At 48.0% G+C, this 272,999-nt stretch overlaps 19 protein-coding genes, 3 long non-coding RNA genes, 1 other non-coding gene and 2 pseudogenes across 52 annotated transcripts in view; 13 read left to right on the top strand and 12 right to left on the bottom strand.

Moving 5' to 3' along the window:
• The window catches only part of ELP5 (elongator acetyltransferase complex subunit 5), a 6,181-nt gene extending 4,504 nt beyond the window's left edge, over window positions 1–1,677 (bottom strand). The window contains exons 1-3 of the mRNA XM_020913061.2: window positions 1,570–1,677; window positions 1,353–1,413; window positions 1,188–1,268 (exon numbers count right to left, since the gene is read on the bottom strand). Coding sequence (XP_020768720.2) covers window positions 1,188–1,268; window positions 1,353–1,413; window positions 1,570–1,615 — 188 coding nt within the window. The 5' untranslated portion in view covers window positions 1,616–1,677. The remainder of the gene's footprint in view (window positions 1–1,187; window positions 1,269–1,352; window positions 1,414–1,569) is intronic.
• Window positions 1,678–2,150: 473 nt separating this feature from the next.
• On the top strand, window positions 2,151–8,654 carry CTDNEP1 (CTD nuclear envelope phosphatase 1). Its single transcript, XM_020913067.2, has 8 exons — window positions 2,151–2,970; window positions 5,779–5,845; window positions 5,940–6,058; window positions 6,270–6,341; window positions 6,762–6,878; window positions 7,107–7,218; window positions 7,631–7,715; window positions 8,008–8,654. The coding sequence occupies exons 1-8, from the start codon at window positions 2,869–2,871 to the stop codon at window positions 8,066–8,068; spliced, it is 735 nt and encodes a 244-aa protein (XP_020768726.2). The 5' UTR covers window positions 2,151–2,868; the 3' UTR covers window positions 8,069–8,654.
• Window positions 8,655–9,720: 1,066 nt separating this feature from the next.
• On the top strand, window positions 9,721–11,737 carry GABARAP (GABA type A receptor-associated protein). The gene is made up of 4 exons (XM_020913063.2): window positions 9,721–9,932; window positions 10,476–10,554; window positions 10,692–10,810; window positions 11,253–11,737. Exons 1-4 carry the CDS (start codon window positions 9,843–9,845, stop codon window positions 11,316–11,318), a joined length of 354 nt encoding a protein of 117 aa, XP_020768722.1. The 5' UTR covers window positions 9,721–9,842; the 3' UTR covers window positions 11,319–11,737.
• Window positions 11,738–12,622: 885 nt separating this feature from the next.
• Window positions 12,623–16,992, top strand: PHF23 (PHD finger protein 23). Of its 2 annotated transcripts, none has more exons than XM_020913037.2 (5): window positions 12,623–12,859; window positions 14,444–14,475; window positions 14,637–14,729; window positions 15,277–16,111; window positions 16,212–16,992. In XM_020913037.2, the coding sequence occupies exons 1-5, from the start codon at window positions 12,826–12,828 to the stop codon at window positions 16,424–16,426; spliced, it is 1,209 nt and encodes a 402-aa protein (XP_020768696.2). In that variant the 5' UTR covers window positions 12,623–12,825; the 3' UTR covers window positions 16,427–16,992. The 2 variants fall into 2 exon arrangements, with proteins under 2 accessions (XP_020768696.2, XP_020768697.2); XM_020913038.2 differs by lacking the exon at window positions 12,623–12,859 and adding an exon at window positions 13,827–13,876.
• A 505-nt stretch (window positions 16,993–17,497) lies between these two features.
• On the top strand, window positions 17,498–25,541 carry DVL2 (dishevelled segment polarity protein 2). Of its 4 annotated transcripts, none has more exons than XM_070478983.1 (15): window positions 17,498–17,942; window positions 20,215–20,284; window positions 20,741–20,886; window positions 21,017–21,114; window positions 21,255–21,390; window positions 21,478–21,568; window positions 21,716–21,785; window positions 21,875–22,014; window positions 22,100–22,176; window positions 22,794–22,861; window positions 23,050–23,178; window positions 23,296–23,427; window positions 23,545–23,724; window positions 24,150–24,368; window positions 24,513–25,541. In XM_070478983.1, exons 1-15 carry the CDS (start codon window positions 17,749–17,751, stop codon window positions 24,959–24,961), a joined length of 2,199 nt encoding a protein of 732 aa, XP_070335084.1. In that variant the 5' UTR covers window positions 17,498–17,748; the 3' UTR covers window positions 24,962–25,541. The 4 variants fall into 4 exon arrangements, with proteins under 4 accessions (XP_070335084.1, XP_070335083.1, XP_020768749.1 ...); XM_070478982.1 differs by having other exon boundaries at window positions 21,475–21,568; XM_020913090.2 differs by having other exon boundaries at window positions 21,017–21,126.
• A 74-nt stretch (window positions 25,542–25,615) lies between these two features.
• On the bottom strand, window positions 25,616–30,889 carry ACADVL (acyl-CoA dehydrogenase very long chain). Its single transcript, XM_020913091.2, has 20 exons — window positions 30,737–30,889; window positions 30,587–30,662; window positions 30,281–30,346; window positions 30,119–30,191; window positions 29,951–30,015; window positions 29,711–29,845; window positions 29,208–29,352; window positions 28,799–28,928; window positions 28,578–28,703; window positions 28,049–28,247; window positions 27,690–27,794; window positions 27,176–27,262; window positions 27,031–27,093; window positions 26,837–26,938; window positions 26,665–26,762; window positions 26,514–26,586; window positions 26,344–26,416; window positions 26,185–26,257; window positions 26,007–26,082; window positions 25,616–25,922 (listed from the first exon to the last, which is right to left on the bottom strand). The coding sequence occupies exons 1-20, from the start codon at window positions 30,796–30,798 to the stop codon at window positions 25,782–25,784; spliced, it is 1,968 nt and encodes a 655-aa protein (XP_020768750.1). The 5' UTR covers window positions 30,799–30,889; the 3' UTR covers window positions 25,616–25,781.
• A 2,329-nt stretch (window positions 30,890–33,218) lies between these two features.
• DLG4 (discs large MAGUK scaffold protein 4) lies at window positions 33,219–56,430 on the top strand. 7 transcript variants are annotated; one of them, XM_020913072.2, is made up of 20 exons: window positions 33,219–33,717; window positions 41,325–41,489; window positions 44,851–44,904; window positions 45,042–45,092; window positions 45,296–45,420; window positions 45,517–45,686; window positions 45,776–45,912; window positions 46,065–46,209; window positions 49,765–50,060; window positions 50,173–50,275; window positions 50,585–50,699; window positions 52,006–52,182; window positions 52,439–52,475; window positions 52,588–52,615; window positions 52,747–52,794; window positions 52,914–53,015; window positions 53,333–53,505; window positions 54,420–54,529; window positions 55,186–55,277; window positions 55,479–56,430. In XM_020913072.2, exons 1-20 carry the CDS (start codon window positions 33,688–33,690, stop codon window positions 55,583–55,585), a joined length of 2,265 nt encoding a protein of 754 aa, XP_020768731.1. In that variant the 5' UTR covers window positions 33,219–33,687; the 3' UTR covers window positions 55,586–56,430. The 7 variants fall into 7 exon arrangements, with proteins under 7 accessions (XP_020768731.1, XP_020768735.1, XP_070335080.1 ...); XM_020913076.2 differs by having other exon boundaries at window positions 33,220–33,717; window positions 41,325–41,390; XM_070478979.1 differs by having other exon boundaries at window positions 33,220–33,717; window positions 41,325–41,390; window positions 44,851–44,905; window positions 45,034–45,092.
• Window positions 56,431–59,518: 3,088 nt separating this feature from the next.
• Window positions 59,519–59,652, bottom strand: LOC139039294 (small nucleolar RNA SNORA1). Its single transcript, XR_011492613.1, has one exon. It is a non-coding gene; the product is annotated as a small nucleolar RNA SNORA1 (small nucleolar RNA).
• A 541-nt stretch (window positions 59,653–60,193) lies between these two features.
• Window positions 60,194–62,234, top strand: LOC139038945 (uncharacterized). The gene is made up of 2 exons (XR_011492050.1): window positions 60,194–60,385; window positions 61,711–62,234. It is a non-coding gene; the product is annotated as an uncharacterized lncRNA (long non-coding RNA).
• A 3,847-nt stretch (window positions 62,235–66,081) lies between these two features.
• ASGR1 (asialoglycoprotein receptor 1) lies at window positions 66,082–69,446 on the top strand. 4 transcript variants are annotated; one of them, XM_070478974.1, is made up of 9 exons: window positions 66,083–66,252; window positions 66,535–66,618; window positions 67,657–67,773; window positions 67,906–68,001; window positions 68,079–68,150; window positions 68,383–68,469; window positions 68,557–68,708; window positions 68,784–68,890; window positions 69,030–69,446. In XM_070478974.1, the coding sequence occupies exons 2-9, from the start codon at window positions 66,552–66,554 to the stop codon at window positions 69,190–69,192; spliced, it is 861 nt and encodes a 286-aa protein (XP_070335075.1). In that variant the 5' UTR covers window positions 66,083–66,252; window positions 66,535–66,551; the 3' UTR covers window positions 69,193–69,446. The 4 variants fall into 4 exon arrangements, with proteins under 4 accessions (XP_070335078.1, XP_070335077.1, XP_070335075.1 ...); XM_070478977.1 differs by lacking the exon at window positions 66,535–66,618 and having other exon boundaries at window positions 66,082–66,252; XM_070478976.1 differs by lacking the exon at window positions 67,657–67,773 and having other exon boundaries at window positions 66,082–66,252.
• A 10,210-nt stretch (window positions 69,447–79,656) lies between these two features.
• LOC110150124 (A disintegrin and metalloproteinase with thrombospondin motifs 1-like) lies at window positions 79,657–83,822 on the bottom strand. The gene is given in 4 exon segments (XM_020912953.2): window positions 79,657–80,627; window positions 80,629–81,279; window positions 81,281–82,711; window positions 82,713–83,822. Coding segments are annotated over 4 exon segments (2,400 nt in total). The 5' UTR covers window positions 82,950–83,822; the 3' UTR covers window positions 79,657–80,546.
• Window positions 83,823–99,337: 15,515 nt separating this feature from the next.
• LOC110150164 (asialoglycoprotein receptor 2) lies at window positions 99,338–121,352 on the top strand. 2 transcript variants are annotated; one of them, XR_002317664.2, is made up of 10 exons: window positions 99,338–99,648; window positions 99,851–100,128; window positions 102,455–102,574; window positions 102,775–102,870; window positions 103,689–103,760; window positions 103,888–103,974; window positions 104,078–104,223; window positions 109,680–109,786; window positions 110,042–110,377; window positions 121,006–121,352. XR_002317664.2 is itself a non-coding variant. In XM_020913034.2 (9 exons), the coding sequence occupies exons 2-9, from the start codon at window positions 100,005–100,007 to the stop codon at window positions 110,196–110,198; spliced, it is 909 nt and encodes a 302-aa protein (XP_020768693.2). In that variant the 5' UTR covers window positions 99,338–99,648; window positions 99,851–100,004; the 3' UTR covers window positions 110,199–110,425. The 2 variants fall into 2 exon arrangements, 1 of the variants encoding a protein (XP_020768693.2); XM_020913034.2 differs by lacking the exon at window positions 121,006–121,352 and having other exon boundaries at window positions 110,042–110,425.
• A 1,337-nt stretch (window positions 121,353–122,689) lies between these two features.
• Window positions 122,690–131,559, top strand: CLEC10A (C-type lectin domain containing 10A). 4 transcript variants are annotated; one of them, XM_070478971.1, is made up of 10 exons: window positions 122,690–124,318; window positions 125,170–125,359; window positions 125,971–126,084; window positions 126,390–126,485; window positions 126,567–126,638; window positions 126,745–126,816; window positions 126,976–127,062; window positions 127,153–127,307; window positions 127,549–127,655; window positions 131,422–131,559. In XM_070478971.1, the coding sequence occupies exons 2-10, from the start codon at window positions 125,293–125,295 to the stop codon at window positions 131,555–131,557; spliced, it is 906 nt and encodes a 301-aa protein (XP_070335072.1). In that variant the 5' UTR covers window positions 122,690–124,318; window positions 125,170–125,292; the 3' UTR covers window positions 131,558–131,559. The 4 variants fall into 4 exon arrangements, with proteins under 4 accessions (XP_070335072.1, XP_070335073.1, XP_020768702.2 ...); XM_020913043.2 differs by lacking the exon at window positions 131,422–131,559 and adding an exon at window positions 127,808–128,051 and having other exon boundaries at window positions 122,693–124,318; window positions 127,168–127,307; XM_020913041.2 differs by lacking the exon at window positions 131,422–131,559 and adding an exon at window positions 127,808–128,051 and having other exon boundaries at window positions 122,695–124,318.
• A 169-nt stretch (window positions 131,560–131,728) lies between these two features.
• Window positions 131,729–134,321, top strand: SLC16A11 (solute carrier family 16 member 11). Of its 4 annotated transcripts, none has more exons than XM_070478967.1 (5): window positions 131,729–132,074; window positions 132,353–132,560; window positions 132,885–133,028; window positions 133,193–133,960; window positions 134,126–134,321. In XM_070478967.1, the coding sequence occupies exons 1-5, from the start codon at window positions 131,820–131,822 to the stop codon at window positions 134,296–134,298; spliced, it is 1,548 nt and encodes a 515-aa protein (XP_070335068.1). In that variant the 5' UTR covers window positions 131,729–131,819; the 3' UTR covers window positions 134,299–134,321. The 4 variants fall into 4 exon arrangements, with proteins under 4 accessions (XP_070335068.1, XP_020768698.1, XP_020768699.1 ...); XM_020913039.2 differs by having other exon boundaries at window positions 134,053–134,321; XM_020913040.2 differs by having other exon boundaries at window positions 131,989–132,069; window positions 134,053–134,321.
• Window positions 134,322–134,897: 576 nt separating this feature from the next.
• SLC16A13 (solute carrier family 16 member 13) lies at window positions 134,898–139,993 on the bottom strand. 2 transcript variants are annotated; one of them, XM_020913052.2, is made up of 4 exons: window positions 137,771–139,993; window positions 137,497–137,640; window positions 136,118–136,855; window positions 134,898–135,466 (listed from the first exon to the last, which is right to left on the bottom strand). In XM_020913052.2, the coding sequence occupies exons 1-4, from the start codon at window positions 137,967–137,969 to the stop codon at window positions 135,267–135,269; spliced, it is 1,281 nt and encodes a 426-aa protein (XP_020768711.1). In that variant the 5' UTR covers window positions 137,970–139,993; the 3' UTR covers window positions 134,898–135,266. The 2 variants fall into 2 exon arrangements, with proteins under 2 accessions (XP_020768711.1, XP_070335071.1); XM_070478970.1 differs by having other exon boundaries at window positions 137,497–137,657; window positions 137,771–137,853.
• Window positions 139,994–140,623: 630 nt separating this feature from the next.
• Window positions 140,624–146,934, bottom strand: BCL6B (BCL6B transcription repressor). 3 transcript variants are annotated; one of them, XM_020913049.2, is made up of 9 exons: window positions 146,822–146,930; window positions 146,092–146,282; window positions 145,633–145,854; window positions 145,169–145,522; window positions 144,783–144,907; window positions 143,866–144,048; window positions 143,655–143,785; window positions 143,400–143,537; window positions 140,624–142,680 (listed from the first exon to the last, which is right to left on the bottom strand). In XM_020913049.2, the coding sequence occupies exons 2-9, from the start codon at window positions 146,268–146,270 to the stop codon at window positions 142,564–142,566; spliced, it is 1,449 nt and encodes a 482-aa protein (XP_020768708.1). In that variant the 5' UTR covers window positions 146,271–146,282; window positions 146,822–146,930; the 3' UTR covers window positions 140,624–142,563. The 3 variants fall into 3 exon arrangements, with proteins under 3 accessions (XP_020768708.1, XP_020768709.1, XP_070335070.1); XM_070478969.1 differs by lacking the exon at window positions 140,624–142,680 and adding an exon at window positions 142,693–142,840 and having other exon boundaries at window positions 146,822–146,934; XM_020913050.2 differs by lacking the exon at window positions 143,866–144,048.
• A 3,261-nt stretch (window positions 146,935–150,195) lies between these two features.
• On the top strand, window positions 150,196–154,356 carry LOC139039068 (uncharacterized). The gene is made up of 3 exons (XR_011492219.1): window positions 150,196–150,775; window positions 153,794–153,912; window positions 154,169–154,356. It is a non-coding gene; the product is annotated as an uncharacterized lncRNA (long non-coding RNA).
• Window positions 152,635–155,444, bottom strand: BACC1 (BPTF associated chromatin complex component 1). Of its 3 annotated transcripts, none has more exons than XM_020912874.2 (6): window positions 155,320–155,444; window positions 155,041–155,135; window positions 154,303–154,404; window positions 153,435–153,625; window positions 153,104–153,208; window positions 152,635–152,897 (listed from the first exon to the last, which is right to left on the bottom strand). In XM_020912874.2, the coding sequence occupies exons 1-6, from the start codon at window positions 155,338–155,340 to the stop codon at window positions 152,833–152,835; spliced, it is 579 nt and encodes a 192-aa protein (XP_020768533.1). In that variant the 5' UTR covers window positions 155,341–155,444; the 3' UTR covers window positions 152,635–152,832. The 3 variants fall into 3 exon arrangements, with proteins under 3 accessions (XP_020768533.1, XP_020768534.1, XP_020768536.1); XM_020912875.2 differs by having other exon boundaries at window positions 152,635–152,893; XM_020912877.2 differs by lacking the exon at window positions 154,303–154,404.
• A 220-nt stretch (window positions 155,445–155,664) lies between these two features.
• On the bottom strand, window positions 155,665–157,482 carry RNASEK (ribonuclease K). Its single transcript, XM_020912879.2, has 3 exons — window positions 157,206–157,482; window positions 156,433–156,509; window positions 155,665–156,053 (listed from the first exon to the last, which is right to left on the bottom strand). Exons 1-3 carry the CDS (start codon window positions 157,443–157,445, stop codon window positions 155,912–155,914), a joined length of 459 nt encoding a protein of 152 aa, XP_020768538.2. The 5' UTR covers window positions 157,446–157,482; the 3' UTR covers window positions 155,665–155,911.
• A 99-nt stretch (window positions 157,483–157,581) lies between these two features.
• On the top strand, window positions 157,582–265,208 carry LOC110150102 (uncharacterized). Its single transcript, XR_011492218.1, has 4 exons — window positions 157,582–157,731; window positions 159,966–160,046; window positions 215,394–215,511; window positions 261,008–265,208. It is a non-coding gene; the product is annotated as an uncharacterized lncRNA (long non-coding RNA).
• ALOX12 (arachidonate 12-lipoxygenase, 12S type) lies at window positions 159,427–172,560 on the bottom strand. 3 transcript variants are annotated; one of them, XM_020912871.2, is made up of 14 exons: window positions 172,302–172,560; window positions 171,533–171,734; window positions 170,166–170,247; window positions 169,939–170,061; window positions 169,719–169,822; window positions 169,291–169,451; window positions 168,312–168,455; window positions 167,305–167,514; window positions 163,381–163,467; window positions 163,006–163,175; window positions 162,378–162,499; window positions 160,270–160,370; window positions 159,979–160,149; window positions 159,427–159,857 (listed from the first exon to the last, which is right to left on the bottom strand). In XM_020912871.2, exons 1-14 carry the CDS (start codon window positions 172,434–172,436, stop codon window positions 159,678–159,680), a joined length of 1,992 nt encoding a protein of 663 aa, XP_020768530.1. In that variant the 5' UTR covers window positions 172,437–172,560; the 3' UTR covers window positions 159,427–159,677. The 3 variants fall into 3 exon arrangements, with proteins under 3 accessions (XP_020768530.1, XP_020768531.1, XP_020768532.1); XM_020912872.2 differs by lacking the exon at window positions 172,302–172,560 and adding an exon at window positions 172,082–172,283; XM_020912873.2 differs by lacking the exon at window positions 159,427–159,857 and having other exon boundaries at window positions 160,065–160,149; window positions 160,238–160,370.
• Window positions 203,415–203,836, bottom strand: LOC110150101 (transcription initiation factor TFIID subunit 13 pseudogene; annotated as a pseudogene).
• On the top strand, window positions 218,041–218,486 carry LOC110150171 (non-histone chromosomal protein HMG-17 pseudogene; annotated as a pseudogene).
• On the bottom strand, window positions 222,243–231,397 carry LOC110150170 (polyunsaturated fatty acid (12S)/(13S)-lipoxygenase, epidermal-type-like). 3 transcript variants are annotated; one of them, XM_070478961.1, is made up of 15 exons: window positions 231,295–231,397; window positions 231,018–231,183; window positions 230,421–230,622; window positions 230,150–230,231; window positions 229,943–230,065; window positions 229,326–229,429; window positions 229,023–229,183; window positions 228,070–228,213; window positions 227,765–227,974; window positions 224,794–224,880; window positions 224,158–224,327; window positions 223,914–224,036; window positions 223,222–223,321; window positions 222,947–223,114; window positions 222,243–222,854 (listed from the first exon to the last, which is right to left on the bottom strand). In XM_070478961.1, the coding sequence occupies exons 2-15, from the start codon at window positions 231,150–231,152 to the stop codon at window positions 222,675–222,677; spliced, it is 1,989 nt and encodes a 662-aa protein (XP_070335062.1). In that variant the 5' UTR covers window positions 231,153–231,183; window positions 231,295–231,397; the 3' UTR covers window positions 222,243–222,674. The 3 variants fall into 3 exon arrangements, with proteins under 3 accessions (XP_070335062.1, XP_070335064.1, XP_070335063.1); XM_070478963.1 differs by lacking the exon at window positions 223,914–224,036; XM_070478962.1 differs by lacking the exon at window positions 224,794–224,880.
• On the bottom strand, window positions 248,980–257,719 carry LOC110150179 (polyunsaturated fatty acid lipoxygenase ALOX15). Its single transcript, XM_020913064.2, has 14 exons — window positions 257,527–257,719; window positions 255,916–256,120; window positions 255,557–255,638; window positions 255,350–255,472; window positions 255,088–255,191; window positions 254,746–254,906; window positions 253,757–253,900; window positions 253,388–253,597; window positions 251,770–251,856; window positions 251,516–251,685; window positions 251,221–251,342; window positions 250,554–250,654; window positions 250,264–250,431; window positions 248,980–250,156 (listed from the first exon to the last, which is right to left on the bottom strand). The coding sequence occupies exons 1-14, from the start codon at window positions 257,659–257,661 to the stop codon at window positions 249,977–249,979; spliced, it is 1,992 nt and encodes a 663-aa protein (XP_020768723.2). The 5' UTR covers window positions 257,662–257,719; the 3' UTR covers window positions 248,980–249,976.
• Window positions 265,209–272,999: the final 7,791 nt, after the last annotated feature.

The following is a 272,999-nucleotide window of genomic DNA, read 5'->3' as shown; positions in this document are numbered from 1 at the left end:
TTCTACCATTATTCTCTGAGATTGCATTGGAATACGAATTCTACTTCAATCACTGCTCTAACCAAGCAGTTCCTGGTTCACAATAGCCCTTAACCAGCACTTCTACATCTGAGAGAACCTGCATTTTTGCAAAACCCTCCCCATTTGGTCTCCCTAAGTCCAGGCTCCCCGCGCCCAACCCATTCTCCACAGTGTGGAGTCTTTCTAACAGGTATGATGTTATCACTCTCCTTTCAAATTTCCCTTTTCATGCTCTGTAGGACTTTTCACTATTATCAGATACTGCTCTTTGTCTGACCTCAGGAAGCTCCCACATCTCCCACAAATAGGTATGGCTTCCATGTTGTTGTTTAGTCACTAAGTTGTGTCCTACTCTTTTGTGACTCCATGGACTGAAGCCCACCACGCTCCTCTGTCCATGGGATTTCCCGGCAAGGATACTACAGTTGGGCTGCCATTTCCTTCTGCACGGGATCTTCTGACAGAGGAGGGATTGGACCGGCGGCTTCTGCCGCATCTCCTGGACAGTAGGCAGATTCTTTACTACTGAGCCACCAGGGAAACCGGATGGCTTCCATATTTCCCTAATTATGCATAAATTGTTCCTTCTGCTTGTAGGACAAATCCCTATGTAGCCTGCAGTTAGTGTTGATGTACGCTGATCACTAGACTGATTAACTCAAAAGGCAGAACATGTTTATTCTTATTCTCCAGGGCAGTCTCTAATGCTAACCTGTACTGTCGGCCTTTTACTACACTATCCCTTTCATCTTCTGTAGTCCCTGTTTTGGATTCTCCATATACTACTCTTCATCATTCCACTTACTAATTCCTACCTCCTTTGAAAGACCCATTTCCATTCAATTAATTGTCGACTAGGCTTTACGCTTCTATGGTGGCTCAGATGGTAAAGACTGGCCTGAAAGCAGGAGACCTGGGTTCGATCCCTGGGTGGGTAACATCCTCTGGAGAAGTGAATGGCAACGCACTCCAGTATTCTTGCCTGGGAAATCCCATGAACAGAGGAGCCTGGGCTACAGTCCACGGGGTCGCAAACAGTCGGACACGACCGGGTAACTGACACTTTCACACTACTACGTAACAGGTTTTTTCCCTGTTGCTGGAAGGGAAATTCCTCAGCAACATTAGTCCCAAATCCAATTAAATTTCTTCCAATTTGTACTTACCGGCTGTTGATACTGGAGTCAAAACCTTCACGAAACTCTTCTTCGCTCACTTCACAGCCCAGGACATGGACTTGCTCCCCACTGAGGCAGAGATGAGGGGGACTGTCAGAGTGGGACCCAGGCTCCCATATCGGATGAAACGGCAAGACCCTGCGGGATACTCACCACAACGCCGATTTCTTGACAAGCGCCTTCAGGAGACTACGCCCCTCCCACTCCACGGAATCTGGAAAGAGCGAATGACAAACAGCCTGAGAACACTGAAGTTTTCGTATTCACGAAGTAGTCGAGACCTCCACCCCTGGCTTGTGACCTATAGCCCCTCCTCTCCACTTCCGCCTCTTGAGCCGTGTTCCAAAGCCCCTGTGCCTTCGACCCTCACCCCGAAGCAGCACCAGGCCACCAAGAGCCAACAGCGACTCCAACATCCCCAAATTGCGTCCAGTCCTTCTTCGGACGCCCTCTGATGGCGTCACTGTCCATTGCCCCGCCCCCTCCACGTGAAAGGGGCGAGGCATCCGCGATCCCTCCCACCACTGAGACCTGGTATAGCCTGGAGAGGTGATTAGGTTCACTATCCCAGAAAGGCGAACAGAGAATAGTGCCTCCTGACTGCTGGTACACACACGTAGGGACGACGCCCCTCTCTACAATTTTACCGTGACCGGGGCGGAAAGAGCCGTTGGGGCAGTTGTCCGTGGGAGGGGGAGGTGGTTGCGCGAGCCCTTCCGACGGTCTGCGCCTCGGGGAAAAGTGACGTCACTCCGCTCAGCCCAAGCAATTCAAGGCGGGCCTGCTATGCTCCAGGCCCCGCCCACCCATCGCCCCCGCGCATGCGCAATATTGGGGCCTTGTTCGGAGCACGCCCCACTTTCCTTATCCCCACCCCCCCATAGACCGAGTAGGGGGAACTTTAGTCCAGGTGAAGCGAATACACGTCACCACCGGAAGTAGTGTCAGAGGGGAAGAGGAGGGGGGAAGAAAGGAGGAGGGAGCCCTTTGGGCGGTAAAATGGCGCCTGTCAGAGTGGGAAATCCAGCTGCAGAGGCTGCAGCCCCGCTCCCCAGCGGTTGAGGCGCCCCCGACCTCGGGGAGGGGGAGGCCGCTCTGGTCCAGCCATCCGCGTCCTTCGGCTCCCCCTCCCCTTCTTCCCGGATCCTTGGCTCACCCGGCCCGTTCGCCACCGCCTCCGCGGCCCTTCGCGCGCCGCTGCCCCCGCCCGCCCCTTTCCCGCGGGCAGCCCCCTAGCGCGCCTGCGCAGCGGGCTACCCTCCGCTTCCCCCCCTTCCCCTCCCCCTTCCTTCTCCCTCCCTCCCTTCTCCCTAGCCCCCTCCCCCATAGCCCCCTCCCCCAATTCTCCATCCCCTTCCCTCCTGGTCTCGGAGGACCCCACTGTAGCCCGACCTGTCTCGGCCCGCAACCTCGGCGAAGCCGTCGGTGCCACTCCCCGCCCATGTGGGCCCCCGCGAGCTGCCCACGCCTGTCCCCCAGCTCCCCGTTCCGCTGGGCTTTTCCCTCGTCGTGGGTGGCTTTGTAAGCCGCCGGCTCCGTGCCCCTCTTTGCAGCCTCTTCTGCCACTCGGGGCCCCCGTTCCCCCTCCCGGTGGCGGGGGGCTGCCCCCGGGGGGCTGGCGGAGCTGGGCCGCGGGGGCCCCGGGGCCGGCGGTGCCGGGGTCATCGGGATGATGCGGACGCAGTGTCTGCTGGGGCTGCGCACGTTCGTGGCCTTCGCCGCCAAGCTCTGGAGCTTCTTCATTTACCTTTTGCGGAGGCAGATCCGCACGGTGAGCCTTGGGTGGGCGCTGGTGGTGGTGGGGACCTCTGTTAGCGGTGCTCAAGGGTTTTCGGAAAGTGTCGGGCCTCTGTTTGGGCCTAGCAACGGAGTCCTGGCGGCAGGTTCTACCGCTAGAGAATTAGAACACCCGTAGCTGGGCATGAGGTGGGATGGGAAAAAGGAAGACCCTTGCGGTAGAACCGAGATGGTGGAGGGGGGCTAGACGGTAAAAGGATTTGGCAATTCTTGGGGACCAGGGTGGTGGGTGGGGCGCTCTTAAGAAAGCTGGAGTTGTTGCTAAAGAAACCGAGAGGCGGGGAACACCTGTTTGATGGCAGGAGATCCACGGTGTGGGCTAGTCAAAGACCCTCCTATTATTTGGAATCTCCGTGTGTGTTTGGTCTTAAGACAAGGAATATACCGGCTCCTGTGCCAAGGAGGTGGCACAAGGGGGTGGGTGGGAGGGAGAGCGTATGTGACAAACAAGAGTGGGAACTTAGGAAATTTTTTTGCCCTGGGTGTGCAGGAGAAGCCCCTGCGGTTCAGATTAAGGAAACTAACCAAAAGGTCCTCAAAACCCAGTTCATAGTGTGAATATTTAGGCTTATCATGACTCTGGGATTGAAAAACGCATAAAAATGCGTTTATGATGGTCATCTTTAGTTGCAGAAGGGAGCACATTAAAGTTTGAATGTCTTCATCAGAAGACGGTGCTTGTCAATTGTAAAGACTTCAATCTGAGGGCATGCTTGTTTTTCCAGGAGACCCCAGTGTTGTGAGGCATACTGTGGGGAGTGTATCTCTGGGTTCCCTCCCCCATAGCTTTTCTCCAAGGTCAAAGCTCCTTAGGCTAACATAATTTAATAAATGTGCTGTGTGTTCTCACACCCATGGGGGAGAATCCACTGAAGGAGGCTGGGGAGGACTCAGGGAGTTGGGGTGTCGAGAATCTCCAGTCTGTGCTCTGGCATAACTCAATAAAACTGGAAGAAATAAAATGTGGTAGGGGCTGCCTAGGTCAAAGAATTTCCAGACAACCCTGAGTGGTAGTGGTGGAATGGGCCTGGCCTTGGCTTCAGTGTCTCCTTTATCAGACTACTTTCACTTTTTGATTTAGGGTGAGGATTGTTTCTGGGTGGTCATGGTTGTAGGCAGGACTATTTCCCCAAGACAAGGGTTAGGAACTAAGAAGAATCTGAGGTCAGAGATGCTGAGATGCGTATGTGGCTAGCTCCTGGGGTTTTCCTTCCATGTTAGGTGCTGTCCTCTCTTCCTGGCCTTGCAGAGAGCATCCCCCTTGCTTCCCCTTCTTTTAGGGGAGAAAATGGTTTTCTGGTTGCAGAGATGTGCACCAGCCCATCTAGAGACAGATTCCCTGACCTCCCAGTCTTTTGTCTTCCCTTCTTCCTTCCAGTCTGGTTTCTACCCCACCCCCCACCCCCCGCCCCCTTTCTGGCAGATGCTTAGAGCATTCCCTACATGCCCAGCATGTGCAACCCGAGATAGCAGAACAGGACACCCGAGCTGTCGCGGCCCTCATCTGCAGCCCTGCGAGAAAAGAAGGGCAGATGCCTTGGGATTAGGGGGAGAGGGCCTTTGGTTTGCAAGTGGGGAGCCTGGTTCTGGTGAGGCTTGGAGCCTAGGGATGGACTGTGCCTAGAAGAAAAGGGCAGAGGAGGGAATCACCAAGCTCTGCATGCGAGAGACCTGAGTGTTGGAAACAGGAGTCTCTAGAGAGACGGAGAAGCTGTAAGACCAGGCTGGTGACATCCTTGTCCCTTCCTCACCTCGAACTCACAGCCCTTCACTCTGGCCTTCTTGGTGCTCTATCAGTCTGCCTAGTGAGTGGGGCTTTCCGGTGTTCTCTGCCTTGCCCTGGGTACCAGGATAAGGAGGCTGTTCAGAAGGCTGAGGCTCTCTGCAGCTTGTGACTTGGCTAGTAGAGACAGAAATGGACAGGTGGCTGGTTAAAATAGGCCTGGTGGCCCCCAGCCAGAGGAACTTAGCTGACCTGACAACCCCTGGATTCCCTCATTCTCTGTTCCCCTTAGTGACCCAAGGACCTCCCCTCCTGACACCTACCCTCTGTCCGCTAAGGATTCTGAAGTGCTCAGCTCCTAACAGGAGGTGATGGGAGTTGTCACAAAGGATTCTTGAGGTGGAGGTGGGCAGGGCCATGCATTTCCATGTAGCAGGATAATATCATGGATAACAGGACAGGTTCTTGGGTCGAACTGCAGAGTACAATCATGGCTCCACCATTTCACTGATTCTAGTGTTGAGTGACCACCCTTGCAATAGTGTTCTAGGAATACAGCCATGATCAAGACAACATCCATGCTTTCATGGTCTTCATTCTTACTGGAGGGGCAAACCACTAATTCCTAGCTGTGTGGTCTTAGGTTATTTAACTTCTCTCAGCCTTGGTTTCTTTATCCTTAAAACATGGGTGATATTGTTGTTATAATTATTATTAGGGTTGTTTTGAGGATTACATAAATAACCCTAAATTATACCATGCCCAATTTATAGGGGCTTCCCTTGTGGCTCAGCTGGTAAAGAGTCCGCCTGCAACACAGGAGACCTGGGTTTGATCCCTGGGTTGGGAAGATCCCCTGGAGAAAGGAAAGGCTATCCACTCCAGTATTCTGGCCTAGAGAATTTTGTGGACTATACCCATGGGGTAGCAAAGAATTGGATACAACTGAGTGACTTTCACTTCACTTCAAGTTTTAGTAAATGTTCAACATGTGCTTCCTGTTGTTAGTGGGGAAGATTTCCTTGTCCAGGGTTTAACTCTCTCTCTTGCTATTCCTAGGTAATTCAGTACCAAACTGTTCGATATGACATCCTTCCCTTATCTCCTGTGTCCCGGAATCGGCTAAGTGAGTATGCTGGCTGGGAGGAACCCTAGGTGAGGTCGGGTTCAAGGTCTTGGTTGGAGGTAGGTTGGTGTTACCCCTTTCCCTTGTGGTTCAGGCCAGGTGAAGAGGAAGATCCTGGTGCTGGATCTGGATGAGACACTTATTCACTCCCATCATGATGGGGTCCTAAGGCCCACAGTCCGGCCTGGAACGCCTCCTGACTTCATTCTCAAGGTGTGTGGGAGTGGGAAGTGATGGAATAACTTGTGTCTGTAATTCTGCTCAGATTCTTTCCCCATCCCAGAGTATCTCGTCCCTGGCCCTGTCCTTGGGCCCTGGGGGCAGCCTGAAAAAAGGGAGCAAGCAGTGGGAGGGTAGGGGGTGTCCTTGAGGCCTGGGTGGAGGTGCTTAGGATTTCTCCCAGCCCTGCTATGTTCCTCCGCAGGTGGTAATAGACAAACATCCTGTCCGGTTTTTTGTACATAAGAGGCCCCATGTGGATTTCTTCTTGGAAGTGGTGAGTTTGCAGAAGCTGAAGGCAGTTCTGGGATGAAGGAATGGTTTTAGGGCTCTGGGAATGTAGAGGATTTGGAGGAATTAAGGGATCAGGAGAAATGGGCAGGGACAGTTTTGGAGAGGGGAGGTTGTTGGATGGTCAGAGAATGGCTTTCCATGGTTAGGGTTCATTTATTGTGCTGATGCAATTCTATTTTTTCATGGCCTTCCTGCTCTCTTGTTCTTGCATCTCTGAATCTTAAGGGGGTATGATGCCTAAAACTTGGAGTCTGAGGACAGTTTCAAAATTTTGTGTCCTCAGAGACATTCAGTGTTGTTGAAAAGCCTGAAGGTCTACACTGGAGTCTTAGTAAAAGGGAACTATATGTCCAAATGAACAATCACCTCTTCTGACAGCTTCCTCTTCTCCAATCTATTTCAGGTGAGCCAGTGGTACGAGTTGGTGGTGTTCACAGCAAGCATGGAGATTTATGGCTCTGCTGTGGCAGATAAACTGGATAATAGCAGAAGCATTCTCAAGAGGAGATACTACAGACAGGTAGGGGACTAGAATCTAAGCCTAAGAATGAGGCTGGGGAGGCAGGCCATCAGGGAGGGACTTCAGTTTGAGGCAACTGCCCAGGAATGGGACCTTCTAAGGCCGTGTGTGGGGGTACTACATAATCCCCTTTTGTGGGAACTGGCTACTTGTGGGCGTTATTGGGATTGGGGGAGCAATCACAGAGGGCGAGTCTCCTTTTGATGCCCAGCCCGCCCTGCCTTCCAGCACTGCACTTTGGAATTGGGCAGCTACATCAAGGACCTCTCTGTGGTCCACAGTGACCTCTCCAGCATTGTGATCCTGGATAACTCCCCAGGGGCTTACAGGAGCCATCCAGGTAAGGGAGAAGCCAGTGAGTCTGGCAGGACAAGAAAGTGGTTCTAAGGAGGTATTTTGAATGCATGGGGCTGGGATTCCCTGGTTTACAATAGGTCAGGATGCAAGCTGTTTCTCTTTCATATGAGAGTGTTCCCTGCCCCCCATTTCTGTTTCATAAATCAGATTTTTCATATCAAATTTGCTTTAGGTAAGACACAAGGTGGAAGTTTGACTAGAAGCCTTACCCTAGTATGAGATATGGTGATTAAAATTTAATTTTGTTTTGGAAGATAAATACAGAAGGTTTTACTTAGGTCATTGGGTTTGCAAGGGAGGTTATGTATTTTAAAGTTAATCACCCCCAAATAAAAGGGAAAACACCCTTTCTCTCTTGAACCCTTTATTCTCATGTGCCTTTTCACCCACTCTAGACAATGCCATCCCCATCAAATCCTGGTTCAGTGATCCCAGTGATACCGCCCTTCTCAACCTGCTTCCAATGCTGGATGCCCTCAGGTAAGGGAAGCTAGACACTTAGATTTCTGAGGAGAAGAGCGGTAGGGGATCCCAAGAAGGAATAAAAGTTTGTCCTGTTTTACTTCCTTATCTCTTTTCCCTAAGAATATAATTTTTGAACCTAGGTCTTAACTCCTCACCTTTAGCCATTGGGTTTTGGGCAAACTGAACCTCAGTCTCAAGAGAAAATGGTGGTCCTTTCTGTCCCATGTTTTCAGTGAGGCTGCTTTACACTAGTGTAAGGAGGCTGTCCCCATGAGGACTCTACCAATGCAAGTTATTGTCGTCCCAGGTTCACCGCTGATGTTCGTTCTGTGCTGAGCCGAAACCTTCACCAACATAGGCTCTGGTGACAGCTGCTCCCCCTCCACCTGAATTGGGGTGGGGGGGAAGGGTAGGGTGAGCCCTCGGGATGCCGTCTGATGCCCTGTCCAATGGTGAGGACTGCCTGGGCAGGGTCTGCCCCTCTCACCCCTCTCTGCCCTGGGAGCCTTGCACTCCCTACGGAGTCTGGATGGACACAAGGGCCAGATTCTGAAGCAGCCTCACTCTAACTTCGTTCGCACTCCTGGAAACCCCAGACTGGGACATAAGCGGAGACCTAGGAGAGCCGCAACAGTGTCTGGTGGAGAGACACGACTGGCCAGAGTGAGACAGACACTCGGTAATTTGGGAGGCTCAAAAGAGAAGCCAAGCCAGCTTTGTTGTGATTTGATTTTTTAAAAACTCTTGTACAAAACTGATCTAATTCTTCACTCCAAGGGCTGGGCTGTGGGTGGGAAACTGGGATTTTGGGCCACTGGACTTTCCCCAAACTTGTCCCCTCCCTTACTTTCCCTCTATTTGCCCTTCCTCCTAGATTCCCTCAGATCTGTAACCAGCTTTCTCTTTTTTTCCTTTCTTCTCTTTTAAACCATGCATTATAACTTTGAAACCAAAGCTGCCCTAGGTCCTTCTCTGGGGTTTGGGGTAATGAGGGCGGGGTTTTTGTTCACATCCACCCTGTCTACTAGGCAGAGAGAGAAAAGCCTGCTGCAGACCCTAAGGGTAGGGGAATGGGGAGTGTTGGTTTTTCCCTGGCAGGAAGGGTCTTAGTGACACAGGATGGGCACCCTGGCGGGGAGTGAAGGGACAGCTGTGTGTTCTGAGAGAACGTGAGCTTCAGTGCCGTAGGTCGAAGTATTAAAAGAGTAGAAACCTCGACGACAAGAAAGGCCGGGCTTCATCTGGAAGACTGGCATGTACTAGCTAAGCAGGCGCTTCCTTCGAGCGGCGGGCTGGCCCTGCCCCACGTCCCCACGTCCCCACGTCCCCACCCCCACCTCCCCCGGGGCCCTCCTCCCCAAGCCCAAGCCGGCTCTACTTCCTCGCGCCCGCCACGTGACGCTCCGCCCTTTGAGATCACATGATTAAATCAAGTACACAGCAGCAGTGTTCTTCCGCGCTGACGTAGTCCTTACCTTTCAGACCTCCTCTCCAGTCCCTATTGGTCCACCCATTACTGGAACTTAAGCGTCCAAACCTTAAACCTCCAAACACAGGTTTCGTTTCTGCCCTCCTCTATTCCCGGAGACCACTTCCTCCACTTGGGTACTACTTTGTTTTGGTGTCAACGGCCGCCTTCAGCGTACCAACAGGTTTCGTGAATAGCTATCCTTGTAATTATCTGCTTTTCGTCTGCATTACTTACGAAAAGAGATTTTGGAGAGCCAAGTCTCAAATTACGATTACCATCTTTTAGTCCTTTTCATCATTACCTCCCTGGGGGGAAAGTAGGGAAATGGATTTTCAGTTATTTCCGACGATAGCAAAAGGCAACCATCTTTCCTACGCCGCCTGCGTAGTTTACAAATTGATTCCAAAGCGATTACGCCGACGGCGTGAGAGAAGAGGTCAGTAGGTGGCGCTACGCTACTGGCGTTATGGCAGTTACGCCAGTGGCGTATCATAGCAGCCTGGGAGGCCCCTGTTGGCCGGGGGCGGGGTTGGTGAATAGGGAAGTGGCGCAAGTCCGGGGATCGCTCCGCTGAATCCGCCCGCGCGTCGCTGCCGTCGCCGCCGCCCCCCGTCCCGGCCCCCCCCCCGGGTTCCCTCAGCCCAGCCCGGTCCAACCCGGTTCCCGGGAGGATGAAGTTCGTGTATAAAGAGGAGCATCCGTTCGAGAAGCGCCGCTCTGAGGGCGAGAAGATCCGAAAGAAATACCCGGACCGGGTCCCGGTGAGGACAGTAGCCAGGGCCGAGGGCGCGGGGCGCTGGCGCTGGCGCTGACGCCACAGCCTGGGCTTAAGTCTGGGACCCACAGCGCAGGCATCAGGTTGCCGGTTGTGGCGGCGTTGGGAACGAGCCCCAAACCGCTGTTTCTGGGACCGGAGGTGAAAGGAATGGGGTACCAATAGAGCTGAAAGTGAGGAGATGTAGATTCGAGAGACAGACCTTGGGGTTCGTGTGGGAGGCTGTGGGGCGTTTGACAGTCCGAGCTTCACATAGCGTTTTTGAAGTTGAAGCTCTTGTTGGCCCCAATAAGTCGTCCTTGTCTGATTAACATAATTGTTTTATATGACGCCGTATTCAGGGATCCTGGATGTTTAGGTGAATTAGTCAATGGGGTCAGAATTCCTATTCAGGGCTGCGCCGCGTGTTAAGAGACAAAGAAAAATGAGTCTGGGGTACTTGTTGGTGCTAGGAATGTTGAGTTCTTGACAGGTGGAATTGTGCGTCTGTGTACCTAAGGTCTGCTAATTTTTATCTTCTCTTTAACAGGTGATAGTAGAAAAGGCTCCCAAAGCTCGAATAGGAGACCTGGACAAAAAGAAATACCTGGTGCCTTCTGATCTTACAGGTGGGAACCTGACCCAATACCCAGATTTGTTTCCTGGGGGTGGGAGTGCAGTCTCTGATGGAGGAGACTCCACATAGCAGTGTTCTTTTGAGGGTATTTGTGATCTCTGACTTTATCAGGCCTTGTATCTTTGGCAGTTGGTCAGTTTTACTTCTTAATCCGGAAGCGAATTCATCTCAGAGCAGAGGATGCCTTGTTTTTCTTCGTCAACAACGTCATTCCACCCACCAGTGCCACGATGGGTCAGCTGTACCAGGTATGGTGCCTGGGAAGTAGAGGAGGCTTTGGGGAGGAGTTGGAAGCGGTTGAGAGGCAGAAAGTTTGAAGTCAGCAGTTCTTGGACCAGCTGGCTTACTTAGCTCTCAGTTTTATACTCACCCTTAAGATTTCTGCATCGTCCTGGGTTAGAGATTTGGACAGGGCAGTGAGCCAGAGTAACTGCTGTGGTCCAGACTCCCGTCTAGCCACTCCGTGTTCCACGGCAGTAGAGAATAGTTTGAGATCTTATTGTCCAAGACTGTGGATAGGATAATACTGCCCAGCACTTACAATCTGGAGCAAATGAGAGGGAGAGTCAAAGTACTGGTGTTTGGGGTCTTCAAAAAGAATGATTTTGGAAGAATATGTCCCAGTGGTGGGTGGTTGAAATAACTAAAGCTCAGATGCCTGAACGCTGTTATTTTCTACCTTCACCCCAGGAACACCATGAAGAAGACTTCTTTCTATACATTGCCTACAGTGATGAAAGTGTCTACGGTCTGTGAAGCTGCTGCCCCTAAGATGGGGGGTCCCTTTCTACAAAGAGGTGGCCCCCCTTCCTTGACCTACTCCTCCTTGAGGTTAAAACACCACCTCCCTTCTTCAGGACCTGCAATTCCTAATGTTTGAGACTCTCCTCCAGACCCTCTTAACACAAGGGTTAATGGGGGAGATGGCCTCTAATACCTCTCCTTTCTTTCTTCCCGTTTCTTTACCACTTTTCCCATTCTGCTTTAGACTTCTTGATTGTCAATCTCTGTCACATCTGGTGATTGTTTTGGTTTCTGTTCCCTTTCTAACTGCCCAAGGGGCTCAGAGCCCCAACAATCCTTTCTTTTCACTACCTTCTTTTTGGGGGGTAGATGGAAGGGACTGAAATTGTGGGGGAAGGTAGGAGGCACATCAATAAAGAGGAAACCACCAAGCTGAACTGGATTTTTTCTTTGTGTTGTTCCCCTCCCCCTTTTGTTCTCCTCTTCAAGTGGTGGGGAAAGAGTAGGTTAGAGGGAATAGTATATTTTGGTTTGTTCTGCTTACGTTGAGCTTCTCCTTGTGTATATAAAGAGTGTGCTTTGTTGTGATGGATGGACTACTGAATATCATTTCATGAAAGTTCAGTTTTATATACGTGTATATGGATTGGGTCCTGAGGTTATTGAAGTTTTTTACAGTGGGTTCCTGTGGATAAAGTTTGAAAGCACCTGCTTCAGATAAAACATCCAAGTGTGTTGCAACTTTTTGGATGAAGGAAGAGATTTTCGAGTATGGGAGCTAGTGAAAGGACTCCGTCCTCAGATGTATGTCGCTTTGCCAGACTCTGTGCCGCCGTGAGGGATCCACTGGAGTGGAATCCAAGGGAGAGAGACGACTGGGAGGAGGGAGCCATTATCACCAGGAGAACTTCATCTCCCAGCAGCCTACCTCTGTCTGGCCGGAAGTGGGGTGGTCCCCGCGGGGGTATAAAGCTGCAGAATTGAAGCAGTATGGTGGCCGAGAGTTCTAATCCCTTCTTCCCGTTCTTTCTTAGCTCCGCCTAGCCTACATTTCCCAGGAGCCTGCGCGCACTCTTCCGCTCTCCCCTCTGCTCCCAATCTCCCCGCCACTCCCCGGGGGACGAGAGCAGTTTAGTGCGCCTGCGCCAATCCGTGGTTTGCTGGGAATTGAAGTTCCGGATGCTTATCGAGGCCCCTTCTTGCTTACAGCGGACTGACTACAATCCCCTTGATGCATTGCGCGTTAGCGCCCGCGAAGGGAGGGGGAGAGAAGCGGAGGGAGGGTGGAGAGGAGGAGGGAGCAGGCGGCCGGCGGCGCGGGGGGAGGGGGCCCGGTCCGGGAGTGCGGGAGGCTGTGGTAGAGGGAGGTGGCGGCAGCGGCTAGCGGACTCGAGTCACAACCGAACCGAAACAGACACCTCTGTGGAGCGAGGCAGTAGGAACACCGAGCACCGGAGGCGGCACCGGGATCCCCGGCTCAGGGGAGGGGGGCGCCGAACCAGGAGGAGGGTAGGGGGCGATGCTGGAAGCCATGGCGGAGCCCAGTCCCGAAGGTGAGCTCTCGACCGGCACAGGGCGCTGAGCCGGCGGGGGGCGGGCGAGGAATCTATTGGCAAACTTGGAGGTCGAGCCCCGGAGCCCAGCAGGGGAGCGCGGGGAGGGGGTCGGGGGCCTGCCCCTGAAGGTGGGAGAGTGACGAGTTGAGAGACCTTGGAGGAAAGAGGAGTGCGAGACTGGGCCGGGGGTAGTTGGAGATTAGATGCTGTGTGTGTGTAGAGGGGGTGGGGTGGGATGGGGGAGTGGGAGCTGGAAACCAGAGCTTCGAGGGTTAGGGGCCGAAAGGGCCTCCGGCAGGTTGGGGCCCTAGAACTGAGAGGTTAGGGGAATCTGGGAGCCGGAGAGTTGTTGAAGAGAGAGGATGTAGGAGAGGATTGAGTGAGGAGCTCGGTAGTTCGCCGAGGTGGGGGAGTTTGTGGCGGTGGTGCCGGAGCTCCCGGTAGTTGCCGCCGGAGGTAGCCCGGTGATTGTTGGAGGGGTGGGCAGATAGTTGTGGGGAGAAGAGGGGGCCTGGGCATTGTCTGCGGTAGAGGGACTTATGCCTGTGGGTAGCTGTGGGGAGAGGGAGCCGGGGAGCGACGAGAGCAGGGTAGTTTTGGGGGCGGTGGGGCGGGGTGGGGGTTTAAGGCCGGCGAGTTGCGCCGGAGGGGGGGTTTGGTCGGCGAGGGTTAGAGCCTGGGAGTTGCGGAGGGTGAGGTGGGCAACGGCGGCGGCAGCTGGGGTTGCTGGGCAGGCAGAGTAGCTGGGGTGGGGGTTAGAGTTTAGGGGTCCGTAGTCTAGTGACTTGGTGGCGAGTCCGGGGGCGGAGGGGGGGCGGCGGCCGAAGAGAGCTCGGAACTGGGCCCGGGGGCCCGGCGGGGAGCCCGAGGAGCTTGAGACGGGGAGGGGCCAAAGCCCCGGATGGGGGCGGAGGGACGCCGAAATTGGGGGGAGCGCGGCATGGGGGGGCAGGTGGGGCCGCGTCCGGGTGAGAGCTCTCTGGTCTGTCCCGGCCGCGAAGTGGCGTTGGATGTGTGAGCCCGTGTGTGTTTGGGGGTGGGGGGGAGGGTGAGGGGCGCGCCGGGCCTCGTGCTCGAGTAGAAGGGGCCGGAGGGCGGGGAGCGGTTCGGCGTGGTCATCCTGGACCCTGGGGGCCGGCGGGCGGCGTGTGCGGGCGCGGAGGGCCCGGGGCGGTAGAGCGCGGCGGGGTGGGAACTCGGGGCACTGAGCGCGTGTGAAGGACAGGGGCAGGCGGCAGCCCAGGCTCGGTCCAGGGAGCGGTATGGCGGGGTGGGGCGCGGAGAGAACCGAGGAGCTCGGAGTCTAGAGAAACCGTGAGTTGGGGGGGGCGGGGCGCCAGGCCTCCGGTGGGGGGGGGAGGGGAGCGCTATAGCGAGGCCTGAGAGGGCGCCGCGCCCAGGCTCCGCCCCTCGCGGGGCGGAAGGGGGAGCAGGGGCGGGCCCAGCACCGCTGGGGGCCTGCTCGCCTGGCTGAAGGACCTGGGAGTGGAGGGGGTTCACTTGGGACCGCGAAGGTTGAGAGGTGGGGTTTCACACTGACTCTTTCCTAGTGCCTTGACTCAGCTTTTATTGCTTTTACAGATCCACCTCCGACCCTTAAACCAGAGACTCAGGTGAGGGTTTCCCATTCCTTCGCAGCCCAATATTACTGCAGCCTCCGCCGCACGCCGCCACCCCGCCCCCGCCCCCCTTTTCCTGATTCCTCATTCGGGGGACTATGCCTTTGGAGATGCCCCTCTTAAACTCTGTGTGATAGATATTTCCTTCCTTTCAGCCACCAGAGAAACGTCGGAGAACAATTGAGGATTTCAACAAATTTTGCAGTTTTGTTTTGGCCTATGCAGGTTACATTCCCCCTAGCAAGGAGGTAGGGACAGAAGGAGAACTGACTGGAGGGTGGTGTCCTAGGGCTGTAGAGGAGCTCTTGAGCTTATGAAACTTTGTTACTTTATAAACAAAGCCTCGAAATTGCATGTGAAAGACTTAAGGAAATGGAAATTCTGGTGGGAGAACTAGTATCTGGGGTGGAAGTGGGATTAATAGATACGTGATTTGAGTGCAGTGAATGGTTTTGGGGTGTTCTTAATGGAAGGTCCTCTGGGATAAGTGTTAGGAAGCTGGAGATAGTAACAAATGAAGCTGTACAGAAACAGCTGAAGAAATACTGCTCTGGTCTAGGGGATGCAGTGTTGTGAAGGCAGTAGGTGTTGGGGAGATGGTGAGAATTTGAGGGCAGGGGTAACGTGAAAGTGTTCAAGAGGAGATGCTGAGGGGAATTGGGATGGTGATAAGTTTTCTGAATACAGTGAGGTTTGGTGGTTTTGGAAGGATATTTTCGTCTGTTAAGTTTGGTATGTAGAGGGGCTGAGATAAGGCTGGGCCCCCTCTGACCCTGGTTTTTTCTGTCCTTTAAGGAAAGTGACTGGCCAGCCTCCGGCTCCAGCTCTCCATTGCGAGGTGAGAGTGCGGCAGATAGCGATGGCTGGGACTCAGCCCCCTCAGATCTCAGAACCATCCAGACCTTTGTTAAGAAAGCAAAGTCATCCAAGAGAAGGGCGGCTCAAGCAGGTCCCACCCAGCCAGGACCCCCAAGGTCCACTTTCCCTCGTCTGCAGGCCCCTGACAGTGCCACTTTGCTGGAGAAGATGAAACTCAAGGACTCTCTCTTTGATCTAGATGGGCCCAAAATGGCATCTCCATTGTCCCCCACGTCCTTGACACATGCCTCCCGGCCCCCTGCTGCTCTCACCCCAGTGCCCCTTTCCCAGGGGGATCTCTCCCAGCCTCCTCGAAAGAAGGACCGAAAGAACCGAAAGTTGGGGCCAGGAGGGGGGACAGGCTTTGGGGTACTTCGGAGGCCCCGCCCAGCCCCTGGGGATGGGGAAAAGAGGTCTCGAATCAAGAAGAGCAAGAAGCGGAAGTTGAAAAAGGCAGAACGGGGGGATAGACTCCCACCTCCTGGACCTCCCCGGGCACCCCCCAGCGATACAGACTCTGAAGAGGAGGAGGAGGAAGAGGAGGAGGAGGAGGAGGAAGAAATGGCAGCAATGGTAGGAGGGGAAGCCCCAGCCCCTGTGCTACCAACACCTGAGGCTCCTAGACCCCCTGCCACAGTGCACCCCGAAGGAGCCCCTCCCACTGACGGTGAAAGCAAGGAGGTGGGCAGCACTGAAACAAGCCAAGATGGAGATGCCAGCTCCAGTGAAGGCGAGATGCGGGTCATGGATGAGGACATCATGGTAGAATCAGGTGAGAAGTTTGGGGCTGCCCAGGGGCAGCTGGGTTGATGGGTCTTGGGGTAGTGTGGATCCGAGAACTCAGAACACCAAACATACCTTCTTTTTCCCAGGTGATGATTCATGGGATCTGATCACGTGTTACTGCCGAAAGCCCTTTGCAGGCCGGCCCATGATTGAGTGCAGCCTGTGTGGGACGTGGATCCACCTCTCCTGTGCTAAGATTAAGAAGACCAATGTCCCTGACTTCTTTTACTGCCAGAAATGCAAGGAACTGCGGCCAGAGGCCCGGCGATTAGGGGGGCCTCCGAAATCTGGAGAACCCTGACACATGCCATCTCCAGGCTGGAACTTCAAATGGAAACGTGACTTGGGAACTGAGCTTCAGGGTCAACATGTCCCCTGAAGCTGGGATGTTGTCCCACTTCGAGGCAGAAATTCCCAAGGGAGACTGGTTTGGAAATGAGTGGTTTTCCTGCCCTTTCCTTCCCACCTTGTGGACTTGAACTTGGACCCATTGCAGTTGTGGGTGGGAGGCTCTCTGGGTCCCTAGACACTTGAACTGTCCCTGTCACTGCTCAGTTTCTGGGCCAGGGTTGGAACTGGGATGGAGTGGGACAGTTGTCTATAAAACTCTAGTGTAAATATAGCACTCCCCTCCCTCATCTTTTCTTCTATCTCACTCCCCATTTATTCTACACCGGTTGTATTTTTAATTTTGGGCTTCCCCTTTTGAGCGTGGCAGCTCAGTGGTGGAGTGCCAACCAGAGCTTGGCCGAGGGAGGAAGGAAAACAGAAAGGTGACGATTCCTCACCTCTTTTGTTTTTAATAATACCGGCCAGCTGTTTGTACAGACAGCCTGCGTGTTGTAAATAAAGCAGAGTGGGCTCTTCTGTGTTTATAGCCCTCACTGACTGTGCTGGGGAGGGAGGCTTTGGAAAAGCGGGCTGGAGGTGGGGTTGAAACCCACCTCTCTACTAAAAATGACCTGACTGCGCCTTTCCCACCATCCCTGTGACCTCAATTAGTTTTGCCCCGCCTCGTCCCCAGTCAAGGACCACCCCCCCCCCCAATTCCCACCCTCACTTCCCACATGAGCGCTACAACGCATGAAAGTTGCTTGGAGCTCCTTGCCAGAGCGGATAAAGCGGCAGGCATTGCTAGTTTGCCCCCTGAGGGCAGAGCCCAGCCTGGTCAGGGTAGTCGGAGGACGCGGGTGGGGACACACATGGAGGCGGAGCCCCAGAAGGTTGGGAGACCGTTGCTGAAAGCAGCAATCATGTGGCGGGGGTACGAGGCGGAGTCGAGAGGTCACGTGATCACGATATGATCACGTGCCGGGGGCGTTTCGGAGAGGGGGTGGGTCGGTTCTGATCACGTGACGTGGGGAGAGGTGGGCGGGGCGCTGGAGGGCACTCGCCAAGGCGGTGGCGGCGGCGGCGGAGCCCGCGGCTTTGGGTAGCACCCCACGGCCCGCCCCCCTCTCGCCGCCGCCACCCTGCTGACCCCCTCCTTCCTCCCTTTCGCACCTCTCTGGCGCTTTGTCGGTCCTGGTGCTCGTGCGTCGGTTCGCGGGAGTGCGCAGGCGCGGCGGGGGCGAACAGCCCCTTTGGGTGGGCGGCGGAGCCCGGGAGCGCGCGGGCGAGACCATGGCGGGCAGCGGCGCGGGGGGCGGTGGTGTTGGGGAGACGAAGGTGATTTACCACCTGGATGAAGAAGAGACTCCCTACCTGGTGAAGATCCCCGTCCCTGCCGAGCGCATCACCCTCGGCGATTTCAAGAGCGTCTTGCAGCGGCCCGCGGGCGCCAAGTACTTTTTCAAGTCTATGGATCAGGATTTCGGGTGAGCGCGAGGCCTAGACCAGGATAGATGGGGGCTGTGCTTTTGTGGAATGGGTGATATGAGGGTCACCGGGCTACTTTGGGACATGCTGGGATTTTCTGGGCACTAGTGGAGAGGATTTGACTGTGCTGGTGTAGATTGGTTATCCCAGGACGGACAACGTTATGCCTGGATAGATTGAGGCGCATGGAGCTGTGGGAGGACAGACTGGGCAATGCTAAACCAGATTAGAGAAGATTAGGCTATACTGTGGTAGACTGGGGCACACTGGTTTTATTTTCGGGTGTTCTGGGCAGCGATGAGGTAGGTTAGTGTACCCTCTGGTAACTACATTGTGAGCAGTCCTGTGCCACACAGGTTGTGGAGAGATATTGGGAAACCTGCTGATGTCAACTGGGCTATACTGGGCCGATTGGGATGTTCTCTTTGATACTAAGGCAGACAGGATTGTTTGGGGGATATTCTAGTTTGTACTGAGGCAGTGGGCTGCCATTATGGTCTGCACTGGGTTCTGTTGATCTTCATTTCTTTGGGGGCCTCGTTTTTTGGGGGATAGTCAATATAGGGGTACACAGGGCTGACCATGTCTTTGTTAGTACAGACAGCTGTATTGGGATATTCTAGTCTATATTGGTGTAGACAGCTGCGTGTGGGGACATTCTAGTCTATACTGAAATAGTTTTGGGCTATCCTGGATAATTTGGGATAGTCTGGAACCTTAAATAATTCAGGGTAGGCCTTTTTGTGTTTTATACCTTTAGGACTGTACTTTTGGTCCTCAGTCTCATCTCTTGAAGGGAGGCTGACTTAGGCTGGGATAGCCTGGATTCTAGGAAAGCTGAACAGACTGGACTTTACCTAGAAAGACTTGGACGTTGGGATGGTCGTACTGTCTAGGGAGTTACCTTGTATTGAAATTCTAGGTTCTTGTGTTTGTCAGCACTATATAACCTGGGGCATTTAACTTTGTTCATTGGTTTCATCTGTGAAACAGTTAACCAGAGTAAAATGCTTAGCACAAGTGCCTGGTATGTTCTTGATGAATGGTCATTGTCTTTATTAGCATGGAGTCTTACTTCTTCAACTAGGCTACAACAATACAGGATAAAATCACTTGGCAGGCTGGACTAAGTTGAGATTGGATTATGTTGTGAAGAATACAACTGTTACACTGAGACAGATTGGTAGTGACTGGGCTGTGTCATCACATTAATAATAGATGGGATTGAGTTGACATATATCCAGGGTCCTATAATCATATTAGGCTAAAGGGTTAATTAGACAGGAGGTCCTAATTTTGGGGGTGAATGTGTGTGAGAGTGTTCAGGGAAGAATGTCTTATAGTCAGTATGTTTATTAGTTTGTGTGTGAATGTTGTGAAGTCGCTCAGTCGTGTCCGACTCTTTGCGACCCCGTGGACTGTAGCCTGCCAGGCTCCTCTGTCCATGGGATTTTCCAGGCAAGAATACAGGAGTGGGTTGCCATTTCCTTCTCCAAAGGATCTTCCCCACACAGCCAACAGGTATTTGTTAGTGCTTAGGCAGCATCAGGTACTTTTCTGTGTGGTCAGGGACTTGGTGTTGAACAAAATTGGCACTGATGATTTCATATCCATTGAAAGAACCCATGGGTGAGATCGCCCTCAGGGCTGGGCTTTGGGGTGTGTCAGGAGGAGCAAATTACTTAATGCAGAGTTTGTGCCAGGTGAGGCTCAGAGGAACGGGGATCTGGGCTTCAGCACTCCTTAGGAGCTCAGTTTACTGAGTACCATTCTTTGATCTAATGAGTGTTTTTACTAGATGTGACAGTGCATTTGAACATCCATCTGGAAGTGAGTTAGCGAAAACTAAGGAAAGCATAAGATTAGAGACATAGACAAGGATCACAAAGCCTTTGTGGGGCAATTGTGTGTGGAATGGGCTGGAAGTTGGAGGCAGGCTGCCCGTGAGGCTTCTAAGGTTAGATATTTGGGGCAGCTAGGGCAGTCTTAGGGGAAGGCCTTTGAAATTGGGCTGAGAGGTTTGAATCAGACTCTTGGAAAGCTCTGAATCAACACTGAGCCCAAGGATGAACTGGGGAGAGAAGGAGAAATAAGGGAATTCAGTTTGGTGATTTCTTGGGTGAAGTGTCTCAATGTCAGAGAAGAGGATTTGCCGTGGTGGGAGGAAATCAACATCCCTGAGCTGGATGAAGATTGGGAGAAACTTCAAATGCAGGTGGGAGTGGGGAAAGCTGCTCCAGTTTCACTGACCTTTATCTTATCTCTCTGCAGGGTGGTGAAGGAAGAGATTTCAGATGACAATGCCCGCCTTCCCTGCTTCAACGGAAGGGTAGTATCCTGGGTAAGCGGCCTGGCTTTAAGGACCAGTCCCTCTGGCACTACCCAGCTCCTCCAAGCCTCAGCCTGTGCCCACCTGTCTCAGCTGCTGGAGTCTCTGACTGTTAGCTTCCTTACCTGTTTGTTTCTTTGTGTTTGGCCGTGCACTATGTGGCTCTCGCAGCTGGGGATTGAACCTGGCCTTTAGAGTGAAAGCTCCAAGTCCTAGCCACTGGACCGCTGGGAAGTTTTTGTCCTCCTTAGCTGTTTGGAGAGCCAGCCAGTTGGAGCCTCTCAGCCATCTCTTTCTGGAGCCTCTGACACTTGCTGCTGCTCTTTTTCTGTGTGCTTTTCTCCAGGTTCTCTCAGGCACCATTGCCTTTTCTAGTTCTTTCTCATACTCCCACCTCATAGGCCTTCACTTCCCCATTGAGCTGTGTTGGTTTTTTTTTTTTTTTTTAAATCACTTGTACCCTCCTAGCTAGTGTCATCAGATAACCCCCAACCTGAGATGGCGCCCCCAGCCCACGAGCCTCGGACAGACCTGGTGCCTCCACCCCCACCTCTGCCCCCTCTGCCACCAGAGAGGACCAGTGGCATTGGGGACTCCAGGCCTCCATCTTTCCAGTGAGTCCTTGGGATTCTTGCATCCAGGGGAGGGACATAAGGAGGGAATCCAAGCCCCATGGGAGGGGAAGCCGAGGGTTTGGGGGCCTGTCCCACTGATGTGGGTCGGGAACCCTCTCTGCCCATCTAGCCCCAACGTGTCCAGCAGCCGGGAAAACCTGGAGCCCGAGACAGAAACAGAGTCAGTGGTGTCTCTGAGGCGGGAGCGGCCTCGCAGGCGAGACAGCAGTGAGCATGGCGGTGAGGGGGACCGGGCCTGGAGGCCAGCTAGAGCGGGAGCTGGGGAGGGGTTGGCTCCCACCGAACAGAAGCATCTGAGCCCAGATGCAGTGAGGAGCCTGATTCCTGAGGTGCCTCTTCGTCCTCAGCGGGGGGCCACAGACCCAGCGGCCCCTCCAGGCTGGAGCGCCACCTGGCGGGGTATGAGAGCTCCTCCACCCTCATGACCAGTGAGCTGGAGAGCACCAGCCTGGGGGACTCGGACGAGGATGACACCATGAGCAGGTGAGGTTCCTCGGACCTCCCCAGGGCACTAGCCCCGCTTCCCGTCCTTTCCTCTGGCCCCACAACCACTGCCTGACCTCCCAGCAGGTTCAGCAGCTCCACGGAGCAGAGCAGCGCCTCCCGCCTCCTCAAGCGCCACCGGCGGCGGAGGAAACAGCGGCCACCCCGCCTGGAGAGGGTGAGGGGCTTCTTGTGGGTCAGCTGGACCTCCCTTGGGGAAGTTGGGGGTTTGGGCCTTGGCCTAGACGGTCCGAGGCCTGGGAATCCCAGGGCTTGTCCTGGGGTGTTAGAACCAGTCCCGCTCCTCCCTCTTTGCCCACCACAGGCCTCGTCCTTCAGCAGCGTCACCGATTCCACTATGTCTCTCAACATCATCACAGTCACGCTCAACATGGGTATGGAGGGGCCGGGAGGATCTGGTCTCCAGGGTCCCTGGGGGGCATGCAGCTGGCGCTTCCCCTCATCACCTGGCTTCCCTCCACAGAAAAGTACAACTTCCTAGGCATCTCTATTGTGGGCCAGAGCAATGAGAGGGGAGACGGTGGCATCTACATTGGCTCCATCATGAAGGGTGGGGCTGTGGCGGCCGATGGGCGCATCGAACCCGGGGACATGCTTTTGCAGGTGAGCTGGAGCAGGGCCACTCACTGACTTGGCTGGCGCTCTGAGCTCCTCCCTCTCACCTTTGACCTACTGTCCCTCCTGCCAGGTGAACGACATGAACTTTGAGAACATGAGCAACGATGATGCGGTGCGGGTGCTGAGGGACATCGTGCACAAGCCAGGGTGAGCCTGTGAGCTGGTCCAAGTCCTCAGTCCTCTTTCTTTGCCTTTTCACGGGTTTTTTTTTTTGTCATAATACAGAGTGGGGAAACATAATATAGAGCTGGTCAAAAAATTGATAAAACACAAATGCATAATGTAATGAGTCTGGGGTGAACGGGTGGCCATATCCCCACCACTTATGTCATGACCTAGAAGTTTGCTGACCCACAAAGGGTCCCCCCAGTGTCCCTTCCTGCTCTCTCCCATCTCATTCTCCCAGAAGTAACCAGTCTCTTGATTCTTTGGTCATCACCACAATAGTTTCCTTGGCTTTCATTTGACTGGCCGTGTACATGTCTTTGAACAACACACTTTAGTTTTACCTGTTTTTGGACTTTCTCTGAGTGGGATCGTGCAGTGTGTTCTCTCTTAAATTACTCAGCAGTATGTTTTTAAGAGTGACCTATGTTAGTCACCCTTGTTGTGGAGCTTTTCACTGTCACTTTGTCAGGCCCAGTCGTGCCTGTGGTCTTTCCTCTTTCCCTCTTTCTGTCCTTCACCCATTCTCATTCCAGGCTCTCCCCTCTCCTCAGGCCTCTGCCCTTACCCCCACTTGACTGACCTTCTCTTCCCCACAGCCCCATCGTGCTGACAGTGGCCAAATGCTGGGATCCCTCTCCCCAGGCCTACTTCACTCTCCCCCGAAGTGAGTGATGTTCAGGGATCCTACAGCTAGAGGACATGGCAGGAGTGGGTACTCTTGGCTTCCACGCTACAGGGAGTGGAGCGATAGTGGGGCACGGCGGAGCTGGGACAGGAGTCTGAATCGGGGAGGGACAGGGGTGGCTCTTTGTGGTTGAGAGGTGACCATCCTGGTGGCCTTCGCTGTTGCAGATGAGCCCATCCAGCCGATTGACCCTGCTGCCTGGGTCTCACACTCTGCTGCGCTGACTGGCACCTTCCCAGCTTATCCAGGCTCCTCGTCCATGAGTACCATCACCTCTGGGTCCTCTCTTCCTGATGGTGAGCCCCCCGGCCCATCTCATCCTTGCTCCCTGGAAGGCCACCTGGTATGATGTGACTCCACTGGTCCGTGGGCCTTGGTCCTAACTCTTGACTCCCTGATTGTCCTCCTATCAGGCTGTGAGGGCCGGGGCCTCTCCATCCACACAGACATGGCGTCTGTGACCAAGGCCATGGCCGCTCCAGAATCGGGACTGGAAGTTCGGGACCGCATGTGGCTCAAGATTACCATCCCTAACGCCTTCCTGGGTATGGCTGGGCTCTGGGCAGGTGGTGTGTGGGGAGGAAGAGGAGGAGACCAAAACTGGGAATGGGGGTTGGAAGCTAGAGAGAACTTGAGGCCTTTCTCTGTCTTCGGCAATCCAGGCTCGGACGTGGTGGACTGGCTGTACCATCACGTGGAGGGCTTTCCTGAGCGGCGGGAGGCCCGGAAGTACGCCAGTGGGCTGCTCAAGGCGGGCCTCATCCGGCACACTGTGAACAAGATCACCTTCTCTGAGCAGTGCTATTACGTCTTCGGAGACCTCAGTGGTGGCTGTGAGAGCTGTGAGTGCCCCTGTCCCAGCCCAGGTAGAGCGGCCCTGGTGGCCTTGTCCTGCGTCTCCAGCCCCAGGCCTAGCCCAGAAACCAGCCAGGGCTGCTGTGGACACTGAGCAGCATGCGTCCTTCACTGGTCCCTGCACTGGCTGATGATGGGCATGGGGGTTGACATCCACCCCTGTTGTGCTGGATGAGCTGTGTGCAGGTTCAGGGCTGTGTGCTGGGGAGGGGAGACGAGGGACTAAGGGTGGCCCTGGCCACGTGCCCCTGGCCCTGACGGCTAGGGCAGGTGGGACATTCCCTATCAGAGGCCCCTCGTGTTAACCTCTGCCACGGATGGTTGTGGGGAAACCGTTCCCGGCTCCTCATTCGATGTCTTGGCATCCTGGCTTCTTAGTGCAGTGACCCTTGATCTCTTCTCTGCCTTCCAGACCTAGTCAACCTGTCTCTTAATGACAATGATGGCTCCAGTGGTGCTTCGGACCAGGACACTTTGGCTCCTCTGCCTGGGGCCACCCCCTGGCCCTTGCTGCCCACTTTCTCGTACCAGTACCCAGCCCCTCACCCATACAGTCCTCAGCCACCACCCTACCACGAGCTCTCGTCCTACACCTATGGCGGAGGCAGTGCCAGCAGCCAGCACAGCGAGGGTAAGTTGCCGACAGATCCCCACATAGCTGGGTCTGGATGTGGGGGCCAAGGCGAAGCCAGGGAGCAGAGGCTGGAGCAGGGACTGGGGAGGCCGAAGGACCTGGGCTGTGGCTCAGTCGCTCCTATCCTCTCTCTCCCCACAGGGAGCCGGAGCAGTGGGTCGACACGAAGCGATGGGGGGGCGGGGCGTACTGGGAGGCCTGAGGATCGGGCCCCTGAGTCCAAGTCCGGCAGTGGCAGTGAGTCTGAGCCCTCCAGCCGGGGCGGCAGCCTTCGGCGGGGTGGGGAACCTGGTGGGACTGGTGATGGGGGCCCTCCCCCATCCAGGGGCTCATCAGGGGGTGCACCCAATCTCCGAGCCCACCCGGGGCTGCATCCCTATGGCCCACCTCCTGGTATGGCCCTCCCTTATAACCCCATGATGGTGGTCATGATGCCGCCACCCCCACCCCCTGTCCCTCCAGCAGTGCAGCCTCCAGGGGCCCCTCCAGTCCGAGACCTGGGCTCTGTGCCCCCAGAGTTGACCGCCAGCCGCCAAAGCTTCCACATGGCCATGGGCAACCCCAGTGAGTTCTTTGTGGATGTCATGTAGAGCCCGTGGTGGGGCCACATTGGCTCGGCTGTCAGTGTTTGGTGCGCCTGTCCTGTGATTGGATGTCTTGTCAATCATGTGTTCATCACTCCTCTGGTGCTTGGACTCAGCCTGTCCTGTGGGCTGCTGTCTGCTGTGAGATTGATTGTTGCCACTGTGACTTTCCAGCAGTGCCTGGTTCCTCCCCCTTTCTTTGGGGTTCAACAAGGGACCTTTGGTTATTTTTAGCTTTATTGTTTTTTATAAGCCTTTTGGGGGGTTAAAATAGATTTTCTTACATTTTTGGGGGTTATTTTTTTAGTAGATAATTTTTCTTTTATATGAAGAATCCTTGTCTCCTGGGCCCCTCCTTCTAACCCCTAAATGTGACCTCCTTATCCATTCACCCAGTCAGCTCCGTGCTGAGCAGGGTGGGAGGGTGGTTAGTGGTACCCTGGGATGTGGAAGGGGGTTGGTTCCCCTAGACAGCCGTCAAAGGAAGCTGGGGTAGTTGGTATTGGGGGCCATGTAGCTGCTTTTGTTACTCTATTTATTTTAGTTACTTGTATAAAACACTAAATAAAGCAATAGGGGCAAACTCCCCACGCCTCTGGCTCCTTTCTTTGGGAGGGAGGCAGGCAGCAAGGGAAAGGACAGAGATACAGTCGCAGAGTGTTACTTGTTAGAAAGTTTCTTTGTGAGGCAGTTTCTTTGCTCCCTCAGAGCAGGCACAGTTATGGGCCGGGGCCCCCTTCAAGGCAGAACCAGGATGGGCAGGAAAGGGGTCTGGGCTTTGGCTTGAGAAAAGGCACATTTTGGGCCAAGCTCTAATTGAGAGTACTCAGAAACCAAGGGGGTTGCTGGTGACCACGCCACCCCGCTCCACCAGGGCCTTGGAGATGCTTTTGAAGTTACGGAAGAGCTCCTGCTGCTGGGGGTCAGACTGTAGAGCAGTCATGTTCTCCCGGATCCGGGCTGCAGCCTGGGGAGGGAGGGGGAAGGAGGGGGATCAGACCTGTCCCTTGATCCCCTCCAGCCCCCTGTACTTAGTAACTCTGGATCTCACCTCGATACACCAGCTGTCACAGAGCATTTTCTCATGCTGGGCTGTGGGGTGGCCTTCAGTCAGGGATCTTGAGGCCCTAGTGGGAAGCAGGAGGAAAACACATCTGGGCTGTGACCCTGGCCCAGGGACCGCCCCCCACCCACCACTGCGACTCAGGCCTCCCCCACTGCCTCCTCACCTGGACAGAACCACCACCATGGCATAGAGGTCAATGGCACTGTCCGCCAGACGCTGCAGCAGAAACTGTTCATCTGCCAGGTAGATGGGTTGAGGGGGGTGGTGGGTTAAGGAGAGGGAGAGGGAAAATGGGGGTGGGAATGAGGTCGTGCTCACTCACTGATGATATCCTTCTTGTGCTTTATCAGCTTGGCCTCCACCACGGTGGCAAACTGCTCCAGAGCCTGCACTGCCTGAGGAGATGGGATGGTGCCCAGGGTGAGATGAAGCCCGGTCCTGGACCCTCAGCTTCTGATGCAGGCTGCCCCTCCACCTTGACTGCCTACGTACCAGCTCACCACTCCGACTCAGTTCCTGGTGGATGATGCCGCTGAGACTCAGGCCACTGCCCAGCCCTGCCCGCCTTAAGAGGAAGCCAGAGGGTGACTGGTTAGTTGCCATGCACTGCCCCGCCCCACCATGCCCTGGTCTCTAAGCTTACCGCCTCAGCTGTTTGCCTGCCTCTCCTAGCAGGAGGCCAGCATTCCCAAAAGGGTTCTTTAGAGCATTGCCAAGCCCAGAGAGTTCCTTCCCTTTGTCCTGTGGGGGAGGAGGGCCCCATAGTCAGGATTCACTATCCTCCCCACCAACTCCCCTATTCTCCTCACTCTTACCATGCAGCCCTGCAGAGCCACAAACAGCCGGAGAATGTCATTTGTCCCCTCAAAGATCCGAAAGATGCGAAGATCTCGGAGCACACGCTCTACCCCAGGCTCCTACAGCAGGGGAAGACAGATCACATGTCCCCGCTGAGATGCGTCTGCCTCCTCCTGGCCCTGCAGCCACCCCGGCAGAGAAGCGTCTGTACCTTCATGAAGCCCATGCCCCCCATGATTTGGATGCACTCATCTGTCACCTTCCAGGCTGCCTCCTAAGAACAGAAACACCCGAGATTGCTTTTGGAGCCAAGCTCCCAAACGTGGCTCTCCCTCCCCACAGGCCTGGGACCTCACCGAAGCAAAGATTTTGCTGATGGCGGCCTCTATCTGGAAGTCCGTGGATCCTTGGTCCATGTTGGCACTCACCATGTACGCCATGGACTGAGATTGGGAATAGGAAGGGAAATGGAAAAAGGCTGCATCAGACTTGACCTGGTCACCCAGATCTTACAAGACCAGGTCTGCCTTGGCCTTTGGCCCTTCCCTTCACCTTCCAATGCCATGGGTTAGGCACGTCCAAGTATTTGGTCCCCTGGTCAGTTCATCAGGGGCTTGCAGGCATTTGACTTCTTGGAAGGGGTGAGGAGGTGAGGATGGGGTGGGATAGACTACACTTCAGGGACCTCTGGAAGCACCTCGGTGGAACAGCATGGCTCTCCCCATCCTGCAGAAGCTGAGCTGGCTATGCCTCCCCGCATCCCCTAGGGCATTGGTGTAAAGCTGGAGACCCACTGCCCCAGGTGCTGCTGGGAGTTGTAGTCTGACCCATCTGGGAAGAAGGGCTCTGGGGACAAGGGGTGGCACTCACCTCAGTCACATACTGCAGCATAGCCATCCAGGCCAGCTTCTCCTGGATCAGCCCAAAGTTGTGAATTTTCTCCCCAAACTGGGTACGATTAGCAGCATGATCCACCTGGAAGAGGACACACATGTCCCACTATGGTTCTCTAGTCTCCTCTTTCTGGGAGAGGGGCTGGGCTGCGCTGGGAGGGATGGGCTTTGGCCACAGTCAAGAGTCAGACCAGGATGGATGGAGACCTAAGCGATCTGCTGGTGGGGAGGGGTCTCTTGTGGAGGGAGGGCCTGCAAGGGACAGAGACACATGGAAAGAGAGACAGTATGACTTAGGCTTAGATTCAGGCGGCCTGGGACAGGCAGGGTACTTACTGCCTTAGCAATGATGCCTTTCATGGTGCCTGCCAGGGCTGCAGCCATGCCAAACCTTCCGTTGTTGAGAATATGCATGGCGACCTTGAAGCCGCTCCCTACCTCCCCCAGTACGTTCTCTGCTGGCACCCTTACTCCGTCAAAGTACACCTCTGCTGTGTTTGAGGCTTTGATGCCCATCTTCTTCTCAGGGGGCCCACTGTGACAGGATGGAGAAATTGCCATTGGGGTGGGGGGAAATTAGTCCCTCACTCCTTATGAGCCAGACCCAAAGAGGTGCAGGCAGCATTCCCAGGCATACCCAGAGGGCTGAGGAGGCCTGGCTTTACCCTGCTGCTGTGCTCTGGGCTCAATGGTTGGTGGAGCCAAACTTGAGATCAGTTTCCTTCACACTAGGCCCAGAGGGAACATGCTGTCCAGATGCTCTGGCTTTTGCACACATCCCCAGGGTGACCCGTGGCAGCCATCTGCCCTGGAACTCAGTACCACCAGCTCCCTGACTCCCCCTCTTCCACCCCAGCCCACTCACTGGGTGACGCCGCCAAAGCTCCTCTCCACGACAAAAGCTGTGATCTTCTCCTTCACAGCCCCTGTGGCTGTGTCTGTAACTGGTGTCTTGGCGAAGACCGTGAAGATGTCTGCCAGGCCCCCATTACTGTGGAAAAGCGAGAGGCGGTCAGGGCACGGAGGATGGAGTGGTGGGGCCTGGATTGGGCAGAGGGTGGACAGGAGGGAGAAGTGGAAGAGTGCCTGATCCAAATCTTGCTTCCGTTGAGGGTATAGTATTTTCCACAGGGGCTGGGCACAGCTGAGGATCGGATGGACGCTGCATCTGATCCACTGGAGGGCTCGGTTAGACAGAAAGCAGCTATAGTCTCCCCTGTTGGAGAGAGCGCTCCTTTACCCTGGGTTCCGACGGGCACGGAAGGCACTTTGGTGCCACCACCCATGGAGCACCACCCATGTCCACCCCTGGAGCACAACCATCCCCCTCTAAGGCCTCTGGCGATATTCAGTGACTTCTGAATGTCCTTCCCAGAATCTCACCGTTCCCCCCCCCGCCCCCCCCCAACCTAGCTAACACACCCAGCTGGTGATCTAAGTACGGCTGGCCTAATCCACCAAGCCCCAATCTCTGGCTCTCCTAGGGCTGCCTCACCAGATGCCAGTTGGGGGAGGTATTTTTCTTTCTGGGCCTTTGTGCCGAAGAGCAGGATGCCTTTGAAACCGATGCTCTGATGGGCCCCCAAGACGATGCCCACGCCAAGGTCGTACATGCCCACGATCTCCACCAATCGAGCATACTGGAGGGGAAACGCATTGGGGACTGTAATTGGCTAAATGGGGACTCGCCCTTAACAGGGAAGCATGGGCAGCAGGAAAGAGCCCAACTTGGGTGTCCCTGCAAAGTGAGTAGACAGAGCAAGTGGGCCAATGACAGAGGACACTGGCGGGTCTGTTCTAGGTCTTGGTGGGAGGCAAGTACCCTACCACATCCTCAGGCAATCCCCACATTCGAGATCCTTTAGGACTTGGGAATGGGGGTGAGGTCCACTGCCCTATCCCACAGGCCCCCAGGGCAGCTCATGGCAGAGACCTTTGCCCCAGGGGCAAGAAAGTAGAAGACTGGAACACAGGAGGTGACTGTGGGGACTCCCTCACCTGGGTGTTGCAGAGGCCCACGCCACCCAGTTCATTGGGTACTTGAAGACCAAAGGCCCCCAATTCCTTGAGACCTTGCATGGTGGTCTCCTCCACTCTTTCCAGCATGTCATTCTTGGCAGCATCGTTCACCTCCTGGGGAAGGCACAGGATCTCACCTCCAGGTTCCTTTTAATAAGGCTCCTTAACCTCTCTCCATTGGGAACCACACCCTCTATTCCTCTGGCTGGCATTGCTCACCTCAAAGAATCTGGTCACAGGCCCCACCAGCTCTTTGAGAAACTGTGTCTGGTCCTCGTTGAGCACTGCGGTGGTTGGAGTGGCAAGAAGGCAGGGCAGGTCAGGCCAGGCCAGGCGGTCAGGGGAAGCTGCCTGTCCCCGCCCGGCTCTGCCTACTCATTTCCTTACCAGACGGGTATGGAAACACCTGATCGGTGGTGAGCTGGCCCTTGAACATCCCCACAGCAAAGGACTTAGATACCTGCGCAGGGAGAAGGGAGGGGGTATCAGGGAAGAGTGTCGGGTAGGTCTGCCCCTGGCCTAGATCCTCCACAGCTCGGAGCCACCTACCGACTTGGCCCGTTTTTCCCTGGTCGAAGACTCAGAAGGCTGGGAATCAGACTGGTCCACAGCGGCCTGGGGAAAGGGATTCCGAAGTGCCAAAAACAGCAAAGCGTAAGAGGGGAGGGTGCATCTGACACCTTTCCCCTAGTTTCATCCTCAGGTCATCCTGGTTTGCCCTTTCCCCTACTTTGGGCGCCAGGCGACTGGCAGGTGACCAGGAGGGACCAAGAGGGAGACCCCTGCCGGCAGCGGAGAGGTGGGAGCCGAAGCGGACTCCGGCTCTCACACCCCTTAAAGGTCACCGTCACTTACCTGGGCGACCCTACTCGCATAGGGTCGCCGGGCAGGGCCGGGCCGGGGCTGCCCCAGGAGCGCACTGGGCCACGAGCTGTGGGGAGTAGGGGTTCAGTCCTGGCCCAGTGCCCGGGCTTCCTGACCCCCTCTCCCCTGTCACACACACACCTTCCGCTCCGCAGCCTCAGCAGCTGCCGCCCCACGCTCGGAGCCATTCTCGCTGCCCGCATCTCTGAACTGCTTCGGTCGCTGATGCCCTAAAAGCTGACCTAGAGCTATCTCGGGTCTGCCAAAGTCTAGTTCCCCCGCCCTGACTCATCCTCCACAATGCACCGGGTCACGGCGGGCGGGGCTTCCGGCCACCGGAGCATGCTGGGAGTTGTAGTTCCGGAGTGCCACATAGCCCCTGCAATCTGGTTGACCTAGGGTCATCTCCAAACGACTCTTGTCTTACCCCAAACAGCTTCATCCGAACTAGATGAACTAGTTTGTACGAACTAGAGTGTAGCCAGCAGCAAGGGTGATGAGATAGGCTAAGACGGAAGAGGGAGAAACTTAGGCATCTGCCCCCAGAGGGGTGGAGGGTAGACTGAAGGGAGGACTTCCCAGCTGGAGTTAGAAGGGAGAGATGGAAAGAGAGAAGTGTAAAAAAGATACCAGAGGCAGAGGCAAGGAAAGAGGACTCTGAGGTCCCGCTCAAATCCGTCTCCGCCAACACAAAAGGGAGGGAAATAAAGAAGTGGGTGACTCCAGGTGGGTGTGAATTGCCCAGGCATATTATCTTGAGACCTAGAAGTTGTCACTAACTCTGGAAACACCTAAATTTTCACAGAGGACCCCCTAGGTTTGCTGCCTTTCCCTTAGGGTCTCTGACACCTTCCTGAACATCTTTGTCTGTGCTCTCTTGTTCTTCCCTGAGACTATGTCTAGGCCAGACCTCTGGACCTCTGGGCAGATGGATTCTTCCCAAGCCTGAGAGGAACTGTAGGAATTCTCATGTCCTGTCCCCTACACACACGCACGTGCACACACACACACACACACACACACACACACACGTCTAGCTTTGGGTCAAGAAATCCTAGGTAATATATGACCATCTTATTGCCATTCTCACTGAGGACAAACTCAGGAGGAGACAGTGACAATTTCCTTTCTTTTAGGGCTTCCAAAGCAGGGCACTTTGGGGCTAATCCTCTTTCCTGGCCCTCAGGAAAATGTAGTGGTCATGCCTGGCTTTGGGGAGAGGGGCCAAGGGTGTAAGGAGGAAGGTGGTGGTGGTGGTGGTGGTGATAGTACCTGGGAACCCTGGAAGAATGGGACGGTGGGCAGGTCAGAGACTGCCTGCTTTACCTGACAGCTCACACTGGGTGGGGAGAGGACAGCTCAGCTCCAACCCTGGTGGATTAGAGAGATTAAAGTGAGAGGAAAGAGAGATGTCTGAGGGACCAGGACCAAGAGGTGAAAAACAGGCGTCCTTGTGAAGGGGAGGCCTGGGGGTGGATGGGGCCTGGGATCCAGGGATCCCTCGCCCTAGACCTTTCTAGAGAGTCTGGGGTGAGAAGGCAAAGACTGGGGAAGAGGAGGTGAGTGTGTGTGAGTGTGTTGGTCCCTCTCTCTTCCTTGTCCCAACCCCTCCCCCTCACTTGCATTTCACCAGCTCCCAAGTCGGCCCTCTGGCTCTTGGCACCCCCACTATTGCGATGGGCACCCCCTCTCCTTACGGTGCTACACAGTGACCTCTTCCAAGCCTTGCTGGGTGAGTAGTCCCAGTTTTCTGAGGGGCAGCAGTGACAAGGGCTGGCCTGTGCTTGCGAGGGCGATTACTGAACTTGGGGGCTGGTTGGGAGCCTGGAGATCAGGGGTCAGTGTCCACCAGTGTTGACTGGAGGAGTTCCTCCTTTACCTGATGGGGATGGAGGTGAGGTTATGGCAGGGGTGGCGAGGGAGGCCTGTGGTGGGAGGGGTAACTCAAGCTCTGTTCCTGTGACAGACATCCTGGACTATTATGAGGCTTCCATCTCAGAGAGTCAGGTAAGGGGGTTGGGGGATGGGCTCTGAATTCCTGAGGTTGCAGCAGGGCTGGAGGGGTGAGCAAACTACTGCTAATAAGAGCCTGAGACTTGGGGGTCCCCGGGGACGACCTCCTGAGTCAGGGGCGAGGGGAGTGCTCTCTTTCTAGTCCTGTAGCCCATTTGCTCTCCTGCTTCCCTCTCTTCTTTACCTGCCCCAGTTTCAGGCACTTAAGAGTCCAGGATGCAATCACTTTTCAGGTTTCCTCCTGTAAATCCTGAGGGAGCCCTAGGCCCCCAGGGATTCCCTCCTGCCAGCCCCTCCCTCACTCCCTACTCCCTACCATGGCCTCTCTCCAGTATCTCAACCACCCCGGGTGCTCCCAGTCTTTGAGAGGCTGGGTGGGTGCTTCCTCCTCTGAGAAATAAACTCCCTCCTCACTGCCTTTCTGCTGTCCTCGCTGGTGGCTGGCCGGGACTCCATGTTTGCCTCAGGGCCTCTGGGCTCCTGCCTCCATCTCTTTTCCCATTATCCGGGTTCCTGCCAGCGCGGAAGGAGTTAACTCTACCGAGGCACCCCCCCATTCTCGCTCTTCGCTCCCTCCCTCCCTCCCCCTGCTTCCTCTCTCCTCCTCTCTCCCCTTCCCTCCTCGGCTCCACGGCTCCCTCGGCCGCTGCCGCCTCCGACCCCCCCACCCTACTCCCCCGCCACGGCCCCTAGCCCCTGGCCGTTAGGCAAGACCTTCCCCTACCCCGGGGCTCCCCGACATCCAGTTCCCCTCCCCCACCTCAGCTCATGCCCCAGCCCCCGAACCCCGGGGCTGCCAGCCCCCGGTGCCCCCGCCCCTCCTGAGAATCGGGGTGTACTCCCTAAGCCCCCTCCCCTCCACTGGGGACCCCCTTTAGGGCCCCCTTCCCCTCCCTCCCACGCTCCCCTACCCTTCCCTTCTCCAACCCCCTCTTTCCCCTCTCACCCCTCCCCCCATCCTGGCCCCCCCTGCAAAAGTGGGGTGCGGAGGGGGGAGGGGTGAGAACCCACGGAGGGGAGGAACGAAACTCCGATGAAGTCAGAGCCCCTTACCCGCCGCCGCGGCCAGGCCCCCCAACATGGACTGTCTCTGTATAGTGACAACCAAGGTAAGCATGATAGGGGGGCCTGTAAACTGGGGGGAGGGTATGAGTTCGTGGGGAGGGGTTAATCAGGCCTAATCTGCAGCTGGGGGCCCTGGAATGAGAGCATCAGCAGATGGGGGGGTCATAATTTAGTTTGGGGTTCACATCTGAGAAAATGCTGGGTTTGGCCACAGGTGCCCCCTGGAGTGATCCCTTTGTACCTGTAGAGAAATGGAAAATTGGGGGCTATCCTGTGCCTTGGGGATCTGGTGGATTTTGAGGTTCACCAATGATGTTGAGGGAGACTTATTTAAGGAGAAGCCTGGCTCACATGGGAGCTCTGCTTGGTGTATGTTAGAAGGTGGACTATGTGAGGGGGGGTTGCTCTTCCCTCCTGGGGGACAAGCTGGCTTCCAGTTGCCTTGTCCAATTTCAGGGGCCTCCTGGCTTGAGGGTAGAAGGTTACTGGTTGTGAGTACCTGACTGGTCTGGGGGTGTCAGCTGGCAGGGAAGGAGTGGGCCTTCAGACTATAAAAGAAGCATCTTAGATACATTTGGGGGTGCTCTTAATTTGAGGGGACTGTTAATTTCAGGATCAGTCATATGGAATGGGGATAGTTGGGAGTTGTCAGAGAACTGGAACCTGACAGAGAATCACCCGAGGGATTGGACCAGGTGAGGTTAGGATTTGGGGTACTCCCTGGGGAGGTAGATGGTTGCAGCAGCTGAGGTTGCCAGCTTCTTTGGAGGAGGATGAGAGGCTTGGGGAGTGGGGATTTGAGGAGGGGCCAGGTGCGTGGTGAAAAATTTGGGGGTGGCCCAGGCAGGTGTCCACCATCCTCACTTCCTCCCACACTGTATCTACCCTGGTTGGGAAAGAGGGAGACGAGCAGATGGAAGGGAATGTTCCTGTTACCCCTGACCCTTGGTATCAAGGTGGGGGAGGACACCTGGATTTAAAATTACTAGGGTGAAAAGGTGTAGGAGAAGGGCCGGGCGGGCAGCAGTGAAGATCTGTACAAGGGTGTCCCTGTGAGCCTGCCAAGTGCAGAAACTCTGGGATGGGGAACACTGGCAAGCTTCTGGTGGGCTGCAGAATACCTGGATCTTGACTCTAAGACTATGAGACTGGAAAGCTGGAAGCCTGGTGTGTGGAGGGAGGTTTGGGCGGCTGGCAGGCAGCTGGGGGTTGGGGGGGTGGGACAGGAAGTGGGGGCCGGGGAGGCGGGGTCTGGGTGAGTCACAGGCTGGGGAGGGGGTTATATTTAGTGGGAACTGCAGATTCTCAGGGCAGGGAGCTGAGGACACACATGTTCCCTGCCACAAACTCACATACATGTATACACATGCATCTACACATGCGTTGTGCATGTGTGAGCATGGTTGGAGGAGACTGAAGGCTGAGGACCTTTAGGTCCAAGCCCCTACCCTCTCTTGAGGGCTACTTGCTTTTCCTCCATTCTGTGGGCTTTGGGCTTTCTCCTTTATTGTTTCTTCTTCCCATCTCCTGTAGTTGCAGTGGATTTTTGTGCCTCAGTTTCTCTGGCCTTCTCTCCTTTAAGGTCTGTCTGAGTCTCAGTTCCTCTTGACTCCTGCCCTTAATCTGCTCCTTAGTCTTAGGCTTTCTGGCTATGGTCCCTTATGTGCAGGTGTACACAGAAAGCCAGTTGGAATGTGTGGGTTCTGCTTCCAACACGTGAACGCACATATGAGAGGGAGGGTGAGGGCCTTGTCTGCATTGGTAGCTATTCTGGGAGGGTGGGTTTATTCATCTCCCTTCAAGAATCCTGCTTCTTCGATGGAGCCCAGGGTTGAGCATCCCCGAAGGAAAGAGTCTTGCGCAGAGAGGATCATGCATTTTGGGGTTTTACACAGGCTTGGAGACCCAGGCTTGCCACATTCCTTGGCCGGAAAACTTGTCAGTCTCGGGATGGCGGGGACTCCAAGTCCCATAAGGCTTTGAGGCAGGAGAACCGTCACTGTTAGAGGCTTGCTGCCCCTGGGGCTGTTGGGAGTTGTGGTTCATCTCTATCCAGGGCAGCGGAGGGTTCGCTTTGGACGAGCCAGCAGAGGGGGGGCACATGACACTTTTCCCCCCAGAATGCTGGGTGGGGTAGAGGGTGCTCATGCTTTGCGGTCGTTGAGCTTCCCAGCTACATCTGACTCCTCCATCTTTCATCGCCTATATTTAGATTTCTGCCGCAGTAATTTAAGGAATATATATTGAATGCCTACTATGTGCCAGGCCCTGTGCCTTGCGTTAACTCTGCCTTATAGCTATCACTTAATCTTACTCTCTGCCTCGCTCTCTGCCGGTGTCTCTGAGCATCTCTCTCTCTCCCACTCCGCCCCCGTCCCTCCCCCTACTCCCCGCGCTGCTGCCGCCGTTGCCATGGTAACAGGCGACGACTGAAGTTGCGTGGCGGACTTGAGGGCCGGGCGAGGGTGGCGGAGGGCGGAGCAGAACAAGTGGGGGAGGGAGGAAAGTGGGGAAAGACCGGGGGTATTTGGCTAGAGTCCCGGAGGCGAAGCGGTTAAACCCTCCGGGTGGTCCTTATTGGGCAAAGCTAAGGTGTCGGGGGCGGGGCAGTGTGGCCTACGGCCTCATTCATTGGTCGACTGGGGCGTGGCGGAGGGGCAGTGTGGGCGAGGCCGGGGGAGCGAATGGGCGGGAAGTGGACGCAGGCGTGGTCTCCTGGAGGCAGGTGGGCGGGGCCTGGCTTACTCTACCAAGGGAGGCGGGCAAACAACCTCAGAAAGGGGTGGGGCCTTAGGACTGGGTAAATGAGGGAGGGGCTGACCCGGCAGGGGCGTGGCGTGGTCCCATGTGCAAAGAGGAGACAGGGTTTGAGGGGCTGGTCTAAGAAACTGCGGGCAGCAGGGGTCTTTGGAAAGGAGAATCCGGGGGTTGGGCGATCTGACGTCTCAGTTTTCCTAAGATGGAGGACTGTTAAGATTTCATCAGAGCACAACCTCCTACCTCAACGCTATGTTCCAGGGAGACGGTTGCTAGGCGACGGCAAAGTCCTTGATCGCTGTGTTGCCAGGCAACGGGGAAACGGAAAATGGAGGGAAAAAGGAAATGGGGGATGGGGGAGGGTCTTAATAGCCATAGCGCCCACTGGTGGAGAACTAGGGCCTGTGCATTTTCTTTTCTGTAAGGAATTTCCAGTTCAGCCCCTTCCGCACTGGCTCCCTCTGAGGATTACAAGCATTCTATCCAGATATGAAACTAGGGCCTTGGGGGTCATCGTGGGGGCGTATCTAACAGATTCCAGTCAACGGGGAGAGAGGGGGTTATGGATCAGGTTCTAGGGAAATCCGTCCTCTCTACCATTTGTAGGCATTTTAGAAAAGCCAGAGAAGCAGATTTTAGGAGATTGCTCGCTGGGCTTTAAGAGTTGGAAAAGTGGGAGTTCAATGGGAGAATATTTAGAAGAGGTGCTTTCAGGTTCAGTTGGGACAAAATGGAAGAGATCTGAGGCAGTCATTTTGGGGTGTTCCGGGAGATTTGTGGGTCACTGGAAATTGCAGGCCAGATCTTATTTTGGTAAATAATTTTCGAGACGTCGGTGTGGGGGAGATAGATAAATTTGGGAGTAATCGTCCAACAGAGTTGAAATTCAGAATCATGGCGGGGGGGTGGGGGTGGGGAGGAATGTTGAGGTGTAGGGGAGGGCACCCAGAAAAGGGGATAATGTTTACATTTAAAGAGTACAGAAAAGGAATAGAGAAATATCTCTTAATCTAAAAGTCTAGTAATAAACTGAAGAGGTTGCAACTGAATTCAGAAGGTCAACTTTAAGGTCCCTTAAGTATTCCCTGAAATGGGATCTGGTGGTACTGGGTCATGTTAGAAAAGTCATGAGTATCTCATTAGGTTCAAGGATTTGGAGAGGGGACCCCAAGTGAATTTGAGGACTGGTTATTTGGATGTTTACATTAGAACAAGGGTAATAGCTGCACTAATTTCAAGGTCTCTGTTAGCAGACGGGGGGAACAGATGTAATTTTAAAAGGGATGATTTAAAGGGTATATTAATTTAAGGGTACAACAGGATCTGTGGTCTTTCAACTCTTGGAAAACGTTGTCTGGCTATCATGTGGGGCTTTACTGATGGTTAGAATAGGAGACGTCTTGACATCTGTGGGGATGTTGTCTACATTAACAATCATTGGAGTGGTTGGGGGGAGGGGATTGTGGGAGCCAGTTTAGATCCCTTGGGGATCTTTCTGAAGTGAGGGAGAAGTGCTGCTTCCTTCCCTGCACCCTGAGAGTCCAGGGAGGTTTTGTAATAGGGGCTTGGTGATTTTAGGGGTGGGAGATTAGATAGCATAAGGGATCCCAGAGAACCGGAGCGATAAATTGGTAATTTTAGGAATGTCCGTATTTGTGAATGAATAGGAGTATACTGTGCACGGTGAAGTTCACAGAGAAACAGCTGGTACCAGAGAAGTTGATGGCTAAGAGGGTCTCCCCGCACCCCTTTCTCTCCCATCGTGACGCTCTCCCGCACTGCGCAGGCGCCGTCACCCCCCCCCCCCCCACTCCGGCCGCAGCCTCCAGTTGCCGCGGCCGCCGCAGCCCCCGCCCCTCTGCCCCTCCCCCCCCCAACCCCGGGACCCTTGCTCTCCCACCCATCCCCTCCCCTCAGTCCCTCTCCCCTTCTCCATGTCGGCTCGGAACAGATTCGCCTCCATGTGTCTCTGCGTGGTACGTGCCGCGGTACGGGCTCCGGCCCCGCTCCCCTTTTTCCGGACCCCCAAATCTCGGGGTGCAAGCTTCAAGTGCTGTCGCTGTTCCTTCTGCTTGGCGGGGTCTCTGGGTGGCAGTGTCTCGCGGACAGGCGCAGTGGGTCGCCCCTCCTATGATCATTCACTTTCACTCACAACCCTCTATTCTGGGGGTGCAAGCCTCCTTTCCAGGTCATTCTTGCAACTGAGGCTGTGAAGAGGGGGCCAAAGGGAAAAGAGCAACAGCGAGCCCCCAGGCCTTTGACTTATCCTATGCCTGTGCCTTAATAATATTACCTGTGCCTTAACTATATTGGGGGTTCAGACTTGGTCCCAATTGTACTGGAGCTGTCGCTGGTCACGGCCCTGAGCCCCAGTAGCGTAAAAGAGGGGACCCCCCTTCCTAGCCTGCCTTGCGTTAGTAGTCCTTTAGTCTGGGATGAGAGGTGCTGACCTCAATCCCCACCTCCCAGTTTGCAGTTTCCTAATGACTCTCCCACCCCCACCTCTCCAGAGGTTTTTCCTTACTACATTTACTTTAAAAATTTCCAGGGACTGAACATAGGCCCTAACCACTTTCAGCCACATTCTGGGACCTCTGGGATCCTTTCCTTGTTCCCCATCTCCCTGACTTTGTCACTGTATCAGGAGGAGCCTTTTTCTCAGTCCCAGACACCCCGCCCCCCACGGGGGTAGGGAAGGGAAAGGCGCCTGCAGTCTCAGTGTGCTACAGATTTTCTTTCGTCTCCTTTAGAATAAACAATGACATGTCCCATTCCATGCTTCCATTTTCGTTGTGTGCATCCTGAGATTTCTTCATTGGGATTCAGGAATTTTCTCTGTGAGGTGGGGCGAAGATGGAGGGGCTTTGGGTTCAAACCCTCCCTGCCCTGTCCCAAACTCCACAAACTCGAAGCTTCAACCCTTGGCCCTGCCTCAGTTGTCACACAGGGACTTGGGGGCTTTATGAAGAGAGAAGAGAGCAGTCTCTTTCTCTCCTTCTTCCCTCCCTGGCCCCTCCAGTTGTGGGGCTCTGTCCCTCAGCTCTTGCACTATCCAGGCCAAAGACCACCTTTTCAGAATGTGGCACAACAACCTCTTTCAGTTCATCGAATTCTGTTACCCAAGAGGGCCCAGCTTGGAGGAGGATTATTTAGTTTCTACTTCCCCTAACTTCCCTTGTCCACTTTTTGTGTTCTTGGTATGGAAACCTGGAGGGAGCTAGGAGTTCTTTCTCCAAGTCTGTCTTCAAGGCCAGAAAACAAAGTGTACCCTGATGAACCGATTTTCTTTCCTTAAGACTTCAAACATATCAAGGTGGGACTTCCCTGGCAGGGTCCAGTGTTTATGACTCCACACTTCCACTGCAGGGGGCATGGATTTGATCCCTGGTCAGGGAACTAAGATCCTGCATGCCCAATGGTGCAGCCTTAAAAAAAACATGTATCAAGGTGCTCCTTGATCTCAGCTGTCTCTGTGTTCTGGATTGGAGAGTCTTAATGGACCATTTTCCTCTTCCTATTTCTCTTACTTTATCCTTAACCATGGCCAAAGTGGACTACATCCTCAGCCTTGGTTCCTCATCCTCAGAATTTTCAGAGTCATACTCTGTCAGGCGTTGACCTTGATAAGCTTCCTCCAGTTTGATCTTGTAACTGTTGTCCTCCGAATGTTGGGGTCCTCTCAGCTTCTCAGATACTTTTTTTGAGAGGGAAATCTTGCCTTCTCTTTTTACCCATGTGTACTGGGGAGCGTATTCTGTCTTCTCCAGTCTCTGAGAGAGCCCTACACATGGTAACCTCCCCTTTCTCCATAGAACCTGGCCTTGGGGAGGGTTTGCTTCTGTGGGGGGCAGAGGCACTACCCTTCATTAGTGTCTCCAGCTGCCCTCCTCTCTCTGGTCCCTCCGGTAATCTCATTTACTGGTGTCCGTATTAAGCTAGTAAGGGAGGCCCCTGAGATGGTACTCAGTGAGTTAGGAAGGGGAATCAGGGGTCAGGTTGGGTCTTTCATTCCTAAAGGCCAAAGGGAGACCAGGAATTTACTCTGAGGTTCTACCTACTTCCTCAGTCATGGAACCTGGAAGCTGGCATGCATTCCTACCCCCCTTCTGAGCCCTACCATCTCTGTTCCTCCCACACCCTCCCCCTTCTTCTAGTATATCCGATTAGCTAGCTGGCTGGCCTCTGGGCATTTGTAGAGGTGGGGGAGTCCTGGGGCCCCCTTGCCAAAGACTTGGGAACCAGCAAGGCCAGCTGGACCGGTTTAGCTTAGTGCTGCGAGGGGGGGTGATGCCAAGTACCTGCTAGTTGAAGGACTCGACAGCGGTCCTTGCCCGGGGCGCGCAAGGTGATGGGGAGTGATTCCCTCCTGGGGCAGAGGCTGTAGTAGGGAGACTGAGGCAAGGAGGGTGGAGTGGGGTGGGATGGAGTACAGAATGGGAGAAGCAACTCGAAGGAGGGAGGTTACGACACGGGGAATGGGCTTAGGGTAAAGAGGAAGTGGGGGGAAGCTGATGAGGCAAGCAAGGATGCTGGGGATGGAGGTAGAGAAGGGGAGCGGTGCACGTGGCCGAGGGGCTGGAGCTCTGGGAAAGGGCTGAAGAAACGGACTTCAGAGGAGGGGGTGTGCTGGGGAGAAGGCGGGGGTCCTAGGCTGGGAGTAGGAAGAGTTGCGGGGGTCGGGGGGTGCAGATTTGGGAAGAGAGGAGAGGTGCCAAGGGCCTGGCGGGAGAGGGGGCTGTGGGGAGGGTGGAGAGAGGGGAGCCAATGGGCTGGTGGACAGGGAGGGGGAGGAGTTGGTCAGGCCCCAGGGCCTTCCGCACTGCACTGGCGGGGGAGCAGAGGCGCGCCGGGGCGGCGCTGGGCCGGCCCCGTGACGCCTCCGTCCCGTCCCCAGAAATACCGCTACCAAGATGAAGACACGCCCCCTCTGGAGCACAGCCCGGCCCACCTCCCCAACCAGGTAAACGCCCCCGAGCTGGTGCACGTGGCGGAGAGGAACTTGTCCCACCTCGAGGCCGTCCAAGGGGTCGTGGGCCACGCCCACTTCTCCCCCCTCAAGGTAGGAGACTCAGGCGGCCCCCTCCCCAGTGCAGCCCTCGGAGCCTCGGAGCTACAACTACCCCCAAGGCCCGGTAGGGCGAGAGCCGGAGGTGGGGGGCGGCTGGGGCTGGGGGGCTGGGCTTGGGCTCCTGGGGCCAGGGGAGGGGGCATTGGGGGCGTTGGAAACACCTGGTTCCTAAAGAGGAGAAGCAGACCAAGCAAGTGGGAGCGGGTGTAGTTTACAGCCCTTGTGTGCGTGCGTGTGTGTCTGCGTGTGTGCGTACACGTGCGTTGAGATGCGAGCGTTCCCCAGGATGCTCCCCGTGCCTGGGCCCTCTTCATTCCTTCACACACCCCCACCTCCGTTTCCATTTTCTGTGTCCAGAGCTCTGTTCAGAACTCCTGCTGCCCTCATTTGCTCTTGGCCCTTCGCGGCCTCCTCCCCCCACTTCCGGCCTCTGGGCCTGGCTCTCCAGCCCTTTCCATCTGTCTGGCCTGAGATTTCTGGTTGCCCGGCCTTTCTGCCTCTGTCCCCTGCCTCGGCCTTTGCACCCCTCCTGTGCCTCCCCTCCTCGCTGCCTTTCCCTCTCTGCTGGCTGATGCTGGATGCTGTCTCTCTCTTCCTCCCACGCACTCTCCTTCTTCCTCTCCCCGATCCCCAGCTCAGGCTCTCTGGCCAGGATGAGTCCTCTGCCTGGGTCAGCCGGCTCCCTTTCTCCATGTTAACCCCCTTCCCTACTCATCACTTCTGTCCTTTCCTCCTATGCCTCCTCTCTCTCCTCCTCTTGGACACTTACCTCCATGCAGATTTCTTTCTGTACTCCCCCCCCCCCCATTGTTATTCACCACCACCTGTTTCCCCTTCTTTTCTGTGCTCACAGTATGTTTTCCCTTCTCCAGTACTGGGGAGGCCCTGTTTTTGAGATCTTCCATTCTCCAGGCCACTTCCCATCTTCTTCCCCCTCAGTCTCCTCTTCTGGGGGTGTATGCTGGGAGGAATGGGGTGTACCAGGCTGGCTGTGGGATTCAGGGGAACACTGGGGTCAGGGGTCAGATTCTAGGATCTTGTGGGATGTCCTGGGAAGGGGGAGGTTGTTGACGTTTCACCAAGAAGATGGAGAGGAGGTTCAGATGGAGTTCCTGAGCCTGGGAATGAGGAGGCAGAGGCTGGGCAGCAGTAGGTTCTGGGGTGAGAAGGAGGTGGTTGGAGAGGAGTTGGAGAGGGAAATACCATTCTCATGCAGGTAGAAAAGTGGAAAGACAAGAGGAAGGTGAGAGGTCCTAGGCCAGGAGACAGGCAAGGATGAGACGTGGAACCAGGGAGGAGGTTGAGCTGATCGAGGGCAAGGAGAGGAGGAGATGGGTGCAGAGGATTCCTGTGGAATGTTGGGGGCTGCAAGGACTAAGGAAAGAAGATGCTTTTTTTCCCCTCAAGATGGGGCCATTCAGTCCCTGGGGAAGGGGAAGGGGAAGAGGAGCGAAGGTGGTTGTACAGAGGTAGGGAGACTTGGAGTCTGTGCCCAGGAAGCAGAGGGAAGTGGGTGCTGGAGGCCCTGGGTGTGGGAGGGAGGACCCATGACAAGGCCTGAGCTGGGGGACAGGAGAAGCCTCAGTTTTCAGAGAGTTGAGAATGAAGGATTGTGATTTGGGTATAGAATCTTGAGGGTCAGAGAATGAAGTAAGGGAGAGTGTTTGGTGATCTCTCTGAGGAATCATAAGTTAGGATGGAGGATAAGAGCAGGAGACTGATGCTGGATGGGCCTGGACAGGGGCACAGGGCGGGGAAGTGGATGGAGAATGGAGGCTGGGGTTGGAAGATATCGGATGGGGTGGAGAGAGGGGTGTTTTATCTACAGCTACACAGATGAGATGAGATGAAGGTAGTGGGGATAAAAGATGGAGCCTGGGGCAGGAAGTTCTAGGGTAAGGTTGGGGATGGCAATTGAAAACAGGCTGTGGGACAGAGGATGGACATGCAGATGGGATGTAGGCAGTCAGTGGCTATTGGCTGGACAGTAGCATTTGCTGAGATTTGAAGGGTCAGAGGATGGATTTAATAGATTTATGGGTATGAAATCTATCACGGAGCTTGAAAATATGTAGTACTGACATATTGCAGTAGGAGAGAGGAAAGACCCCTTGGGAAGGAGAGAGCCAGGAGTCTGGGGAATCCTTGATGAGTGCCTCGCGCTTGGTAGGCTCCAAATAAATATTTGTTTAAGGAGGAGACAGGTTGGGGACCCCGGAAGGAGGCTTTTGGCTGCCTTCCCCATTGCTATGGAAACGTGGCTTCGGTTGCCCTGGCAACTGGGGAAGCCCCTAGGACCGGCCTAAAGCGGCCCTGCCCTAGAATCTAGAGACCCTGCTGTGTCGAGGCGACTGACGTCAGGGGCCTGGGCACACCCCACTTTAACCCTTTCCCGGATGAAATAGGGCAGGGGTGGGGGTAAGAGTAATGAGAGGCTAGGACCCGGATGTCTTTCACCACTCCCCTTTCCTGACGTTCTTTCCACTGCGTAGGGTGAGGGGCGTAGGGGAGGGAGGAAGGAAGGTTATTCAGGAGGCGCTGAGCCCTCAAACCTCTTCAGCCTGGACTTCTTTCTGCCGAGCTACCTGGGGGGCGGGGCCCAGAGCAGGAGAGGCGGGGCTAGCGGACCAGATTCTGCCTTTGGGAATCTGGTCGCTCTTAGGCCACGCCCCATCTCCCCCTCCCGTTGTCCTGGCGACAGGGCCTCCAGGAGGTGGGTCTCCCCAGGCCTTGGCTGGGCTTAGATACCGTTGCTTGGCAACAGGATCCCTAGAGGAAGGAGTAGATTGAATGGTGGGTGGGCGAGAAGAAGGGTGGGGCCTGCATCTTGGGGAACCCCGGATTCCGGGGGCCCAGGGTTTAGGGCACATGTGTGTGAAAATGAGGGGCAAGTCTGAGGGAGGGTTATGAAAAGATCTGGGTGTAGGTGGGTAGATAGGGACAGGAATGGGGTAGGACCTAGTGGACAGGAGCCCTGTGGTATGTGTGTGTAGTACATAAGGCATGTAGCATTCTGTGGTGTTACATCCGGTGAGAAGCTCCCCCCCACCAGCCGTCCCCCCCCTCTCCCGGCTCTATACCATCTGCTGCTCCCCAATCTGGCTGTCTCTCTCTTCCTGCTTCTCAGACACCTCCACATGCAGGGGGCCTGGGCTGGGCAGAGTTGGGGCCAGCACGTGTACCTGTGTGTTTGTAACGTGGATCAAGGCTAGGTCCTTCAGGGAGTCGAAGGGAACAGAGCCGGCCAGGTTAAGAGGCTGAGAGGGTAGCCATGGTGGGGGGATCTCTTGGTTACAGGCTCCCTCTTGAGCCAAGGCTCAGGCAGCTTTTCATCTCCTTTTTTCCCTCGCAGGCCAATTCTCCCCCTGTGATTGTCAACACAGATACCCTAGAAGCCCCAGGATATGTGAGTTGTTTAGATTTTGGGGGCTTTTACAGAAGGGAGGAGGGAAGGTCAGGTCCCAGCAGCAGGGTAGGGTCAGGTGCTCAGGCTGGAAGTCTGTCTCACGTCTCTTGTGTTTCTGGCCCGTGCTGGAGTTGCAGGTGAACGGGACAGAGGGGGAAATGGAATACGAGGAGATCACATTGGAAAGGGTGAGCAGGCTCACGCAGCCCAGGTCCTCCCGCCTTGCCCCCTGTCTGTGCTTCTCTCTGTGCCTGTGTTTTCTCAGTGGCCAGCCTCTTAACCCTGCCCCTTCCTGCTCCGGTCACAGTTCCCCAACCCTCTCCCCTCCCCTCTTGCCCCATCTAGAGTAGGCAGAGAGGGGAGCTGACCCTTTTCCCCTCCTTCTGCCCAGGGTAACTCAGGTCTGGGCTTCAGCATCGCAGGTGGCACTGATAACCCCCACATCGGTGATGACCCTTCCATCTTCATCACCAAGATCATTCCTGGTGGGGCTGCAGCCCAGGACGGCCGTCTCAGGTGGGGAGAGGAGACGGGTTAGGATGCTGGCTCCCTTGAAAGGGAGGACCAGGGCGGCAGGAAGCTCCTGGCTCAGGCCCACCTTGCTGCCCTCAGGGTCAACGATAGCATCTTGTTTGTCAATGAAGTGGACGTGCGGGAGGTGACCCACTCAGCGGCGGTGGAGGCCCTCAAAGAGGCAGGCTCTATTGTCCGCCTCTACGTCATGCGCCGGAAGCCCCCGGCTGAGAAGCTTATGGAGATCAAGCTCATCAAGGGGCCTAAAGGTAGCGACCCAGTTAGATTGCCACCCTCCTCCCGCTGTCCTCTGCCCCAGGGGACCTAGGGACCCACCTCTGCCCTCCCCTCTGCCCAGGTCTTGGCTTCAGCATCGCCGGAGGTGTCGGGAACCAACATATCCCCGGAGATAACAGCATCTATGTGACCAAGATTATCGAAGGGGGTGCCGCCCACAAGGACGGGAGATTACAGATCGGAGACAAGATCCTAGCGGTGAGTGGGGACCCCCGTCACTCTTCTAGCCCACACCTGGGTCCTGCCTGCTGGCCTGGTGCCTACCCAGGCTTCCTGATGGGCTCGCCCTCGGCACGTCTGTCTTGAGATTGCTTCTGGTTCCGTCTGAGCTCTGCTTCCCTTGGCCCCAGGTCAACAGCGTGGGGCTGGAGGACGTCATGCATGAGGATGCCGTGGCAGCCCTGAAGAACACGTACGATGTGGTCTACCTAAAGGTGGCCAAGCCCAGCAATGCCTACCTGAGTGACAGCTATGCTCCCCCAGACATCACGACCTGTGAGAGCCCTCCAAACCCTGGAGCTCCCCATGCCCCCCCACCAGTCACCCTGTGACGTCCCCATTGACCCTGCCTCTTCAGATCCTCTCCCTGAACTGGCCACGGCGTCTGTCACTTCCTTTGGTTGGAGAATAGATGGAAGATTGGTCACCATGAAAGAACTAGAAAAGATTGTCAATAGTCCCTCCCCCAGAAGGCACTAGATGGTTTTATGGCTAATTTTATCAAATCTTCATGGAATAGGTAATTCTTATGCTTTTTCTGAGTGTAGGGAAAGATAAAATGTTTCGCATTTCATTTTATAAGGGCATTTGAAAAATGGTGACAAGGATAATGTAAGAAGGTAGGGAGATCCCTGGTGACCTAGTGGTTAGGATTCCGGGCTTTCATTGCTGTGGCCTGGATTCAGTCCCTGGTCAGGGAACTAAGATCCTGCAACCCCATGGTTCAGCCAAAAAAGAGGAAAGTATAGGTTAATTTTGCTTCTGAACAGAGATGTAAAAGTTTCTAATAACATAGTTGCAAAACAAACACAGTGGTATATTAAGGGAGTAACATTGTCACAAAGTTGGGTTTATTTCAGGGAATTAAAGGTGTTTCCATATTATGAAACCTCTAAGTATGAGTCATTGTATTTAAAAAGTTAAGGGAGGGAAGGACTTCTTTGGCAGTCCAGCAGTTGACTCCATGCTTCCACTGCAGGGGGCACAGAGTTCGATCCCTGATCACTGGTCATTGGGGAGTTAAGATCCCACCTGCCATGTGGCGTGCCAAAAAAAAGGTAGAAAAAACAGTACTGTTCATTTTAGACAGATGTGGGAAAGGCATTTGATTAAATTCAACATCCTATTCTGAGAGGAAACTTAGTACACTAGGAACAGAGGAGTTTTCCTTAACATGATCGAAAAGTGTTACCAGAAATCAACAGTGAACACATTGTAATGATAAAATCCTATCTGTGTGTCCATTAAGTTAGGAACTAGGCAAGGAAACCTCTTCCTGCTACTGTTAGTCCACATTGCTTTAGAGTAGGGTTTCTCAGTGTTGGGACTATTGACATTTTTGTCCTTGACAATTCTTTGTTGTGGGGGGTGTTGTTCTGTGCACTGTAGTATGTTTAACAGCAGCCCTGGCCTCTATCAGATGAACAGTGGTACCCTTCCCTTCCAGTCAGATCAACCAAAAATGTCTTTAGACTTTGCCAAATGTCCCCTGAGGGCAAGGGGGTTGCAAAATTACCCTGTTTGCGAATCACTGCTGTAAAGATTTCAGGCAGTGCAGCAAGAGAAAAAAGAATAAATAAATGTTACATTTCAATGGGGAGAAACAGACTTATCCTTATTTGTAAATTATACTTTTGTCCATCTAGATTAAAATCTAAGTGAATTAAATGAAAACCTTAAAAATAATAAGTAGGGTTAAGAATGTGGCCATATGTAAGATTAAAAAGCAAGAACTCATAACTTCCCGGCAATAAGAAAATATAATGGGTAAAAAGATCCTTTTTGCCATAGGAAAAATGCTCTATAAAACTCTTGGAGGATTTCCCTGGTTGCCCAGTGGTTAAGACTTCACCTTCCAATACAGAGGGTATGAGTTCAATCCCTGGTTGGGGATCTATGATTTCATATGCTTCTCAGCCAAAAAACCAAAACATAAAGCAGAAGCAATATTGTAGCAAATTCAATAAAGACTTTAAAAATGTTTTAACATTAAAAACATCTCTAAAAAACTTCTTAGAAAAATAAGCTTGACCAGAGGGCAGATTTATACAGTAAATGACCTGTGTCAGATTTTATCAGGTAAATGATGAAACTTTACCGAAGGGCATAAAAGAACAGTAAAGAACTGGAAAGTCACAGCATGTTTCCTGATGCAAAAAACATAATATGCTAAAGATCTCAACCCTCTCCAAATTTTTCTCTAATTTTATGCGATCTTCATCAGAATGTTAATGTTCACCCCCCCCCACCCCCAACTGGAAAATTACATTTGGGAGAAGAGCTAAGAAATTTTTGGAAAAGAATAATGAGATGTGACTACTTCATCCAAATCTGAAATCATACTGTAAGACCATATTAAAATCACACGGTCTTGTTTCTAGACACCATAACCTATCAGAGGGAACCTTTACTCCTTGGAGAAAGGGCCAGATCTAAGACTTGAGCAAGGAATGTGTAAGATGAACTTGTAACATCTTTCATATTAGCAAAACTCTTTGCGACCCCATGGGCTGTCACCCATCAGACTCCTCTGTCCGTGGAATTCTCCAGGCTAGAATACTGGAGTGGGTTGCCATTCCCTACTCCAGGGGACCTTCCTGACCCAGGGATTGGACCCAGGTCCTCCTGTATTGCAGGTGGATTCTTTACCATCTGAGCCACCAAGTTTTCACTTGAGAACTTTCCCATTTTCTAGCAAAATCATTAAAAGAACAAGTTACCTTTTAAACCTTTAAAAAAAGAAGAAAGCAAGGAAGATATTCATGGATTGTGTCAAAGAGACAGGAGCCAAATTGAAACTGGTTGTTTAACCAAAACTCAGTAAATATTTTAAAATCTACAGGATTATAAGGATACTTCAGAACAACTAGGTACCTTTGGAAGATGCTAGGGAACTTGTACATTCTGAATACTGGCAAGCAAAGGGAAAGAGTCAAGCTTTTATTCTCTTTTCCTATGCATATTGCACCATAGAGTGACTGATGATTGACCTGGGAACATTCTTTTTTACAGACAAATTATCACTAATAAATGTTCCTCCCTAAAAAAAAAAAAGAAAAAAGAAAAATACATGGGCACTATTTTGCCATCCTCAGTGAACTGTCAATCAAGTCCAGGCAGTGATGGTCAGTGGCTGCTAAAACTCTTAGGTGAGAGGCTAATGGTGAGCTTTATAATGGATGGGTCAGGCTGACAAGACCCCAACCTACAGATTTGTATCTCAAAAAATGCAACCTGACATCGTGTCCTGTCATGATGCAAGAAGTATGCAGCAGCATCTAGGAAATACTTCTGTCAAAAATTGAACTTGAGTCTCTATACAAGTGACCACTTGACAGGAGATGCAGGGCAGGGATGTAAGTAGTGATCTACTTGTTAGGGTTTCCCACTATTTTCTAAAAGAAGGTGGGAAAATCTGCTGGACAAATGACCAAGTTTTCCCACCAAATGAATGATCAGGAAGTGGGGGAAACAAAGGGAAAGGAATTTTATAGATGATATGAGAGATGGTTCAACCGAATGAAAATCCCCAAAGCCTGGTATTAATATTCCCCTTGGCTTCATACCCTTGGCATACTTAGGTCGTGTACCCTTCAGATCCACTCGCCCCTAGGAGAACCCACCCCCACCATGACCTTTGAATTCCTGCCCCCTGATATTGCTGTGACCAGATGTCCCCTGTACACCCCAGCCTCATTTCTCTGGCACAGTGACATCTCTTTCCCCTGAGCCTGGTTCTGCTGCTTTCCTCGGGAGGAGGTGGAGTGGTGGGCGCTGTCTCTCTCCATGCATTTTCCATTGCATCCGTCCTTCCCCCATGTCTTCCCTCAGCTTATTCCCAGCACCTGGACAATGAGATCAGTCACAGCAGCTACCTGGGCACTGACTACCCCACCGCCATGACCCCCACCTCCCCTCGGCGCTACTCCCCCGTGGCCAAGGACCTGCTTGGGGAGGAAGACGTCCCCCGAGAACCAAGGCGGATTGTGATCCACCGGGGCTCCACAGGCCTGGGCTTCAACATTGTGGGTGGCGAGGATGGTGAAGGCATCTTCATCTCCTTCATCCTGGCTGGTGGCCCTGCAGACCTCAGTGGGGAGCTGCGGAAGGGGGACCAGATCCTCTCGGTAAGGGAAGGCCAGCCCCTGCCCGGACCGCCCCCTCCCTGTAGCTGGGGCTCATGTAGGCTGGAGCCCGGCCGCCATCTCCAGTAACTCAAGCTCTCCCTGCTCTCTCTAGGTCAATGGCGTTGACCTCCGCAATGCCAGCCACGAGCAGGCTGCCATTGCCCTGAAGAATGCGGGTCAGACAGTCACGATCATCGCTCAGTATAAACCCGAAGGTACTGGGCCTGAGACATGGGTTCAATCCCTGGGTTAGGAAGATTCCCCTGGAGAAGAAAATGACTACCCACTCCAGGATTCTTGCCTGGGAAATCCCATGGACAGAGGAGCCTGGCAGGCTACAGTCCATGAGTTTGCAAAGAGTTAGACACGGCTGAGTAAACGGGAATAACCAAGCCTGAAGCTCCCCCTCTCAGATGATGCTCAGAACTCTGTCTCCTGGCTTCTGCAGAGTTTGGGGGAAGGGGAGGGGAGAAGCTGACAGTAGGGAGGGGCCAGAGCTCAGGAACCTTCTTGTCCTTCCTCAGAGTATAGCCGGTTCGAGGCCAAGATCCACGACCTTCGGGAACAGCTCATGAACAGCAGCCTGGGTTCAGGGACTGCCTCCTTGCGGAGCAACCCCAAAAGGGGTTTCTATATCAGGTTGGGTGCTTCCTGCCTGGGCCTCTCTTTATTCCATAGCCCCTTAGCCAGCTCTCGCTCCTCAATCTTGCCTGGCTCCTGTCCCGCCTCCCACACCAGGGCTGGAAACGCACAGGTTAGCATTGAGAAACACTCCATAGCGACTAGAAAATAGCCTCAGCCTCAGTGATTCCCTACTGCTTCGAGCCCCTAGTCACCCTGGCACCTTCCTTGGGACCCCCAGCTGCCGCAAGGCCTGGTAACTCAAAGGTTAATTCCTGGCAGAGTAGGGGACCTCTCAACTTTTGGAATATTGCCCAACCCCTTGGGATAACACATTCCAGGGGAAGTGGACCACCGCTGTCTCCAAGCTGACCCTGTCTCCCAGGTGGCATCTTGCTACCTTCTTAGGGCTCCTTCTCCCACTGGCTCCTCTTTCTCGTCTGCCCCAGGCGTAAGTGCTTTGTCCGAGCCTCTTCCCTTCCCTCCCTCTGGGCTCCTGGTCCACTCACATAGCTTCCCCTGCCGCTCGCTTTGCCAGTGTCTCTCAGAGCAGTCAGCCCAGGCCTGACCTCTTCCCCATGGTCCAGACCTGCAGCTCCAGCCATCTGCTTTCTGGACACATCCCTGGGGTTGTCCCACAGGTGTTCACACTCAGCATGTCCCAAAGCTAGCTCACCTCTTTTCCCCTGCCCTCATGCTCTCTGTCCTGCCCAATCGGTGTCTCTCTTCCTGAATGGCACCACTGTCTGTCGAGACAGCTGGCTCAAACTGGAGCCTCGCTCGGCCCTTCTATCCTTGCCGGGTCCAGTTGGCTCCCAGGGCTGGTCAGTTATAACTCCCCGATGATGCTGATGATCCTGGAGTCCCTTCCCATCTTTCTAGCCCTGGTGCTTTGCTCGGCATCTCTGGTGTCTCTGCAGTCATTCCCTCCCTTGTCCTCACCCTGGAGTTGTCACTTACAGGTTGTCACTTAAGGCTACCCTACTGCTGAGGGTAGCCGGACTTGGGTCCATGTTACCCTCTGACTGTGACGTGCATGCATATGGCAGCTGCTTTCTTAGGAGGGCACTGTTCTCAATCTTACTCTCAAAATTGCCCCCAATCCATAGGCTGTCTGATCCCTGACATAGTGAGAATGGAGTGGCTGTTCATAGTTGTAGAGCTTTAGGTTCCAACACAGTTCTGAGGTTCCTCAGAATCCACAGCATCTCTGGGAGAGCCACCAGTGGCCATGCGGGTCTGTAGACCCCTAGGCAGAACGTCTGGGCTGGGTCTTGGGGGCCTTGGCCCTCACCAGACTGACTGGGGGCTGCCTGCCCTTCAGGGCCCTGTTTGACTATGACAAGACCAAGGACTGCGGCTTCCTGAGCCAGGCCTTGAGCTTCCGCTTCGGGGACGTGCTTCATGTCATTGACGCCAGCGATGAGGAGTGGTGGCAGGCGCGGCGGGTCCACTCCGACAGCGAGACCGATGACATCGGCTTTATCCCCAGCAAGCGGCGGTGAGCCTGCCTGCCCCTGAAGCTCCCAAGGGCCACAGGGTGGGCAGCCAGCAGGGAGGGCATGGGTCCACCCCCAGCTTCTTGGGGATCTGTCTGCTGACCCTTCCCAGGCACCACGAATTGGGACAAACACCTCATTTAGGAGCATGGGGCACAGGGGCTGTTGGGAGACGGAGTTCTCAGCTGCCCTGGGGTGGGGGCAAGAGGGCCCCTCACTGGGCATTTCTCTACCCCCATCCTTCCATGTATCCCTCAGGGTTGAGCGACGGGAGTGGTCACGGTTAAAGGCCAAGGTAAGTGGAGAAGGCCGGGAGCTCTGGTGGAAGAGCGGAGGTGCGGGGGTGGTGTGTGGCGCTCGTGGGTCTGGACTCCTGACCAACTGCATGGCCTGCTCTGTCTCCCTAGGATTGGGGCTCCAGCTCTGGATCACAGGGTAGGTTGGGTCAGTTTGGGAAGACCTGTGGGGAGAGGGGCCCTGGGCTTCTCTTGAGTCCTCAGGAAGGCAGGTGGGGGCCCTGCATCCCCTGCCTCCAAGGCCCTTGCAGATGCCCTGCCTCCTGTTAGGTCGAGAAGACTCGGTTCTGAGCTATGAGACGGTGACACAGATGGAAGGTGAGCCCTGGCAGCATGCCCTGGCCCAGACCCCCTGGCCTGGCTCTGCCCCTCCCCTCCCCCCCACCCCCTGCCTGACTCTGATCTCTGCCCCCGCCTGACCCCCACACTCTCCTCAGTGCACTATGCTCGCCCCATCATTATCCTCGGGCCCACCAAGGACCGCGCCAACGATGATCTCCTCTCCGAGTTCCCCGACAAGTTCGGATCCTGTGTTCCCCGTGAGTGCAGGGCCTTGGGGGGCAGTGGGGGGTGGGGCCCAAGGGGTCACAGGCAGAGCCACTTCTGAACACAGGGGTTCTCAGACAAGGATGCTGCTCAGCCACCCTCACGTCCACCGGGACCATCCCAGGCCGGGGACTTGGATGACCCAGAGATGCTGGGGGAGGCAGCTCCACCCGTCTCCCCTGGCCTGGGTCTCCCCAGCAGCCCCCTTCCCCGGAGGACCAGCTGGGCTCTCTGGGGGGACGCCGTAGGCAGGGTTGAAGCTGGAGGGTTGGTGGTTAGATCTTTGGGGGGCGGGGTGACTTCCTGGCAGATACGACGAGGCCCAAGCGGGAGTACGAGATAGATGGCCGGGATTACCACTTTGTGTCGTCCCGGGAGAAAATGGAGAAGGACATTCAGGCCCACAAGTTTATTGAGGCCGGCCAGTACAACAGCCACCTGTATGGAACCAGCGTCCAGTCCGTGCGAGAGGTGGCAGAGCAGGTAGGAGCCGCGGCTCGTCCTCCTCCTCCTTCCCCCCATGGCCTTCCTCAGCTCTCTAACTCTCTTTCTCTCTCTGTCTCTTTCCCTGCTGGGTCTCCACTCCGCTCCTCCACCTCCTTCTCCTCTTGGGCAACTCTGTCTGCCTGCCTGCTCTCCGGTGCCCTGCTCCCCACCCCCCGCCTCCCCTCCTCCCTCCCTCCCTTGGTCCCTGACCCCAAACTTCATGCTGCCATCTGTCCCCTCTCCCCCTCTCCTTGCCCCATTTCACCTCTCTTCCTGTGGCCTTGCCCTTGGTGGCTTGGCCCCCACAACTCGGTCCCTCCCTTCTGCCGGCTCCCCTTTGGCCCTCTCCCCTCTCCCCTCACCTTTCCTGGGGTCTCCACTTGCCTCTCCCACTCCTCTGCCATCACCTTCTCCCTGCTGCCCCCACCCTGCCCTCTTCCCTCCATGGCTCCTTTCTCCATCTGCCTCTCCTCCCTCCCATCTGTCTCTCCTTGTTCCTTCCATCTGTCTGTCCTCTGTCCGTCCTCCCCTCCCTCCTCCCTCTATCCTACTTCCTTTCTCCTTTGTTTTCTCGCCCCACCTGCCTGACTCCGCCCCCTTGGCCTTGCTCTGCGCCATCTTTTGGGTCCCCTCCCTGCCTGTCCTCTCTGTTCCCTCCATCCCCTCCCTCCTGTGCTGGCCCCTCCCTTGCTCTCCGTCTGTCCCTCTCCTTTTTTCACTCTGTCTGTCTATACCCTTCCTGCCTCCACTCTCTTTGCCCATGCGTCTTTTGACATCCATCTCACTTCCCTTTTGGCCAATCTCGTGTCCTCCACTTTTCCACGTCCTGTGTGTGGGTCCTGTCCTGCCACCTCTGTCTGTCCTTTCCCACCACCTGCTGGTCCCCCTCCACCCACCCTGCCTGCCCCCAGGGGAAGCACTGCATCCTTGATGTCTCGGCCAATGCCGTGAGGCGGCTGCAGGCGGCCCACCTGCACCCTATCGCCATCTTCATCCGCCCCCGCTCCCTGGAGAATGTTCTGTGAGTATGGTCTCAGAGGGTTTCCCCTCGGCTCTCCCACACCAAGCCCCGGGCCTCAGATGGCCTCTGTGTTGAGCTCTTCCCTCAGAACCCTGAACAGCAGCTCCAGCAGCACCTGAGGGGAATTGTAGCTAGAACCCAGAGGGCCCAGGGAAGCCCAGGCCTCTTCCCTCCTCTTCTGCCCTGGGCTAGGCGGGACTACAACTCCCAGCAACCCCTGGGGCATACACCTGCTGGGCATCGGGCTGTTGGGAGTTAGAGTCTGAATCCCTTCACTGGGCTGTCAGCTGGAAGGATGAGGCTCTGGAGAGGTCCCTGAAGTGGCCACACCTGGCTGGGGTGGGTTGTGGGGAGGGGGCCCATCTGTGACCCCAGAGAATATTGGGAATTGTATTTTTTGCTTCATGCTCTAGATAAGAAAATAGTGGGGACAACCTTGGTGGTCAAGTGACTAAGGCTCTGTACTTCCAATGCAGGGGACCCAGGTTCATTCCCTGGTCAGGAAACTAGATCCCACATGCCCCGTCTAAGACCTGGTGCAGTCAAATAAATATTAAAAAAAGAAAATAATGGTTGCAGCTTAACATCCCTGGAGAGAGGAGATAAAGGCAGGGCAGGACCCACCCTCAGGTCTGTGTTTCTCTCCCTCTCCACAGAGAGATTAATAAGCGGATCACAGAGGAGCAAGCCCGCAAAGCCTTCGACAGAGCCACCAAGCTGGAGCAGGAATTCACAGAGTGCTTCTCAGGTGAGGCTGCGGCTAGCCCGTGGCCAGCACAGGAGGTGCCTCTGGCTCAGATTCAAAAGAGGGGCCCCCACAGGGTGGGTGGTTTAGAAGGAGGTATCCCCTTTGGGTGGGTGCATCCCATGGCTCATGGACTGGAGAATTAGGAGAAGGTGCCCTTTGCCCCGGGCGTGACTCCCTGCCCCGCCCCCTCCTCGCCCCTAGCCATCGTGGAGGGCGACAGCTTTGAGGAGATCTACCACAAGGTGAAGCGAGTCATCGAGGACCTCTCAGGCCCCTACATCTGGGTTCCTGCCCGAGAGAGACTCTGATTCCTGCCCTGGCTTGGCCTGGACTCGCCCTGCCTCCACCGCCCGGGCCCTTGGTCTGGACTGAATTGCCCAAGCCCTTCCAACCCCCAGCCTCCCTCCCACCCCTTCTTATTTATTTCCTTTCTAACTGGATCCAGCCCATTGGAGGGGGGACACTCCTCTGCATGTATCCCTGCACCCCAGAACTGGGCTGCGGAACCCCAGGAACCTGGGGTCTGGGGGGGAGCCCCGGGCTCCTGATCCCAAGCCCTGGCTCCTTAGGACCCCTTGCCCCTGCCCCTGCCCGCCCCCAACGCACACACACACCCACTGGGGGGCCACCTGCTCTCCCCCATCTCCTCCCACACACTTTCCAGAAGTCAGGGCCCCCCTCCAGGAGCACCCCATTGCAGGGCTGCAGGCCTCCGCGCTCCCCCCGAGGCAGGGTCTGGGGTCACTCCTGCCCCCATCATAACTCCCTAGGTCCCTTGATTTCTCATTTTATTTTTCCATTTTTTTCTTCTCAAAGGTGGTTTTGGGGGGGTTAGTGGGGGGATTCCACCATGGGCCCCCTGCCTTCCACATGCCCCCCACCTTTTTTCTTTGCTGGTTTGCATGAGTGGAAGGTCTAACTGTGGCTTATTTTTTTTTCCTGGGATCTTTTTCTTTTTCTTTTTTTTTCTTTTTTCTTTTGGGAATGGGGAGGGATGGGTCTAGGGAGTGGGAATGTGGGGGGGGGAGGGTAGGGGGGCAGGGTTGGGGGTCGGGTGTCTGGGAGCCAGGGGAAGACTGGAAATGCTGCCGCCTTCTGCAATTTATTTATTTTTTCTTTCGAGAGAGTGAAAGGAAGAGACGGATACTTGAAACCCGGTGTGTGGCCTGGTTATTTGGGACCTGGGTGAGGAGGGAAACCGGGTGGGAGTATAGGGATGGGTCAGGTAAAGGCAGATCCTTCTCCCCCAACACTCCTCACCTCCCCCCACCTTCCTTCAGACAGAACAGCGTGGCCTGAAGGGGGCCTTGGAGGAATCTGCAGATCAAGGCTCCAACAAAGAATGGGCCTGGGGTGGGGGCGGGTCTGGAGTTCCATCCTAGGTCCCTGATAGAGCCAGGAAGAGGACCTGCAAATGTAGCCCAGCCCTGACCCCTTTTCTGAGCCGTCTCAGTCCTGTCGGGCAGCTTAGAGCCTGCTGTCAGTCTCTAAAGAAAAACAGAGAAGAGGTTCATTCATGTTCATGGAGCTGTGGACAGAGCTGGTCTCTGGCAATGACCTTCACAGAAGTGTGCCCATAAGAAATGCTGCATAATTATTCATTGGATTTCTTTTTCCTTTTTTTCATTTGATTTCTCTATGTCTGCCCCCTCTCTGTAGGAGATATTTGAAGCAATTTTGCAGATAATAAGGGTGGGGAAATAGAATGCGATACCAAAGATAAGAATAGAAACAGATGTGTTAGCTGTGAGGATGAATATGATTTCTGAACTTCCTGGTACACAAGGCAAAAAGGGAAATGGTCCATTACATATATGTATATGTATATATATGTATGTATGTGGGCTTCCCTCTTGGTGCAGACGGTAAAGACTGCCAGCAATGCAGGAGACCCTGGTTTGATCCCTGGGTCAGGGAAGATCCTCTGGAGAAGGTAATGGCAACCCACTCCAGTATTCTTGTCTGGAGAATCCCATGGACTGAGGAGCCTGGCAGACTACAGTCTATGGGATCCCAAAGAGTCAGATGTGACTAAGCGACTAAGAATGTATGCATGCATATATGTACATGTATACATATAAAATATATTACGAAGGAGAAAATGTGGTTCTTTTAGGGAGTCAGATGTTCCTGGCTTTAGGTCCTAACTGAAGCTTCTCAGGTGCTCTGTTGGATACTGGTTCCCAGCTTCGCTTCTGCCACTGTTCATATGCTTGACAGGCTCTTCTTACTCCACCTCAACTACAGCATAAATGAGCCATTGCTGGCACTGCTGGGAGGATCCCACCTACCCATTTCTCTCTCATTCAGGGACCCTAGAAAGGAAGGCTGAGGTGGGGTGGTTAAGTCCTGAACTGTGCAAAAGGGCAGTTTTTTTGTAGCCCTCCCTGACAAAGTTAAGAGTTGGATGGAAAAGACTAACCCTCAGGGGCAGTGTTCAGGTGACGGGGCTGGGGAGGTAGGTATGGGAAGGGGTTGGGAGGGTGGGGGGCTGCCCTCACTTGACTGGATCCAAGGCTAGAGGCAGAGATCCCCAGAGGTGTGACCCTTAAACCAGAGGTCCTCTCTGGACTGCCCCAAGGTTTTCTGAGCAGCGCTGTATCCAGCAGAGGCCAGTCCTGGGGGCCAGGCCCAGCCGTCTGCCTTTCAAGAACCCTCCTTGATGATTCTGAGGTCTTGCTTGGACGGAGAAGCACCACTTTTCCCCATAACCCTTCTTTTAGCATGGTTCTGCGTAGGAGCAAATGGTTTGAGGCTGTGCTCACATTCTCTACCATTGGGCCCGAAGGGAGAAAGCTGTGAGCTGAGGAAGGTGTGTGCAGGTAATGCGTCTGTATCTAAGGGGTTAAGGAGAATTCACCAAGAAGGGGTTAAAATCCCCTGCTTCTGCATGCGTTGTGTTCTAGATTACAGAACTGATACATGTACCTTATAAAACTGCAAATAAATATAGAAATACATATGGTTAAAAAAAGTTCCTTCCCCATCTCATTCCATATCCCCTTAGAGAGAAGCATATTAGCAGTTTGGGATGAATTCTTCCAAATCTATAAAGAGCTCTTTACAGTGGGCTCCCACACAGTTGTCGCTCAGTCGTGTCCGACTTTGCGACCCCATGGACTGCAGCACACCAGGTCTCCCTGTCCCTCACCATCTCCCGAAGTTTGCACAGGTTCATGTCTGTCGTATTAGCGATGCTGTCCAGCCATCTCATCTTCTGACACCCTCTTCTGCCCTCAATCTTTCCCAGCATTAGGGACTTTTCCAATGAGTTCAAAAACTGACTCCTTCCCCCCTCACCACTTTTATTTATTTTTAAATTTATTATTTTTTAAAAGCCTGTGTCCTCTCCACCTCTGTCTACTCCCTTCAACAAATACTTATTTTGAATCTCCCCTGGTGCCAGGCAGTGTTGAAATGCTGGGGACACAGTATTCCTGCCTTCAGGGAACTTAGGTCTCCTCAGTGGAGACAGACAGTGGGAAGTAAGGGTGTTCAGGGAATTTAAGGTAATGATGATTCTGTTGAAGAAAGGAAGTGACTGCTGGGGGTGTGTCCTTGCTGGTTGACACAGGGTGGTCAGGAAGGTCTCTTCTTGGAGCAGCCTTTGAGTTGAGAGCGGACAAAGTCTGGGGTAGGAAAGTGTGCCAGGTAGAGGAAGTGAAGCAGGAAAAAGTTTGTAGTGTTGAGCAGGAGGAGGTCAGGGAGCGGAGCAGGGTTGAGGGAGAGAAGTAGAAAGGAGGCCAGAGGAGTCGGCCAGGCCTGAGGCCTTCAGGTGGGTTTTTGGGTTTTGTTTTTTTTTTAAAGTGTAAAGAGTTTTTTTCTTTCTTTTGAATTGTGTATAACATAGGCAAAATTTATCTAAGTCAATAAAATTTTAATGAATTTCGCATTCCTTAAAATTCCACTGATTCTTTCCACTGCCAATCACCTTGGTTCCTCCACAGTCATAATCTTCAAAATAAGATAGCTCTTTCAAAAAGTTTTGCCCAATCCACAGCTGTTATGTAAGTCAGCCCATAATTCTTTTAGTTGAGCCTCTTTGAGCACCAGTGGAATATGGACACACTTAAGAATTCCCCACCTGTAATCTTTGGGATCCAGTTTCCTCAAGTAATTTACTTTAAGACTCTAGAAGTTAAATGTAGCAAGTAGGTTGCTATTTATTCCTTCATCTTTCCTAATATTGAAAACCCTGTTATATCCAACTTTTACTCATGAGCCTAGCAAAAAAAAAAAAAAAAAGTTACAGGTCTCACTGTCACCACTGCAAGAAAATTACAATGACAGAAGCAAAACCTGTGTTCTCAGTATAGCCACATTAACCATCAGGTGGATGTTATAAACGCTGGGAAAAGTTCCCTTGGATGGGAGTGGCCAGGTTGGGTCCTGGTGGAGAAGGTACAATAGGGGGCAGTAGAGAGCCAGGGAGGAGGTGGTCATGAGTTTCCAGATGAGAGATGTGGTGTCGCTCACTGGCCAAGGAGCTCCACTTCTCTGGGTCTCAGTTTCCCTAGCTGTTAAATGGGAACAATAACCACCTGGTTGGATTCTTGCGAGGAATAAAGGGAAAAAACACATAAAACCTATGGCACACTGCCTGGCGGATATTAGAATGTGGTAAGGATGGTTGCTCTTGGCCTCTTGATCTATTCTCTATTACTGAGTAAAACTGAGAGTTAAACAAAACTTGGAAGCATTTGGAGTTTTAAAATTTTCACCCTCTAAATCAAAGTAGGAAGGAGGAGTCCCAGAGAGAATCCTGGGTCACAGGACCCTGGATGTCCCAGCACAAAACACAGTGGAGCCAGGGCCAGGACCACCTGTGGGAGTGGGAGGGGGCGGGGCAGGGGGGCTCTCACTCTGTCCCAGGGAGGGGATGCTGTAGCCCTTGGGTGGGCTTATCAGGTCACCTTTTAAACTCCTGGCATTGAGCCCTTCCAGCCCGAGTGCATCTCCCAAGCCTCTCCTGTCTTCCCTCCACCCAAGGCCAAGTCAGCCTCGGCTAGATCTGGGGAACCACAGGTCACCGTCTTTGGAAGGTCTGCACTGAGCCTCCTCTGTGCCCCTCTGGCTGTTTGTCATCACCTCGTCTACTGGGATGCTGGGTATGTGACTCTGCAGTCTGCGGGGTGATGAGAGGCGGCTGCAATTCCAACCTTCTGTGTCTGGGGTCCACTCCAAATGCCAGGTTGAAAGCACTCAGAGAGGTGTGGGCAAGGGCTGAGGGGTCAGGACCCAGCTCTCCTTCTCCACAGAACGGGAGGGGGCTGTCTTAACTCAGAAAATACCCCAGGACCCCAGCTGTGTCCCAGGGAAGTTGCTCACACCCTCTGGGATTTGGGGAAAGACACCCCCTGCTCTGCTGACCAGCCTTCCCCTCTCCCCTCTTGCAGAGGCTCTGAGATAATGCAACTCTTGGCTGTCCTGCTAATAACAATGATAAAAATAGTGTGCACAGAGCACTTGGTATGTGCCACTGTGCTAAGGGCTTTCCGCTCATGAGCTTATTTAACCTTGACCTGGCTCTCAGGTGGGCATTAAAGCACTTTCCAGATAAAATGAACTCAGATCCATCTGACAGTGGCCTCCAGGTTCTTTCTGCTGCGCTAGTTTTCCATCCCCTTTACATCTTTCCTGGGGACCTCTGGCCATCAGTACCCTTCCTTCCCAGTGTCCACACACCCCCTCTCCCCACCAACCCTTTCTTCATCCCCCAGCTGCCCAGGGCTCTGCCTCCAGCTGCCAGAAAAGCACTTCCGTCTTCCTGACTCACCCTGATAGGAGGCCTAGCCCCCTTTCTCCTTGACCATCTTTAATCTGGCACTTGGGTTCCCCAGATCTGGCCCTGAAGGTCACCCCCACTTCCTGGGGCTCTTTCTTCTGCTTCTCCCCACAGGTGGAAACTCTATCCTGGGCTGATTTCTTCACACTGTGCCCTCATCACAGGGCAGCACCCAGGACTCTGGCTTTATCATCACCAGAAATCTCTGGTCTCCAGGGGTCCACTTAGCCTTCTGCAAACTTTTGTCCGGGTTACCTTCCCTCTCTGGCCTCAAGCCTCACACTTTCTCAATGGGACCAGATCAGCGGCCTCTTGGCTGAGCTCTTTGTCTCTCGGGGAGGGCACCTCTGAACCGTCAGCCACCCCAAAGCCAGGCCATTGCTCAGCTTACAGCTCTGACCTCACCACTGCCCTGCCTGCAGCTCCTCATGAGCTTCTGTGCATGCGTGTGTATGTGCTAACTCAGTTGAGTCATGTCTGACTCTTTGTGACCCCAGGGACTGTAGCCTGCCAGGCTCCTCCTCCCATGGGATTTCCCAGGCAGGAATACTAGAGTGGGTTGACATGTCATGGGCTGCTGTAGTCTTTAACTTTGTTAAAGACTTTAACTTTAAAGTTAAAGTTAAAGTCTTTAACTTTGTTGTTCAGGTGCCAACATCAGTAAAGTGCTTTCAAGTGAGTGTCCCCCAGTGTATATTCACTCATCTAATAATTCCGGCCATCCTGTGGGAGTCAGCCTTCAAGATGACCCCTGAGTATTCTCACCCCCGGCATCCACACTCTTGGCGTGTTTCCCTTCTGCACTGAGGAACCATTAGGACATTGTGGAGATGATGGAGCATTACTTCTGAGGCTGGGCCATAGAAGAAATTGCAGCCTCCACCTTGTGCTCTCAGATCATTTGCTCTGGGGGCAGCCAGCTGCCATGTTGTGAGGGCGCTCAAGCAGTCCTGTGGAGGGGCTGCCTGCCAACAGTCAGCACTCACCTGCCAGTCCTGTGGGTCTCCTTGGAAGCTGGTCCTGCAGTCTCGGTCAAGTCTTCAAACAAACGAAGCATTGAATGACATCCGACTGCAACCTCATAAGAGACTCTGAGCTAGAACCAACTGGCTAAGCTGCACCTAGATTCCTGACCCCCAGAAACTGAGATGATAAATATTCCTTGTTTTAAATTGCTTTTTTTTTTTTGAGGGATCATTTTACAGCAATAGATCAATAATACACATATACCACTGTACAAGTCTATTATGTACACTATAACGCATATCCCCAAGTAGACCTCTAAAGAAAAGAGATAAAAATATATATAAAGGTTCTTTTTTTTTTGACAGGACCATACAACTTTTGAGACCTTAGTCCTTCAACCAGGGATTGAATCCAGGCCCTCAGCAGTGAGAGCATGGAGTCCTAACCCCTGGGCCGGCAGGAAATTCCCTAAATGCTCTTGCCACTCGCTTAATGGATGATCTTGTGACCCCCTTGGGGCGCGTGTCCTCCCAGTCAGGAGATCTCTGTGCTCCTGAATGGCATTCAGGCTACCTTCCCCTGAGATTCAAGGCTCTCCTCAGGGCGGCCCAAGCCACCCCTCTGGCCGTTTATCCCACTGAAGAGAAACTTGATTATTACAACTGATAAAATCCTTCCTGTTCTTTCAGACCAGCTTCACAGACCTCCACTAGGGAGCCTTTCTCGACCACCCTGGAGGTGGGATTCCCAGGTTTGGAGCCTAGGCTCTCTGAATTGCTCTCTGCATCCTGAGGGGAAGAGGACTCAGAGGGAACAGGTTCACTCTGCATAATGAGGCGGAGTTCTACAATCGGCTCCGACAATCCTGCTGTCCTCCCCAGCACCTGTGAGCATGCTGCCAGCGCTCTCTCAATCATTACGTTGTAGGTAGTGAAACTTACAGATAGCCATACATATCGTACAGGGGGCTGACCTGTAATTCAGCATCCAGTGTATTGTGTCCTTCATCTGGCTTTCTTCAAAGTGTTTTATCACCTCTGACTTCCCCCCGCTTTTTTTTTTCAATTAAAAAAAAATTTTTTTTTTTCGGCTGCACCTCACAGGATCTTAGTTCCCTGACCGAAATTGAACCTGCACCCCCTGCATTGGAAGCGTGGAGTCTTAACCATTGAACCACCAGGGAAGTCCCTTGGACTCCCATTCTTAAGCTTTTGTGTATGTTGTGTACACGGCTGACCTTAGGACAGGAAGATTCTCCAGGTGGGCCTAATCTAATCCCATGAGCACAGGGGGAATCAGAGAGATCTGGAGTTCTAGAAGCATACCAGGCACTGTTGCTAACTTTGCAGACGGGGTGCGCGGGGGGAGTGTCATGTGATGAGGAAGGCAGGTGGCCTCGAGGAACAGAGGGTGGCCCCCGACCACCAGTCAGCAAGGAGATGGGGACCTCAGTTCTACAGCTGCGAGGAAGTGGATTCTGTCAACAACTGGAATGTGTTTGAGAGTAGATTCTTCTCCTTTGCATCCAGAAATGAATATGGTCCTGCCAGCACCTCTATCTCAGCTTCATGAGACCCTGAGCTGGGAACTCAGCTGGGGTTCCTCTTGGACTTCTGCCCTACAGAGCTGTGAGCTAATAAATGGGTGTCATTTCAAGCCACTACGTTTGGGGTGCGATAGAAAATGAACACATGAGGCTCTGTCTCTGAAGACCTTGCAAAGTATATATTTTCGCTCTCTTTTTTTTGACTGTGCTACACAGCTTGTGGAATCTTCGTTCCCCAATCAGGGATCAAACCCTTGCCGCTGCAATGAAAGCACAGAGTCCTAACCACTGGACCACCAGAGAATTCCCAAGGTATATATTCTTAAAGGGATAGATGTAGAGTTCTCTCGGTGCATGTGTCTACCACCATGTGTCATGGTTTTGTTTCTAGCTATTTCTTGGTTTCTCAGGGTTATCTCTGGTCTCACAGAGAGAGCTGGCTTGTAAGTCAGCCACCGGGTGTATCATGTTGTTTATCTGGCTTTCCTCATGGTGTTTCATCACCTCTCTCACCCTAAAGTTGTTGACTTTGGGGTGTTTTTCATTACTGGTTCACGGACTGCTCCCTAAGCAATGGGTTTGGGAACATGGTTATAGCATAGAACTAGCTTATAAGAACATCTTATTCCAGTATAATATGCAAATAGAAGAATGCACAGATCTTCAGTGTATGGGTTTCGGCAGTTTTACAAACTTGCAACCTTGCAGCCGGCGTCCAGATCAAGCAGTGGAACATTTCCATCACCCAGAAACTCCTTCCAATCCTCACTCCTGTAAGGGTAACCGGTATTCTGACCGAAACAGCGTAGGTTTGTTTGCCTGAATAAAGCAGATTGTAACTGATAATATCAGAGCAAGCGAAATCAACAGCCCAGTAGTCACCAAAATTACTGGCCACAGTCCCAGTACATGCAAACAATGTGAGGCTTTTCAAGACATAAACGAGGGTGCAGCCAGGGCTTCTTATTTTATGCGAGGGACGTGTTCTTGAATATCTGAATATTCAGACGTGTTCTGAATATCTCACATAATGTAAACTCTTCTAACTCGGGTCTAGTTTTCTCACTGAAGTAACCATAACATAGGATTCCCATGATGTCATATCTGGGGGCTAAAGCAAGACTTACTAATGTCATTAACATCGCCCAATTTCTTAAAAAATTTTTAATTAATTGATTATTTTATTTTTAGCTATGCTGGGTCTTAGTTGCTGTGTGGGCTTTTCTCTAGTTGCAGCGAGTGGGGCCTGGGCTTCCCATTACAGTGGCTTCTCTTGTGGAGCACAGGCTCTGGGGCTTGTGGGCTCTAGAGCACAGGCTCCGTAGTTGCAGTGCCTGGGCTTAGTTGGCATGTGGGATGTTCCTGGACAAGGGATCAAACCCGTGACTCCTGCATTGGTAGGAGGATTCTTTACCACTGAGCCACCAGAGAAGCCCAGTTTCTAATTTAGCATAATTCCAATCCACACACTCCCAGGATTTAGCCCTCCGTGAACTCTCCATGCGGCTGTGAGGGATCACTTTTAGTATCTCTGGGACCCCAGGGCCCAGCTGTGGTGACGGGATGGGACCCTGGTTCTGGGAGCAGCACACAGGTCCCGGGAGTCCGGTTGTTCACATTCCAGGCTTGCCTCTGCTGTTTGGACTCTGGGTAAACTCTTACCATTCAGGGCCTCAGTTTCCTCATTTCCGAATCAAATAGGGGTGTGCTCTGGGGCTAATGAGAGGAGGTAATGAGGGAAAGGGCTTCCCAGGTGGCTCAGTGGATAAAGAATCCACCTGCAATGCAGGAGACACAGGTTCAATCCCTGGGTTGAGAAGCTCCCCTGGAGGGGGCCATGACAACTCACTCCAGTATTCTGGCCTGGAGAATCCCATGGACAGAGGAGCCTGGCGGGCTATGGTCCATAGGGTCGCAAAGAGTCTGACATGACTGAGGTGACACATGCAACAAGGGAGAAGCACACAGAAGTCACTGGAGGTTTGCTGGCACCAATCCAGCTGAGTGGGTAAAAGCCTGCCTTCCTGCCACCCCCACCCCCTGCACCTCAGGCAGCTTGGAGGACTTTACTCCCCAGGAGAGCCATTCAGCCCCAGGCTGGGGTGTCTGGTAACTGAGCCCCAGGAAGCCAGGCCCAGGCTCAGATGCCAGGGTCATAGGCCTGGATTGGGCAAGAGTGGAGTTCGGGCCCTCTGATCCTGGTCAGAGATATTTGGAGAGATCAACAGTTCTGGGAAATTCAGAGACAGGAAGTGAAAGGGGAGTGGGGCAGAGGGGAACCAGCCAGCTGCACCCCAGCCCCTCCTGGTCTGGACCTCTCCCAAACAGTTCCTTGAGTGGGGTGGCTGCATGCAAGGATGGGGAACAGAACAAGGAGACTCTCCATCCCTGGGAAGGAGATGTGTGGCTCCCACCCCCACACCCACCCTGAGTTCCAAATCCATTTCTACCTCTGTTTACGTCCAAAGTCCCGGGCACTGGAGATGCCAGGTTTGGTGTGTTTGAACACACAGTCACACAGACAGGCAGACACACAGGGCTCAGGGCCTTTGAATGGACCCTGCCCCCTCCCCTCCCACCACCCAGAGCTGTCTGTGCTTTCTCCAGGCTTCAGCCTGTTTCTTAGCCTGGGATCTGCGCAGCATTGAGGGACCCACAAGTCAACCTTGAGACCTTTGGCAAGTAAAAGGGGAAGAAAGGGGGTTGGGGGGAAGAAAGGAGGTGGAGGAACTAGCTGTGGAGTGGGGTGGGGGAGGGGATGAATGGAGTCCACGTCCGGAGGGGTGGAGACAGAGTGGAAAAACTTCAGAAGATAGATTTTGGATGTCAGGCCTGGAGGGAACAGGAGCAAGAAGAAAGATCTCCACGCAGTCACTGATCACCTGGAAAGAGACCGAACCCCACACCCCAGCTCTTCAGCCCCTGCCTCAGCCCTAACCCCAGCCTTGACCTGGTCTCAGGCCCAGCCGGCCCTACCATGACAAAGGAGTATCAAGATCTTCAGCATCTGGACAACGAGGAGAATGACCATCAGCACAGAAAAAGTGAGGGGACACCTCCCCCCATTTCTGAAAGGCGAGCATTAGATGGCTGTCGCCCCCTCCCCTGACCCTGCCTCTCCCTGGGTCTGCCCGGCTCACAAGGTTGGTAGTGTCTGAGCCGCCCCTCTTAGGGGAGGTGCAGGGTGTAGGATTGGAGACCCTTTCTTGGTGGCAGTTGTCCCCAGGCTCCTTCATGACCCCCCTGCCCTTAGCCTTGTCACCAGCTTCTCAGGACCCTGGGGAGGGGGTTGCCCAGGGGATGTGGGAGTTAACTGCAAGAAGTTAGACCCTCTTCTTCGTTCCTCTTCCGACACCGGTGAGCCTTGGCCAAGTGTATGTGTGTGAGTGTGAGTATGTATGAGTGCACAGGTGTCAGGGATCCTTTGGGTCAAGGAGAAAATGTCTGTGGCAGGCCTCAGGGGAGCTCTGACTGGAGGAGGATGAGTCAAGCCCTCTTTCTTTCTCCTGCGAGTAGAGATGTTTCTGTTGGGGCTGAGCCAGGATGGAGTGCTTGGCAGAAGGGAGTGGGCAGTGCCCTGCGGTTGGGGAATGAACTACCAGCAAAAACGGAGGGGAAGCCCCCGCATTTCAGCTCACTGAAACAGGGCTCCCGGGTGGGCACAACTTGGTCGACCTGAAGTCTGGTTACTCTGCCTCCCTGCGCCCAGACAAAGACGAGTGGGACCCACGGGGAGAGCAAGAAACCCGTTTCTCTTGCCCCACCTGCAAGACCCCCTCGCCCCCCTCGCCTCCAGCTTGCAAACTCCATTCTCCAGGCTCTGCGTTCGGATGCGGCAGTGACTCGATCCGGCCACTAGGTGCCAGCAAAGGCCTAGAGCCTGGGTAGGGCTCCAGCAGAAAGATTCGCACCCCTTCCCACCTCTCGATGCATCCAGCTCCTCCCGGTCACCTACCGCCCAGATTTCTTCATCTATAGAGTTCCTTCTAGTCTCCTACAGGAGGCTCAGGTTGCCCTCCTCCTAGGACCCCAGAGCTGCCCCAGGCTCCCCTCTGTCCCTGAGTCCCTGACCTCTCTTGCAGGGCCGCCTCCTCCTCATTCATTCAGTCGGCGTCTCTGCACCGGACCCAGCCTCCTCCTGGTCTCCATGGGCCTTAGCCTCCTGCTGCTAGTGGTTCTCTGTGTGATCGGATCCCAGAGTGGGTTCCCCAGGGGGTAGGGGGTGTTTGGGAAGGAAGCAAGGTGATGGGGGGGGGGGGCGGAAGAGCTGGCTGCTGTGATGTGAGAAACAGCCCCCTCATTTTGTCCTGTCCGCACCCTCTTCTGCCCAGACTCCAAGCTGCAGGAGGAGCTCCGGGCCCTGAGAGAGACCTTCAGCAACCTCACAGTGAGCACAGAGGCCAAGGTCAAGGCCCTGAGCGTTCAGGGTGAGGAGGGCTGGGGCTGGGGCTGGGGGGCTGGGAACAGTAGGGCAATTGAGACACTGAGCAAGTCTCTCCCCTAGGAGGAAATGTGGGCAGAAAGATGAAGTCCCTGGAGTCCCAGCTGGAGAGACAGCAGCAGGAACTGAATGCAGGTCAGCGGAGGCGGGGGTGGGGCGGGGAGGGCGGGGGGGGGGGGATGTGAGTGCGCATGCGTACCGCGGTCTCTCAGACCAAACCAAGGGGCACTGTGGCTGAAGTATCTGCGATCTATGTTCACGCCCCAGCAGGCAGATGACAGAACCTTCCCAGCCCCCAGTGTTTCTCGTGACTTCCTTGCCTTCCCCTACCCTCATCCCCCTCCCCCTCTGCCCTCTGTCTCCCCAGATCACTCCAGCTTGCTGCTCCACGTGAAGCAGTTTGTGTCTGACCTCCGAAGCCTGAGCTGTCAGATGTCTGTCCTCCAGGGCAATGGTGAGGGGGTGGGGGTTGCTCAGTCCTGCTTGCCTGCCCAACCCACTTCCCCATAGCCCCTCACACCCGCTCTGCCTCCCGCCCCAGGCTCTGAAAAGGCCTGCTGCCCAGTGAACTGGATGGATTATGAAGGCAGCTGCTACTGGTTCTCTCGCTCCGGGAAGCCCTGGCCGGAGGCAGAGAAGTACTGCCAATTAGAGAACGCCCACCTAGTGGTGGTGGGCTCCTGGGAGGAGCAGGTGAGGTTCTGGTAGGGCCCGGCTGGGAGGTTGGCAGGTCTAAGGAGAGGTCACCAACCCCTCCTCTCTCCCCAGAAATTTATCCAGCACCACATGGGCCCTGTAAATACCTGGATAGGCCTCACGGATGAAAATGGGCCCTGGAAATGGGTGGACGGGACGGACTACGAGACAGGCTTCAAGTGAGTGTGTGCGTCCCCGAGGCTCTGCCCCTCCATCTATGGTCCATCTTCCCAGCCTGGCAGGTCCCAGGGGCTGGGGGGTCCACGGCTGGGCTCAGGGTCTCAGGCGCTGGGGTCCGCATCTCTTTGGTCTCTTTAGGAACTGGGCGCCAGAGCAGCCAGACGACTGGTACGGGCACGGGCTCGGAGGGGGTGAGGACTGTGCCCACTTCACGGAAGACGGCCGCTGGAATGATGACGTCTGCCCGAGGCCCTACCGCTGGGTCTGTGAGGCCCCACGGGACAGAGGCGATGACAGCTAAGAGCCTCCTCTCCCCTAATTTATTTCCTCAATGCCTTTACCTGACGTAGGGGTCCTGGTTTGGGGCCCTTCTATCTGGGGGCTTCTAGATTTTCATCTAAGATTTTAGAGGGAAGGGGGAAGGATGGTGTCTGAGGAATGTAGAATGATGTTTAGAGGGGTGAGGAGATTGAAACCCATGCTGCTTTCTATGGTTTGCAGGTTATTATTGTCAACTGGATTTTTTTAGAGTAAAAAGAAGAGAAATACACAAAACATTGAGTTGTCTGCTTGCTGGGGGTTAGGAATCGGGAGTGGGCTGGTCAGCACTAGGAAGTCTTGGGCAGGCAATGGGTCATCCTGAGAACTGTCTGCACTTTGGGCCAAGAGGCCTGGATTTGTTGTTTACAGGTATACAAGTTAGGGCAAGCTAGTCTGCTTTCTGTGTTTCAGCTGTAAAATAGCATTATTAATGGTTTGTTACTGAACTCAGGTTTGGTTGCTCACGTCTCAAGAATACAGTACTGAGAGATGAGTAAAAGGAACTATGGCTTTATTGTGGAAGTTGGCAATCTAGGGAAGAAGGTGACTCATATCCCAAAAAATCAACTCCTCCTTGCCAATCAAGGGGCAAGAGGTTTTAAAGGGGAGTTTCATGGGTACATAGGTGGGACAGAAGTTACGTGCATAACAACAGGGTTAGCTCTGACAATCATCTTGAAATTGGTCATGCAGTGGTCTTCTGGTCAGCGTCCTCTTTTTCATATATTTTAAACTTTATTTTGTATTGGGGTAGAGCCGATTAACACTTAACATTAACACTCAACATAACATAAACTCAACATTCAAAAAGTGAAGATCATGGCATCTGGTCCTATCACTTCATGGCAAATAGATGGGGAAACAGTGGAAACAGAGAGACTTTATTTTCTTGGGCCCCAAAATCACTACAGATGGTGACTGCAGCAATGAAATTAAAAGACACTTGCTCCTTGGAAGAAAAGCTATGATAAACCTAGACAGCATATTAAAAAGCAGAGACATTACTTTGCTGACAAAGGTCTGTCTAGTCAAAGCTATGGTTTTTCTAGTAGTCTTATATGGATGTAAGAGTCGGACCATAAAGAAAGCTGAGTGCCGAAGAATTGATGCTTGTGAACTGTGGTATTGGAGAAGACTCTTGAGAGTCCCTTGGACTGCAAGGAGATCAAACTAGGCAATCCTAGAATATATCAGTCCTGAGTATTCTTTGGAAGGGCTGATGCTGAAGCTGAAACTCCAATACTTTGACCACCTGATGCAAAGAGCCGACTCATTGGAAAAGACCCTGATTCTGGGAAAGATTGAAGGCAGGAGGGGAAGCGGACGACAGAGGATGAGATGGTTGGATGGCATCCCTGACTCAATGGACATGAGTTTGAGCAAGCTCTGGAAGTTGGAGTGCTGGCATGCTGGAGTCCATGGCGTTGTAAAGAGTCAGACATGACTGAGTGACTGAACTAAACTGATAGCCGATTAACAATGTTGTGATAGTTTTGGGTGAACAGTGAAGGGACTCACACTTATCCATTCTCCCCCAAACTCCCCTCCCATCCAGGCTGCCACATAACATTGAGCAGAGTTCCCTGTGCTGTTCAGTAGGTCCTTGTTGGTTATCCATTTAAATTATAGCAGTGTGTACATGTCCATCCCAAACTCTGTAACGTCTTAAGTATAGTTAATCTTCAGTTCCAGAGCTGATTTGTTCCTACAGTTCTTGATCTGTGCGAGATGGAGCAGCTTATGTCATGGTTACAATCTGGATGCAGTCATCATGCAGTTAACTTTTTTCATTTGGTGGCAATTTTAGTATCTGCAAAACAACACAGGAATATGCATCAGAAACTGTTATCTATGTCCTTCAGGGAGGAACTAAAGATTCTGTGACTGTTGTTCTAATCGTTAACTTCTTGAGCTTGCTCTTTTGTGACTCAGGGGAGGCTTGGGAATCTACAGCTTTTTTTTTTTTTTTTAATAAACAAGAGACTGGGGATATAGAGGAGCTTTTGTATCTGGAGGTCCCTGCAGCGTCCTGCTCATTTCACTGGGACTATCTTACCTTCTGCAATGCCCACAGGAACAGAACCACCCCAGTGTGAACAAAAGCTGCATCCACAGATAGTTAACAGATGCAAAGATGAACCCACAACCCAGAATCATCAACATGGTAGGAAAATCAATAATACCATGGAAGAGAAAAGTCTAACAAATAGAACCTACAACCCAGATGGGAGTTAACAGGACAAACAGTTGAAGACTTTATGGACACTTATGAGTTTATCAATGGACAGCAAGCTCCAGGATATGGTAAAAGACAGGGAATCCTGGTGTGCTGCAGTTCATGGGGTCCCAAAGAGTCAGACATGATTGAGCAACTGAACAAGAGCAACATGGGTTTATCAACCAATATAGACAAAGTGTTAGCCTACCAATAAGACCTCCACTAATTCTAAAAAGAAGCAATGCTCTGACCACAAAATAAATAAATAAATAAATGAAGTTAGATTTAAATATGAAAGTATAGCCAAAAAAGAGCTATCAACATATACATTTCTCACCATCTTTCTAGATAACTTTGAATTTAAGAAAAAATAAAAATGAAAGTCAAGCGGTTTAGAAGGAAACAAGGAGAACTCTGCATACTGAGATTGTGGTACGGTATAAAGCAATTCCCTAAAGGAGAAGTATATAGACTTAAGTGCATTTATTTTGAAAAAATAGGAAAGGTTGAATGGAAAGAAGCTTAATTTTTAACTCAAGATACTTGAAAAAGAATAACAAAATAGGTCTTCGCTGGTGGTTTGGTGGTAAAGAATCTTTCTGCCAATGCCCAGCAAGATCCCACGTGCCGCACAGCAACTAAGCCTGTGCCCCACAGTTATGGAGTCTGTGCTCTGAAGTCTGGGAACCGCAGCTACTACTGAAGCCTGTGTGTGACCCGAGCCCGTGCTCCACAACAAGAGAAGCCACTGCAATGAGAAGCCTGCATGCCGCAACTAGAGAAAAAGCCTGCACAGCAACCAAGGCCCAGCACAGCCAAAAATAAATAATTTTAAAAAGAACTTTAAAAAAAGAATGACACAATAAATTCCCCAAATAGAAAGAGCTTTTTTTTTTTTTTTTTTTGGCAGGGGCAGGAGAGAAACTTGTTTGTTTGTTTGTTTTTATAGAAACTTGTTTGTTTTTTTAAAGCAAAACTTAATGCACTAGAAAATAAAAATGTAGATATCTTCAATAAAAGAAAATCTGATACTTGAAAAAGGTAGAAAACAAACAAATATGAAGGAGAATAAAGGAAACACAGATAAATAGTTTTATTTTTTAGCTTTTTTGGTTGTAGTGTAATTTCTTTGCAATATTGTGTTAGTTAGTGCTGTACAATGAGGTGAATCAGCTATATATCCCATGTGCTGCACCACAGGGCATATCGGATCTTAGTTCCCAACCAGGGATCAAACCTGTACTCCCTGAATTGAAGTGCAGTCTTAACCACTGGACCACCAGGGAAATACTATTAGACTATATTGCAAAGCCATATTCATAAAGACAGTATGGTAATGATACAGAACAAATAGACCAATGGCATGGAATAGGGATCTAATGTATAGCATGGTGACCACAGTTAACAATACCATGCTGTATACTTGAAATTTGCTAAGAGAGTAAATCTTAAGTTTCCTAACCAGACACAGACACAGAATTGGTAGCCATGTGAAGTGATGGATGTGTTAGTTTGTGGGAATCATTTTCCAGTGTAGATGCATATTAAATCACCCTGTTGTACACCTTTAAAAAATTGCATTGTACAACTTAAATATATACAATTTTTGTCAGTCATACTTCAATAAAGCTTGAAAAAAACTTCTAAAGCATATCACACAGAGAAAAAAATCCACCACGTGACTACGTGTCCACACATGTAGTGTGGATGCAGAGATGCCTAAAATAAGCATTAAATGAAAAAACTAAAAATAAGAATGCTGGCTAGAACCCAAGAACACTGATAAAAATCAATAGTCTACACACACAGTAGCACTACATACATTTCAAGAATCCATACATTTTCAGGGACATGTCAACCCCATTCAAGTGGTTGCTTAAGGAAGGGAGGCGACTAGGACAGGACCAGGATAAGAGGAGGCATCATTGAGAGAAGGACCTTGAGTAGACCAGAGCTGAGAGCTGAGAGTGGGAGGAGCCCACACTTCACCTCTAGTCCATCTCTAGGAAAAATGTTCATGCACATCTCAGCCTCCACCCTGCCACGGTCCTTAAAGGGGAGAGATAAGAAACAGGGGCTTCTTATCAGGGCTTCTGTCATAGTTCAGTTGGTAAAGAATCTGCCTGCAATGAAGGAGACCTTGATTTGATTCCTGGGCTGGGAAGATCCACTGGAGAAGGGATAGGCTACCCACTCCAGTATTCTCGGGTTTCCCTTGTGGCTCAGCTGGTAAAGAATCCACCTGCAATGCAGGAGGCCTGGGTTTGATCCCTGGGTTGGGAAGATCCCTTGGAGAAGGGAAAGGCTACCCACTCCAGTATTCTGGGCTGTTAGAATTCCATGGACTAATAGTCCATGGGATTGCAAAGAGTCAGACATGACTGAACAACTTTCACTTTCACTTTCAAGAAACAGAACCCAGAAAAAGAGGGGAATCATTACTTGGACTTCATTGATCCAGAGGGAGAAATAAGAATAAAATGATTAGAAAGGAGGAGGTAAATTTAAAAAATTGCAGACATTATGTATCTCCCATTTTGATGCAATGGGGGCTAAACAGCATCACCTGGGAAAGAGTTTTCTAAGAGAACCTTGAACATGAATCTAATTAAGTTTCTAGTGCTATCTACTCATTTACAGGAAATTCAGTGGGGAGAGGAACAGGCACACAGGTATCCATTTTGTCAAATCCAGTAAGGGGTGGATTTTACAGAACCAATTTCTGGTTTCTTCAACAAATAAATGACAAAGGATACAAAGAAGGAGGGGGAATTGTCATGTATTTAAAAGAGCATTAAGAGGCATTCCAGTATGTGCAATGTGGGGATGTTAGACCCTTATTTGAACACACCAATCGTACAAACACATTATGGGGAAAATAAAAACAAAAATAAACAAATGGAGCCTAATTAAACTTAAAAGCTTTTGCACAGCTAAGGAAATCATAAAAAAAAAAGACAACACACAAAATGGAAGAAAATAGTTGCAAAGGAAGTGACCAACAAAGGGTTAACCTGCAAAATATACAAACAGCTCATGTAGCTCTATGTCAACAAAAAACCAAAAAACCCAAACAAAAGATTGGTGGAAGATCTAAACAGGCATTTCTCCAAAGAAAACATACAGATGCCCAAAAGCACATGAAAAAATGCTTATTGTTACTAATTATTAGAGATATGCAAATAAAAACTACAATGAGGTATCACCTCACACTGATCAGAATGGCCAACATCAAAAATCTACAAACAGTAAATCCTAGAAAGAGTGTGGTGAAAAGAGAACCCTCCTATACAGTTGCTAGGAATGTAAATTTGTGCAGCCACTATGAAGAAAAGTATGGAGGTTCCTTAAAAAAGTAAAACTAGAGTTAGCATATAATTCAGCTATTTCACTTCTGGGCATATATCTAAATAAAAATATAATTCAAAAAGATATATGCCCTTCAGTATTCATTGTAGATCTATTTACAATAACCAGAACATGAAAGCAACCTAAATACCCATCAATGGATGAATGGATAAAGAAGATGTGGTATATACATACATGAAGAAAGAAATGGCAACCCACTCCAGTATTCTTGCCTGGAAAATTCCATGGACAGAGGAACCTGGTGGGCTACAGTCCATGGGGTCGCAAAGAGTTGGCCCCAACTGAGCACATCAGCACATATACATACAATGGAATATTACTCAGCCATAAAAAAGAACAAAATAATGCCATTTGCAGCAACATGGATGGACCTAAAGATTGTCATACTAAGTGAAGTAAGTCAGACAGAGAAAGGCAAATATATGACGTTGTTTATATGTTGAATGTAAGAAAAATGGCACAAATGAACTTAATTACAAAGCAGAAGTAGAGTCATAGTGAAAGTTGAAAGTGAAAGTCACTCGGTCATGTCTGACTCTTTGCAGCCCCATGGACTATGCAGTCCATGGAATTCTCCAGGCCTTTCCCTTCTCCAAGGGATCTTCCCAACCTAGGGATCAAACCCAGGTCTCCGTATTGCAGGTGGATTCTTTAACAAGGGAAGCCGTAGATATAGAAAATAAACTTATATTTATTTTCTAAACTTTAATTTCTGTAATGTAGAAAATTTCTAAAATTATGGTATAAGGCGTGAAGGGGGTGAGGGATAAACTGGCAGATTGGGATTGACATATATACACTACTGTATGTATACATGGCCAGCAGATTCTTTACCATCTGAGCTACCAGGGAAGCCCAGGAAAAGAACAAAAACAAAAAAACATCAGTGTGTGAATGTGTGTAGTCTTTCATTCAGACCTGACTCTTTGCAACCCTTTGGGCTATAACCTTCCAGGATCTGAGTTCTATCCCTGGGTCAGGAAAATCCTCTGTAGAAGGGAATGGCTATCCTCTCCAATATTATTCTTTTTTTTTTTTTCCACTTCAGTATTCTTGTCTGGAGAATGCCATGAACAGAGTAGCCTGGTGGGTTATAGTCCATGGGGTCACAAAGAGTCAAATACGACTAAGCATGCATGAACTGAATCAACTATATGCCAATAAACATTAATTTAAAATAAAATAAAAATAGGATATTTTTGGAAAAAAGACATACTGGGAATACCAGGTAATTTTGAATACTACCTGGATAAGGCATTATTGTCAGTTATTTTTGGTATAATAGGATGTGTTTTGGTTAAGTTAAAAATAGAATAGTGACTTCCCTGACCTTTCAGTTGTTGACTCCGCTCTCCTAGCACAGGTGACAAGTGTTCAATCCCTTTCGAGGAACAAAGATCCTGCATGCCACAGGGCACAGCTGAAACACCAGAAGATTCTCTATTTTAGATATCCATGCTGAAATATTTACAGGTGAAATCACATGTCTGAGATGTGCTCTGAAACAGTTCAGCGGGGTCGGGGGGCACGTTGGGATGAGTGTAGAAGAAACAAAACCTGTCATATGTTGATGATTGTTGAAGGGAGCGACGTTACTTGGGTGTTCATTGTATTATTCTCTCTTTTTTGTGTGTGTTTTATTCATTACAGTTGAAACAGAAAATGCAGGTCTGCAGATATGATTTAATAGAAATATAGGACATTGTAGATTTTTTTACAAGTGAAATATGGGGAAATGGGGAAATGGGGAAATGATATTTTACTTCTCCAGAAAATATGGACAGATTTGACTTCACTAAAATTGGAAACAAGCAGTAGACTTGGATGAAATAATTGCAACATTTATAACAAGTAATTAATATTCAGAGTATAAAGAACTCCTACAATAACAAGAAGGAAAAAAATGCCCAACAGAGAGGCAGGATATTGCAGTAAACACTTGTCATCAATTTTAGGGAATCCCTCATTCTATATTTACTTGAGGGCATGAGAAGCCCAAGGGGGACCATATCTGCCCCCTCGTCTCCGTGATAGAGTAGGGATGGGTTTGTATGTTAGGTATTGCCCACTGGACCCTTTCCCCCAGAGAACAGAGTCTGGAATGCAAGATGCAAATTTATGGGAGTAGTTGGAGCAGAAGAGGGACTTCCTGGCAGTCCAGTGGTTAAGACTTTGCTTTCCAATGCAGGGGGGTGCAGGTTCGATCCTTGGTAGGGGAGCTAAGATCCCACATTCCTACTGGCCAAAAACCAAAACATAAAACAGAAGCAATATTGTAACAAATTCAGTAAAGACTTTAGAAAATCAGGTCCAGGTCAAAAAAGAATCTTTAAAAAAAAAGAAAGTAAGTAAAAAAAAAAAATCCAGGTTGCAAGATAATATGTACAATATAATCCCATCTATGTATAATAAAGTGAAAAGTGAGTTAGTTGCTCAGTCATGTCTGACTCTTTGAGATCCCATGGACTGTAGCCTGTCAGGCTCCTCTGTCCATGGAATTCTCCAGGCAAAAATACCGGAGTGGGTTGCCATTCCATCCTCCAGGGCTCTTCCCCACCCGAGGATTGAACCCCGGATCTCCTTCATTACAGAGAGATTCTTAAAAATCCCTCTAGTTGCTCTATATTTTCTTAAATCACTCTGGTGATTGTTGCTTTTCTCCATGTTTTCATCTTCTCCCTCTCCATGGATGCTCCCCACATTCAAAGGCTTTTTCATCAAAAATTCCCCATCCGACCTCCTGTTCCCTCTGCCGTCGTTGTCTTATCTTCCTTTTTATGGCCTCAGGCTAACCTTGCTTTTCGGAGTAAAGGCTGTGGCCTGGGTTTGAGGGAGGCAGACTTGCAGGGGCATTGCAGGACTGAGGAGTCATAGACTTGTTAGAAGCATTAAAAGAGATTGTAAGGCACCGGAGGCTGGAAAACTCAAGAATATTTGGGTTACTGTGTTATGTATGTGTTTATGTGTCTGTGTGTAGGTTTGTATGTTTGTGTAAGTGTGTGTATGTAGGTGTATATATGTGTCTGTGTGTAAGTGTGCATGTCTCTTTGTATATGTGTGTATGTGTGTATATGTGTGCACACACACACGTGCATATGGGGAAGGGGAGTCAGAAGAGAGGAAAACAAGCTCTAGTTAGCCTTTCTTGCCACCCCCCACCCCATTGTGTTCCCTGAGAGGACTTTCTCCCTGGAAAGAGCCTTCTCCAGGGGATCTTCCTGACCCAGTGGTTGAACCCCAAACCCTACCCCACTAGCCATGGGGCAGATGGCCCCAGCTCTGTTCTGTGCTGTGCAAAGGTGCTGTGATGTTTCCTGGCAGCAGGGAAACCAACCAACTCAAGTGGTTCTCCAATTAAAAATAAAACTCCATTGTCTCACAGGGGTCAGAACTAAGATTCCGCATGCCTCAAGGTGCAGTCAGAAAAAGATTTTCAACTGTACAAGAATGTTTCAATTTCTCTACTTGTTAATGACTTCTTACTAACTGAGTTTCAGTGAAAGATCTATATGATATATCTTCCTTGAGACTTGTTGGGATTTGCCTCCAGCCTGTTACTCAGCCAATTTAGTATAGATTCCAGGTGTCGAGTAGACTGTGTAATCTTTAATTTTTTGGACTTTATATATGTTATCAAATTGAGTTTTTAAATTGGGTTTTCCAGAGTTTCCATGTCTTTGCTATAATTGCAAGAAGCATGTTGAAATCTCCCACTGCAATGGTGGATTTGTCAGTTTCTCTTTGTAGTTCTAGTAAGTGTTTCCTTTATATTTGTTAAGGTTATTTCATTGAGTACATAAAATCGTACAGTTGTTATATCTTTCATGAATCTTTGATCATTTTACAACAAGCCTCCCTAACTCTGAAATGCCTTTTCTGTGGGTCCAGGACCACTAGCCAACACATCCTTTTGAGAGATTGGAGGTAGCCTTGGGAGCAACAGCCAAGCCTAGAAATGATGTCCAAGGTGGAACGGGAACACACGACAGAGAGAATGTGGTCACGATGCAGGAAATATGGCTTGGAGGGTGGACTTGACATGCTGGATGAGGTAGAAGGATGCGGGGCTTCCTGTGGTTGACTGTTTCTTGCATCCTGGCATGTTTGATGCTGGTTTATAGGAGGGGACCCATTTTATACTCCTACTGGGGATCAACAGCCACTTTGTGTTATGTGTCAGACTGGGGCAGCGGGACCTGGACAAGCCAAGCTAACAAGGAAAAGATTACCAGGGAGCCTGGCTACTCCCTGTATTTGTCAGAACTCCCTTTTTGAAAGTGACAGAAACCAAAAGGAGAGTTTATTGACTCATAAAACCAAACCTTATGAAGGACAGGGGTAGAGCGGATCTTTGAGGCTCCTGGAAGGACCCCAAACGCTGTCAGGACACTCTTTTCCTGCATGCTGGCATCTTTCTTTTTTTTTTTTTTTCAAAAAGTGTCCTTTTATTTTTCTAGTAACATATATCGTATAAATACTCTTTTTATATGACCTTTTACAAACGCGATATAACTTAAAAGTTTTATCATTAGAAAGAAATGTATAAAAATAAATATGTTATTATAGGCATTTATTACAAACTATAGTCCTTCTTAGAAGGAACACACAAACCAATACTTATAAAATACATAGAATTTATAGTAATGTATTTTACTATATACATATGGAAAAAAAGTCATTTTCTTTCATAGTAGAAGAGCTGAACAGAGATTCACCAGGATATGACTGTTGGACCAGCTGCTGGGGGTGGGCCAGCCGCTACCCCTCAGTAGCCTCCCCACCACAAGACATGTGATCGCAAGGTCCCCAACACCGGGTACCCTGTTGTACACACCCCATTCTCGTTCTGGCATTACATTCTTTTTTTTTTTTTGGTGATCTTACTGATTCTCTTCAGACACAAACTGTTTTTTTGTGTTTTTTTTTCCCCCCCCGCATCCACATTCCTTCAGTCGGCTTACATCAGGAGGAAAGAAATAAAGGAGGGCCCCAGGTCATGAGGCCTCCTCAAGCTTTTACTAGCATCTGATACATCACTACTGGTTTTTTTTTCCCCTTGTAGAATTTATGGTATGTTTACAAATACATGCAATTGTTTCTAGGTCAAAAGGAATTCACAAAGAAAGACACAATAATTACACAAGAGAGGAAATATGGGAGTCATGTGAGTCATGGACATTGCGAAGCATATCTTGTGCTGGACAGTCCTGAATTCTTAACTCCAAGATGGCATAAACATTCTCTGAAACCATGGCAGCCAGGAACAGTGATGGTCAAAGATCCTATGTGCATTCCTTTCTCCCTCCATTCATAGTGAGGTAAAGTAAGCCATGTCTTAAAGCAAAAATCTCACCTTCTTCCTGCATTTCATTTCCCAACCTCCATGATACACAGTATTTCGTCAGTATCAGGAAGCAGGGGTTGTTCATATTTCTTAAACTTACTTTTGACCATTGCTTCTATTTTCATCAGAACTTGTCAGGAACCTCACAAAAGAAATGATAATGCCCTGGGGCTCTCTTATGCTACCTCATTGGTCAGATAGGAATAGTCCTCATAAACTACACTATCAGGTTTGTAACTGGCAGGAAACTGATGATCTAACTTCTTTTCTACCTACCTCTACCTCCCAACTCATCGCCACCCCTGGTTGATCACCAGGGCAAGGCACCCTGGATTCCTCCAGCCCTCTTGATTTCAGTGCATCAGCCCTTCCCCACTGCCCCATCCCTCAGCACCACCCCTGCTTAACTGCACTCTGCCATCGTGCAGAAGGCTATGTGGTGTTTAGGTTTCTTTAAAGGATCACAGCTCTCATGAGACAACACCACCCCCATCATGGGACAGACACTGCAAGGTTCTCTTCTTGTAACCCTTCCCGCAAGTCTTGGAACACGGCGACCAGTCCCCCAGCTACCAGCGGGGGCAAGGCAGGTTCGCACAAGGTCTGGTGCCGGCTGGCTTCACTTCCTTGGTGCACTCTGAAGCAGGCTGTCTGTTGATGTCCCGGCACTCCACGAGCCTTCTCTGCACACCCAGCCCACATGACTTGGAACACTCACCCCACTCTTCAATGACCCACTCCGAGAAAGTAGGGATGGCATTGAAAGATTCCTTCCTCTTCTTCATGAAATAGGTGTATTTAATTTTGGGTCGGAGGGCATTGCCCACTGTCAGGACTTGGATGGTTAAGGGCTCCTTGAGAGGGCTGAAGCTTCGGATTCTTTCTAGTGCCGCCGAGGAGCCGCTGTACCTCAGGACAGTACCTTTGTACGTGATGTCTTGCTCCAAAGTGGACAGAGTGAAGTCACCGTTCAGGATATACGTGCCGTCGGCAGCTTTGATGGCCAGGAAGCTCCCGTTATTTCTGGATCCTCTCTGATTCCGTTGCTTCGCTTCGATGTTTGTGGCTCCGGTTGGAATTGTGACGATACCATGATAGCCGGGTTTTGCACTGGTAACTGATCCTGATATTTTTTTTGCATGTAGATCCACTTCCTCCACAGATGCCACATTTATCGAACTTCTTTTTGGAGTCTATGATGCGATCACAGCCAGCTTTTACACACTGTCCTTGCACACAGACGGAGGTGGAATCTGGGCTACAAGGGGTGCCATCCACCACCTTGGGCTGCAAAACGAAGAAGTAGCCAATGCCTTTGGCTTGACAGATAAGCTTGCACCTGTCCTTGGGTGAGACTCCTGCGTATTTGGGTATCCACTCCACTGCGGGCCCGCTGCCAAAGGAAGCTTTGGAGAATTCATTGTGTGCCTCACACTGTTCCTCTCTAAAGCTTTTTCCGTTAATCTCCGGACAGTCCTGGATGTTGCAGGACCTGTAGCGCATGCGCTTGCCCTCGCAGTATTTTCCTCCGTTCTTCGGCACCGGGTTGTCACACTCCCTCATCGTATATTGAACTCCGCCTCCACACGTTCTCGAGCAGTCTCCCCAGGGCCCCCACGGCCCCCAGCTTCCGTGAACAGGGGTATCAAAGTGCTTCTTGTCGCTCTTGTTCAGGCACTCGCTGTTGACACACCATTTCCCCTCTCCGCAGCTGGTGCCGTCAGCCCAGGGGAAGTGTTTGGTCTGGCACACGGGCAATCCGCCAGAGGTGCCCGTGCACCAGAGAATCGAGCAGGTGCTGGCCGCGTCTGGGCAGTGTTTGGACTCCTCTCCGAACGTGAACTGGCACTGCCGGTCGGCATTGTACAAGGTCCCCGGGAGATTGGAGGGCAGCTGTATGGCAACCCGGGGCTCGTCCATCAAACATTCACCATGACCATTATCCAGAAATGTTGTAATCATGGAGGCACTGCAGGGAGACCAGGGCTGGCTGTGGTTCAGATTGGAAAGCATTGACGCCATCATGTGGGAATCCCGGTTGACACTATTAATGCCAGCACACTGCTTGGCATCATCATGGGGCATGTTAAACACATGGCCTAATTCGTGGGCGGCAGTGAAGGCGGCTTGTAAGCCATCATCCTCTATGACAGAGCAGCTTCTACTGGGATCACATATAGTTCCAACATCCGCCATCCCAAGAGTATCACATGTCTGGGCACCACACAGGTCCTGTCTGGTGAACAGAATTGCCGTGTCATAGTGTTCCGCATCCCGGTCACTGGGCGGGTTGTGCTGTTTCTGCCAGCCGCAGAAGTTCCGAAGGGTAAGGGCAGCATTGGAAGTCACTTCTGGGCCCTTCTCTTCCTCGTAGATGACCAGGATCTTTACCACCACCAAGCTCACTGAATTGCGAATGCTGGGGTGTTTGTATAACCGGGCGGCTACGGAGAACAAGGTCAGGAGGTAGTGCCTTAGCCCGCGGCCGTGGAACTCGGCCATGGACTGGTCAGCCACAAGCATCGTTTCCACATAGCGGGGGCTGGACACAAATCGCTTCTTTCTTAAGGCTTCCAGTTCCTGTTCGGTGCCCCGGGCGCTGTGGCGCTCGGTCCCGTGGCGCCCATTGCGCGGTGGCGTCCTCGCCCACCGGTTCCGCGCCCCCCGCCAGCTGGGTCTCGTCATCCACGACCCCGCACTTGACGCCGCCGTCGCCCCGCCACCTCCGCCGCAGGAGATGGAACTCGCTGGCATCTTTCTGACAGACCCACTTCTCCATGAGGCCATAACCACAGCCGCTGGCCATTCTGTTTTAGCATCCTCAAATCTCCGGAAGGGATTTCCAATCCAAACACGACCACAGAAGTCAGCTTTTTAAATGCTTTGCTTGAAGATCACGTAAAAGGAATAAAGAAAATGGAAAATTCCATTTTCAACAAAATGAGAAAATAGACCTATTCACAGACACCAAAATTCCAGCTGTGAAAAGGCAGAGATGGTGATTAGGAGAAAGGGAAGGTAGGAACAAGCAAGAGGATGGAGGGGGGCTGCATTTTTCTGAGAGTCGAAACAAAAATACGCTTTCAGAAGGTGAGAGGACCATTCTTTTTTTTTTCGATTTGATGTGGACCATTCTTACAGTCTTTATTGAATTTGTTACAGTGTTGTTTCCATTTTATGTTTTGGCTTTTCCGCCGCAAGGCATGTGGGATCCCAGCTCCCTGACCAGGGATCAAACCTGCCCCGGCCTGCATTGGAAGGTGAAGTCCCAATCACTGGACCTTCAGAGAAGTCTCGAGATGACAGTTCTAGAGTATCCTTGTGGTAGAGCAGGAAGCAGGAACTAGAGGGAATGAGGCTGGAGCCGTTATTCTGTTCACTGCCTGTTCTGTGAAGCAGCGGAGTTGGGTCTCCACATAGACTCCCACAGTGAAGTCTTGTTTAGAGGAAGCAGTCGGACAGAGAGGCCTTGGGCTGCGATGCTGGACAGGACACTGCAAATATTAACCTGGGAAAACCCAACTCATCCAATGACGAGTCCAAAAAGATAACTAGAACAGCATCAAGCGGATATACCAAAGGGGGCAAAATGTGAGAAATAGGTGTAAAATGCACAAACAGGTGAAGAGTATTCACCAGGAAAAATTTTGCCAGGTAGCAGTTGAAAGCAGTGATTGAACATTTTACTAGGAATTTAAAAAAAAAAAAGCATTAAGCAATCATTCTGATGAAGAAAGATGAGAAAGCAGAAATGCAGTTGCTCAGAAAATAAATCACAGGACAACAGCAGCATGTGGAATGAGGGCTGATTGGATTACAGGAAACAATGAAAGAAAAACACCGCAAACAGAGAAATGAAACAGGAAGTTTGGGGAACACACATTTGAATATATGATTCAAGAAAGTGTTTCTGAGATACGGGAGACTTGACTCTATCCAGTGAAAGAGAAAAGCTAAATGCCAGGAAAAACTGATCAAGTTATTGAATTTTAAAAAATACAGAATTTTTTGAGCAGCCAGGAAAAAAGGTCAAGTCACTTATAAGGGGATAAAAAACAGGCTACGCTTGATGTCTGCAGACCCAGATCAAATGCCAGAAGAGATGGCACAAAATATTCAGGGAAAGAAAATATGAGTCAGAAGTTTTATAAAAAGGCCACTTTTTCTCTCCTCCACCTCCCACTCTTCCTGGCAACCATTGATCTTTTTACTGTCTCAATAGTTTTTCTTTCCCCTAAACTTCACAGAGTTGGAAACATATACCATGTAGCCTTTATAGACTAGCTGCTGCTGCTTCTTTTTTGGCTGGGCTGAGAGGCTTGTGGGATCTTAGCTCCATGACCAAGGATCGAACCTGTGCCCCCTGCCTTGGAATTGTAGAGTCCTAACCAGTGGACCACCAAGGAATTCTGGAGATTGGCTTATTTCACTTAGTAATATGCATTTAAATTTCCTGTGTGGCTTGATAGGTCATTTCTTTTTAGCACTGAATAATATTGCATTGCAGGGAAGTGCCACAGTTCACTTATTCATGGTTGCTTCCAATTTTTGGTAATTATGAATAAAATAGACATTTGTTTACAGGGTTTTGTGTGTGTGTGTGGACTTATGTTTTTACTTTGTTTAGGTAAACAATCAGGGGAGAGATTGCTGGATTGTAAGGTAAGCCTATGTTTAGTTTTGTAAGAAGCTTCCAAATTATCCTCCAAAGAAGCTGTCCTGTTATGCATTCTCACTAGAAATAATAACAGTTCCTATTGCTCCACCTTTTTGCCAATATTCATTGCCAGTGTTTTGGATTTTAGCCATCTAATAAGGGTGACATTATACCCATTCTTGTTTTAATGTAGAATTCCTTAGTGAAAAATAATGTGGAGCATCTTTCCAGACAGTTATTTGCCATCCATGTATCTTCTTTGGTGAGATGGCTATTCAGATCTTTTTCTAATTTTTGAATTGTTTTCTTTCTTTCTTTTTAAATATTTATTTGGCCACACTGGGTCTTAGTTGAGGCATGGGGGAATCTAGTTCCCTGACCAGGGATTGAACCTCCCTCTGCCCTGGGAGCACAATCTTAACCATTGGACCACAAAGAAAATTCCTGTTCATTTTCTTTTCTTTTTTTCAAAAAAATGTATTATTTATTTGGCTTAATCAGCTCTTAGTTAGTCTTAGCTTTGTGGGTTCTTGACTGTGTCATGTGGAATGTTTTGTTTCGGTGTATGACTTCCCTAATTGTGGTTCGTGGGTTTAGTTGCTCCATGGCATACAGGACCTTAGTTCCCCAACCAGGTGTCCAACCCACATCCCCTGCATTGCAAAGTGAATTCTTAACCACTAGACCACCAGGGAAATCCCTGTTTATTTTTTTATTGTTGATTTTAAGAGTTCTTTGTAAATTTTGGATACAAGTCTTTTATCAGATATATATTTTGCAAATACTTTTTTCCCAGACTGTGGCATGTCTTTTTATTCTCTAAATCATAGGCAGTTTTGAAGATGTACAATCCTAGGAATGTTATTCTCATGAGCTCTTGAAGAAATTACTAGAGGATGAACTGGAGTCAACCAAAGGATAACTGAGTAAATCTTAGTGAGAGGAGGGGAGTGAATGTTAAATATAATTAACATAGAACTAAGACTAAAAACAAAAGGTTGGTGATAGAGTTGAGAGAGGGAAGGAGGGAAGATGAGACTATAAGCTAATTTATTCATTGTTCACAAAAAATAAATTTGAAAAGCTGCATCATTTTCTAAAAATTATTCATCAAAAATATCCCAGAAGAGAGGAAATTTAAACACATTTCTAATAAAGGAGAGTTTTCAAGAGCCAACAGCTTTCCCTAAAAGATCAGACTCAGATGGTTTTGCAAAATATTCTAACAAACCTTTAGAGATTATTTGAATACTGTTCCAGGGCACAGAAAAAGAAGGGGAAAAAAATCTCCAAATTATTTTAACTAAGGTGATGATACATCATTAATTCCAAAGCTTTATAAGAATTTACCTATTTAACTATTATTTACCTATTTTACTTATAAATATTGATACAAAATAACTACTGATAAATAATATATTAGCAAATGGAATCCAGAAACACATTAAAAGAACTGGGACCCAATATCTATATATATAATAGATAAACAACAAGGACCTACTGTATAGCACAGGGAACTATTTTCTTTATCTTGTAGTGATATGTAATGGAAAAGAACCTGAAAAAGAATATATATATACACACAAACACATTTCAGTATACCTGAAACCAACACAACATTGTAAATTAGCTATACTTCAATTTAAAAAATTGTTTGGAAAAAAGAATTGGGATCATTATGACCAAATAGACTTTATTTAGGAAATCCCATGACAGTTCAGTATTATCACCCTTCTGCTCATGCTTAATTTCTGTACAATAATAACAGTATCACACTTCTACCCAACATGGGACAACTGTTTTTCATTCCAGTAAAGATGCCCAAAGAAGAGGAGACAGAAAGTCTTAGAATTCCCCTTATCCATCATTGGGTGCTAATTTCTGTCCTAGCTCTGTCACAAACACATTTGGATATTATGTGATCTGGAAAATAATATTTAAAGTTAACCACCACCACCACTCTTTATATGAAATGGGAGGAGGAGGGAGGAGGGGGAAAAGGAAATACTTGGTTAATGTATTGAAATTTGTAACAAGCAAGGAAGAAGAAATACATATCTGCTACAGTCTTTATTTCTGTTGTGGGTACAGAGCTGTAATTCATTTTTATTTATTTTATTTTTATTGAAAAATTTTTTGGCCACATCAGGCAGCATGCAGGATCTAAGTTCCCTGAATAGGAATTGAGCCCATGCCCCCAGCACTGAAAGCATGGCATCTCAACCACTGGACCACCAGGAAATTCTCCTGTAGTTCATTTTTATAATGTCATTCTTCCACTTACCCATCCCCTGTTCCCTCTGCAAGCACTCCAGCAGGCAGACAGGGCTCCTTTCTCTGGTGGGAAACACAAACCTTCATTCCTGAAGAGTCTGAGTCCCTGGTTTTTCTGCCTTTATTAGATTGTTGTAGTCTTCTAGTAAGTTTTACTACAAGGTATGGATGGACCAAGGGCTGCCCACAAATCCCTCAAATTCTAGACATACTCTTCCCTGCACCCACTGTGTAGCAGCAATCCCATTCTACCTTGAAACCTCGATCCATCATTCCGTAAGGCTTTCTGAAAGTCTGGGCATGGATGGTGGTGCTGGCAGAAGCACTGCAGGCAGTGAAGGCAAATCTACATGCTGAGTAATGACTTGATGCGTGTGTTGCCCCCTCCATGGTGTCTAACACCATGAGCCTACTGAAGGGCTACTAGGTGGGTGACTGGCTGGTTTCCGACCTGCCCACAGCCCCAGCATGAGGTCCAGGTTTTGTATTCTTTCCTCTGAATGATACCAGGGACACTGTTGCTGAAGCTGAAGATCTAATATTTTGGCCACCTGATGTGACGAGTCGATTCATTGGAAAAGACCCTGATGCTGGGAAAGAAGACTGAAGACAACAGGAGAAGGGGGCGGCAGATGATTGAGATGGTTAGATAGCATCACCAACTCAATGAACAATTTGAGCAAACTCCAGGAGACAGTGGAGGACAGGGGAGCCTGACTTGCTGCAGTCCATGGGGTTGCAGAGTCAGACAGGACTTAGTGACTGAACAACAAACAACAACCTCCACCAGATTTCAACCAACCAACCAGATTGTTAGAGCGGCTCTCAGCTCCTTTGACTAACTCAGTGAAGCCAGAATCTCTCAAAAGTCCATTCGTAACAATAAAATACCTGGGATAACTGGTGTCACACAGACCTGTCTCTTTAATCCTACAGCTCAAAATGGGCAATGGTTAAAGTCTCATGTGTGTCACCGACGGCAGCCTGGCCATGTCATGACCTTGGGAGCTTGTGCTTGATCAGATCAGGGACAGCTTCCTAGTCAAATCTTCACTGGCTATGGGTCACCCCAGGGTGCCTCAAGGTGGTCACAGGCAGACCTCCACAGTGGGAGGAGAGCCCTGGACAGGTGGGAAAGGCAGGCGGGCATCTCTCAGGGGGAGTCAGGAGGACTCTTGTGGACTGCAGAGTTCTCCTGTCTCACTCTGGACATTTATGACCAAAGACATTAGGACTGGCCTCCCTGAGCCTAAGAGACCAAAGATCAATATTACAGCAGTTGGTGAAAGTCAGTTTCTTTTCCTTTTTTTTTTTTTTTGGTGGGGGCTAAAGAGGAACTAAAGAGCCTGTTGATCAAAGTGAAAAAGGAGAGTGAAAAAGTTGGCTTAAAGCTCAACATTCAGAAAACTAAGATCATGGCATCTGGTCCCATCACTTCATGGGAAATAGATGGGGAAACAGTGGAAACAGTGTCAGATTTTATTCTTTTGGGCTCCAAAATCACTGCAGATGGTGATTGTAGCCATGAATTTAAAAGACGCTTACTCCTTGGAAGGAAAGTTATGGCCAACCTAAACAGCATATTAAAAAGCGAGACATTACTTTGCCAACAAAGGTCTGTCTAGTCAAGGCTATGGTTTTTCCAGTGGTCATATATGGATGTGAGAGTTGGACTGTGAAGAAAGCTGAGCACTGAAAAATTGATGCTTTTGAACTATGGTGTTGGAGAATACTCTTGAGAGTTCCTTGGAGTGCAAGGAGATCCAACCAGTCTATCCTAGAGGAGATCAGTCCTGGGTGTTCATTGGAATGACTGATGCTGAAGCTGAAGCTCCAATACTTTGGCCACCTCATGCGAAGAGTTGACTCATTTGAAAAGACCCTGATGCGACAGAGGATGAGATGGCTGGATGGCATCACCGACTTGACGGACATGAGTTTGAGTAAACTCCGGGAGCTGGTGATGGACAGGGAGGCCTGGCGTGCTGCGATTCATGGGGTCGCAAAGAGTTGGACATGACTGAGCGACTGAACTGAACTGAAAGCCACAGAAAGGACTATGTTCAGAGGCCATTCCTTACCTGTGTACAAATACAGAAACAGTCCTCAAATGCAGCCTTTGCTTGTCCAGAAAGCAAATCTTCAAGCTGGCCATCAGAGACTAGGTGCATAAACTTTGTATTATACTCTTACTATGTTATGTGCTGTGTCGTGTCCCCCGTATATGCATACATAAGTCCTAACCTCCAGTACCTCAGAATGTGAATGTATTGAGAGACAGGAACTTTAAATAGATAATTAACTCAAAGAGAGGTAATTAGGGTGGGTGCTAATCCACATGACTTCCTTGTTGCTCAGTCGCTCAGTTGTATCCAATTCTTTGCGACCCCATGGACTACAACGCTCCAGACTTCCCAGTCCTTCACCATCTCCCGGAATTTGCTCAAACTCGTGTCCATTGAGTCGGTAATGCCATCCACATGACTGAGAAGGGGAAATTTAGACACAGACACACATAGTGAAGATGACATGAAGACAGAGGAGGAGACGGTGGTCTACAAGCCAGGGAAAGAAGTGCTTAGAAGGAACAAGCCCTGTCCATTCCTTGATCTCCAACTTTCTTTTTTAAAAATTTATTTATTTGGCTGCGCAGGTCTTAGTTGCAGCACGTGGGATCTTCTATCTCTGTTGTGGCATGAGGGATCTTTAACTGTGGCAAGTGAATCTCAGTTGCAGCATGTGGGGTCGGCTTCTCCGACCAGGGATCAAACCCCGGGGCCCCCTGCCTCTCTGTTGGGAGCGCAGAGCCTTAGTCACTGGACCACCAGGGAAGTTCCAAGAAAATGAATTTCTGTTGTTTAAACCCTCCAGTCTGCAGTACTTTGTCACAACAGTGCTAGCAAACAAAGACAGCTTCCTTCCTGGATGGATGCTTGTAAAATTCAGAGTCATCTCTGAAAACCCATCATGCTACCAAAGAACCAAATCCACCAATAAAAAAATCTCTCTCCAAAGCCTTTAGGATTATTAAAGAATAAAACCCTACAAGGGAGGAAGGCACTCAGCAAGATTTGTACTAATGAATTCTTGTTTTGGAATCCCAATTGATTGATGGCATTCCTCATTTGATGAAGCTGGTATGGGCAGAGAAGGCCGATGTGAAAGGATAGCACTGTCTTTTTTTCTTTTTCTTTAGGCCTTGCTGTATGACATGTGGGATCTTAGTTCCCCAACCAGGAATTGAACCTGCTCCACCTGCTTTGGGAGCGTGGAGTCTTGACCACTGGACCACCAGGCAAGTCCCACAATAGCACTGCTCTGAACCCAGATACACGCTGGGAGCGCTGTCAAGAGGTTAGCTCCCTGTGCCCTTTTAGGCACATGACCCCAACCTATCCCCTCTATGGTTTCTAGGCCATGCAGCAGAGGAAAAGCCTTCTTTCCTCCAATCTAAACCCTCACCGTCATAGCGACTGGCATTCCATCATTCATAAAACGGAGAAGGGGCTTTGCTATCAAACAAGCCGGCCTTGTATTTTTAGCAGTTTGTTTTGCTGTGGAGAAATTTCTGGAGTGAAAGGAGCAAAAGTTCAACAGGCAGCTTGAAACTTCAGTTTGTATTTTGTCATCCTTCTCAGTCAGCTCCTTCTCTCTCTCCTGTGGTTGGCGGCTTTATCGCAGGGGGAAAACATTCTGCCCTCCCACCCACTCCTGAAGCAGGGCTATGCTTTCTGCTTTTAGGGAGAAAAAGAGAACAACTCACAAACTAAAATACAAAATTAGTTATTCACAATTCAATTCAACATATAAATAACATTGTTTGATCTAACAACTCCAGTTCGACAACAACAGCCCAACTGGTATTCTTTGTCTTGGATACTGTTCAGAAACATAATAAAGATATTCTAACCTCTCCTAACAAGAGGACAGTGCTCCAACCACAAGGTTTGTGGTTCAAGGGAGAGGCTCAGTCCTTAAACAAACGCCTAACTGTATTTTTATTGCAAACATTCACGAACCTAAAAAAAGAAAAAGAGGGTCATGTTCCCACGAGGGAAATAATAACTTAGGTTTGTTTTAGGAACAAGTAAACTCTTTTGTTATCAGCCCTTCTGGGTTTGGGCTTCCCAGGTGGTAGTAAAGAACCCGCCTGCCCATACAGGAGACGTAAAAGACATGGGTTTGACCCCTGGGTTGGGGAGGTCCCCTGGAGGAGGGTATGGCAACCCACTCCATTATGCTTGTCTGGAGACTCCCATGGACAGAGGAGCCTGGTGGGCTGCGGCCCATGGGATTGTACAGAGTCGGACCCGACTGAAGCGACTTAGCATGCAGAGATGCACTAGGGGGGGCCTAACTGTGGTTTTTTTAAGGTCATTTCCTCAAGTAAAGAAGACTTTTGATCTTGCTATTTTTGACAACAGTAAGGACATTATGCTGAGTGAAATAAGACAAAGATAAATATCGCATCATCTCACTCACATGTGGAATCTTAGGGAAAAAAAAAAAACTGCCCAAACAGAAACTGAAATCATAGATCCAGAGAACAGACTGGTGGTTGCCAGAGGTGGGGTATATATGCAGGGGTGAGTGAAATGTCCCCACGTCCTCTCAGCAGCCTCCGGAGAGGAGTGGTGGTGGCCAAGCCTGGGGACAGGTCCTGCGTTCCCTCCCCTGGCAGGCCGCTGGGCTCCTGACTTAAACAGCTGAGGAGAGGCTGCAGGCCTTCTAGCAGAGCACCGTCTTTTGCAAGGTCTGTTGCTGACAGAGGATTTGTTCGCAAGTTTTACCTGTCAGCTTGGGCAAACAGAACAATCTTCTGTTCCTCTAATCAGACACTGCGTCTCATCATGAACAGTTAATTAAAGGGACTTCCTTGGAGGTTCAGTGGTTAAGTCTTTGCCTTTCAACGCAGGGGGTGTTGGTTCCATCCCTGGTTGGGAAGCTAAGATTCCTCATGGCTCATGGCCAAAAAACCAAAGCATAAAAAAGAAATCATATTGTGACAAATTCAATAAACACTTTAAAAATGGTCCACATTAAAACAAAACCAAAAAGTTAATTAGAAGAAAAGCTATTGCCTAGATGGGCCATAGGCAGCCAGGTGGCCCTGAACTGGGGCTGGAGGCAGGGGGCTGCACTGGGAGTGTCAGTGGACAGACCCCAGAGGCCTGTGTGGTGTGAAAGGGGTGGGGAGCAACCTGGGAGATGAATCCAAGATGGAATCAGGAAGTGTAGAACTCACCCACTGCCAACTGCTGACCAGTTTAAGCCCCAGATGGCGGTTTACACTCAGAACCAGCCCAGGAGGAGGCCCAGGACTGAGCTTGAGTCTAGCCTGAGCCTGGAGAGGATGGAGGGTACTCTCTGGATGGGGCTGGGGGGACAGAGGGTCCCTAGCGGAGGCAGAGGGTGGTAGATCAGGGAGTGGGCCACGGGTCCCCACCTCCACCCACCCCTCACCTTCACCCCGAGGCCTGGCAGATGAAGGGCAGATGCCCTTCATTACGCTTCCTGGACAGAGTTGGTGACAAGGGCACCCCTGCCTCCGCCTCCAGCACAGATGTTGGGAAACTGCGGGAGACTGCAACGTGGGCAAAGGCCACTGGGTCCCGCTGGCCTCCCAGCACACTGGCCTCCTCAGTCTCTGCTCCCAGGTGCTCTCAGGCAGATTTGCATTTTGCAAAACCACATGGAACTTCCCTGTCAGAAACTTGTCAAGGGGGATGCTAAAAGGGTGATGGGTAAATATATGCTTATGGACATGAGCTTGGGCAAACTCCAGGAGATGGTGAGGGACAGGGAAGCCTGGTGTGCTGCAGTCCATGGGGTCTCAAGTTTGGAGACAACTTGGCAACCAAAAAACAACAACAAAGATATGCTTGCATCTTACCTTGAAGGGAACAGCTCAAGGGTTGGCTGAGGCCGGTTGTCAAGCTGGCAGGCTGCTGAGTCATCCGCAGGGTGATGCTGGCAGAGGCGCCTTGGCCTTGGAAGTGTTTGTTGATCCTGCTTGGCAGGAGTGGCCCATTTTCTCCCACAAAAGCCAAGAGGTTCTCACTCCTTCCTGGAGAACGAAGACGGGGGAGAGTGAAGTTGCTCTGTGTAGGTCCCTCCACTTTCCTAATTTGACTAAGAGACAGAAGGGAAGCAAAGGTCTGATAGAAGCTGCCCAGTAATTAAGTACTTTTGTGGAAAGTGTGGACTGAAAAGGTGCGCAAGGTGAGAGCTGCGAATTAAGTTTTATTTGAGGGCAAATTGAGGACTGCAGCCCAGGAGACAGCATCTCAGATAGCCCTGAGAAAGAGGCAGTGGGGCAAGGTCAACATATATGGTTTGGGTGAAAGGGGGAGTTCAATGCAATCAAGCACTTACTTTACATAAGATTTTCTGCTAGTCATGAGGAACTGATGTCACCGTGAAGGGATTTCCTGCTTTTCTAGATATGAGGAGATGCAAGGATTGGGATCATGAAATCAATTCCTGAAAATACCTAACTATCTAAATACCTGTTCCACCCATTTCCCTGGAGCACAGAGGGCCTCACTCTCCACCCTGGACTCCCTTCAGGGGGTGTTGAAGGTCGACAGCTGCAGCAGCACGGGGTTCAGTCTCTACAGAGGCAGACAAAAAATGCCCTTGGCAAGCACGTTTGTAGTTGACAAACCTCTGTGTGTGTGTGTGTGTGTGTGTGTGTGTGTGCGAGCTCAGTCATAAAGTTGTGTCCAACTCTGCAACCCCATGGACTGTAGCTCACCAGGTTCCTTTGTCCATGGGATTCTCCAGGCAATAATACTGGAGTGTGTTGCCGTTTCCTCACTCAGGGGATCTTCCCAACCCAGAGACTGAAGCTTCATCTTCTGTGTCTCCTGCACTGGCAGGCAGATTCTTTACCACTGAGCCACCTGGGAAGGCCTTTCTTATAAACCTGGGGCTTATAAACTCAGTCATCCTGAACTTGAGTTAAGTGGATCTGGTCATTACACAAAACTATCATCTTCTCATGCCCCTGTGACACCTTCAGGGTCTTTACAAACCTTTACTGACTCTTAACTCAGAGTAACCAGAAAGTGTATAGGATTGGAACTAAGTGAATGAAAGTTAATAAAAGAGAAATGATCAGAGGAAGAAGTTGCCACATTTCCCCCAGGAATTGATTTGTGGGAAATTTTTAGCTATCAGAATGATCCCTTTTGCTGTTTCATATTCGCATCAGCTATTTGGAGAGCGGTAAGATGTTAAAAGAGTATTAAGGCGCAGGTCCCTGGCAGAGTCTCCCTCCTCGAAGCACGTGCATCATGCAGGTATGACCACGAGGTGGCGCTACTACCCTGGATGTTGGGAATATAGTAGCAAGAGGAAAGAAAAACCTAGCCGCTTAAGTGGTGAAAGAGTAAACCAAAATACGAAGTGACTTTGAAAGCCTGTTGCAGTATTTTTCTTTTTTTAATAAGACTGACCGCATTTATTTATTTATTTTTGGCTGTGCTGGGTCTTCGTTGCTGTGTGAGTTTTTCTCTAGTTGCGGCTTGAGGGGGCTACTCTCTAGTTGTGCTGCTCCGGCTTCTCATTGGGGTGGCTTCTCTTGTTGCAGAGTCCGGGCTCTAGGATGCAAGGGCTTCAGTAGTTGAGGTTCCCCAGCTCTTAGAGCACAGGCTCAATAGTGTGGTGCACGGGGCTTAGGTGCATGTAGTACCCTCTCTGACCAGGTATTGAACCCATGTCTCCTGCACTGACAGGTGGATTCTTTACCACTAAGCCACCTGGGAAGCCCTTCATCTCCTCCTTAGATCTCTTAAATTTATTATTATGACTTGCACTTATAAGGCCAGGTTCTCAAATTTCACTAGTTAGCATTCTAAGAGAAAAAGCCAACTTGTAGGCAGAAATACAGAAAGAGTTTAATAAGATTTTATCTAATAATAACAGAAAGTACCATACTGAGATATTCTTTTGTGTATCTTGTTTCTAGATTATTTCTTCACTTTCTATGGTACTTGTAAACATAGTAGAAATGCGATATAAGTATTCTGAGCCCTGGTATGTCTGAAAGTTCTTTTTTTTTAAAAGTTTTTAAAAATTGTATTTATTTAATTTATTTATTTAGCTGTGCTGGGTCTTAGTTACTACATGCGGGATCTAGTTCCCTGACCAGGGATTCAATCCAGGCCCTCAGCATTGAGAGCGTGGAGTCTTAACCACCAGGGAAGTCCTTGAAAACTCTCTTTTTTTCCCCCCCTAATTTTTCATGCCAATGATCATTTGCACTGACAAATCTAGGTTGAAAAAAATTTCCCTTGCAAATATGAAGGCATTGTCCTGTCTCCTGATGTTGAGTGTAGCAACTGGAAAGCAGAATCTGTTACAGTTCTTGTTTCTTTAGGTGATTTTTTTTTCCTGCCTCCAGTAGCTTTTAGAATCTTTATTGCTGGTATTCTGAAATTTCACAGTTATGTCCCATGGTCATTCTTTAATGAAAAGCTGGGCAATTAGTAGGTTATTTAAATTTGGAGCCTCATGCTTTTAATCCTAAGTAACAATCTTGTATTATTTCTTTGATAACTTTCTCCCTTTTACTTCCTTCTGTATCTTCTAGAACTATTAATTGAGTGTTGGGGATCAATTGATCTTTTATGTTATTCCTGGAGATTTAACAAGGCTGGTAAAGAAAGAGGGGGGTGCTTTCCTTTCCTCTGAGGTTTGAAACGAATTGAGAACCAAGACACAGTAGACAGATAAATGATGTCAAGTTGCTAGGTTTCTTGCTGATACACAGTTAAGGTGGACTTGTCTTCAAACCTTAAATCAAGTGAAAGTGAAAGTCTCTCAGTCATGTCCAACTCTTTGTGAGACTATGGACTATACAGTCCATGGAATTCTCCAGACCAGAATACTGGAGTGGGTAGCCTTTCCCTTCTCCAGTGGCTCTTCCCGACCCAGGAATTGAACTGGGGTCACCTGCATTGCAGGCAGATTCTTTATCAGCTGAGTTACAGGGAAGCCCCTTAAATCAAAAGGACTTGTTAATATTTCATCCAAGAATTAGACAGGCATATTTACCTAGTCACAGGCAGAGCTGGGCAAAGCACATTTTCTCTGCAGGGGTGGGTTCAGTGTCACCTCCCAGAACACAGATTACTGGCTGAGCAGAGAGAACCAAAGAGAGCCCCACAGGCAAACTTCCTCTCCTGGGGAGGTGTGGTGGGGATGTCTGGAGAAAGGCCTGGAGACGTCCCTAGCAGGAAGTATACACGGAAACATGAGGACAGAGGGTAAAAAAATGCCCTCGATTTAGCTGTTTTCTCATTAAAAAACAACAAGAACAACAACAACAACAACAAAACTTTGTCCCTTTTTTGGAAATATTTCCTAATTTTTATCTTCCAGCACTTCTATTAATTGTTTTGGATTTTTTTTTTTTTTAATTTTTATTTTTTTGGCATGTGGGATCTTAGTTCCCTGGCCAGGTATTGAACCTGTGCCCTTTGTGTTGGGAGCACCGAGTTTTAACCACCTGACTACCAGGGAAGTCCCTTGTTTTGGCTTTAACAACAAAACAAAATATTTTTAATTTTCAAGAGATCTTTTTTGTTTTCTGAACATGTATCTAGAATACACAAGATATGCCTCCAATCAGCAAAGTGAATACAGGAAACCCAGTAGAAAAAGGGATATAGGATGTGGAAAAGCCATCTATACAAGAGGAAATCTGAGCGAATAGAAAATAGAGGGAGAAATGTTCAAACCCTTTATTAACCAGAAGTGTAACATAGAAGAGCAGTGAAATGTCATCAGGGTGGTGAGAAGCTGAATAGTAACAAATGTTGAGAAGGATGAAGCAAAAGAGGAAGCCCTCATATACTGGTGATGGGAGTGTCAATGGGCATGGCCATTCTGGAAGATGTATAGCCTGGCTGGACTCAGGTGAAATTAAGCTTGAGAATCATCTGTGACGTGACACTTTCACTCCCGGATATGGTTCACAGGGAAATTCTCACCAAACTCCATGTGGGAACTTGATGAAGCATTAATAGCAGAGATAAAACAGTAAGACCATTAATATCACAGGAGGGGCAAGGATGGAGGATGCAGTGAGTGGACGAGGAGCACGAGGCAAGCGGGAAATGAAAGGGAATAAAAACTGTACTGAAAAAGAGTATTGTGAATAGGATCTCATTGATGCAAAAAAAAAAATGTGTGTGTGTGTGTGCATTAAATTAAGTGTGAGAATATTCTGTGACTTGGCAATTTCAGTCTTGGATATAGTCCTGGGAGATAGTCTCACCTAGGTCCTCATGGGGACATGCTGTGTCCATTGCGTTAGTTGGGTGTTCCTCATTTGGGGACTGGGTAAATATACAATGATGGATATGCACCATTGAATATTGTGCAGAGGTTCATAGCAACAAAACAGATGTACAAATAGCAACATGGGTGGATCTTAAACATTTATTCTTGGGTGAAAAAGTCAGGAACAAATGAGATGTATGAGCACTTCACTTATCTATCTAAAAAATAGGCACACAAACTATGCCACATATTTGATAAGGATGCATATTTAAGAATATATTTTATTTCAGTTACCTATTGATGCATGACAGTCTAACCCAAAGCTTCAGTGGCTTAAAACAAACAACTACAATTGACACTTGAACACAATGGGTTTGAACTGCACCGTTTCACTTTGTAAGCAGATTTTTTTCCCACAAAAAATGTGTTACATCATCTGCAGACGCTGATCAGGGGATACAAAGTGTACTATAAAGTCATACTCGAGTTTTCAACTGCAGGGAGAGGGTCGGTGCCCCCAATCCCTGCACCATTCAAGGGTCAATTGTATTTATTTCTCAAGATTCCCTGGGTCAGGAACCCGTGCAGGGCTAGGCCAGGTAGACCGTGTGGTCTTGGCTAGGGTCATACACTTGGATGCATTCAGCTGTTGGCTAGACTGGAAGCTCCCAGAAGGCTTTGTTCACATGTGGGGGGCCTCGGTTCTCCTCTGTATTCTCTCTCCATATGGTGTCAAGGAACTGGATCCCACATGCTGCAACTGAAGAGCCCTTATGCCATGATGAAGGCCCAGTGCAGCCAAATAACTGATGTGTATGTATGTGTGTGTATATATATATATAAAAAATCAGGAATGAAAACTGGGTTTTCTCTCCCAAGATGTTGTTAGCGCAAGTATAGATGGTGAAAGTGAAAGTCGCTCAGTTGTATCCAACTCTTTGCAACCCCATACAGTCCATGGAATTCTCCAGGCCAGAATACTGGAGTGGTAGCCTGTCCCTTCTCCAGGGGCCCTTCCCAACCCAGGGACCGAACCCAGGTCTCCCACACTGCAGGCGGGTTCTTTACCAGCTGAGCTATGATTTCTCGGTTCGTGAAGCCCTGTCTTCCTCACAGGACTGTGAAGACCCCCACTCTGATGGGGTGGCATTTTCCCTCGATCCATTTTGCCTCCCACTGTTCCCCCTCCCTGCCCCCACCGTTTCCTGCTACACAGTCAAGTCACTTAATCTCCTCCTGGTTTTCTCCTCTGTGAAGTGGGAACAGCAGAAGTGAAGTCATCTGTTGTGACATGTCGTGAGAGTTACCAGAGAGCATGTCTGTGGGTCATTTAGCACCGTGCCTGTATGTGAGGCCCAAGGCTTCTGGAGCCAGGGCCACGAGAGGGCCTGTGCAGTCGCTCAGTCATGTCCAACTCTGTGACCCCGTGGACTGCAGCCCACCAGGCTCCTCTGTCCATGGGATTTCTCAGGCAAGAATACTGGGATGAATTGCCCTTTCCTCCTCCAGGGGATCTTCCCGACCTGAGGATCATACTCGAGTCTCCTGCATCGCAGGCAGATTCTTTACCACTGAGCCACCAGGGAAGCCCAGCCAGGGCCACAGAAGGGGCTTGTTTACAAGGTTGAACCTCTCCTATCCACTGCTTTCTGGATGCTCTTCCCTCCTCTCTGCCCTCCCTGAATTTCCAGTCTCTGAGGAGCTTTACTCCCATGGAGAGTGAAGCCAGTTGGCCCAAAGCTGGGAAGCCTGATGACTGAGCCTACAGGACGTGGGGCCTTGACTCAGATGCCAGATTGGGCAAGAGTGCAGAAGCGGCCCCTCCAACCCTGGCCAGAGTTATCTGACTAACGATTCCAGGAATCTGAGGCAGGAAGTGAAAGGGGAGCAGGGCACAGAGGAACTAGCCGATTGCACCCTGGTTCCTCCTGGCTGGGCCCCCTCCCAGATGTGCCGTGAAGAGTGAGGTGACTAACTTCCGAGGGTAGAGAGGATAGGCCAGGAGACCCCTTCTCTGTAAAGGACACAGACACAGCCCTGCCCTCTGCCCCCACCACATATTGACTGAGTTCCCAACTCAGTTTCCACTCTGTTTACTGTCCAAAGTCCCAGGTGGATGCCAAGTTAGAAGCGCTTGGACGCTCAGACACACGGTTTCAGGGCCCTCGCCTGAACTAGTGCTCACCCCTTCCCTCGTCTCCTCCAGCACCGCCTGGCCCCCAGTTCTCCTGGTTCAAGCCGTCCTGCGTCCTGGGGCCTGGGCGGCCCTCTAGACCTTGAACAGGTAAACCGAGGTCACTGGGGAGGCAGGTGGGCCTGGGGATGTCTGGGATTAGACAGACCCTGGTTCAGAGACAGTGGGGGGCGTCGATGGGAAGCTGTGCGGTGATTGGCACGTGTGGAGGGAAGGCTCGAGGCCTAAGCGGTCTCCTGAGAGGGGATGGGACCCAGTGGTATTTCAGCTTCCGTCTCCCCTCCAACCTCAGATCCAACCCAAGCCATCGCCTAGACCCACTCTGAGCCTACATCCATCAGCCTCCACCTCAATTAGCATCTTAGCAGGAGCATCAGCCCCAACTCAGTCCCAGCCTTGAAGCATCCCTGAGCCCAGTCGGGGTCTATCCACACCCAAAACCCAGCATGGCCAGGGACTTCCAGGACATCCAGCAGCTGGACTCCGAGGAGAACGACCACCAGCTCGGCAGAGACGAGGGCCCAGGCACTCGTGGGTACAGCCCCAGGAGAGAAGGACCATTCTGGAAAGGCAAGTGTCTGGTATCTGGGGCTCTGCTCCACCCTAGTATAGCTCCTGGTCACTCTCTGTCCCTCCGAGGCCTTTGCCACATTCACCCTGTGACCAGGGACTGTCCTCTGACCTCACCCCCTTCTCCACCCCCAGGACCCCAGGAAAGGGGTCTCCCCTCTTCCTTCCAACCTGACCAGTGTGTGCTGTGTGTGATGGGGGGGAGGGGAAGGGTGTGTGTTGGAGGGAAAGGGCATGGAGAAATTCTGGAAGATCCCCACTCCCCTCCACGCCCCCTGACTGGATCCTTCTCTAGCAAATCTTTTCCCCAAGTGTCTAGGAGAAGGTTTTCAGGCGAGAAAGAGCTGAGCCATTTCCAGGATGAAGGGCGGGAGCCGGGATGCGGGAGGGGGTGCCAGGTATGGGTGCTGGTGATGGAGTGAAGCTCTGTGGAGACCAGGAGGGTTGGGGTAGAAGGTTGAGGAGGGGGACTGGTTAGCCTGGGCTGGGAGGAGGGACCCCCTCCTGCCTGAGGCTGGAAGAACTGCCGCCGTTGCAGCTGAGGGGGGGAGCTGGGCAGGGCAGAAACTGCTGTCCCACCGGGCTTCTCCTTCTCCCGGTGGCAGGTTCACAAGCCTTTTCAACAGGCTGCGTGGGGCAGATGCCACACCCACCTACACCCCTCTGCCCCTTCGGGTCCCACCAGCTGCCCTGTAGGTAGTAAATCCTCAAAAGTAACTTTGGATGTTGTTGGATCTTCTGAGAATGAGAGGATTCGTGTTTCAGCAGGAGGCTTGGAGAGAGTCCAGTGGTTTTGTTTTTTTCCATTTATTTTTATTAGTTGGAGGCTAATTACTTTACAATATTGTAGTGGTTTTTGTCATACATTGACATGAATCAGCCATGGATTTACATGTGTTCCCCATCCTGAACCCCCCCCACCCTGGCCCATCCCTCCCCATCCCATCCCTCTGGGTCATCCCAGTGCACCAGCCCCGAGCACTTGTCTCATGCATCCAACCTGGACTGGCGATCTGTTTCACACTTGATAATATACATGTTTCAATGCTGTTCTCTCAGATCATCCCACCCTCGCCTTCTCCCATAGAGTCCAAAAGTCTGTCCTATACATCTGTGTCTCTTTTTCTGTCTTGCATATAGGGTTATCGTTACCATCTTTCTAAATTCTATATATATGTGTCAGTATACTGTATTGGTGTTTATCTTTCTGGCTTACTTCGCTCTGTATAATGGGCTCTAGTTTTATCCATCTCATTAGAACTGATTCAAATATATTCTTTTTAATGGCTGAGTAATATTCTATTGTGTATATGTACCATAGCTTCCTTATCCATTTGTCTGCTGATACAGATGGCTAACAAACACATGAAAAGATGCTCAACATCACTCATTATCAGAGAAATGCAAATCAAAACCTCAATGAGGTACCATTACACACCAGTCAGAATGGCTGCTATCCAAAAGTCTACAAGCAATAAATGCTGGAGAGGGTGTGGAGAAAAGGGAACCCTCTTATACTCTCGGTGGGATTGCAAACTAGTACAGCCACTATGGAGAACAGTGTGGAGATTCCTCAAAAAGCTGGAAATAGAACTGCCATATGACCCAGCAATCCCACTCCTGGGCATACACACCGAGGAAACCAGATCTGAAAGAGACACGTGCACCCCAATGTTCATCGCAGCACTGTTTACAATAGCCAGGACATGGAAGCAACCTAGATGCCCATCAGCAGTCCAGTGGTTTTGGATTTCACGGGACAGGGGGCTCGCTTGAAAGAGGCAGGGTGGACAGCCTGGCAGAGTGTGCCTGAGGGGTGCAACCGTTAGCCAGCCTCTAGCAGCTTCTGCCGCCTGCAAGTGGGTTGACAGCTGGCACCTGCTCACCTGGGAGCAGCTTCCACTCTTCCCAGCCTTTAATAGGCCTAGAGTTTTCAGAAGATTTGGAGATACACTGGCTATTGTTTCCTCAAAAATAATTTCTTTCTGCCTCTCTAGCTCCCCTTTCCATCAATTATGCATATATTAGTGATCCCACAGCTCATTGGTGCTCTTTCTATTTTATGGGGGAGTGTGGGATTCTTTTCTTTCCTGGAGTTTCTTTTTATATAGTTGTTGTTGCTATGCCTCTAAATTCATTGAGATGTATACATGTCTCATCTATTAATTTGATCCAGAGTGTTTTTCATTTTGGAATCTGCTTTCTCCGCCTGGCCTCGCCCCGCAGGGCTGTACTTCCTCAGACTCTGCTCCTCTGACGCTCCATGAGGGTGGCTCTCTGGCCCCTGCCTCCGACGCCCCTTGTCCTGACACCCCTTCTCTTGCAGGGATGCTGCCCCCCCAGCCTCTTGCGCTGCAGCATCTCTGCTCCAAGTTCCACCTCAGTCTGCTTGTCCTGGCCTTCAACGTCCTGCTGCTGGTGGCCATCTGTGTGACAGGGTCCCAAAGTGAGGGTCTCAGGGTGGGGCAGCGATGGGGGCGGGGGTTCGGGCAGTGCTGGGGCCGGTGAGAGCCACGATAGGGAAGAGATGGAGGCAGTAAGGAGGCAGTGCTGGGGCGGGGAAGGGGACCGTCCCATGGACAGTGCTGAGGGCTGTCAGGTGGGACGGAGCACAGTCCACTTTGTCCTGTTTTGTCTCCTGACAAGGGGCACAGCTGCAAGGGGAGCTGCAGACCCTACAGGAGACTTTCAGCAACTTCTCGTCGAGCACACTGAAGGACATCCTGAACCTCAGCTCCCACGGTGAGTGGCCGAGCCCCGAGGGGAGGGACTGGGGTGTGCTGGGTGCTTCCCTGGGGCCTCAGACAGTAAAGCGTCTGCTTGCAATACATGAGAACTGCGTTCGATCCCTGGTTCAGGAAGATCCCTTGGAGAAGGGGATGGCTACCCACTCCAGTACCCTTGCCTGGAGAATCCCAAGGATGGAGGACCCTGGCAGGCTCCAGTCCATGGGATTGCAAAAAGCCGGACATGACTGAGTGACTAAGCATACACGCATGCATGCTGGGTGCAATAGTGGGGGGTATTGGGAAGGAAGCACAGACTAGGGCGGATAACCCAACCTGAGAAGCCAGGCAAGGGTTCCAAGGATGCTGCTTCCTGAGCTGAGGGTCCCTGAAGGATGAGTAAGGGTTTGAGTAGAGGATGGAGGTGGGAACCAGGTAGAGAGCAGAGTCTGATGACCAGGACGTGAGGAAGACCACTGCATGTCCTGGACTCTCAACATTTCCAGTGTGGCTGGAGGGGTGGGATGTGGCTAGAGAGGTGGGTAGGGGCCAGGCCACGCAGGCAAGCTGTGCTAACCTGTGGGGCTTTACTTTGAGAACATAGGGAGCTACGGGAAAGCTTTAACAGGCGAGAGGTCTGAGCAGGTTGTGCTTCAAAACACCACCCTGCAGCCAGGAGAAGAGCAGGTGGGGTTGGGGAGGCCAGAGAACACAGCATGCATCATCCCAGGTCAAGGTGATGGTGGCCTGGACTGATGCGTCAGTGGCATGAGGATGGAGAAATGTTGGGGAGGCAGAGCGGAGAGGAGACAGTTTAGCTTTCCTCTGTTGCAGGAGGCTTCGCCAGTGACACGGTGAGATTTCTGGAAGCCAAGCTGGTAAAACAGCAGCAAGACTTGAAAGCAGGTCAGAGACTCTCTCTTGAGTGTGCGTGTGTGTGCCAGTGATGTATCTCCCCAGCCAGACGCTGGGGTCCTGGTCTGTGGGCCATGCACACAGCCCACCACACCCCTGCCACCACTCTGACCCTTAGATCATGCCACTTTGCTGCTCCATCTGAAGCACTTCCCCACGGATCTGCGCACACTGACTTGTCAGATGGCACACTTCCAGAGCAACGGTAGGGATGTGGTGGGGCGGGGTTGAGGGGGGTGCGTCTCCAGTCCCTCTGCCTGTCCCCTCCAGCTGGATCTCATCTCCCTCTGTCCCTCCAACGCCCTCAGGCACAGAATGCTGCCCAGTGAACTGGGTGGACCATGACGGCAGCTGCTACTGGTTCTCTCGCTCGGGGAAGCCCTGGCTCGAGGCTGAGAAATACTGCCAGCTGGAGAATGCCCACCTGGTGGTCATCAACTCCAGAGAGGAGCAGGTGAAACCACAACCTTCCCCAAGGCAGGAGGAAACCTTGGGAATGCAAACTCTAGGAGGCTGGGTCAGGCTGGTTTTGTCATTTTTTTCTAACCCGAGGAAGAATCCAGAAGCAGAAATCTGTCCCCGCTCTGGGAGGTTCATGATGGAGCAGCCATTGATTCTAAGCGGTGGGAGGTTACATCCAGGTGTCAGGGCAAAGGATAGGAGCCAGGAGACCAGGTGATGAGGATCGGGGCAGGAGACAGAATGAGTGGCAGGATGAACGAAAGGGCCAGGACTTCGGTGGAGAACACTGTGGAGGTGCTGACAGTCCCTGCTTGCTCTGTGCTGGCCTGGGGAACGTGATGGGTCTTTGGGTGAAAGGAACAGAGTGGGTGGGATTCCCAGGAATGCGCCTGGCATGAGTTACTGGGTCCCTCCAAAACGTCCCAAGTCTCCCTGCCCACTGCTGCCACCAGATCACAACTCCAAAGTCCAGAGGGAAGACTCAACCCATTCGAATAAGTGGGACATGTTTGGGCAAAGGAGGGTATTAATGAAAACATTTACTGAGCCCTTACTATGTGTCAGGCACTTTCATATATCCATCGCTTTAACCCTCACAACCCTATGGAGCAGGTACTCTTGTTATCCCCACTTTGAGGTGAGGGTAGAGATGAGGGAACTAAAGAACAGAGAAGTTAAGTAACTTACTGCACAGCTAGTAAGTCATAAATATGTGTGTATATATATATATATTTTTATATGGATTACAGACATATTTTATTTTACTGATCAGATTGAAATTGCCAATATTCTATCAGTATTGGCCTATAAAGTTTCACGTGAATCAACCTAAGACTCAGTCTGTGATTTGGCTCGCAAGTTCATGTCACCTACAACTTTATGGAGGATGGGATGGTGCCTTTATCATTTTGAAATGAACATCAGTGTCCCAGTTAATGCTTTTTGCCTTGAATTCATCTTCCATGTGATGTGAAGGGACTGGTCCTTGATTTCTTTTCACTTACATTTGCTTTGTATATCTCTGCCCATCCCTTTTATTTCCAACCATTTTGAGTCTCTGTTTTAGAGGAATGATTCTCAGCCATCACAGTGTATTGTAACCTCTTGAGGAGTTTAAAACATATTGACACTTGGTCTTGCACTCAAATTTAATTAATTTAATTCTGATTAATTAATTTAATTAATATTGGATTCTGATTTAATTAATTAATCTTGGATCCATCCTGAGTATTGAGAATTTTTTAGGTACCCCCACCCCACCCCCCATAAATGATGTTACTCTATTGTTCAGCCAAGCTTAAGGTATTTCTCCTATAGGTTGTATATAAGTTGTTTTATTTTACCTGTTTAAAAAATATTTATTTGGTGGCATTGGGTCTTAGTGGGGGCACACAGGATCTTCACTGCATCATAAAGGATCTTTCATTGTGGTGTCCGGATTCTCGTTATGTAAGTGCACAGACTCAATAGTTTCGGTGAGCAGGTTTAGTTGCTTTTCAGCCTGTGGGATCTCAGATTCCCACCATGGATCAAACCCCTCTCTGCCCGCTGCAGTGGAAACTCGGAGTCTTAACCACTGGACCCCCAGGGAGGTTCCCATTTTTAGTTTTTTTAAGGAACCTCTAGGAATGTTCTCCACAATGGCTGCACCAATTTACATTCCCACCAAGAGTATAGTAGGGTCCTCTTTTCTCCACACCCTCTCCAGCACTTACTACTTGTAGATTTTTTAATGATGGCCATTCTGACCTATGTGAGATAAATCCTCATTGTGATTTTTATTTGTATTTCTCTAGTAATTAGCAATGTTGAGCATCTTTTCACGTGTCTGTTGGCCATCTGTATGTCTTCTTTGGAGAAATGTCTGTTTAGGTCTTCTGCCAATTTTTTTGTTGAGTTGTTTTTTGATGTTGAGTTGTATGAGGTGTTTTTATATTTTGAATGTTAACCCCTTGTCAATTGCATCATTTGCAAATATTTTCTTCCATTCCATAAGCGGTCTTTTTGTTCTGTTGATAGTTTTCTTTGCTGTGCAGAAGTTTTTAAGTTTGACTAGGTCCCATTTATTTACTTTTGCTTTTATTTCTTTTGCCTTGGGAGACTGGTCTAAGAGAATACTGCTGTGATTTATATCCCAGAATATTTTGCCTATGTTCCCTTCTAGGAGTTTTAGGGTGTCATGTCTTATATTTAGGTTTTTAAACCATTTTAAGTTTATTTTTGTATATGGTGTGGGGGAGTGTTCTAATTTCATTGATTTACATGTAGCTGTCCAGTTTTCCCAACACCATGTGTTGAAGAGACTGTCTTTTCTCCATTGTGTGTTTTTGCCGGCTTTGTCATAGATTATTGACCGTAGGTGTGTGGGTTTATTTCTGGGCTCTCCCACTTGCATGTATTTTAAAATAGATATCTTTAATCAGTCTCCTTTTTTCCTGTTTTATATGCTTCTTTTGTTTTCTCCCATTTTCTATGTGAGATGTATTCTTTTTGTTTTCTCCACTGTGTTATTTTGGACTAAATGTGGCTTGTTTTTAGCTACACTAGTAATTACTGTCATAACTTTAAATAATGGGCTGAAACTTCTTGGCTTTAAAAAATAAAAGAGTTTATATAACTTTGATATGAAAGATGAGGAAACCAGTACACTTCTTCACATGCCTCACTCTTTTCTCTTTTTAAAAATTGAGATATCATTGACATGTAACACTGTAAGTTTGAAGTGCACGACACCCTGGTTTGTTATATTTATATACTGCAATATGATGAATAAAGTAGTGTTAGCTTTTACCTTTACCATCTCACACAATCATCATTTCTTTTTTATTGAGAACAATTCAGATCTAGTCTCTTAGCAACTTTGAGGTTTATAATGCCTCATTCATATCTCTCCCACATTCCTTACATGTGTGTGCAAATAGTTTTTCTTTGAATTTCATTAATCTCAGATATATCTCAGTGTGGCACATTCTCTATATTTTTGCTCTGAGGCTAGGAGAGTTCTTTTAACACATAAAGTTAGGTTTTCATATGTTTTGGAAGATTTTCTTAAGCCATTTATTTGAATAGTTTTTCTTGCCCATTGGTTCTCTTTTTCTCTGGAGCACACCATTCAAAATGATCTCCATTGTCTACCCTCCATAGCCATCATCTCATTACTGTTTACTACTTTCTTTCTCCCTTTTCCTTTGTTTTCTGGGCTCTTTTCTCAAGCCTGTCTTTTGTATCTCAGACTTGATTTTTTGTTGAGTTTTTTTTTTTAATGTAGCTCAAAATTTTCTCTTCACTTTCTTCTCTTTATTTATCATTGTTATCTTTCTTCTTTGATCTCTTCTTTTGTAGTTTTATGTCATTCATCTCTTTAATGTTTCTGAGGATATAAGCTGTTCTCCAATAGCTTCTTAGGTTTGGAAACATGCTTTCTTTACAAAGTATATTTTTCACCTTTCCTTTTGATATCACAGTGCTTTTTTCTTCCTCCTCTTCCTTTCTATCTTCTTTATTTTTTCTCAGTTTCCATGATAAAACTCCCCCATGCTCCTTCTGTGAATGGGCTGAATTCTTTCTTGCCTGTTATTTACTCATGAATAGGGCAGACTTGTTCTCATGGGCTATCTTTTCTGATCATCTGACACTATTTCATCCCTCCCCTCAGTCTTCACCTGGGTTTCCCAGGTGGTGTGGTGGTAAAGAATCTGCCTGACAATACAGGAGATGCGGGTTCAATCCCTGGGTTGGGAAGATCTTCTGGGGTAGGAAATGGCAATCCTACTCCAGTACTCTTGCCTAGAAAATTCCATGGACAGAGGAGCCTGGTGGGCTAAAGACCATGAGGTCACCAAGAGTTGGACATGACTGAGCACACACATGCACACACACACACTCAGTCTTCAACACAGAGGGCTGGATATTGATGCTTCGTATTGTTCATTCAGTTATTCAACCTCTTGTGGTGGTGGGAAGAGGGGACTGGGGCAGTGAGCAGGAGCAAAGAGAATATCTTGCCTCTAGGCACTTTCCCTCCAGCTCCGTTGACCCTCCTGAATTTGGGGAATAGCCCTACGAGCCCCTGAGAGCTGTCCCTTCATGCACAGGATACTGACCTATTTGCAGGTGTCTAGCATATCTCCAGGGGATCTTCCCAACCCAGGGATCGAACCCAGGTCTTCCAGATTGTAGGCAGATGCTTCCCTGGGCTACCAGGGAAGCCCAGAATTCAAGAATGCTACTGTATCTGCCTTCAGATGAGGTGACTAACTGCAGTTTTAGTTAGGTGTCTAGGAAGGGAGAATGGAATTAGGAAAATTTCCTCCAGATGCAGTTGGAGACCCTTCATATGCTATCAAAGGAAACTGCTACATATGCACATTGGTGAACATACCCCCTCTGTTTCCTTCATAAAACAAGGTGACCACACCCTATGCTGCTGCCCTCCCAAACCCTCTGAGGCTTAAGGCCTCAGAAAGAGCCATATCTCTTAAGAGAAAGCCACTTCCTCTTAGGAGGTATGCATGGATCCTGGGAAGCTATCTCAAAGACCACTTTTGTCCAGCCAGCTGGACAGCTTGGCTGCCCGTCACATATAGGGCGTCTTCTTATTTTCAGCCAGACTGCCAGAGCCCCTGTAGCCAAGTCAGCAGAGCTCTGGGCAGTGGGTCCAAGCTTGGGAGCTGTAGGGCCTGGAGAACAACAGAAATGACAGCTGTATGTAGAAGTGAAGTGAAAGTGAATGCTGCTCTGTTGTGTCTGACTCTTTGCAAATCTGTGGACTGTAGCTGCCATGCTTTTCTGTCCATGGAATTCTCCAGGCAAGAATACTGAAGTGGGTAGCCGTTGCCTTCTCCAGGGGATCTTTCCAACACAGGGAACCCGCATTGTAGGGAGATTCTTTACCAGCTGAGCCACCAGGGAAACCCATATGTAGAAGTAGGAGCAGATAAATGTACCTGAGAGGCAAGTGAAACCCAGATCTTTACTGGGTCATTGGGTCACCCTGGGGGTGGCAGGGGTCAGGATCCAAGAGTTTGAGGCTGTGGGCAGAAGACAGGGAGAAGACTAGAATAGGGGTCTAGCAGCCATGAGTTAGGAATGAAGTGGGAGCCCAGGTCAAGGACAAAGCCCAGGCACTGGGTTGATACCCTGGGCTCCACAGATACCCTCAGTTCCTTAATCTCACATGAAAAGTGTGAATCATTAGGGTGTCCGGTTTACAGAGCTTTATGAGGATGAAATAAGATAATCCTTGTAAAGCAATAGTGCAAGATTTAGCCCAGTAAATGTTCACTAAATAATAGATACGGTTACAGAAGAAAAAGCCAGGAACTTGTATTGGGAGCTGTTGCTTCGAGGTGGGGACGGATCAGACTGAGGGGTGGGGTGAGGGAGCCACAGCTAAGGCCTGCATGGAGGCACAGGGGACTAGAAACTTCCCTCCCACCTGTTTTCCAGAAGTTCATTGTACAACACACGAACCCCTTTAGAGCCTGGATAGGTCTCACCGACAGCGATGGCTTCTGGAAATGGGTGGACGACACAGACTACAGGCACAGCTATAAGTAAGTGGCTTCTCCTTGTCTCTCCCCATTAATTTGTCTCGGGGATGGCCATCTGGTCTCTGCCCCCAGCACACTGACACTCCTCTCTCAGGGACCAACTCCTCCCACCATCACCCCCCTCACCCTGATTCTCAGCTCCCAAGACTGCCGCCATGACTCCCCAAACCCCACAAAACCATGCATTTCTGAGGTGGGGGGTGAGGGTTGCTGGGATGAGGGGGCCATCTAGAGCGGAGCTCTGTCCTGCCATCCTAGGAACTGGGCTGCCAGCCAGCCCGATGACTGGCGGGGGCACGAGCTGGGGGGCAGCGAGGACTGTGCAGAGATCCAACGGGATGGGCGCTGGAATGACGATTTCTGCCAGCAAGTGAAACGCTGGGTGTGTGAGATGAAGCAGAACGTCACTGTCTAGCCGCCCACCTCCCCCAGCCTCCAGCATACCTCTGACCCACAAACCTCCCTGCCTGGACATTTTGAAGAAAGGAAGGAGAGGAGAGTCTTCAGAAGTATGGGGAGAGCTTGAAGAGGGATAGAAGCGGGTGGCTGAAGAAGCTCTGACCCTGAAGATCCTGCCTTCTTCTGAAATTCACTGTAATTATTATTATTATTATTATTATAATTTTCAGCTTCCTCAGTGCAGTAGTGTGTAACTTGTGCTTGGCCACTTAGTCATGTGCGACTCTTTACAACCCATTGGACAGTAGCCTGGCAGGCCCCTCTGTCCATGGGGTTTCCCCGGCAAGAATACCGGAGTGGGTTGCCATTTCCGTCCCCAGGGCGTTCTCCCCAACACAGGGATCGAACCCGCGTCTCCTGTGTGTCCTGCGTGGCAGGCAGATTCTTTACCTGCTGAGCTATCAGGGAGTAGGAAAAGGACGAATACTTGAAACTTTGTGTGGACTGGTTATTTGGAACTGGGAAGTGTAGGATTCAAAGAAGAGGGAGGGAGAGGGTCTGGAAGAGAGAGCTCAAGTGTTGGACAGCTGTCCCTGACACTTAATCTTTTTTTTTACACTCCCCTACCTATGAAGTTTTATATTTTGATTTGCTTATTTGTTTGGTAATTTGCTGTTTTGGTTTTTTAATATTTGATTCTTTATTTTTTGAATTATGGAAGTATGATAACACATTTATAGAAGACTTGGAAAATACAGAACAAAGTTATACATAGTTTCACTATATATTACAAGTTATTTTTTTAAGTAGATAAAGATTTTTAATTGGAGTTTCAATATCAAACTCTCAAAAATTAATAAACTGAATAGACAGAAAAGTAAAAGGCTCTAGCAGACCTGAAAAGCACTATGAACCAATTCAACATTATTAACATTTATACAGTTTTCACACAACAGTAGGATACAAATTCTATTCAAGTTCCCATAGGCTGCAAACCAGGAGACACTGGAACATATCCAGGGATGTAAAACAAGGCTTGATACCTAATCTTTTTTTTTTTTTTTAACCACCATAGCTTTATTTAACACCTCCTTCATGTTAAACAATTACCATTTATTGCAGTGAGGACATTTAACATTTACTGTCTTAGCAACCTTCAACTACATATATAGTATTATTAACTATAATAATCATGCTGTACATTAGATTCCCAGAACTCATTCCTCTTAAAACTGGAAACATGTACCCTTTGACCATCGTCTCCCCCTCCTCCACCATCCCCTGGTAACCAACGTTCTATGTTTGACACCTAATCTTAAAGCACGCAGGCCAGACGGGCCCCTGGATGCCACTGGTGGGGCTGGCGTGGCTGGAGCCACAGTCTGCCCCGAGGACTTCACTGTAAAAGAGGTTTCAAAGAACACCCCGGCTCCACTGAACATCTCTGTTCCAAAGAACACCTGTCAGTCTGGGAACTGTGAACTGGACTGGCAAAGGCCAGTGAAAAAGTTTGCTAAGAGAAGCAGGATTGAAAAGACCCCAGACTGACCTAGATGGCTCTCCAGTACAGGGTGTCTCCAACAGTCTCCACAGTGGGTAAACTGCACCCTCCAAGATCACTACAACCAACCTTAAACGAGTCTTGAAGCAATTAGGTTTTTTGGTTTTATTTTTATTTACAAAGGTAGTATAAACTAGTAGTAAAAAATGTTTTGCACACACACACACACACACACACACACACAGAGCGTATGTCCTCCCCTCACCCCTCCTACTTCTACCCAGAGTTAACCATTTCATGGATATTGTAATAGTCTAGGGTCTCCGCAGAAACAGAACCAATGGGATCTATATGTACCAATAGGAGATATATTGGCTCATGGGAGTACAGATAAGTTCTACAGATGAGTCGGTGATCTGGAAACCCCCAAAATCCATCAGAGTAAGATGCAGTCTGAGTCTAAAGGCTCAAGACCCAGGAAGAGTCAATGTCTCCACCTGAGTCTGCAGATAGGAAAACAACCGATGTCCCGGTTTGGAGAGGGCAAGGCAGGAAGAACTCTCTCACCTTAAGAGGGCCGACCTTCTTGATCTATTCAGGGCTTCAGTGGCGTGGATGAGGCCAGCCCATGTTAGGGACGGCAATCTGCTTTCCCAATGCAAATGTTCATCTCATCCCCAAACACCCTCAGAGACACAACCAGAATAATGTTGGCCCCACCATCTGTGTCCCAGTCAAGCTGACACATAAAAATGAACCACTTCAGGGTTTCTGTAGGAAGTTTCCTGCGTACGTGCCCATATGCGATACCACGTATCATGATGTAGGTAGCTTTTTTCACTTTTCCACGTCCTGCTGCTGCTGCTGCTGTCATTTCAGTCGTGTCCGACTCTGTGCGACCCCATAGACGGCAGCCCACCAGGCTCCCCCGTCTCTGGGATTCTCCAGGCAAGAACACTGGAGTGGGTTGCCATTTCCTTCCCCAATGCATGAAAGTGAAAAGTGAAAGTGAAGTCGCTCAGTCGTGTCTGACTCTTAACGACCCCATGGACTGCAGCCTACCAGGCTCCTCCATCCATGGGATTCTCCAGGCAAGAGTACTGGAGTGGGGTGCCATTGCCTTCTCCGTTTCCATGTCCTAGGGACACTGATTCAATCTATGCTTTTCCCCGAGAGGTTTTACTTCATTGAATTTCGCCGGGGTAGAGAATTCCAAAATATAGGTGTGCCAGATGTTATTAAATCATCCTCTGTGGTGGGCAAGTAGCTGCTGTTTTTGTTTTCACATCTAATACTTCAAGCAATTTTTGCTTCTAAGCTTGTTCTGGGTCAAGACTTCCCAATTTTCAGTTGCAAGTTTTTCTAGGGCTTCTTCAAAATGTATATAATTGGCATTGAATTGAAAAACTTATGACAGAAATAATACATACAATTTAAAGTCTTGTAGGGCTAGAAGCAGAGAAGGCAATGGCACCCCACTCCAGTACTCTTGCCTAGAAAATCCCATGGATGAAGGAGCCTGGTAGGCTGAGATCCACGGGGTTGCTAAGAGTCGGACACGGCTGAGCGATTTCACTTTCGCTTTTCACTTTCACGCACTGGAGAAGGAAATGGCAACCCACTCCAGTGTTCTTGCCTGGAGAATCCCAGGGACGGGGGAGCCTGGTGGGCTGCCGTCTATGGAGTCGCACAGAGTCGGACACGACTGAAGTGACTTAGCAGCAGCAGCAGCAGGGCTAGAAGCAGTTACCAGACCCTGTTTTTTTTCTTCAGCTATTCCTGCTGTTCTGAGAAACCACTTTCAGTGTTTTAGCTGTTTCCCCTAGACGTTTGTACTTTCAAATAACACACACAAATTGATATCTCTTTATTTATCAGTTGTAGACATTATTCAGTCACTTTTTATCATGTAGATGGGTATAATTTTCCAATTTAGTCTATAACAGTTTTTACTTGAATCCTAATTCAGAATCTGTGTCAGTTAGGGCTGTGGCAGGATTGTTAATTGCTGAGCCAAGTAATATAATCTGCTTACGTTTCCTTTTTTGAACAACTTTTGTTTCTTCTGAAATGAATACTTGAAGATTTTGCTTCAGATTCTGTGAATCAATTGCTAAATCCTCCTTAACTGTAAAAAGCCTGACAACATAATTTTCCGCACATTTGATCTGGTCCCGTCGCCAGCACTTCAGTTGTACTCTTTTCCAAAAGCCATCAGGGTGAATCCAAGTTTTACAGGGCATGAAATGTACATGATTTGGGGTGCCCTCCTTAGGAAAAGATGCAAAATTATGAATACAAAATTAAGCATAAAAGTTGCTATTTCCTTAGATAAGAAAAGAAGACACAAAAGCTGAAAGCTACTACAAAGATCACAAAATCCAGACAACTGATATAACATTTTTAATAACCTTCCAACACACCTGTGAAATCCATTCTGCCCTGCTCCCCCTGCTTTTTGGCTGCACATTTATTGTTTCCTTCTGCCTGTGACAAAGGTGTTGTAAGGAGACTTTCAGAAGAGAAAGATCATTGAGAGTTTCTTCCAGCATATTTTTTCTTTACTACTGATGCCAGTGCTTCAGGGAGGCTCATGGCCCACCTTCATTCACCCCCAAGGGAGTCTACACAATGGGTGCCAACAACACCCCCAAAAGCCATGACTGAGTAGGTGGGCCAACCCTAAGGATAAATTGACTGTAAAGCAAGTAACTGGGTCCCTCTCCATTCAAGCCAAACCTGTTTTTCCAACCCAATTTCTTGGTTGGATTTTTTAAAATGCCACCTGACACAGAGGAAGATGTGAAGGAGGGGAAGTTGAAGTGGAAAGTGATGGTGGTCATCCTAACTGATTATATTATATATATAATATACATTATTATATATATTATATTGTCCTTTGGATGGCAAGGAGATAAAACCAGTCAATCCCAAAGGATATCATCCCTGAATCTTCATTGGAAGGACGGATGCTGAAGCTCCAATCCTTTGGCCATCTGATGAGAAGAGCTGACTCACTGGAAAAGACCCTGATGTTGGGAAAGATTGAGGGCAAGAGGAGAAGGGGGCAACAGAGGATGAGATGGTTGGATGACATCACTGACTCAATGGGCATGAGTTTGAGCAAACTCTGGGAGATAATGAAGGACAGGGAAGCCTGGTGTGCTGCAGTCTATGGGGTTGCAAAGAACTGACTATTATATATGTTGTTGTGGTTGTTCAGTGGCTAAGTCAATAGTTAGTCGTTTTCATAATTTATAAAAAAAAATTGTGATTATGGCCTCAGAGACGTTGTAAGGGGCCTACAGCTGGCCCCTCGAGTTCAAGCTCCCATAGACTTCCTGTTGATCCACTTCTGTAACTTTGCCTCCCCTTTCCTCTGCCCTCCCCCTGCCAGCATTTTTCTTGGGACTTCCCACTCCTCCTGAGAAATCCCTGGACCGCCTCTTTCTTCTGGGTTGGATCCTCTCTTCCCTGGGTCCATATGTTCTTTGTTGGTTTATTCCTTCGTTCTGTTGAAGCATCCCCTCCCGTAGCTTCCTGGGAAAGGAATGGACTCTTGGGATAGGATTGATCGTTTGTGGAAATATGGAATTCTAGGTTGAAAATGATCTGTCACCATTTCCCACGTTTTCCATTTGTGATGTGCTGCAGTGAGAGCTGACCCTATTCTAGGCCTGATCTCTTGGACAGGAAATTCCTCCCCCACTTTGTGATGTTCCCTTTATCCCGCGGGTCTGAAAATTACCACTGAAGCCTCGGTGGGGGCTCACAGTCATTACACTCAGCTCTCTCCAGGCTTCTTTCATCTGGGAGAGAGGAAAGATATGGTGTAAGGGATGCGTGGCTGAGAGCCAGGCGCTTGGTGGTCCTTGGGGCCATCATGAAGGCATTGATGCTATTTGCTCGAGTTCTGCTCCTGTGTCCCATGCTGTGTTCTGCCCTGCCCACTGCCCTTGGGGTTCCTATGGAAACCTCCAGAGAGGTTTGTCCACATCCCCACCTGCATTTGGTTGCTATCACTAATTTTTAATTCCAGCGGTGCCTCCAGAGGCATTCATTGCTTTGAGCTTTCCAGGTGGTGCTAGTGGTAAAGAACCTGTCTGCCATTGCAGGAGATTTAAAAGATGTGGATTCGATCCTGGGGTCTGGAAGATCCCCTGAAGAAGGAAATGGCAACCCAATCCAATATTTTTGCCTGGAGAATCCCATGGACAGAGGAGCCTCATGAGCTATAGTCCATGGGGTCACATAGTCAGACACAACTGAGGTAACTTAGCATGCACACACTATTTTTAAAAAGAATTTTAACCATTCTGATAGGTGTGAGGAAATATATTACTATGATCTTAGTTTACATTTCTCTGATAGCTAATATTGTGCATCTTTTTATGTGCTTATTGTCCATCCGTATATCCTCTTTGACACTATGTCTCTTCATGTCTTTTGCCCATTTTCTAATTGGATTTTCTTTCTTTTACTGTTGAGACTTTAGAATTCTTTATTTAATCTAGATACCAGCCTTTAGTTGAAGACGTGGATTGCAAGCATTTTCTCCAAATCTGTGGCTTGTTTATCCTTTTAACAAAATCTCACGTCTTTTTTTTTTTGGCTGCATAGGATCTTAGTTGTGGCACGTGGGATCTAGTTCCCTGACCAGGCCCCCTGTGTTGGGAGTGCAGAGTCTTCGCCACTGGACCACCAGGGAATTCCAAAAATCTCACTTCTGAAAAGACTAATGGGATAAATAAAAATGTGGCAAGCCCGATTAAGGAACTGAGAGAACTGAGAGACGTGGCAAGGGCATTGGAAATAGGAAGTTAAGTGATGCTTTTCCTCTTTCGATAGAAAGTTGGTTGAATTCTGCAAAGTGAGAATGATTGTTGGCAAATTAATACATTTAAAGCCGAGAAGAACCAAGAAATGGGGGAAATGGGGAGATACAGGTCAAAGGGCACAAACTTCCATTTTAAGATTCACAAGTTTGGGGAATCTAATGTACAGCATGGTGATTATATCTAATGATATTATATCATATACCTGAATGTTGCTAACAGAGGAGTTCTTAAATATTCTCTCCACACACACACACACAAATGGTAAATATGAAATGGGCTGGAAGTAGTGGGTAATACTGTGGAGACAGTCATTTTACAACTTATAAATATGTCAAATCAACACATTGTATATCTTAAACTCACACAATGTTATGTGTCAATTATATCTCAATAAACCTGGAAAAGAAACTCAGAGAGGAGCAGGAGACAGGGAGTCAGGACTTACTAAGAGGTGATAAAAAAGAAACCATTCTCCTTCCCAGAGAGTGAGAAGTGGGGAGTTGAGATGATTTGGGGGGAATTTGTGCATGTAGCCAGAGAATCATACAGGGGAGAGGACCGCTTCTTCGCCTCCTCTTAGCCCAATGTGTTCAGTTGCTTCGGTCATGTCCAACTCTTTGCAAACCCATGGACGGTAGCCTGCCAGGCTCCTCTGTCCCTGGGACTTTCCTGGCAAGAATACTGGAATGGGTTGCCATTTACTTCTCCAGGGGATCTTCTGAACTCAGAGTCTGAACCCAAGTCTCCTGCGTCTCCTGCACTGCAAACAGGTTCTTTACCACTGAACCACCTGGGAAGCCCGTAGTTAAGCTGCAAACTTTGTTGGGATCCTGGAGTGCTATTTGAGAGAGGCAAGAAGAGCGCAGGGAAGCTGTGGATGTGCTCTTATGAATTTCAAATTTTGGAGTAACAGCTCTGGGAAGTCCCAAGTAACAGCAATCTGGAATCCTAATTGGGGAAAGTGCAGTGCATCCACTCCATGTGTTGAGACTTCAGATTGCAGTTTCAGGGGCTCCCGCTTGTAATCCCAGGCTGCAAACTGATACCATCAGCAGTTTGCTTGCAAAAATGCAGCACTAGTTTCACTTTAACCTTGTCACAATGCGGTGTGTTTTATCTTGTGAGTCTTAGGATTTCATTAAACCCTGAGCGGCTGGCCAAACTCCAGGGGCCCTAGAATTCCAAGAGCCACTCCCTTTCTTATCTCAAGTGCCATGCTTGAGGGCAGGCATGGAATCCAGGCAGTATCTGAAACAGTGTCCATGCAGAGCAGAAGCAAGGTCAAGGGTCTGCTCTCCTGTTTCTGAAGCCTGGAGGAGACATCCTCCCTCTTAATTTGCCGAACATCACAATATGCAGGGTCTTTAGATGTGGCTGTCGAACTCTTAGTTGTGCCACGTAGGGTCTAGTTCCCTGATCAGGGATCAAATTCATGCCCCCTGCATTGTGAGCACAGAGTCTTAGCCACTGGACTACCAAGGAGGACCCCATATTTAATCTTTTCTTACTCTAAAAAAATTAAATGCCACCTCGGATCAAAGAAAGAACATTATCTGGATCACTGAAAGTGTACCAGGAGGGAAAGGGGCAGGGCACAACTTTTGAAAGAATGACATAGACCAAGGACACAACATAAACTGATTAGACTCAAATGGGACCAAGATGGCAGACAAGACTAGACCTTGATCCTCAATCAGCAAGTGAAATGACACACTCAGAGGTCCCTTGACAGTTCGAAGCCACTGTTAAAAGACCAAGGAGTGGTCAGCGGCCCAAATCCTGGAAATCTCCACCCCTTTCCCAAAATAATTGGAATAATCCTCCCACTCATTCAGTTCAACCACTCAGTCGTGTCCAACTCTCTGAGACCCCCATGGACTGCAGCATGCCAAGCTTCCCTGTCCATCACCAATTGCTGGAGTTTACTCAAACTCATGTCCATCAAGTCGGTGTTGCCATCCAACCATCTCATCCTCTGTCATCCACTACTTCTCCCACCTTCAACCTTTCCCAGCATCAGGGTCTTTTCCAATGAGTCAGTTCTATGAATCAGGTGGCCAAAGTATTGGGATTTCAGCTTCAGCATCAGTCCTTCCAATGAATAGTCAGGACTTATTTCCTTTACAATTGACTGATTCGTCAGTCCTTTACAATTGACTCACTAGCATATGAAATTACCCAGCCTATAAAAACTAACCACACTGCATTTCCTCATCGTACTCACCCTCTGCGATAGCCCACATTCTGGAATGTGCTTCACTCTGTATTTGAATAAATCCATTCCTTACCTATCACTTTGTTTCTCACTGAATTCTTTCTGTGGTGAGACATCAAGAACCCAAGCTTCATTAGGTCCTGAAGCCAGGTACTGTGGCTTTTGGCTGGGTTTGAGTCCAGCCATGTGGGTTCAAGTCCCAAGCAGGGTTTTGGCTGGGCTTGAGTCCCAGCCATGTGGGTTTGAGTCCCAAACTGGCTTTTGGCTGGGTTTGAGTCCCAGTCTGAGGTAAACAGTTTCAAAAGCATTATTGACTAAGTTCTCATTTGTTGGCTTCTTTGTGTGTGGGTTCCCAGGAGGACAGGGACAAGTGTCTGTTTCAGACCTGTGTCACAGTTGATATGTAAACAATACAAGCCTCTGTGTAACAGTTTTTGAGAAAAATTAAATAGCGATATGGATAATAAATATATTTACAAGGAATGAGTAAGAGGGATATAAATTAAACTCCTGTGCTGAAACTAAAAAAAAAAAAAATTGTAAGGGAGTCAGACTTTGGTAGGGCAACCTTATCAAGTAAATCACACCACATATCCAAAGAAAAATTCTGCACAATTACCAGATTTAACTAATTTTTATCAGTCTGCTCCTGATGGCAAAACAAAACTTCTGTCAATGATTATCCTATTCACAAAATGTCATGACAGATCTTAAGACATCAGCATCGCATAGCCAGGGGGAAAGTTGTTTTTTCTAGAGAGTTAGCAACTTATGGAAAATGCTCAAAGTTTCATTTATTTAGAGGCATAGAAGTAGAACTGTGTCATGTGTGTGTGAGATCCACATACAATCTATCAGTAAAAAATCCCGTCAATTCTACCTTCACAATGTGTTCAGAATCAAAATGTTTTTCACCAGCACCATGCACAAACCACCATCATCTCTCACCCAGATATTACAATAGTTTTTTCTTAATTTTATTGGAATCTAGTTGATTTACATTGTGTTAGTTTTAGGTGTACAGTGAAGTGATTCAATTATATAAATACTGTATATATATTATTCTTTTTCAGATTTGTTACCCATATAGGTTATTACAGAATGTTGAGTAGTTTTCTGTGTGATACTGGAAGTTCTTTTTAGTTATCTATTTTATATGTGAAAATGAAAGTCACTCAGTTGTGTCCAACTCTTTGCGAACCCCATGGTCTACACAGTCCATGGAATTCTCCAGGCCAGACTATCAGAGTGGGTATCCTTTTCCTTCTCCAGGGGATCTTCCCAACCCAGGGACTGAACCCAGGTCTCCCACATTGCAGGCAGATTCTTTACCAGCTGAGCCACTATGTAGTAGTGTGTATATATGCTCGTCCCAAGCTCCTAATTTCTCTCTCATCTCTTCCCGCCACCACCCCCCACTCTGGTCCCTTTTCATGAAATTCACAAGAGTCACGTTGTCACAGTTAAAATGTAAATCAGCTCACTCACTCCTTCTCTCACCCCCACAAAGCCTGCCCCTCTAAGTCAAATCTGTGACAATAGCCTACAGGCCCTGAAGAGCTGGAGCTCCAGGTTTCCTAGCTGAGCCTCATCTACTTCTCCCTCACTTCCTTTGGGCTTTTGTTTGGATATCAACTTCCCACTAAGATTATTCTTTTGAAAAAATAAATTATTTCTTTTTTATTGCATCGGGTCTAAGTTGCAGCATGCTGGATCTTTTGTTGCTGTGGGCTTAGCTGCCCCAAGGCATGTGGGATCTTAATTCCCCGACCAGGGATTGAACCTATGTTCCCTGCCTTGGAAGGTGGGTTCTTAACCACTGGACCACCAGGGAAGTCCCTCAGTAAGTTTGTTCTTGACATCCTAGTCTTGACACCCTGTTAAAAATTGACCTTGTTGTACCCACCTCCTTGCTATATTGTCTTCCATAGCATTTATCACTGTGTGACATTATACATGTTTTACTCTCTTATTCTGTTTATCCATCACCCACTAGAATATAAGCTTTGTGACCAGGTCCTTTCTTACCTGTTGGTTTACTTCTGCAGGATGTCTCTTCTGAAGGAGGGGGCCTGGCATATTGTAGACATTGTTGGTGAAAATAATCAATAAGCCATCATAAGAATAGAATTCTGTTTGAGCCCAGCTGAGGACTATAGCCCCGAAGTCAGCTTCTCAGATTTCTCTGAGAAATTAACTGGTCCGGAGTTTCAGCACAGTTTTCTATTGTGTCAGAACATTAAATAATTCAGAAATATGTTTCTTCAAGGTTTTAAAAACAACCAGACCAAAACATACACAGCAAGAAGCATGGCCTTGGCACCTGGGAAGGGAGTCTTATGATCAAAGGAGGAGCAGCACTGGCATCCCAGGAAGAGGAGAATTTCATCTTTATTTTTGACATGGCCATTCTTTACTTCTGGTCAGTGCACTCTTCCCTTTAAATAATTAAAGTGGATGCATAATGTGTATTTGATAGTTCACAAACACACTGTCATAACTTGGCCATAAAGTTCAAGTTAGCTCATGAAAAAGCCAGAATGACTTTCCCATACCTCCATATGTGACATTTTCTTTTATTAACACCCAATAAATATTTTTGAATGGATGTGTAAATGCTTGTGAAACCGATTGGTGTCATTTCAGGTGGGGTCCAAAGAGCTCCAGTATTGTAGTTCTTTATGTCTCAGTGCAGAGAAGAATTCAGCAAGAGCAAAGTGGTAGATAAGCTATTTATTAGACTAGGACACTTGGGGGCCTACAAGCGGGTGGGCGAGAAATGCTGCACCCTGAAAACTTAGTGGGCTGCAGTTTTTTAATCGAAGGGAAAGTAGTGGAGGGGGAAACCCTTCTTTGTCTTTCTTGAGTAGACGTCATGCTTCCATCATCAGCTCCTCCTCCAAGTTGAGCAGGGGAGTTTCCCTGTCCCTGTGTGGTCAAGCTAGGCCCACAGATTATTGTTTTTTGTGTTTTCAGAGAACATGTACCAGGGATCATTAACTGACTGAGTTCACTGGGCACTCATTACGTAGGTCCTTTGCAACCATTGTTTTATTGTTTTGGGGCATGTCCCGTGCTTCTGTTGCATGGTTCTGTTGCTAAGCAAACCTGCTTTCTCGAGTAATCATTAACTTATAGGGGTCTCCCATATTTTTCCACTTACAAACCCCTAGTGGGATTAACTATTTAATCACCTATTTTGTCCCTTCATTCTGTCCCTACCACTTGGATAAATGAATGGAGAAACATACCATGCTCTTTGTGGGAAAGATTCAATAAAGCAAAAATTTGATTATCCCCCAATTAATGTGTGAATGCAAAGCAGTACTGGGGTAGACACAAAAATAAGACAGCCAGACCTCACTTCCAAAAAGGACTTGGTGCCCAGTCATGGGGTGTGTAACCTGTGCACACAGCCCCCTCCCCTGAGGTCCCACCCCTGCTGTGGCAGCCATATCAGGTAACTGAGGGAGATCAGGTAATAAAGGCCCCATTTCCGTGCAGCAATGCACAGCTCTGACAGCCAATGCAGTGTGAACCCCTAGAAGCCCCTGTCGGATGGGCTAAAGCTTTGTGGGATCTTTGTAACTCTTTAACGTCCCCCTCTACCACCACCTTTTTTCCCCTTCCCTTCACAGGTTCTGATCCCTAATAACTAAACTGTACCCCAAATTCCATCTCCACATTGATTCAAAAAACCCAGCCTATAACAGATATTAATCAAAACACCAAATAAATGCAAAGCAAGAAAGCAAAAGAAAACTGGAAACAACCTAAATGTTTATCATAAGGGAAAAAGCTTAGTCAATAAATTATGGCACAGCTTATGAGATGAGATGAAGTAAAAAAAGGAATAAAGGACATTTTGTGAACTGATGTGACCAAGTATTCTTGATACAATGTTAAATGAGTTTTAAAATGTAATTATCAGAGCACAATCCCATTTAACTAGAAAATAGAATCTGTGGAGAAGGAAATGGCAACCCACTCCAGTGCTCTTGCCTGGAAAATCCCATGGACCGAGGAGCCTAGTAGGCTACAGTCCATGGGGTCACAAAGAGTCGGACACGACTGAGCAACTTCACTACACTTCATGGCAAAATGTCTTGTGTGAAACATGTTTATCTTAATTTCCATGAAACAACATTCTGCAGTCTAATAAAACTTTTATCTACTGTAAAAAAAAAAAAGAAAATAGAATCTGAAATGTATTTGCTTTCTTTCTTCCCTTTTTAAGACACTAAGAATCTTTCCTATGAAAAGATTGTGTGTGTGAATTCAGGGAAAACCCCTTAGAGGGATTTAAGAGCTGACAGGATTAAACTGAACCCCTTTCATGAAGACAGTATATTCAGAGAGAGCCCAGGCTAAGGTGTGGGGCAGCCCTAGGCTGGAATCCTGGCTCTTAAGCTTACCAGGCAAGCGATCTTGGGCAAGTCACAGGATAGTTCTGAACCTAAGTTCTTCATCCGAAAGTCCTTCCAACAATCCTGTGGGAATTGAATGGTTAATGCAAATATCTGGCACAATCCTCATCACAGATTTGATGCTCAATATATTCTGTTCTTTCTCCTGGATCTTCCCTTCCCATTCCAGCCAGGAGATCCTATTCTCTGCCACCTCTTCCCTCCTTTAAAATGAAATGAGGATGTGACACGTAAAAGCCAATTCTCACTCCATGTTGAAACTGTTTCTCTGAGTTGGATTTTGTTATTATAATTATACATAAAGACCTACCTCAGAGCATCTGCCCCTCTGCCTGACTGTTAAAGTGTTCAGGACCCTGTCCACCTGTGGGTGGAAGGAAGAAATCAACACATCCCCACCTGAGGTTTGCCATTCTAGGAGATATTTGCAAGACTAATGGCCTTTTTACTTTGTTTCCTCACCCCTTTCCTGACCCCATCTCTGTTCTATAAAAGAAGATGGCTATTTTGAGACATTATTCCGCCATCTTCTGGCATTCCAGCACCTGCTTTCTGAATAAAGTCTTTTTCCTCGCCTCAACACCTTATCCCTGTCATTCAGTGATCAGAGCAAGCTTGGACTTGATAACAAGGAGAGCTGGCCAGAACTCAGGGAGCTTTCTGGCTGAGGCCCCAGAGGAAGATGCCAGGGGCCCTGGGTCAGGATTGAGCAAGAGCAGAGCAAAGGGCTCCTCTGGACCTGGGTTTGCAATGATGGAGACATCAACAATTCCGAGATCAAGGAACTGAAAGGAGGTGTGGGACAGAGCAACACTGGAACTCTGGTTCCTTCTGATCCAATGTTTCACTGCCAAATAGTAAAACTGAGGAAGTCACAGGAGGTCTAAAAAAGCCCAGCTGCCCCACACATGCCACCTCTGCCTGAGTTTTGATTTCAATTCCTTCTTATTAGTTACTGCCCCAAATTGAGGAAATGAGAGTCTCCCGGTTTATAGACTCTTGGTCATTCAGACACAATGACCAGCAGGTCTTCACTCAGTTAGGTGACTCTTCCATCGGCCACCCCCATCCCAACTGTCCAGGATTTAGTTTTTTCCACCTCTGGTCATTGCTGCACAAAGAACTCAAAAATCACAGCCTCTTGGCTTCTCACAGGTAAGGGGGCTGGGTATGTATGTGAGACTAAAAGGGCAGGGAGGATGTCAGAGAAAGCAGGGAGAAAGGACCATGGGTTTTTGATGGAACTGAATGGTAAGATATATAAGGGGGTAGGTTGGGGATTTAGTGACTCAGTGAAGATTTTAGACTCTATTCCCTTCATTGGATTCGGATTAAATTAGGGCAGCTACAACCTTGGTCACAAACTGATACTCACAGTCAACCCCTTCCCTAGCCTGGTTCTAGCCCTGTCTTCAGCCCCAACTCCAGCCACATCTCAAACCCCATACCAACCCCAGTGGCAGCTTCACCCCCAGAGTTCTTACATCATTTTTTTTTTTTTTAAAATTGGGGGCAGCCCAGTAGGGCACACAGGATCCTAGGAACTAGGGATCAAACTCCTGGCCTGTGAAGTGGAAGCATGGAGCCTTAACCATTGGACTGCCAGAGAATTCCCAAGTTAGCTTGATTCTTAACACCAGCCTGCCCCGCTCTCCATCCCTCGAAAGCTTGAACCTCAACTCTGTCCAATTTTCAACTTCAGCACCAAGCCTAGGTCCATCTCCATTCATGGCTTCAACACGAGTACTGACCCCAGTACTGACCCCAGTGTGAGTACTGATCCTAGTAGGAGATGCAACCTCGGTTCCAGACCCAACATCAGACCCAGTCCTAGCAATGCATTTAGCTCCAACTTCACCTCCACCGTCACTCCAAACTCAACCCGACCCTAGCTCAAACCCCATCCCTGACCCCACTTCTGACCTCAGCTGCAAACCCAAGCCCATCCCCATTCCTAGCCTTCACCATGGGTTCCTTTTCAAACCTCACTCTTCTCTCACCTCCAGCCCTGCCTGCAGCTCCTCCCTGGTCCCTGCGTTCCCCCTTTAATCCCGCTCCTGCCCCAGGCTGCCCACTGGCTCGGCCTCCACTTCTGCTCCAACAGTCTCAGAGACCGTGTTGGTCCAAACATGTCAGTGAGGTACGAAGACCTTCAGTACTCAGAGAGTGAGAAAAAAAGCCAGGGGTTTACAGAAGGTAAGGGAAAGGGGAAACAACCTTTGCTAAAATCTCTTCTTAATATGTTTAGAAGGCTTTCTGCTGTCAAGTGTGTGATGTCTGCACCTCTACCATGTGTCCTGGTGGGGTCCCCCACTCTGAAGGGGGTCAGGGCCCAGCCTCTGGGGGACCCAATTTGAAGAGAATTCAAGATCCATAGTGGGCCTGACTTCCTGTGCGCTGAGGAAAGGCCAGAGCATAAACTGTCTTTCTAATGTGTTTTCACCCTTGAGTGTGAGCTTGCCCTAAACCTTGTGAGCTTAGAGTGTGGGCTGCCCCTAGCTCTCTCTGGGTCCTCCTGCTACCTCCCAACTCTGATGAGAGGACCTTACACATCGTGATGGTCCTCTGTCTGTGTGTCTTTATGTACACATGTCCCCAGGCATGTGAGGGGCCCCTGTATCTGAGCACTTGGGCTGGTCCATGAAGAGTCAGAGACCTGGACACCCCTTGCCCCACAGTTCTCATCCAGTCTCCCACCAGCATGAGCTGCACCGGCCTCCTCCCTGAGAGGTCCCTGTGGCCCCATCCTCGGCCCCGTCTGTCCCACCACCTGGACACCCTCCTCCTGACACCCTCTCCTCCTGCAGCACTGTTTTCTTCCCAGACCTTCCTGAAGAGGCTCCCCTCCAGCCCTTGCCTCCTCCTGCTCTCCCTGGGCCTCAGCCTCCTGCTGGCCAGCGTATGTGTGATGGGATACCAAAGTGAGTGGCACATGGTGGGCAAGAAAGAGAGAAATAACAACGAGGTGTGGTGGGGATGCTGAATGCAAGAGTGGTTGGATGAGGATGACTGCTGGCTCTGTCACTTGTCAGCTGGGGAATGGTATCAGATTCTGTCCTCTCTCTGAGCCTTAACTGCCTCACTTGCGGTATCAGATAACAATAGGGCCCGGTCCTTTGGGTGGGGTCACTGAAGGGACCCATGAGATGATGCATGTTAGGGGCCCAAAGCTGGCGCAGAGAGGGCCTGATAACCCTTAGCACTGATTGTCCCATCTGCCTATCAGATTTCAAGTTTCAGAGTGACCTGCAGACCCTGAGAACAGGTTTCAGTAACTTCACTTCAAACACTGTGGCTGAGGTCCAGGCACTGAACTCCCAGGGTGAGCCTGGCATGAAAGGGGCTCTGGACTGAGGTGGGGTGGGGTGGAGCAGGGGTGGAGGCTGATTCCTGAGTTCTCCAGGTGGCAACTTGCAAGAAATGATAACATCACTGAAAGCTGAGGTGGAAAGTCACAAGCAAGAACTGCAAGCTGGTAAGAGACCCTCAGGGAGGGGGTGTGGAGAGATGGGGACTGGGCTCTCAGACTGGAGGGTGGGGGATGGGAGCAGTCACAAGGTGCTGAGTGCCCTCCCCTCCAGCCCGTAGCTTGAATGACAAGGTGCTTTCTCTGGAGAACAGGCTGGAGAAGCAACTGGAAGAACTCAAAGCAGGTCAGGCCCCTACTGCCTTCTACCTGGGCATGAGGCATGTGGGAGGGCAGGGGCGTTCCTAGGCTGGGTCCTGGGCATGGACCCCCGGTCTCCAGGGACTCATGGAGCAGAAGCCACACCCAGAGCACTGTACCCACTGCCCATCTGTGTACATCCCAGGTGATTCTGAAATGCTCCTTCGAGTCCAGCAGCTGGTCAAGAACATGAACTCCCTGACCTGCAAGATGGATGCTCTCAAGAGCAATTGTAAGAGTTGTGTTGGGCATGCCTGGAGCCAGTTCCTGCCCACGTTCCCCTGGGCAGCATCTCATCCACTCCCCAACCCTCACCCCTTAGTCTCTCAAAACACAGCCTGCTGTCCCGCCAACTGGCTGGAGCATGAAGGCCGCTGCTACTGGTTTTCTTCCTTGGGGAAGCCCTGGCCAGAAGCTGAGAGAGACTGCCAACTGAAGAATGCCCACCTGGTAGTCATCAACTCCAGAGAGGAGCAGGTGAGCCCCCCGAGCTCAGGTCCCAAGACTGGTCTCACTGGCATCACCTGGGGAGTTTTAACAACCTCTGCCATCTGAGCCAGATCCTCAGAGGTTCCACTGGTCCCAGCATTGGGATCAACACCCTGAATCTCCTCCATGGCTTTAATGAACCCATGAAGTTCAGAACTGCTAGTCCAAGGAGCTGGCCTGGGGGGACAGGGTCAGGGGAGTCACCACTGCCTGCCCTCTGTCGTCCCAGGATTTTATCCAGGCCAACCTACGTCCTTACTTCACCTGGATGGGCCTCAGTGATCTAGATGGAGTCTGGAAATGGGTGGATGGGTCGGACTATGAGACCAACATCAAGTGAGTGCCTTGGCTTTCTGTGCCTTTTTCCTCCTTCAGCTCTGCTCCTCTAGGGTCTGACCCACAGCCCCTTCTCCCCAGCCTGGATTCTGTTCCATCTGTTCCTCCTAGCTGGCTGTTTTTTTCCTCTCACCACCCCCGCCCCTCCCCAGGAATTGGAAGCCAGGCCAGCCGGATGACTTTCATGGGCATGAGCTGGGTGGGGGTGAGGACTGTGCCCATTTCTACCCCGATGGTGAGTGGAATGACGATGCCTGCCAAAGACCCTACTACTGGATCTGCGAGGCTGGACTGAGCAAAGGCAACTAAGAGAGTGGCCCCCTGCCTGGGAAATGGCAGGGTGGGGAAGGGGGACCCTTTTCCTTGTAGGAGAGCAATAAACCCTGGGAGATTAGAGCACTGCCATTTGAGGTTCTTTTATTCCCCTTAACTTTTAAAAGACTATCTAGAGTTCCTAAGATATTTTTAAAAATTTCTGCTTTATTGACATATGAAATTGTAAGATATTTAAATATCAGGATTTGATACATGTATACATTGTGAGAGGATTCTCGCATCTAGTTAATGAACATATCCATAACCTTACATGTTTATTATTTTTCCTAGGTGAGAACACTTAAGTTCTACTCTCTTAGCAAATTTCAATTATCAAGTAGTGTTATCAACTACAGTCACCATGTTTTATGTTATATTCTCAGACCTTATTCATCTTATAGCTGAACGTTTATTCCCTTTTACCAACCTCCTCCTATTCCCTTCCAACCCCCAGCCCCTGGCAACCACTTTTCCACTTTCTGTCTTGTTTTAATAATTCTGCAGATAAGTGATACCATATTGTATTGTCTTTCTCTATCTGGTTTGTATTATTTGTTATAAATGCTCTGGAGTTCCATTCATGTTGTTGCAAATGGCAGGGTTTCCTTCTTTCACAAGGTTGAATAACATGCTGTCATTTTATACATACATATATGTATATATTGGATATGGGCTGCCTACGTGGCACTAGTGGTAAAGAACCCACTTGCCAATGCACAAGACATAAGAGATGCAGGTTCCATCCCTGGGTTGGGAAAATCCCCTGAAGAAGGGCATGGCAATCTACTCCAGTATTCTTGCCTGGAGATTCCCATGGACAGAGGAGCCTGGTGGGCTACAGTCCATAGGGTCGCAAAGAGTCAGACACGACTGAAGCTACTCAGCATGCACAATATATATTGGCTATATGATAGAATATTATATATAGGTATATATGATGTATAGATCATATATACTATTTTCCAGCAGTCATGTACAAATGTGAGAGTTGGACCATAAAGAAGGCTGAGCACAAAAGAACTGATACTTTCTTTTTTTTTTTTTTAATTTTTTTAAATTTTTATTAGTTGGAGGCTAATTACTTTACATCATTACAGTAGTTTTTGTTATACATTGAAATGAATTAGCCATGGATTTACATGTATTCCCCATCCCAGTCCCCCCTCCCACCTCCCTCTCCACCCGATCCCTCTGGGTCTTCCCAGTGCACCAGGCCCGAGCACTTGTCTCATGTACCCAACCTGGGCAGGTTATCTGCCCTAGATAATATACATGTTTCACCTAGATAATATACATGTAAGAACTGATACTTTCACACTGTGGTGTTGGAGAAGACTCTTGAGAGTCCCTTGTACAACAAAGAGATCAAACCAGTCAATCCTAAAGGAAATCAATCCTGAATATTTATTAGAAGGACTGATGCCGAAGCTGAAGCTCTAATACTTTGGCCACCCGATGTGAAGAGATGAGTCATTGGAAAAGACCCTGAAATTGGGAAAGGTTGAGGGCAGGAGGAGAAGGAGGTGACAGAGGATGAGATGGTTGGATAGCATCATCGACTAAATGGACAAAATTTTGAGCAAACTCTGAGAGACAGTTAAGGACATGGAAGCCTGACATGCTTCATTCAGTCCATGGGGTCACAGAGTTGGACATGACTAGCCACTGGACAGCAAACTAATGGAGTATAATATTCTTTATCCATTCATTCATTGATAGACACTTAGGTTCTTTCCTTATCTTGACTATTGTGAATGATGCTCCAATGAACACATAAGTGCAAATATCTCTTTGATAGCCTGTACAGAATCTGCCTGCAATGAAGGAGACTTGGGTTCGATCCCTGGATTAGGAAGATCCCCTAGAAGAGGGCATGGTAACCCACTTTAGTATTCTTGCCTGGAGAATCCCCATGGACAGAAGAACCTGCTGGGCTACAGTTCATATGGTTGCAGAGTCAGACATAACTGAGAGACTAAACACAGCACAGCATTGCAGTTCTATTTTTAATTTTTTGAGGCATTTCTATATACTGGCTATATCAGTTTACATTTCCATCAACAGTGCTAGGTGTTTCTTTTTCTCCACATCCTCACCAATCTAAGATTTTTTTTTAACCTTAAAAGTCAGTTTTATTGAGAAGTAATTCTTACACAATATTCTTACAAAATGTGTTTGTGTGCTCAGTCATTCATTGCATCTGACTCTTTTCAACGCCATGGACTGTAGCCTGCCAGGTTCCTCTGTCCACGGGATTCTCCAGGCATGAATAGTGGTGTTGGTTCATAAGTATCTTGTAAAGGTGCTCAGCATCACTTTGTACAACTCCCAGGCCTTAAAGACCCAGTCTCCTCTTTCATCCCCCTGCATTTCTACTTCACCATGGGGAGGGAGTGCTTTGTTTCACTTGGCCTCATTCAGCTTGGAGCAGGGTCCTCACGGGCCATTGCTGGAAGTGGGGTCCCTGCCCTCCCTGTTGCCTGAGGATAGGCTGGTTCTGCCTTCCAGGTGCCTTTCACAATAGCACCCCAGACTAGGAAACTAGGGAAACTGGTGAGACCACTTTCCTAGGGTGGTAGGTACATGGCAAGGCTCCTGTACCCCCTCCAGGACAGTTCAAGCACAGAGCATGACATATTCAAAATTTAAGGAGTGATAAAAAGCTAGAAATGCCCAAAGAGCAGGTGAGCTGCTAATATCTGATGGAAGAGTATAGAAAAGAGGGGAGGGGGGCTGGGATGGAAAGATAGTCTGGATCTACCTCCGACTGGGAAAGGCTTTTATCCAAAGTAGAGAATTTTGTTTTGTTTTCTTTTGCTTCCTCTTATAGGCAGTAGAGAGCCCTCGAAGACCATATTGTGTTGTTAGGTTTACAGTTTCACTAATTAAGTTGTTTTTATTTGCGGAGTTTCTCAACAATTAGGAAACACTGCCACCATGTGGCTGTTGGGTAATGTGGCTGTCGGCCAAACTGCCAGGTTTTCTCTGACGTTGTTTAATAATTACACCAGAGAACACATCCTTTGCTTCAAAGTAAATCAATGATAACCTTAATCTTAATGTAAAAAGGAAAGTTTTTCCAAGAAATCAATACCTGGGTTCAATTTTCAGATTTCTTACTTTGTTTTTAAAATTCCCGTCTAAATCTTCAGGGATTCTGATCTCAAGAATACTTTCTAGTCCCAGAAACCCGTAGCTCAGAATCAATCTACCATTTCCAGGTCAGTCTGGCATCAAATTGTCTCCAGGACGTTTCCCTCCGTGGTGGCAGATTCTATTTCAGTAGTAGGTCTGTTCTTGGATGGTTCCACAGTTGGACAGACCTAAACTCAAATATTTCTTTCTTTCTTTTTTTTTTTTTTTTTTTAAGTTTGGTGATTTGGGCAAATCACCTAACTTCTCTAAGTCTCAGTGACTTCATCTGTAAAATGGGGGGAACACCTTTTCACAGGGTGATTGTGAAGATGCAACATGACGTGTATATGTCCCTGGCCCATGACAAGGAAGTCCTCTTCCTGCCGCTCTGTCCTGGAGGACGTATTGTCGTTGAGCACGCAACATGCACTGCATGGAGGTCTGTGATTTAACACCCGAGGTTTACCAGGTTCTCTAGCAACGTTCCCTGAGAACGTTGGAGCTACTCATCCCCTCAGGCTTTGGGAGGACCACCCCCATGGGTCCCACTCCTGTGGGACCACGCAACCACCCCGTGCGTTGCCTACCAACGTTGGGGAGGCTGGCGATTGCAATCCATGCATCTCCCGGGTACGCAGCCAGCGGCAGGTGCGTGGGCATGGGCGGGGAGGTGTTCATTCTTCGCCCCTCCCTTCCTCGGGATTGGGGGTGTAAATGGATAATTCAATCCCCGTGGGACTCGGCTCGGTGGATTGGCTGTCTCAGCTCGCTCCCGCCCTCGGCACCCCCCGCGCCCCAGGTGGCTCAGGCTCCCTGTGGCGCTCTCTGTTTACCTTGAGAGCCTGTCCAAGTGGGGCTCCATCTCTGCACTTGCTCCTCTCTAAGGCCCCGCCCTCCGGGGAAGCGGGGAGAAAACCGGGCCGAGCCATTCTTCGCCCTGCCCCTCCCCCGGATCGCCGGAGAGGTCGGGTAAGGGGAACCTGGAGTGTGTGGGAGGGGGAGTCTCAGAAATGGGGGATCTGGCTGTTATCCCGCTCTTGTACTGCGCGAACCTGGAGTTCTAGCCCAAGGCCCGAACATCACCCCCCCACCCCCCCACCCCCGCGCGCACACACACACACACACACACACACACACAACCCCCGCCTCCGTCCTCTCGTGCTCAGGGCTGGATCCCAGGTACCCTCAGGTCCCTAAACAAGACACAGATGTGGCGACTTCTCTGATAGATGTTCCGCTTTCCCCAGGAGGCGATGACCCCCAAGCCAACCGGACCCCTGGACGGGGGCTGGGGCTGGGTGGTGGTGGCCGCAGGGTTCGCGGTGAATGGGCTCTCCTACGGGGTGTTACGCTCCCTGGGCCTCGCCTTCCCTGACTTCGCGGAGTATTTTGACCGAAACGCTCAGGAGACGGCGTGGGTCAGCGCCCTGGCCCTGGCAGTGCAGCAGGCAGCCAGTAAGGAGGGGCCCCGAGGTGGAAGGCAGGAACTGGGGTCCGGGGAGTTACCGTGAGAGCAGTGGTAGGGGACACACCTGACTGGTTACCAAACAACCTTAGAAAAATCGACCTTTAGAGTTCGACCTTCAGAGCTAGGTCGAATTTAGAATTCTAAGTTCTAAAACTGAGTAGGTCTTGAGATGAAGCGGGGTGGGGTGGTGATGGTGGTGTTGCTATAAGGCGGGGGAGAAGTTTAGGCCAGGAAAACAGCCAATGAGAAGTATTGGAGCGAGTTTGGGGGCCCAGGGGGGCGTGTCTTCCCTTGACTCCGCCCCCTTCCAGGCCCAGTGGGCAGTGCCCTGAGCACCCGCTGGGGGGCGCGCCCCGTCGTGATGGTTGGGGGCGTCCTCACATCGCTCGGCTTCGTCTTCTCGGCTTTCGCCCACAGTCTGCTGCACCTCTACCTTGGCCTGGGCGTCCTTGCTGGTGAGGGAGAGGGATACCCGGGTTCTTAAGGGGGTGATGGTGGAGCTAGGAGCCTGTCGGGTACGGAAGCCAAGAGGGCGGGGGCCTCCTGCGAGAAACAGAGCTGGGATGGCAGGGCCTGGCATCCCTGGTTTCTCTCTTTACCCGGTCCTATCCATTCACAGGCTCCGGCTGGGCCCTGGTGTTCGCCCCTGCCCTGGGGACCGTCTCCCGTTACTTCTCCCGCCGTCGAGTCTTGGCCGTGGGGCTGGCACTCACGGGCAACGGGGCCTCCTCGCTGCTCCTGGCGCCCGCTTTACAGCTCCTCCTTGATAATTTCGGCTGGCGGGGCGCCCTGCTCCTCCTCGGAGCCGTCACCCTCCACCTCACCCCCTGTGGCGCCCTGCTACGACCCCTTGCTCTTCCTGGCGACCCCCTGGCCCCACCCCGAAGCCCTCTAGCTGCCCTCGGCCTCGGTCTCTTCAGACGCCGGGCCTTCCTAGTTTTGACACTCGGCACGGCCTTAGTGGGGGTCGGTTACTTCATCCCCTACGTGCACCTGGCTCCTCACGCTTTAGATCGAGGCCTGGGCGGGTATGGGGCGGCGCTAGTGGTGGCGGCGGCTGCGATGGGGGATATCGGCGCTCGGCTCCTCTGCGGTTGGCTGGCGGACCAGGGTTGGGTGCCCCTCCCGCGGTTGCTGACGATATTCGGGGCTCTGACAGGCCTTGGGCTGCTGGCGGTGGGATTGGTGCCGGTGGTGGGGAACGAGGACGGCTGGGGGGGCCCCCTGCTGGCCGCGGCTGGGGCCTACGGCCTGAGCGCCGGAAGTTACGCCCCGTTGGTTTTCTGTGTGCTCCCGGAGCTGGTGGGCATCGGAAATGTGGTACAGGCCACCGGGCTGGTGATGCTGCTGCTGAGCCTCGGGGGGCTTCTAGGCCCTCCCCTGTCAGGTAAGGCCCAGAGCAAGCAGATCCGCTCGCCACCCCCACCCCCCACCTGCATCTGGGGACCCAGGCCTCTAAGTTCCTTTGTCTCCTCTCAGGCTTCCTAAGGGATGAGACTGGAGACTTCACCGCCTCCTTCCTCACGTGCGGCTCTTTCGTCCTCTCTGGCAGCTTCATCTATTTGGGGCTGCCCAAGTCGCTGCCCTCCTGCCGTCCGGCTTCACGTCCAGGCACTCCACCCCCTGAGATGGGGGAGCTGCTCCCGGTACCTCAGGTTGCCCTGCTCTCCCCGGGACACCCTCACTCCACTCTGGACACCACTTGTTGAGCCCCTCCCCCAATAAAGACTTATCTGCTTTTCCTGCAAGCTCCAATTGTTTGGCAATCTATGCTGCAAACATTCTGCTTAAGATATCCAGAAAAGCTGGTTGATGGGAACAGGATCCCCCCAAGCCATGGCAGGTGAGAAGGGTGTTTGTCCTGTCAGTCCATTTCTCTATGCCCAACTGCTTGCCATTATAACAGGAAACCTTTGAGGAACTGTCTGTCTGCTTAAGGTTTGTTGGGGGGAGGGGGGTGCTCATGAGTGCTAGCTGCCCCGTCCTCATCTCCCAGAGAAGTCTTTCTGCATTTCAGTCCCCCTTTACTGGCCTGAGGAAAATACAAGCATCCCAGACTTCATCACTCTTAGCTATATCTCTCCTTTCCAAACTAGCACCCCTCTCCCACATCTCACACCATTTTCTTAATTTCTAATTTACAGGGGAGAGTAGGAAAGAGGGAGGTCAGTGGGCAAGTGGGAGGAACTGTGGTCCAGAGAGCAGAGTCCAGGGTTAAATGCTTTGGGTCACCAGAGGTCCTGGATACCTCCCCTCCATTCCCTGGTGTGACCCCATTCAGCCCACTCAGGCTTATGGGCCCAAGCACTTTCTGAGTTTCTGAATTTTGTCCAGTTTTCTTATTCAGTTTTATCCCAAAGACAGATCTTTTCCAAGGAGGGCAACACTAGAGATCACATGTAAAAAAAACTATGATAGGTATCTTGGCCTTTGATTTTCCACAGTTGGTTCACAGCTCAGTGGAGCAGGCTGAACTGGATCCTTCTGAAAAGGTTGTGGGAGCAAACAAGAGACAAGAATCCTCGAGAAAATACAAAGGGTTGGCACACACATTGCAGGAGCCCCAGGCCTGCTCTGAGGGGCAGGGTGGGGAGGGGGGCAGATCAGGATGCTTAAGGCATTGTGGTTCTGTGGGTGCCAAGATGGGGCAGAAAACCGCTTGTTTTGTGGGTCTGTCTGCCCCTTCTTGGAGTTCAATCCTCTCCCAGCCCCTCCTCAGGCAGGGGGACTTTGGTATCCAGTGCCTCTGTTACATGGTCCTGGGGCCTGGAGGTAGGAGCTGAGAAGCAGAAGAAGTGGGGCAAAGTGATGAGAACTCCACTTCCTGCCAGAAGGAAGGTCCCAGCTACCACAAAAGAAGCTGTGTAGTTGCCTGTCACATCCCGGAGGTAGCCTAGGTTCAAGAGAGAAAAAGAATACACATGGGTGATCTGTTTCCTGGGACTGATGGCTCTGACACATTTTGGGGTGGAGGGATGAAAATGATCCTTAACCCATCATCTTGGAAGAGTTCAGACTGGGTGAGTTTGAGAACTCTGGCTTCCCAAGGGGCTTCAAAATGTCACTTCAACCTCCTTCCTGCCTTCAAAAACTAGCCAGTTTAGGGCATCCCCAGATTTGGGGATACAGATCGAGTCAGCCACACCTGTACCTTTCTTTCCCTTCCATGCCTTCAGTTAATAGTTAGAGGAAAACATTAAGAGTCTGAAGGTTCTGGCTTCTGAAGCATGGGGAACTTTGGCCAGATGGCTCAGACCCCTGGCCTGGGGCCCAGTATGCTATGTCTGGCAGAGTCCTCTGAAAACCCCAGCTGTAGGTACACTGCCAACGGTGCATCAGAGGTCCTCTTAATCTTTCCACAGCCCCAGTTTCTTTCCCCTGGACCTGTTTCAAGGCTGCTATCACTGACCATATCGGCTGTGTGTCTACCATGGCAGAGGGCAGTATTAACATACACTATGTCAATTCCCCTCCCACCCCCCCACCCCCCACCCCCGGTAAAACACAGTAGCCCTGGCCTACCTGGAAATCCTATTCCCCTTACCTGACAGAGGAGCCCCCAGCAGCCCCCCGATGCTTTCTACCATCTGTACCAGTCCCAGGCCACAGTATATCTTTCCAGTCCCCACCAGTTCAGGCAGCACGGAGAAGGCCACTGGGGTCAGGGCCCCTGATGTGAAGCCATAGGCCACAGTCAGGGCTACCAAGCCAGTGGGTGCCTCAGCCACAGGGTACAGGGCCAGTATCACCCCAGTCAGGGTGGTCCAGAGCATCAGGAGTCTTGCCACAGGCCCTGGGACAGCATCGCCTAGCCACCCAGAAGCCACACGCCCCACGAGGTCAGAAATAGCCGCCACCGAGAGGAGGAAAGCAGCGGGCAGTGGGTCCCAACCCAGGTCCCGAAGATGGGCCACCAGGTGCACGTAAGGAATGAAGTAACCAGTGTTGATCAGGGTGAGGGCAACGGTGTAACGGAGGAAGGGGCCGTGACGCAGGAGAGAGGTGATTTGGGCCCCAGGGCCACCCACGACAGGGTCCTCAGCCAGGGAGAGTGGACGGAGAAGAGCACCACAGGCCACCAAGTGAAGGGAGAGGGCAGACACCAGAAGTAGGGCCCCCCGCCAGGCATAGTGGTTGAGCAGCCATTGGAAGAGAGGGGCAAAAGCAAAGGAGGAGAGGCCCACGCCCGTCAGGGCCAGCCCGGTGGCCAGGGATCGCCGGCGAGAGAAGTAACGAGAGAGGCAGGCCAGGGTTGGAGTGAAGGTCAAGGCCCAGCCAGATCCTGTCAAAAAGGAAAAAATGGGGGTTGAGTTGAGGACCCCTTAAGAAACTCAGAACTAAAGAACTCAACACTGCCCAGCAACAGAATGGAGCACAGGCCTAAATCACACCCCTGGCTCAATACTTTCCAGCTGTATGACCTTGTGTACCTCAACCTCCTGACCTCAATCTCATCTGCAAAATGGAGGTCATACAACTTAGCAGACTCTGGAAGCTTAGAGACAATGTTTGTATGGTCACTACCACAGAACTTTGGAGTTAGACCTGGGCTCTACCGTTGCTGGCTGTGTGAACTTCCTTTGCCAAATTGCATAAGCTTTAAAGACTTTCCGCATCTGTAAATAGGATGTAAAATAGAAATGTTTATTTCACAGCCACAGTATCTTACACAACTTTACAGTAATTATTCCTTTTACCTTCCAGTTCCAATAGTCCTTGCCTTGCATCTTTGATTTCCCAATTTCCCCTAACCTGTTTATCACTTTAGTTACCTCTGTTAAGAATTCCCTTCAGGGCAGAGGTGCTAGCCAAAACACTTTCTGAGTTTCCCTTAAGTCTTTCGGAAGGAGCAGGGAGAAAGTAACAAGTCCTGAGGCCAAAAAGACTCAGGTTTTGACTCACCAGCCCTGCTCAGGGTCTCACCTGAGAGCAACCCAATACTCAGGTACAGGTGGGTCAAGGAGGTAGCAAAGGAGGCGAGTAGCATCCCCAGCGCAGCCAGGATACCCCCTGTCATCACAACAGGCCTGGGACCGAACTTCGTGCTCAGCGCACTGCCCACTGGGCCTGGAGAAGAGAAAGTTCTGCGAGATCTCAGGCGTCCTTCTCCAGCACCGCTCCCCCTCCCCATGCCTTTTACTGTCCCCCCATCCCCCACTCCCTTCCGAGGGTCGAGGGACCCAGGCGTAGCACTCACTTCCGAACTGCTGCACCGCGATTCCTATGGAGGCAATCCAGGAGACTCGTGCGGCCGGTTCTTCAAACGCCGCCACAAATTCCACAAAGAAGACGCCGAAGGAACGGAGCACCCCGAACACCAGCGCCGACTGGAAGAACGCTGAGAGCACCACCATCCATCCCCAGCCCCCGTCGGGGGGCTCGGCCCTATATGCCATCTTGGTGGTACCAGGGTTGCCTCTTTAAGCCCCTTCGGGAGCGGAGCGGATCGTTCCACCTCTGCCCGCCCACCCACCCAGCCGGACACCTTGGGGCCGCGCCGGAGAGGCGAGGTGGCAGAGAGGAAAGTACCAACGAGGTCTTGAAAGCTGCAGAGGCTGCGTGAGACGCCTGCGCTCTCCGCTAGTGGGGGCGATTATAATGGGGAGACTAGGCCCGCGCTGGCCCCCACGTTCAGCGCCGGGGGGCGTGGCTCCGCCGGCTTCAAGTCTGGAGTCGAGGCCTGGGCGGGACAGACCGGGGAGGTGGCTGAACTGGGCCCCACCCCTGAGGTGCACCCGTCTCCAGGTGGGTTATCTATCTTCTCATTGAAAGTGTTAGCACCTGGCAGCCAGGGTCTGCGTCGAAGCTCACCAATAAGGACGCGGAACTCCTCAGCAGGGGGCGGAGCCAGAGGGACGGGGCGGAGTTTAGAACCTGTCCTGTACTGGGCAATGAATGGGGCGCACGCGTGAAGAGGGGCTTTCGGAGGCCAAATAGTTGGGCCCCACGTGACCCAGGAGCGTGCCCTGCTGCAGCTTCGGTCTCCTGTCCACCTAGCGGGCTAATTTAACCGGACTTCTGCATAGAGATGCGCACATAAGGAGTCCGTGAGGGTTGGTGGTGGATAAACTGGTTCAGGAGAGGAAAACATATTTAATGAAGGGTCCAGGAGTTGAAACGCGGGGCGGGAGCGGGGGTGGGGGGCGTAGAGCGATTATGAGATAAGGTTAAATCTAGATGCCTGGATCCTGGAGAGGGTTCAGAGGCCAAGGAAAGAGGAGAATGGGCTGTTCGATTCCTGGTATATATTTCTGTAATGGGAACTTGTTCCTGTCCCTTCTGTTCCCACTAACAGGAAACCTACAGGTCACAGAAACCAAAAATAACTGGGCAGAGGAAGTGCATCTGTGAACTCACTCAGAGCCCCACCAGCACCCGTCTTCAGTGGGGCTGGAAACTTTCCCTCTGCCCTCTGGTTAACAACCACTTCCTAACCACATTTTTCGATCCCATGATGGGGTAGATAAAGAGACAAGCCATGACCACTGGTGCAATCAGCCCTTCCTTCCCAACCAGTACCCAGTTCTTCCAACCTTATGTAGCACTAATAATTTGGCTTCAAGCTCCTTAAAACACTGACCTTGAAATCTGAGCTCAAGGGGTCAGACAAGTGGGGCTGGGGTGGGGAGGGCGGCTGTGTAATTTTAAAAAGCATATTGAGCCTTATACTTTTTTATATGTGGGAAATAAAAATAGTCATACCCAAGAAGTTTTTTTCTTTCTTTCTCTCTCTCTCTGTTTTTTTTTTGTAAGTGGAGTCAGAACTTTGGCCAGAAGGGACTATATCAAAGATGTAGAAGTTGGTGTGGCTATATAACATAATAGTTAAGAGCACAGTCTATAGAATCAAATTGTAGTTCCAGTCCTGGCTTCATCACTTATTAACTTGGCCAAGATACTGAATCTCTCAGTTGGTTTCCCTACTTGTAAACTGAGGCTAATAATAGTTCCTACTTTTAGGTTGTCAGGGGGTTGAGTTAGAAAATCTATACACTAAAATGCCTTGGGCTTCCCAGGTGGTGTTAATGGTAAAGAACCTGCCTGCCAGTGCAGGAGATGTAAGAGATGTGGGTTAGATCTCAGGGTCAGGAAGATCCCCTGGAGGAGGGCATGGCAGTCTACTCCAGTATTCTTCCCTGGAGAATCCCAGAATCTCTCCTGTGGACAGAGGAGTCTGGTGGGTTATAGTCTATAGGGTCACAAAGAGTCAGACATGATTGAAGTGACTTAGCATGTACATGAAGCAGGAGATAAGTAATATTAGCTGGTCTTATTTTAAACAGGGGATAAGCCATAGAGGGAGGGGAAGGGAGGTTTTAGTTTAGTTTGTTTTGTGCTTAAAAAACATCTAACCCATGTCATGGGTTTTAAAAGACTGACACACACAACCACAAACTATAAATGTTGGAAGGAAATTATTCCTTCCATGTTAATGGACTTATTTCACAGATGAGGAATTTAAGTCCAAGAGGGAGGTAATTTATCAGAATTAGTGACCCTTCACCCTCTGGGCAGAACAAAGCTGTGCATCCAAGACACATAGGACAAGAGAAAGGGTGGAAGAGAACTGAGTACTAGGCACTGGATGGATTCCAAGACATCACTGCTGGGGGAGGGTAGTGCTGGCACACTGGCTCTAACCACATGGTCTCACTGCCCCCTCTAACACCTGTTGTCCTTAGGGGACCCAAGTCCTATCCATTTTCCGTGGTGGCAGGGGGTGTCCCAAGCATTAAGTTCCCCTGCACAGATGCATCCCCCAGCATCTTGGTATTATTTGTGGCTTCCTGGTTTCTCCCTGCTGCCTCCACACCTCAGGCAGGAAGTGACTTCAGAGCAGCAGGATGCAGGTGGCTCCGGAGAGACTTCATGAAGTCACTGGTTCCTACACAATGAGCCGGAAGGCAAGGGCAGGGAAGAGGAGAACAAGGGCTACTTAAAATGGATGCGACAGTGGGATGGGCACAGAATCCAAGATGGTATCCATGAGGAAGAACCCTCTTTCCCCAGTCCCCAGATCGCCACAGGCAAGAACCTAGGACACAACAGGCAGCACAGAGAGGCTTCTTTATTCCATGATTCTGATCTTGCACGATCTAACATCTCCACCCCTTGGCACTATCCACCTGCCCATCCAATCTCCTTAAAATATATATATATATGTAGTTTCTTCTCAACTCTTTCCTCTGCTTTCCCTCCCTCCTTCAATTCTGCACTGAGGTTAAGAGGGAAAGAGGGAAAAAGTAGCTTTCTAGCCAGTCCCCAAGTGACAGCCACTAGGACTGACCTGTCTTGCGGAAGCTCCATCCCACAAATTCAAAGTGCTTCTTACCTTCTACCCCATGTCCCTAAACCAACAGGCCCCAGAGCAACAGGGGCAGGACTGTAATACTTCAGAGTATCATCTAACATTCCAGACGCTCCACACAGTTAAGAGGCAACCCATTTCTAACTTTCTACCTACTTGGCCTACACCAGAGACTGTGTCCCTCAAACAGCCTCTTAATCCTACGGGATACTTGGTTAACTAGATGGTCCATCAGTCAGTCTTTTAAATCTTTAATCCCAACACTAATCTCGATCATAATCCCAACTACAGCAAATCCATAATGGAACTCAGCCCCTTTTCTCTCCCTGTGGAAGGTTCTAGTGCTTTCACTGGTTCCAGACAGGAATGTAGTGACGGAAAGACCAGGTCACAGACTCAGCTTTTCTAAGGTAAGAAAGTTACCAAGCACCTGTGACTTCTAGAGGCAAAGAAATTTCTGAAATCTGGACACTTGCCAGAAGATGTCCAAATACCTACTAAAGGAAGAAGAGGTTCATCTCATGTAGAACCCCCAAGGAACATTCTAACCCAGATGGCTCTGCAGTAAAGGAAGGGTCATAGTCTTTACTCAAGATAATTCTCCCCTAGGTCATAGCATTCTTAGAGACTGGGCAGACTCAGAAAAGATTGCATCATTTCTGATATGGAATTGCAGATCTCTCCTGCATGGAGGGATCAACTTCGTGCTGAGAACAGGCCCTAGTGGGAGAATTGTGGGCTCAACTCAAGCTCCTGGGTGAGTTCTATCAGATAACCAAAATTACCATGGAGCCAAACCTAGGTGACCAGACTAATAGGACAGTCAGAGGCCTAAGAGAAAGCCTCTCAAGTCATCCCCCAACTTCCAGGACTGACAAAGGCCCCACACCAACTGCCTCCAGGAGGTATATATTACCTCCACTTCATCATAGGTTCCTTGAAGAACAGAAAAAATCTATATCCAGTGCTAGCCTGCTAGAAAACCTACAATATTCAGAATATTAGAGAGGGTTCCTGACCCAATTCCACAAACCCACATGTTCCCAGAGCTGCCCTAGAACAAATAAAGGTTCCAGACCTAGAATTGAAGGGGCAGGGCACAGGGAACCCTTTTCTCCATTTTAAACAAACCAACAAGCAAGTGGGAAAAGAACAATTCTAAAGATAAAAGTTAAGACAATTATAATATAAAACACTCAAGCCAAAGGAGGCAGCCAAGTGCTAATCTCTGCCAGCAGAGCTGTGACCTCACATTCCGAGTTTCAGGTCACTTTTGATCACACTTGTAGAACAGGGACATGGGAAATGCAATAGTATGAAGGCCCTGGTGCCACCCAGAAGCCTCAATAAATTATATTTACAGATAAATGAGATGGGGGCTGCAGGTGGAGGCCTGATTCCTTAAGGAAATCAGGCTTCCAGTCTCTCTGCTCCTCCAGCTCCTAGCTTGTTCTCTGCTCAGAAACAATGTCGATTGCGGGGAAGAGGTTTTGACCAGCAAAACAGGCAGATCAAGCCAGTATTTCCCACCCCTGCTCCCCGCAGTGAGAAATTAAAGGTGGTGGCCGTCGCTGATATCCAGGGGCCTCGCACACCCCCACGCCCAAGCCTGGCAGCGAACCCAGGCGTGAGCCGCAGCTTTCCGTCTTCCGGGAAGGGAGTGGGGCCGGGGCGGCACTCGGCTAAGGTCCCCCTAGAATGTGGTAGTGCACTTTGGTGTTGGTAGCAGCTCCGTGTTTCTGGCGCAGATGTAGCCGAAGTTGACTCTTGTGCCGGAAATGCAGACCGCAGGGGTCGCACTGTAGGATGACAGCCGGGTCAGGTCTCTTCCCCACTCACGACCACCTTTTAAATGCTGAGCGAGGGAGAACCGCCTAGCACTCCACCTGAGAGAAGCTCTTGGGGATATAGCTCAGAGGTGGTTTTAACCTCTGGTGGCTCAGAGGTTAAGGCGTCTGCCTGCAATGCGGGAGACACGGGTTCGATCCCTGGGTCGGGAAGATCCCCTGGAGAAGGAAATGGCAACCCACTCCAGTATTCTTGCCTGGGAAATCGCACGGACGAAGAGCCTGGTGGCCTACAGCCCACGGAGTCGCAAAGAGTAGGACACGACTGAGCGATTTCACTTTTCACTTGAGTCCCCACACCCTCCCAAATCCTTGGGGGAAGGCCTAGGAGGCCCCCCTTCAGGAAAGCGTTTTTCCACCTGTCACCTGCTCTCCAGGAGGACTGCGCCCCATCCAGGACTGCCACCCCTACCTCCGGCCCCACCCCTTTCTCACAAGGACACCGCCCACCTAGCCTCGATCTAAAGGCCTCCAGGCCCGCTCCTTTAAGAGCCCCGCCCGTTGGTAAACAGGAGGTAATTCCAAGACTTTGGGCTAGACCCACTCCAGTGTTCTTGTCTGGAGAATCCCAGGGATGGCGGAGCCTGGTGGGCTGCCGTCTATGGGGTCGCACAGAGTTGGACATGACTGAAGCGACTTAGCAACAGGGCTAGGCCAGGTCGGGTACTCACGTGGTAAGGCTTCTCTCCGGTATGGATGCGAACGTGACTCTTGAGGGTCTGTAGGTGGCGAAAGCGAGTCCCGCAGGTGGGGCAAGGATAGGGCTTCTCCCCGGTGTGGATCAGCACGTGCGCGCGCAGATGCGCTACCTGGGAAAGGGGGGAATCTCAGGCCGCGCCCCTGGGAGGGACGGAACCCTCCCCATTCGGCCCACCTCGCCTTCTCGCAAATTTGCCTGCGATCAGGCTCTGAAACTGACTCCGTACCTGTACAAAGCGCGAGCCGCACGTCTCGCACTTATAGGGCTTCTCTCCCGAATGGATGCGGCTATGCGTTTTCAGGTTAGCCGGCCGGTTAAAGCGGGCTCCGCAGATGGAGCAGTGGTAGGGCTTTTCCCCTGGAGGCGGAGAGGAAGGGAGGTCAAGAAGAATAGCAGGGGGCACCAAGGCCAGGGTCTTCTCCCTGCTCCTCCCCTACCTGTGTGCACCGTGCGGTGACTGGCCAGGTTGCCCTTATAGCGGAAGGCAGACCGGCAGAGCTGACACTTGTAGGGCTTGTCCTCATCCCCAGAAGCCACGGGGTCCAGCCCCGATGAGCACCCAGCCACAGCCTCACAGTTCTGGCAGCTGAAAAATTCACCTCCTGGGGAGGGGTTGAGTCCTGACAACAATAGCAGTGAATTCTCAGACCACAGGGTGGCAGGTTTTGTTTTGTTTCCACCCCGCCCCCACAATTTACTGTTAAGGCTGCTGAGGCTCATTTGACCTGCTCTGGGTCACATGGTTATTTGAGAGGACAAGCCAGGATCTGTCTCTATGTCTGTATAATTTGAGAGTATTCTGCTAATCAATCCAATAGTGGTGGTAGGAGGTGGAGGCCCCTACTTATGGGTGGAAGTTTGTTTCTTTCTCTCTCACTCTCTTTTTTAATTTTAAAATATTTATTTCTTTGGCTGCATCAGTCTTAGTGGAGGCATGTGGGATCTAGTTCTTTGACCAGGGATTGAACCCAGGCCCTCTGCATTGGGAGCATGAAGTTCTAGCCACTGGACCACCAGGGAAGTCCCCCCTCTCTTCTCTCTTGCACCACCCTGGATGACAGCTTGCCAGAGAGGCTTTGCCAGCCCTGGGCTGACCACTCAGCCCTGGATGGGAACACGCCAGAAGTTCCCAAACACTGCTGCTCCTTGGAAGCTTTAAAAAAATACTGATGCCTGGCTTCCACTTGCAGACATTCTGATCTATGGGGTGTGACCTGGGCAACGGGGTTTTACAAAGCTCTCTAGGTGATTCTAATTTGAAAATGGACTAGGCCTTCCCTGAGGTCTTTTGGCCCCAACTGGCCTTCAGTAGCCACAGGAGAAAAGCCAAGTGGGTGGAAGGAGAGGCTCTTACCTGGTGGTGGCTGAGCCCTCCCAGAAGGTGACCCAGTGGTCTCTGGAGCCTGGGGTGTGAGCTGATGGGGGGTATTGACTGGAGTCCCACATTTGAACTGTACAGTGGCAGCAGTTGGAGAAAGCCTAGGCAGATGTCAAGCCCCAGCAAAATGGTTAGGAAGACATCATATGGTGGGGTATTGACCAATGTGCCCTATCCAGTTGTATTGCCAAGGGCTCACCTCACCAAGTAAGCCTGGCCTCTGGCCAGCTCCCTAAGGTGAAGCCCACTCCTTCATTTCCTGTTATTGATCACCCAGGCCCAATGGTTGTGCCTCTTGAGCTGAGGCTACTGCTACAAATTCTGGGGTTGGGGTGGGGTGGGGTGGTTTCCAGTTTCTGTACCTGCTCTGGGGACTGGAAATGGGTCCTTCTTCACTGCTGCTGCTGCTGCTGCTGGAAGCTTCGTCTCCACTGGGGAGCCGGGCCTGGGAGCAAAGTTGACCAGAACTCCTCTCCCCCGCCAGGCTCCCTGCTTGGGAGGCCTGAGAGTTCAGTACGATGAACTTGTATTTTTTCCAGTTGCAGGCCTTGGGGTCTGGGCTGTGTGGACTGGGGGGCCCTTGACTGCAGCTGCGAGACTCAGTAGGTGGGTCAGGGTGCCCTTCCGAACGCCTGGGACTGCCTGGCGGAGGGGCCGTTGGCGGCGTGGGGGGTTCTGACTCCAGGGGCCTCAGAGATATGCCCAGAGGTTCACAGCTGAGAAAAAGTGTGATGGACATTAGTGCTATTCCCTAATCTTGGCCTCTGCCCTTGATACCTGGGATGCCATTTCACCCACGAGGAACACCAAGTTGGGGCTCCCTCACCTGGCCTGGATGAAGCGGTGGCATGCTTGGACCACATGCTCCATCTGCAAGTAGGTGGCGGCCGCGAGGACTGCTGGGGCGGTGGCCGGAGAGAGGCGTAGGCGCGAAGTGTACATGAAGTCCAGAAGCGGAGCGAAGCCTCCGGCTTCGGGGCCCCCAGGCAGGGAGAGCATGTCTACCCCCACCCCTGCACGGCCTCGGAAAATTGAATAGAAGAAGCCACTGGAGAGAGGGAAGACAGGTCGGGTTAGGGGCTGGGGAACCAAGGTGGGACTCGACCCTGTCGAAAGCCCCGCCCCTATAGAAAGCCCCGCCTCCCTGACTCTCACCCCGCCCTCAATTCCCTGTGGCTCCGCCTCCTGTTTGTGGAAGGCTTGGCTTCCGGGTCCTCCCAAAGACCTTATAGCTCCGCCCCTTTCCCATTTGGTCCCACCCCACTCCATGAGCCACCCCTCGAACCTGCAGGCAATAAGAACTGCCTTGTGAGCTCGAAGGGGTTGCCCGCCAACCAGCAGCGTGACGTCAGTGAGGATCCCGCGCAGGCGCAGCTCATTTAGGTTGCCGAGCACGTCGGAGGAGTGGCGAGTAAACTCGCGGACGTAGCCCAGCGCTCCCTCCGGAGTAGCAGTGGAACCCATAGCGACGGAGGCCTGCGGGTGCCAAGGACAGGACTCAGGGATCCTTGTCGTCCCAAGACGCCTTCCCTTCCGCAGTTTGCCTCTTCCTCCTGAGGTGCAGGGGAATGCCGCCGGCCCCGGCTCACGCAGTTTTACTTAATTCATCTCGTTCTGTCAGCCCTCAACCTCAGTATCGCCCGATTTCCTCCTCTAACAGCGCTTGGAGCGAGTTGAAGTTTCCCACACCAATGCGTCGATGGCAAGCGTTGGGAATCCAGTCCACAGCGCCTTTACTTAGACTCCCAATGCCCTTCCAGTATCCCCATTTCCCCTCTGCCTCACCGCGCGCCTGGTCTCAAGTGTACGATCCTGCCTGGAGACCCCAGACGACCTGTGGTCCTCATCCCTCCATATCCCAATCGAAGCTCCCTTCCCCGAACCACGAAATTCCACTCTCTAGTCCTGGATCCCTAGTTTAGCCCAATTTCTGGGCCTCGGTCTTCCTACCATCAACAAGCCCCAACCCTCTTAAGGGACCCAGGAGTCTGCCTCCCTCAGTCCCTGGTTCTTACCCCCGTCCTGCAGGGGCTTCAGCTTCTTCTCAAGGGGGGCGGGGTCTCTCTCCCCTCTTGGCCTCGGCTCCTTTATCTGGCCGGGATGTCGGGGGCGGGGGTGGAGGTGGGGTGAACGCCTGGGTCTGTATCCTTCCTTCCTCCCTCGCTCTCCAGATGGCGAACCCGGGGCGGGGTCTCCGGCTCCAGGGCGGGACCTCGGAAACGCTTGGGTGGTCGTAACGTAAGGGGTCTTGGGCCACTGAAAGTGGAACCGAGGGTGGAACATTGGTATTGGGGAGGAGGTTGGGAATATTGAGATGGGAAACATGGGTGACTAAGTCGTTGGGTGACCTGGGTCGTCGGGGGACTCGGGACAGCGAAAATTGATGTGCTGGTTTTAGAAAGGAGCCTGTTACAGGGGAGTGAATACAGCAACCCGCCGCCCCGGCAATGTACGGTATTAAGGGAGATTGAGGGGCGCCCAAAGAAACAGCCGGTTTGGGGAGGAGACAGTGGGCTTCCGTGGGGTCTCAGACAGGGAGGGTGTGGTCATTCAACAGGCTTCTCTAGCGGGGCCTGCAAAAGAGGGGCTCTGACCGGGCGCGTTAGGGAGGGGGCGGATATGATTTCTAGTTCGTTTCCTTCCATTGTCCTGCGACCGGACGGCTCCGCCAGCTGCTTCCCCTCGAGGAGGTGGGGAAAGCCCCGGGTGGCGGCCGAGAGACGCTCAAGAGACCTAGGGTCCGAACTTTTCGCTCCCGATGCTCTTTTGAATCCTTTTAGGGATCCAGAGAGGCAGATTCCCGCCCAAAGCCCGTTCGCCCTCCCCCAGTCCCAGCTCTTTAGGGCTTCGAGCACCCGCCCGTCGGCGACGCTTAGAGGCTGGCGGGACGCCGCGGTCCAGCGCGGCAAGCAGGCGAAGCTCGGCAATGTTCGGCTCCTTCCACGAGGGGGCGGAAGAGCACTAGCCTCGCAGCGCCCTTCGTCTCCACTCGGCTGGGGGTCCATTCAGCCGGGGGCGCAGGATCGATTAGGTCTGGGTGGTCATTCTCCCCGTCTTTGCTCGCATTTACTTTGTCCAGGGGACTAGGGTTGGGCGGAGGGAGGGAGAGTTAGGCGACAAGAAGGGACTTCCCTCTGAACCTGGGATTCCTTCCTGGGGTGAGAAATCCGCGGGCTTTGGGAACCAGGGAAATGAGTGGGACAAAGAGGGGGGGTCTGAGCCCTGGGAGCCCAGGGTTTCTTTCTTATTAACCTAGATGCTATTATCTGTATTTAGAGGTGAATTTTTTAGTGAACATTAATATAAAAGTTAGATGCACTGAACAGACAGAAGAGGAAAGGGAGGGCCTCAGGGTAACAGAAGGGAGAGAGGGCAGAAGGGGCTGATAACCCCAATTTAAGTCCCTCAGCTGGGACATAGGCACGGGTCACACCCTCGTATTTTGTTTGGGGAGACGAGGTTCATTTGGAGAACGGGGGCCAGAGCTGAGTCTAGCTGCCAAGCAGGACTTGCATTTGGGCTCAGGAATGTCTTACCGTTGCCCAGAGTAGCCATGACTGGCCATAATCCGTGAGGCTGCATATAGAGACCTGGGGCCCTCCTCTTCAGAACTGAGGATGTCTTTTTTGGGAGTGCAGGAAAGAACTGCTGAGACATTGGGAATGGGGAACTAGGGATTGGAGTTGGTATGGTGGATTCTGCAAATGAGGGTTACTTTGGTCTCTGCCCAGTTGGAGGTGGGAGTTAGACCTGTGGCTCCTTTGGTATCAGGGCGGAGTTACTTTTATGTTATCTGGTCTATCTGTCAATTGTGGGGTGTTGAGTTACTCTAATCATTCTGGGCCCTGAAGGCTGCATTCAGGGTTGAGGGCCAGTAGTAAGTCTGAGGTACGGAGCTGATTTTGAAGCTACACTGGGCTTCCCGGTGGCTCAGTTGGTAAAGAATCTGCCTGCAATGCAGGAGAACTGGGTTCAATCCCTGGGTCGGAAAGATCCCATGGAGAAGGAAATAGCAACCCACTCCAGCATCCTTGGCTGGAAAATCCCATAGACAGAGGAGCCTGGTGGGCTTCAGTCCATGGGATTGCAAAGAGTTGGGCACGACTGAGTGACTAACACTTTCATGGAGCTGATTTGAAGCTACATTAGTTCTGGGGATTCTGACACCCACAGTCAGCGACGTGTTCTTCGGAGATGGATGAAAATTTGGTTTAGGGGATTCATAGTCATTGGTGTTTGTGGCCTATCTGATTTCAAGTAGAGTAATCATGGTGGTTTTAGGGTACAGTCTGATGGGGGTACCAGATAAGTTTTGAGGTTCAGATTATATTTGGGGGGACATGAAATTCAATTTTGGGTTTTTATTAGCTTGAGGTGGAACATAATAGGAACCTGGGAGCAAATTTGAAGGCCTTCTGTGATTGTGGGTCCATGCCAGGGAGCAAGGCTTTATATTTGAATGTTGTGCAAGCTTACTTTGAGGAGGGTGATATTTCTGTGTATGCATGAGAGCCAGGAGGCTTTTTCCAGGAGAAAAAACAAGGTGAGGGCTGAGGGTAGGAGACTAAAGTTTTGGGGTGTCCTTATTTTGGGGTATTTTGCCACTCTTTGGTGCATTTGTTGAAGCTGAGTGGTGGATCATGATGTGAGATTGATTTTAGGGTTCACTTAATTTGGACTATGATAATGGTTTGGGATATCCTTTGCTTTTAGCTCCCTCTCACCCTAGACTCTAGAAGTCTCTTTATTGAACCTCCAAATATGCCCAAGATTTGAAGGAAGAAATTTGGAAAGGGAGTGTATCTCTTCTTATTTTTATGTGGCCTGGATAGATCTGAGGGAAAAAAGGTAGTTTCAGATTCTGAACCCCAATTTATTAAGGGTGCACACCTTGACTTAGGGGAAGGTGGGGGGAAGTGGGGTATCTTGTGGTCAGGTGGATACTCCTGACTAGGGCAGTGCTGTTGAAATTGTGGCAAGGAGAGGTGGTGATGAGGTACAAGGAGGTGAATCTTGTACCCTGATTTTCTAGGATGAGAGCCCCAAACAGAAAGCAGACAGAGGACTGGGAGTGTGGGTGAGATGGGGGGGGTTCCCCACGGCAGCAGGGGCTGGGGGGTAAGCCAGGCCAGCTCTGCACACCCTGGTCCCTGCTCTCTTCGGCTCTCCTCCCGTCTCTCCCTCCCACCGCCCACCCCCCCAACCCAAGGAAAAAAAACTGCCTGTGCAACAGCAATGGCAGATTCCAATCCTCCAGGCTTTCCTAAACCACCACGGAGACCAGCCAGGGGGGAGGGGAAGGGAGGATCGGGCTTTCCTGCTTCCCTAAGACTGGGGCTATGAGCTTGACCTCCTGGCCCCTAGCCCTTCGAGGAGTGCCCCCCTCCCCCGGCCTGGAAGCCAGGTGTCCTGGACCCTAGCCCCCGAGCGGGGGGGCCTGGAGAGACGGGAGGAGGAAGGAGGGAGTGACTTCCAAAATTGGCATCGGGACAGAGCAGGGCTGGCGGGAGGCAGGTGAAAGACGGAATTTTCCTGAAAAAACGGGGGGATCTGAGGACCCCAAATTTGGGGAGCTAGTCCAGGACCGTCCTGCCAACATCCTAGATTTTTTTGGGATTTTTTGGGGCCCCCGGGACCCCTCTAGATGGGGTGAGGAATGTAGTGTTGGGGGAATCTGACTGGGGCACTGCAGCTGCCTCTCCCGCCGAGTTGGAGACGGATGGGCTGGGACGGGTTTGGGGGGGGGTGTCCCCAATTCTGACTGGAAGTGGAGGAACCCCCTCCTGTGCTCTCTTGTGGGGGTCCCCCCTCCCTAGGGCACTCCCCACTCCCTGAGCCAGCCGAGAGGAAGGAGGCCAGCGATGCGACTGGGGCGGCTCCTTTCTCCTGCACCCCAAATGTGAGGGATGCACCCCAAATTTTGTTCCCTTCAAAATAGGGGACCAGGATCTCAGGGGAGAGTAGCTGAGGTAAGTGGGGAGGAAAGTGTCCCCTGTTTTCAGGAGAGACGTGGCGGTTGGGGGGGAGGTTTGGAGGTGCGTGCTGGGGTGGGGTTGGGCTTTGTCAGTCTTGAAATTGGGGGGATAATTGAAGAGGCTTTCTCTTACACCCCGAAACTGCAGTCCCCCAGATAGAAACCAAAGACTGAGACCAGAGGGCCCCCCAACATCCCCAGCCGTTAGTATAGTGTTTGATTTCTGTTTCATCCATCCCCACAAAGGCTGTGCCGAGGATGGGAGCTGGGGGCAGCTGTTCAGTTTTGGGGTTATGGAGGGGCGTGTGAGGAGCAGGAAGCCTTGGCAGGATTTGATGTGGGACAGATAGGGGTCTCGTCTGAGGGGGTCTGGCATCCCCCGGGGCCTAAAAAGACTGCTTACACCACCATCTTAGATCTTTTTGATTGCTAAGAGTTTTGGGGGGTGTGTCGGAAGCGGGGGTGGTAAAGGGAGGGTAACTTTTGGGTTTGAGAGGATATTATTTTGATTTGCGGAAGGGATTTTGGCCCTTGGATTTTGCTTTCTGGGGGGTGTTTTTTAAAAATCAAGTCCTGGACAGGAGAAAAAGGCTGAGGGAAGGCCTAGGGTGGGGGTGGGGAGAGGCATGTTTGTCAGCTTAAACGTGGCTTTCTGGGGTGGGCCCGCCTTCCTGGGCCTGGTGAATAGGCTGGTAGGGGTTGTTGCGGGGGGTGGGACTTGGGTCCTGGGGGGCCATGAGGAGTGGGGACAGTCCTGGGGGTTGAATACCTGGCCCCCAGGTCCAGAAGGCGCTCTTCCTGGGCCCTGCTGCTCCCCTTTCCCCCTGGCCTCCATTTCCTGCCTTTGGCCTCCATCTTGTGGCAGGCCCAGGGCCCAGGGCGACTTCCGGCCCCCCTCTCCCCACCATGTTCCGGCCCCACCACCTCTGGACTGCCAACTCCCAACACTGCTGTCCTTGGCCTTCTGTCTTTCCTTGCTTTCTCTTGGGTTCTGACCCAGGGAGGGGAGGAACGGATACAGGAAGCCTTAGGTCCCTGCCCTTGCTGAGTCGAGAGGCAGTCTGTTGGTCCCCCACAGTCATTCCCTATTTCCTCAGATCCCACCCCCCCCCAAACTAGGGATCCCTTGAGCAGAGTTCCTATAGGGAAGATGGTTCCAGTCTTACTACACTGTAAGCTCACCCCATAGGCCCCTCTCCCTTCAGTTGCCTGCTCAGCTCCTAGCTCGAGTTTCTTGTTTTCCCCAACCCTTCTTGGGGCCATGTTTGCCTTTCAGCCTTCTCTATCTCCCCACCCTTGGTGGTGGGGGGTCTTCACAGCACTGTCTTGTGCTCCCTTTCTCTCAACCCACCCCAGTCCTGCTCCCGCCCCAGCAGCACACTGTGGTTTGTACGGCACTGTGGCCACGTCCAAACCACACTGTGGTGTTAGAGCGAGGGTGGGGGAGGCACCGCTGAGGCTTGGCCCGGGAGGCCACCCTGGAGAAGCGACACAGAAAACATCTGGGGCCTTCTGGTGAGGTGGGAGGTGGGGTGGGGTAGGGCGGGGAATGGGAGGTGTGAAAGCCCTGGAAGCTGCCCCTCTGAAGTCCCCAAGGCAGTCTCAGGAGTACTGGCTGCCAGAGACCCCGGAGTACATGCTGCCTCCACAGAGCAAACTGGAGTCTTTGTTGCCCACGCCCAGCTCCCCTGGCTCTAGCAGCACAGAAATATTGGCACTGGGAAGAGAGCCTGCCAATATTGGCTGTGCTGCTCCAGGCAGGGTGGTGAGAGCTGCCGAGGAGGGGCTAAGCCCCGGGAGCTAAGCAGAGAGTGTCCCCTGTACTCTAGTAATGTCAGGCAGAAAGCACCAGGCTGAGAGGGAGATCTTTATTGTTTTCTGTATAAAAACGTCCATCAGTTGGGGGGGACTCAGGGGTTGGGGTGCAGATGCTCATACAGGAACACCAAGGTGGGCTGCCCCTGGCAGCCTTTCCACCCTGTCGCCTTGCTCAGAGTCCCAAGCGATCCACAGGTCCAGGGTGAACAGTGAGAGGGGTCAGAGGTGGAAGACTCAGCATGAGAGCAGAGGAGGATCAGCGGAGGTCAAGAGAAGGCCAGAATCCAGGGTCAGGCTGTCTGGAACAGGAAGTAAAATGGGCCGAGATGGAGCTAGTCCTAAGTACGACTCCCGCCTACCCAGAGCACCTAGCTCCTTATAGACCTGACCCTGCATGCATAGCAGGGAACTTTCTCTTCCCCAGTTCATGGGAGGGGGCTCCTGCTGAGAACCTCCCCACCATCCCCCATCCCTTCAGCTGTCATGGGAGGAAGAGGACTCCTACCCTGGTCGAAGTTGAGTTTCTTGGCTGGAGGAGTTTCTCCTAGCCCCTCAATATCCACCAGGTCACTGTTGGCGTCCGAGTCGTTCAGAGCACTGAGTGTCACATCTGGGAGTGGGGCACAAGCTAGGTTCTAGGTTCCCGATGGTTCTCCCCCCACCCCACCCACTTCCCAAAGTTTCAACCTTTCCTTCCCTCCCTTCCCCACCCCAGCCAGTTTCTGGAACCTTCACTGGGATAGGAAAAGAGATCTGTCCTCTGACCAAAGCCCAACTCTCTCACTGAACCTCGGATGGGACATCTAATCCCCAGGCAGCAACTCCACAGCCCTCACCAGCCTTCTGTTTCTTTATGGGGGGACCCCCGGCCTCGGGGACACTGGAGCTGCTTGGTGGAGGAGCAGTTGGAGGAGGTGACAATACACCAGATGCCACCTTCTTGGGCCCTTTCTTGGGTGAATCGGCTGGAAGGGGGATACCAGAGTCTTCATATACCTTTCGTTTCACGGTGGCCTTTATCTGAGCCCTAAAGAGACGAGAGAGCAAGTTAGGGAGGGAGTCATAAGAAAGGCTGAGGGAATGGGGGTGGGGGAAGGGGAGATGGGCCACTCTGAAGGAACACTGGGGAGCTCCTTCATAGGAATCCAGGTGAGGGCCTCAACGACCTCTGCTAGTGTTCTTGTTTTCCTGGAAGCTTTGCAGCCAATGAAGGCAAATGGAGCGTGAAGAGTGGAGTCCCTCAACTGAGGAGTGGGAAAGGCCCACCCTCTAATTCTCTTGTGGGAGAGATGTATGGATGTGGAAGGCTACCAGGTAAGCCTGGGTGACCTACAGGTAGATTGAAACTTATTAACAGATCCTGATCGACTAGTTCAGGATCATATCCCTGGAAACACCACAGGAGTGTTCAAAAGATCTGTATAAATAACCAGGGAATTCCTATTAGCAAATTCAACTGTTGGGTATCTTAAACTACTAGGCAACCTAAAATTAAATTCATGTAAGGTCCTGATGACCACAGCATTTTAGTAACTTCTGACCAATTGTGACAATTCTTTTATTCTTTCAGTTCTCGAGGGACTCTGTTGCTAACAGAGTAGGAAAGATGTTGAGCTGGAAGGGAGTTTGAGGAAGATGAAACAAATGGGTAGAGAGGAAGAAAGCTGCCCACCGCCCTTTCTCTGCCAGCCAGCCCTCCCTCACACTGTCCGTTCCTTGATGACACAGCTGATGTGATTAAGATCGTCCCCAAATCGCTTCACAGCAGCCCTCAGCATCTCTATCTCCGTCTCCGTCCACTTGGCACTGTCAGAAGGGGAGAGGGGAATAGCGAAAGTGGGAGGAGGAGGGGTGTGGAGCCAGCCCACAGGCTACGCATTCCACAGCAACCAGCCTCCTCCCTGCAATGTCCGGGGCCCCTTCCATAAAGAGGTCCTCTTTAAAAAACAAACAAAAAAAGCAAAAAAATTCTTAAGGCCCTGCGGGAACCCTGAAGACCCTCATCCAAACGATAATGCAACAACCTTAGAAGAAAACCGCTCCCCCCATCAACGTGAAACAGCTGCTGTAAACAGCCCACTGAAATCAATTCAACAAGTGTCGGGGCGGAGGGGGGGGTGTCTTACAAACAGAACCCCTAAACACAATCTGTTGCAGTCTGACGGAATTCCACATGATTTGGGGTGAATGGGTAGTGGTGGTGGTCTATGCTCTGCCAATGCGCAGCAGGACAGAACTGTGAAATGAGTCCGGATTACGAGCCTCAGTCTGTGGTTGATCTGTCATTCATTCATTCAATAATCATTTATTATGACCTACTCTGCGCTGTGCCAGGCACGAAGGGAAACTAACATCTGTCCCTGCCCTAGAGAGTGTTGGTGTCTGTGATCGAGTCCCAGCGTCTGCATTCAGCGTCCAGGTCCCCAGCCCGGGCTCACGTACCCCGCGGGGGAAGAGTCGGCCACGGGATGCAGCTGCATCGTCAGCTCTCCGAGCTTCGTGAAGGCGGCGCCCGCCGCGGAGAAGATCTCTCCGACCTGGGGGCGGGGCAGCGTTACGGGGGGCCGGCGCACAGCCCCGCGCCGTCCCGCCCGGAGCCCCTAGCCCCACCCCAGGTTGGACTCCCGCCCGCCCCCCGCCCGGGACGGAAGAGCCGCGAGCCAACTGGGGGGCCCGCCCTCCCGTGGCCGCCAGGGAGCGCTGTCCGCGAGAGGGTCGAACCTTTGTGGACGCTGACGTCATGGCCCCGCGCGCCTCCTCACTGAGACGCCGCCGCCGCCGCTACCTCGGAGCCGGGACCACGAAGAGCCAGGCAGCGCAACGCCTCCGGTCCCCGCGCAGGAAGTCCCGCCCCTTCCCGCAGCTGATTGGCTCCAGCTCGGGCGCTCACCGCCTCACCAGCCCCGGTTACTTAGGCCGCCTCGGCGCGCGGGAAGGAGAGTGGAAGACGCCGCCTCACTTCCGGCCCGGTTTCACTACACTTCCGTCGAGAGGTCGGGATTCCCTATTTGGAGGCCGACCTCTAGCCCTGGTACCCGCCTCCTAATCCAGACACACACACAAGTCTTAAGAGAGCAGTTTCTCTTTATTGTGGAACGGGACGAGGCGAGGGGGCCGGAGGGACAGGGAACGGCCAACCCCAACCTCCCTCCGCAGGAGCCGAGCGCCAGAGGTTGGAGAACAAGGGATTGAGTCTCTCGCCAAGAAAACCTAGTCCGCAGAGGGCACCAGAATGGGGGGCGGGGGGCTGTGACCTGGTGGGGAGAGTCTTTAAATAGAGGAGAGGGCTGGAGAGGGGGAGCGCGCCCGTGCTCTAGCGCACCATGTATTCCTTGCGCTTATTGAGCCGAACTTGACAGAAAGAGAAGCCTCCGAGGAGGAGGTAAAGCCCCGCCGCGATGAAACAGTTGTAGCTGACTTGCTCGTAAAGGTTGTATATGTTCTGGGGGCCGTTCCTAGGGGTGGGGATTAGGCAGAGAAATATCAGAAACATTAACAGCACACATTTACGGAGCACTTACTATGTGCCCTGTACCGTTCTAAACGCTTTAACATGTATTATCTTACTCAATCTTCATAACCCTTTGGGATGAGTTGTTATAACATCCACTTTGCAGGGGTGGACGGAGGCACAGAGAAGTCCAGTAAAATTCTTAACAGCCACATCTGAAGCGGTGGGTTTAGGATGGTCTCTGACGCCCAAGACTGCTCCTGGGTGCTACAGCACCCAGCTTCCCAGCCTCCGGGCCCCAAGTGTCCAGGCTCCTGCGATTCTCCGCGCCCCACCCCCCGCCCCGCGCCAATTTTGACCACATCCCCCGCCTCTCCACTTACTCAAAATCTTTCTCCGTGAAGGGAACGTCCTCAATTAGCACAGCAGAATGGACATTGAAAAAGATTCCGAGCATTATCTGAAAAAAGAGAAAGGGTAGGTTGTTTTAACTCAGGCATCTGACCTGGTCGCTGCCTGAACTCCTCCCACTTCGAATGTTGCCACAACATCTGGGTCTGGGAATTAACCAGAATGAGCTGGGATTAGGGATGGTTGTTCCCGGATCTGGACTCCGGTCGCCTGGAATAGAGCTTGAATGGTGACACAGGGAAGACGTGTTTGGGGCAAGGGCAGGAATAGTGAGCAACCCAGGAACCCTGATTATCCTCCTCTCTGGAGGCGTCATTATCACGGGACAGGGCGAAGCGGGGGTAGAAGAATCACCACTTCTCCATAATATTTCTCCCTTTAGTGGAGTGGGTAGAGTCCTGAGGAAACAAGGCCCAGCTACCCATTTCGGGAACAAGCGGTCCCTCTCCATACAGCACTCCATTAAGCTCAAGGATCCCTCAAGAACCTAGGTCTCCTTTCTCTTAACCTTGAGGGTACTCCAGATTTACCAGCCCCGGCTCCCATTCCAAGCTCCAGCTTCCCCTCTCCCCTCCAAATCCCCATTTCTCAATGCAGTTCTGTCTCATTCTCCAGAGGCTAATCAACCACCCCCTCCAGCCTGTTTGCTGCTTTTCAAGGCCTGGAGTCTCCTAGCCTTCCAGCCCTCCAACAATGAGGCCCTCAAGCCCTCTCCTCTCCGGTAGTCGCCCTGCAGTCCCCTCACCAACATGATCACTCCCCAGGCGCTGAGGACGATGCCGCAGGCGGCCAGCTTGGGCCCACAGCACAGAAGCGACGCCATGAAGAAAGGAGTCGGGGATCGCCTAGATGTGGGCCAGGTAGGAAATCGGTGAGAGGAAGCCCCTAGGAGCTGGGAAAAGAGAGCTGAAGTTGGGGGCTCAAACTGCGGAGGACGCAGAGCTGGGAGGGAGACCGAGGGGGCGTGGTCTCCGGGCTCAACCATCGGGCCGGGGGGCCCCAGGCGGAGAATGTTGCCGCCTCCGGGTCATCTCGGGACTTCGCGAGGAAGGGCGGTGTTTCTGAAATTAGAGTCCGTATTGACCACTATGGATCAATAACTGGGGCGCGAGTTTTGTAGGAGCAAAGTCCTCCGGTTTCTTGGCTACCCCCCTCTTCAGTTTGGAATGGGTGGAGCCACGGTGTCACATGACCAAGTTTGTCAAGACACGTGACGAGGAAGAAGTGGTAGCCTGGTCTTGGAACAGAGTTTCTCTCTGGCGGAGCTCCAGGTAAACCTGGCGATGGGCTGTCAGCAGCCAAGGATTGTTATGTCATTTTGGTCTCAGATACCTTAGTCTTGAGTTGTGTCCTGCGATGGGAAAATGGTAATTGAGACAGATTTACACCGAGAGAACACCTCTGTCTCCTCTCTACTTATCCCTACTCTTTGAAATAGACACTCTGACACGGTAGAAGGAGATGGCAACCCCTTCCCGAGCCCAGGCGTGCTGTCGTGGTTAGAACGCTTTAAAATTGCTGAGAGTTCTTGGCATTGGAAATCCTTAAGTAACATTTTGTTACCAAACATGGAAAACTAAAGAGTTTTGGATACCAAATCCAGGAAAAATAAGGGCGTTAGGAAAAGTCCAGGGAAAGCGGACTCAATGAACAAACTGTTAAGGTGAGTGGCCCTGCCAAATGTGCTGGAGAAGGCAATAAGTGAACAGAAATGTCACTTTTCTTCTTTACTGTAAACTGAGAAAACGGAACTTTGGGCAAGATAGAGTCCAAAATTTTAAAGATATGAGTAGATTATATACCTTTCAAAGAAAAATTTTGTATACCTCACTGGTGAAAAACAGATGTATAAACATTATTCAGGGAAATAGTGGTGTTTGAAGAACATAATTTTTCACTGAGTTTTTTGTACCTTTTCTAGTGAGGACAGTGGTCATAGTATAATTGAGAGGGGTCATTTTGATCCCAAGACCCCAGAACCAGACAGACACTGCCAGTGGTTAGCATAACTTTGTGTTATTTTCCCCTTTATTTTGTACATATTATTGTTCTTTAAAGGATCCTGAAAGAGAACTTGGAACCTGGGAAACACTTAGAGACCCCAGGGCACTGAAGCTCCTGGGAAAGTGAGCTTCAGACATGTATCTTGTGTCTCTTTTGTTTGATACCACCTGGAAGGAGAGCATTTTGGAGTGAAAGTTTTTCTTTTGCCTTAGAAGCACCATTCTCATTCAGGACTTTGGGGTAGGTGTATGAATAGGATAAACAGGGGTGGGGGGAAAGCTGCCAAGGTAGAGTCATGAGTTTTTAAGTTGGCCGTCAAGCGTGAAGTCAAGCTTCTGGGGAAGGAGGATGAGTTGAGGTTGTGGATTTCTCCAAGAAATCGTCCTGGCCCTCCCCGCCCCCCAGCATTCTCTGGATGTTTCTCAGGTAAGGTCAGTGCCTCAGGCTGCTGCAGGGGCACCCTGGTGTAGGTGCTGCCCCTGAGGGCGAAAATCCACAGGGTCTTCTTGTTTTTTGCATTTTAAATGGTTGACTAAACTGAACAGAGAATATTTTGTGACACAAGTTCATATTTCACTGTCCATAAATAAAGTTTTATTGGAACATAATCACATTCATTTACACGTTGCCTGTGGCTGCTTTTGTGCTACAACAGGAGAGTTGAATAGCTGTGACAAGAGTCAGTGTGGCCTCCAAAGCCTAACGTATTATCAGACCCTTTCCTTAGGGGCTTCCCAGGTGGTGCAGTGGTAAAGAATCCAACTGCCAGTGCAGGAGAGACAGGTTTGATCCCTGTATTGAGAAGATCCCCTGGAATAGGAAATGGCGACCCATTCCAGTATTCTTGCCTGGAGAATCCCATGGACAGAGGGGCAGGCTGCAGTCCATAGGGGTTGCATAAGAGTTGGACACGACTGAGCGACTCAGCATGCATGCCTACAAAGGCCCTTGGGCTCATAGGATACAGACGTAGGTGGTTTAATTGGGAAAAGAAATAACCCCAGCAGCAGGATGAATTTGAGCATACTCTGGGAGATAATGGAGGACAGAGGAGCCTGGTGTGCTACAGTCCAGGGGGTTGCAAAGTGTCAGACATGACTTAGCAACTGAACAGCAACATAGCAGAGACTTTAGGAAACGGTGAAACTCAAGATGGAATTGTCAGCCCCAGAGCTGATCTGCAGTCTTCCCATGGCAGGAGGTGCCCAAGAGCTCAAATAGTGATGCTGTTCTCTATGTGGCTGGGCTTTAGGTATTCATAAGGCAGGTCAAGTTGCTCATTGCGGGCTGTAATTTCCCTTTCCAAGTTTTCCAGATCTGTTTGGAATTGGTTTAGTACAGACTTGGCCTTGGGGTCTGAGAAATACTTTTCTTTGTGATGCCCCAGAGGCACCTAAGAAAGAATAAAGGATCAGTCAGTTTTGAGTTCAAAGGCAGACACACCTAGAGCCTTGCCCTTCACTCTGCTGTTCCCTTCCAACTGTCATTTCCATTTCCCCAGAGTCCTCTCTTACCATGTCTGGCTGGCGGCGACCCAGATGCCATGTGATGGCCATTTGAAGACAGGCTTGTCGGACATCAGGTAGTGAGCCCATCATTGTGGCCATTGTCACATCTTCCTTGGTGGTGGGTGGGGGCATCCGCATCGTGCATGGCGCATTAGGGACCCAGGCATACCAGTCCAGCTGGGGGAAGAAACTGCAACCCTAGGATCCTAGTACTTAGGGTTTGAACCCCATCTCTCCCATGGGTATCCCAAGTCCAGACACTTGCCTTCAGGGATCTGGGCTTTCAGTGCTCCATACCTGGCCCTGGTTGATGGCCCCATGCTGAGCAGTACACGTGAAGACACACATGGTAAGGAAATGGCAGAGTTGATTCTGGGACTGGAAGGAGACAGGGAAACCTGGGCAGAAACGGAACAGGATTTAGAGGCTACAGTCTGAGAGAAGAGAAATAAAGGCTGATGTCTTTGAATGTCTACATTTTGGAATTGGAATTGTTTAGTTCATTTGTTCAAATATATTTGCATCAGATGTGGGCTTCAACTAAGACTCAAGTAATACAGTTGGGTTACTTAAGCTCTCTGAACCTCAATTTCTGACCTGTAAAATGAGAGTGATACCTACTTTATAAATGAGTTAATCACCTGATATGGAACAAGTGTTCCAATAAGCAATTATTGTTATTTTGAAAGGGTGGGGGGCTGAAAAGGTTTGAGTGATCAGAAACCCTTTGCCTCAAAAAGTAGTTGAGAATTTAGGGATGTTTCCTCCTGTTTGCAGACAGGGAATTGCAGGTGTCTAATTTATAATGTGAAGGATAAGCAAAGTTATAGATTTACAATGTCACAGGCAAGAGAGGCTTTCTGCAAAGATTATGTTCAAGCCACTCAATTTACAGTGGAGGTGGGGGCTCAGAGACCCAGTAATCCTGTCAGTTAAGGTGAACAAATGTAATCACTCCCTTTTTATAGATTAAAAAAAATCAAAGACTAAAGAGATTAAACTGCTTCTAGAGCTTTCCTGGTGGCTCAGTGATAAAGAATCCACCTGCTGATGCAGATGTGGGTTCATGGGTTTAGTTCACTGGGTGGGGAAGATCCCATGGTGGAGAAAATGTCAACCCGCTCCAGTATCCTTGCTTGGGGAATCCCATGGACAGAGGAGCCTGGTGAGCTACAGTCTAGGCCGTCTCATAAGAGTTGGACACTACTGAGCAGCTAAACAAACAACAGGACTGTGGTAATTGGGAAAAGGTAGAGGCTGACCTTGAGCTCGGGTTCCTAACTGCTAATCTCAGGTTTGTTTTTATTTTAGCACATTTTCCCCTAAAAAGTCTGTTGAGAAAATGAGGCAAAGGTGGGCTGTGAGAACTGAGGGAGAGTGGATGAAGAGAGAATGAGAAGCACTTACTGGACAGGCTGAAGTTTACATGTGGATGTTTATTTTCATTTTCCAAATGTAGGTGATGGTTAGGGAAAAGATGGCCAAGGAGAGGAGGAGGGGTCTCCTGAGAGCCTGTGGAGCCCAGGGGACAGACTCAGATGTACTAGAGAAGTTTGGTCCTGGAAGGGGCGTGGTGCAGCCACTGATGCCCCAGAGGGACGCTCCCTCTTGAGGGCGAGTGTTAGGCTAGTGCTCACAGCACCCCCAGAGGCTGGCCATAGCTGCTCCCCAGTAAATATCTGTAGTTGCTCCACAGAGGCAGAGATATCGGTGTGAAATGTGAGGGACAGGGACAGAAGGAAGAATTGGAGCAGGCCATGCTGGCCTGTGTATGTTAGAGAGAGGAGGAGGAAGCCAGGAAGAACTGAGAAAGGCTGCTTCTTCCCCAGAGGGTAGAATGCCAGTGGGGGTGCTGAAGGTAGTGACTTGATTGTGGGGGAGGCTAGATTGGCCAAAGCGAAATGAGCTCCAAGGGGGCACTGGCTTCAGGGTTGAGCCAAAGCCTGGAGAGCATTGTGTCTACATCTAGAAATGACCTTGTACTGTGGTCATGGTGCAGTGGGCCTGGACTTTCTCTGTATGTGCTGGACAGTGGGAAGCAGGAGAAGAAGAGGGAAAACAGAAGGGGTCATCATGGACTTCGGTGGAAAGCTCTTCCCATTTATATTCTCAGGAAGGAACAGATAGCCATGAGGAGAGAACGTGAGCCCCAGCGGGGCCTGGGAAGATCCCCCACCGTTCCTGGGGGGTGCCATGCTGTGGCAGGTTAGGGGAGGGGATGGAAGTGAAGGATGATGGCCAGGGTCTCTGAGGAGGCTGATCCCTGGGCATTGGGAATTGTCCTGAGTCTTAGGAGGTGGGAATGGTATTCAGATGTTTGAAGTGTGGAGGGCGGGGGGTGTGATGGACAGGTGGGGTTCTGAACTCAGTGTCTGAGGAGCTCCCATCTCTGGGAGGGATCTCACCTCGCTCCTGGGCCTGGCGCAGCCCCACCTCAGTGATCTCCCGACACCAGGCCTGCAGCTCAGTGTCCCCTTTCACAACATCATCCCCGCGGTAGAAGAGGTGGACGATCCCCTCCACATACCTGCCCCGGGGAGAAGGGAGGTGAGCTCCTCAAGAGGAGAATGCTCTGGCCTCTGACCTCTACACTTTTCCATGGTCTCTGGCCAGCTGACTGTTGCTGTGTCTGAGTATAGCGTCTTCTAGGCCTGCCTTTTGGGTCACTCCTAGCTGTTTCTACAAACTGGCCTAGAGAGGAAGGACACGTGGGTCCTTAGTTCTGGGCATTCCCAGACATTATTGACAGCCTTTCTTCCTAACAAAACCGCTGATTTGTCCAGATCCCTCAGCTGCATCCACAACTTTGCCAACCTATGCTCTCTGTCCCCAGGCTGCTCCTCAGACCCCACCCACTGACTCCTCACTCTTCCTCATTTCTCCCCAGGATCCCTTCCTCTGCTTCTCCTGTCTGGACCTTCTTGTTTTCATGTTCCTTCTGCCCCATGCTGACCTTGGGACCAGAGCCCCACTCGCCTTCTCTCCCCCTCACCCCCCACCCCTGACTCATTTCTTGGCTTCCCCCTCACCCACCGGGCAGTGATTTCCCAGAGCCGTAAAGCATCACGGGCATAGAGAGCACCCGGGGTTCCCAGCAGGCGGCGATCAGCCAGATCATCAAGAGGACAGAGGGAGCGGTAGGTCAGCTGAGCCAGGGCCCGGCGGAGCAAGTGCACATGGCCCCCTCCACCGGTGCTCACTGCCTGGAACAAGAGAGATGCAAGGCCTTGAGGAAGAAGCCAGTGCACAGTATACAAGGGGTTCTCAGATGTGGGGTTTTCACATTTAGAAACATGGATATAAAGGGCTCATAGGTTTTAAGGGTCAGGGCATTCATCCAGGTTGGTCTGGGATCTTGAAAGCAGCAAGAGATGGTAGAAAGTTGGTCAGTGATGCAGCCCCACTCACTTTATCAAATATGCCTCCGTCTGAGATGAGCTGAGTCCGTGCCCGGGTGTTGATTTCCATTGTGTAGCGGATGTGTGGCATCAGGAGCTAGGATAGGGGAGAACAGAGGGGGTCGATTATGGGGGACATGCTCAGGTCCTTCCTTGTAGGCAGCATGATGGCCTTCTCTCCTCTTGACGCTTTCCTCCCTTGACAGGCTGGTCTCTTCCCGTTTCCATGATCACAGCATCTCATGATCTTGTCACCTCTGTGAGTCGTCATTCTCTCCAGCCACAGTGACCTGGGTTTCACTTCAACAGTCACTTTATATTTATCCAAGGTACAGGACCCTCTAAATGTTGACCTTTCTCATCTCCTATCCTCATGTGACAACAGCAGGTGATTATAGGGTCTTTTGTCTTTTGTCTCAGGAGGCTGCAGTGATGCTTACATGAGTGATGCCCTTGAGTAGCAGCTGTTATTTATCTTGATGATTTCTACCTGGAGTGTAGGTGGCCTTTTGAGAATCAGCACCTTTTGGTTTGCTTTTACTTTTTTTCTTCCCCCCTTTGGCTGTGGGGCATGTGGAATCTTAGTTCCCTGACCAGAGATCAAACCTGCAGCCCGTGCATTATAAGCATGGAGTCTTAACCACTGGACCACCAGGGTCCCTAATTTGCTTTCTTTTTTTTTTTTTTTTAATACTACACATTTATTAGAAAGGTCAAAAGTTTAAAGAGACTAAACATATTGGCAAGGATATGGAAGCATTGGAAGTCCCAGACTCTTCTGGTAGGAATACAAGAGAAAACAACCATTTTAAATCATAATATGTGCTGATGTGCTCAGTCACATAGTCGGGTCTAACTCTTTTCGACCCCATGGACTGTAGCCCACCTGGCCCCTCTGTCCATGGGATTTTCCAGGCAAGAATACTGGAGTGGGTTGCCATTTCCTACTCCAGGGCTGATTTCCTTTTATACTCTGTCATCCTCACAGCTTAAATTAGTCTCTCTACTCATTCCCAAAGTCACACCTCCATCCCCTGGTTGCTTCATTGTCAGGTTTTGAGGGGTAGGGTTGGGTACCTTCAATGAGGAGGAGCCATACTGTGCCACCTGTGTAAGCAGCAGAGGTGAAGTGAAAGTCGCTCAGTCATGTCTGACTCTGCAACCTCACGGACTATACAGTCCATGGAATTCTCCAGGCCAGAATACTGGAGTGGGTCGCTGTTCCCTTCTCCACAGGGTCTTCCCAACCCAGGAATTGAACGCAGGTCTCCTGCATTGCAGGCGGATTCTTTCCCAGCTGAGCCACCGCAGCAGCAGAGAGGCTGTCATCAAATCTCCTCCCACCCCAAATTAGGCAGTTAGACTCCCTCTATTTTGCAAGCTTTTCAAGAAATAGCTTTCCCTTAGCTATTAAAAAAGGCCATCTGATCTTCCATGCATTTCTTTGTATCTCAGACTATTTTGTTTTCATTTCCACCCAGTTCATGTACAGATTTCACAAAGGGTTGGTACTTATCTAAGTAGTTGTTGCTGGAGACAGAATGAGCCAGAGAGAACTATGGGGTCAGAAGGTCAAAGCAGCTCACATTGACTGAAACTTCAGAAAGTTCATGAAAGTTGCTGAGTGTCATAGAAAGCCCAACATCCACTTGAGAGGAGAAGCCTGAGGACAAACAACTCTTAATAATAATCGGGACCTCCTTAATGGTCCAATGGTTAACAATCCGCCTGCCAATTCGGGGGACACTGGTTCAATCCCTGGTCCAAGAACTAAGATCCTACATGCCAGGGGGACAACTAAGCCATATGCCAACTACTGAGCCTGAGCTCTAGAGCCCACAAGCTGCAACTACTGAAGCCCATTGGCCCTAGAGCCCACAACGAGAAGCCACTGCAGTGAGAAGCCCACGCACCATAACTAGAAAGTAGCCCCTGCTCACCACAACTAGAGAGCCTGTGCAGCAATGAAGACCCAGCACAGCACCCCCCCCCCCAAAAAAGGTGGCAATAATAAAAATTGCAAGAACTAATTTTTTTTTTTTTAGCTTTTAGCCTGTGTCATGCTATTAGGTCATTTTATCCTGTAGCAGCCCCACAATGGTGTTCCTTTCATCCCCTTTTAGACATGAGGACACTGAGCTCACACCTGTACAGAGGTTAGGACTCAGGATTCAGGCCTTGGCAGTCTGAATCCAGAGCCTGCACAGATCACCTCTGGGACATTGGCTGGCTTGGCTCTCCTGTGTGTGCTGATAACAGTGCAGCTCTTTGACATGTTTCTCTGGGAGTGGAGACAGGTGGGCACAGGGCTCAACTCGTAAACGGGGGATATTTTCAGTGTGAATAGAGGCTTAGCCTATCCAAGGTGAGCAGAAGATAGTGGTGTAGGAGCACCACGAGATGAGTAAAACCCAAGATTCTGCTCATTACACTGGACTCCATCTTGTCGATGCCACCCCAGCCTCCGGAGAGGCCACAGCTACTACTGGCCAGGCTTTAAGGGACCTGGCAGGCCCCCAGCTGAAGTACAGTTCAGTCCTTCTCCCTGCCAGGTGCTCACCTGTGTGTCCTGCTAACACTTCCGATTCCATGAACCTCAAACTGAATCTCATCTTTGCTTCCCAGCTGGCTTCTTTCCCATCTTCCTGTTTCTGACAGTTGCTCTTGTTCATATGCCTGTTTCGTATGCATATGTTCATATGCAGTTTCGTCCCTTTTGCCTTGTTCCCTATATCTAAGATGTCATCAAGATTTTGAGGACATTTTTAAGCAAGCATAAGTCTTATGTTGCTGCTGTCAGCTGATCAGTAGATGCTGAGCTCACTCTTTTATAAAATTATAGGATTTCTAGGTCAGTCTCCCACACCCACCCTTGGGCTCCTGAGTGTTGTAGCTTAGACCTCTGACTTTTCTGGCTCTGGTCTGATACCCAGGCTTGCTGCGGCTCTGGTCTGATACCCAGGCTTGCTGCAGCTACTGTTCCTTCTCTTCCCCAAGCCTGATGATGATTATTTTTTTAGCTGAGCCATGTGGCATGTGGGGTCTTAATTCCCAGACCAGAGATCACACCTGTACCCCCTGCAGTGGAAGTGTGGTGTCTTAACCAGTGGATGGCCAGGGAAGTCCCTGATTTTTTTTTTTTTTTAATTCTTGTCACCACCTTGCCAACACGTGTGTTTCTCCATTTCTCTCCTGGGCTGGAATAAGCACCCTGTTGGCCTCTCTCCTCGCCTCTTGCTCTGTTCCTACTTAGCACTCTCAGTTGGGGTGGAACATTCTCCATCAGTATTCTAGTGTTTACCAGCTGTCTTGTGATTTCAAATTCTAGGTCCAGGTATTGTTCTCTGGGTAGTTCTTATGGGCACCATGTGTCTTTCTGGCTAAATCGTAAATCTACTAAGGCAGGAACAAGGCTTTTGGTTTACTGGCAATATTCTGGCTATACTTTCGGCCCATTGCTAGATTGTCAGATCTGAGAATTTCAGAGGGTTCCTTTGTAATATGTCCTGAAGAAATGTTAAGTGACTCAATTAAAATACAAGTCTCAAAATATTGATAGTCTTTCTTTCTTCTGTTCTCCCTTCTTTTACAAAGTGATAAAATTTTTTTTGCTGCTATAATATCATATGATGGGGCTTCCCAGGTCGTGCTAGTGATAAAGAACCTGCCTGCCAGTGCAGGAGATGTAAAAGTCCTGGTTTGATCCCTGGTTCAGGAAAATCCCCCCAAGGAGGGCATGGCAACCCACTCCAGTATTCTTGCCCAGAGAAATCCCATGGACAGAGGAGCCTGGCAGGCTATAGTCCATAGGGCCGCAAAGAGTCAGAAACGACTGAAGCAACTTAGCATGCACACATGCAGTGTCATAGGATATTGGCCTCTTTCCTTTCTCTGGGGTCTGAATGAAGTAGGACATGGAGGGTAGAGGTGGTACCTTGAAGATAGGGTGCAGCCCTGGGAGGCACCTCATGGTGGCCACAGCGATGACCTCAGCCAGCAGATGGGTGTTAAGCAGATGGTATTGGAGCTGATGCAGTTGGAAATCTGAATTTCGGACCCAGGTCTTTGCCAGGAGCCAGGCAAGTGGAGGATCTGAGGGCAGGAACAGTGGTGGGGTCGGGGAGATGGAGCTGGGAGGCTGGATCTGGGAAAAAGAAATCAAGGCTTCATTGAATTCCCACTTTATGTGTGACCTTATGGTCAGCCATCTCGGGGAAACAGATGAGTAAGTACGATTATTGCCATTCAGGAGGTTGTAATCTAGAGGATTAAGAGGAGGAAGAATGAGGCCCCTTCCACCCTTCCTCTCACTGCTGTGGCACTGTGCACCCATCATGGTCTTCGGGGTGAGTGCAGGGGATTTGAAGCAGGGAGTCCAGTGAGGAGGTCCTGATGGTGGTTTGGGAGAAATGTGATGGGGGTCTGAGTTATGGTGGGGGATGGAAGGGGAAGCTGGGTGTATGAGATAATTGACAGGGTTTGTTAAACTGACTGTTGAGAACAGTGGGAGAAAAGAGAGTGGACTGAGGGGTTAATTAGTGACTCTTAAAATGTGTTCCCAATCTCGAAGCATCCACGTCACTTTGGAACCTAGAAAAGCAAATTCTCAGTCCCCATCCCAAATGGACTGAAACAGAACATCTCAGGCTGGGACCCAGCAAACTGTGTTTTCACAAGCCCTCTAGGTCATTCTGAGGCACAGTACAGTTCGAGAACCACTGGGTATAGGATGAGAACTCCAAAAGGTCATTATGACTCTTGAACAAGTCCTTCCAGTTGGGCGAGTCAGGAGAAACTAGGCTGTAAGCAGAGTGACATGAGGACAGGTCTCACTGTGTGAGGATGGAGCTTGAGAGCCAAGAACCAGGGGGCTGGGTCCTCAAGTGCAGAGGTGGAGGTGAACAGCAGCAAAGTTGGGAGGGGGTGCCTGGGGCACCTCACCTGGATGACCATGGGTAGCAGCTTCCCACTGGGGTCCATCTTGAGCATGACGAGGGGGGCAGCCAGGTACTGCTTCTCTCCTCGGATCACGTTGGCTGGAATTCCGTCCAGGAGGATGAAATCAGCCTCAAACAAAGAACCATTCTGGGGAAAGGAGGAATGTATCCATCCTTTGAGTTTAAAGTCTAACCCAAGAGGGCAGGGGCAAAGGGGGAAGACATTTTAAGATATTTATCTTGATTCTTGCCATCATCCTGTGTCAGTTATGGAGTCTTATTGGCAGAACCAGAGCATCTGGCCTGATTCCTCTCATTTTAAGTGACAAACAGCCTAGTGAAGGTAGGCGTCTTGTGCAGGTCCGATTTCAGAACAGGCCTGCCCAGTCCAGTGTGCACGCTGGCCCCTTGTCCAGATGGCCAGGCCTCTACCCCACCATCCTGCAGTGATGATCTCCCTGTGTTCAGCTGTCACCAGCTCAGCAAACGCTCTTTCACTCCAAAACTCACCTCCTCTGTCAAGGAATCTGCAGAGGTTGCCCTGCCAGCACTACCGCCTAGTCCAGAGCACACATGCCTGTGACATGCTCACATGTGGCCTAGCTCATCGTCCTCACATGCAGCTCACCTCCTCCAAACCCAAGCAACCTCCACAGTTCTCCCCTCCTGATGGCACATTTTCCATCTTTCTTCCTCCCTTTGAACACTGGTGTCCAGGGCACTGACATCAACCAGGAGACGACATTGTCCCTGGTAACACCACCGGCCTTGTCTGTGCCCCGGGGATCCATCCTGTTTCTCCTCCATGCTGGGAGTTCCTCAGAGTTTTCCCTATGTACTGTATCACCTCCAGTTTTTTCCAGCACTGGAGTCTGGACCAAGGGTTACCACAGCCTCCCTTCTTCAACTCATCTTTGGCCCCTCCCCTTCACCACTTCTGGCTGCACTGCCAAGGTGAGAACAGTGCAGGGCGGGAGGGATACCTGGAGTTCTCTCTCCAGCTGGGCCCGTAGCTCCTCCATTCCCGAGGGCAGCACCAGCCGGGAGGGCAGAGAGGTGCAGCGTCTCAACAGCATGGGGTTGGCGCCATTGAGGAACTGGTAGCCAAACAACTCATCGTCCCGCCAGCGCTGGTGAACCTTCTCTGTGGTGTCAGGGTGGAATGGAGTAGAGTGGAGTGGAGGAGGAGGTTTACACAGTTGGGATGTCCCTCCTCCAGGCCCTACCCCAGTGATGTAGGCATGTGACCACCCCGTATCCAGTCCCTATCTTTTCATCTTGGGGCCTCTGAGAAATGACCCAGCACAATATAGTCTCATCTGCGAAACACTTATGAGGGACTGTGGAGTGTGAAGGTCGGGACATCAAAAGAGGCCATCAACAGGTTATAGAGACCTGGGGAACCACTGACCAGCCAGGGGGCTCTTCTGGCCCCAGAAGATGAGATCAAAATCCTCCAGACTGGTCCAGGAGCTCAGGAGGGTGTAAACACGTTTGAGGACCATCTCCAGAGCCCTAGGACGGGAATCAAGGCGTGAACCCACTCGCCCATCCCTCAGCCTCTCACCATCTACCACCATTTTTAGATCTCCCAGCCCTTTCACCACTCTGAACTCCAGGCCTGTTCTCACCCCGCCTTCAGTGTCCACTCAAAGTCCAGCCTCTTCTCCTCGTGGAATCTCATATTTGCTGGTAGATCGTCCTCACAGCCCGCAGCTATTGTCAGGGGTAACCCTTCCTTCCAGGTGGCCCAGCTAGGAAATGGGGACAAGGCTTCAGGAAGGGTGCCCAGGTCAGTAGTGGGGGCGGGGTCAGGGAAGGGGGTTACTGCTGAGAGGCCCTGTGGGTGGGTGGTCACCGGTATATCTGATGTCTTTCTTTCAGCTCCTTCTCTCGATGTCTCTGGAACACATCCAATGCATTGTTTCCTGCCAGACGGGCTGGGGAGATGTTAAGACAATTGGCCACGGTCTTTGTGGTCCTGGGCTCTCCCCTGCTTGTCCTCACCTTCCTTTTCAGCAGTCATGGGCCCTGTGTTCAGTTCTGCTCTGTTGCTTCTATCTCTGGCCTTGCATCACTCCATTGATTTCTGAGACACATTTACCTTGTCATTGCCAACTGTGTACTCTGGGTTTTGTTAATCTCAACCCTCATCTCTTGCCTTGAGACAATCTCATGTTTGACATCTTTTCTTGTCTGTTAACTTGCCTTTCCCCACTTGATCCTATTTCATCAGTATCTGTTGTTGGAAAAATCACTGTAATTAAGGTGATAAAATCTTGTGAATTCCTGGCAGTCCAGTGGTTAAGACTCTGCAAGTCCATTGCAGGGGGCATGGGTTCAATCCCTGGTTGGGGAACTAAAGTCCCACCTGCTGAGCAGTGCAGCCAAAAGAAAAAAAGTGATAAAGTCTTAGTCACCCATATGCCCTTACCTGTTTTCTACTACATATTGCCTTGGTTAATTTCACATGTGCTGAACCTCACCTACCACACCTCAGCCGTCTTTGGAAATCTATGAGGAACAGCTCTTTTCTTTCTCTGACTTCACTCTGCTTAGACCCTCAGAGTCTGTTATCACCTTGTTCCTGCTCTTAGCTGCATGTATACTCACCAGTGTCAAAGTGATGTCTTTCTATCCTTACTTGCCCTGGCCTGCATTTTCCTCCATGATCATCTCTCTTACTATTTTCCATGGTAACAGATTCTGTATTGGCTGTCCTCATTCACCCCCACCCTCTGTCAGTGTGCACCCTGTCCCTCATGGTTTGTTTCCGTGTTTTTCCAACCGAACCCAGCTCTCCAAGTCACATTGTTTGTTATTTCCTATAGCTGTCTCCTCTCGGGGTCACCTCCATCCGCTATTCCACATACTACCTGTACCTGCCCTGCCCCAACTTGTTCCTCATCCCATACCGATCTCCTTTCTGCTTTTACTTGGGCGCTTCTGTTTCCCATCATTGCTGCGACTCCCACCCCCGCCCTCATCTTCTTGGAGGGTGGGATCTATACGTGAACTTGTGTCCCTGTCCAGCTCCACTTGGAGCTTTTTTTTTCTGTGTATAAATTTGGTATTTTGTAACTCCGGTGTTCTGCCTTCTCCACACTTAACTAGCTGAACGCTCACTTTGCTCAAGGGCCTCTGACTTTCCTCAGCTACCCCCCCATCCCCTTTCCCATCTGTTCTCCAGGACCGTACACCCCTCCTCCCGACACTGCCCCTCACCGGTGGCCTCTGGCAGGCACAGCACGCCGTCACCCTGCACCCAGCGGTAGCACGGGAACGCGGCCTCCTCGCAGGCTCCAGGGCCCCGCACCGTGATGCGGTCGCAGAACCACGCGTCGTCCACCAGGGAGTGGTGTTTGCGCAACTTCACGAACTGCAACGGCCCCAAGTCCTCCGGAACTTCGTGCTCAAACTCCTCCTTCTGTGGGACCAGAACCGAGAGACAGTAGCAGGGTTCCCGGAGAGGCCGTTTTGCCGGGGTGGGTGGGGGGTAAGTAATGCGGTGGGGACAAGAGAGGAGGGGACCTTTGTGGAGCCTCGGTTGGCAAGGCCTCCGAATACAGCATTCCTCGTTCTGCCTCCGGACGCTTGCGCGGTGGGTCTCACCCCATCACAGCGGCAGAATGAGGGAGCCCGGCGCGTGGCCCGCAGTGTCTTTAATTGATGTCTGAGCATCAGCACCTCAATCGGTCCTTTAACTGAGCCCCCCCCCCCCCCCACGCCCTCCTCACTAGGAGCATCCCGCTTGACTTCAGATCCTATACTGACACTGGCACGGGTCATTTGGAGGAGTTGGAGGCTGTGAGGACCAGGGCCGTCGGGGAGGGAGAAGGATGTGCCCCCTGCCTGGACCCTGGCTCCCGATCCTCTCCTGGCCCAGGCACCGGTGTCCCAACACCTGAAAGCCCCAACGGACACGGTCCTGCTGTCGTTTCGCCCCCTATCCCGCTCCCTCGCCAGCCTCCCGCCTCCCGGCTCGCCCGCTGACCTGGCCCCGCGCCGGCCGCAGCTGCAGCTCCAGCTTCGTTTCCCCGCGCGCCCCGACCAGCCACAGCTGCACGCGGTTGTGCGAGCCGGCGAAGAGCGAGGCCCCGGTGGCCACGAGGATGCGGTAGCGGCCCATGGCCGCCCCGGCGGCTGAAGCGAGGGGAGCCGGGTCCGTGCGCGCTTCTCGAGGCCGCCCGGGGCCGCCGGCAGGTGTTGAGGCGCCTCAGGGCCGTTCCCGGGCCTTTAAAGATGGGCCCGCGTCCCCGCCCTCCTCACCACATCCAGGCGTTCCCAGTCTCCGCCCCAGACTAGCCCGAACCTGCGAGCCGCCGCAGAGCCGGCTGTGTGGAAGAGCCGCGCCTCCCCGCCCGAGCGCAGCTGGGAGGGAGATAAAGGGGCCCCGGCCTGGGGGAAGCCGAGAGGACGGATGTGGCCGGGTTTCTCCTCCTCCCGAGGAGGTCAGGGGACTCGGGGTTGAAGGGAGCAAGACGAGGACAGTCCCCGAGGTCGCCGAGACTTTGGGGGAACTCGAAGGAAGAGGGAGCGTGTTGGTCTTCCAAGCGAAGGAGGAAGTCCCTGCTTTTGTGGGCTGGGATCTGGGGAAGACCGTGAGTCGAGCCCTGGAAGGTCGACCTGGGTGACTGCGCTGGGACATTCCTGGAGAGTGGGCTTCTCTGGATCCAGTTCAGCCCAGTCAGTCTTCAGTTTCAGATTGCTACCTGATTTGAGTGCAGTCCTTCAATAAATGACCAGAGTTTCCCCAGGTTGCCTAAAACTTGGAAAAGTAACGGCTAAGAGACTCGCTCCCCACCCCACCCCCAACCTCGTGTCAAACATGGCTGGGTTAGGACACCCCCCCACACACACACACATACACGTCAGATACTGCATGCTATGCATGTTAAATCGCTTCAGTTGTGTCCGACTCTTTGGGACCCTAGGGACTATAGCCCACCAGGCTCCTCTGTCCCAGGGATTCTCCAGGCAAGAATACTGGAGCGGGTTGCCATTTTCTCCCAGGGTGGTCTTCCAGACCCAGGGATCGAACCCGCATCACTTTGTTTCCTGCATTGGCAGGTGGGTTCTTTACCGCTAGCGCCACCTGCCAACCCCTTCAGATACGGAGGGAGGCCTAACTGAGGCAGGGCAGTGAGAGCTTCCTTTTGTCCTGTCTTCATAGTGGGTGCAGAGAATGTTAGGGACCCAGGTGTGAGGGTGCAATGTGGAGCCACTTAGGGACCCAGCATCCTTGGGCGATTCCCATGGACTTTGTCCCTCCAGAATGAATGCAGCCTCTTTCTCTTCTATATGTTCCAGGTACATTTTTATTCTGGCCTCACTGACCCTGGTGCTTGCTTTCCCCACAAGAATCCAGTTTTCCCCTGAAAAAAATCAGGCGTAAAGTTATTAGTCATGAAGTTCTACTTCTTTCATCTTCCCCATTGTCTTTATCCCACTTTGAGCACACGTGCACACACCCACCCCCACTGTTTCCTGGTCGTTTGTGGCACTCAGGGCCAGAAACTGGGGAACCAGGGTGCAGCAGTGGGACTTTGTCAGGAGGATGATTCAGGGCTCAGGCTTTAGCACCCACCCAGGAAGCCTCTTGCTGGTCCCTACCCAAGTCTTCTTGGCCCTAGTCTTTATAATCATTTGGCTCACAGTGGACGTGTTTGGCAGCCTGGGCTAGGTCAGGGCAAGGTAAACCTGCTTTCTTGAGCCAGACCCTCAAAAATGACTCGACATGTTGCTCCTTAGTGGGCATGAGAGGGATTCCAGTCCTGCCTTCCAGCCTCCAGACCTTACAGAAGTGTCTGATCCTTACTGGGTGCCCTTCCCCTTCTTATCTTCTGGGCCCACTCCCACCTACTGCATCCTCAGTGCTCGGGGCTGGTATCTGCTGGCCCCCAGCACAGTTTCCTCCAGTTTGGGGTATCCTGTAATATCCAAATAGTGTGGCTTACATTCACCATCTTTTGTAGTAGCTGAACCTGGCCTTTCCACACGTGCCCTTCAAGTGTCACTTTTACCTAATAAGAAGGTTTGCGTGATACTTCCAAGACTAGTCCATACTTCAGCCTGCTTCTCTGCTGTTCTGGAGTGTACTCAGAGGCAGGGTGGGGGTGGGGATGGATAATTAAGAATAACAATCCAAGCTACTACATATGCTAATAAGTTAATGTTTAAAACAGAACAATACCTGGCAGTAGTCTCCATATGTATTCATTGCTATTATTCTATTACTTACATTCTGGAAACAATTTTCAATTGAATGTCGGCATCAGTATTTCTAGAACTTTCTCTGCCTCTCCTCACCCCATACTATTTTTCCGTGTCCTTTCCATTTAGCGGTCTTACTCCTCAAAACCTTCTCACTTCTTTTTTTTCTTTTTCAGCTCATGCATTTTATTGGGAAATATAATGAAAAACAAGATTTCCCAACCCAGGAAAAGCTCTCCACAAAGGCAGTGGAGGAAAGAAAATAGTTTTATACTTGAATAAGCATTAGCAGAATGTGATGTGCGTCACAGGCCATCTGCTAAGAGATTGTAAAGATAAAATAATCCCATCCTGTTATAGTGCCAAACAGATGCAGCCTTTACACATGTTCTCAAGATAAACAGTAACTAGTTCTCAAGTAAAAGGCTTGAGAGCACCATTTGTCACACACTGTTCATCCTAACTTTACCTGGTGATTGGTGATCCTTGGTGTTATTGATAGGGTTAATCATAGGAAAACCAGTATCCTCATATCTTTATGACAGGGGGTAGTTTTGCATGTCAGAGCAAGGTGCTCACCTCAGTTAGGGTCCTAACCTCTCACAGAAACTGGGAGATACGGGTGCTCTCTCTCCTGATTTTTCCGTTTTAAAGAGATGACTGCCAGGGCCTTGGGAGAGAGACCTTCCTGGGTCATAAAGCTGCAAGAGGCTGGTTTAGCTTCTAAAAAGATTCCCATACCTTTCAGAGAGACAGAGAAAGAACTTACAAGTTTTCTGACATTAATGCTCTAGGAAGGGATTGGAAATACTTCCCTGGTGAGTCCAGTGGCTACGACTCCACACTCCCAGTGCAGGGAGTCCGGGTTCCATCCCTGGTCAGGGAACTAGACCCCACTTGCCGCAGCTCAGAGGTCTCATGCTGCAGCTGAACAGCCCACACGCAGCAACGAAGGTCGAAAATTTGCCTGTGCCTCAACTAAGACCTGACACAGCCAAATAAATAGTAAAAGAAAAGAAAGGGCTGGAAGAAGTCTCTTATTTTCAACAGGGAGAATTAAGCTTCTTATTTTAAAATGTTTACTGGTCCTTAACGGTTAACTCTTGTTCTGTTTACCACAGGAAGGACCAGGGGCTGGGTTTTGCAGTAGGGAAGCCCATATGTGCACCCCAATGCTGAACTCTCCTCTTCTTCCAGATCCCCAGGGCCCTGTTTTCTGTCTCACTTTCCCACCATCTCTCTTTGCAGAACAATTTAGCTGCTTGATCAAAGCTTCTCTCACTAGATACTTCCCCAGGGACTGTGGGCGAGGGGGATGGGCCTTGCATTTCATAGCCAAAAAGTCTTGTTTAAGTGTTCTGAACACAAGAGCAATTTCATCCCCTTCTTTTCTCCTGTGCCAGTGTATCTTAGACTTCAGTTGGCTAGAGGGTCACCCCACTGTCCCCACTCCATGAGTGTTTGGAGCCCACATTTGGCACAGGACTACAGAAGTTTGTGTTTATTCCTTGGGGACAAATTGGACATACAAACACAGCATTATAAACTGTGTAACTTTAAACTAAACATAGGCTCTGGTTTGAGGGTAGACTTTATATCACATATTTTTCCAGTTAGTCATTTGAGTACCCCTCCCCAGTGTGCAGGAAGCCCAGCACCCCCCTCTCTGAGTGTGGTACTCACTTCTGTTCTTGTTCATTTGTGGCACTAGGGAAACGTCGTTCCTGCACCATCTGATGGGTCATGTCTAGTGCTGCGTGGGCCTGCTGCACAGGCCACAACAGTGACCCACACTTGGGCTTCCCAGCTCTTAGCTCACGCAGGGTCTCCCAGCATGACCGTGGTGCCAGGGGCCAGGGTCAAGGCCATGTCCAGCCTCAGCCCCTTAAACCTTGAGTCTCGATGCTGAGCCTGGTCATTTGACCAGATGACTTTGCTCACAGGGGCTTCCCTTTGGAGAACTTTAGGGTTCTTTCCTACCAGTGGATCTCTGTTGGAACCTTCTCAATCTTTCAGAGAGAACTTCGTTCACATCAAACAGTGTGAAAAAGAATTCAGTCTCAATCTCTTTTCTTCCAGGTAGAGTCTTGGTCCTTGAGGCATATTTGCCCCCTCATCCTCATCCACCAGCTCTGCCTATGAAGGGAGTGTTGGGATGGGGCTGAGAGGGAAGAGCCTTTGTGGGACCTCAAAAGGGTGCTGGTGAGGGGATGCTCAATGCTCAGAGGAGAGTCAAAGAAGGTTTGCTCCCAGGGGTCTATGTTCATTCAGAGAGAAGAAAGCTGGCAGATTCTTGGCCCCTTGCCGCCTGTCCCCACCACCTCTGCTGTCTTGATCCCAACAAGTATCCCCAAGTCAACCCCAAAGAGTCTGCTCAGATTTCTGTGGGTTGCATAGAATCATCGTCAATGATGAATACACTTCTAGAAGTGGCTGGTTCTTGTTTAAAAAATCTGTGCCATACTGTATACTTTTTCCTCACTTAAGAGCTCTATCTCATGGACATCTCTGTGGTTCAAGCAGTTATACCTTGGACTCATTCTTTCTTTTTTGCCCAGGCTATTGGCACGTGGGATCTGAATTCCCTGACCAGGGATTGAACCCATACCCCGCTGCAGTGGAAGTATGTAGTCCTAACCACTGAACAACCAGAGAACTCCTTGGACTTTTTCTTTTAACAGCTGCATGGTGCTCCACGTTGGTTTTAACTATTCCTCTGCCAGTGATCATTCAGTTTACACTTTTTGGACATATGATGAATGTTACAGAGAGCATGTATGTATTTATATCCTTATATACTTGGTGGCTTTATTTCTATGGGTTAAAGTTCAAGAAAAGGTACAAAGGGTGAAAGACCACCAAATAAAAAAAAACAAGAACAAAATAAAATGAACAGATAAAAATAGTCAACAAAATTAAGTGTCTTTTTTTGTCAGGCAGACGAACCCATTAGTTAACTGAATTTTATTCATGGAGGAGCCTAAGTCAGGGATTTCTGACTGCTTGAAAGGGGCTGTTCTCAATGTTTATGATGATTAAAAGTTGCCAGTTGTACCCTGGAGAGAGTCCACAGGTTTGTACACAGCAGAGACAAGTCCTATTGTTCCAAGGGAGTCTTAAGTTAGGACCGCTAAGGATTGGGCAGAGCAATGTTACTCAATATTCACAACCATTTGAAGTCCCCTGGTTAGAAAGAGTTGTTGTGAAACATAGTGTCCAGTTTTGCTATCTTCTAGGCACATGCTGGTAAGGTTTCTTTGACATGGAGATTGCTGGGTGGAAGAGTATGTGTTGAGGTTGGGGGGTGGGCTTGGAGTTAATTTGTGATATTATGGAGAACAGGTTCAGTAGACAGAAGGAGACAGAATGCAGATCAGAGTGTAGCATGCCCTTCAAGAAATAAGGCTGGGGGCTTCCCTGGCGGTCCAGTGGTTAAGACTCCATGCTTGCATTTCAGGGGCATGGGTTCCATCCCTGGTCAGGGTACCAAATCCCTCATGCCACATAGCCAAAAACTAAAATAAAACGTATTTACAATCTATTACTCTTAAAAGAATGTTTTTAAGTAGATCATCTAAAATTCTAAACCTAACAGTGTACTACAAGGCCTTTCATTTACACCCCATTTCAATTAAACCAGAATTTCTTGAAAGAAAGAGGGCCAGGCAAGGAACAGAGAGGGGGCCATGGTTGGAGGTGGGTGGAGAGGTTGAGATGTGGAGGAACAAGAGTGTAAGTGATGAGGGGAAGACCCTGAAGGGGGAAATAAAATCCAGAAAGTGTGGAGAGGAACTGGCTACAGGCCATGCATTCTCATGGGTGGAGCCACAACATCATAGATTCTATAATGGCTTATGGCCCTTCAAAGGATCACTTACATAAGCACATGCATGACGGTAAAGGCTTTGTAAGGGGGCAATCACAGAAAAAAGGTAGAGAAACATGACTTGGGGTGTGATTCCCCTAGCAGTACTCACTGCTTGGTTACTGATGCAAGAAAAATCAAAGATTGGAATCATCCAGAACATTATCCTGAGACTCCGTCTGGCAGAGGCTTATGTGAGCCCCTCCCTCATGCTTATCTCCCCAGCATCACTGGTAGAGCAGGCAGGGACCCACACTTGTATGTTACCAATTAGCATTTTATGTAAACCTTGTATCAAGAAAGGCCTCTCAGAATCCCTTTCCACTAGATTAACAACTTGAAACTACTTGGATTTACTTGTTCTGACACTGGCTCTTCGCAACATTTCTGTAAAGACGTTGAGAAGTTAATCCTGGGACTTTCTCCAGCCCCCACTGCTTATCTCTGTTCCTCAGGGGTCCAGTCTCAAACCCTTGCACTCTCTTCTCAGGACTGAACTGCAAGCCCAGACCCGGGGCATCTCAGGCTTCTCACTCCATCTTGGAGAGACAAAGATTAAGGGACAAATGAGTTGTGGGGTTCATCAGAGGGTATAGGGAACACAGAAATTCCACCCCTTCTCTGGGATCCCTGCCAATACCCAAAACCAGCCTAAACTCTTTGTTCTAATTCTACGTATTCAAATTTCTTTTCCTTTTTTTTTTTTTTAATAATCTTATTTATTTTTGGCTATGCTGGGTCTTCATTGCTGCACGGGCTCTTCTCTAGTCTCAGCGCACCGGTTTCTCATTGCAGTAGCTTCTCTGTTGCAAAACATGGGCTGTAGAACATGTGGACTTCAGTGTTTGCAGCACCTGGGCTCAGTAGTTGCAGCTCCCAGGCTCTCGAGCATGGGTTTGCTTAGTAATCATGGCACACAGGCCTTGTTGCTCCCCAGCATGTGGGATCTTCCCAGACCGAGGACTGAACCTGTGTCTCCTGCATTGGCAGGTGGATTCTTTACCACTGAGCCACCAGGAAAGCCCCAGATTTCTTAATCACACTGATTTCTAGACGATTTTCATGTCTTGTCCACTGCTGATAAATCTCTGCTCCACCCTGTGTTGGACCATGTTTAAAAGCGATCACTAACCCAAAGCTGTTCCTTGTAACGGATTTATACTAAAGGTTTAAAAAGGCAGTAACCTAGGTGAGGACTAAAGAGAGGCAAGTGAGGTACTTAGCTTTGGTGCCTCAAAACCCGGTAATCAAGGTAAATAGTATTTTAATGCAATATTTGAAAAAAATCAAAATTATTGCAAAAAATTAACAAGATATCAAAATTTTAAATAAAGACAGGATCAGCTGAAAGACTTAATACTAGCTATCTCCGTGTATTCTGAAAATTTTTTGCAATCATTTGTGCCACTAGAAATTTCTCTTTGAACTTGAGCCCCAGCTCATTAACCCAGGGATTAATGGAGGCTGTTTGCTTGCTTTTCATACAGATTTTCAGTCAGTCTTACTGTGTTCAGTCTTAACCTGCACCCCTGTCTTCAGGGATCTTTGGAACTCTAATTTCTGAGCCTTTCTGGGGACCTGAGCTGATTGCTCCACACATACTCTGGAGCCATTTGACTTTTTAAAAAATCATCCATTATTTTATTTATTCTTTTATTTTTTAAATTGAACTTTAGTGATGTACAATGTTGTGTTTGTTTCAGGTGTATAGCAGAGTGATCTAGGTGTGTGTGTGTGTGCACATGTTTTTTTTTTTTCAGATTTATTTCCATTATGGGTAGAGTTTGCTATAGGAGTGTGGACTCCAGCATCTATCAGTCCACCATCTTGTAATCAGTATTGAGTATTTATTCCCTCCCAAATCCCCTTGTAGAGATGACTGAAAAGATATTTTAAAACAATCTTGTGGCAAACTCTGGATCAAAAAAGCAAAAAGTAGTCTAACCAATATATCCTGCTTTACCAGTTTGTTACAAAATTAGGTTACACTCCTTTCAATTTTTTTTTGGCCACACCATTCCGTGGCATGCAGGATCTCAGTTCTCCAACCGGGGATCAAACCTGTGCTCCCTATAGTGGAAGTGTGGAGTCCCAACCACTGGACCACCAGGGAAGTCCCTCCTTTCAATATTTAAACTGTTCTATACCTCCACCCTGCTTGTTATGATATTTTTTCTTCTCCAGGATCCTTCTTCCATGATGATAATTAACAGTTCTGTAGTATTTACATTGGGTCAGACATTCTTGTAAGTGCTTTTTACATATATTAGCTCATGATAATTCCAGACTCCTCAGGGAAGCTTTTTCAAAGTATAATGCTTGTTATTATTATCTTGAAGAGAACAAACTCTGAAAGACTGCTCAGTCTGCTAGAGAGGCCTGGGTGTTGTGTGTGTGTTGACTGTTGTTGCTCTTACTCAGATGTGGATTATTGGTGAATCTCAGGTTGCCTAATGATTTTGATCCTTGTCTATTATAAATGACCCATTGAACACCAGTCAATGACAGGAACATATCCTCTTGGGCAGTGATTGCTTAAGAAATGGACACATGACCCAGGCTGGGCTGATCAGAGCCAAAGATGCTTGCTTCTTGGACTTGGATGGAAATGGAAAAAATGAAGTCTCTGTGTTTCTACGGTGGCTCCCAAACTTGCAGACAATAACCCTGTTGACGGCAGTGGCCTCCACTTAAAGAAAACCTAACAGAGAATATAGCCAACGTCAAGGAAAGCAAAGCTGAATCATGGAGGGAGAGACTGAGTCCTGATGGTATTGTTTGAACCCAATGATTCAGCCACATTTGAGATCAGATTGCTCCTGGCTTTTCAGGTTACAGGAACCAAGCAATGTCTTTTCCTTTTATAAAAGCAGCTTTGAATTGACTTTCTGATACATGGATAGAAAGAATGCTAATAATGTGAAGTGTAGGGCAGTGACAGTCTGTAGGCTGGAGCACCTGGGCGCCTGTGGTCTGAGTTTGAGAGATAGTGACTTAGAATATGATGCCAGCCTGTGAGTGCCATTCTCCCCAGGCAGCTTAGAATATGTTTAAGTGGGTTTGGATGTGGATTTCTCACTCTCTTTCTAGGGTCCTTTTCCAAGTTTTACTCTTCCTTTTTAAATATTTATTTTTATTTATTTATTTGGCTGTGCCAGGTCTTTAGTTGTGGTGCACAGGATCTTTGATCTTCGTTTTAGCATGCAAACCCACCGTGGTGCCAAGTAGGATCTAGTTCCCCAACCAGAGGTCTAACCAGGGCCCCCTGCAGTGGCAGCTTGGAGTCTTAGCCACTGGATCACCAGGGAAGTCCTGGTACTCTTTTCTTAATTGCTGGGACTTTCTCCTCTCAGGGGCGGGAACCTGGCATCTCCTGACTTTTTTCCTATTTCTAGAAAATCTCTGGGTGAGTCATTTAGTTTAAAAGGCATTGCATTTGGGTATGGGAAGACTGCCCAGTGACTGGCCTTATATTTTCACTTTGAGTCACTATTTAATATTTCCTCTTTCCTCTTATGTATAATTGGCAGTAGAAAGTCTGGGTGTTTTTTTTTTTCTTCTTCTGAACAACTGTGGTAGCTATTTTTTTTGGGGGGGGGTGGGTTTTGTCCCAGTGCCTACCTGCCTAGCTTCAGAGGGGTGGCAGGACAGTTCTGTCCACCAGCTGGCCTAGATGAGCTACTTTAAGTCTCCTCAAGTGCTCGGGCCTGGTACACTGGGAAGACGCAGAGGAATTGGGTGGAGAGGGAGGTGGGAGGGGGGATCGGGATGGGGAATACATGTAACTCCATGGCTGATTCATGTCAATGTATGACAAAACCCACTGAAATATTGTGAAGTAATTAGCCTCCAACTAATAAAAATAAATGAAAAGAAAAAAAAATTAAAAAATTTAAAAAAAAATCTTCAGTAAATAAAAATCTGTTAAAAAAAAAAAAGTATGTCTCCTTACAAATGAGTATATCTACGAAACAGAAATAGACTCACAGACATAGAGAACAGGCTTGTGGCTGCCAAGAGTCGGGGTGGGAGAGGGAAGGAGTGGGGGTTTGGGGTTAGAGGCAAGCTAGTATTTATAGGATGGATAAACAACACGGCCCTACTGCATAGCACAGGGAACTATATTCAGTATCCTCTGATAAACCTTAATGGGAAAGAATATGACAATGAATACATTTTATGTAAAAGTGAATCACTTTGCTGTGTAGCAGAAATTAACACAACATTATAAATGAACCAGACTTCAGTAAAGAAAAAAGTAGACCTCCTTAATGTGGCCTCTCTCATTCAATTTGTATTTGTTCACAGTTATTATTCCAGATCTTTTCATCAGTAGGCAGAGAGCAGCTGTCTACTGGTCAACAAGTTTATGTTCATTTTATAGTAGTATTGGTTATCTTTTCCATCATTCCTGGCATCTAAAAACATTTTTATAAGCAGCAGCAATAGTTAACTGATAGGTTTTGGGGGGTGTATTTTGAGTGCAGTTTTCTAAGTCTCTCTTCCACAAATCCACTCTAGAGTATTCATCTGTGAGCACTTTTGTGGTCTCCACCTAATATCAAAAAGCAGCACGTAAAGCCAGTGACATCATGAAGGTTTCACGGATTCATGTTTCAAAAATGTCACAACTTCTGCTCAGGTCGAAGCGTCAACAGTATTTGTATATAAAGTTCAGTGGGTTATTTTATAAAGGAATAAGTTCCTTTTAAAAGATAAACTTTAATTTTATAATAGCTTTAGATTTACAGGAAAACTGTGGAGGTAGTGTAGAGATTTTGTCATCAATAATTTGCAGTTTTTTAGAAAAGTTTTAAATTGAGGTTTTCTCTCTGGTGTTATATGGTGGTGACTGTACTTCTGTGTACTAAGTTGACTGTTTCAGGAGGTGGCTAGATCTCACCCTTTCTCTCTTGTAATCAGAGTGGATTATATCAAGAAACCCTTATACTGAAGGATCACTTCCCGTCCATTATATTTGTACAACTGTGGTCACTTTCTGGCTTCAGGTGGGCTACACCACACATAGCTAGAAAAGTAATTGATCAATACATGTGCCTTGAAGACTCCAGCTCTCAGTCTTTTGAGGATGATCTGAGGGTATACAATGTCTGAACATTACCTGGAAAATCTATGCAAAGTGTCAGTGTCAAGGCTTTTATGTAAATATTGGGTATTATAATTGGATGTGACTTTCTCATCCATCTTATACTCAAATGGCCAAAAAATGCCATATTTTATAATGAAAACATAAAATTTAATATCTTACTGTACATTAAAATATTTTCTTTTTTCTTTGATTTGATAGTCTTCTTTCATTTTATTGTGATCGTAAATCAGCTTTAGTGAGGAATAGTTTAGGTACAATAAAATGCATTCATTTTAAGTGTAAATTCCCATGAGTTTTGACCTTCTATTTGTGACCACATAATATATGGAACATTTTTATTACCAAACATGTTCTTTTGTGCCCCACACCTGTCAACCTCCTTAGCCCCAGGCAACCACTGGTTTGCTTTCAGTCACTATAGATTAGATTTCTCTTTTCTAGAGTTATATAAATGGAATCATATTTTAAAAATGCACATATTATATATATATATGGCTTTATCCACTCAACATAGTGTCTTTGTGATTTCTACTTTATTACAGGTATCATTAGTTCATTCACTTAAAAAAAAACCTTTTAGTTTGAAATATTTAAATGTTCACAGGAAACTGCAAAGAGGTCCTTAATGTTAACTATAGTACAAGATCAAAACTCAGAAATTAACACTGGTACAATAAGTGTATATAGTTGTCTACCATTTCATCATATGTATAGATTTGTGAAACCACCACGGCAAGTGAGATACATAACTGTTCCCTTAACCCAGAGGTCTCCCAGTTTCAGGGCTTCCCAGGTGATGTAGTGTAAAGAATCCACCTGCCAATGCAGGAGATGCTAGGGTTTGATCACAAAGAGGCAGATATGACTGAGCACACACACACACATCCTCCCTGATTTCACATTTTCCCTCCTCTCCTCAACATCCCTGACCCTTGGCAACCAACGAATCTGTTCTCCATCTCTGTAATTTTCGTTTCTAGAATATTATACAAAGGGAATGAATAGTATATGGCCTTTTGAGACTGGCTTATTTTTTTTCTCACTCAGCGTAGTGTTCTTGCATCTATTGAGTCATATTTTTTAATCTACTCTATCAATGCCCTTGGCCTCCTCTGAGTCTGGTGGGGAGTGGGAGTGGCACCTTGTTATCACTGGGTTGGGATGGGAGTGTGTGATCACCTTGTGAAGGGAGGCTCCAAATAGGGATGAAAGTCCTAGATCTCTACCACGTTTTCTCCCATACCACCCCAGCAGTACCTTCAGTTCAGGTCAGTCGCTCAGTCATGTCCAACTCTTTGCGACCCCATGAATCGCAGCACACCAGACCTCCCTGTCCATCACCAACTCCCGGAGTTTACTCAAACTCATGTCCATCAAGTCGGTGATGCCCTCTAGCCATCTCATCCTCTGTTGTCCCTTTCTCCTCCTGCCCCCAATCCCTCCCAGCATCAGGGTCTTTTCCTTTTTTTTTTTTTTTTTTTCAGGGTCTTTTCCAATGAGTCAACTCTTTGCATGAGGTGGCCAAAGTATTGGAGTTTCAGCTTCAGCATCAGTCCTTCCAATGAACACCCAAGACTGATCTCCTTTAGGATGGACTGGTTCGATCTCCTTGCAGCCCAAGGGACTCTCAAGAGTCTTCTCCAACACCACAGTTCAAAAGCATCAATTCTTCGGTACTCAGCTTTCTTCACAGTCCAACTCTCACATCCATACATGACCACTGGAAAAACCATAGCCTTGACTAGATGGACCTTTGTTGGCAAAGTAATGTCTCTGCTTTTTAATATGCTGTCTAGGTTGGTCATAACTTTCCTTCCAAGGAGCAAGCGTCTTTTAATTTCATGGCTGCAATCACCATCTGCAGTGATTTTGGAGCCCAGAAAAATAAAGTCTGACACTGTTTCCACTGTTTCCCCATCTATTTCCCATGAAGTGATCGGACCAGATGCCATGATCTTAGTTTTCTGAATGTTGAGCTTTAAGCCAACTTTTTCACTCTCCTGTTTCACTTTCATCAAGAGGCTTTTTAGTTCCTCTTCACTTTTTGCCATAAGGGTGGTGTCATCTGCATATCTGAGATTATTGATATTTCTCCCGGCAATCTTGATTCCAGCTTGTGCTTCTTCCAGCCCAGCATTTCTCATGATATACTCTGCATGTAAGTTAAATAAGCAGGGTGACAATATATAGCCTTGATGTACTCCTTTTCCTATTTGGAACCAGTCTGTTGTTCCATGTCCAGTTCTAACTGTTGCTTCCTGACCTGCATATAGGTTTCTCAAGAGGCAGGTCAGGTGGTCTGGTGTTCCCATCTCTTGAAGAATTTTCCGCAGTTTATTGTGATCCACACAGTCAAACGCTTTGGCATAGTCAATAAAGCAGAAACAGATGTTTTTCTGGAACTCTCTTGCTTTTTCAATGATCCAGCGGATGTTGGCAATTTGATCTCTGGTTCCTCTGCCTTTTCTAAAACCAGCTTGAACATCTGGAAGTTCTTGGTTCATGTATTGCTGAAGTCTGGCTTGGAGAGTTTTGAGCATTACTTTACTAGCGTGTGAGATGAGTGCAATTGGGCGGTAGTTTGAGCGTTCTTTGGGATTACCTTTCTTTGGGATTGGAATGAAAACTGACTGTTTCCAGTCCAGTGGCCATTGCTGAGTTTTCCAAATTTGCTGGCATATTGAGTGCAGCACTTTCACAGCATCATCTTTCAGGTTTGAAATAGCTCAACTGTAATTCCATCACCTCCACTAGCTTTGTTTGTTGTGATGCTTCCTAAGGCTACTTGACTTCACATTCCAGGATGTCTGGCTCTAGGTGAGTGATCACTCCATTGTGATTATCTGGGTTGTGAAGATCTTTTTTGTACAGTTCTTCTGTGTATCCTTGCCACCTCTTCTTAATATCTTCTGCTTCTGTTAGGTCCATACCATTTCTGTCCTTTATTGAGTCCATCTTCACATGAAATGTTCCCTTGGTATCTCTTGATTTTCTTGAAGAGATCTCTAGTCTTTCCCATTCTATTGTTTTCTTCTATTTCTTTGCATTGATAGCTGAGGAAGGCTTTCTCATCTCTACTTGCTATTCTTTGGAACTCTGCATTCAAATGGGAATATCTTTCCTTTTCTCCTTTGTTTTCTTCTTCTCTTCTTTTCACAGCTATTTGTAAGGCCTCCTCAGACAGTCATTTTGCTTTTTTGCTTTTCTTTTCCATGGGATGGTCTTGATCTCTGTCTCCTGTACAATGGCACGAACCTCCGTCCATAGTTCATCAGGCACTCTGTCTATCAGATCTAGTCCCTTAAATCTATTTCTCACTTCCACTGTATAATCATAAGGGATTTGATTTAGGTCATACCTGAATGGTTTAGTGGTTTTCCCTACTTTCTTCAATTTAAGTCTGAATTTGGCAATAAGGTGTTCATGATCTGAGCCACAGTCAGCTCCCAGTCTTGTTTTTGTGGACTGTATAGAGCTTCTCCATCTTTGGCTGCAAAGAATATAATCAATCTGATTTCGGTGTTGATCATCTGGTGATGTCCGTGTGTAGAGTCTTCTCTTGTGTTGTTGGAAGAGGGTGTTTGTTATGACCAGTGTGTTCTCTTGGCAAAACTCTATTAGCCTTTGCCCTGCTTCATTCCGTACTTCAAGGCCAAATTTGCCTGTTACTCCAGGTGTTTCTTGACTTCCTACTTTTGCATTCCAGTCCCCTATAATGAAAAGGACAGTTTTCATTATCAGACAGTAATGAAAAGCAGTACCTTAGAGGTACCTTGTTACAGCCAAGCAAGAATGGAAGCCTAGGGAATTCCCTGGTGGTCCAGTGGCTAAGACTCCATGTTTCCAATGCAGGGGCCCTGGATTTGATTCCTAGTCAGGGAACTGGATCCTACATGCTGCACCTGAGAGTTCACATGCCACAACTAAAATAAACATCCTGCATGCCACAACTACAGAACCCACATGCTGCAACAAAGATTGAAGATCCTATGTGCTGCTACTAAGATCCAGGTGCAGCTAAATAAATAAGTAATAAATGTTTAAAAACAAAAGAAAAAGAGTGGAAGTCTGGGCTCCCCATTCAGCTGATATCAGTGGTGATGGGGCTATGGTTCTTCCCATGGTGTTTGGCTGGAACAGGAAGGAAGGAAGGAAGGAGGTTTTTGTCTTGCTGATTTGCCCCTTTTCTATTCTTTTGACCAGATAGATTTCTTGGGGATTATTTTGTTTGTGCCCATTGGTGTTCCAGGTTGGTAGCTTCTCCAGCGTGCAGACTGAGCTATGTGAGGCAAAAAGAAAACCCAGGAAACTCACTACCATGTTGTTCCCAAGGTCCCTAGCTGGTCTGTCTTATTATCTCTACCTTTTAGAGTCTTCTTAATTTTTTTTTATGTATGATGTTCATAGTTTTTAGCTGTACTTAGTGGGAAGTAGAGGAGGAAGTGTATCTATTTCCTCTTCATTCCTTTTTTTGACACTTTTTTTTTCCTGAGTAATAATCTATTCTATAGAAATACCACAGTTGGTTTATTCAGTTACCTGTCGATGTATGTTTGGATTGTTTCCAATTTGGGGCTTTGTGAATAATTCTGCTTTGAACACGATTTAATGCTTCTATGCTTTTATACATCATCAAGGCTTTGTGTGGACACATGTTTTCATTTCTCTTGGATAAACACATGGGGTGAAATTGCTGAGTCATATGGTAATTATATGTTTAACTTTATAAGAAACTGTGAAATTGTTTTCCAAAGTAGTTGTACCATTTGACTTTCCCACCAGCAATGTTCTAGTTGTTCTGCATCCTCACCGACATTTGGTATTGACAGTCTTTTAAGGTTTAGTCATTCCAGTTTTAATTTGCATTTCCCTGGTGACTGATGATCTTGAACATCCTTTCATGTGCTTGTGTGCCATTCATATGTCTTCTTTGGTTATGTGTCTGTTAAAATATTTGACCTATTTTGTTTTATTGTATTGTTTGTCTTCTTATTATGGAATTGTAAAAGTTCTTTATATATTCTGGATGCAATGCTTTTATTAGATAAATGTTTTGCAGATACTTTCTCCCAGTCTGTGGCATGTCTCTCCATTGTCTTGTGTGTGTGTGTGTGTGTGTGTGTGGTTTCCACATATTTATTTGGTGCCATTGGGGAGGGGCCTCTCCCTGGGTGGCTGTGTTGTGACCTGGTTGACCGTGAGTGAGTACTTGTTGTAGGGGCTGAGTGTGGGCAGAATTACAGCGAGGCCCCCCTGGTGAAGGGTGCCTAGTTCCTTGGCTCAGACATTCTTAAGGAATGCTGCAATTCTTGTGGCCATCTTGGTCTTGGCAGTGGCATCTTCATTGTCTTAATAGTGTCTTTTGAAGTTTTTGATGAAGTCTGATTTATCAGTTTTTTTCTTTCATAATTGATACGTTTTTCGTCTTACCTAAGAAAACTTTACCCAAATCAAAACTAAAAAATTCTCCTATGTTTTTGTCTAAACACATTATAGTTTCAGTTATTACCGAAGCTTATAGTTTGAGTTATTTTTGTGTATGGTTTGAGGCAAGGGTTGAGATCCGTTCTTTTGCATCATGTGTGTGTGTGTGTGTTAGTTGCCTGGTCGTGTTTGACTCTTTGTGACCCCATGGACTGTAGCCTGCCAGGCTTCTCTATCCATGGAATTCTCCAGGAAAGAATACTGAAATGGGTTGCATGAGGATATCCAATTATTCTGGGCTTCCCAGGTGGCTCAGTGGTGAAGAATCCGCCTGCCAGTGCAGGAGACACAAGCGACATAGGTTTGATCCCTGGGTCGGGAATATCCTCTGGAGAAGGAAATAGCAACCTGCTCCAGTATTCTTGCCTGGAAAATTCTGTGGACAGAGGAGCCCCGGGTTACAGTCCATGGGGTTGCAAAGAGTTGGACATGACTGAGCATGCACACACATCCAACTATTCCAGGACCTTTTGTTGAGAAGACTAATCTTTTGTTGAAAAAACTGTCTTAAATTACCCCAGAATCTTTGTTTATGATCAATTGACTTAATATATGTGGGTCTATATCTGTACTCTATTCCTGTGATTTATACATCTATCCTTATGCCAATATGCTGCTAGCAACCAAGCACACACACTATATATATGTTGCTATTCCATAAATTAGCATATATTAATATATAATAATAGAGTAGGTTATCAGCTTGATATATCCACTGTAGAGTGCCATGTTAACCGTTTGCCTAATGATTTTACTAGTTGTTATGGCTATTACCTAGATCTGTTGTTTCATCAAGGATTACAAAATGGTGATGTTCTGTCCTTGCTTTTGTACTTATGAACTGTAATTCTTCTATTCCAATCTATATTTAACAGAAGAAAGGGATTAATCAGGAAGAAAGTGTGCAGTCAATTTTTTGAAGAGTTTGTGGCCCAGTGTAGCCAAGTTAGGTGGTATGGAAAGAACCATTTGTAAAAACCTGGGGTGCTTTTGGGACTTCCCTGGCGATCCAGTGGTTAAGACTCCATGCTTCCAATGCAGGAGGTGCAGGTTGGATCCCTGGTCAGGGAACTAAGATCTCACATGTTGTATGGTGAGGCCAGCCAAAAAATAAAAGTAAGACTTGGAGTGCTTTCCAAGAGGATCCCCCCTCTCCTTCCTAGGTGGATGCTGGTTGAGCCACAAAAAGGAGGCTGCCTTGTGCTGCTTCCTGGATATGAGGAAAGTGTGGAGAAAGAATTCTTAGGATAATTTGAGTTACACCGTCGGGAGATTGGGGAGGTACACAGAAAGGTACCTGATCTTTGCTCTTTCACCTTTTATCCTTTTCCTCATCTTGATTCTGGAGAAGCCAGAGCAGTGTAGGTAGGGGAGAGGAAGGAAGGGAAAAACCAGAAAGAAAATATTTAAAGTTAGAGACTACTCCCTCCATTTTCCTTGTTGTAGGGTTTCTGAGTCTCAAACCTGAACTAGGAGGAAGTGAATATACTTTGAATTGCATGAGAAATGCAAATTTAGTAATAGATTAGACTAGGCCTTTTAATATCTGAAATTATCCTAATTCCAACAGCCAAAATAACACAAGAGGCTATAGGATCTCAGATGCTACTTATACAAGTCTATTCAGTTTGTGAAAATTCACTGGACTGTATATACATGATATATATACTTTTCTATATATATCTTATATTTTGATAACAATTTAAAAGAAAGCTACAGGTGGTAATATAATCCAGAGGTCCAGAAGGGAGATGCTACACAGCAGGTCTGAGAACAGTGGAGGGTTAAGAAGAAAGAGATTTGGGGATTCCCTGGTGGTCCAGTGGCTAAGACTTTGTCCTCCCAATGCAGGGGGCCCAGATTCAATCCCTGGTCAGGGAACTAGATCCCATATGCTGCAACCATTAATAAGAGTTCTCATGCTGCAACTAAGACCTGGCACAGCCAAATGAATAAAAATAATTTTAAAATAATAAAATTAAAAACAAAATGGGATTTATATATGCATATTTGAAAATAATTTTTAAAATTTATTTTCGACTGTCCTGGGTCTTCTTTGCTGCACAGACTTTCTCTAATTATGGAGAGCAGGGGCTACTCTCTAGTTGTAGGGTGTGGGCCTCTCATTGCAGTGGCTTCTCTCATCATGGAGCGCTGGCACTAGGGCCCCAGCTCTAGTGCAGAAACCAACACAATATTGTAAAGCAATTATCCTCTAATTAAAAATAAATTAATTGTAACAAGGTTACATTTATACCTCCAGCCCACACCTCTCCACCGAGGCTCCCTGTACACAGTTGCCTGCTGTGTATCTTTTCAATATTAAAAGACTCATCAGCCTCAACACATGCAACCTGAACTCATGATCTTCCTCCCAAAACCTGGTCCTATTCCAGTGTTCCCAACCTCTGAATCATTTTCATCATATATTAGTTATGTATGTCAAAATCTAGAAGTTACTTTTGTCTCCTCCCCTTTTCTAAGCCTTGTTGATTTTTATCTCTTAAATGTCTCTTGAATTCTTTAGTATACCTGCATCTCCATAATCTTTTCCCCTGTTGAAGTTGTCTGGGCTATTGCAGCAGGATCCTAATTTGTCCACCTTTGCCCACCCCCTCTGACCTGCATCTGGTTCATTTACCACACCAAAGCCAATTGATCTGAATTATTTAGGATTCTCATGACTGGATCCATTCCCAGAAGGTTTTCATGTGTCTTGGCTCCCAGTGCTTCTAGGCTTATGCCCTGCTATATGGATGACTCTGCTGTCAAAATATTGGGCTCCAAAATCACCGCAGACAGTGACTGCAGCCATGAAGTTAAAAGACTCTCCTTGGAAGGAAAGCTATGACAAACGTAGACAGCATATTAAAAAACAGAGACATCACTTTGCCAACAAAGGTCTGTGTAGTCAAAGCTATGGTTTTTCCAATAGGCACGTATGAATGTGAGAGTTGGACCATAAAGAAGGCTGAGAGCCAAAGAACTGATGCTTTCATCTGTTGAAAGAATTGCGGTGCTGGATAAGACTCTTGAGAGTCCCTTGGACAGCAAGGAGATTAAACCAGTCAATCCTAAAGAAAATCAACCCTGAATATTCATTAGAAGGACTGATGCTGAAGCTGAAGCTCCAATACTTTGACCATCTGATGCGAGGAGTCAACTCATTGGAAAAGACCCTGATGATGCTGGGAAAGATTGAGGGCAGGAGAAGAAGGGGATGACTGAAGATGAGTTGGTTGGATGGCAACGCCAACTCAGTGGACATGAATTTGAGCAAATTCTGAGAGATAGTGAAGGACATGGGAGCCTGGCGTGCTGTAGTCCATGGTTGCAAAATTTGGACACGACTTAGAAACTGAACAACCACAGGCAACATATAGATGGTGTTTCAAGGCACTGGAAATAGATGAGCTTTGCCAAGGATGGTTATGTGAAGAGAAGATGGCCATGGTCAGAATCCTGACCCAGGGGGCACTGCCTGCACCTGTTTGCTAAATATGGAAATAGCCAGGATGCCAGGACTCAATCCAGCCTCCTCCACCCAAAAGGGAGTGTCTAGAATATTTGACCAAATCAGGAAGTCTGCCTCTTCCCCATTTTTTTCCCCTCCTCTAAGGTTTTTTTTTTTTTTTTTTTTTGGAAAAGACCCTGATGCTGGGAAAGATTGAAGGCAAAAGGAGTAGTGGGCTGCAGAGGATGAGATGGTTGGATGGCATTACTGACCCAATGGACATGAGTTTGAGCAAACTCCGGGAGATAAGTGAAGGACAGGGAAGCCTGGCGTGCTGCAGTCCATGGGATCGCAGAGTCGGACACAACTTAGCGACTGAACTACAAGCTTTTTCTTCTGTGAGGCTTTGGGGCTCTGAGTCACCCGAAGGACTCGTTTATCTATTGCTGTGCTCCCAATTTCTGGGAATTTGAGCTCCCCCAATCCTCAGGTTCACACCCTTTTCTTGGGTGAGGTTGATTGCTTTAGAGATAAGTACCTGACTGTGGCTGGCCAATCCTTCCCAGGAATTTGGAAGTAAGGCTGAGACTTCAGCTCAGACTAATGAGATAAACAGGACTTCCGGTGTCTCCGGAAGCACTCTAGTCCCTGACTTCAGACTCTTTTGAGTCTGTTTTTGAGGACCAGTCAGATCTCTGCCCTTGAGTTCTGTGGCTAACTCCAGGTCCTTAAAATACAATTTCCTTCATAAATGTAAGCTGGTTTAAGTGGATTTGTATGACCCGTACTCAAAATACTCCTACTCTATGACTCTCAGTAAACACTGTTTAAATTCCTGTTTATAAGCAGAAAAACTCCCTGACATTAGTCATAAAATTGTTTTTTTTTTTTTTTTCTTTCTGGAGAAAAAGATGGCAATGACAGACTACATATTAAACAAATAACCACAAAGTTCTACCTTCCTTGCAAAAGATAAATGTCGCAACAAAGGAAGAACTTTGTTGCAGAATTCCTACTTGAGCTCTTTGAGTATAAATCCTGTTCAGCTTTGCTTCAGTTCAGTTCAGTTCAGTCACTCAGTGGAATCCGACTCTTTGCGAGCTCATGAATCACAGCACGCCAGGCCTCCCTATCCATCACCAACTCCCAGAGTTTACTCAAACTCATGTCCATCGAGTCTGTGATGCCGTCCAACCATCTCATCCTCTGTCGTCCCCTTCTCCTCCTGCCCCCAATCCCTCCCAGCGTCAGGGTCTTTTCCATACTTAAACTTAATTGTTGCTATTCAAGAATAAGAGGGAGTTTCCCTTGAACCTGCCCTGCCTGCCCCCTGCCTGTGTCTCCAGTAACAGAAGAGTTATGGATAGATGTTCACACATGGAGTGATGACTATCACTGCTATCATTTCCGTCTGTTTGAAAGATTTACCTGCTTGTTCCTCCTGAGTCTGGGGGCAACCTTCAGGAAGGTGGAGCCTCAAAAATACTCGAAGGGTTGGGGGGAAAAATGTATCTCAACAGTGAGGGTTAAAACTTGTGTGAAAATTGTTGACTGTCTCTTAGTGCTGATTTGTTGTTATTGTTCAGTCGCTAAGTCCTGTCCGACTCTCTGCGACCCCAGGGATGGCAGCACGCCAGGCTTCCCTGTCCTCCACTATATCTGGGAGTTTGCTCAAATTCATGTCCACTGAGTCAGTGATGCTATCTAACTGTCTCATCCTCTGCAGCACCCTACTCCTTTGCCTTCAATCTTTCCCAGCATCAGAGTCTTTTCCAATGAGTTGGGTCTTCACAACTGGTGGCCAAAGTATTGGAGCTTCAGCTTCAGCATCAGTCCTTCCAATGAATATTCAGGGTTGATTTCCTTTTGGATTGACTAGTTTGATCTCCTTGCCAGGGACTCTCAAGAGTCTTCTCCAGCACCACAACTCAAAAGCATCAATTCTTCAGCACTCAGCTTTCTTTATGGTCCAACTCACATCCATACATAACTACTGGAAAAACTATAGCTTTGACTATACGGACCTTTGCTGGCAAAATGATGTCTTTGCTTTTTAATATGCTGTCTAGGTTTGTCATAACTTTCCTTCCAAGGAGCAAACATCTTCAAAGAAAATAATGTTGGAGTCTAATTTAATAACATGAAAATATGGTAATGATACATTAAGTGAAATACATAAGTTCAAAATGGTATGTTCTCATTGTGTTGCAATTTGTCTGTGCAAGTGATGAAAACTCAACTAAAAGTGGCTTCCAAGAAAGAAATTCATAGTACTAGAAAGGGCGAGTAATACCTCAGGCAGGTTGGGTCTGGGCACTCATGTCATCATGAGTAATCTGTTTCCATCTCTTTATTCTTATTTTGTGTTGGCTTTACTTTCACATAGACTCTCCTTGAGAGCTGTTAAAGAGGGTGTATTAGTCAGTTTTCTCCAGATAAACAGAGCCAAGGGGACCCAGAAAGCTGATGGTGTAATTCAAAGGCTGACAGCCAGAGAGCTGACAGTGTCGATTCTAGGCTGAGTCTGAAGGCCCAAGAACCCGAACTGCTGAGAGCAAAAGATTGAAGTCCTGACTCAAAGGATCAGGTGGAATGTGAATGCAGCCTTCCTCTACCATTTTGTTCTATTGGGCTGTCAGTGGGTTTGATGAGCCCCACCCACACTGGGGAGGGCTGTCTTCTTTCCTCAGTCCACTAATTCAAAAGCTAATCTCCTCTTGGAACACCTTCAGGCACACCCGGAAATAATTTGTAGCCAGCTGTCTGGGCACCCCTGTGGCCCAATCCAGTTGACACATAAAATTAACCATCACAAGTCCACCCCCTGTTAAGCTGATGGTCATATGTATCTCCTTAAACCATACTAATCTTCAAGTAATGAATAACAAAGGTTTAATTCCACCAGACACAACACAACTGAAATGCACTGGCCCCTTCCTCAGAAGATGAAGTAAAGCCCCCGAGTGATGTTTACTCTCCTTTTCACCCTCTATCTTAAACAGTGTGATGTAGAATTAACAATACTTAAATGCTATGATCTCAAGTCAGTACATCTTATGTTGCGTGTTAGGGAAATGAGAAAGGAAAGAAAAGATAACTTACACACAATCATAACAAAATAAGAAGGAAACCTCTGTGAGTTAACAATCCTCATTTCTCTGACTAGCCATGTGACTGGTATTGATAACTACCTTCTACTCACTGAATTTTTGTTGAGTTTATTTCCTACCTTCTGGCGGGCAAGAGTCTCACCAAGTGTAGAGCAGTTGCTACTTCTTGCTCACTAGTGCTCTAGTCACTAGTCTGATTAGAATATGTCAGTGTAGTGCACCAGAGTGATAGCCTGTGGAAAGGAAGTGTGTGAAGTGTTAGTCACTCAGTCATGTCCAACTCTTTGCAACCCCATGGACTGTAGCTTGCCAGGCTCTTCTGTCCATGGGATACCAGGCAAGAGTACCAGAGTGAGTTGCCATAAAGGGATAAAATTCCTTTCGCCAGGGGATTTTTCCGACCCAGGGATTGAACCTGGGTCTCCCACATTGCCGGCAGATTCTTTATGTCTGAGTCATCAGGGAAACCCCAGGGAAAGGTGATCAAGATTCCAATGAGCTAAATTATGACATCAGGCTAGAGAGGTAAAATATCCCTGAGGTAGGACAGTAAAGGTCTATTATTGGCAGTGCCACCTAAAGCAGACTGCTTGATGAGGCAAAGGAAAAGGCATTTGCCAGATGAGTAGCTGCAGGTGAGGTCCCAAGAGATGTGTTACTTTGCTCAAAGAAACCACCTCTGGTACGGTAGCTGTTATCAGAGTTATCACCTGGTTGAGCTTATGACTGTTATTCTCTAGGACCCACCTGTCTTCTGCATAGACCAGAAAGGCAGGTTGAATGGGGGTGTGGTGGGAATCAACACCCCTTTATCCTTGACATCCTTGATAGTGGCGCTGATCTCTGTGATGCCTCCAGGAATGCAGTATTGCTTTTGGTTTACTACCTTCCTACATAGAGGCAGCTTTGGGGGCTTCCACGTGGCCTTTTCTACCATACTAGCTAGCATTTCACAGTTCAGGGAACCAGTGAGGGGGTTCTGCTAGCTTCTGAGCATATTTATTACAATTAAGCATTTTGGAACTGTAGAAATAACTACAAGATGGATTCAAGGGCCTCTGAACCTGTATTAGACAGACCTGAGTTAAAACTCCATTGATCTTCTGTCTTACATTAGGCTCTCCTCTGACTGGTGGGTTCATAATGACATTTTGGGTCTCCTGGAATTAATTCCAGTTCAGAGCCAATGCCCAAAAGTCTCAAAAGGTCTGAGTGTTTCCTTTCCACCAATGCACAGTTACTCTGGTAATAGCTATTGGTCCCCTTAGGGGAAGGCTGGGAGAAAGATCAACAGCATAAGTTTGGGGTAGCATACCAGGGTCCTTCCTCAAAGGGACTGGCCTCCCCTTCATTCAAGGGGTTCTGGGTCTGTAAACTGGCTCAAGTCTGGGAACTGACTGTCGAACCATTATTCTAGTTACATTTTGTTCATTTGACCTGGAATTCTTTTGCTTATACAGATCAAGTTTAATAGGCTTCCTATCTGTTTCACTTCTGGAACACCATCATCAACCATCCAACTAGGTCAGCAAGAGTCTGATTAATACTTCTGATTACTACTTTGACTCTGCTATCCATTATGGTAATCAAGCCCATCTTATCCTTGGGCAGCTGTGTGCTACCACTTGGCCTTCACCATCCTGGAATCCAGTTACTCCTGTCGCCTTTTGTTGTTGTCGTTTATTCACTAAGTCGTGTCTGACTTTTATGTGACCCCTTGGATTGTAACCCGCCAGGCTCCTCTGTCCATGGGATTTCCCAGGCAAGAATACTGAAGTGGGTTGCCATTTCCTTCTTGAGGGAATCTTCCTGACCCAGGGATTGAACCTGGGTCTCCTATTCCCATAGCCTTTAGGTTTCCCAGTTCATTGGCTGCAGTTCCCACTGGGAGGTCTGGCCTATAGCGAAGAGCAATTTCAGAGCTCCTCCAGGCTCTGAGGAGGCTCCCCTCACAAGTTTACTTCTCACAGTAGCGGTGGTGCTGTCTTCCAGACCTTCCCAGGTGGGTAAGCCATAAATGACAGATCCCCTGTAACATTCCCATCTCCCTAATCCTTTGAATCCTTTCCTTCACATTCAACCAAGGCGGGTTCAGCATTTCCAATTCACTGACTGCGCGCCCCCGCTGCTGCATTTTGGCCCATGTTTCAGCCAATCAACCTAACTGTCAGAGCGCTTTCTAACTCCCCAAGCTGCAGACTAAATGCAGAATCTCTGCTTAGTGAGCCCATAGCAATAAATTTGGCCTGATCAACTTTATGTTCCTTCCACTATCATCTTATTATCCATTCCTACATGGTCCCCAGATTTTTATCTGTATAAATTAGGAAATCTTAAATTATATATTGTTATAAATTATATGTGAATACGAATACTAGAAAGAGGTTTATTATAAGGTGCTGGCCCATGTGATTATGGAGGCTGAGAAGTCCCATAATCTGCCGTCTGTAAACTGGAGACCAAAGAGAGCTGATGGTGCATCAAAGGCTGGAGAGCTGGGGAGCTGATGGCATAGGTTCTAGTCTGAATTTGAAGGCTTGGGGACTAGAAGTGCTTGAGGACAAATTAAATAGTCAGGCGGAGTGTAACCTCTTCACACCTTTTTGTTCTAGTCAGCCCTCTGGATTGGATAAGGCCACCCACATTGGGGAAGGCCTTCTGCTTTACTCAGCCCACTCATTCAAATGCTAGTCTCTTCTGGAAACACCTTCATGGGCCACCCAGAAATAAGGTTCAACCTGGGCATCCAGTGCCTAGTCAATTTTACATAAAACATTAACCATCACAGGAGGCTAGTAGCAGCTCTGGGATAGTGTTTTTTTCAATTTAATAACCTAATAAGAAAAGAGTCTTTCCTTTCAAATCATTCCAGTAACAATCCCAGTGCTGAATCTCTTTGGCCAGGCTTGGATCGTGTGCTCCGTTCTTCTAAACTGTTATTGCATAATAGTAAAATTTATGGAGTACTAATTATGTGTGTGTCAAATCATAAATGTAAGTCTGAGTTTTCTATGTTTAGATGTGTAACCTTGGACAATTTAGACTTCCCAAGCTTGAAAAGGCACTTAATCAGTGTCCTCTGTATTATTTTACTTAATCCTCGACAACCCCAATAAAATAGATTCTATCATCATCCTCATTTAAGTGATGAAGAAACTAAAGCCCAGGCAAGTTAAGTATATTATTCAGGACAAAAGAATTAGCAAATGGTAAGTCCACTTGTATGGGTTGCAAATGTGGGTGGAAGCAAGTTCCCTGCAAGAGAATCAGATGCTGCTTCTAACATTGAAGGTAAGAGTTTAAAAAAAACAAACAAACAAATAGCAAAACAACCACACAGGGTACAGGGGTATAAATACTTTAAAAATCTCTCAGTAATAAATTCCTAAAGATAACAGAATATATCAAATTCATGTTGTAAGAACACATATGCATGCTCACTCAGTCGTGTCCAACTCTGTGTGGCCCCATGGACTGTAGCCCACCAGGCTCCTCTGTCCATGGAATTTTCCTGGCAAGAATACTGGAGTGGATTGCCATTTCCTTCTCCAGGGGATCTTCCTGACCCAGGGATCAAGCCCAGGTCTCCCACATTGCAGGCAGATTCTTTAATATGTGAGCCATTAATAAAACAGTACAGAAAAATTTACTAAGGACATGAGTTTCCAGACTGAAGGGTCCTTCAAATGCCCAGAAAAAAGGATGAAAAGAGCCCCACCCAGCCAGACACATCATCATGAAATTTCAGGACACAGGGTCAAAGAGATTTAAAAATCTTTGAGAAAGAAAAAGAGATGGAGATCGGGAATTAGATTTGGCTTTTCATACTTCAGTGAATAACACTGGAAGCAGCAGAGCAATGCCTGCAGAATACTGAAGCAGGGACTCCCCTGGTGGTCCAGGAGTTAAGAATCCACCTTCCAGGACAGGGAACTTGGGTCCAATCCCTGGTTGGGGAACTAGGATCCCACATGCTGAGGGGCTACTGAGCCCACACGCCTCGACTAGAGAAAACCCATTCACCACAATAAAGACTCAGCTCAGCAAAAAAATAAATAAATAAAACAACTTTTGAAAAAATATAGAAGCAGAATGATTTCCAACCTAGAATTCTCCACTTAACTAAATTATCAGTCAAATTTGAGGATGAATAAAGACATTTCCAGATAGGCGAGATTTCAAGGATGCGTTTCCCTCCCATGCATCCTTTCTGAAGAAGCTACTGGAGGCTGTGCTTTTTGAACAAGAGAATAAACCAAGAGGAAGGCGTGCATGCATGCTCAGTCACTCAGTCGTGTCCAACTCTGTGCGACCCCGTGGACTGTAGCCCACCAGGCTCCTCTGTCCATGGGATTCTCCAGGCAAATATACTAGAGTAGTTTGCCATTTCCTCCTCCAGCATGGAATACTATAAATAGGAATCTGACACAGGAGAAAGGTGAAAGGAATCTGAGGATGATGGGCAATCTGAGGATGGCAGCTGTGTGCTAGATGCGGAAGGAAACAAATTAGACTGAAGCGGTACAACCCCAGAGAGAGACAAAATGGTGGAGGGCCACCACCACTATTGCCCCTACCCCCACCCCACCCCAACTCTCATACAGACTTTTAAATCAAGGACAAAATGCCCAGACAGTCTGGCCCAAATTTTTCTCTGAACTTCATCAACCTGCTGATCACTCTTGCATACCCTGCTGCCTGACCTGCTGTGGATAGTGTCTAGAAATGCTCTGCTTTGACCTCTTGGAAGAGTTGGAGGGCAAGTCCTGGTGAACAGAAGATACAGAACAGCCTTTCCTTCTGACTGTGTCCTGGCCAAGCACCTAAAACCTGGCCCATGCTGCGACGCTGCCTCATGTAGCAACGGTGCTGAGCCTGATGCCTAGTGTTACTCATCGTCCTACTCAATGATTTTCCCATAAAAGTCTCTTGTAAATGCTCAGGGAAACTGAAGCCCAGACAATGACCCAGAGACAGTTCAGTTCATCTCCTTCAACAGTTGAAGCATCACCCTTTCCTTACCCTCCTTCACCGGTTCTTGCTGCTCAAATTTTCAGAACTAAGTCATGTTTAGGGATGAATATCTAGGTGGAAAAATGAAGAGAAAAAATGATCAATGCAGAAGTCATCACAGTGTTTAGTGCTGGGAGGTAGAGAAGAGACTGCAACTGAGGAGTAAACAGAGACTTTGGAAAGACTGGCTTTGTTTTATATCTCAAACTTAGTGGATGGTTGTTTACACTATAATTATACTTAGGTTGCATGAATGATTTTATCCCCCCTTTTATTTGATGATGCATTTTGCAACAAACCATTGAAAAAAATCAGGTGCTGTTTATAAATAAGGAAATGAATGGGGACGAGCACAACTAAGAGATATTCATCAGACTCTTTGAAAAATGAAAACATCTGCAAAGACAGAAGATAGGGGACATTTGTTCTGGCTCTTTGTGTTACAGGGGACAGAGACCTGCTTAATTTATTCATTTTTAAAAAAAATTTATTCATTTTTTAAAAACATTTACTGAAGTATAATTGATTTACATGTTTGTGTTAATTTCTGTTGTACAGCAAATTGATTCAGTTATATGTATATATATATATATATACATTTTTCATGTTCTTTTCCATTACAGTTTATCACATATATCTCCCTGTGCTATACTTTAGGACCTTCTCTATATAATAGTTTGCGTCTGCTAATCCCAAACTCCCAATACATCCCTCCCCACCCCTGCTTAATTTAACTCAAGAAAGGAGTGAGGTTTTTTTTTTGAGTCTACCTGTGGCATGACCTGGAGTGATTAAACTCAGGAAGTTTTTCACTCTCCTTACAGGCATCTCTGTGTCCCTGACTGTCTGCTCTGTTCCCTATTGGCTACATAGTAAACCTCCCCCAAATTCTTTAACTTAAAACAACAATAGCCATTTATTTATTGGCTCATGATACAGTGATTTAGGAAGGGTTTGGCAGGGACAGCTCATCCTTGCTTTGTCAGGTGTTGGCTGGGTCAGCTTGACTGGGGCTGGAGCATGATGCTGGCTTTACTGACAAGTGTGGCTTCTCAGCTAAGGTGTCTGTAATAGCTGGGAGCTGGCTGGACCAGTCTCTCCAGCAGGGCTTCTTTACATGGTGACTCAAGGCTCCAAGAGGAATAAAGCAGTCAAGCACCTTCAGCTCTAGGTCCAGAGCTGGCACTGTGTCACTTCTGCTGCATTTCTTTGGTCAAAGCAAGTTCATATCAGAAAGGAGAAATAGACTTTACCTCCTGATGGGAGACGTGGCATGTGCTTAGGAGATGGGAAGAATACTTGGCTGCTGTTTTTCGAACAGTGCTATGTAGCATTTCTCCCACCACATAATTTTGATTTGCATATGATTTTAGTTTGTTGGGACTTTTTATTTTGTTTTTGTTTTTTGTTTTGTTTTTGCCCTTGCAGCATACGGTATCTTAGTTCTCCAACCAGGGATCCAACCTGCTGCCCTGCCGCAGAAGCATGGAGTCTTAACCACTGGACTGTTGGGGAATTCCCTAGTTTGTTGTTGCGCTGGACTTCCCAGGTGGCTCAGATGGCCCTGGATCAGGAATATCCCCTGGAAAAGGGCATGGCTATCCACTCCAGTATTCTTGCCTGGAGAATCCCATGGACAGAGAAGCCTGGTGGGCTATAGTCCATGGAGTCACAAAAAGTCAAACGTGACTGAGCAACTTTCATTTTCTTTCACTTAACTCCAGCCATGTTTTTCTGTCACCTACAACTTTATTGCTAACTAGCAGTTTCTTTTTTTTTTTTTAGTAATCTTTTTAATTTTTCATACTTTATTCCTTATATTGATAGGTTAAGAAAGTGAAATCTTCCTAAGTACTGATTCATAGATAATGTTTATAAGCAGCACATAAAACATTCAGTTTCACAAAGAGTAGTATCCAGTGATCCCTTTAAATGCAATTTTAATCCTTACTTTAAGCTAAATGCAGGAATAATTCAATGAGCTAAATACACACAAAATTTGTATATCCTGAACTACAAAAGTGGTTTCCATAGCCACACATGGTTTTAGTCAAGTACACATTTTCACAATAAATAAATACTAACAAATATGTTAATAAAACACTACCCCAAATGCTTACCTGCCATCAACTTTTTCAGCAATGCCATTCCTGCTACTGAAAGCACTTTCAGAAGTTTTAATCTGACCTGGGGAAATGAATTTTTTAAAAACTTGATGAATAATATATTATAAACCCCAAAGATGATTAATCCAGTAAGTCTTCCAACACAGAAACGTTCATAGGAAATTTTCAGTTTCTCAAAAAATAAAAAATTAAAATTTGATCACTCTTGTTATCTAAAGAGTATTAAAACAAATTATCTTACGACAAATAAACACTCCTACAAAGGCTGTATTTTCTAATATCATTCTCTTCTTAAAAGAAACACAAACCAGTTCACTATCTTTTAATAACTTATACTACTGCAGTCTAAAAGCTTTAGAAATACATGAAACACATCTTAGCTATCAAAGTCAAAGGTTCCATTTAGATTTCACATATTAAACAGCTACAGTACAACCTACAATGGCCCAATATAATTAATGGCATATATAAATATTAATTTACCATTGACATGGTCAAGAGTCAGAAGAAACTGAATGGTTTGCAATCCAAAGATACTTTGACTTACATGTGGTCATTAAAGTCCAATAAGTAATTCAAGTATGGTAATATAATGGCAGGCAATTAAAGGCTCATATATCACTCTAAAATTGAAGATGTGAAAATAAAGCCTGAAAACTTTGTGGTTCTCCATTTTTCATTCACATGGTTAGGTATCAGGACCTTACTGTGGAAAATATAGTTACTAAGTATGGTTGCCCCAGAAGATAATGAAGCTTCAGAAAGTACAATAGGTGTCAAGATCCATAGTTTGCTTCATCAAATGCTTTTCTAGCGTGTTTCAAATCGTCATTCATAGTAAGCAAGTCTTTAATCCTAGCAAATTTTCTTGGCTCCTTTCGAATCAAAAAGATGATATCTTCAACTTGTACCTGACCATGACTTCCTCCAATTGACTTTGCCTTATGAGTCATTTTGGTGATGAACTCTATGACAAGGTCTTCAAGAATATCTACTGATTCAGTATAAGGATTCTGGTCATCTCCAAACCCATACATCATACACCTTAATTCTTTAGAAAAAACTCTCTTTCTTTTACTCTGTTCACCTTCTACACCTCCTCCAATTTCTTCATTTTCTTCTTCAAAGGTGGGATTCTCTTCTTCATCTGCCATCCCACCAGCCAGCCACTTCTGCAGTGCACCCACCTCCCTTGGAGCTCACAGTTTCTTTTTATGCTTTTAGGTTCAAATTCCTAAGAACTGATTGGTTCAGTTCATCTTTTTCACCTTATTCCACTGGCCAAAGCCTAATTTTTTCCTCAAGGTTTTAGTTTGAAAACCGTTCAGCTTTTGGAATAATTGCACATATAGTACATTGAAATCAATAGACCCTTTCCTTAGAGTCACCGATTTTATCATTTGCTACATTTACTTGATCACACTTTCTTTCTCCATGCATATATGTATGCAGTCAGTTGAAGATATCAAATACTTTGGTATATATCTCCTGAGATCGAGGGCATTCTCCTGTATAACCACAGTCAAACAGTCACACTCAAGAAGTTTCACAATTATATACAACTGTAATCTAATCTGCTACTCAGATTCATATTTCCACAATTTACATATGATTTTTTTGGATCCAGTATTCAAATAATGAGCGCACACAGAAATTAGTTTTCATGTCTCCCCAATGTCTTTTAATTTAGACAAGTTCTCTGGCTATTTTTCATCTTTTGTGACATTGACTTTTTGGAGAGTCTAGGACAGCTGTTTTGCACAATTTCTTTCAATTTGATTTGCCTGATTATTTCTTCTTGATTAGATTCAACTTAAACCTTTTTGGTAAGAATACTACATGGGTAGGATTTTCCTGGTGGTCCAGTGGCTAAGACTCGTGCTCCCAATGCAGGGGGCCTGGGTTCAATCCCTGGTGTGGGAATTAAGAGTTCACATGCTGAAACTAAAGATCCCACATGCCACAAGGAAGATGGAAGATCCTGCAAGCTGCAACTAAGACTTGGTGTAGCCAAAATTAATTAATTAACTAAAAAAAAAAATACTACATAGGTTCCCCCTTCCCTTGTCCCCTTCCCCATCACTACTCAGGCTCTTTAGCCCAGAGCCTTCTAGGTAAGTTTGGCCAAGGGAAGACAGATGGCTGGAGAACAGGAGGAGGGAAAAGGCTGGGATAGTTTCCCCTCTTTCTCTCTTCTTGTGAGGTCCTTGACTGTGGCTACTTCTCTCCCAAGAAGTCTCCTCTCCCCCACAAACAGACCCTGCCTCTGTGATTCCAGCTCCCTGGAAGTCCCCCCCGCCCCGCCCCCTTGCTTCTGGCTCCTTCTGACTGGCCTCAAACTCTGTGCTCTGATAAAACCTCCTTCTCCTGCCGTCCCTTCTGCCTAGAGCAGCAGTTGTTTCTGGCCAGTTGCTAACCTTCAGTCTCCTCACCATCCTGTGTTTGGCTTCTCAGCTTTTCCATTTCCTGTGGAACCAATTTCCTTTATTTAGTTTGAAAAACCCAGGGTGGTGTCTGCTTTCCTGACTAAACCCTGACTAATACAGGGAGGGTGTCTAATCCTGGTGACCTGTGGGATGGAGTTATGTGGTATAAACTAAGGCAGCATTAGCAGCAGGGGCTGTAAGAGGGGAAATTCTTTTAGATGGAGGAGTATGCACTGTAGGTCTCTTCCCTGGTTACATGGAAAGGAAGTGTACAAAAAGGTAACATTGTTGGGTGGCAGAATTTTGGGTGATTTTCATATTATTTTTTCTTCTCTTTTGTTTTTCCACATTACCTACATTTTCTGCAGTGGACATGAATTGTTTTGGCATGAAGAAAAAAATCTAGCATGCCACAGTTAGTAAGCAAATGAGAGAATGGTACACATGTACAACAAGCTGTATCAGAGGATGTGGAAGTGGCTCACCCCCATAAGGGCTCTCCCCTGGTGGCTCAGACAGTAAATGCCTCTGCCTACAATGCTGGAGACCCGGGGTCGGGAAGATCCCCTGGAGAAGGAAATGGCAACCCACTCCAGTACTCTTGCCTGGAAAATCCTGTGGACAGAGGAGCCTGATAGGCTACAGTCCATGGGGTCGCAAAGAGTCGGATACGAGTGCTTTGGCTCCCAAATATTTTTTTCCAGCTTTATTGAAATATAGTTGATAAATAGAATTTTAATGTTAATAGATTTAAAGTGTACACTGTAATGATTTGATTATGCATGTATGTTGTGAAGTGATTCCCACAATTGAGTTAACGCATCCATAATCTCACATATTTACCATTTATTTATTTATTTGGGAAAAGGAGAAGGGAATGGCAGAGGATGAGATGGTTAGATAGCATCACCAACTCAATGGACATGAATTTGAGCAAACTCCATGGATAGTGGAGGACAGAGGAGCCTGGTGTGCTGCAGTCCATGGGGTCACAGAGTCAGACACAACTGAGCAGCTCAACAACAACAAATTTATTTTGGTGCAAACACTAAAGTTCTATTCTCTTAATAAATTTCAATTATACAATGCAGCATTATCAACAGTCACTATGTTATACATTAGATATATATATCCCCCAGCCCCTAGCAAACACTATTCTATTCTTTGTGTCTTTGAGTTCAACTTTCTTTTCTTTTGGCTGTGTGTCATGTGGGATCTTAGTTCCTCCACCAGGGATCGAACCCCCATCCCCTGCATTGATTGGAAGGCAGATTCATAACTACTGGACCACCAAGGAAGTCCCTATTGAATTCCTTCCGGAGAGTAAATTTCCAGGAGAATAATTAATGGTGAAAACATCATGGATATTTTTATGTTTCTGGACCCCTAAAGACAATTCATTTCCTTAAGATAGTACTAATATTTACTGTCTCCAAGAACTTACAATTGCTTTAGTTTCACTTCAATTTTTAGAATAAATAGAAAGGTAGAGAATGAAAACCTTCTTCTTGTTCCAGTCTTTCTAGTTCCTACACACATCTATCATGGAGACCATGGTATTCGTCATATGATTTAGAGTTTCTCATGAACAAGCCAGCAAAGTGAATGCATGTAAAGAGGGCATACTAAACACATTGTTCTTAATTTTGGCTTTTAAATTTGTATTTTGGAAATCTTTCTATATCTGAACAGAGTACTTCCTCATTCTTTTTACAACTGTAGAATTTTCCTTTGAATAAATTTACTATAATGTACTTAACCAGTCATCTAATGATGGACATTTAGATTTTTTCCCCCAGTCTTTTGCTAAAGCGAACAAGGAGATGATTAACCTTCCCCTCACATTATTTTGCCTGTGTGCAAGTAGATTTAAATAATGAATTCTCAGAAACATTACTGCTGGCTCAAAGGGTAGATACACTTGTGATCTTGTTGAAGAAGTGAAGTCACTCAGTCGTGTCTGACTCTTTGCAACCCATGGACTGTAGCCCACCAGGCTCCTCCATCCATGGAATTTTCCAGGCAAGAGTACTAGAGTAGGTTGCCATTTCCTTTTCCTGGGGATCTTCCTGACCCAGGGATTGAACCTGGGTCTCCCGCATTGCAGACAGACGTTTTACCATCTGAGCCACCGGGGAAGCCTGTGATCTTGTTAGATGTTACCAAGAAATTGCCCTTCAGAAGGATGATATCCATTTACATCCCCACTAGCAATGTTTGAGACTGTGATCACTCTATTATCCTATTATGCACAGAAGAGTGTGTTATTAAATCTGTGAGTCCATGTGTCTTGTGAAATGTTTATTGTAGTTATATTTATCTTCTCTCGATCTACCGTTTGATTATTTTGTATTTTTAATTCTCTCTTTATTATCTTATTGTAACACTTAGAGTAGTTGTTTTATAGCCCTTGTCTTCTGACTCCAACATCTCTGTCATATCTGGTCTGTTTCCATTGACTCTATTTTCTTCTGATTATTGGTAATATTTTCTTTCCTCTTTGCAGTGCTAGTAATGTTTAAATACCATTTATTATTTATTTTTATCTGCATTGGGTCTTCATTGCTGCACACAGGCTTTCTGTAGTTGAAGGCAAACAGGGGTTACTTTCTTGTTGTGATGAGCAGGCTCACTAGTTGCAGTGCTCTGTTTAGTTGCTCTGTGGCCTGTGAGAGCTTCCTGGACCAGGGATCAGACCCATGTCCTGAATTGGCAGGCAGATTCTTGTCAACTACTGGATCACCAGGGAAGTTCCCTAGGACTGGTTGCTTGTTTCACAGAAAAAGAAGGGTAAAGATAGGAAAGTATTTTGTTTGTTTACTGGATTCATTCACGAAGTGTTTACTGAGCACCTATTATATGCATGCGTGCTCAGTCGTGTCGACTCTTTGTGACCCTATGAACCATAGCCCAGTAGGCTTCTCTGTCCATGGGATCCTCCAAGCAAGAATACTGGAGTGGGTTGACATTTCCTCCTCCACCCCTCCCCCACCCAGGGACAGAACCCACATTTCCTGCATCTCCTTGTGTTGACAGGCAGAGTCTTACCACTGAGCTGCCTGGGAAGCCCTTATTATACACAGGGCATTAAGAATATGAAATTTGTGCCCTCAAGGAGTTCCTAGCCTGGTGGGGGAAACAAAATGATAAAAAAATAAATGCAACTGTGTACTACTGTGAAGAATGAATTCTGTATAGGATGTGGAGCACAAGGCAGGGAGGGGTCAGTTTATGTTGGGGAGACAGAAGAGACTTATTGGGGAGCAAGTTGAACTGAGTCTTGAAATTTGAGTAGGCATCTGCCAGGTTGGCAGAGATGAAGGAGAATTGGGGAGAGGGTAAGCATTTTGGGCAAATAGGCAGCAAGAGTTCCAGGATGCTGGTGAAATTTCAGGGAAATCCATGAGGTTGGGGCCAGGAAGACATAAGTGATGTGGTTGCAAAGGAAACAGGAGACCCATGAGAAAAGTTCTTTGGAGTGCTGGTGAGAGATAATAAGGACCAGAAACGGGGAAGGGTTAGCAGGAATAGAGATGGGGGAGGGTGAAAGAGATGCTAAGGAAGTGGAATTGTCAAGACTGTTGTTCCATTGGTGATGGTAGGGAGAGAGAAAGGAGAGAGAGAGAGGGCAGAGAAGAGGGAGAGATGGCAAAAGAGATTGATCCAGTATGACTCCCTAGTTCTTGACTGGGGCAAGTAGGTGTATGATGGTGTCATTTACAGAGATGTGGGACCTGTAAGGAAAGATTGGGAAATGTGATCAAGTTGGTTTTTGATGAAGGTCAAGTTTGAAGCACCAGGACTTCCCTGGTGGTCCAGCGGTTAAGAAGACACCTTCCAGTGCAGGGGATGCAGGTTCAATCACTGGTCGGGGATCTAGAATCCCGCATATTGCAAGGCAACTAAGCCTGAGTGCTTTAGAGCCGGTGCAACACAGCTAGAGGAGCCCTTGCGCTGCAACGAAGAGCCTGCTTGCTGCAACTAAGACCCGACACAGCCAAATAAATAAACACGAATAGAGAAGATTAAAAAAAAAGTTTGAAGAACCTCTTGAAATTGTAGGCGGGTACCCATGGCCCACTTTACTGTGCACTGCTTTGCATGTGTAAGGCTTTGATGTCTGAGAAAGGTCAAAAGTTACCTCCCAAAAGTTCTTTGGTAGAGGAACTATGAGCAAGTGCAATTCAATTCAAAATAAGTTATTGAGCATTTACTATGTGCCACACAGTGCAACACACACTAATCTCCAAGGGGAGAGAGATTCTGTCTGCCTTGCTCACATTTGCATCCCAATATCTGATACAGTGACTGATACACAGTGGACATTTAATTAGTGTTTGTTGAATGACTAACTGAATGTATGAATGAACATATTTGGTAATGAAAATAGCAACGAGTATCTCCTGAATCCCAAAAGCTTGGGGAGACAAATGCATAGACAGGGTCAAACAGCATATTAAATGCTTGAATAGAATGGATGTAATGGGCAGGGAGGACTCATGAGGGAATGGAGTGACTTGTGCTGGGTTTTAAAGTTTTCTGGGCAGAGAAGAGGAAAAGACATTCCAGGAAGAAAGAATAGACCATATAATGGCCTAGAAGGGTGAAAGTGCATGACATGGCTCTCAGACTAACCGTTTAGTGCATCTGTACTCCACCTGGCAGCCATCAGCCTGCCATCCCCTAGAAGGAAACAGTCCCCGTCCACAGCCTGTGCTGAGGGGAAGCTCTGGGTGTTCTTACTTTACGCAAAATGAAACTGCTTTTCAGCCACAGGCAGATCATAAGGTGTCTAGGACCCTAAGAGTTACACTTGAGTGGAACTACTGACCAAACCAGAAGGAACAGGGCCAGTCTCTCGCTATGATGTGAGTAAGTGAGTGCGTGTGGTTGTGGTGGCAGCAATGGTATGGAAACCACAGAGACAAATCAGGCAGTAGCCATAGCATCACAGATGGAGAGAAGCCAAGATGACCATAGGAAACAGAAGTTACAAAAATACTAGAAGCCACATGGCAGAGAAAATACATGCTGAGCAGAGGGAGAAGCAGTTGCTTTCAGAGAAGCAGATGGAATCAGAGGTCAGCCTAGTATATCACGTCTACATAGATTAAAACCCATTATGATGTTATAATGTATGTGTGTGCTCAGTCACTTAGTGGTGTCTGACTCTGCAACCCCACAGACTGTAGCCCACCGGGCTCCTTTCTCCATGGGATTCTCCAGGCAAGAATACTTGAGTGGTTGCCATTTCCTCCTCCAGAGGATCTTCCCAACCCAGGATCTAGCCCATGTCTCCTGCATTGGCAGGTGGATATTTTGCCACCCTGACACCTGGGAAGCCCTAGTAATGCTATAATACTTGCTATACCATCAAACATGTTGAATAATTCACTAGGAGAGGATATTTAAAATTTCTGTTGTTCTTTATTCCCAGTGACCCAAGTTTCCTGCTCATATCATTTCCCTTCTGTCTGAATAACTTCTTTTAGCAATTCTTTTGGAGCAGCTCTGTTGGCAATGGATTCTGTTTGTTTTTCTTCATTTGAGAATGTCTTTATTCCGTCATCCTCCAGGTTTTTTTTTTTCCCAGATATAGAATTCTGAGTTAACAGGTTTTTTTTCCCCCTTTCTCATCCCTTAAAGAAATATGATTCTACTTTATATTGGCCTCCATTGTTTCTTTTCTTTTTTAAATATTTATCTTTATTTTATTTGGCTGCGCCGGTCTTAGTTGCAGCATGTGGGATCTTCAATATTCATTGTGGCATGCAGGGTCTTTTTTAAGTTGTGGTATACAAACATGTGGGATTTAGTTCCCTGACCAGGGATCAAACCCCAACCCTCTACACTGGGAGCACAGAATCTTAGTCACTGGACCACTAGGGAAGACTCCAGAAGTTGTTTTCAAGTATAATTTTAGACGTAAATTTCCTCTTTATTATTATTTTTTAGTTTGAAAACACATTTGAGTTTTGGCGTGTTCACATTTCTTGGTCCACCTGTGCATTCTTTCAATGTGATAAATCCCCAATCCCATTGTTTCCTGGCTTCCACTGTTGCTACTGAGACTTCTGTTGTCATGCTAACTCTTGCCCTTGGTGATGATCTTTCATTCTTTACAGCCGTTTTCAGGACCTTTTCATTTGTGGTATTCTGAAATTTTACTCTAATGTTTCTGGTTATGAATTTATGTTCATTTTTTTCTCTTTGGGATACACTGATCTGTGAGTTTTAATGCTTCATTTGTTCTAGAATACTGTTAACCAATATTGGTTAAACTTTTTCTGTTGTCTCTTATGACCATACTTTCCTTTCAAAACTCGTTATTTCTATGATATACCTTCTCATTTTATTCTCCATGTCTCTAAATCTTTCTTTTGTATTTTTCATTTCCGTATCTATTTTTCTCATATTCTGGATATATCCTTTTGACAAACCTTCTAATTCTCTAATCCTTTCTTCAACTGTCCCAATCTGCTTTTTAAGCCATTCTTTAAGACTTTAATTTCAACAATCCTGTTTTTTCTTATTTCTAGAATATATTTTTTCCTGATCTATCCAATCTTGATCATCTTTTTATATGCTTTCATTTGTAAATCAACTCTTTTTACTCTTTAACATTTCTTGTGTGTATGTGTGTTTGTCTGTATGTGTGTTTGTCTGTATGTGTGTATGTCTGAATTTGTCACTTTAAAATTTTCATTTATTTATTTATTTGATGTGCTGGATCTTCATTGCTGCACACAGGCTTTTCTCTAGTTGTGGTGAGCGGGGGCCACGCTCCAGCTGCGATGCACAGGCTTCTTCTATTGTGGATCACAGGCTCTAGGGCATGCAGGCTTCAGCAGTTGCGGCTTGTGGGCTCAGCCGTTGCAGCTCCCAGACCCAGAGTAGTTCTGACCCAGAGTAGCACAGACCCAGAGTAGTTCTGATGCACAGGTTCAGTTGCTCTGAGGCATGTGGGATCTTTCCAAACCAGGGATGAAACTCATGTCTCCTGCTTTAGCAGGTGCACTCCTTACACCTGAGCCACCACGAAAGTCCTGTATTTGTTGCTTCTAATAGCTTTATCCCCTTGGAATCTGGTTTTTTTTTCCCTTGCTACTTCTGATTTTTACTCATCGTGGCTGGCTTCCTTATATATGTGATAATCTTTGTGAATCCATTGATTTGATTGATTGCCTGCATGCTCAGTGATGTCTGTCTCTTTGTGAGTCCATGGACTGCAGCTGCCAGGCTCCTCCATCCAAGGGATTTCCTAGGCATTGCTTGATCTTAGTATGTGGAAGACGCTTTCTTCCAGAGAGTGTTTGCTTTGGCTTCTGGAATAGTCAGGGAGTGCTCCAACATAAGACCACTTTATCCTTTCTTTGAAGGTATTGGCTCAGATTAGGAGTTGCATGCTGGTGTTTCAAGGTTAAATGCCCCCTACAACATTATTCCCCTAGAAATCTGGACTCTGCATCCCTGCCTTTCCTGGCTGCCTGACCACACAGGCTGAAAACTTGCCTCTCTTTCTCCACAACACTCTAGCTCCCTGCTAACCAGCACATATAAAAGAACCATTTAGAATTCACGGGGAGGAAATTTATACTCACTGAAAACCAAAACAGTATACATGAAAAGTTCTAGACTGAAAACAGTCTATTTTACTAAACAGTTATCAGTCAATTCAAATTTATTTGCATGATGTTAAGCAAAGTCAGTTATGATATTTTGTTGTTGTTGCTAACTCGCTAACTTATGTTGTCATAACTCTTTGTGACCCCATGGACTGCAGCACACCAGACTCCTCTGACCTCCACTGTTTCCTGGAATTTCTCAGATTCATGTCCATTGAGTCAGTGATGCTATCTAACTATCTCATCCTCTGCTACCCCCTTCTCCTTTTGCCTTCAATCTTTCCCAGCATCAGGGTCTTTTCCAAGGAATCAGCCATTCGAATCAGGTGGCCAAAGTGTTGGAGCTCCAGCTTCAGCATCAGTCCTTGCAGTGAATATTCAGGGCTGATTTCCTTTAGGATTGACTGGTTTGATCTCCTTGCAGTCCAAGGGACTATCAAGAGTCAGCACCACAATTCGAAAGCATCAATTCTTCCGTTATTGTCCAACTCTCATATCCATATGTGACTACTGGGAAACCATAGCTTTGACTATATGGACCTTTATCTGCAAAATGATGTCATTGCTTTTTAATACATTGTCTAGTTTTGTCATAGCTTTCCTTCCAAGGAGGAAGCGTTTCTTTATTTCTTGGCTGTAGACACTGTCCACAGTGGTTTTGGAGCCCAGGAAAATAAAATCTGTCACTGCTTCCACTTTTTCCCCTTCTGTATATTTTAAATATCTTCTATCTCTTTATTTCCTTCCATTATTTGTTCTTTTTTGTATTTGCACTTTCTCACTTCCTCAGTTTTGTTTGGGCTAATGAGTTATTTTCTTTTAAAGAAAGTATTTTAGATTTATATAGTAGTTCTGCTTTTTTTGTTTTCTAGAATTATAATTTGTTTTTTCATTTATTCCTTTCTGCAGCATTCCTTTAGTTTATTTTTTTATTATTTTCTAACTTTTAAAGAGGAATTCTGATTTATGCATTTTGTTTTGAAGTATGTATTTAAGGTGATTAAGTATTCCTCTGAGTACTACTTGAACTGCATTTCATAGATTCTGGTATATATTCTTTACGTTATTTTTATTATTATTTCCATTAATTCCTTAGTTTTGGGTATGTTTCCCTTTTGATCCAATAATTATATGAAAGAGAGTTTTATTTTTAAACTTCCAAATAGAGAGGACTCTTTGATTTTCTTATTAAATCCATTTGTTGCAATGTGATTATAGGATAGTTTGTGCATTATTTCTGTAGGTGGGGGGTTGCAATAGTCCTTAAGTCTTAAATATGATGAATTTTCATAAATACTATTGGACACTTGAAAAAACAGAGTGTCCTCCACTTCAGGATGCAATGTTTGATATATATTAGTAAGGTCTGCTATGTTAATTACATTGTTTAGGGCCACTCTGTTTTTAGCTTTTAAAAAAATTATAACTTATTTTGGATTGGATGAGACAAGTAAATGAAAGCCTCTTTAAAAAAAAAATAATGTATTTATTTATTTGACTGCTGGGTCTTAGTTGCAGCATATGTGACCTAGTTCCCTGACCGAGGATCCAACCTGGCTCCCCCTGCCCCTGCACTGGGAACATGGAATCCTAGCCACTGGACCACCAGGAAAGTCCCTAAAGCCTCCTTTTTATTAGCATGTTTCTGTTTCCTTTTCCTTGCTTACCTTGTAATTTCTGCTGTATGAAGGTTACTTTTATGTTATTTGGTAAATCAATATTCATAATTGTTTTATTTTCATTGCCAATTGTACCCTTTAGCTTTCTCAAGTAACCTTGTTTTCTTGGCTCATATTCTACCTTGTCTATTATTAAGATCATGACTTCTGTTTTAAATAGTTTGTTATATACCCTTGCCAATCTTTTAATCTTTAAAATAAACTTTAAGATTGGTTTTAGAGTTACAGGAAAACTATGAAGATTGCACTGAGAGTTTTCATGTACCTACACACCTAGTTTTCTCCGTTATTAAAATCTTAGATTAGTAGAGGGCTTTAAACATGAAGAGAGTAGGAGGAAGCAAATAACACGAATTGATAATGTAGGAGATGGAGAAACAAGAATACACATAAAGCATTTAAAAATAAAACCAATAAAATAAGCAAATCTCAAATGAGCTTAATTTTTTTTTCACAAAGTGAGAGAATAAAAATAAGCCATATTAAGAAGGAATAAAAGAAACATTACTTATACAATATAGGTTTTAAAAAAAAACAAAAACCAACCCACAGTAACTGTAGCAGGGATAGAAAAGAGGGAGTGCTTTAGGAATCCCTGATAATTTACAGAGCCTGCTGCAGGAACTTCATCATTTTGCCACGTCTAGTGTTCATGCTGTAACATTCCATCCAGTTAAGTGTCAGCGGTCCTCTTTTTAGGTAATCGGAATTGTTGCTTCAATTTCAGCCAGTCCACATAGTGAAAAATGTAACCCACCTGGTCTGAAGATGAGACACTCTAGAACCACACATTTTAATTCCTCAGTTTATTGTTCACGGTTTAAATAGAGAGCCCTCTAGGGGGCAGCAGTGGAATAACAGGAGCTGCTGCTTGGCTGTTGTGGAGAGTGGAGACAAAATGGTGACCTCCAGTCTAGAGCTTCCAGCTCAAAGAGAACACTTAGCATCACAACCCTTGACCCTTTCTCTTACTGTTTACAGGTGGCCACCATGTCACATACAGCAGTGTAAACCATTCACGGAGAATCCAGTGTGAGTGCCTACCTGGATTTGGTGCAACAGTGCCGCCCGCCCTGCGCGAGTACAGATGGACTAAGAGGTAAGAACTGATCAAAGTCACATCAGAGGGATGTGACCAAGATTCCCGAAGGTGTTTCAAGCCTGGTATAAAAGGAGGGTAGAAAGATGATTGATGGGAAAATTGGGGGTGTGGAGTTCATACAGGAATCAACATTAACAAAGATTTAGAGCCTCTTATGTCCAGTGATGCCTGGGCAGATTTTGTCAGTAAAAGAAGAATGATTGTACCAGATTCTCCTGGCAGATTATGGTGGGCTTTTTTGTTTTGGAAGTATTGTTGATTTGCAGTGTTGTGTTAATTTCTATTGTACAGCAAAGTGATTCAGTTATGTGTGTGTATATATATATGTACATTCTTTTTTAGCCATTTTATTTTTCATTATGGTTTATCATAGATACTGAATACAGTTCTCTGTGCTGTTGTTTATTATGGTGGAATGATTTGAAGACTGGAGTGAGCCCTTGGCCTACCCATATTCAGTCTTGATAGTTTAATTTGGGTCTCAGTAATCCTGGTCCAACTGTCTGCTTAATTTCTTCACATAGATGTCCACTGTTAGATGAACAGTCTAACTCTTCTTCCTCTCCAGCCTAGTCGTGCCTGAACTCAAACTCAGACTCAGTCTTTTAACCTCCCTTATCCACTCCTCTTCTGAAATTCAGTCTTCATGTCCTTTCAATCTTTACCTCACAGAGTTTCTCCAGAAAAGCTTATGACCAGTGAAAAAATTCTGAGAGTTTATTTCTGAGACTGTCTTTTACAATCCTTCTGAGAAGGCAAGTTCTAAGCTCAAACTCCACCTCCTGCTGGGTGAGAAGGTGACTGAGTTGTTGAAAGGTTGGCAGCAGGAGGTGATTTTTAATGGGCCGCATGTGTCTGTTTCTACCTTATTCAATGTATTATGTTGTTGTCGTTTTGTTGTGGCACACGGACTCTCTAGTTGTGGCATACAAGTTCCAAAGCATTCGAGCTCAGTGGTTGCAGTTCACGGGCTAAGTTGTTCCATGGCATGTAGGATCTTACTTCCCTGACCAGGAATCAAACCCACATCCCCTGCATTGGAAAGCAGATTCTTAACCACTGGACTGCCAGGGAAACCCCATTCTTTTTTTTATGGCTGAGTATATTGGGAAGAAAAAAAAAATATATATATATATATGATAATTCTTAATCCAACCATATGTTAATGGGCACTTGGATTGCTTCCTTGTCTTGGCTGTTGTAAATGTGCTGTGCTGTGCCCAGTCACTTGGTCGTATCTGACTCTTTTGTGACCCCATGAGCTGCAGCCCACCAAATTCCTCTGTTCATGGAATTTTCCAGGCAAGGATACTGAAGTAGGTTGCCATTTCCTACTCCAGGGAATCTTCCCAGCTTAGGGATAGAACCAGTCTCCTGCATCTCCTGTATTGGCAGGCAGATTCTTTTACCACTGAGCTGTTGTAAATCGTGTGTATCAAAGTTTTAAGTGAGAGTCCCAGAAATTCATGTTCTGTTAGCAAGGCCCCCATCTCCTTCCCCATCCCCCCAAACCCCTCATCATCTTTGTCTCCGGATCAGAGACTGATATTCCATGTCCTTTATCTCTGTTTATGTCAGTTGTTATAAGAAGAACAGGTTTAGGGCTGTTAATATGATTCTTCTCATTGCTAGAAGTGTTTATTTACACTTCCATCCTTTTTTGTTTGGCCAGTCTTGCAGAAGTTTGTCAGTTTTGTTGGTCTTCTCAAGGAGTCAGTTTTTTACTTTATTGATCCTATCAACTGTATCTTTATTCCTAATGTATTATCTTAAAATTTTTAATTCATTGATTCAGCCCCCTGGTATTTTATGGATTTTTTCTTCTCCTTTTTGTAACTATCATGGTGGTCTGAGGTCTTTGAAAAGAGAATAGATTGGGGCTAATTTACTGATGCTGTTCTTTATGCTGCTGGGTTTTAGGTATTCATAGGGAAGGTCTATGCTCTCATTTCTGGTCTTGTGTCCTTTGCTGCTGAGGGTAATTGATAAATAAAACAATATTGTAAATACAAAATGATAATGAATTTGATGAAGTGTTGACAAATTCCCAAAGTAGAACTAAATCTTCCTCAAGAATAGAAAACCTAAATATATTTTAAACTATTAAAGAATTTTATCATATAGTTAAAAATCTTCCTACCAAAACAAACAAGCAAACAAAACAACAGCAACAAAAATCACATACATACTCAAACAGACCTAGAAGTTTTAGAGAGTTGTGTAAAATATTCTAGGAAAAGATAATTCCAGTCTTAGATAAGATGTTTCCAAAAATAGCAACAACAACAAAAAGAGAAATCCTACCCAAATAAACTCTACTGGGCAGTTAAAACCTTGACAAAATCAGAGAAGGATTGCTTAAGAAAAGAAAATTATAGGCATTTCTCTTAATAACATAGAGGTGAAAATTGCAAAATGTTAACAAATTGAATTCAGCAATATAAAAAATGACTGGGTTAGATACATCTCAAATGTACAAAGTTAGCTTAAGATTTAAAAAGTCATGTAGGAGCAGTGTGAAGAAGAGGCGAGAGCGACCCCTGGACCGACTTAAAGCCCGTGCGCCACTGCATCCCCGTGTCCAGCGCCTACGTCCCGCCGCCGCAGCCACCATGCCCAAGAGAAAGGCTGAAGGGGATGCTAAAGGAGATAAAGCCAAGGTGAAGGACGAACCACAGAGAAGATCTGCAAGGTTATCTGCTAAACCTGCTCCTCCAAAGCCAGAGCCCAAGCCTAAAAAGGCCCCTGCAAAGAAGGGAGAGAAGGTACCCAAAGGGAAAAAGGGGAAAGCTGATGCTGGCAAGGATGGGAATAACCCTGCAGAAAATGGAGATGCTAAAACAAACCAGGCACAGAAAGCTGAAGGTGCTGGAGATGCCAAGTGAAGTGTGTGCATTTTTGATAACTGTGTACTTCTGGTGACTGTACAGTTTGAAATACTATTTTTTATCAAGTTTTATAAAAATGCAGAATTTTGTTTTTAAAAAAAAAAAGTCATGTACATGCAATACAATGCCAGTCAAAATCACAACAGGTTTGGACTTTGCTGGTGATCCAATGGATAAGAATATGCCTGCCAATGCAGTGAACATGGGTTTGATCCCTGGTTTGGGAAGATCCCACTTGCTGAGGGGTAACTAAGCCCAAGTGCCATAACTACTGAAGCCCGAAAGCTCTAGAGCCCATGTTCTGAAACAAGAGAAGCCACTGCAATGAGAAGCCTGTACACCACAACTTGAGAGTAGCTCCAGCTCACCTCAATTAGAGAAAGCCTGTGCACAGCAGTATAAGACCCAGAGCAACAACAGCAACAAAGTCACAATGGGTTTTCTTTGTGGAACTTCACAAACAGAATCTAATATTTATATGGAAGGCCAGAAGTCGAAGAAAAGTGAAAGCACCCTTAAGGACAAGTTAAATGAATATCTATTTTCAAATAATAGGCTATGTTCATCATAAAAATGTAGTAATTATGTTAGTGTGGAACAGAGAAAGACAAACTGATAAAGGAAATAAAATAGCCAGAAATAGTCCCATTCATACACGGGCAACTTGATTTATGTCAGCATTATAACCTAGTTGGGAAAGATTTCAACAAACAGTGCTGGGATAACTAATTATCCAGGTGGGGAAAAAATGGAATTGGACTATTATTTCACACCATATCTTAAAATTTTATTTTAATTAATTAATTAATTTTTTGCTGCACTGCATCTATTGCTGCTAGTGGGCTTTCTCTGGCTGTGGTGAGGGGGCTACTCTTCCTTGCAGTACACGGGCTTCTCAATGCAGTGGCTTCTCTTGTTGTGGAGCTTTAACTCTAGGGCATGTGGGCTTCAGTAGTTGTGATACACGGGCTTAGTTGTCCTGTGGCATGTGGAGTCTTCCCAGAGTAGGGATCAAACCTGTGTCTCCTGCATTGGCAGGCAGATTATTCACCACTGGACCCCCAGAGAAGTCCCCATATTTAAAAAAAAATCAGTTTCAAGATGAATAAATGGAGAAGTCAGGGTTCATGCAAAGCCACAGAAAGATAGATACTATATAATTCCACTTATATAAAATACTTAGAAGAATCAAAATCATGTAGACTGAAAGTATAATGGTGGTTTCCAGGCTCTGGGGGAAGGGTAGGATATAGAATTATTGTTTAATGGCTATAGAGTTTCAGTTTTATAAGATGAAGAGAGCAGTGGATGATGGTGATGTCTACACAACAGTGTGAATGTATTTAATGCCACTGAACTGCTATACTTTAAAATGGTTAAGGTGGCAAATTTTATATTATGTGTATTTTAACACAACAAAAAAAAAAGAGAGCGAAAGAAAAAAGAATTCAGAGACAGGAAACATTCTTGGCTAGCTTTTTCCTTGAATATTTTGAAGGGATGGACCCACTGATGTTTGGCATTGAATACTGTGGCTTGATCTTCTTGCCCTTCTGCCTACAGGATTGTTTACTCACCTTTAAAATCCAGTAACTTTAGGGATATACCTCTGAGTTGACAATTCTAGGTCAGTTTTCACTGACACTTGATTTTTCCTTTCAATATGTAGATTTTTATTTCAAGAGAGATTTCTTCCATTATATATATTTTAACATATGTATTCTATCCCACTGTTTTATCTCATTGTTTCTTTTTTAGGAATTGCAATTAATCTGTTCTTCACTCTCAGTCATTCATACCCGTTGTGTATTTTCCCGCTGAACCTTTCATTTTTATTTTGGTTTGCATTATGTTTTATTAGCTTTTAGATTTCTAACCTTTGTACTGTGCTTTCTATGTCTAGTCCCTGTTTTACTCTTCCTAATTTTATCTTATATTTCTTCTATGTATTTTTTCTTTTGCCTTGTGTTTCTTCCCAGAATTCTGCTAGTCCCTTCTTTATATATATATATATATATATATATATATATATCTTAAATATTTTTATTTTCTTTTTTGTGCTCCTGATCTTCCCCTAACATGTGCTCTCTTAATTAACTCCTTTTTTTTTCATATTCCATTGGTTTTCTTCATTGAAGTATAGTTGATTTACAATATTGTATTAATTTCTGCTGTATAGCAACGTGATTGAGTTTTATATGTACACATTGCTTTTTTAAAATGATTTTTACCAATGAGATCTATTTATTTTTGGCTGTGCTGGGTCTTCGTTGCTGCGCTCGGGCTTTTCTCTGGTTGTGGTGAACGGGGGCTACCCTAGTGTGGCGCGCGAGCTCCGAGTGGTGTGACGGCTCCTGTTGCGGGGCTCTGGCCCTAGGGCCCGGCGGCCTCAGGAGTCGCAGCACAGCGCCTCGGTGGTTGTGGCCCCGGGCCCTCGAGCAGGGGCTCAGTGGCTGTGGTGCGCCGACCGAGTTGCTCTGCAACGTGTGGGTTCTTCCTGGATCAGAGGCCCAACCTGCGTCTCCTGCATTGGCAAGTGGATTCTTTACCACTGAGCCACCATGGAGGTCCATACATACCTTCTTTTTTAATATGCTTTTCCATTATACTTTATCATAGGATATTGAATATAGTTCCCCATGCTGTACAGTAGGACCCTGTTGTTTATCCATTTTATGGATAATAGCTAACATCTGCTAACCCCAACCTCCCGCTACATCCCTTCCCCAAAACCCTCCCCTTTGGCAAGTACAAATCTGTTCTCTGTATCCGTGAGTCTGTTTCTGTTTCATCAATGGGTTAATTCATGTTATATTTTAGATTCCACATATAAGTGATATCATATGATATTTGTCTTTCTCTTCCTGACTTTACTTGGTATGATAATCTCTAGTTGCATCTATGTTGCTGAAAATGGCATTATTTTATTTTTTATGGCTGAGTAGTATTCCACTGTGTATATGTACTTTTTTGAATTAGAGTTTTGCCTGGATATATGTTGAGGAGTGAGATTGCTGGATCGTGTGATGATTCTGTTTTTAGTTTTCTGAGGAACCTCCATACTGTTCTCCATAGTGGCTGCATCAACTTACATTCCACAAACAGTATAGGAGTACTTTTCTTCACACCCTCTCCAGCATTTGTTTTTTTGTAGAGTTTTTAATGATGGCCATTCTGACCAGTGTGAAGTGTTACCTCATTGTAGTTTCGATTTCCATTTCTCTAATAATTCTGCTAGTTCCCTTCTTACCCCTTCTTTTTGATATTCCTTCACAGTTGTGATTAAATCATGACGTTTTTCTAAACTCATATTGGAAGTATAATTTTGATCTGCTCCCTAGCAGTATGTTTCTGGTGAGAGTCCTTTTCATACAGAAGATTTTTTTGTTCTCTTCCACATGTGTCTCTGTACAGATGCAGGTGGAAAAGAACAAGAAGAATCTTCCAGGGTATGAAACTCCTGTTTTTAAGGACTGTTTTCTTAAAATGTGTTTTCCTACAACTAGAAGGAGAATTCAAATGGATTCTATTCTAAATCCTACATGCCCCTGTTTATTTCACTGGCCCCTGTCAAAGGTACAGACCTAGTCATCCAGGGTAACCCCTTGACATTTCACATGTATATTTTCCCTGGTGATTTCTCAGTTCTATCAATAGGCCCTCCTTGCCTTCTCCTTTCTTCCACGCTGCTCTCAACCCTGATTTATAATTTCTTATACAACTTTGCTGGTATTAAATGCTTTGGGCAATCAGTCAGAACTTCCCTAATTTAGGTTTAAAAAGTTTAAGAAAACCCTTGAAGGATGCATTAATTACAGGAAGAAATTTTTGTTTCAGGAAAGCATCTTTATTTTTCTTCCTTGGAATCTGAATGAGAGGACAGGAAACAAACTAAGATCTTTTTCCTACCTCCTTCCTTCACCATGCATAAACAACTTTATTATTTAATTAGATCTTTTCATTTATTTTATATATCTTTTCATTTCATTTATATGCAAACTAGATTCTTTGAGAAAGAGGAGACGGGAACAAAGGACAAAGAAGTGTAGGGCTAGGTGGACATTAAGGTAGGGCAGCTGTGGGTAGGGATGGGTTCCAAAATTCAGTGGGAATGATTCATTATGTATTCCCTAGAGTTGGGTGATGCAGCATCCCTGAGCACTGACCACTGCTTAGGGGACAATCTGTTCACCAGAGGCTGTGGCCAAGGAGGGTGGGGTACTCAAAGGGTACTTAAGGAGGGCAGAGTTTGGGAATGATGTGTGCAAGGCATCAGATGGTCACACTGTTCTCTACCATGCTGGGTCGAAGATACTCGTAGGGCAGGTCCAGGCCTGCATTCCGGACCTCAATCTCCTTGTCCAGGGCAGCCAGCTCCTCCTGGAATTGCTTCAGCACAGCTTGAGGCCCAGGGTCAGAGAAATAGCTTTCTTTGTGCTGCCCCAAGGCCACCTGACAGGGGAGAACAAAAAGGCTCAGCCTGTGGACCCCTCGGCCAAGAACACTGCTCCTTCTCCCCCAGGGCATAGGCATCCATCTCTAACCATGACAGGCTGGCGTCGGCCAAGGAACTTTATGAAGGTCTTCTGTGTTCGGGCCTGGTGCAGACTGGGCAGCGAGTCTACTATATCCTTCTCTGTCACATCCTTGGAAATGGGCGGGGGCTTCTGCATGGTGCATGGACCATTCGGGATCCAGGAGTACCAGTCCAGCTGCAGGTAGGAGAGCCTCTCAGAAACCCAGGCTGATGACCCAGGCGTTTGGTCCCCTATCTTCTACCTCCCAGGAGCCCCAGGGGGCGAGGATCACAACAGGTTACCTGGCCCTGGTGGGTGGAAGCATGCTGACCAGTGCATGTGAAGATGCACATGGTGATGAAGTGGCAGAGCTGAGCTCGGGACTCTAAGGAGATGGGGAACCTGTGTGAGGTAAGAATTTGAGGCTTTGAGACCAGGACAGGAGACAGTTGATCTCAGGCAGTGAAAGATATCTGGGGATACAGAAAAGAATTCCTGTGTGTGGTTGTGCCTCTAGTACACACATAGTGTGTATTCACATGTTTATGGGCTTGGATGAATGTTGGCATTAGGGAGACAGGGTAGGAAAAGATGAGGGAAAATAACTAAGGGAAATGTATTTGGTTCTAGAGGAAGCTCTTAGCAAGTTGCATGAGGATGGGGAATGCTGTATAAGAGGGTGAGAAAAGAAAGGGGTTGGGGAATCAGGAGTGATTAGAATTAGAATTTCTGGAGGAAGCTCTGAGTCTAGAGGTAGGGTGTCTTAAATTTTTTTTGGCTTTAAACTTTTTTTTTTTTTTTTTGCACTGAGGTATAGCCAGTTAACAACTTCTGAGTTTCAGGTGAACAGCAAAGGGATTCAGTGGTATATATGCATGTATCCATTTCCCCCCAAACCCCCCTAGGGTGACTTACAGTTTTGTGAAAAGGTATGGATTGTTGACAGATGGGTGTGAGTTGACACAAGGTCAGTGGGGAGGGATCTGGGCCTTACCCCCGGTCCTGGGCCCCCTGCAGTCCAGTCTCAGTGATCTCTCTACACCAGGCCTGCAGTTCTGGATCATCCTTCACAGCTCCATCACTCTTGTAGAAAAGACTGACCATCTTCTCTACATACCTGCTCCCCAGGGAAGTAGACACTGGGTCTCAAATGGCCAGCCTAGGACCTTCTGTATCTGCAGTCCCCCTTGTTCTCACCAGAGGGCCCACTGGGTCTTCCCTGTCCGTGTTGCTCTTACCGGCTGATGACTCCCCAGAGCCTGAGCGCATCTTGGCCATAGAGAGAAGACTTCACATCCAGGAGCCCACGGTCTGCCAGGTCATCAGGAGGGCAGAAGGAGCGATAAGTCAGACCAGCTGTGGCTCTCTGGAGAATGTCTACATGGCCGCCACTCCCAGTGCTCACCACCTGAGGGCAACCCACAGCAGAAAAATTGGTGTTTGCCATGTCAGCTGAGGGCTTCCCTGGTGGCTCAGATGGTAAAGAATCTGCCTGCAATGTGGGAGACCTAGGTTCGATCCCTGGGTTGGGAAGATCCCCTGGAGAAGAGCATGGCAACCCACTCCAGTATTCTTGCCTGGAGAATTCCATGGACAGAGGAACCTGGAGGGCTACAGTCCATGGGGTTGCAAAGAGTAGGACACGACTGAGTGACTAAGCACACAGCACATGTCAGCCGAGGGGAATGGCAGTCAGGGTCAGGAGATTCAAGCCCAGTGGCCCTCCTCAGGCCCCTTTATGAAGGAAGCTACTCAGGTGTGACACAGATCAGGGGGAGACCTTTGGTACAGGACACAGAGCTTCAGGGAGGAATGGGCTAGTGAATTCCTTCATCCTTGTACCCTCTTCCCTCTTTACCCATCCCTCTCCATACCAGATCAAAAATTCCCCATTCAGAGACAAGATTACTCCGGGCCAGCACGTTGATCTCCATGGTGTAGCGAAAGTGTGGAATCAGGAGCTGATTATGGAAGAAAGAATTGGGACACAGTCAAATAAGAGGGGTCCTAGGAGCCATGAGTGGAAAGGAGATTAAAGGACCAGAGAGAGGAAATAAACCGGGGAGCGGATGGGTCTTCATGAAAAGGAGAGAGTGCCTGTTGGATTGTATTGGGTCTGGTTAAGATTTGGGAGAAGCAAGATGAGGAACTGTCTTCTTGGGTCAAAGGTCAAAGGTTTTAGGAGTGCACTTATTTGCACAGTTTGCACAGTTTCATGTAATATATAAGAATTTTAGGAGTCGTTTGTCTCTCCTCACAAAAACTAGAAAGTTTCCTACATGTGAAATTCTGTCTTATACCTGTGTCTTATTCCTATCTACTGCCTTCCAACGCAAACTCCTCACATCCTCTTTGCCTTCCCTAGAGGTGTCACTCCTGCTCGTTCTCTCTCTGTCCTCTCTCTCATTTAGTATTGGATACTCTAAAGAAAAAAACCCTTGGCTTAAACTTAAACCACTCTCTGGCAGCATCCTCATTGCTTGCTTCCCCTCTCATAGCAAGTCTTCTTTTTTAAAAAACTTTTTATTTCATATTGGAGTATAGTTGATCAATAAAGTATTAGTTTCAGGTGTAAGCAAAGTGACTAAGTTGTACATATACATGTATCTATTCTTTTTCAAATTCTTTTCCCATTTAGGTTGTCACATAATAAGGAACAGAGTTCCCTATGCTATACAGTAGGTCCTTGTTGACTGTCCATCTTTTTTTGTTGTATGTTTGTTTTGTTTTAAATTAACTTATTTATTTTAATTGGAGGCTAATTACTTTACAGTATTGTTTTTTTGCCATACATCGACATGAATCAGCCACAGGGTACATACATGTGTCCCCCCATCCTGAACCCCTCTCCTACCTCCCTCCCACCCCATCCCTCTGGGTTGTCCCACAGCACCAGCTTCGAGTGCCCTGCTTCATGCATTGAACTTGCACTGGTCATCTGTTTTACATATGGTAATATACATGTTTCAATGCTATTCTCTCAAATCACCCCACCCTCGCCTTCTCCCACATAGTCCAAAAGTCTGTTCTTTACATCTGTGTCTCTTTTGCTGTCTTGCATATAGGGTCGTCATTACCATCTTTCTAAATTCCATATATATGCATTAATAATATACTGTATTGGTGTTTCTCTTTCTGACTTACTTCACTCTGTATAATAGGCTTCAGTTTCATCCACTTCATTGGAACTGACTCAAGTGTGTTCTTTTTTTATAGCCAAGTAATATTCCATTGTGTATATGTACCACAGCTTCCTTATCCATCCATCTGCCAGTGGACATCTTTAATATAGCAGTGTGTGCATGTCAATCCCAAACTCCCTAACTAGTCCCTCCCCCTCCCCTGCCCCGGTAACCAAAAGTTCGTTCTGTCAGTCTGTAAGTCTGTTTCTCATAGCAAGTCTTAAAGGAGCCACCTAGTATTGTCTCTACTTCCTCATATGATATTTTTCTGCTCAGCCCACACTGATCAGGCTTCTGCCACCTCCACTCCCCTGAGATAGGACTAACCAGTGGATTAACCAATGACTTCCATATCGACAAATCCAAATGTCACTTCTCTGTTTGTAACTGTGTTTGCTTCTCAACAGCATTTGACACAATCACACCTCTCTCTTGAAGCATTTTTTCCTTTTGGCTGTCCTGGTATCACACTTTGTGATTCCCTCCTTCCTCAGTAGATAGCTCTCCTCTTGCTCCTTTTCTTACTTCATTCCCTCCTTTCAATTTATAAGGGTTGTGACACCCCAGAGTTGTATCTGGGTCAAATTCTCTGCTGTAGCTACAAACCCTAGACAGCTTAATCTAGTCTTCATAATGACTTTAGATATGTCTGTTTTCTGATAACTTTAAAATCTATACCTTCAGCCACACTCGCCTTCTAAGATGGCCCACACTCTGTCTGTGGAGTGTGTTTCTCTCAAAATATATCCACTTCTTACCTAACAAAAGAAAAAAAGAAAGAAATCTATACCTTTAATCCTGACCTGTTCCAAGAACTCCAGGCTCATATATCTAACTGCCTTCCTGACTTTTTCTTTTTTTTTTAATTTTTATTGTATATTGTTTTCTTTTTCTTTACTTTTTTTTTTTTTTTGCCACACCACATGACTTGTGGGATTTCAGTTCCCCGACCAAGGAATGAACTTGGGCCTTGGCAGTACAAGCTCAAATCCTAACCACTAGGCCACCAGGGAATTCCCTTTCCTGACATTTCAAGCAGAGCTCTTAATTCTTCTCCCCATGAAGTAACAGGGCTATCCCCCTCATCTTCTCCCACCTCCCTTTCCTCCTACCCAGCACTTCGATCACTCACACCCTACTCTCCAGTCACACCTGATATCAGTCATCATCCATGTACCTCTACAGATCTCTCTGACTGGAATGTCCCACCCCTTACTATCCAACCGACAACATCCTCAGCCCAAATTTCAATTTCTTTGTAAAACCCATTCTCACTCTTTCTTTAATCCTAGGCATTTCCATAGCACTGTGTATATGTGTGTATGTGTAAACTGAGATTGCTACTAACCTAACATGCCACAAGATCATGTGTAAACATCTCCAGAGTCTGACAGTGTGAAATCTGAAGGGCAGTGAGATGCAGAATTAAGAGATGCTGAAAGGTGGCGCTAGTGGTAAAGAACCTGCCTGCCAACGCAGGAGGTATAAGAGACACGGGTTCTACCCCTGGGTCGGGAAGATCCCCTGGAGGAGGAAATGGCAGCCCACTCCAGTATTCTTGCCTGGAGAATCCCCTGGACAGAGGAGCCTGGCAGGCTACAGTCCATAGCATCTCACAGAGTTGGACACAACTGAAGCGACTTAGCACGCACACACGAAATACCTTGTAGATAGGATGCAGGCTGGGCAGGCTCCTCGTGGTGGCCACAGAAATAACCTCAGCTATCAGGTGGCCCCTCAGCAGGTGTGACTGTAGCTGGTGCAGCTGGAAATCAGAGCTCCGGACCCAGATCTTGGCAAGGAGCCAGGCCATGGGTGGATCCGAAGGCAGGAACAACACAGGTGGGGGGCATCCATTCCGAGGAGGCTGGAGCTAGAGCAGGAGAGAGACTTGGGGGCTAAGAACCTGGGTGTCCAAGTTACTAAGGAAGATCAATGACTGGGGGCAGGACACCTGGGTCCTCTCACCTGGATGACCATAGGTAAGAGTCTTCCATCAGGCTGGAGCTTCAGCATGACTAGAGGGGCTGCTACATACTGTTGCTTAAAAATGATGACATTAGGTTTGACCCCATCCAGCAGGGAGAAGTCAGCTTCAAACAGAGATCCAGTCTAGGGGGTGGGGAGCAGGGATAGATAAAGGGGTTGACGTTAGTTCTGGACCTGACCTGCCCTTCTCTCATTGGTCAGGCTGACTCCTTTCCCTATCCATCAAGTCTTTTACTTAAATGCCAATCACTGCTCCCATAACCAAAGCCCTAAATGCAGAGTTTCCACGCCTAGTATCTTTCCTCAGAGTTGGAGCTCTCTGATGTGAACTTTGCGGTTTTCCTTGTACCCCCTTCCCCCACACAAAACTCTTCCCTTATCACCCTCCTTTGGGCTTTAGCCAAATGTGGTACATTTCTGTGATCTGAATCCCCCTACCCCCCAAAAAACATAGCCCCAACTGTCTCCAGGGCTTTGTTTAGTCTGTCTTGCTATTTCCCTCCAAAAGCTTGGGCTCTTCCCTAAGGCTGAGAACTAGCTAACGAAGAAAGAAGAGATGCAAGCGGAGATGGAAGAGGAGTAATAGCAGAAGGAGTTGGTGCAGATCAGTGGTTCTCACCCCAAGATGTTGCCCCCAGCAGCAGTTCGGCAGTGCCTGAGGACGGCTGGGGGGTGCTCCTGGCAGCTAGAGGGTTGTGCCAGAGATGCCACTAAGCATTCTACAATGCGCAGACACCTCCCACAACAGGGAGTCATCTGAGCCAAAAATATCAGTGCCAAAGTTGAGAAACCCTGAAGTATAGATGGAGGAGGGTGTAGCTTAAACAGGTGCTGATAGAGGAAATGAGGGAAGGGGGAAGAGAAGAATGAGGCCAAGAGAAGGAGACTGGAATGATAGCTGGGGTGGTGGGTGAACAGATGAAGTGCAGCACCTGGAGTTCTTTCTCCAGCTGTGTCTTCAAGTCTTCCATTTCCGGAGGCAGCACCAACCGTGACGGGAGACTCGTGGAGCGTCTCAGGAGCATAGGGTTTGCCCCATTGAGGAACTGGTACCCAAATAGGGCATCATCCTTCCAGGAATTGCGGACCCGCTCTAGGGACATCAGGTGGGAGGATGCTGTAAGCTCCGAGCTCCTGATGTCACTGCCCTATTACTCTCCGACCCTCTCCCCTCTCCTTCCAGATCCCTGACGTAGAAATATGTGGGTAGGTCTGGGGAGGTTAAGGTAACTGACCAGCCAGAGGAGTTTTTCCTCGCGGGAATACTTTATTGAAGTCTTCCAGTCTTCTTACAGAATTTGTGAGATCTAATGTCCCCTTTAAGGCCAAGTCCTTCAACCTGTGGAGAGAAGGCCAGTGCAAGAAGTTCAGGAAAGAATCCCACCTTGCATCTGGGGATGAAGATGTCAGCCTTAACCTGGCACTCAAGAGTTGGACCATAAAGAAGGCTGAGTGCCAAAGAACTGATACTCTCAAATTGTGGTGCTGGGGAAGACTCGGGGGTCCCTTGGACATCAAGGAGATTAAACCAGTCAGTCTTAAAGGAAATCAACCCTGAATATTCATTGGAAGGACTGATGCTGAAGCTGAAGCTCCAGTACTTTGGCCACCTGATGCAAAGAGCTGACTGATTGGAAAAGACCCTGATGCTGGGAAGGATTGGGGGCAGGACGGGAAGAGGGTGACAGAAGATGAGATGGTTGGATGGCATCATTGACTCAATAGACAAAAGTTTGAGCAGACTCAGGGGGTTAATCAAGGACAGCGATGCCTCATGTGCTACATACAGTCCATGGGGTTACAAAGAGTTGGACATGACTTAGCAACTGAAGAGCAACAACCTGGCACTCACACTTTTGCTAGAGAGAGACTGAAGTCTAAATCCTTATCTTCACGAAATCTCTCGTTTCTGGGAAGATCCCATTGCGTATTCCCTACTATAGGCAGGATTAATCCCTCTTTCCAGAAACCCCATCTGAAGGAAGAAGACGGAATCAGTGTAAGTAGGGTGGTGGGTTTCTTGGGATCTGTTAGGGATCAAAGGCTTCCTGGGGCTCACCGGTACACCTTCCTTCTTTCCTCAAGCTCTTGCTCCCGATGTTTCTTAAACTGGTTCTGGGGATCATCCCTCACGGTCCGGGCTGGGGAAAGGGTCGCAATAGCACAGGGTCTCGGTTAACATAGCTTCGTGCTCGGACCCCTTCCACAACCGAGATGCTCAGCCCCATCCTTTCCCTTCTCCGTTTCCCTCCATCTCTCTCTCCTTTCCCTCTTACATCAGAGCATGCAGCCCACCAAGGTGCCGCCCCCTGTTTTCCCACTGCCCTCACCGGTGCCCTCGGGCAAGCAGATGATCTCGTTGCCCTGCACCCAGCGGTAGCAGGGGAAAAAGGCCTCGCCTTGGGTGCCGGGACCCTGGACCGCGATCCACTTGCAGAACCAGTCGAAACCCACCAGGCCTTTGTGCTTGCGCAGCTTCACCAGCAGGAGGCGCCCCAGGTATAGGGAGACTTCGACCTCGAGCTGCACCTCCTGCGTCACAGGGCCGCGCTCAGACGCGGGGTGCAGGGCTCTCGGAGAGGGCCCGTCAGAGAACCCTCGGAGAAGCCGGGCCTCTCTTTCCCCTCCGACCGCTCCCCGGAAGAGACATGAATCCGGGTTGGAGGCGAGGAAGAACAAGCCACTCCGAGGGGGACTCAGGCCGGCAGACGTCTCCTTTTCTCTGCCCCTCCACCCGGGCAAGGACGGGCAGCGCTTCTCTCCCAGACCTCTCGCCTTCTCTTTTGCTACCTGGCACCCCACCCGTGCCCGACCTCCTTCCCCAGATGCCCAGGGGTCCGTCGCTGCCGAGGCCCCAGCGGCCCCCCCCCCGCCCCCGCCATGTGCGCCCCTCCGCCACCGCCGCTGTCCCCATCTTCTCCACTAACCCTGATCCGTATCGGCCGCAGTATCTTCCCCAGGTCCTTCTCCCCGTGCTCGCCCACCAGCCACAGCTGCACCAGGTTGCTGGAGCCCGCCAAGAGCGAGTCTCCGGTGGCGACGCGAATCCTGTATTTGCTCATCTTGCCCGGACTTGGACCTGGGGTGGGGGACCTGAAGGAAAATAAGCCATTTATTGGGATCTGAGGCCCAGCCCCCCGAGGAAACCACACCCAGACCAGTGTCTCTGTGTGTCTGGTTTCAGGGTCCCCACTTAACACCCACTGGTTCGTCTCGCCCTCAGATGCGCAGGTCCCTGTAGTATCGGCTGCTCTTTGCCCGCAGGGTTTCTCACAGAAGCTCAGGCAGGTGAGCAAAAGAGAACAAAACTCACCCACCCTTATGCATTTGGCAAGCACTCCCTGATGCTAATTCTACTGCCTGCTAGGAGTTGAACACACACACCAGCCTGCGGATGATGACAGCTAAACAGTGTCATCACTGTTTGCCTGTCATGCCCACCCAATTTTGGTGAATAAATAAGATCAACAGGCAAGAGAGATAAGGGAGGTGGGATCATTTGAAGTGTGGGGGTGTTTTCAGTGAAGAGTGAGTTAACCATCTTGGCAGTTTTTCGAGGATGAGGATGAGATAATGCCAGATAGGTGAAACAGAGGAGTTTGTTGTCCAGACTCCTCGGCCAAGAGGAGAGAGTTTGGAATTCCCCTTCAAGTCTAGTCCTGAAGCTTCCATTGGACTTCCCCTGAATTGGGCTCCTTGGGGCCAGCACTGTAGATGGAGCACCTGTAATGTACCCGGTCAATACATTCTCTTTGCAGCCAGTTTTCCACCCCCGCCCCGCACCTCCTAATCTTTGCTCTCCGAAGCCTCTTTAGGGACCACCGCTGTCCCAGGTACAAATCCCTTCCAGATTCCTTCTTTGGATGTTCATTTCTATCCACCCATCTAAGGCACTCCATCTCTCCAGTCCATTTACCTCTTCCCTGGACATCCTGTTCCACTGTGAACAAAAAGGTTTTGAATCCACTTTTTGCTTAAACCCTGCTTCCATCTCCTCTGCTGCAATAGTTAATCAGAATAGTTGGATCAAGTGAGAATCAAAAAGCATACAGACATATGTAAACATTTAAAAATGAAGTCATAAATGTATAACTACTGGTGAGCTTCCCTCATAGCTCAGTTGGTAAGGAAACTGCCTGCAATGCAGAAGACCCCAATTTGATTCCTGGGTCAGGAAGATCCCCTGGAGAAGGGATGAGCCACCCACTCCAGTATTCTTGGGCTTCCCTTGTGGCTCAGCTGGTAAAGAGTCTGCCTACAATGTGGGAGACCTGGGTTCAATCCCTGGGTTGGGAAGATACCGTGAAGGGAAAGGCTACCCACTCCAGTATTCTCTCCTGGAGACTATACAGTCCTTGGGGTCACAAAGAGTCGGGCATGACTAAGCAACTTTCACTTTCATAGCTAGCTACTGGTCAATGTTTTTATATAGGGCAGGGAGTTTTCAAAGTAGGTCCAAAATAAGAGATTCTTTAAGTCTTTCTTACATAAACCACACCCAAGTGAGTTGCCACTTTTTATTTGATTTTTTATGGAAGTAGTTGACTTACCGTGTCATGCTAGTTTTAGATATACAGCACAGTGATTCAGTGTATACATATATATTCTTTTTCAGATTTTTTTCCCTTATAGGTCATTACAAAATACTGAAAATATTTCCCTGTGCTGTACAGTAGGTTCTATTGTTTGTTTTATATACAGTAGTGTGTATAGCAATATTTCATTATTCTTATGGCCAAGTAATATTCCGTTCTGTATATACCATGTTTTCTTTATTCATTCATTTGCACTTAGGTTGTTTCCATGTCTTGGCTATTATAAATAGGTGCACATATCTTTTTCAATTAAAGTTTTCATCTTTTCCAGACATAAGCCCAGGAGTGGGATTGCCGGATCACATGGTAGCTCTATTTTTAGTTTTTTAAGGATTCTCCCTACTGTTTTCCATAGTGGCTGCACTAATTTACATTCCCACCAAGAGTGTGGGAGGGTTCCCTTTTCTCTACAGCTTCTCCAGCATTTACTGTTTATGGACTTTTTGATAATGGCCATTCTGACCAATGTAAGATGATACCTCATTATGGTTTTGATTTGCATTTCTCTAATAATTAGTGATGTTAAATATCTTTTTGTGTGCTTCTTGGTCATCTGTATGTCTTTTTTGAAGAAATATTTTATTTCAGTCTTATACCCATTTTTTATTGGATTGTTTGAATTTTTTTGATGCTGAGTTGTATGAGCTGTTTGTATATTTTGGAAATTAGCCCCTTGTTGGTTGCAGCGTTTGCAAATATTTTCTCCCAGTTAGTAGGTTGTCTCTTCGTTTTGTTGATGGTTTCCTTTACTGTGCAGAAGCTTTTATGTTTTATTAGGTCTCATTTGTTTATTTTTTTATTGCAAAGTCTTTTGTGCAAATATCCTACAACTAACATTTCTCTTTCATTGTTGACTGGCATTTGGATAGTTTCCAGTTTGGGGATATTGTGAATAGTACTGCTGTGAACATTCTAGAGAATTTTAGCAAACATATATACATACATCTATTGGCTATATAATTAGGAGTGGAATTGCTGGGTCATGGGGTATGTATATATTCATTCTTAATAAATACTGTCAAATAGTTTTCTAAAGTAGTTGTACCAATTTATACTCCCACCATCAGTGCATGATGGTTCTGTCTGATCCACTATCTCACTCCACGGCATTTGGTATTTTCCATGCAGGTATGTTCCCTCCTAAAGAGGACAGTGGATATTGGAGAGCAATTAGCAGTCTCTGCCTCCAATAGAGAAGGAAATGGCAACCCACTCTAGTATTCTTGCCTGGAGAAGCCCATGGACAGAGGAGCTGGTGGGCTACAGTCCATGGAGTTGCAAAGAGTCGGACACGACTGAATTGACTTAGCACACATGCACACCTCAAATAGAAATACCTTAACACAGAAATTTACTCTGGGGCAACAACACCTTCACTTTCTCAAGTACTTTCCAGACAGTTTTCCCTTTTGGATAGAGAAGTAGTTTTTCATTTTGTCCCATTTTGGGACAAAAACCGCTGGGGTTTTTGTCTTTAGGAAGTGAACACCTGGGTGCTGGGTATTCTGTGGATGGGAGTAGAAAAAAATCAACGATTTTGAACACAATATTTAAATTAATATCTATTTTTAACCCTACTCTCAGTTCTCTTTCATCATACTTTGTACCTGGAATGCATGACCCTATCTTAGGATCTGAAAGAAGTATCAGCTCATCCACAATATAAGCTTCTCACCTTTCCAAGTGTGCAGCTTCCTTTACCCCACTTCATCATTCAACCCCCCATCTTCTTTCCATCTAAAAGATGTCAGAATTTTCCATTCACTTCAGACAGTCTCCAGCCCTTTTCAGTATGGGTCCTTCCTTGTTCTTTTATAATCATTTTAATAGTATCTTGGGAAGAAAAGGAGAAAAAGAGTCCTCAGTTCTTCATATCCAATCAGAAAGTCTTTTTTTTTTAATTGAGTAAATAGTTTGTTGGGGTATGATCCTTGATGGAAACTATGATTCCTGATGGAAACTTAACACTTTCTGATGGGCCATAAATATCTATTGAAGGGGAAAGAAATAGAATGAGTACTTTTGTGGACAAAAAGAAGGAACCAAAGAAGATGGGATGGAAAATGTAGGAGGGGAGTTCCTCTCCTCATATGACACTGTGAGGAGCTCAGTGGACCCAATCTCTAGTGAAACTAGTGCAAATTATTTTTGAATAACAACCATTTAAAATTTCTGGAGGGCTACCTTGGTGGCTCATTGGTGAAACATCCACCTGCTCATGTTGGAGACATGGTTTTAATCCCTAACCTGGGGAATCTCATATGCCGTGGAGCAACTAAGCCCTTGTGCCCCAACTACTGAGCGTGCTCTCTAGAGCCGGGGGGCCGCAACTACTGAGCCCACGCACCCCAGAGCCAGTGCTGCAGAAGCCACCGCAGTGAGAAACCAATGCAGCACAACTGAAGAGCAGCCCCCGCTCGCTGCAACCAGAGAAAGGCCCGCGCAGCAACGGAGACCCAGCACAGCCAAAAATAGAGAGATAAAATTTATAAAGAAATAAAAACTACTATGTATAAAATAAATAAGCTACTAGGATATATTGTACAGCACAGGGACTACAGCCAAAGTAACTGTTCAGTTCAGTTCAGTTCAGTTCAGTGGCTCAGTCTGTCTGACTCTCTGGGACCCCATGGACTGCAGCATGCCAGGCTTCCCTGTCCATCACCAACTCCCGAAGTTTACTCAAACTCATGGCCATTGAGTTAGTGATGCCATCCAACCATCTCATCCTCTGTCATCCCCTTCTCTTGCTGCCTTCAATCTTTCTCAACATCAGGGTCTTTTCCAATGAGTCAGTTCTTCACATCTGGTAGCCAAAGTATTGGAGTTTCAGCTTCAACATCAGTCCTGCTGTAAATGGAGTTATAATCTATAAACATTCTAAATCACTGTCTTCCACACAGTGAAAGTAATATAATATTGTAAACCAACTATACCTCATTTTAAGAAGATAAATATTACATACTGTTGAGAAAAATAAAATCTATATAAATTAACTGTGCAAAACAACTGTTATTATTAACAAAAATTTACTCAATATTCTTATCTCAAAATACATTCTTCCTACCTTTCCAAAGTGTTTGGATGAGTAAAAGGGAAATTTTTACTCATATGAATTTACATCAAGCCAACTATTAGTGATCATAAAAAGCCTTAAACACTTTTTACTGAGACTTTTAATTAAGACATAGAAGAACTTACTTTTAATCAGTAGAAGAAAAAATAAGTGAATCATATTTTAATCACTCTAAATTTTAAATCAAGGCAAACACTCTGGTAGTTAAGTTGTTCTGTAAATTTTGGGTAGAAGGTGGCTCTACATAGTGTCCTGGAATTTTCCAAAATGTGAACTAAAAGTACAAAATGATATTTAAGTTTATGGAAGAATTGATATATATCTTTTTTAAAGGCTAAAATAAATTAACTTTCTAAATTCCCTATACTTGCTTTATAGGTCAGATAAGTTACATTACACTATTATTTAAGAATATATAAAAGTGTATGTGTGTGTGTTAAGTTGCTTCAGTCGTGTCCAACTCTTCACAACCATCTGGACTGCAGCCCACCAGGCTCCTCTGTCCATGGGATTCTCCAGGCAAGAATATTGCAGTGGATTGCCATGCCCTCCTCTAGGGGATCTTCCCCATCCAGGGATTGCACTCGCATCTTTTACATCTTCTGCATTGGCAGGCAGGTTCTTTACCACTAGCGCCACCTGGGAAGCCCATATGAAAGTATGTGTGTGTTCAGCTAAATTGGTATTATTTAAATTAAAAAATGCAGATGACTCCCAAATGTGTGTCTAGTGTGGATCTTTTGCTGAGCTCCATACATTCATATACAACATCTCTATCTTGCATCAAACTCAAGTTTTCAAAAAATTACTCATTCCTCTCCCTCAACCCCCTCACTCTCACTGTCACCAGATCCTCACACTCATCTCTACTGATGTCTGGGGCAATGCCACTGCCCTTGACATTCATCCTGGGAATTTCCAATTGACTCTGACTCCTCTCTAACTCTCCTTAATCACCAAGCCACTTGATTTAGCCTCCTTTGTATTTCTCATGTCTATTTCTTGCCATTCCCCCTTACCTCTCCCTTATTATAATCCCCTATTAGTAATGGAGAAATACTGTCATAATTGGTCTTCCCACTCCAGTATCTTTCTCTAGTCACTAAACCTCTGCCAAGTTGATCTTTCAAATGAGCTGATCTGATAATGACACTCCTATTCTCAGCAATCAACACTGGCTCCCTGCCATCACTGCAACCTCAGAAAATCCCACTACAAACTAATTACCAATGAGTCTTCCCATACCTCAGTTTTTTTACTATGAAATGTAGTGCATAGAGATTCTGGAAGGTGATATCAGCAGAGGCAGAAATAGATTTTGGATTTTCCTGAATGTTCACATAAAAACAGACAACCAACTACATATCAAAACCAAAAGCCCATTGATTTTCCCCCCCTTTTTTGGCTGTGCTGCATGGTATGCAAGATCTTAGTTCCCTAGCCAGGGATTGAACCCGTGCCCCTTGCAGTGAAAGTACAGACTCCCAACGACTGGACTGACAGGGAAGTCGCCAAAACCCATTGATTTTTACATTTATATTTTTATATTTACAAAAATTTGGACAGCAAGTTGTCCCACAAATCCTGTAATACAAGTGAATTGGGACAAACCACCAAGATCCACAAGAACTATGAGTTTTCAGCATCTCATCTGGCAAGAGAACACAGAAGGAAGCAACAGGAAGCCTGAAAACAGGATAGATGGTAGCAGGCCAATTTGGGAACAGCAATTGAAACTACAGAGGGATTTTTCTTCCCCTACTCTAATAGCAGGTAGGTGCTCTGGCCTGTGATTAGACCTAAAGGAACTAGAACAGTCCATGAACTCTTGAAACTGACCAACTAAGGCCAGGACAAAGCTTCACACTGAGGAGAAACTCCTTGGACAAGTTCAACAAAGATGAAGGAAAGAAGAGATCCTGATAAAAGTCGGGAAGGGGAACAGATCCAGGAAATCTCAACAATCAAGACACCATGGTTGGGAATATTACAAGAAAAAAAAACAGAAGGAGATCTAGGAATTTAGAAATGCTCGCTGAGCAGAGCCTCTTCCAATAACACAGGAAAACTAAATTCATGTAGAAATGGCAATACAAAGGGAGTAAGGTGAAATGCCATGCAAAGTTACTATAAGGAAAAGAGAGAATAAAGAACAAAACTATAAGAATACATACAGAGATGTTTATAGCATCTTTATTTTCGTAATTACCAAAACTTTGAAGCAACCAAGTTGCCCTTCAGTAGCTGAGTGGATAAATAAACTGTGGTACATCCAGACAGTGGAATATTATTCAGCACTAAAGACAAATGCACTATCAAACCATGAAAAGACATGGAGGAACCCCAAATACTTTGACTAAGTGAAAGAAGCCAATCTGAAAAGGCCGTATACCATGTGATTCCAGCTGTGTAACATTTCAGAAAAGGCAAACCTGTGGGGACAGGTTATGATATGAAAATAGCATAGTTGCCAGGGATTAGGAAAGAGATAGGAATGAATAGGTGGATCACAGAGGGTTTTTCAGGCAGTGAGAAAACTCTGTATGATACTATAATGATGGATACATGTCATTATACATCTGTTCAAACCCAATAGAATAGAATGCCAAGTGTGAGCCCTAATGTAAACTGGGCTTTGGGTAACTTCGATGTGTCAGTGTAGGTTCCTCAGTTTTAACAAAGGTACCACTCTGGTGGGGGATGCTGATAATGGGGGAAGCTGTGCTTGTGTAGGGTTAGGGGTCTATGGGATATCTCTACTTTCCTCTCAGTGTTGCTGTGAACCTAAAACTATTCTTAAAAAATTGTCTTTAAAAAACGGTACAAAATAACATCATTACAGAAAATGAAAGCATACCAGAAAGACGATCAAAAACCAGAGCAAGGGCTCAGAACAAATATTAAAACTTATAATTAAGAAAATTTTCAAGAAATAAACATGAGCAAATACAATGCAACATATTAGAGTATAATATATACCTAAGAAAATCAACCTAGAATGACCAGCACTAAGACATGATCTGATAAAATCACTGACCTTTAAAGAAAAAGAAAAAAAGATATTTGATGCATCTAGACAAAAGGCATATGACTTATCAGGGAAATATAATTAAGTTATCATCAGACCTTTTTAACAGCATAGTAATGTACTATGTCATTTTAGTTAAACTCAAATTTACCAGAATTGCCTCCCCTCTGTGGTTCTGGATGAGGGTTGATCAAGAGAAAAATTTGCATAAGATTTGGAAAGCTTAAGAGAAAGAGCAGCTATTTTGTTGTTGTTTTCACACTTGGAGGGTTGGAGGAGGGCCCCAGGCACTGTGCCAACTCATGCACATTGCTGCTTGTCTGCTGGCTCACCTTATCGACGTAGGATATCACCTGGGACCACAGCTTCTTCAAATTCCCACCAGATCACTCCCTTCAGCTCTTTAAGTCCTGGGCCAGCAGCATACAGAGCTCCATGGTGAATGCACTAAGTTCTCTTGTGGGTCTTCACACCATTGACACTGACAGTAGAAAGAGATATATACATGTTCCAGTTTGTCTTCACAAATTCCAATTTGTTCTTTCTTCCACTTCACATCTAAATTTCCATCTGCTAGCTGAGCTGGCTTTTAGAGACTTAAGTCTCTACACTAGTCACAGAGGCAGCAGACACACATAGTCTTTTCCAACAGCTCCTTCAGTTGTGTAAGGTCTAATCCCTGTATTAATCCCTCATTCTGTATCACTCACAGGATTCTGCTTCTCTGATTGAACGCTGACTGATACAACTGATGCTTTGTACCAAAAGAAAATGAAGAGATATATTTAAGACACTCATAGAAAGAAAATGTGAGTTAGGGATTTTAGATCTAACAAAACTGGTTTTCAAATATAAAAGATCTAGACAAACTATTATCAAAATGCAAGAAGTTGGAGAATACTGTTCCTATGAGTCCTTCCTAAACTATCCGGTACTAGAAAATGACCTTGAGGGAAAACTAAAACAAACTTGCTTTAGTCAGAACTGGTGATAAGCATTAAACTGATTGTTACTTGTAGAACAAAATAAGGATTAAAAGGAAGATGTTATAGATTTTTAACTGAAGTAGCATTGACTCACAATTACTCAAGTTACAGCAAAGTGATTCAGTTAACACACATCTCTATATACTGTTTCAGATTCCTTTAACTATTGCTGCAAGTTATTATTGGGCTCCCCTGATGGCTCAGTTGGTAAAGAATCTGCCTGCAATGCAGGAGACCCACGTTCGATCCCTGGGTCGAAAAAATCCCCATGGAGAAGGGAAAGGCAACCCACTCCAGTATTCTTGCCTGGTGAATCCCATGGTCAGAGGATCTGGGTGGGCTACAGTCTGTAGGGTTGCAAAGGGTCAGACACTACTGAGCAACTTTCACGTTCACAAGACATTGAAATAGGTCCCTGTGCTATACAGTTAATTCTTGTTGTTTATTTTATATGTAGTAATGTGTATCTGTTAATCCCAAATTCCCAATTTATCCCACCACCCCTTTCCCCTTTGGTAACCATCTGTGAGTCTGTTTCTGTCTTATGAATAAGTTCATTTGTATCATTTTTTATATTCCACATATAAGTGATATTGTGTGATATTTGATCTCTCTTTCTCTGTTTGGCTTACTTTTCTGTTAGTATAATAATCTCTGGGTCCATCCATGCTGCTACATATGGTATTTATTATTCTTTTTATGGCTGAGTAGTGTAACATTGTATATATGTACCACATCTTCTTTATCCATTCATCTGTTGATGGGCATTTAGGTTGCTTCCGTGTCTTGGCTGTTGTATATAGCGCTGCTATGAATATGATATGCATATATCTTTTTGAATTAGAGTTTTCATCTTTGTCAGATACATGCCCAGGAATGAGATTGCAGAATCATAAGGTAGCTCTATTTGTAGTTTTTTAAAGAATCTTCATACTGTTTTCCACAGTGGCTGCACCAGTTTACATTCCCACCAACAGTGTAGGAGGGTTCCCTTTTCTCTACACACTCTCCAGCATTTATTATTTGTAGCCGTTTAAATGATGTCTGTTCTGACTGATGTGAGGTGATACCTCGTTATGGTTTTGATTTGCATTTCTCTAATAATTAGCAGTTAAGCACCTTTTCATGTAGGTTAGGGTCTTGAATTTGTACAGCCATAGAGTTCTGGGTGGGCTACAGGTGCTGTTCCAGGCTGGGTGGGGAGGGAAAGGGAGAGACTCAAAGAGACTCAAAATGCTAATTTTTGCATTAGCAAATGCAAAGATTATACCTATGGGATGAAAGCTGATAAATCTGCAGGAGTTTTGAAGTAGCTATGCTGGTCATTGGTTCCTATTTCAGTATCTAAAGCTGCTGAGTTTATTTCGAGGATAGCCAGTCACTGACCACAGTCATTCCTACTGTATCATTACTATTAGCAGACGTTGCTCTTCTTCCTCGTTCCTAACTGTATCCATATGTGTTAGCTTTGCTGGCCTGGATGGGATGAAATATATACACAGCCTTTCTAAGGTGCCCCCCAAAGTCTGGGGAATCTGCTTGTTACTCTGTTCTTTCTTTCCTGGCAAAAGGAATGATGACAACATTAATGTAGGCTTGTAAAAAGAATTAAATCTGGATCAGAGCAAGTCTCTTGATCTAGCTGCTTGGTTGTGGAAAATAACACGGGACAGAGGTGTTGAACTGCACCATGAATAGGCAATCAGCAAAATCCAGTAACTCCACTGGTCAAACAGCCTGGGTTCTCCAACATAAATTGTAAGGGTAAGGGGGAAAGAGGGAAGGAGAAACTATGGGGTAAAGGAGATGTAAAAGACATATCATGTTTAATTAATGAGCAACACCACAGTGTTCACACATGCACTCTTGAGTGATAAAACCAAGAAGTGCAATGAAATGATGGCTATAAAAGTCAGTAAGTTAGTTACTTTTGAGAGAAAGGTATGTGGGGAGGAAGGAGTTGTGATCAAGGTTGGTTTGTCCTGTTTTGGTCAAACATTAGGGTGACATCTACTTGATTATAAGTACCTCGGTGGTGGCAGAGACCACATGTCAACTCATCTTCATCTCCCAGAGCACAGAGACAGTAAGTAATAACCGCTCAATACATATATATTAAGTGAGTGACATGTGATTGGCTTGTATTTCTTTTGTCTGTCAAGGAAGTATCCCTGCTTTGTTCACAGTTCCATTGGACAGACACGTTGCTTTTTTTTTTTTTTTTTATAGCATGCTTGTCTAATCAGCCCAGCCAGTAGGCAAGGATGTCTAGGGACAAAGTATAATCCTGCCCAGGGTCACACTGCTGGTAGGTGCTGTGTGGATCCAGGATTGGACAGAGGAACCGGCTACAGTCCATGGGTTCACAAAGTTGGACACGACTGAGCACACACGTTCAATCTTCCTTCTTCCAGGACTGGAACCTAACAGAGCCTGTGTTCTTAACCACCACTCTTCTGAAATCCTGTGATGGAGAGACTGTAGGAAGTGGGAGCCTCTGAGTCCATCAGGGACTCCATTCCTCTGTCTTGGATTTCAAGTATCTATTCAGTCACTCAATTTTTGAATAATGAAATCTTTTTTTTTTTAATGTAAAAATGTATATATAAAATAAATGCACGATGCTGCTGTTGTCATTTTGCCCCAGGATTGTGATCACTGTGTAAGAGTCCCCAGCCCATCCATAAACTGCAGAAGGAAAATTCAGGCCCTTCTGGCCACTCTCATTTTATTCACAGGGAGGCAGGAAGTGTTCAAAGTTCTTAGGCCAGCTCTGAAGTCCCCACAGCTAGCCTGTTTCTCTTGTCTTTATGGGCACCCTGAGGTTCCTCCATCTAGTACTGCTTGGTAGTCAGCAGGTGGCGCACAAAGCTCAAAGTAGGCTAAAGCGCCTTCCCGGCTTTGTCAGTTATCTTTTGAAGATGGGGGCTTCCCAGGTGTTGTCAGTCGCTCAGTCCTGTCTGACTGTGACCACATGGACTGCAGCACACTAGGCTTCCCTGTCCTTCACCATTTCCCGGAGTTTGCTCAAACTCATGTCCATTGAGTCGATGATGCCATCCAACCATCTTGTCGTCTGTCATCCCCTTCTCTTGCCTTCAATCTTTCCCAGCATCAGGGTCTTTTCTAATGAGTCAGTCCTTTGTATCAGGTGGCCAAATTATTGGAGCTTCAGCTTCAGCATCAGTCCTTCCAATGAATATTCAGGATTGATTTCCTTTAGGATGGACTGGTTGGATCTCCTTGCAGTCCAAGGAATCAAGAGTCTTCTCCAGGACAACAGTTTGACAGCATCAGATCTTCAGCCCTCAGCCTTCTTTGTGGTCCAACTCTCATATCCATACGTGACTACTGGAAAAACCATAACTTTGACAAGACAGATCTTTGTTGGCAAAGTGATGTCTTTGCTTTTTAATGTGCTGTCTGGGTTTATCATAGCTTTTCTTCCAAGGAGCAAGCACCTTTTAATTTCATTTCTATAGTCACTGTCCACAGTGATTTTGGAACCCAAGAAAATAAAGTGGGGAAAGGGTGATATAGAGCAGATAATTAAATGATATAGGGCAGGATGGTTAAATGCCCTGGGACTCAAGCAGTCAGGTTCACTTCTCATAGATGAAGCACATTGTCCGTCACTGATGGAGGCATTACTTCTTTTTATCCCCCCTTAAGATGTATTTATTTATTTTGACTGTGCTCGGTCTTCGTTGCTGCGTGGGCTTTCTTTAGTTGCAGGGAGCAGGGGCTACTAGTTTCAGCGCGCAGGCTTCTCACTATGGTGGCTTCTCTTGTTTTGGAGCATGGGCTCCAGAGCTCAGGTTTCAGTAGCTGCAGCTCACAGGCTCTATGGGCTCTAGAGCGCTGGTTCAGTTCTTGTGGTGGACCAGCTTAGTTGCTTCGCAGCATATGGGATCTTCCCAGACGAGGGATCAAACCCACGTCCCCTGTGTTGGCAGGCGAATTCTCAACCAATGGACCAGGAGGAAACCCCAGGAATTGCTTAACTGAGAAGAAAGGGACTCAAAGTCCAAGTAATGGTGGAAATTCAGGCATCAGGAGTGTGTGCATCTATAGCCCAAGGTCAGGGTGAGCAGGAGAGATGGGGTGGAGAGGACTGGCCCCTTTTGTTGGCTTTACTGTTCCTCCCCAGTCACAAATGCCTCTCTTCAGCTTCCCTATAGCTCAGATGGTAAAGAATCTGCCTGCAATGCAGGAGACCTGGGTTCAATCCCTGGGTTAGGAAAATCCCCTGGAGAAGGAAATGGCAATCCACTCCAATATTCTTGCCTGGAGAATCCCATGGACAGAGGAGCCTGGTGGGCTACAGTTGACGGGGTCACAAAGAGTCAGACACCACTAAGTGACTAACACACACACTGTTCCTCCCCAGTCACAAATGCCTCTCTTCAGCTCATAGTTAAGGATGGATCTACCTTCACAGAGACCAACATTATGCCCTGGGATGCTGCGTCTCTGATCCACGATGCCCAGTGGCCCCCTCTCTCCCTCTCAGATCCTGGCCCTGGCTCAGCACCACATTTCTCTGGCTCCTAGCCTCTGCTTCTGGACTTTGTTCTGAGCTTGGTTCCCAGATATCTGTGTTTCACACACTGTTACCAGGAGATCATGTCTATTAGAGTCAAGCTGGGTGCCCTGAGCCCCAGCATCCATTCTGGGGTCATGACTGGAATTGCACCACCATGGCCAATGGATTGTGTGTCTTAGCTTGGTTCTCTGACATAGGTTCTAACAGTTTAGGTCAGGAGGGCAGATCCTGGGTGGAAAAAGGAATGTCTAAGTGCTCTCCACCAGCCTGGACTACTTCTCACCTTCAGGGAAACACTGGTGCTTCAACTTTCTAAGCACCCTGCTTCCCCAGTGAGAGCTGTGAATTTTGAATGACTGGTTTGCCTCCAATTGGCAAGAGGAAGTGGATTGAAAGTCCTTATTAACCTTTTCCTGAAGATGCTCCTCCTCCCTGGCTTAGCCTGGTGTTACCACCTAACTAGAGGAAGACCCGGATTTACAATAAGATAATAATTCTCCCTCAGACTCACTCCCTGTCGCAGGATAGGTTAGACATCTGGGAGCCTCACCAAATGTGGAGAGTCACTACTCTCCTTCCTCTGCTCTTTGAGAGTTGACCGCCACCTAATGTTGCTTTTAAAAAGCTGCTAGTGGACTTTCCTGGTGGCCCAGTGAGTAAGAATCCACCTGCCAATGTAGGGGACCCTTGAGCTGCAGCTACTGAAGCCCTGCACCCTAGAGCCTGGGCTCCACCACAAGAGAAGCCACCATATTGAGAAGCCCGTGTTCCACAACAAAGAGTAGTCCTCGCTCGCTACAACTAGAGAAAGCCTGCACCCAGCAGTGAAGACCCAGTGCAACCAAAAAGAAAGAAAAAATTTTTATGAAGATAAGAAGCTGCCAGCCAAGCTCCAAATGCTTTGCTTCAAACACTCTTATGTAATAGAATGTTTATTCATATCCAAAACAGTTATGTTATCATTGCATGTTATATTACTTAGTCATTTGGGTTATTGCCTGGAAAGAAAGTTCATAGGAACTTTATTTTCTACTCTCCCCGTTAGGTGAAATTCCATAGTTAAGTGTATATCCAAGAAAGGGAGTCAGCTCCTGGCATTGGTCCTGTTAGAGATGAACCTCCCCTCCCTTCCTTTTCACTGGCTTAGACACAATGGAGCCACCTCACTAGAGGAAGATCCCATACAAGAAAACCAACCAGCAACTCTCCTCAGGACCCCCTCCTCAACAAGAGCAAGTGCTCAGAAAGGGACCAGTGACATGTAAATGTAAACCACACCTAAGTGCATACCAGATTCTGGAAGAGAAAGTTTGCATGTTGAGAAGATCAGAGATATTTTGTTTATAACTGTCAACACAATTCCAAGGACTTTTCTGGGAAGCAGATTTTGAGGGTAGCCAGCCAAAGGAAGAGGAGCATTATTTTACATCAAGCTGAAATTGTTGATATAGGTGGGCTTAACAGAGATTCTGAGTTCAGTAGGTTGTGTCACATGTGAGTGTGATTCTAATAGCTTCATAGATTGAGCAGTAAATTGCCAGGTACAGTTCTGGGTGATATAAAGGAAGTTTAGATGCCATAAAACCTGGGCATTTTGCACAGGAAGAAACTAAGACCCAGAGACATAAGAATGCTGGGTTAGGTCCAATATATGTCCCACCCATTCTCACACTCTGTCCCCTTATAGGACCCAGAATTTTCTCTCCTCACTGAGACTAAGAAATTCATCAGTATGGGAAGCATTGTATGTGTGTGTGTGTGTGTGTGTGTGTGTGTGTGTGCTCCATCGTGTCCAACTCTTTGCGACCCCATGGACTATAGCCCACCAGGCTCCTTGGTCCATGGGATTTTCCAGGCAAGAATACTGGAGTGGGTTGTCATTTCCTCCTCCCTGACCCAGAGATAGAACCCAAATCTCCCAAGTCTCCTGCACTGGCAGGCGGATTCTTTAACTGCACACATGGGAAGCACATGGGAAGTATTGGTTCTTTTAAATGAGTTTTACTGGTTCTCCTAAAAGTATATATATATATATATATATATATGTTACTCAAGAAGATAGCTGGAAGCTGTACAATGACCATGCTTTCTTTCCTCTGCTCTGTAAGTTTTAATTTCACTAGTAGCCTCCATATAAAATAAAACTACCCACTCAGTTACCTCAACTTTGATTTAGATTAAGGTCTCATAAGCAATTAAGAATTTTAGAAAGTACTAGGACTTCCCTAGTGGTCCAGTGGCTAAGACTCTGTGCTCCCAATGCAGGGGGCCCAGGTTCTACCCCTGGTCTGAGAACTAGATCCCACATGCCACAACTAAGAATTCACAGGCCACAAGTAAAGATCTCAGATGCCACAACTAAAACTTGGCAAGGCAAATAAATAAAAACTTTTAAAAAAGAATTTTAGAAAGTATGCTTAAACTGCTACCATAAAACATAATCATATTGAGAATCAGCATTCATCAGAAAAATTGTTGGCCTTCAGTTGCAAAGTCATGTCCAACTCTTTGTGACCCCATGGACTGTAGCACACCAGCCTCCTCTGTCCTCCACCATCTCCCAGAGTTTGCTCAAATTCAAGGGGATGCAGTTGGTGGTGCTACCTAACAACCTCCTCCTCTGCTGGCTCCTTCTTCTTTTGCCTTCAGCCTTTCCCAGCGGCAGGGTCAGAAATATATGCCATCTTAAAACTTTCTACCCAGATAGTATAAATGGAATAACTCATAACTACACATATTTTTCAATTTTATCTAATACTTGTAAGAGCTAGTTTATAAATATTTTTTAAACTTAAATTGCGCCAATTTAGTTGAACACATGTATGATTTAGTCACTAAGTCATGTCCAACTCTTGCAACCCCATGGACTGTAGCCCTCTGAGCTGCTCTGTCCGTGGGATTCTTCAGGCAAGAATACTGGAGTAGGTTGCCATTTCCTTCTCACTTTTATATATTTTTAAATAATAGTGTGGTGTAACTTTTCTGACCTATAAATCAAGTATAGGGAATTTAGAAAGTGATGTTTGTTTTAGCCTTTTAAAAAGACATATCTAGGGGACTTCCCTGGTGGTCCAGTGGTTAAGAATCTGCCTTGCACTGCAGGGGATGTGGGTTCCATCCCTGCTTGGGGAACTAAGATCCCACACCCTGCACAACACGGCCAAAAATTTTTTAAAAACTAAACAAATAGTACACTGTCAATTTGGTATCATCTCTATCTAGCCCCAGCCCAGTTAGTCTTTGCACTTTTCCTTTTTTTTTTTTTTTAATATTCATTTATTTGGCTACGCTGGGTCTTAATTTCGGCACAAGGGGTCTTCCATCTTTGTTACAGCATGCAAGATCTTTTTTTTCCCTTGAGGCATGTGAACTCTTGCCCCGTGGGCATGAGGGATCTAGTTCCCTGACCAGGGACTGAACCAGGGTCCCTAGGTTGGGAGCTTGGGGTCTTAGCCATTGGACCACCAGGAAGTCCTGCCACTTTGTCATCTTAGGTTTTTACAAGTGCTCATTGGTTTCTTATAATTAAACAAAATAGACACTCTGTTTAACTTGGAAGATTTCATGACCTTTGTAATATCTCAAATTCAAAGATACTCATTTCTGAAGGAAATTATTTTTCTTTGTTATCCTTGAAGTACATATAGTGCCAGTCCTTGGGGGACTGACAACTTTGGCAAGCATACTATTTTTTTTAATTAGAGTTTAGTTGATTCACAATCTTGTGTTAGTTTCAGGTGTACAGCAGAGAGATTCCAGGTTGGTTTTATTTTTTTTTTCTGGTAGGTTACATTACATTACTGGCTATTACAAGATATTTGGTGTAATACCCAGTGCTATACAGTAAATCCTTGTTGCTTATCTATTTCATGTGTAGTAGTTTCTATATTTTAATCCTGTACTCCTAATTTGTCTCCCCCACCTCTCTCTGGCCTCTATGGAGAGGGGGTGTGGCCTCCAAGGAGAAGGGATGCCTCTGTGGGTGTGACTTCCAGGACCCTGTCATACCCTTACTTACAGTTCTTCGTGACTGTTTCCTAAGGGTCAAGCCTAATTTCCTGACGTGAACCACATTGTTCTGGAGACTGTCCCTCTTTCCAGGCAAGAATACTGGAGTGGGTAGCCATTCCCTTTTCCAGGGGATCTTCCTGACCCAGGGATCAAACCTAGGTTTCCTGCACTTCAGGCAGATTCTTTACCATCTGAGCCACCAGGGAAGCCCCTTTGGGTTCTCCTAGATAGACCCCTTGGAAAAGACCCTGATGCTGGGAAAGATTGAAGGCAGGAGGAGAAGGGGATGACAGAGGATGAGATGGTTGGATGGCATCACCTACTGGATGGACATGAGTTTGAGCAAGCTCCAGTTGGTGATGGACAGGGAAGCCTGGCGTGCTGCAGTCCATGGGGTTGCAAAGAGTTGGACACAACTGAGAAACTGAACTGAACTGAGACAGACCCCATCATTAAATTCTGCTCCCACCTCTCCACTGTTTATTTCCTATTCTTCCTTCAAGGATCAGACCAAGCACCACCCATATGTCTTCTGCCAAACTAAACAGAATCAGAAGCAAGAAGCAACTTTGATCGTACTGTAAAGGAAACACTCTGGCTTATGTTTACTGTTAGTTGCTATTTTAAAATATCCACAGACAGTCATATTAAGAAATCAAATTTCCTAGTTTATTTTTCCAAAATTTTAATCAGATACAGAAGTTGGATTTTACTGACTCCTTTGTTGTCGCTTGTTAAAATAATGAGATTTTTAGTACTTTTCCAGCTAATCACTTTTATTTGGTGCTTCCCAACTAATGAAATGCAAATGGGTTACAGATAAGGATCCCTTGGGCAAAACACAGGCCAGATACCTCCAGCTGAGAGTAGTTTCTGTCGTTTAACCAGTTTCCTTCTATTGATCATTTTCTGAGTGAGTCATGAAATGAAAATTGTGAGAACTGCTGTGTTAATGTTAATTGCTTCATGTTGTGTCTGGTTTCAGGACAATTGGTGAATCCCACCCGGTTAAAAAGTTATGCTGTATATTCTTCTGCCAGTATTTGACTTAGTATGCATGTGTGCATGCTCAGTCACTACAGTTGTGTTCAACTCTTTGTGACCCAATGGACCATAGCCCTCCAGGCTCTGTCCATGGGATTCTCCAGGCAAGAATACTGGGGCAGGTTGCCATGCCTTCCTCCAGGGGATCTTCCCCACCCAGGGATCAAACCTGCATCTCCTGCATTGCAGGTGGATTCTTTACCACTGAGCCACCGGGGAAGCCCTTGATTTAGGAGTTTGGACTAAATTCTTTTCTTTCCTTAGTCTAAAATGCCATTTTTCTTGTCATTAAACTCTATTTAAGTTCAAAGCCATACTTGATTCTAAAGGTATGGAGTAATGTGTATTATACCCTATTCTATTCTTGAAACTGTTTGTATAAATGTGGCTATTACCTGCTCAATGGGAGATCAAATGATCAAGGAGGAAGGGCAGGGGTGGGGAGGAAGAAATGGGAATGACTTCCCTAGGTGGTGTATCTAAAGTCAGATTTGTTTATGGGGGTGTGGACAGTGGAAAGGTGATTTGGTGGATGGTGGAGGTTGGGAATAGGATGGGGTTTGGTGGAAGAGGGCTGAAACAACCCATGGCTGGGGGTGCTCATATGGCCACACTGTTTTCCACCAGGCTGGGCCGCAGGTATTCATAGGGCCAGTCCAGCTGGGCATTCCGGATCTCGATGTCTTTTTCCAGGGCAGCCAGCTCCTCCCTGAACTTCTTCAGCACAGCCTTGGGCTCAGGGCCTGAGAAGTACTCTTCCTCATGCTGACCCAGAGCCACCTGGGACAGAGAGAAAAGGCAGCTGAGAGCTTTGCTGCCCCTCAGTTTGGAGTCCCACACCTCCCTGTACCTGCCCCCTTCCTCGGGACCCAGCGCCTAGCTCTCACCATGATGGGCTGGCGTCTGCCCAGTTGCCAAGTGATGGACATCTGGAGAGAAGCCTGATGGAAGTTCGGCAGTGTCGCCATCACTTTCTCCAGTGTCACATCCTTGGTGGTCGGTGGGGGCAGCCGCATTGTGCAGGGTGCGTTAGGAACCCAAGAGTACCAGTCCAGCTACAAAGGGCAAATATCTAAACTCACTGTCTGCTAAGCATGAGACTCCCTCAGCCCACCTGCACATGGCCCCCTTCCCCACTCCAGGCACAAATGCCCAGCTGGCCCTCTGTGATAAGTACCTGGCCCAGGTGAGTGGAGGAGTGCTGGCCAGTGCAGGTGAAGATACACATGGTCACAAAGTGGCAAAGCTGGTCCTTGGACTGTAGGGTGATGGGAAACCCTGCAGTGGATAAGGAGAGTTAGAAGCTGGGAGGCCAAGGCTAGAGGCAGAGCTCATAAAAACTGAGGAGGAGAACAAGAGAGGTGAGAAGGAGACCAAGGGCTCTCAGTAACCATGGTGGGAAGTGACTTGAGTGTGGGTTGGGGTGGTGGAAGCAGGGAGACTTTTGGGAGGGTCCCACTCAGTGGGATGCTGGTGCAGCTCACACTGGCTCACAGGGACCAAGGATGTCAGATGTTCAAGTATTTAGCAAGCCAGTTGACATCACCCTGGTAGTCACAGTGGGACTATTTACACCATGGGGATGGGAAAATGCTATAAATCAGGGCTGTTTGTTTTGTTTTTTCTCAGAGAGCAGCACTGGTCTCACTGCATCTGGGACCTCGAGGGGCTCCCCCTGCACAGTATGGAGACCTGCCTCTAACTGAGAGGAAAAGGAGTCTGGGAAAGCTTTGGGTGTGTTCATAGGAGTTGGAAATGCTTCTGGAAGGTTTCATAGAAGTAGAGAGGATTCTGGGGAAGTTCTAGGGAGGAGTCACATGTTGGAGTCTTGGGGCTCATCCTACCTCGGTCCTGGGCCCCCAGCAACCCGATCTCAGTGATCTCTCGACACCAGGCCTGCAGCTCAATGTCGTCTCTCACAGACTCGTCCATCTTATAGTGGAGATTCACAATCCCCTCCACATAGCTGCCAGCGGAGGGGTCAGGGTGGGAGAGTGGAGGCTGATAGCACAGAGCTCCCAGGCCCTCTACTCCTTACCCACATGGCCAGGCCAGGGCCTGCAGCCCCCTGGCTGGGGCACAGACCTCCTCTTCTCCCAGCCTCCCCCCACGGCCGCCCCTGCCTTCCTCCCACCTCACCGAGAGAGAATTTCCCAGAGCCTCAGGGCATCTTGGGCATAGAAAGAAGACTTGACTCCCAGGAGCCCCCGGTCAGCCAGGTCATCAGGGGGACAGAAGGAGCTATAGGTTAGAAAGGCTCCTGCTCGCTGGAGCACCTCCACATGGCCGCCCCCACCTGTGCTCACCACCTGAGAAGCAAAGACAGTGTGGTCAGGCAAATCCACCTGCCCTCAGGCCAGAGGGAGCGTGAATCCCACTTCCTCTCCTCTTACCTGGTCGAAGATTCCGAAGTCAGAGACCAGCCCAGTCCTGGCCCGGATGTTAATTTCCATGGTGTATCGCAGGTGTGGAATGAGAAGCTGGAGGGAGAGGAACAGGAAAGGACAGGGTCAGAAGACAGCTGTTCCTGGTCCCTGAGGGAAATACGGGCTAAGAAGCAGGAAAGTCTTCAGGAAAAGCAGACTGAAGTCCAGTGGCCTCTCGACAATAATGTTCTTTGATAATTGAAGGAAGCCATTCTTCTTTTCTCTTCGTGTAAGACCGATCAAGGTCTAGCTCAATGTTTCTCCACCTTTTTTTCATTATCACTTCTCTAAGGAGGCTTCTTAGATTTTTTTTTTGCACCCTTACCTGCCCCATGACATTGTGCTACAGACATGCCATCTGTAATGTACTCTATATACATATATCCTTTATACAAAAAAATAAGATTTTTTGCCTCCCCCAGAACATGATCTGATTCACTACCTCCAGAACTTCACCCAGTTCCCTCCCCTTTGTCCATTACACTCATTTTCTTTCTGACCTTCAAACACACCAAGCTTGTTCCTGCCTCAAGACCTTGGCACTGTTTGTTCCCTCTGGCTAGAGCAATATACCCCTTCCTCATCCTATGACTGGCTCCCTGTAGTTTCTTTTTATTATTTATTTACTTTTAGCTGCACTAGGTCTTCCTGGCTGCACTCGGGCTTTCACTAGTTGAGGCAAGGGGGAGCTCCTCTCTTTTGGGGAGCAGGGACTTCTCATTGTGATGGCTTCTCTTGTTGTGGGGCCTGGGCTCTGGGCATGTGGTCTCAGTAGTTGTGGCCCACCAGCTTACTCCTCAGAATCTTCCTGAACGAGAATTGAACCTATGTCCCCTGCACTGGCAGAGGGACTCTTAATCACTGGACCATCAGGGAAGTCCATCCATATAATTTCATTCTCTCTTCCACCTCCTTAAAGGAGCATTTCCCAACCACCCAGTCTAAACTCACTATCACATCACTCTACTCTGATTCTCTGCAGTGCACTCATCACAGCTGATCTATTACAATACTGTCTGTTAGTCCTTAATGGAAATGACAACCCCCAAAGACTAGGACCTTGCCTGTCTGGCTTAGCACTGGCATCTAGCATGGCTTTTTATTGCCACATCAGAGGCTCTCAAGAAAACTTAATGGATGAACACCCTATTCTAATTGTAATAAGCCACGCTGCTCTTGTTGACCTGAGCCCCTGTAACTGGCCTCTGTGTTACTGCTATCTGAGAACCCTTCAAAACTGACTGGAAAAGTCTTCTATATTATTTGCACAGTCCCCTCTTGTTGGAGGGAATCCTCAGTCATTGTGTATTCTGTTTATATACTCTACATGTAACTGTGCTTTATACATAAAAAGTGTAAGATTTCTCACTTCCCACCCCTCATCCTCCCACCACTCCCCACCCCATCAGGGAGTCACTTTTATCTCCTCAGCAAGTGATAAGCCACGCTCTCACATCTTGTTCACTTGTCTTTTATTGGTTTTCTCCCCAAACGCTGAGGTTCCACAGAGAAGGTGCCTGCAGAGATGGAACCTCACTGTGGGGTAGAGAGTCTGGGGGCGGGGGGAGGCAGTTTAAAGTGGTACCTTGTACATAGGATGTATAGACGGAAGGCACCTCCTGGTGGCCACAGCGATGACCTCAGCCATCAAGTGTCCCCTCAGGAGATGAGAGTGCAGCTCGTGAAGCTGGAAGTCAGAGCTCCGGACCCAGCACTTGGCCAGCAGCCAGGTCATCGGGGGATCCGTGGGCAGGAAAAGCGGTGGGGGTGGGGACCCCTTGTGTGGCAGTTGGAGCTGGAGCGGGGACAAGAGTGGGGGGAAGGGAGGGCTGAGGGCCAGTGCACAGCAGACTCCCGCGCCCCTTGCATGTTTAAGCGCTTCCCTCTCTCTCCAAAGTCACTTAGTGTTCTCTGTCTGACTGCTGCCACTCCCCTACTGCCTGGGTCCTCTCACCTGGATGACCATGGGTAAGAGTTGCCCATCGGGCTGCAGTTTCAGCATAACCAGAGGGGCAGCCACGTACTGCTGGGTACACAGGATGACGTTGGCCTTGATTCCATCCAGCAAGGAGAAGTCAGCTTCAAATAGTGTGCCTTGCTGGATAGGGGCAGAGGGAAAGGGCTCCATCAACATAAGGCATCTCTTCCTGCCCTGATTCCCCGAAGGATGAAAGAACTAACTTGGTTCTGGGTTTAATACCGGGTAATTTAATACTGGGTAATGGTTCCTGTATTTACGGCCTCATATAATTCTTAGCTGCACTTGAATTAGCCCCAGGTTTATGAAAGAGGAAACTGATGATCAGAGAGGATAGATATGTTGCCTGAAGTCACACAGCTTATAAAACAGCAGAGCCAAGATTCAAGCTAAAGTCTGTCTCACCCTAAATCTCATGAGTTTTCTCTTTTTTTCAAATGTACTATTATCTTGGGGGAGCTGTGCTGGGTAACACTAAGGCTCTTCTTGCAGCACCCAGGCTTTCTCTAGTTGCGGTGTGCGGGCTTAGTTGCATCACAGCAAGTGGTTTCTTAGTTCCCTGACCAAGGTTTGAACACATGTCCCCTGCACTGGAAGGAGGGTTCTTTACCACTGGACCACTAGTAAAATCGCCTGAGTTTTCTCTCTGAATTGTTCCGTGCTGATCCCATCAAAAACCCCAGCCCTGATCCTGATTCTCTTACTCCACACTCTCCCTAAATCCCCAGTTATAGCTCTTCATTTTGACTCTGTCACCCATCACATTCTCTCCCTCCACAGCATGCTATTCTCATTAGGAGAGGAGAGCCATGGAGGGTCACCCCAGGATCAGTCAAGATTTCTACTGTGGAATTCCGTCTTGCCATCTGGCAGCAGGCTGGGTCCACAGTGGACCCTGCAGCAGCACAAACGCTGACCCCACCCCCATCCCTCTGTGCGGTCTCCTGAGGGCTCTTACTACTCACCTGGAGCTCCTTCTCCAGCTCGGCCTGCAACTCCCCCATCCCTGGAGGAAACTCCAGGCGGGCAGGAAGGCGAACAGAGCGTCTCAGCAACATGGGGTTGGTGCCATTGAGAAACTGGTACCCAAATAAGGCATCCTCCTTCCAGGAGTCCCGCACCCGCTCTGGGGATGGCATTTTGGAGCTTGCTGTGGGATCTGAGCTCCTGGTCCTTCCAACCCCCACCAAACCATCCCCACTTGACCCCAGCCTACCAGGCCTCTGGTCTCCCACCCCTAGTTCCCTAGAATGGGTAGGATATGGGAGTAAGGGTCTTGGGATAAATACTGGGGTAGGGGTACTAACCAGCCAGCTTGCTCTGCCCACACCAGAAAATCCTGTTGAAGTCATCCAGACTTTTCCAGCAAGTCAGAATATTTAAAGAGTCTTTGATGGCTAGGTCTGCCAGCCTTTGAGGAAGGATGGGTGAAGAGTTTGTTATTCTCTAAATCAAACTTTACAACCCTGTGCATCCCTCTTGGGCAGGTCCAGCCCTATGAAGTCCATAAGCCTGGACTGACCACTGGACCAGGAAACATCCCTGTCACCCGGCCTGCCTTATTCTTACCCCTTGGTCAACGAGGCCTCAAAGTCAATTCTTTTGTCCTCTAGAAATCTCTCATCTACAGGAAGGTCGTTTATTGTGGCCCCAGCTATATTCAGAATTAACCCGTCCTTCCAGTTACCCCACCTGCGGTGGAAAAGAAACCAGGCATTGGTACTGGGGAAGGGTCAGCAGCTCCCCGTGGGGTCAGGAGGCAGGGGTGGGGCTGACCGGTACAGCTTCCTTCTCTCTGCCAGCTCCTCCTCCCTGTGTTTCTTGAACAGACCTTGAGGGTCATCGACCACCGTGCGACCTGAAAGTGGGGAGAAGGGCAGGGGCTATGAGGCTCCTCCTGAGAGCCTCTCCCCTGTCCCTGTCAGGGGGCCCTCTGCCCACCCTTGTGGCTGGCCCCCGGCCCTTCAGCATCTCTGCGGTCTCCCAGCTCCCACTGCCCTGTACCAGCTGCTGCATCCCGCTTCTTCTGTGACCCCAAAGGCCACGCTCCCTTCTCCCCTCCCCCTTAACTTCTCTCCAGCCCCGGGGGTCTTACACTCCCAAGCCTGCCCCCCCCCCCGCCCCCCGCTGCTCACCGGTGCCCTCGGGCAGGCTCAGGACGCCGTCGCCCTCCACCCAGCGATAGCACGGGAACCTGAACTCGTTCCCACTGGCCCCGGGTCCCTGCACGGAGATCCAATTGCAGAACCACGCGTCATCCGAGAGGAAGTGCCGTTTGCGCAATTTCACAAACAGCAGCCGCCCCAGGTACTCGGACACGTCCACCTGGAATTCCACCTCCTGCCGGCGACAAAAGAGGATCAGCAAGTGGGGCTCTCTGGAAGGGATCGTCGGATGAGCCCTGGACGCCCTTCCCTCTGGGCCTCTGGCAAAGGGGCGCAAAAGGAGCCAGAGAGGAAGCGGACGCACACACCAAGCAATTGGCTCCACGGCCCCATTCTCGGTCATAGAATTCCTCAGCCCCGGGTGAGGTGGGGGACAGAAGATGGAGAGGGGCATGACTCCCCGAAGTCACTGACTGTGTGGAGCACTGGGCTGCGCCCTGGGCGAGCTGACTGTTGACCAGACAGTTATCGCGTCCCCCTACCCTGTCACCAGGGCCGTGGGCGCAGCACTTGTGGCAACCTGGCTCTGGAGCACAGACTCCATAGACGTTGGCGCAGGGCCTTAGTTGCTCGGAGGCGTGTGGGATCTTCCCGGACAAAGGATGGAGGCCGAATCTCCTGCATTGGCTGCTGGATTCTTTACCACGGGGCCACCAGGGAAGCCCTGGGGGGATGTTTTAAGGGTGGGAATGTATTGGGAAGAAATCGCTGACTGCAGAAGGGCTTGGAAGGGCAGGGGCTGGAACAATGAGGCGGGCGAAGAGGAAGAAGGTGATGTAGTAGGTTCGAGGGGCCATTGGTGGTCAGAGTGGGATGGACATCAGGGCATGGATGCGAGAAATATCTAAGAGATGAACTGGACTAGGCTGGATTTTTGGTTAGACGCAGGCGAAAAGAGGCGGAGGCGCGAGTGCACCTGGGAGAAAAGAGGACTGGTTCGGGAGGTGGGAAAAGGGGAGGACCTCACGTGAGCACGGTTCTCTGAAGCATCCGTGGGACAAACGTCGGGTCTGGGGGTCTTGGGGGAGAGCCGGATGGGAGATGGGAATCTGGGGATCGGCAGAGGCAAAAAGTAACAGGAGCCAGGGACGAATACCAGGTAGATGTGATGGGAGAGAGGGTGGGTCGGGAAATCAGAATGCTCGCACCAGTCGGATTCTTTCCTCCTCCTCCGCTTCCCGCGTCCCCATTCCCGCTACATCCCAGAGATAAAGCCTGCAAGGTCGGATCTAGCAACCTTACAGAAGATCTGAAATAGCAGCTTCTAAGAAGAGGAAACAGGAGACGGATGTCCGCTCCAAGGACCCCGGAGTTTTCCGAAAAGACAGAGTTCTGAGGAACCACGGGACTGTCCCAATTCCAAGCAGGCAGGGCGGCAGGAACATATTCAGCTCTTGCTGTGTGCCGCGTCCAGCCCTAAAGCGCTTTACTTAGCGGCCTCCGAGCGCTCTCCGGGCGGGGGTCGTGCGCCAGAAGCCGCCCGGGAAAGCGGGAGGCCATCTGGGGCGCGTCTCCTCTCGGGGACTCGCGGGCCTGGGGGCCAGGGGCGCAGCGCACCCCGCCCGGCTCCGACCAGCTCACCTTGCCCCTCGCCGGCCGCAGGCACCACCCGAGCGCCGCCTCCCCGTGCTCGCCGACCAGCCACAGGTGCACCTGGTTATTGGAGCCCGCGCAGAACGAGGACCCGGTGGACACGCGGACGCGGTAGAGACCCATCTTGCCCAAAGACGTTTCGCCCCTGTTGAGGGGGAAGAAGAGAGGACGCCAAATAACCGGGCGCGAGACCCCGCCCCTCCAAAGCCTTGCGAAGTTCAGGGTGTGGGTGGCAGATCTCCAACCAACCGCGTCTGGCCGTGCTCTGGGTCCCCCAGCTCCGCGCCTCCCAGAGCTAAGCCCTGATCGCGAGAAGGCGGGGCCCTGGCGGGGGTAGTGTAGGGCAAGCAAACCAGTATCTTGGTGGGAGGAAGATCGTAGGCGCAAGCAGATGAAGATTTGGGCAGAAAACATGCAGGAAGAAGGAATCGACGTATGGCCCAGCAGAAAGATGGCGGGTGTGGCTGGAAGCCCCCTCCATCTAAACACACACACACAAACTCACGCAGGCACGTGCGTGCCTCCCAAGTTGGCTCACCTCTGCTAGGGGTCGTGCTTAAGGTTGCCAGGGGAGATGGAAAGGGCAAGGAGATGTGGTCACCACAGCATTTGTGTGACAGGTAGTCCCAGGAAAAGAATAAGAACTGTCCCAAGAACAGAGAAGACAGAGCAGCCCATCTGGCTGCCCAGGGTAACCAGGTAGAAAGGAGGTCCAACCTGTTAACCAACACTGGCGCTCACACTCTGTGACCAAGGAGAAAGAGGGTCCTGAGATGCTGAGTTAGCCACATTCCCTAAAGAGAAGCAAGCACAGTCCTCCTCTCCCAGGAGATGAACGCACTAGACAGCCTCTTAACCATAACAAGATATTAGTAATGCACACATGAGTCAATTTATCATAATGACAAAATAAGGAGTTCCAGAACTCTGGCCAAGTGAAACTAAAGGAATCCATCATTTCAGAGGAGAAAGAGAGATTGCAGAAATTAACTTATGTAGAAAATGAAATTTTGAAGTAACAGGAGAAGTTTTACTGGAGCAAAGATAGCTCCTTGGGAGAAACAAGCTTTGGAGGCCCAAGCATGAATCAGTCTGCTGAGAAGCCTGAGATTCTATAGCCTCAGTGCATTTGAGGATCTGAGACAATATTCTTTGGAGGGAATGAGGTTATCTGGCAAGATTTTGGTAACACCAAGAAAATATCTGAAGTATTTTAACAACCTTAAGAAAGTATCTTATTCCTAGAAAAAAACAAGAAAAAAGAGAACCAATGAAGTAATTAAATCCATGATATTGGTGTTTGAAAATAGATATAACGACAGTCCACAAGAAGGCAGTGGCACCCCACTCCAGTACTCTTGCCTGGAAAATCTCATGGATGGAGGAGCCTGGTGGGCTGCAGTCCTTGGGGTCGCTAAGGGTCGGACATGACTGAGTGGCTTCACTTTCACTCTTCAGTTTCATGCATTGGAGAAGGAAATGGCAACCCACTCCAGTGTTCTTGCCTGGAGAATCCCAGGGACGGGGGAGCCTGGTGGGCTGCCGTCTATGGAGTCACACAGAGTTGGACACAACTGAAGCAACTTAGCAGCAGCAGCATAACAACAGTAAATCTTTTAATCATTGCCTTTGTGATTCTTTTTTGTACTATTTACAGTGTATTCCAAAGAATCATCATATTAAATTTGTAATTGCAGTTTAGATTTTTTAAGGAAATTTAATCAACTCTGCAATCAATGTTTAAATATTAAAATGTGGATGGGATGGGGTGGCAGATGGGAGGGAGGTTCAAAAGGGAGTGGATATATGTATACCTATGACTGATACATGTTGAGGTTTGACAGAAAACAAAATTCTGTAAAGCAATTATTCTTCAATAAAAATTTTTTTAAATATTAGAATGTATTTTTCAAAGTTCTGTTTATAGATATATGTTTAGTAAGTCAGGCATTAAGTAAAATATTGTGGGGTGTCCTCTCCAAGGACAAAAATTTTCCTCAAACTTTAAAAACTCTGTCAACAATGAGCATAATATGTGTCCACAGTAAGCATAGAAAAATAGCTGAAAGAGTGGACATCAAAGTATTAGCAAGGATTATTGCTATGGAGTGGGGAAAAGTGTAGAAGAGACTTTCATTTTTTACATCCTTTAGAATTTTTCAAATGTTTAGAGAAGCATGAGTTATTTTCGTAATCTCAAAAATTTAATCTTGAACAAGATTCAAGGTTATAAGATAAATGCTATCATAAAAGCAGTAACTTATAATCGAGTGTGGCTATAAGGGAAGCCCCAAAACTGAAGTTCCAGCTTTCTTTTCTAAATGAAATTCAGAAAAATTGAAATATGGTGGATAAGTCATTACCTGTAGCAATAGCACAAGCCTAATAATTTTCTTGCAGTTTAAAAGTGTGATTGAAGGACTTCCCTGGTGGTCCAGTGGTTCGGACTCTGAACTTCCACTGCAGAGAAGGCAAGAACTAAGATCCCACATGCAGCACAGTGCAGCCTAAAAAAATAAAGCAAACCCAGGACATTTTCCCTACTTTTGGTTTTCTATTTGTTTTGTTTTTCTTTTTAGAATTTTTAAAATGAACTCTTAGTTGCTGCATGTGGGATCTAATTGCCTGATCAAGGATGTCTTAACCACTGGACCACTAGAGAGATCCTCCCCTCCCTCTTTGAATAGGAATGACTAGGTTACCTTATGCCTTTTCCACCCTTGTATAGGGGATGGGGGAGGTGGGGAAGCAGTTGATTTCCTCTTTAGTTCCCAGATCTTCAGAAGGAGAGGAATTTCACTGGAGAAACAATGCTTAAGGATATATATTTGAGAAGCCTCATCTATGCCTGAACCTGATTTAGATGATGGAATTCTGGAATTCAGGGCTTCCCTGATAGCTCAGTTGGTAAAGAATTCGTGTGCAATGCAGTAAGACCCCAGTTTGATTCCTGGGGCGGGAAGATCCCCTGGAGAAAGGAAACGTTACCTGCTCCAGTATTCTGGCCTGGAGTCAGAATACAGTCCATGGGGTTGCAAAAAGTCGGACACAACTGAGTGACTTTCACATCACTGGACTTCAGGCTGATACAATAATGGGATTAGATTTTGGGGTGCCTTGAGAGGGGATGGGTGTATTTGGCATGTGGGAAGAATATGAATTATCGGGGGCCAGAGGGCATACAGTGGTAGCCAGGTTCCAGAGCAGCCCCCAGGGACCCATACTTCATGGTATTCATGCCTTTGCATAGTCTCCTCCCAGATTGTATCAGAGTTGGTCTTTGTAACCAATAGAGTATGGCAGAAGTGATGGCATATGACTTCTGAAGCTAGGTCCTAAAAGATGTCTCCTGCATGTCCTGCATTGCAGATAGATTCTTTGCCAGTTGAGCTACCCGGGAAGCCCCTTACTCAGCTATTTCTCCCTTATTAGTACCAGTTACCAACCTTGCTTATCTCTTTTGTTGCAGAATGAAACTCCAAGTGTTGAAAAAGAGAAGACTGAACCAAGTCCATGGAAGTGCTATTAGAAAACTGATCAATCAGCGAAGCGTTAACAAATAACACAGATGTAGCAAGAAGGATGGGCTTCTCTGGTGGCTCAGATGGGAAAGAATCTGCCTGCAGTGAGGGAGACCTGGATTCAGTCCCTGTGTTGGGAAGATCCCCTGGAAAAGGAAACAGCAACCCGATCTAGTATTCTTGCCTGGAGAATTCCATGGACAGAGGAGCCTGATGAGCTGCTGTCCATGGGGTTTCAGATTCGGACACAACTGAACAACTAACACACATACACAGTAAGAAGGGTCACCCACCTGAGATAATTCAGACAGGGGCTAACCAGGGTTTTAGGGCAAACAGTCAACAGGTGACACATTGGCCACAAAGGGACAGGCGTGGCTTGTCTTTTTCCACAGCCATTATCTATGCACAGGAGTCTTTTCCAGTCCCAGGCTTTGTGGCTCAGAAATCCAAAACTAAGGCTCAAGCAGAGTAGGGCCAGCTGAAATTGTGGAAGAAAGTATCAGGACCTTAACCTATGTTTCCATTGTATTTTACAAGTATTAGTACATCAAAGTGGGACCCAGCTATGTAACTTAACTGATTATAAATATTGCTCCTAACAGTCATGGGAGAAAGGTAGCAGGGGACAGAAGGTCAAAGAGATTGCTGAGTATTCTGTGCTGTGTGATGTGGTTCCTCCAGTAAACCTTCCGGACCTTCCATAAATGTTCTAAAATACTTGATGTGATGTGATCTGATGTGAACCAAATTTTGCATCTAAGTTTGTTCAGGAGCCATCCCCATGTTGGGAGTTGGGGTCAGAGGCCAGAGTTATACTGAGACGAAACTGAGTCTTCTGTGGAAGACATCCACATAAATTTAGGGAACCTTTTGGACTTCTCTAGGCTTTGAAAATTTGAAAGGATCATCCTCTACTCTGTTTCTTTGCTGAAACAGTGTTCCATTATCCACTTGAAGGATTAATATTTGGGGTGATTATAAATAAGACTACTATAAAGATTTGCACACAGGAATTTGTTTCCTCATGGATAAATACCTAGGAGTGAGATTGCTGGATCATATGGTAAGTGTGTGTTTAACTTCATAAGAAACCCCTCAACAGTTACAAATAGTGGTTATCATTTTGCATTGCCACCAATGAGGAAATAAACAAAGATTGCCCAAATGAGAACAAGCAGGCTGTTTACTCAGAGCTCACTATATAGCAAGGGAACCAGCCGTTATCACTCACGTTTGGCAAGCTTTATAGTAGGAAAAAAGGGAAGATTTCAGGTATTTCTTGATTGGAAGCTGTTGGCATGGAAAGGTTGTAGGTGAGCTGGATAGAAGGGGGGCATCCTGTGTGATTGGTTAGGGGAGCAAGTATGTCTTTCTCTGGTTCATCTGCAATTGGAAACAGGGGCAAAAGAGAGGGAAGCTGGCAGTTACTGACCAAGTCTTGACCGTTTGGGTCCAATTGCTGCAGAGGTGTGGTTTGACTTCTCTGGCTGGTTGCTTCAGAAGTTGTAGGTCATGGCTCTCTTTCTTTATATGACTCTGGTCATTGCCTTTGTGTCGATTCAGTCTCTCACTAGCAGTTCCAGTTTCTGATTTATTATTATTATTTTTTTTTTGAGGAGGGTTCCAGTTGCATTGCATCCTCGCCAGTACAGCTGGCTGAGATGGGGTGACTGGTGACGGGGAGTGTTGGCCATCCTAGTAGGTATATAGAAGTATACCATCATGGTTTTAGTTTACACTTTGCTACTGACAATAATGAACATCTTTTCATGTCCTTCTTTGAGCCTTGTATATCTTTCTTGGGGAAGTATCTTTTGCCCATTTTTGTGTGTGTGTGTTGCTTCTCATTGTTTTGAAAGTGTTTTATATATTCTAGATGTAAGACCTTTCTAAGATATGTGATTTTTGCAAATACTTTGTCTAACAAGCAAGGTCTCAGGAAGTGAGGATATCTTTTCATTTCTTATCAGTGTTTTCAGCAGAGCAGAAGTTCTCAATTATGATAAGATACACTTCTCTTTTATGAATTGTGTTTGCCTATGCCTAACAAAATGTCATAAAGATTCTCTACTGTGCTTTCTTCTCCAAGTTTTACTTTTTCCCTTTTTTTGTGTTTGGCTGCACAGCTTGCAGAATCTTATTTCCTTGACCAGGGATCATGGCAGTGAAAGCACTGAGTCCTAACCACTGGACCACCAGGGAATTCCCATTTTTTCACATTTTGCATTTAGGTCTGTGACCCATTCCTAGTTGATTTTTGTTCGAAGTGTGAGGAATGGGCCAGGGCTGATTTTTTTTCGCATGTGATTGCATATGGAAATGGTGTTCTAGCACATCTCCTTCTTTTTATTATTCATTGTTACTGGGGTATAGTTGTTTTATACCGTGTGTTGGTTTCTGCTCTACAGCAAGGTGAATCGGCTGTACATGTACATATGGCCCCGCTTTTATGGATTTCCTTTCCATTTAGGTCACCAGAGAGCTTTGATTAGAGTTCCTTGTGCTATACAGTAGGCTTGCTTTGGTTCTGTAAAAACTTGCATGTCCTCCAAGCATCATGTAGCCTAAACAATAAGGTGTTTGCCCAAGTTGTTTTTTCAGAAACTTGGAGTCAGATGTTTCCAGTTCAAGCTAGAGCTTGTTGAGACTGACTAGTAGGAACTACCTACAGACCAACTGGGCACGTGCGCATGTGCAGTAACCTTTTGAGGTCAGAAGGCCAGGAGTGTCAGCCTCAGAACATGCCATGCTGCCCCTCTCTGGACTTGCTGCCCCTCTCTGGACGTGCGTCCCATGAAGAAGCCTGAGGTTGTTGTGCAGAATGGTGCTTGTTGAACATTTGCTTATCTCCATCCCCTTTCTCCATGCTCCTTATGCTCCCCACGCTCCCCACTTCCAGCTGCATCTTGTAAATACCCCAAGCCTCTTGCGTCGAGGCAGGTAGAGCTGAGATTTGTTCTCGTCATTTGGCTGCTCTGTGAGTAAATCCTTCCTCTACCTCGGCATCTCGGTGTTTGGCTGGCTGTGTGTCGGATAAACGAACCTGGTTCAGCATCTTTACCTGGCTTCAGTGATTCGATAAGACTGGCTTCATCAAATGAACTGGGGGGGGTCTTCTCTCTTGTGGTTTCCAGAAGGTTTTGTGTAGAACTGGTATTATTTTGCCCCCAAACGTCTGGCAGCAAAGCTCTCTGGACCTGGAGTTTTTATTGTTGGAAGGTTTTTAACTATAAATTCAATTTATTTATTAGATATATTAATGTGATTTTTAATAAATATGTATTTGGTCTTCATCCCCATTTCTGATACAGAGCTCCTGGAATGCTTGGAATTTCCTAAATGATAAGAGCAATAAGGTGTTTTTAATGTCAATAAAGTGACTCTTTGGAAAGTACCCAAGGACGGGCGCTGGTCTCTAGAGAAGCCGACTAAGTGATCAGATAGTTAGAATTTCCATCCAATCGACCTGACCTTTCGGGAGAGGAGAGGGGCTGGAGGTTGGATCAGTCACCAGAAGCTAATGATTTAATCAATTGTGACTGTTACCAAACCAAACTTGGGTCTGCTCACCTGGGTGCAAGAAAGTCAATCTACTGGTACAAGGTTGTCATGAAGAAAAGTACAGCGTTTGCTCGAATTCCAAGCAAGTTCTCTAGGCAGCTAGTACTCAAAAGAACAGTTTTTGGAAGATGCGGTGGAGAGGGTTGTGGGGTGCATGGTCAGCTCGTGGACATTCTTCTGACTGGTTGGTGGTGAGGTAATTGGGGGTCAGTATCATCAAATTTCTGGTTCCAACCTATCTGGGGTCTACGTGCTTGTGGTCAGCATCCAGTTAACTACTTTCACCTGATGGGGATTTCAGTATCTGCAAAACAGTTCAAAGGATGTGACTCAGAATATTTTCTGTAGTCCTTGAGGAGGTACTAAAGGTCTTTGACTTTGTTTAATGGGTAAGCTATTATTATTTCGTTTCGCTTAACTGTTTCCCTTTGTTTCTGCATTTTCTCTCTTCCTGTTAAATTTGTTCTTTAGAGCTCTGGGAAGGCCTCAGAGGCTAAAGGTTTTCTACAAACAAGGCAGGTAGGGGGCAGGAGAGTGGGGATCTGTCCTGGGAAGCCCTCATAGGGTCCTGCTCAGTCACAACCCCCCCCCCCCCCCCCCCCCGCCTTTTCTCTGATCCTTCTCAGTCTTGAGGGGGATCATGTATGGGACAAGAAAATGAGTAAAGTTTTGGATAGAAAGGTTAATCATAAATTTGGGTGAGGAACTTGATTTTAGGGGAACTCTGTTTCATAACGATGTGTATGTGTGTTAGTCACTCAGTCGTGTCTGACTCTGCAACCCCATGGACCACAGCCCACCAGGCTCCTCCATCCATGGGATTCTCCAGGCAAGAGTACTGAAATGGGTTGCTATTTCCTCCTCCAGGGGCTCTTCCTGACCCAGGGATCTAACCTGCGTCTCTTATATCTCCTGCATTGTCAGGCGGTCTCTTTACTGCTAGTGCCACTTTGGAAGCCCCATGACAGTGTATGAAGCCTCCATCAAAACCCAAAATGATTGTCTGGGTTAGTGAGCACATGAAGATTTAGGGAGAGTGTTACCCTCAGAGCGAGCCTGGGAACTCTGAGCCCTTCCTCATATCTTCCCCTATGCTTCTCTTCTATCTAGCCATTCCCAAGTTACGTCCTTTTACAACAGACCAGTGGTCTTTACTAGAATGTTGCTCTGAGTTCTATGACGTCTCTAGCAAGTTAATTGAACCCAATTCGGGGGGAGGGGGCGGTTTGCTGGAACCTCCCATCTCTAGCCAGTTGGTTAGAAGCACAGTTGATAACTTGGACTCACAATTGGCATCTGATGTGTGTGCACGCGCGCGTGGGGGCCGAGGAAGGGAGAGGCAGTCTTGTAAGACTGAAATTTGGGGACTTCCCTGGTAGTCCAGTGGTTAGGACTCTGTGCTTTCACTGCTATGGGGCATCTGGGTTCAATCCCTGGTCAGGAAACTAAGATCCCAAAAGCCATGCAGTGTGGCCAAAAAAGAAAACTGAGCCTTTCTTTTTCAATATTTATTTTTAGTTGCAGTGAGCAGGAACTGCTCTTTGTTGTGATGCTCAGGCTTCTCACTGCGGTGGCTTCTCTTGTTGAGGAGCACAGGGTCAGTAACTGCAGCTTGCAGACCTTAGGGTTCATCGGCTTCAGTAGTTGTGGCTCGGAATCTGTGCTGCACGGGCTTAGTTGCTCCAAGGCATGTGGGATCTTCCTGGACTAGGGATTGAACCCTGCATTAGCAGGCAGATTCTTACCCATTGCACCACCCAGAAAGTCCAAGACTGAACTCTTAACATGTGAGATCTGGTGCTATCTCCAGGTAGGTAAGAGTGAGAATTGTGTTGAATTATAGGGCTTCTCCAGAGAAGGCAATGGCAACCCACTCCAGTACTCTTGCCTGGAAAATCCCATGGGTGGAGGAGCCGGGTAGGCTGCAGTCCATGGGGTCGCTAAGAGTCAGACACGACCGAGTGACTTCACTTTCACTCTTCACTTTCATGCATTGGAGAAGGAAATGGCAACCCACTCCAGTGTTCTTGCCTGGAGAATCCCAGGGACGGGGGAGCCTGGTGGGCTGCCGTCTGTGGGGTCGCACAGAGTCGGACACGACTGAAGCGGCTTAGCAGCAGCAGTATAGGTCTTCCCTGGGGGCTCAGACAGTAAAGAATCTGCCTGCAATGCTGGAGACCTGGGTTCAATCCCTGGGTTGGAAAGATCCCCTAGAGAAGGGAAAGGCTACCACTCCAGTATTCTTGTCTGGAGAATCCCATGGACAGAGGAGCCTGGCAGGCTACAGTCCATGGGGTCACAAAGAGTCGGACACGACTGAGCAACTGAGCGAATAAGCACATAGGACACCCAGCTAGTGTTGGAGAACTGTTGATGTGGAAAAGCCCTACAGCCCTCATGTTGGAGCTGGGTCCAGAACCCTTTTTAATACAGAACTATTCAAATTATCTATTTCTTCCCAGGTGGCACTAGTGGTAAAGAACTAGCCTGCCAGTGCAGGAGACATAAGAGATGTGTGTTCTATCCCTGGTTGGGGAAGATCCCCTGGAGGAGGGCATGGCAATCCACTCCAGTATTCATGCCTGGAGAATCCCTGCGGACAGAGGAGCCTGGCGGGCTACAGTCCATGGAGTTGCAAAGAGTCAGACACGACTGAACCAACTTAACACACACACGTCTTCCAAGTAGTTAGTCCATTTCATCTGAGCTGTCAGATATGTGGTGGAACTGTTCGTAATATTCCCTTATTAGTCTTTTAATGAGAAGAGTCTATAGTGAAGCTGTGCAAACAGCAAAGATTTTTTTTTTCAACTTAAATCTCTGAAGTACACTTGCATTTTTTAAAAATGCAGACACAAGAGGATCAGTGCTGGGACTTCCTTGGTGGTCCAGTGGCTAAGACTCCCCACTCCCAGGGCAGGAGTGGGGGCAATGTTTGATCCCTGGTCAGGGAGCTAGATCAATGTCATAACTAAAGATCACTCATGCTGCCTACAACTAAGATCCAGTGCAGCCAAATCAATTAATTTTTTAAAAAGAGAATTGGCTGAGATGATGCCCTCAGCTGTATGCAGGTTTTCTATCCTGAGTTACCTTTTTTTCTGCTTTGAAGTTAATATAATTAATCAGGTGCAAAAATAGTTGCAATCAACTGAGATTAACCTTAAGCAGCTCATAGTGAAGCACCAAGCTCTAAACTGTTCTTTGAAGACAGGCCACAGAAATTGTGGAGAAGGCCATTAACTATCCAACAGAAAAATGTTAAGAAAATAGGTATTTACATAGAAAAAAATCAAATGGCAAAGAAGAGATTAATTTTTTAAAAAGTAGGAACCCATAACTTTTACTATTTATATAATTTATATATAATTTATATTATATAATAATAAAATTTATATTTGTAATTTATATAATTTTATTTTTATAATTTTTAAATTCACTTAAAACCTTTACTCACATGATATAGACTTAAGTTCAATAAAAGAAATGCTTCATTATCTTCCATTTTCTAGCCATGATTATTATAATTATTTTCACATCATGACTACTAAAACATAAGCATATTAAAAATTATCTGTTTTGGGTGTCAAAGAAGCTAGGTATACAGCTGCCTCCTGGTTTCTATTATAGCAAGAATGGCACTTGTGATTAAAACTTAATCTGGGACATTAAGATGGATTGTATTATCCGAACATGGCTGCCTTATTGCTTTCTTTCCATTGAGAGACGCTCTTTATGTTCAGTCACCTTGCTTTTGAGTGGACTATGGTGACAGCCTTGACCAAGAGTACAATAGAAATTATGTTCTGTGACTCCCAAGGCTAGGTCATAAAAATTTCATGCATCCCCTCCACCTTATTCTCTTGGAGCCCAGCCACCATGTTGTGAGGAAGCCCAGGCTACACGGCGAGACCACATGTAGGTGTTCCAGCTGATAACAAGCATCAGAGACGAATGTCTGCCTAAGGAAGCCTTCAAGACAACTCCAGTTCCAGTCACAGCCTGACTGTAGTCACATGAGATTCCAAGTGAGACCCACCTAGCTCTGGTGACCCTCAGCACCATTAGAGGTGATAAAATTGTCTGTTTTTTAAGTTTTGGGGTGATTTGTTACTAGCAAGAGGCACCCAGAACAGATTTTGGGACTGTGAGTGGGGTGCTGCTGAAACAAAAACCTGAAATGTGTGGCACTAGCTTTAGGATCAGATGTTGAGCAGAAGTCTCAAGTACTTTAAGGAGGATATTGATAAGGACATAAAGAAAATAAAAATGTTACTGGAAGCTAGAAGAAAAGAATGATGTATACAAGGGAAACTTTGTTATATGTGTAGTATCTTTATGAAATAGTGGAATCTTTTCCCCTGTATTAGGTGAAAAGTGGGAAATGTAGCTAATTAGCTCAACTGGCTAAGGAAATTTCTAGGCAAAATGTTAAAAGTACCACTTGACTTCTCGCTACCTGAGATTAAAACTAAGAGAGTGAAGTTAAAAGATCAAATGTTGTATGTGAAGGACTCAGGATTTGCTGAGTTCAGAAATAAAGCTGTTTCTTAGCTACTCTAGATGATTAGCAATGCCAAAATTAAAAAACAGCTCATGGGCAGAGGTCAAATTCAGGGTGTTTGTCAGGAAAACATGTTCTAAAGTTTAAGCCAAAAATGTAATAGAAGACTTTGTTAAAGCCTCAGAAAGATTTAAGGTGGTGTGTCAAATAAAGGCCTTTTAAGGATAGTAAGGGTATGCCTGGCAAAATTTCTCTGATAGGACAATAGGTTTCTAAGAATTGTAAGGGCAAATACTAGAGCAGGAATTATCAGGAAGAGCTTTGTGTATGGATTTTTGTCTGACAAATTGGATTGTAATTGCATGCAATAGCCACAAGTTTTGTTTTTTTTTTTTAAAAATTATATGCACTAGAACTGAAAGGAATAATACAAACAGAAAAAAGAATTTGGACCCAGAAATTCTATAGGCTAAGATTAGGCTAAGAAAACGACTCACCTGCAAACAGAGGCTCCTGTACAGAAAAGGAAGGAGGACTTAGTAGAGGAAACAAAGATCCTAGGGGTAATGCCAAGAGCCACAGTGGACTTTCGGGAAATAGAACTGAGCCCTGTTTAAGTAGCTATACCTGAGAAACCACACCCAAGAACCTTCATCCACACCTGGATGAGACCTTGGGCTATAAGCTGAGGCCATTGTTGTTCAGTTGCTCAGTCACGTCCGACTCAGCAACCCCATGAACTGCAGCACGCCAGGGTTCCCTGTCTTTCACTAACTGTCAGAGTTTGCTCAAACTCATGTCCATTGAGTCAGTGATGCCATCCAACCGTCTCATCCTCTGTCATCCCCTTCTTCTTCTGCCTTCAATCTTTCCCATCATCAAGGTCTTTTTTCCAATGAGTTGGCTCTTCACATCAGGTGGCCAAAGTATTGGAGCTTTAGCCTCAGTCCTTCCATTGAATATTCAGGGTTGATTTCCTTTAGGATTGACTGCTTTGATCTCTGCAGTCCAAGGGACTCCCAAGAGTCTTCTCCAGCACAATTCGAAAGCATCAGTTCTTCAGCTCTCAGTCTTCTTTATGGTCCAACTCTCACATCTATACATGACTACTGGAAAAACTATAGCTTAGACGCCATAAATGAGATGCAACTTGAGGGAGGTACTGAGTGTACCTGTGAAACAGGAGGGAAGGGGGCAGGGCACAACATTTAAAAGAATGACAACCGGGATGGGGAATACATGTAAATCCATGGCTGATTCATTTCAGTGTATGACAAAAACCACTGCAATGATGTAAAGTAATTAGCCTCCAACTAATAAAAATAAATGGAAAAAAAAAAATAATAAAAGAACGACAAAGCCCAAGGACACAACAGACACTGATAGAACCAAATAGGTCCAAGATGGTGGATGAGTTGATTCCAGTAGACTGTGAGCCTCAGAATATGCTCATTGTAACACATCAGCAAGCTAAATGGCACACCCACAGGTGCCATGACAGCTCCAGTCAGTGAAGTGAAGGTCGCTCAGTCGTGTCTGGCTCTTTTTGACCCCATGGACTGTAGCCCGCCAGGCTCCTCTGTCCATGGGATTCTCCAGGCAAGAATACTGGAGTGGGTTGCCATTCCTTTCTCCAGGGGATCTTTACAACCCAAGGATGGAACCCAGGTCTCCTGCATCGCAGACAGATTCTTTACCATCTGGGGCCACCGGAAAAGCCCAGGCCAACCATAAAGATAAAAAAATGGGCCTGGCCCAATTCCTGGAAATCCCCACCCCTTCCCCAAAATAGTTAGAATACTACAACGCATTAGCCTATGAAATAACCCACTCCTATAAAAACTGACAGCCCCATAGCATGGGGCTGCTGCTTTCACCTTGTGAGATGATGCATGCTGTGTCTGTGGAGTATGTTTTTCTTTAATAAATCCACTTCTTACCTACCACTTTGTCTCTCACTGAATTCTTTCTGCAGTGAGACATTAAGAACCTCAGCTGCATTAATTCCTGAGGTCAGGTGTAATGTTAGTTAAGACTGTAGGTTCAAGTCCCAATCTGGGTTTTAGCTGAGTTCAAGTCCCAGTTCATGGGTTGAAACCCCAATCCGGGTTACACAGTTTCTGCACATGGAAGGGATGTGACTTGTGGTCAGAGGGTGGACTGTGACCAACTGTGTTTTGCAAATATCCTCCTCCAGGGGATCTTCTTAACCCAGGGATCCAACCTGAGTTTCTTTTGTCTCCTGCATTGGCAGGTGGGTTCTTTACTAGTGCCACCTTGGGAAGCCCCACAATTATAAAAAACATCCGAAATGTTTTTTGTAATAGATAGTCTTCTCATTGATTGGATGGTGGGGTCTATCTAGTTGCTCCTCCGTGTGTATGTGGACCCAGCAGATGGTATGGCTGAGGAAAACAACATTTTAAATTTCAGAATGCCCACAATTCTTTTTAAATCCCAAGTGTTTATATGGGAGTAAAGTCTGAGATATGATTATAAAAGAAAAATGCCTTGTAGAAAACTCTTGAATGATTTTAAATTAAAAGCACCAATAGGTGGATTGCCTAAATCAATAAGCAGTAGTACTTCATGTTACAGAAATAGATTGAATAAAATATTAAATACCACAAAGGAGAGCAGCAAGTGAGGCAGATTGATTTTATTTTGGTTTTGTCTTCCTAATTTTGTCTTAAAATGGAATAGCTAAATATAGAGAATTCAATAAATTAGATTTCTATCTGCCGATGCTGCTGCTAAGTAGCTTCAGTCGTGTCCGACTCTGTGCGACCCCATAGATGTCAGCCCACCAGGCTCTCCCGTCCCTGGGATTCTCCAGGCAGGAACACAGGAGTGGGTTGCCATTTCCTTCTCCAAAGCATGAAAGTGAAGTTGCTCAGTCGTGTCCAACTCTCAGCGACCCCATGGACTGCAGCCCACCAGGCTCCGTCCATGGGATTTTCTAGGCAAGAGTACTGGAATGGGATGCCATTGCCTTCTCCGAGATTTCTATCTGGCTCTATCTAATGAATAAAATCTGTGTGTGTGTGTGTGATCAGTTATATTCAGGGTATAATCCAAACCATTTGTAAAATTGGCTCAAACTATTGATGTTCTCAGAATGAGGTTATTGGTGTTTTGGTCATTTGGAAGTGATAATGTAATAAGCTTAAACTTGGCTACAGTGTATTAAGAAAAAAAGGACATTTCTGAGAGACTTAGGTCAGGGACTTGGAAAGGGAGATGTCATTTTTTGGGAACTCCAGAACCCAGAAGAAGAAATGGCAGCTGGAAATTTTTCTAGTGAAATTCCAAGTGATATGGTGTCACTTGAAATGATAGTTAATCTTGCAAGTATTTTTCAAAGAAATTAGATGCTGGTTGTTGTTCAGTTGGTTTACTTTGGAAGTAATTTAGGGTGTGGATTTAAAAGTGAAGGATTAAGAAGCTCGGACCACCCAAACCCATCTATGATGTCATGAATATATGACTGTGAAATTTTAGAAACATCTCAGATTCAGTACAGGTAACTTGAGCCATAAGACTCTAAGAGAGAAGATTAAGAAAAACGAAACAGGAACTTCCCTGGTGGTCCAGTGGTTAAGAATCCAGCTGTGAATGCAGGGGACACGGGTTTGATCCCTGATCCAGATATGAAGATCCCACATGCCATGGGGCAGCTGAGCCTGTGCACCATGACTACAAAGCCCACACTTCATATATAACATCCATAACAAAGCAGAGACAGTTGCAAACACAGAGAACAAACAGGTGGTTACCAGAGGGGAGAGGGGTGAGGGAAGGGAAGAAATAGGTGAGGGAGATTTAGAGGTACAAATTCCAGGTGCAAAATAAAATGAGTAACAGGTATGAAA

The sequence above is a fragment of the Odocoileus virginianus genome, chromosome 17 (genome assembly GCF_023699985.2).
Source record: "Odocoileus virginianus isolate 20LAN1187 ecotype Illinois chromosome 17, Ovbor_1.2, whole genome shotgun sequence".
NCBI classification, from domain to species: domain Eukaryota; kingdom Metazoa; phylum Chordata; class Mammalia; order Artiodactyla; family Cervidae; genus Odocoileus; species Odocoileus virginianus.
This window is presented reverse-complemented; position numbering and strand designations above follow the sequence as displayed.

Excerpts from the sequence above, each read along its gene's own strand:
- CTDNEP1 (XM_020913067.2), top strand. The coding sequence starts at position 2,869 with ATGATGCGGACGCAGTGTCTGCTGGGGCTGCGCACGTTCGTGGCCTTC. Across the intron at positions 7,219-7,630 it reads GGCTTACAGGAGCCATCCAG|ACAATGCCATCCCCATCAAA; the intron begins GTAAGGGAGAAG and ends CACCCACTCTAG. Across the intron at positions 7,716-8,007 it reads CCAATGCTGGATGCCCTCAG|GTTCACCGCTGATGTTCGTT; the intron begins GTAAGGGAAGCT and ends TTGTCGTCCCAG.
- GABARAP (XM_020913063.2), top strand. The coding sequence starts at position 9,843 with ATGAAGTTCGTGTATAAAGAGGAGCATCCGTTCGAGAAGCGCCGCTCT. Across the intron at positions 9,933-10,475 it reads AATACCCGGACCGGGTCCCG|GTGATAGTAGAAAAGGCTCC; the intron begins GTGAGGACAGTA and ends TCTCTTTAACAG. Across the intron at positions 10,555-10,691 it reads GGTGCCTTCTGATCTTACAG|TTGGTCAGTTTTACTTCTTA; the intron begins GTGGGAACCTGA and ends TATCTTTGGCAG.
- PHF23 (XM_020913037.2), top strand. The coding sequence starts at position 12,826 with ATGCTGGAAGCCATGGCGGAGCCCAGTCCCGAAG. Across the intron at positions 12,860-14,443 it reads GGCGGAGCCCAGTCCCGAAG|ATCCACCTCCGACCCTTAAA; the intron begins GTGAGCTCTCGA and ends TTGCTTTTACAG. Across the intron at positions 16,112-16,211 it reads GGACATCATGGTAGAATCAG|GTGATGATTCATGGGATCTG; the intron begins GTGAGAAGTTTG and ends TCTTTTTCCCAG.
- DVL2 (XM_020913089.2), top strand. The coding sequence starts at position 17,749 with ATGGCGGGCAGCGGCGCGGGGGGCGGTGGTGTTGGGGAGACGAAGGTG. Across the intron at positions 17,943-20,214 it reads TCTATGGATCAGGATTTCGG|GGTGGTGAAGGAAGAGATTT; the intron begins GTGAGCGCGAGG and ends ATCTCTCTGCAG. Across the intron at positions 21,569-21,715 it reads GGCCACCCCGCCTGGAGAGG|GCCTCGTCCTTCAGCAGCGT; the intron begins GTGAGGGGCTTC and ends TGCCCACCACAG.
- ACADVL (XM_020913091.2), bottom strand. The coding sequence starts at position 30,798 with ATGCGGGCAGCGAGAATGGCTCCGAGCGTGGGGCGGCAGCTGCTGAGG. Across the intron at positions 29,846-29,950 it reads CTGTGACCAGATTCTTTGAG|GAGGTGAACGATGCTGCCAA; the intron begins GTGAGCAATGCC and ends TGCCTTCCCCAG. Across the intron at positions 26,083-26,184 it reads ATGGTGGTGGTTCTGTCCAG|GGCCTCAAGATCCCTGACTG; the intron begins GTGAGGAGGCAG and ends GCTTCCCACTAG.
- DLG4 (XM_020913072.2), top strand. The coding sequence starts at position 33,688 with ATGGACTGTCTCTGTATAGTGACAACCAAG. Across the intron at positions 50,700-52,005 it reads AAAAGGGGTTTCTATATCAG|GGCCCTGTTTGACTATGACA; the intron begins GTTGGGTGCTTC and ends CCTGCCCTTCAG. Across the intron at positions 52,183-52,438 it reads TTTATCCCCAGCAAGCGGCG|GGTTGAGCGACGGGAGTGGT; the intron begins GTGAGCCTGCCT and ends TGTATCCCTCAG.
- ASGR1 (XM_070478974.1), top strand. The coding sequence starts at position 66,552 with ATGACAAAGGAGTATCAAGATCTTCAGCATCTGGACAACGAGGAGAAT. Across the intron at positions 68,002-68,078 it reads CAAGGCCCTGAGCGTTCAGG|GAGGAAATGTGGGCAGAAAG; the intron begins GTGAGGAGGGCT and ends TCTCTCCCCTAG. Across the intron at positions 68,709-68,783 it reads TGGGCTCCTGGGAGGAGCAG|AAATTTATCCAGCACCACAT; the intron begins GTGAGGTTCTGG and ends CTCTCTCCCCAG.
- LOC110150164 (XM_020913034.2), top strand. The coding sequence starts at position 100,005 with ATGGCCAGGGACTTCCAGGACATCCAGCAGCTGGACTCCGAGGAGAAC. Across the intron at positions 100,129-102,454 it reads AGAAGGACCATTCTGGAAAG|GGATGCTGCCCCCCCAGCCT; the intron begins GCAAGTGTCTGG and ends CTTCTCTTGCAG. Across the intron at positions 103,975-104,077 it reads GGCACACTTCCAGAGCAACG|GCACAGAATGCTGCCCAGTG; the intron begins GTAGGGATGTGG and ends CAACGCCCTCAG.
- CLEC10A (XM_020913041.2), top strand. The coding sequence starts at position 125,293 with ATGTCAGTGAGGTACGAAGACCTTCAGTACTCAGAGAGTGAGAAAAAA. Across the intron at positions 126,639-126,744 it reads CAAGCAAGAACTGCAAGCTG|CCCGTAGCTTGAATGACAAG; the intron begins GTAAGAGACCCT and ends CCTCCCCTCCAG. Across the intron at positions 126,817-126,975 it reads ACTGGAAGAACTCAAAGCAG|GTGATTCTGAAATGCTCCTT; the intron begins GTCAGGCCCCTA and ends TGTACATCCCAG.
- SLC16A11 (XM_020913039.2), top strand. The coding sequence starts at position 131,820 with ATGGATAATTCAATCCCCGTGGGACTCGGCTCGGTGGATTGGCTGTCT. Across the intron at positions 132,561-132,884 it reads GGCAGTGCAGCAGGCAGCCA|GCCCAGTGGGCAGTGCCCTG; the intron begins GTAAGGAGGGGC and ends GCCCCCTTCCAG. Across the intron at positions 133,961-134,052 it reads TCTAGGCCCTCCCCTGTCAG|GCTTCCTAAGGGATGAGACT; the intron begins GTAAGGCCCAGA and ends GTCTCCTCTCAG.
- SLC16A13 (XM_020913052.2), bottom strand. The coding sequence starts at position 137,969 with ATGGCATATAGGGCCGAGCCCCCCGACGGGGGCTGGGGATGGATGGTG. Across the intron at positions 136,856-137,496 it reads GAGTATTGGGTTGCTCTCAG|GATCTGGCTGGGCCTTGACC; the intron begins GTGAGACCCTGA and ends CCTTTTTGACAG. Across the intron at positions 135,467-136,117 it reads GCTGGGGGCTCCTCTGTCAG|GCTACCTCCGGGATGTGACA; the intron begins GTAAGGGGAATA and ends TCTTGAACCTAG.
- BCL6B (XM_020913049.2), bottom strand. The coding sequence starts at position 146,270 with ATGGGTTCCACTGCTACTCCGGAGGGAGCGCTGGGCTACGTCCGCGAG. Across the intron at positions 145,523-145,632 it reads CACCGCTTCATCCAGGCCAG|CTGTGAACCTCTGGGCATAT; the intron begins GTGAGGGAGCCC and ends ACTTTTTCTCAG. Across the intron at positions 143,538-143,654 it reads GCGGCTCGCGCTTTGTACAG|GTAGCGCATCTGCGCGCGCA; the intron begins GTACGGAGTCAG and ends CCCCTTTCCCAG.
- BACC1 (XM_020912874.2), bottom strand. The coding sequence starts at position 155,340 with ATGACGTCAGCGTCCACAAAG. Across the intron at positions 155,136-155,319 it reads TGACGTCAGCGTCCACAAAG|GTCGGAGAGATCTTCTCCGC; the intron begins GTTCGACCCTCT and ends CCCCGCCCCCAG. Across the intron at positions 153,209-153,434 it reads CATAAAGAAACAGAAGGCTG|ATGTGACACTCAGTGCTCTG; the intron begins GTGAGGGCTGTG and ends CCCCACTCCCAG.
- RNASEK (XM_020912879.2), bottom strand. The coding sequence starts at position 157,445 with ATGGTTGAGCCCGGAGACCACGCCCCCTCGGTCTCCCTCCCAGCTCTG. Across the intron at positions 156,510-157,205 it reads CCTGGGGAGTGATCATGTTG|ATAATGCTCGGAATCTTTTT; the intron begins GTGAGGGGACTG and ends CTCTTTTTTCAG. Across the intron at positions 156,054-156,432 it reads TTCACGGAGAAAGATTTTGA|GAACGGCCCCCAGAACATAT; the intron begins GTAAGTGGAGAG and ends CCCCACCCCTAG.
- ALOX12 (XM_020912871.2), bottom strand. The coding sequence starts at position 172,436 with ATGGGCCGCTACCGCATCCTCGTGGCCACCGGGGCCTCGCTCTTCGCC. Across the intron at positions 163,468-167,304 it reads GGCTGCACCCTATCTTCAAG|CTCCTGATGCCACACATCCG; the intron begins GTACCACCTCTA and ends CCCCTATCCTAG. Across the intron at positions 160,150-160,269 it reads GGGCCATCAACCAGGGCCAG|CTGGACTGGTATGCCTGGGT; the intron begins GTATGGAGCACT and ends TTCTTCCCCCAG.
- LOC110150170 (XM_070478961.1), bottom strand. The coding sequence starts at position 231,152 with ATGAGCAAATACAGGATTCGCGTCGCCACCGGAGACTCGCTCTTGGCG. Across the intron at positions 224,881-227,764 it reads GCCTGCATCCTATCTACAAG|CTCCTGATTCCACACTTTCG; the intron begins GTATTTCGTGTG and ends TTCCATAATCAG. Across the intron at positions 223,322-223,913 it reads CAGGGGGCCCAGGACCGGGG|GTTCCCCATCTCCTTAGAGT; the intron begins GTAAGGCCCAGA and ends TACCTCACACAG.
- LOC110150179 (XM_020913064.2), bottom strand. The coding sequence starts at position 257,661 with ATGGGTCTCTACCGCGTCCGCGTGTCCACCGGGTCCTCGTTCTGCGCG. Across the intron at positions 251,857-253,387 it reads CTATACATCCTATGTACAAG|CTTCTCATTCCACACCTGCG; the intron begins GTACCACTTTAA and ends CTCTCCCTCCAG. Across the intron at positions 250,157-250,263 it reads GCAGACGCCAGCCCATCATG|GTGGCTCTGGGTCAGCATGA; the intron begins GTGAGAGCTAGG and ends TCTCTGTCCCAG.